The 288358-nt window shown below is 40.3% G+C and overlaps 11 protein-coding genes across 17 annotated transcripts in view; 3 read left to right on the forward strand and 8 right to left on the reverse strand.

The window, feature by feature from the left end:
* Positions 1 to 2389: 2389 nt before the first annotated feature.
* On the forward strand, positions 2390 to 156686 carry cadm2b (cell adhesion molecule 2b). Of its 5 annotated transcripts, XM_085795950.1 has the most exons (11): positions 2390 to 2770; positions 110544 to 110570; positions 127335 to 127484; positions 136837 to 136989; positions 137724 to 137861; positions 146550 to 146708; positions 147014 to 147104; positions 147285 to 147463; positions 152544 to 152570; positions 154506 to 154628; positions 154732 to 155821. In XM_085795950.1, exons 1-11 carry the CDS (start codon positions 2710 to 2712, stop codon positions 154848 to 154850), a joined length of 1227 nt encoding a protein of 408 aa, XP_085652076.1. In that variant the 5' UTR covers positions 2390 to 2709; the 3' UTR covers positions 154851 to 155821. The 5 variants fall into 5 exon arrangements, with proteins under 5 accessions (XP_085652076.1, XP_085652077.1, XP_085652081.1 ...); XM_085795951.1 differs by lacking the exon at positions 152544 to 152570 and having other exon boundaries at positions 2402 to 2770; positions 154732 to 156686; XM_085795953.1 differs by lacking the exon at positions 110544 to 110570 and having other exon boundaries at positions 2438 to 2770; positions 154732 to 155085.
* Positions 156687 to 166599: 9913 nt separating this feature from the next.
* rwdd2b (RWD domain containing 2B) lies at positions 166600 to 170831 on the reverse strand. Its single transcript, XM_085795960.1, has 5 exons — positions 170815 to 170831; positions 170320 to 170533; positions 170146 to 170213; positions 167828 to 168196; positions 166600 to 167729 (listed from the first exon to the last, which is right to left on the reverse strand). Exons 2-5 carry the CDS (start codon positions 170530 to 170532, stop codon positions 167477 to 167479), a joined length of 903 nt encoding a protein of 300 aa, XP_085652086.1. The 5' UTR covers position 170533; positions 170815 to 170831; the 3' UTR covers positions 166600 to 167476.
* A 91-nt stretch (positions 170832 to 170922) lies between these two features.
* usp16 (ubiquitin specific peptidase 16) lies at positions 170923 to 177222 on the forward strand. Its single transcript, XM_085795958.1, has 18 exons — positions 170923 to 171152; positions 171342 to 171408; positions 171507 to 171703; positions 171786 to 171889; positions 172758 to 172870; positions 172966 to 173201; positions 173280 to 173375; positions 173466 to 173596; positions 173692 to 173779; positions 174243 to 174324; positions 174434 to 174525; positions 174610 to 174663; positions 174756 to 174926; positions 175057 to 175723; positions 175954 to 176048; positions 176228 to 176314; positions 176430 to 176577; positions 176680 to 177222. Exons 2-18 carry the CDS (start codon positions 171348 to 171350, stop codon positions 176799 to 176801), a joined length of 2544 nt encoding a protein of 847 aa, XP_085652084.1. The 5' UTR covers positions 170923 to 171152; positions 171342 to 171347; the 3' UTR covers positions 176802 to 177222.
* An 81-nt stretch (positions 177223 to 177303) lies between these two features.
* bach1a (BTB and CNC homology 1, basic leucine zipper transcription factor 1 a) lies at positions 177304 to 182633 on the forward strand. The gene is made up of 5 exons (XM_085795959.1): positions 177304 to 177396; positions 178524 to 178781; positions 179350 to 180516; positions 180598 to 180804; positions 181340 to 182633. The coding sequence occupies exons 2-5, from the start codon at positions 178542 to 178544 to the stop codon at positions 181724 to 181726; spliced, it is 2001 nt and encodes a 666-aa protein (XP_085652085.1). The 5' UTR covers positions 177304 to 177396; positions 178524 to 178541; the 3' UTR covers positions 181727 to 182633.
* A 6486-nt stretch (positions 182634 to 189119) lies between these two features.
* Positions 189120 to 217691, reverse strand: LOC146976281 (glutamate receptor ionotropic, kainate 1). Of its 2 annotated transcripts, XM_085795956.1 has the most exons (16): positions 217250 to 217691; positions 208588 to 208755; positions 208197 to 208454; positions 201381 to 201562; positions 200023 to 200076; positions 199412 to 199585; positions 198438 to 198581; positions 193095 to 193202; positions 192553 to 192594; positions 192057 to 192170; positions 191762 to 191965; positions 191453 to 191676; positions 190944 to 191062; positions 190604 to 190821; positions 189883 to 190108; positions 189120 to 189739 (listed from the first exon to the last, which is right to left on the reverse strand). In XM_085795956.1, the coding sequence occupies exons 1-16, from the start codon at positions 217332 to 217334 to the stop codon at positions 189450 to 189452; spliced, it is 2610 nt and encodes an 869-aa protein (XP_085652082.1). In that variant the 5' UTR covers positions 217335 to 217691; the 3' UTR covers positions 189120 to 189449. The 2 variants fall into 2 exon arrangements, with proteins under 2 accessions (XP_085652082.1, XP_085652083.1); XM_085795957.1 differs by lacking the exon at positions 192553 to 192594 and having other exon boundaries at positions 217250 to 217661.
* A 2405-nt stretch (positions 217692 to 220096) lies between these two features.
* On the reverse strand, positions 220097 to 221284 carry LOC146976282 (claudin-8-like). Its single transcript, XM_085794484.1, has one exon. It carries the CDS (start codon positions 221174 to 221176, stop codon positions 220097 to 220099), a length of 1080 nt encoding a protein of 359 aa, XP_085650610.1. The 5' UTR covers positions 221177 to 221284.
* Positions 221285 to 222970: 1686 nt separating this feature from the next.
* cldn8.1 (claudin 8.1) lies at positions 222971 to 224064 on the reverse strand. Its single transcript, XM_085794485.1, has one exon. The coding sequence runs from the start codon at positions 223795 to 223797 to the stop codon at positions 223021 to 223023; it is 777 nt and encodes a 258-aa protein (XP_085650611.1). The 5' UTR covers positions 223798 to 224064; the 3' UTR covers positions 222971 to 223020.
* Positions 224065 to 224709: 645 nt separating this feature from the next.
* Positions 224710 to 226183, reverse strand: LOC146976284 (claudin-8-like). The gene has a single exon (XM_085795961.1). The coding sequence runs from the start codon at positions 226090 to 226092 to the stop codon at positions 225217 to 225219; it is 876 nt and encodes a 291-aa protein (XP_085652087.1). The 5' UTR covers positions 226093 to 226183; the 3' UTR covers positions 224710 to 225216.
* Positions 226184 to 227678: 1495 nt separating this feature from the next.
* LOC146976285 (claudin-4-like) lies at positions 227679 to 228532 on the reverse strand. The gene has a single exon (XM_085794486.1). The coding sequence runs from the start codon at positions 228476 to 228478 to the stop codon at positions 227789 to 227791; it is 690 nt and encodes a 229-aa protein (XP_085650612.1). The 5' UTR covers positions 228479 to 228532; the 3' UTR covers positions 227679 to 227788.
* A 4346-nt stretch (positions 228533 to 232878) lies between these two features.
* LOC146976286 (rho guanine nucleotide exchange factor TIAM1-like) lies at positions 232879 to 276824 on the reverse strand. Of its 2 annotated transcripts, none has more exons than XM_085795962.1 (27): positions 276590 to 276824; positions 255511 to 255602; positions 254469 to 255390; positions 252937 to 253393; positions 252305 to 252477; positions 251829 to 252053; positions 250247 to 250432; positions 248819 to 248965; positions 248608 to 248682; positions 247996 to 248166; positions 247709 to 247813; positions 247169 to 247250; positions 246825 to 246911; positions 245863 to 246075; positions 245258 to 245358; positions 239396 to 239581; positions 238225 to 238293; positions 237791 to 237916; positions 237591 to 237699; positions 236661 to 236840; positions 236433 to 236551; positions 236235 to 236343; positions 235995 to 236053; positions 235694 to 235799; positions 235498 to 235585; positions 235211 to 235383; positions 232879 to 234652 (listed from the first exon to the last, which is right to left on the reverse strand). In XM_085795962.1, exons 3-27 carry the CDS (start codon positions 255378 to 255380, stop codon positions 234099 to 234101), a joined length of 4812 nt encoding a protein of 1603 aa, XP_085652088.1. In that variant the 5' UTR covers positions 255381 to 255390; positions 255511 to 255602; positions 276590 to 276824; the 3' UTR covers positions 232879 to 234098. The 2 variants fall into 2 exon arrangements, with proteins under 2 accessions (XP_085652088.1, XP_085652089.1); XM_085795963.1 differs by lacking the exon at positions 276590 to 276824 and adding an exon at positions 267392 to 267518.
* Positions 276825 to 277644: 820 nt separating this feature from the next.
* Positions 277645 to 288358, reverse strand: part of LOC146976287 (SR-related and CTD-associated factor 4-like) — a 23157-nt gene continuing 12443 nt past the window's right edge. The window contains exons 17-18 of the mRNA XM_085795965.1: positions 278628 to 278766; positions 277645 to 278517 (exon numbers count right to left, since the gene is read on the reverse strand). Of these exons, the coding sequence (XP_085652091.1) occupies positions 278096 to 278517; positions 278628 to 278766 (561 nt within the window). The 3' untranslated portion in view covers positions 277645 to 278095. The remainder of the gene's footprint in view (positions 278518 to 278627; positions 278767 to 288358) is intronic.

The raw sequence follows: 288358 nt of genomic DNA on the forward strand, positions 1-288358 counted from the left end.
AGGTCAAAGGGTCAAAGGGTCTTGGTAAGTGACCACCAAGGACATGATGGTCACTCCCGCCGAGCTTGAGAGATCCTGTGTCGAGATGGGAGAAACCTCCAGAATGACTGAAGCATAAAGCTGCAACAAAACATGAGAAAACTGAAAAACTCTGAATACTTTCTGAATCCGCTGTAACAGGGTCGTCAGGTCAAAGTGGGAAGCAGAGTCCATCAGTTGTTACAAAGTTGTTAAGGCATTGAACGATCACATGCTGCTTTGATAAAATGCACATTTCTAAATCAGGATGATGTAGTATTGTATAGCTCAGTACTGTATATGTTCCTTGAGTCACAAATAAATTACAGCACTCTGATCCTTTAGAGCAGCACTTCCTGTCTCAAAGTGGACCATTTATATAAAGCATTCAGCCTTCACGACTGCTGTCATTCAGGCCCATCCTGAAATGGATTGTGCACCAAGTGTGTCTGGATTAGTTGTTTTTTCGATCAGTGCGGGGGATTAAATGCTATCAGTGACAGGTTAATGCATATTAATGTATTTCAGCTTAGCGCAAACTTTTGTCTCTTGCTTTGTTTTGATTCTCCCTTTGATTCTGCAACTTTACAGGCTTGAACTTAGAATTATATGTTGTTTGTCTGTGCAGATTAGAATCAGAGATGAAAACCCTATAAAGCCTTTTTTATGTTGTATTGCGCCTTAACAGGTTGATGCTATTCTCAAGTGCAGTCAGTGACCTTGTTAAATCTGGCAAATGCACACAGTTGGGTGTTTTAAATGATACAAAGCACAGAGGCAGCATGCTGAGTCCCAGAGGTAACGGAAAAGGGGATCATGCTCCTCTGGATTACAGATCTATGTTGGCAACCTTTCCGCTGAACCCACATGGTCAATAAATTCTCTCAGTTTAAAAAGCACATGAGTTGAATTCTACGCTCAAAGATATAATGAAACGACGAAGAATTGACCTTCAGGATACATGGGATTGATTCTTTACCACCATCCTCATGGTAATTAGCTTTGTATGGCTCTGCTCTGAATTATAAGTGAGTCGTATAGAGACTGTAGTCACACAAGAACGCTCAGACCTTCAAGGTTTACGGTTCAGAAAGGCAACAGTGGCTCCACAGGGATTAGAGATGTGCATGGTTCCAAGTTGAAAGGCTAAAATGCAGCATCAGCATACAGGAGTGAATGAGTAAGAGGTCCCCATTTGAACCATTTCGATTAGAGCTATAATGGTTTAAAACACGCAGAAAAACGGAGCATTAATTTCTTGTTTGGCAATGAAAATTTGTGGTCCGACTGATTGCTTGTTTAGATAATGAATGGCGGAGCTTCACATGTCATTTACATTTATTCCTACTGAGAGAAAAGCCAATGGTTTGAAAGGCTGGGAAATATTTTTAGCACCAGCTGCCTTTTTCTCAGGTGGTATGGCCAGGTCAGCGTTTTGATTTGAAGTGGGAGTGTGCAAAACTGAACCAAATTTACCCGGCAGCATGTTAAACCATGTGTAAAATCCTCACGATGGGCTTAGAAAACGATCCCTGGCTGGAGCCGCTGCCTCCCTCCCCCCTCCCCCCCACCTCTGTCTTTAGGGATGGTCACACTCATTTCTGTGCACCACTCACAGGAACCTTTGAAGGAAGAGGGATGTCTAGGAGCCCATTAACCTCCCCTGCGCTTCAGCACTGATTCCTGACACACACCCAGACACCAGGTCATAACCTCTGGGAAAGCAACCGCCTTTTCACACAACACGGGCTAGGTCTTTCTCTTTGTTACTGCCCACCATCCATTTTTTTTATTCCATTTTCCACAAGTCATAGACAGACACTCAGTGTGTGCTGTAAAATTTTCAAAGTGATAATAAGTGTCAATTTTTTTTTTTGCAGTGACACTTATTTGGAGTTGTTTAGTGTAGACTGCAGGCTCATGTTTGTCTGCTCATAAAGCTGTTGTAGCTCAGGGGCGGTGTGTTCAAACTGTCTAAAAGTGTTAAATTAACTCTGCTAGCTGTGGGCATATTTTAATACAATGAATCACTGGCACAGTGACTTCTACACTCTGACAAGACTCACACTGACAGTGCACATGGAGCATCATCTTGACTTATTATTTTTTTTTAGAGCTGAAGATGTGTTGCCCAGCCCAGGCTCCCTCTGACCCTTCCAGATCATATGATATTATAATGATGGGCCTCAATCCTGCAGTGGCCCATTGTCTCCGGATGGGTGAAGGCGGGTAACCCTTAAAGCACACGGTGCAATTGTTTTGACAGTTTACCAGAGATCAGAACTATTTCTAGGTGTTCTCCATTGGTGAAGCGTCTTCATTAGTCAAAAAGCGTGGGCGGGACTCTTGCTCTCTGCAGCGAGTCAAAGAGAAAGGCAATAAAGGGAGGCAGGAGCTGCACTTTGCCGACGAGCATCTCTGCCGTCCTGCTTCACTACAGTAATCACTGCCTCCGGATCTGCGAGAAAAAAAAACACACAGGGACTCCTCTGGAAAAAAAAAAAAGGCAGAGTTCATCAATGTAACTCCGGTCAGTCCGAAACTGCACCGTTTACCTGGATAAGTCCATCCCGACGAGGAGAGAGAGAGAGAAAGGCACAGAGAGAGACAGAGAGAGAGAAAGAGAGGAAAAAGACTGAGACTAACCGAGTGGAGTGTCGACGTCTATATTGTGAAGGAAAAGAGAAGAATATGATTGTCAAGCAGCACTTCATCTTCATCCTATACAGCCTCTGTGCAAGCATCTTTAAAGGTGAGCGCTGGATGTTGCTACTGTGTATAGACGGGCGTGGTGTGCGGGGAAGGTGGTGGCTACTGTTTAAGTGGAAAGATCAAATGTGATCATGTCACATGTGAGTTGAAGTGTTCACCGCAAGAGAGAGTTGTGTTTCTTCCTTTCTTTCTTTCTTTCTTTCTTTTTTTCCCCCCTTCCTTTCACTGATGATGTGTGTTTGCGCAGCAGTTGTGTGGCCGGAGCACGGCTGCCGTTGTCTCTTGCTTGTCAGAGCCGACTGTGCTGGAATGCCTGGAAGTTGAATTGTGCGGCGCAACGAAAAGCAGAATGCGGCTGCACAAGTTTTTTTTTTTTTTTTTTCCGTATCGGAGACAACTTGGACGTTGCTCTCCCTTTGGTGTGAAGTGACAGATGAGACATCGGTGCTACTGCTGATGAGACGCCTGGAGTCGCCTCCCCGCGTGTGATCCTGCTCCATCCCGTTAATGTCCCCCCCTCCCCTGAAGCTGACACGGGGATGCACGAAAGGTTATACAGCAGCTGGTGGCGAGGCGTGCGTCCTGTTCTGTGGGAGACCGGTGTCATTGAGCGGATCGTTTTTAAGTCACACTGTCTTTGCGGGGCCTTGAACGTAATTTCACGCATGACTTTGAATCGATGTTATTTTATTTTATTTTATTTGCAGAGGTGACTGCGTTTTGAGTTGAGCTTTTGTCTCCAGCACTGTCAGTTAGCGCACTGGCAGAGCAGTGTGTGGCTGCGTGTGTGTGTGTGAGGACGCACTCTCCAGGAGGGTCGGTATACATTACTGACCGTGCAAAGCCATGTAAGTCGCTCAATGAAAGTTAGGCTGTCAGGATCAGACGCAGGTGAGCCTGCATGTGTGATGGCTTTCTGCAGCCAGGCGCCAGTGTCTCCTCATGAAAAAGTCCCCCAACTCCCCGCTGACTGTCCCGCTCTTGGACATGCTTGCGCAGCCACCGCCCTGTAGGCGACCAGTGCGCAGATATATAACGCTTACAGCGGCGGAGGTTGGAGGGGTGGGGTGGGGTGCTGTAAAAAGCACAAACATACACGCACATTAAAAAAAAAAAAAACCTCACCGATCCCAAACTTAATAAGACCTTGTCCCACAAGGCATGAGGAGGAAGATGTTTTGGTCTCTGCTGATTTAGTGCACTATAGCAGTGTTAATTTTGACAACAAATTCTAATTTAGTTTTAGTCTTAGTCTTTTGACTAAAATACAATTTAGTTGTAGTCATATTTTAGTCATCTGAAATATTTTAGTTTTAGTCTAGTTTTAGTCGACGAAATATCTTTAGAATTTTAGTCAGCTAAAATTACAGTGGATTTAGTCGACGAAATGTTTCTCCAGAATATCCAGTCATTGGAATTATCCATCAATCTGTTATGGAATGGTATTAAGGTTTGAGTCTACAATACAAGCACAGAAACAGTTGTAATATGGTACATTTTGTTTTATTCATGTTCTTTTAACTTTCATGTTAATACTGAGTTTCAATCAAATTGCTTTGGTTTTCTTTGGAACAGTTTAGTCAGTCTCCCATCTACTATCTAGCACAAAGTCCTCAGCTGCAGTTGTGAGTGGTAAATGTGTGTGTCCAGTCCATCTGGCCTGCTCCTTGGTCTGTTGTTCTAGAAGAACTGAGGGAAGCTGTAGAGATGAACTGCTGCTGGGTTGCATAGCAGCACTAGCTTTATCTCCACTTGGTCCATGGTCATCTGTGTCATCATCAGAGTCTTCTGTATCTGTGAGGGTGAATAAGGGGGGAATCAAGTTGTGATCTTTGTCGCTCAGTCCTCCCAGATCTCTCTGTCACACTATACACACACACGCAGGCACACATGCACGCGCTTGCACACGCACACACACGCGCAACGAATCAATCTTCTAATCAATACAATTCAGAGGTGGTTTCCCTTAGCTTCTATTGCATTTCATGTTTAGTCCTATAAACACGGTGGTTTGTCTGATAATATAACTTTAGCGTGTGTGCTTACCGTCGCGTGTTCTGGATGAGCTCTGTGTAGATGATGCTTCACGTTGCTGGTGTGTGGATCGATGTGGGTCCCCGCGATTTCTGCTCCGGTTTACAGGGGGTCCTGGGCATTGTCCTTGTTGTCATATAAGTGTGTGACCAGATGTCATTTCTTCGTTTCCGTCCTAAACTCAGCGCTGATATTTCCGTGGTGTTGTGTTCATGACTCATGCTGTCGCGCTCGGAGCGCGTGCACCGCAGGACGCTAACAAGCGAGGCCAGTTTTATTTTGAAACTTTTCATGTGCCGCGGCTGTGGCTCTGCTTCCGGAGAAATCAACATGATTGGACCTCTTCTCCATTCGTCCCTCCCTAACATTTTCGTCTCGTTTTTATTCGTTGACAAAATTGTTAATTAATTTCATCATCGTCTTCGTCATCACAGCTGACTTTTTATTTAGTTTTTATTTAGTTTTCGTCCGTGAAAAAGGTTCGTTGACGAATATTTTTCGTCATAGTCTTCGTCAACGAAATTAACACTGCACTATAGTGAAGAGATACTTTAGTGCCAGTGGCCTATCAGAGTGATCATTCCTATATGAGTTCATCTAAACTATTTCTGTTTTAGTATCCACACAGGGGCACCATGCATAAAGTCGGAGGCTCTATAAGCTTTGTTTGGTTTTCACATTGCAAAATCACATTGGACATCAGCTGACTTCTATTTTAGTCTCAGATTTTTGTCAGGAACATCACCAGCAGTTACCACATTTCAAAGATTTTCAGTCCAAGTATCAGACTCAAGAAAAAAGGTTTCAGTGTACCTCAAATGTTAAGCACCGTACACCATCAGCCTGACTTCTCTGGAACTCAAAAAACAACATCATATATTCTGTCGTACCGGTGACAGTTGCGTTTGATGGCCAGTTTCCCACCTGCATATTTTCATCTCATTGTCCTGCCTATAACTTGAGATGCCATCGGGTGGTGTAAATCCAGCTGTGACTTGACGGCACATCCAGCCACATCCAGCTCACATCAGCCGCCTCAAGATATGGCCCCTGTGGAGACAGTTAAATATCCACGCATGATGGTGCAGTTTTTAGGGCCCATTAGCTAAACATTGTGTTACATAACTTTTAATCTATTGCTGTTCTTTGGAAAGACTGTCATATCTTTTTGTTATTATTATTATTTCCCACCGCCCAGACAGCCATTAGTGTCAGGCCGTTTCGGTATTGAATAGGAATGAGCTTTCAGATACATTGCTGAAATTTTGACCTCACCTGGTGTTGCAGGGGCCACTGTGAAAATATTTTTGCTGGTGCATTCAGGGATAAGGAATTGTGTTGTATGTAAAGCAATACACAGTAGGAAGTAAAGTTGAAGTAAGTTGATATGAATACGAATTTCAGCATCTTGCATTCATTGCAAATCAGTTGTTTGGTGGTTTTCCAAACAGTCATTTCTTGCTCATTGCTACTGCTCATGTAGGTCTGCCTGGATAACCCATCTCAGGTCTGTCCGGAGTGAACTATTCAGAGGAATTGATCATGTATTAGAAATACAAGATGCAAATCTGATATATGCAAAAAGTTAATTTGGAGTCTCACTTTCTACAAGTCTAGCATGGCTTATGTTCACAATGGACCACAACAACCACTCTCTTTATGTCTTTTAGAGGGCATTTCTACATTTTTGCATTATACTGTATTACTTTTTCAATAATTGACCATACCAAATGGCAGTGATTAAAAATGATTTTTTTTTTCTGCCCCAGAGTCCATCTCTAAATACTGTAACATGGCCAGCAAGGACTAGCGTATGGTTTTATCGCTTTAAGACTATTGGCATCAGTAGCTAATGGTAATTGTGTTTGGAATAAAAATGGACAGCAGATAGCTGCTCCATTTTGCTACAAAGTTTGGATCCATGACATCCTACCAGAGAGAACCGGGCCCAGAGATTTTTTTTTTTTTGTCATTGTGGGCAAGAGCTGTGCTAAGTTAGTGCCTACTTCAAGGGCCACTTTAAATATTGATGCTATGTGGCTGAACTTTAGATACATGAACTAGAGGCACTCAGGACACTGCCCCAAAAGTCTGTGTGTAGGAAATGAAACCACTTTATAGAAGGAGCAAACAGTCAAACAACAAATGAAACAAATAAAACTAGAAAGCCCTCAGAGAGCACAAACACCAACAAGTGCCAAGTTTGCCCAGTGCTCCAATGGTCAGAATTTTTTAAACTCGCTGTTCTTCCTAAACACATGGACGTGGGCAACTATTAGATGCGTGTGCCAGACTTTTTTCATTCAAGTAAGATCAGTGTTTTGTGGCAAAAATTCAAAGTCTGCTGTGCTAACAAGTCTTCTTAACACTTTTGCGACCTCAATTAATTGCTCATCACGTCTCGACCGCATGTTTTTAGCTATTTTTTTAAACTTTTTTTTCAACGTTGAAGCGAACTCTGTACAAGGCCTAGAAACAAATGGTTTTCACGATGTGAGTGAATTTTCAACGTGCTTCTCGAAAAAACTGCAAGTTTCTTCAACGTTTCGGTAGTTAGCACGAAAGAGAAGAAAGCCCAGTTTCTCCAAAAATAGAGCTCTGGCTCTAGTTTCAGAGAAAAAAACGCACTTTTGTGTTAGGTGGCAATCCACACATTTTACTCGTACTCTGCAGTGTGACATGTCCCCTAAATGATTTATACAGGTAAACAAGTATTTGCATAGATATACGTATCTTAGTCCACTGAGGGAGCTAACATTATACAAATGGGTCAGATATAACCTGACCCTTTCATTCAATCTCATTAGGGCTGTCCTGATACCACTTTTTCACTGCCAATACGATACCGATATTGCAGCCGATATCGGCCGATACCGTTATCGATCTGATATTATATCAGCACGAATCATACATACTTTAATTATTTATTTTGTAGTGTGGAATGTAAGAAAAAGCTTTGTCAAGTGATTAGTCAGAGAACAATAGTCAGCAACAGTATGAGAAAAACTGACCCATTTATTTAGCGCTGCCCCCAAATAGTTGACCAAAAAATCATTAGCCGGCCGTCCATTGGTCGTAGGGGGGAAAACAAACAAACATTTGGAGCTGTGTCTTGTCAAAATTAAGTCAAGGCTATAGGGCTTTTAATTTGAAGGGCCAGATACAGGAAGTCGTGACACTCACTCGCTGTCAGTCTTCTGGCAGATCTCTCTCTCTCTCTTTTTTTCCCCAATGTTGTTCCATACTGTATGTTTCTGGTTTGGAGACTCTGACGTGAAAGCACGTATCACTGCTGTTTTCAACGATCAGTGGGAGCTGCCGTGAGCCCGGCTCCGTCCCAAAGCGCTCACCGTCAGTCTCATAGTGTCACGAAGCACCGATCCATGCCGCGGACACACCACACCCCACCGGTCTTACACAGCCTCAGCTCGGTCACTACCCTCCTCATCGACTGTGTTTATTGGTGATAAACGGGCGTACTGCCTGTAATAATAGTAAAACCGGACATGCTTGTTGAATCTCGGACCCAACACGGCCGGACTCACCATCAATAATTCTCAACCCGACCGCGGGCAAAAAAGAAAGAAAGAAAGCCAGCGCAACACTGGTTTTGAGACAATTAATTGTTAATCAAGTTCATAAGCTGTGTGTGTGAGTTACTATGGCGGAACGTGTCCGACGGCCGACGGGGGACCGACGGGGGTCTTTGATCGCGGGCAGGCCTACAGACACTCACACGCTGTAGTTGTTATGCATGCTGGAGCCGGGCGCTCTTCCTCTCTGGCGGCTGGCGCACCAACATTAAGGTGCATTACCGCCACCTACTGTGTTGGAGTGTGAACCAGAGTCACCTATTCATATGGGACAGAAGTGCTGGAGTGGAATAATGGACTGCTTTTATCAGAGCGTTTATGTTGGAGATTTTAGATACAGCCTGATATAATCCGATATTCGTTTTTTGGCTGATATCGGACCGATATCCGATCGGATATCGGATCGGGACAGCCCTAAATCTCGTACCATCACGAGTGGCGTTGCCCACCGGTTGCAGGGTGGGGGGGTGCTGTTGTTGTATCTCAATCTCATCTCTGATCTGAGATCTGATATTGTGGGCTTCCCTATTCTACATATAGGCTGTATCTGCATCAATTTCAGACCTCAGATCAGAGATAAGATTTATGTTGCATTCACATGAAGTCCGGCAGACGGCAAACTGGATGTCATGTTAGTGGAGGAGAGAATGATGGTAAAACTTGGGGGAGGCTGGCAAAAAAATACTGTCGACAGCAACGGCAATGCCATCCAGAATTAAAATATTTTAACTTTTGCCATCTGCCATCATGTGTCCTCAACCAGATGTGACGTATGAGTATGTGGACATCACCATACCAACATTGTGACGCGTTTTGTTGTCTTGCCGTCTTGTCCGACTCGGACCATTTGTTTGTTTTTGCTGTTCCGTCCAGTGGCATTTGCCATTTGACGTCTGCCGGACTCCATGTGAATCTGGAATTCTGAAATTGATGGGCTTTGTGGCGAAGCTGCACGTGTACGGCACGCTACACTGGTCATATCTGTCCTCCTAGCAGCCATGGTCGTCATTTAAGTCAACCAAACTATCCTTACTCAGACAAAACCAAGATCACACATTTTATAAAAACCATCATGTTTTGATTGTAGTTTAAATCAGTTTTACATATCAGCGGACTACCATATTCACACATAAAGCACTTGAGAGTGTCTATATCATAATCTGTATAGAAAAACCCGATTGTGACGAGTTTTCTCGTCAATGGTTGGCAACGTTTGTCCATGCAATGACGAGAAAATTTGTCAATGGTTAATATCATGTTACCTAACAGACAAACAAACCAACCAACAAATGAGACTGAAAATATAAACCTCAGTAGGTAATAAGGTGCATATACATCTTCAGTGTGATCACAGCCTAATCAACAGTTAAATTGCAGCGTGCCACATCACACACTGCAGTGATATTGTAGACAAGACTCCAGCCTCAGCAGCTTTGTTCATGCTCCATAATGCTGAGAGTCATTTCATGCAGACTCATCCTTCTTAGCACAACTACATTATAGTATTTTGCTTAAATGCATTGCTGGACTCTTATCTATAGTCGCAGCTATGGAGTGCTACACTGCCTAAATGTTTAATATGCTGTAGTGACAGAGTAGATGAATTCTTATGGAGAGTTACTGTACATCTATTGTCTCTTTCCGACTGTGTGCCCCGGCTTGTGCTTGTAGTCTGAGTATGAGGTCTTTATGTCCCATATATGCATCAGTGGGAAGGTACGTCACTCTGTGAGGTGTTAGTGTGTCACAATATATTCCACCAAACAGAGCCAATGCAGACACCTTACAGACTTGTCAGAACCAGTTAACAGGTAAGGTGTTCAGGCTGGCTAGCAATGCTAATTAGCCATGTGGCACGGCTATACTTAGTTCCTTTGCAGACCTGTGGGCTGGTAATGTCACTGATGTGAGTTTTGTGATCCGTGTGTTTCTTTGTGGGCCACAGCTTCTCCAGTTTGGGCTGACATTCCTTCTGCTAAAATGTTTCATCACTTTCCTTCTTACCGAGCCCAAAAAGCTCCCATACCGCCAGGGGAACTTTTTCTTTTGTTTGAGCATGGAGCCTTTCATCATTTTCTTATCTCGTCAGACATTTTGGCAAGAACAACCTGCAGGTGACATTTGAGTATTGGTGTGTGTTTGACCATAACGTGTGGGGGCAGTAATGAGGGCAAAGCAGAGAATAAATGAAAGTGGCTCTTTTTTTCTCTCCAGTATTTAATCTGCTATCCAAACCAAAGACATCAAAACTATAGAAGACAAAATGAGACAAGGTTGTGGATGAATAATTCCTTCATAATGTAAATGAAAAGTTTCTCCTTTTATTGCGGAGGGAAATGAGGCTAGTCATTAAAAATGCAAACATGTCTTGCACAATGTTTGATATTTCTTTTAAATATTGGCCTAAGCCAATAGGAAAATACCCCCACTGTGAGTGCTGAACTGGAAATTGTGAACCTATTGTGAATAGTAGGACAGAATGCCCAGCCTATGAAAATGCATGAGATAAATGCTCATCCGAACATTATAGAGTCGTTATTGAAAAGTACAACAATCATTCAGATGACAAAATGTGTCACTGTTACTCTACATTTGAAAGACCAGTGTATAAACTGTTGATCCTTTGGGCCTTATTTATATTCCCAAAGTAATTTAATGTCTGCAACAACATTTTGTCGATTAACAATTGTTTATAAATCGGTAATGACATTTCTGTGTCAATACTGCAGTGTATTCATTTGCATCCATTTGCAGTAAGGAACTATTTTAAACATGGACGTGCCTAAATTACAATCCAAAACTCTTTCAGAATAAAAAAAATCATGTTATACACAATACATGTATACATATTAACACACTTAGTGCTTAGAATTTTTTTTTTTTCATTTGCATTAATTAGGCTGGAAATTTCATCAAATAAGCAAATGGAATTTGAATTTGATTTCTGGTCTGTATGAATTTGGTTATGACTCTGTGTATTCTGTCACAAAATTCAATCAGCTTGTACCCGACGACAAAATTAAACGCCGCAGAATTTCAGTGGATCAGGATTAAAGTAATCAAGTATCAAGGGCAGAATCCAAGTGGCCTATTAGGGAATTCACAGAGGAGTCACTATATCTACCATTAAATTCCATCAGATTCCAGCAGAAGCTTATAGACTCAGAGAGTGGACATAGATGTGAATATGCCTGCAGAGTCGATTTGTCATTTTGAGTGTACTATAGGATGGCAGTTGGTACACCACTTCTCAGTTCTCTTATGTGAAAATGGACTTCTGTTTCAGCTCGGATCTGGGTGTGTTGAAAAACCTCCTGAAATGATAATACACATCGGACCCGAGCGAAAGTGAACCCCAAAATGTCACATATTTTGAGACACGAGGAGCCTGTGAGATGTGTGCACGGGCACATCTCCTGTGGGTTGGAATAATCATGCATGAGGAATAAGCTGGCTGAGCTGAAGGCGAGCTATGGCAGAGGAAGGTGGTTTACATTCAAGGATACCCATTCCCCACTGCTGAGGGTTAGCTTATCCCTGCAGAACGTCTCCCAGCTGCCAAGTGCTGGCTCCGGAGCAGTGCTGTACACTACTGCAAATGAATAATCCAGTAAAGGGGACAAATGTGCTCCAAAAGAGCCATTGGTGCCCCGCTTGCTTTTTGTTGACAGATATACATCTGTAGGGATAAGCCTCAAGCCAGAAGCAAATGTGCTCAGACAAGTGGGGGAACGGGCTTAAAGATTAGCTGCTTGCTGCCCCAACCACGCCGCGTGCTGTCAGTCTCCCTTCGCCATGCTCTTTGTCATGGCCCTTGTACGCGCTATGCCCTCTCCGAGTGGGTATAAGCTTAGCAATGAAGCTGATGGACTGTAAGGGAAATTACACCATTAAAGATTATTTTGACCCGTATTTGATTGAAATGCGTTAAGAGATTTTTCTCCTTGCCAAGAAACCTGTGTCAAGATCCTCATGATAAGTTTAATGCCACAATTGGTCATGCTGAAAAGTGGTTAAAGCAGTCCTCACATAAAGCTCTGGCACCTGAAGAGGCACCTGTGTTCTAACATCTCACAGGTGGAAATCTGCCATAAATCAGCATTTTTCCTGTATTCCTATGATCTCAGACAGTTAAGTCAATATTTCTAAACAGGGCTGACTCACGGTCGAAGCTGAAACCCAGAGAGCCAAGTATTTCATTTCTCATGTCATCAAGCAGCAGCAAGCTCCACCATTTACAACACGCGGAGAGCTGCTGCATGTGTCGACTTTTATACCTGCAGGAGACGGACTTCATAGTCGGGATAGAATTTCATATTATCATTTGCAGCCATATTGATCCAAAGCACCGGGGAATGCCGGCTTGATTGTTGGAGTAAAATAACTGGAGATTTGTAATGCAGGGAACATTTATTTTAGAACACTGCAGTGACACTTCTCGTGTTGCATCTTGAGTAAACCACAGCTCGATTGTATGCGGGGAAGAAAGAGGGGGGAAAAAAGAGCCAAACCTGCTGAAATAGAGTCAATCAATCAACACTGGTTGTGTTAAAATAATCTGATTTATAGTGATGAGGAAACACTCTTCAGTAATCACAAAATAATATACTGGTCTCCCCTAAACGTTAGGTATCTAGGGTACCTGCTGGGGTGAATTAGCTGGAGCTCTAGATTTAATTTGTTACATTGTTTCACTGCACACCAAACCGACACTCTCGCTTGGCACTCCTTTTCATCTGAGGTTTATAAATGACAAAGATTTACTTTCTGTTAACCCTGCAAACATATTGGTGAATTATTGCAGCCATTCCTCATTGCGCCTTACAGCTCACTGTATTTGTCAAACAAACAATAGAAAATGGAAAATGAATAAGTACATTTTCAGATTGCAGCAGAAACTGGAGGGAACTAAAGCTTGAAAATAACTGTACTAACCCCCATTGGCTGTACTTCTTTTATGTACAATGTTCAATTTAAAACAATGGGACACTAGGACTGGCTTTGTTTACTCTGTCTACTGAAAGCTGATGTGTTTATATGTTAATACTGCAGCATTTCCACTATTGCTGTATGTGTAATGGAGTCCACCATTACAGGGTTAATGGTCCTCAACATGAAACAATGGACTGCAAGGAATCAATAGAATTGATCCACCTTGCCTATGTACTGTACACATATATAAGAAAAGAAAACCTAAGGATTGACCTAAACCTTATTTCAACCTTAATCTGTCTACGATTGAATAAAGAACATTTCTCATTGAAGTTTGGATGAATGAGATTCGGCCGTGTCTGTTGCAAAGGTGTGAGGCATCTGTTCTGTGAGAGGTTTATGCATTCCCTACATTTTTGTATTGTGCCCGAAATGAAGCCTATACTTCATTTTATGCCCGTTTGCAGTGTTGACCTTTACCAATCTCTCTTGGCCCTCATCTCTGTTGAAGTGGGCTTTGTGCCCGACTATGGATGAGCCTCTGAATCTCATTTAGCCTGTGTGATGATCTCCCTTTTCTCCTCCTGCTGCAGTCTACATGAACAAAGTTAATATTTTTTGTTCAGGAATGACAATCATACACCATTCCATGACCTAGCCAGCATGTAATTTGTTTTCTTCATTTTTATTTTTTTCAGAGCAGATGTTGTATCATGCAGAAGTTGTCACCTTTGTTTTTTTGTGTTTTTTTGTCTGTTCAAAAAGCTTTTCAGACTGTTATCACAGAAGCGGAAGATATTGTCAGAGGGCCGGTGCTCCCTCTGCTAGGGAAATACCTAAGTGCAGTGAAGAGAGGCTGAGTGCACAATATTAACATGAAATATTGGGAGCGTCATTATGTGGTTGCCATAATAGATGTCTTTTCTGCTTCTGCTGTGCATGTTTGGGAGGCTTCCAAAAGAGTGATTGACTATCTGAGGTATCGCACTGCAACCAAACACCTGGCAGCCCGACCTGAGGTGACCAGGCTTGTTTTGAGTTATGTCAGGATCTTTTGCCAATGCACAAACAAAGCCGCAATAAGGACAATAAACCGGGCAGCCTTTGTTTAGTGTTGTATACATTTTATATGATGATTGGCATGTGTGTGAAGTTCCTGTCTGTGGTTTACTTTGTGTAAAGCTTCAGTATGTAGGAGCAGAAATCCTCAAAAGAGGAGGCAGCTTTTGCCAAGCTTTGGAAAATGGGTATAATATAATAAATAGCATTCAGGGGTTGCTGCATATTGAAGAGCTAAATGTTGCTGTTTTAAAATTTAAGTGATTGTTGTGATGATATTAGTTCATTAGCTGTAATGTGTTCCACTTTATTGTGGCATGAACTAATATGACTAATCAATTCAGCTCTGATTTTAATTGTAGGCACTTTGCTTTCCAATGTCTCATGGAAAATTAAGTGTAGACCCCACCACCACCCCCTCCCCAACACACAGGGGCTTCACAAAGACTTCACACCTCTTCCCTCTTTGCCCACTTTACTGTGCAGTTAATTGTAAATGGATAAAATTGCCACTTTGCAAATTAGTCTACAGTACATTCTACATAGAATGACAAGGTAAGGTGAGAACATGTTTTTCGAAATGCATAAACAATCTCCTAGTTAACAAAAGTATTCAGAGCCTTATTTCAGAGCTTTGTTGATGTCCAGCTTGGTACAGCCAAAGCCCTGACTTGAACCCTATAGAACATCTGTGGAGAGACCTGAAGACTGCGGTTCAGACACTTTGATTTCCAATCTGATGAGGCTTGAGAGGATCTGGCAAGAAGACAGGCATAAAGTGCCCAAATCCAGGTGTGCAAAGCTTTTATGGACATACCAAAGAAGAGCCAAAGCTGTAATTGCTGCCAGAGGATCTTCTGCAAAGTACTGAAATCAGTAAGAGTCTGAGGCTACGTTTACACGGAAATGATCTGAACAGAAAACACAAAAGTGGCGTTGTGTTCTTACTTTTTATTCCGCGTTTTGACGAGCGTTTTTGGTGTGGAAATCCGCGTGCATGCAAAGGTCTGTGGAATTCAATGTTGTATGCACGCCAGGCGCCTAGGTGGCAGTGTGCCACACAACACACAACACCTGTGTACACATAGATATACAGTATACGTATAAGAAGACTAGATGACTCACCCGCCACTGCTGCCCAATGACACGGCGTAGCCACATGGCGGCCATCTTGGGATGGGCAACTCTCTCCCTCAGAGCATTAAGCCTCTGGTGCATGTTCTGCTATAATGACCACAACGGTTTTTGTCCGATTTCCAAACGTTTTGATTTTTTATGAACGTTTATGCAGTTATGACGCATTATACCTAAAATCATGGATAATTTTAATCATGTACTTTAAAAAAAAAATAAAAGTAACATTATCGTAACATTATGCAAATAGGTAAAGTAATAGCTACATACTGATTTATTTTTCACAGAGTTATGAATAGTTTGTAGCAATCGGAGCAGACATTTGCGTTTTCACCCTTTACACGGGGACGCAATGGCAGAGCATTAAGAACGCCCCAGAACGCTGTCGCTGTCTAAACGAAAGGCACATCCGAATGATCATGAAGAATCATGTAAACAAGGCCTGAATATTTTTTGTAAATTACAGTTTTTTTTAGATTTTAGATTAATGTTTAGAAAACGTATTTTCACCCTGTCATAATGGGTTATTGAGTGTAGATTGATGGACAAATATTGCAATTTTATCAATTCAAATTAAAATCTATAGTGCAATAAAGGATGCAAAAATAGCCACTTAAGCCAGACTATTTCAAATGTAACCAATACAGCAATTGTAAGTGCATCTGAAATAACCGTGTCCACTCTACTTTGAGGTTTTAAATGTTTCTATTTTTATGTATCAGTGCAGAAATTCCATCAGTCTCACACAGTAGGATTTTGTATCACTGGGCTGCTGAGCTCATAATGTCCCTTCAGTCAGGCTGGACATCTGAGCTCAAGATAAAGGGGACTCTGTTGCAGTATCTTTGGAAATTTGATAGCTGGCTGGAATAAGTCATGCATTTTCAAAGATCTGTAAGAAGCAAATCACGTCAAATGCAGTTATTTATTCCAGCACAATGTTTTGCGTTTTATGGTTTTGAAATGCTTGGTGTACAATGACAAATTAAACTGCTCAGAAAATAAATAAAAACAATGAACAGACAAACCTGCTAAAAACTGATTGTTGACTCGTGAGAAAGGTTCATAACCATCTATCAGAGCACAAATGAAAACCATTTAGTACTGAGCTCACTCAATCCCTCTCAGGGTCTCCGGGAGCTGCAGACAACCCCAGCATACATTTTGCAGAATGGAAGTGGGGGCACCGGGCACGTCACCTGTCCATCACAGAGGCCGTCATACACAGACAAAAACATCCAGTGACATTGTGACTCCAGTTCATTTCAGCCATTTGTGTCCCTACATTTGTGTGGAAAACCACAGGAACTTAAGGGAAACATGTCAACTTAAAGAGCACACACTGTAAAACTTAACAAAGATGAGGTTAATTAAAAATATCTTGAAGTCTGGCAGTATTTCACAGAATTTCATGACATTTTCCCATGTGCTTTTGGTTTTACTCCACTCCCCAGTGTTGTTATCACTGCCATATGAGTAAAGCAGCTGTTTATGCGCCTAAGAGCACTTTGAAAAAAAAAAAGCACAAGTCCAACCTGTTTATTTTCCTACAGCAATTAAATTTGACAATTTTATTGAGCAAACTTGCTCGTAGTTACCAGTAGACTAATTCCCGCTGCATACACTGTCTGCAGGCAGCAGAACACGCAACCGAGTCTTCAGTTCATCTTCGCAGTCGCACTAGTAGACTCAGCTCCTGACAGCTTCTAAGAAAAGTTCAGTGCTGCATCCATGACTAATGTTTTGCATTGCATTATCTTTGGCATTAGAACAAAGCAGCATCCTACACATGAAACATGGCCACTCTCCAGACCGTGCCCATTCTGCTGTTCTAGCCACATATAGAATTTACTGTATGTAGCTGTACTAAAGCCTATATATCATAAACATCCATATTATGGCATGTAGCCCATATAATGACTGAAAAAGTCAATATGCACCATGTTAACATTTGCAAATGGCTACCCAGTGCATTATGTCCACTATAATTAAAGTATCTGCTGTACTCACTGGAAGTCAGTGACATTAGTGCTCAAGGTTCTTAATATAGAAATGAGCAACAGTTTTACTGGATTTTTTTTTTCGCCCACTAGAGAAGAAATCCTGTTTTAAGAGATGCAATGCAAGAGCAGAAATATTTAAAATTCAGCTTCTGCTTCAATGTAACAACTGGAAAATTATTATTTTGTTCTCCAACCCTGCTTGAGTGAGATGCCTTCCCAAAAAACCTAACTTTGGAATAAAGACACAAAAAGCACAAACTTAAGCTCATGCATGTTTATACCCTTTTATTGACTTCCTCTTTAAAGGCTTCCCACGGGTCTATAAAGCTGGAGTGTAGATACTGAACGCAGGCATATTTGCAAGTGAAGGTGGGGGATAAAAGCATTGAAACTCATGTCCTCATAAAGAGGGATCAGCAGTCTGAACGGGAGCTGCATACCGATGCAAGAGATGCCAGTGCTCGGAGCCAGGGAGCATGCTTTGCTGGGGAAAAAAAAAAAGCCTTAAAGCTGCTAAGCTGAGAGCAAGACAGGGGAAGGAAGAGAAGGTGTGAAACAGGAAGGCACACAAACTGTAAAAACCAGAGAGAAGAGCATAGTGTAATGCAAGATACATCTGCCATTTCCTTCACCTGTTACTACTGAGAGACATAAAAGAGGTTATTGCAGTTTAAAATAAAGGTTAAACCATTTCATTAAAGAAAACACAGCTCAGACATTTCACAGATTTATCTTGGATCCAGTCGGTTTGGTGGATATAAAAAATGAAAAGACAGATTATTAAATAATTTTCTTTTATATACTTTACAGTTGCGATTAAAGAAAGCTTAGGATTTGTAAGGAAATGAAGCATTAATCCAAGTTTCGGCGAGTTCCCCGTGTTCAGTGGAGCATTAAAGTTAGAATAGACAGGTGACCTCCTCTTCAAAGAGAACACATTACAGTAGGAGTTGCCTTTATGGAAAAATGTTTCACCACCTGCTGACTGCTGCATGAGCGTGACATTCTGAGGATGTGTTCACACCCATCATGTTTTGAGTTTATTCTAACCCTCCAGCGTTATTATTTTAGTTTGGGTTTTTTTTGGCAGGCATGAACCTCAGGTGTGCAAGTCAAGTAATCACTCTGAGAGCAAACATATAGTCACCATACAGAGTGATATCTGACATCCTTTCATCCATTCATGGGCTGTGCCAGGACTAATTTGGCACAGTTTGTGTCCTCAGTAAAGTCAGAGTAAAAAAACAGACACTTCATATGATTGGCTCTAGATGGGGTGGGGATGAGAGATTAGCCAATCATATTACGCCAAGTGTGAGTTGGCTGAAGTGTCGCTCTGGAGCGAGGGAGGGGACCTGGCAGTAAAAATACATATTTAATTGGAGTAATATAAGCACCATGAATATGGAAAAGGTGGTGCTGTGAAAAAGATATTTACAGGTAAGAGGAGTAGTCAGAAAGCTGGAGACGTTGATCTCCTTATGGAGACTTATTGGTGTTCACGAGGGACTTACATTGAATCAGTCGGCATCTTTAGCTAACATTGTGTCATTTTGTCGGAGTGACACAAATGATTTTACATGGGAGTTTAACCATGTGCAGAATGTGAGTGTTGTCTACTTGGTAAGTGATTCATTGCTGTATTTTATCACTAGTGTGTGGGTAAAAAAAAAAAAGCCAAGTTGGAAAACCAGTTGGTGTTCGCAGTTTTGGAACAGCAAAGACAACAACCATATGTGCAGGGTAACAATAGCCTGCAGGAGGTCTGGGCAAGAAGAGGAGAGTCTTAACAAACTTTTCACCAATTTAGCTTTTATTGTTCTAGATTTCTCAAAGCAGACACAAGACCGGGGACTAATGTCTGGAACATTTTACTAGAATCATAATTATAGTTTCACCTTAAATGATACAAAAACATGGAGTTTATTCCCCCGTGCAGGAGCCTAAACATAATGATACACTTTGCTCTGTAATAAAGAATAGAGTGTGTTGTTGAGTTTAATTTATAATGGCCACTTAAGTTAAAGTATACACCCTGTGCAGTTTGGCTAATTCAATTAATTGCATGCTTTCTCTGAGAGTTGGCATGTGTTAAGTATACCTGCTGATGTTTCAACAATTGTTGGGCTTTTAAGTAAATGCTTTGATTGAATTTTACCATTAAGGGGCTGCTTTGCTGTATAATTGTTCAACAGGCAATTATCACTACTGTGTCATAAGGTGTCAATTTAAAACAGGGTCACTGACCTTGTAGTGTGATTATCTAAATCAACAGGTCTACATATTACTTTTTTTTTTGCATTTATGTTTTCAGTGACAGTGAGCGAGTAATGTAAGATGATAGTAAAAACCTTATTGTACTTGTCTCCACATAGTTTTACACATTAATTAAAACACCTTTATTTCTTTATCAGTGACAGTTTTGAAAATGATTTCAAAAAGTGTAATTCAGTCTTAGTCCCAGGTGTGTCACATTGTGCAGCAAAGACAAAAGTGACGGTGAGACGGTGGATCAGACAAGCATTGACAGTTGTCACATGCAGATTACTTTTTCTTTTTTTATTAATTACTAGTATAGATTAAGATGAAAAAAAAATTCTTATCACAATTCCTCAAAAACCCAGTTTAGAATAGAGAAAAGTAGAGAAGCTAGAATCAGAGACTAGTTGAAGTCAGGGATAGGAATCACCCGAAGCCCCCTGGCACAATATTATCACAAAGCTTAAGTGAAAATATGATATTATTGCAATTATAAATATTTTGTTATTTTGTTTTATGATATATGGATACGCAAAAGTCTCTGGTTTCTGCTGATGTGTCTTACCTATGAGCCCATCAGTGTGAAGATACGCTATTTCTACGTAGTCTACTTCTATACCTCTGGAAGGCATGGTCGGATTCGGACCACTGACAAAACGATACGAATAGATATAGATATAAAATGGTTTCATATCATTGAAACCATTTTATTCTTACAAAGTTGGACTGTCTGACTGACTAACACAGTCATAAAAAATGTTTAATTATATTATTAATAAAATCTTAAATTCCATCCATCCATCCTTTATACTGCTGGTCGCTGGTCTATCTCAGGGCCGACATAAAGACCCAACACGCTCACATTCACACATAGGGGCAATTTAGAATCTCCAATAAATCCACCTACTGTGCATGTGTTTGGACAAACTCCACCCAGAAAGGCCCAAAGAACCTTCCTGCTGCCATTGTGCTTCCCACTAGATTGATACTAATACATTGATAGAATATCACCATGCATTGATACATTTGATCTCTTGAATATAAAAAAAATGGTATTGGGAACAGGAAACAGTGGGACAATAAGTGGATCAGGTACTAGTTTTGTTGTTGTGAACTTTGAGCCCAGAAAGAGTTCTGTCTTGTCCGTAGTCAGCTGCTATCTGTTAGAAATACCACAGTAAAGATGTACTATTTTGGATTGTGCTGCTGAAATAGCAGGATATAAAGCCAGGATGGACTCCACAATAAGCTTTTATAATGGCCAGTCTGGGCAGACCCTGCCTTTTGTGGGCTCAGAGATGATTACACATTTAGTATCCTCCAGTACTGGTGGAGTGTGAGGACATCCGGTGTACCAGGTGACCTTAACTACTGGAGCTGTAGCATCCCCCAGATAATGACCACTCTGAACCCCAGGAGCAGGCCTCATCACCCCATAAATACAGGGACCATATGGACTCGCTGTGGAAAGCTGCCGACAGTCACTTTTCAAATGGACGCATACTTGTAGGTGGCTTTTGTGCTGAGGGGAAAAAAAAGAAGAAGAAAAAAAGACTTGGTTGGCATTTTCACAGGTTCATGAAGACTATGTTTTGTGGAGGCTGTGGTTCAGTTACACTGGCCAAAGGGCAGATGTCTCTAAAAGTGTAATGCAATTTTTTCAGTGGATGTCTCAACCGGAAGAAAACGATATGGTCAGATATACTGATAGAATTTATGGTTGTGCGAGATTGCTTGTCAGTGTTCAAGTGCCATGTTTGTGGCAAATTGTTGCTTTTGTATAGAAGTGTCTGAGAACTTATAAAACAGAAAACTGACTTGAGTTTCGTTTGCCAACACATATTCACCTAAAATCGTAATTTAAACATATTGCTTGTGAGAAAAGAGGGATTCTAAAATGACAGTTAATCACAGTGAGTGATTAACTAGTGGTGCAGCCCAATCCAAGGAGCATTGTAATGTTTTACTCTAATGAAATTAGGTTTAGTTGTGCAGAACTTTAATTTAGTAGTAAATCACAAGGGCCGTTAATACCAAATATCAGTATTCATGAAAGAAAATAGAGTAATCGAGTAATGACAAATAATGATGAGGTACTGAAGTGTTCTCACCATCACCCCCCCAAAACGAACATGGGGTCCATGACCCCTAGGGGTCGTGGAATTAATAGCTTAGTATTGAATGCATACAGTAATAACAAGTTTTGTTTATGAATTGTACTCGGCCCAATTTAATATAATACACTTTTTTTTTTTAATATAGTAGGGTTCACTGCTCCATCTCTCCGTCAATTTGGGGGTCCTTGGCCCGAAAATGACCCCTGAACTAAACAAAAGGCGACAAAAAAAGGAGAACATTTGTTTTGCTGTTGTTTAAAAAAAATTCCCAGTAATATTTTTTACAAATATCCAACTCAAACCACACGTAGAACATAGCTGGGTGAATGATCTCGAGACAGACAGTGTGCATGTATGTGTGTGTGTCGTAGTCCAGTCATGAGTGAGTAACCTGGACAAACATCACAGCAGCTGCAGCCAAGCTTACATTATTGATGTTGCCTTAAGCTCAGCTGAACATAATGCAAACTGGATGCAACAACATGCTACAACTAAACTCTCCCGACCTTCTAACACGTGATCTGGGATGTCTACTGTACCTTATTTGTGCTAGTCTTGTCACTTGACCAAACACCACCCAATATAAGTTAACGTTTAAGTAGCTATTGATAAATGTATTCATTCAGGCATATTCTACACATAATTTTCACATACACAAGCTAGCAGCTTAAAGCCAGCATGAAAGCTCACATGAACTCTGATTTGGATATGTTATCTGGATACTGGCGTTTTTCTTATCTTGATTTAACCCGTGTTGAGATTGAGATCTCTATATGCAAATAATGTAGGTGGAACTACGTGATGGTAAACAAGCCTGGTCTTTTCCAGGTCAAGTAAAATGATACTGCCACTATATGGGCTCTACTTATTTTTCCATTTCAGAAACATGTCATCTCTACCATTTTGTATGGCTTCATTGAGAAAGCATGTTGTTGTTGGGTGGATTAACAATAGGATCTAATATTCTTATAAACACACCTCCCCCCATTAAAGAGGCAACAGAGGGCACATACAGTATACATGTATGTGATGCTGATCATCAGTATTTTCACAATGACCACATACGGACTAAAACACTGTGCAGCTCAGCTCTGGTTCATTCCATATCTTTAATGTATCTAGAAACAAGAAAAACAGAAAACAATACGTTTCAGTCCTGGCCTTCATCAGAAGAAAAAAAAGTAATAATGTGCACAGTGCAAGTATAACTGATGATACTTGTAATTGTGTCTGACTTTAAACTGATCTCTGTGCTCTACTTTTCTCAGTCTCAAAACACAATCAGTGAAACACAATCAGGATATTTTAAGATATTCTTCCCTCGCACTGCACTGGGCTGATCCTGAATTACCTGCACTCTTGCCAATGGCAACGCAGGAGCAGTAATAGGAAATGTGGGTTTTCAAGATATTCTTAGCTCTACAAAGACCTTGTCAAAATTTATCCCAGATTGACAGGCTCCAGTGGGGATTTTCACATTCAGTAGTAACACTGAAACTATACACCACCGTCATTTCCCCACTACAAAGCCAGAGTTAACACAGAAAATAGTGTAAGGATAATAAATCATGATCAGTTGCTTATGCTTTTAACTAAGAACTATGGGATTATTACACACTTTTCCACAATCCTTGTCAGTCATATAGCCAGTAATACATGTCCATATTTCATTGTTTTATTTTCTCTCTCATGATTTTGGGTTGACATCTTGGGTTGGTAGTTTGAGCTACAAAGCAAACTAATGACAAATTACAGTAAATCAACCACAAGACCATAAAAATGGGAAATGGGAAGATGACTAAGAGGTTTTTCACATTGTACGCTTAACAGATTGCCTCTTTGACAATCTGTATATTCATAGTGTATACATGTATACATAATACGTTCTCATCAGTATGCATATCATTTTCACACTTTGACTGAAATCATTGACAGTCAATCTGTTAAAGGATATGCTATGACTGGTGTAGTAGTGATGTCATGATACCAGGTATTTGGTCGTCGGTACCAATATCAAGGAAAATCCATGAACACACACTCAACAGTCTGAATCTACAGTTGAGAACCAGTTATGACAGTAGCCTGCAAATGTTAGCCTGAATGTTGCTACAACAGATGGCAGCTGTCACAATTCACAAACAATAACAGTAACATTTCAGGCTATGAACGCATATGACATGTTAATATAAAGTTAACAACTGAACTCTGTCTACACATCTGTCTTGTGCTGCTTTGAAGCTTTTACTCCTTTCATTTGAAGTGCTCTGGCTTCTGGTGTCCTTGAACTTGCTCCAATGCAAAATATCTCCATACAGAAGTCATGCTGTGTTTTTATTCCAAAGAAGTTACACCGGACCTGGTGCTGCACCTGCACCTGCACTTGTATTGTTGTTGTTTATTGTACTGTACCTTGTGTTGTATCTTTTGCTCCAGTGTGTGACTAGAACACTTGTTGTCCTGCCCTCAACAGTCCCAGAAGAGTCACATGCCTATGGTACCTTCCTCTACCTTGGGAAAACAAGCACCGTCACATTTTCAGAATTTTGGCATTCAGTGTCACATCTGATGACACCCCTGTGTTATAATGAATAGATAAAAGCTTTATGGAGGGTATGTTTTAATTGCAGGTTAAAAATTATAAACAAGCCACAAGGAGAACATTCTGTTTTTGTTCTTTTTGATTGCATTACAATACAGGCATGTGCCCACATGCAACATCACAACTCCATCGTACTGACCTCATCTTGCTTTACACAGAGCACCCTGCTGTTTGATATACTTCATAATGATGATGTTTTGTTGGGGAACATTACATTTATTGCGTTAAAAGCACCTACTTGTGACCCGTAGTCTCCATTAGCAGGTTTGCTGCAAGGCCTCCATATTTTGGCCTTTTAAAGTTATTAATAGTCATCTATGTCTTTTCTTTAAGAGAGAAATAAGTTGATTTGTTATATGAATTAACAGAAACCATGGAAACAGCACTTGTCAAGAAGTCAAAGAGCACAGCTCTTAGAATTGTTTCCAATAATTGGCTTAATACTTCAACATCATAACACATCTCTCCAAAGAACAGCCGCAAGCACATATCTGCTGGAAATAACATACTATAGTTTAAATGAATTATTCACTGTTCAGTTATTTTGGACTTAATGATTTCTTACCTTCATATTATACTGACCCAATCAGCATTTTAATGAATACAGTAGATATACAATTGGTGTTGAGGTATAAATTATTTATATGCAGTATTTCAGTAATTGAAGATATGCTGTAAAGACTGGTTGGGCTGCTGATTTGCATTGAAATGAAATTTACTTTTAAGTGAACCTCTAATAGTCGAAAGGTTTGAATATACAATATGAAGAATGCAGATAGCTGATTATTGAAAAGCACAGAGCTGCAGCAAATCCTCAAAGATCATTCAGAATAGAGCGGATCAAAAAAATTGATGTGTGTTTTTTTCATTCTTTCATATTTTATGTGTAACATTAATTAAAGTGATGGTTGTTGGAACAGACAAAGTAGTTAAATTCATAGATTATTAAGTCATTGCTTACTTTTGGTGGTTCTTTCACCTTGAAAAATAGCAGTATGGGATGGACTGAAATCACAATAAATAACATGAAACCATAAATGTAAAGCCACACTGAAGTTGTGACTACTTTTCCTTTACTTTTCAATTTAGGATTGACAAAATCTGTATCCAATGTCAATGTCATGCATGTAAATTAATTTCTTGTAAGTACAGTATGATCTCTAAATTTATACACCACACTGAGTTAAATGTAGCAGCAGTGGGTCTGCTGGGCGCTGGTTTGTGCATAATGATACCGCACTAGATTAATCACAACATGCCTCTCTGAATTTGGAGGCAAGCAGTCAACCTTTTCATTTACTACCATAACAATTTGTGCTATATATGATATTAATCAACACTTTAAGGTCCGGTCTCAGAAAAGATACAGTTGTCTTCTGAAAACACGTTGTAAATTTGATATCTTTCCTGCACAGAGAGCGATAAATTATACACAACTATCCATTGTCTATTGGAGCAGTCTTATTCTGGTGTGAAGTTGTATTCTTTTTCCTATTTGCTATGAATTACTTGTAACAATCACTTTCAAATGAATTGAGACCAGGAGGCAGTGTTGCAGACAGTCTACCCCTTCCATTTCATCTGAGCTGTTAAAACGTGGAGAGTGTCTCTGCACCTGGCCACTTAAGTTAAATAAATAAAAAATTACAGAAGTAACTCATAAAAAAAAAACTACTAAAAATCAACAAAACTAATTTCCTATTAGTCAGCAATTTCACAACATATCATCACATCGTTTTATACTATATTACTGAATGTTGCTTTCAGCATGAACATGGTGTTACATAAATGTATGGATGTCCCATCCCCATATTAATTCTCACATCCCTAAAAGCCCATAGCGAGGAGGAGGGGTCGCAGTGTTTCTCCGGTTTATTAATTAACCAACTTAGTTAATTAACATCAACCTTGTTGTAATGAAATTAAAAAGTACAGTATTTCTTTCATTCCTGAGCTGAACAGTGGGAAAACTAGTTGTACTAATTACTGTACATTGTCTACCCACCTTTATTTTTATTCTAATCAGACAGACTTAGTGTAGATCAAGTAATTATAGAGGGTGAATTCATCATTCATGTTACTGTTGACAGCAACAGCCTCAGTTCTGCATTTAATTCACTATTTAGAGTCAACTGGCTTCTCTCAACGTGTAAATGGAGCCCCTCACTGTTTTAATCACACCCTTGATCCTGCTCTGACATATGGCATCCACATTGAACATTTAATGATATTTCTTCAAAAACTTATTTTGTCCAACCCTTTTAATAATGTTTGAGTTTTACAATAATGAATTGTAAAAGCATTTGGGAAAACATTCCCTTACAGTGAGTGTCAGATCTGATTAGGCTGTAACTAAATTAAAGGGAGTGATTCATTGTTATTCACTCCAATGCCACGTGTCAGTTCAGTCTGAGTGAAGGAAGAGAATCAGAGGAGCCTACCTGTGATGTACATGTGCATTAAAACAGACATTGTGAAAGCTGGAAAGGAAATGATGTTCCACCCACCTGGAAGAATTTCATCTAGCCTGTAAAGATAGTTTGATGACACGGCAAATCCCATAATACAAGAACCTGGCATTATTCATCATTAATAGAGAAAATAGGAAACAGGTTTCTTTTCAGCACTGTCACCAGGCTGACTGGCAGTCACTCTATTGAGCCATATAGCCTTCAGTAGAAATGAAACGAGTTTATTATGAATACAATTGTAAAAAAAAAAACTCTAGTGTATACGCTTCCTTTCTGTAATATTTGGAGACACATTATGTATTTAAAATGAAACAAATCAGTCAAATCCTCAGGCATATTTTAAATGTATTAAGAATGTATGTATTTATAGACCAAACATAATCTAATCATATAATAACCTTGGATAGCATTACATTGGCCTGCACTTTTACTGTGAGGAACCTGGGGTTGTTTTTCACCAGGACATGTCCTTTACCTCACACATAAAGCGCGTGTCTAGGACAGCACTCTTCCACCTGCACAATGTTGTGAACATTAGAAACATGTCTCAAAGGGATGCTGCAAAACTAGTCCATGCATCTGTTCCCTTTAGACCCGATCACTGTAACTGCTTATTATCAGGATGTCCCAATAACTGTGAAAAGCCTCCAGCTGATCCAACATGCTGCAGCGTGAGTGGTGGCAGGGACCAGAGATCATATTATACTTGGAGCCGGTTCAGACCTCCATGGGGCCCTAGGCAACGTTCTGCCATGGGGCCCTCCTCAACAGTTGCACCTGACACCCAGTGCTTCCACGCATCCCCCCTTTAAACATATTGCACTGTTGGTCTAACTAAGAATAAATTCAGAACAAATCAGAACAAATCAACAAACAATCATACAGACTTAAATGTTGGGCATGTAAACATGAAATAACTCACCATTAAATAAAAGTAAACTATAAAAAAGGCTACTATTAATTCAGCTGCATCAAATTGGCTGTACTTGTTTTACTTTCATATACTTCAAATGTAATTATTTAAATAATTATTATATAATTATTATTTATTTAGCACCATTGTCATGATAGTTATTTATTCACTAAGATATCTGCATCTATACAGTATTTGCCTGTGGGCTATCCAGGCAAACAAAATTCAGTATTGGTCAATATTTATCCATTACTTTCCATTTTGTATAAGTGCAGTAACTACACTACAACTAAAATTATAGAAGCCAGCAAAACGCACACGGAGACCGGGGTTCACTCAGGGCCCACCGCCCTGTTAATGCAGGTCAAACACGGACTAGTCCCTCCCACTCTCCCACCTGGAGAGGAGAGTTACCTGACTGCTGTTCCCGCTGGTCATTGTCATGCTGTTTCTTTATCCTTTTCATCGTGCCGTTTTCAACGCTGTCTTGCTAGGCTGATGCGCCGGGAATCTGGGACACGTGCGTGACGGACGGTCACGTTTTTTGTTTGTTTTTTTTCCCACGGGGCCTCTATAGTTTGCAGGGCCCTACACAACATGCGTAGTTTGCGTATTGGGTGAACCGGTACTGATTATACTATTTGAGCTTCTCTCCATTGGCTCACTCTAAAACATTCGGAACACAAACCAACGAACAAGCTCCATTCACAAGAAACTCGTGTTACCCTATTATCACAATACGAGACTGCTCTGAAAATGCAGGTCTACTTGTGGTTCCTAGAGTTTTCGAGAGCAGAATGGGAGGCAGAGTCTTCAGCTGTCAGGCTCCTCTCCTGAGCAATCAGCTCTCAGTTTGGATTCAGGAGGCAGAGACACTTTCTGCATTTAAGACTCGGCTTAAAACTGTCCTCTTTGATAAGGCTTCTAGTCTGGTCTGGCTCAGTTGAGACCTAAACCAGCCCTGTAGTTATTGCTGCCATAGAACGAGGCTGCTGGGGGAACTCCCATGACACATTGAGCACTTCTTCTCCTCCTTCTTCTTCCTCCCTCTCTCTCCTTGTGCATCTGTATCACTGCTGCATGTCATTAACTTTGTCTTCTCTCCCCTGTAGTTTGTGTTTTTCCTCTCTGTCATCTCTCCCTGTCCTCGCTCTGCAGGTATCTCTGACACCAGAGGCTCAGGATCTGCCACTACCACTCAACACTCATCATTATTGATATTAATATATGATCATGTAATTATTATCATTTAAAAAACACAGTGTCTATCTTTGCTGCTGTTAATATTTATAATATATAATATGTATTTATAATATTTATTTATTTCTCCCCACAAGTATCACTATTATTATCATCATAATAAGTATTACAGTGCTTACACAATACGCAGCCTTCTCTGCTTCATTTCAGCCGCCCACCCTGGGTCCAATTCTGTTGGAGACTTTTCCTGTTAAAAGGGAGTTTTGCTTTTCCGCTGTCACAAAGTGCTTTCTCATGGTGGGAACGGTTGGTGTTCCTCTCTACAATATCATCATTTCTTGACCTGACTTTGCAAAATGCTTTGAGATAATGACATATTGTGATCAGGCGCTATATAAATCAAATTGAAGATGAATAAATTGAAGCACTAACAGAGAGTTAGTAATTAATCAGGGACTTTATATGCATTAACAGATGCCTCAGGGGCGTGTCTTTTAAATGTTTAAACAAGTGCTTTGAGCTCAAAAACCGTCCCTTGAATGCTTAGTCAGTAGCACACTCTTCTTGTTTTGGTTTCGATTACTCGTTCCTAGGAAAGATAACATGAAATACTGTAAATGAGTTTGGGCAGAAGAGAGAGAGAGAGAGAGACACACCCAAGTTCAATCGACATTTTAAACTGCTAATGAATCAATTTTTGGCATTACATTCATTCCCTAAGCTATTTTTTGACACTTGTTTTTTCTTTGTTATATTATCCTTTAATTTACACTTATTTCCCCTGCCTGCACCAAATACCACCCCCGTAAGAGCTGCAGAGTCCGCTGCTTTCATCTCCTCTGATTATGTGCACATACTGTAACAACATGTACTGTAGGAGCTTTCAGCAATCTTTTTCCCCTGTTATTAAAGAAATCGCTGCTGTTTTTATTTTATATTTATAATTATTTTTGGAACCATGCTTGGAAAATAACCGTGCCATTAAATCTATATTGAAAGGTAACCCTTCCTATTGCAATGCATCAAATGTAAAGTAGGATTTCTCAAGTCACACAGCATTGAAGGTAACAAATCCCATCCCCTTTTCTCCCATTTGTACCAGAATAGCACCAAAACTGTAAAAGGAGAAGACTCATTTATTGTGGGGCACTCAGGTTCTCCTTTTGTTGCATTAAAATCAAATCAGGCATGTATTTCCTTTACTTTATCCTTAAGGATACTGGCAGGAAGGATTTATTTTTACGATCTCGTGGCAAGTGATCACATTACACCTTTCCTTCCATCTCTTCTCCACCAGAAACTTTAAAGCTAAACTGATTTACCTGGAAGCACCTCACATTTTTAAAACACATTTACAGTAATGCACTCTCCAGTGACTTGTACGTTCTTTTTTTCAGTCATCTGTCACTGTGAAGGGATATTTTCTTGCTCAGGTAAAGAATATGTGCTTGAGAATTGCTTCCCTATATGTAGACTTGACACATTTTCAGAGGTGTAAATAATGAAGCTGGACTACATAACAAAATCTCTGCCATTGCTGATTATTGAAGGTTTCGGTTGAGTTTTCAACAACATCCTGCTTCTCATTCTTTTCATATCTTTCCACTGACTCTCACATAGTGTTCCAGTGAAATTTGGGTTTTTCATATTGGATTATTTGGTGAACTATGTCACAGTTAACTGAGAAACATGCAGTGAGAAAGACGAGAACAATCCATTTGTTATGTATGATGGTAAACAGATCCCAGAAATTATGGCAATGGTACATTTTCCTCAATTGTTGCATTATTCCTAAAACCCGGGTGCCCAAGTGCCATTCGCTCAGACGTGCTCTTTCTTGCTCTTTCTGAAAAGCTGCACAGTAGCAGCCTTATAGGCCTGTCTGTGTGGAGCAGTTACGTAATTGGCCTGCATTCACAAGAGATGATAGTGGGGTGCCTGTTGCTTGGGGTTTCCACTCAAGCTCTATCAAAAATGTATGTTAGGCTTAAATGTAGTGGTTTGATAATATTCATTATGAGGATAAAAATATTTCATGAGCTACTCGGAGGATTACTTATCCCTGAAGAAAGTGATTATCGAGTTGCATGTTTTCTGAATCGTATCCTGAACTTATAAAAGATGCTTTTTCGGGTATAATTATGTGATAATACCATCACATTATATAGCTGCTGTATAGTATATTCCAGCGTTATCAAATAACTTTACACCACATCCACATTAATCAACCACACTAGGTTAAAAGGTGTCATGGACCTGAGAACTTCTTCTATAAATATTGTTTACCTGGGTTTGTTTCACAGGATTTTATTTCCGAGCAGTGCTCACACTGTTTGCAAAACAGTAAGTGTCACATTTCACAGATAATTGTCACTTTTGCATGTGAAGCCTATAGGCCCTGATGGACTAATTTATGGGTCCATTTCAGGTAGTTGAACGTGACAACATCAGGGTTAGATGTGTTTAGCACAGGTTGCAATTCACAGCTCGCATGTTGAAAATTAAGTGAAACTGTGATTCCAAGAAAGAAAATATACCAAAGAAAAAAACAGAGCCCGGCTATTATACACCAATACTATCTTATCATACAGTATGGTATCTTGATCACAACTCTTCAATAAATAACTCCATAGTTACTGGATTTTCTTATAAATAACAATAATATTACAATATCATTATTAAGCTTGGGCTGAAGCCACGATGCACAAAGGAGAGAGTTGTTGACTAGTAGTGTCTCAATGAGGACAGAGAAGTCAATCTGTGTTTTCATATCCATCATAGTGTCAATCCAGGGTCTGTCCGAACTGGCCCTCCACCTTCTCAATCTGAAATATTTTCTCATGTAATAATATGATTTCATGTTAAATGTAGTTTTCATTAAAACCGTGCGCAAATCAATGCAAAAAGTCATTTTCAGATCTATTGTGTTCAGTGTTCAGTGTTTACTGAATGTGTACTGTACAGTGTGTACACTGGGTGGAGTTACAAACTGTCAAAGATCTGAACCAGCTCATATTTAATGCTGTACTGAGGGTTGGAGAAAACTCCAAACGATACCCATGTTTGTCTGCTCATTATTGCTACTGCACTGAGTTTCAAGAGGGTGCTTATGCTTATCAAAGAGTGAATTATCAAGCATGACATAAACAGGCATAATTAGACCATCAATCAAGTAAATTAGTTATGGATTATCTCCCTGTAATTGACCCTTTTGTATTACGGGTTCAAAGTAAAACTTAGTCGAAGATTTTAGAAGTGGGCTGGATGGCTGTGATTTATGTTTTCCTTCCTGCCTCTTATTAATATAGTGGGTAGCCTTTTCATATATGCTCATCGAATTCCAGCAATTATTAATTTCTCAGATTTGCAGCTGTTGTTATTTTGTTCTCGCTGTATTGGGGATGACACATCCCCTTGAAATGTGTCCAAAGGCCTGAATTACACAGGAAAGAGAATTGATGTACACTACTGTAGCTTTTTACTTCTTCGCTGTAAAAAATAAAATAAAATATTTGATCATGAAATGGGGCAGGAGTCAGTTTAAAGTGATGAATCATAGGCTAATACTCAAAGGCAAAGCTTGGCTGTGAGCAATATGGCACTTTCAGGATCCTGGAATGTAAATGCTCTCTGGCCGGGCTTCTCTGAGATCTCTAAATGAACTTGACGTACTGTATCAGAGGAGAGAACAACAAAAGAGCTGCCGGTGTGCGGAGGTGATTTGCATTGAGGGACTGCTGCTGGGCACGCTGCTATACCTGGGTGAGCTCTCAGGCAGGTTCCCAGACGCTCTTTGGTAAAGCAAGCAGTAAGCAGTAAGGCAGCGGTTGTGATGTCTTGAGATGTTTACTGTAGAGCTGAGCACAAGGAGGTGAGGCAGCTGTGTGTCTCATTCTCTGAATAGCCTCACAAGTGTGTGGCTGTTGCTCGACAAATCACTTGACCACAAAGTAGAGCGAGAGGAGAGTTTAGTGAGCACTTTGAGAGATCCGGGCACAGTGTATTCAAATTGCACTGTGTTTTTTTTCCCCAGATGTCGTGGCTGTAGGGTTTACTAGTTGACGTTGCTTCATGAAACATGCAACCTCAGTTCATAGAGCGTAGGAGAAGATGCATGATATGTGACATGGTCCGAAGGTGTCTGAAGTGGACGCTTTAAAATCAAACTGCCAAACCTTTGCATGTTCCAGCTTTTCAGTTACAAGGAGTCGCTGCCTTTCATAGCTTCAATATCATTGTCGATAGAATGCGTTTAGGTTTTATACTTTAAAAACAAACAAGATGTCACCTTTGGCTTAGGGTTGGGCAAAATACATGCCCATGAACAGTTGACACACACTTTTCTCAGTTTATAAGGTAATCTAGCTAAAACTTATGAATGCAGATGTATTCAGAAGAATGTGACATTGCCATGACCTTGAACTTTAATTCCACTTAGTCTGTCTTTGTTTTCAAGTGCATGTTCATGACAAATCGTGACATATCACAATCAAGAGGACAAAATGTGTTTTCAGAGTTCACCCTGATGTTGACCTTTGACCTCTATTATGTAATCAATTCATTCTTGAGCAGGGGTGAAAGTAGTTTTAAATTCTTGCCGGTACTATTACCAAAACCTTCATTGCTTCATATTGCTCACTTCTCTTCGCTTCATGCATTTTTAAAAAGCAAAGCCAAAGACCAAATAAACAAACTTTGTACCTGTATGGAGTAGACAGAAATTAGAAACACTTGACAACGTGTATAGTAAAATATTTGTTTTGATATTTAGGGTACTGGCATGTAGGCCTAAAAAACCTTTTATTCTGCTACTGATTTTAATTGGGATATTGAGCAATGAACGTCTCTCTGCCAAACCCCCACAACGCTGGATATCAGTCAAAGCAGTGCAGCTTTAAATACTAGCTGAGCAGCGTACTCCTCTTTGTGTTTTTTTCATTCTCCAGACAGTGACTTATCTGCGCTTAAGCATGTGACAAAAAGCTGGAAAAAATTATATTTAAACCCCACGGAGCGGCATATTGTCTCCTTTAATAACAGTTTACACTCCGAAAGATTTATATCATCTAGCGGCCGGACCCTGATCTGCTCCGACTACCTGGTGTCTCCATTTTTAAAGTATAGTGTTACTTCTCAGGGTTTCATTTTAACAATTGGGAGTCATGTAAACATGACGCACCACGTGTCTTTGGTGCAGTGTTTGGACCAGAATAAAAACAAATGTGTGTGAATGTGAGCTGAAAAGGGGAACAATGTATCATTTTTTTCATTTGTGTTAGACTTTGAGCACAAAAATCTAATCAATTCATCCTTGTTTCTGGTTTGTGCCAAATTCTGAAATTGTCCCATCAAGGTGTTATTAAGGTTCTGTTTATGAGAATGGGACAGACAGAACAAGGAACACATGTCAACACAACACAACACAGTGTTGCTCAAGAGCTCCATAAACTCCAGCCTCTAAAATGATCAAACAGTTGGGACTGATCAATCTCTTTAACACAGTTTTGACACAAACTGAACATTACAACCTTCCATAATTCATTGCAAAGCTGTTGTATCAGACCACATTATCCGTAGCTACTGTAAATGTATCTAAGAGACTGATGAATGTGTGTATCCGGTGCTGATGAATGTGTGTATCTGGTGCAGCGATTTATATGTACTTTTATCAAGGTTAATCTCACAAGATCAGTGAGCTGGTCTGGGTTTAGTGCAATAACAGATCTTCTCTGACTAGTTTCTAAGATGAATTTAAATTTGTCAATAGGGCTGTCCCTGAATCAGGGTTTTTTGTGTTGAGTCTTTTCTTCAGTAACACGAGTGATATTATGCACCCCTCTGCCCAGTTTGTGTAATTTGAGCTCACCTGCAGAGCAGCCGCCCCACACTCAGCTCTTGTACATGTGCCTCATGTTTTACATATAAGACCCACATTTTAATATCTTTGTTCATTACCTTTGAAATGCAAATATTATATTTCCACACAGAGAAAGTAAATGAGTGTGTTTGGATTGTTAGCTTTTTCAAGTTTGAATGAATTTGAATGGGCACATCATTTTTAGAAACTAATTTGAATGCAGAACATCAGTAAATAGCAGCCAAGTTGTGGTGAGTATTCTGCCATTTCATTAATGACATGTTAGAACAATGAAAAATAATATTCTTATGTTTCAAAACCTAGAAGGGAAAAAAAAAACAATTAAAATTTCGAGAACAGAAGTCAGCCATCAGCCCTGGGAATTTTCAAGGTTTCATCACAGCTTGAGCATGAGACACCTGTCAGTCAAGTAGACATGTCCCAAGCACCCGGCTTTTTATACATTAATATCTTTTGAACAGAAGGGGACACATTAAGAAGTGGCATTAGCGATTCAGAGTGTAACTTGAGCACAAAAAAAATCAGTTGACTTTGTATTTCTACAGAAAAGTTGGAAGTTTTCCCACTCACTTCAAAACAGTTTTATTCAGAGCCAGCATCTAGCTGCCATCAGGGATCTGCATCTTAAGGCACTTCCACATTAATTTCAACATTCAGACATGGTTGTTGGCGCTCTAGGCTCAGTATGGCATCTGTGGACCTTGGCATTTCTTCTTGTCCTTTCACAGTGACTGAAAGCTTCCAAAGTTTGGAGTTTAAAAGTTCATCTGGTGCAAGACTTTTTCACTGAATGCATTTAGCCATTTTTGGTTTAATTTCTTAATTTGAGTTGCATTTGCACCATTTCTACCAAGCACACTCCTCCATCTTTAATTGTGTATGAAAGATTTAGACTTGTGAATATGTCCAGTGCATCACGTGATTATAAAACCACAGGTTCTCATCACAATTATCATTCTTATTGCTTGTTTGCTAGAAATATTGCACTGAAAGATTTTCTCTTCATCAGTATGTGGCTCTCGCTGATAATTGTTTAAAAAAACAAACAAACAGTGAATCATATCTAAACATAACAGCAGACAGAAACAACAGGAACCAAATAAAAAGTAGTGCAAGACTGCTCTGATAATTATTGTGTTGATTATTTTAAACAAAGGGCTTCAAAGTGGTTTACAATGTCAGTGTCTTCATTAATTTAATTTATTCTGCTTGTCATTTTTTTTTAAATGCAAATAAGTAAGGTCAACTGTTCTATCAAATCAAAACTTAGCTCGCCAGCCAGCTCCAAGAGATGTTGTTGAAGACTTTTTGTGGTCACATTAAAGACGAAATGGCATGCAGATAAAACTGATGATGCATCAGAAATGTAAACCTAACCCATAAATTAGAACATATTCCTTTAAAAACCCCACACTGTATATGTACCTTTCACATCTGTTGACCGACTCGTGAATTTGATTCCCTTCAGACAAACCCAAATAATGGCAAATTCAAATAAAATGACACTTCAGGAATCAGAACACAACACCCATTATGTCAGACTGTCTTGTTTGAAAGTTATAATTTCATGGTGTGGCTTATTTTCCATTTTTACGATGGCATTCATTGCAACGTGAGGTAATTGCGGAGCACCAGTGTCTTCAGTATTGGAAAACTGCTATCCTGTGTTCCAGTTGTCAGACTCGTAGTGGTGCTGGTGTGTGTGTGTGTGTGTAGGCAGCCTGCAGGGAAGGCCCATGCTGCGGATATCTGTCACTCCACTATTCCAAAGAGCTTATCACAGAGGGAACATTTTCTGCTTCACCAGTTATTTGAATTGAGATTCTTTCTGTATGTCTGAGTAATACAGATTTCTCTAGGATGAACTAGGCAGTATTAATATGCAACTTTACACTTTAGAACTGTTAGATATCAGATGTACCCCAATTTTGATGTAGAAATATCAAACTGCTTTAAATTCATCTCACATTGGTTAAAAGCATGAATGAATGATGTGGGCTGACCTAAGCAAACCAGAAGTGTTTCTTTGACCGCTGTGAATATGGAAACTTCCAAAGGTTACAGTATTTTGCCATCTAAATAAATTTTTGTCTTCAGTATAATCATGTCATAGCCACGAGTAAAGTGTTTTCAGTGTGGTGGTTCAGTGTTCTCACAGTAGGCATGAATGTCAAAGCCATGATGGAACAGATGGCAGCAAGATGCCTCAAGTGTAAGTCCCTTAAAGGCATCTGTTAATTGTTTTTGAAGACGAACACAAGTTGCTGCTGTATGCAGGAGCTGTTACAGAGCGTGACATCTCTCTGAGTTTGATTTCATTATCATATCAGATGACCGGCCGAACTTTCTGATCTCCACCACCCGAGCGTTTGCAGTTGCCACAGTGAGTCCCGTACATCTAACAGGGCTTTGGACTGTGTCACAGCTCACCAAAGTTGTTAATAATTTCTGCTTCTCATTACAGAGGGCTGACTGAATGTGTAACAGCACAACAGCATCATGGTCATGATTTGATATAAATTAAGTTTTTTCAGCGGGCAAGGCAGGCAGCCGCTTGGGGCCCCGGGCTGTTTGGGAGCAGCCCCCGGGGGCTGACAGACTAAACTCCACAGCTTCAACAAGCAATGGACAATTTTCAATGGCATCTCAGAAGCAGCTAACTTTTTTGAGTCAAGCATGCACACACAATCGCCAAGTTTCCAACTTATTCGCAGTGTAGCTACGTTGAAGTTCATTCTTTAGTCAGGTTTTTAATCTTTGTTATCTATATTTATTTATTTATATTTTCTAAACTAGTTTTCTGTGTTCTTTATTTTTATTTATTTGAAAGGGACAATACACATTAATGAACATCAGTACGGGTGTACAGATGTGAATGTGTCGGAGTTAGCAGCCTGCTAATTTAGCTACATCCGCAGTCCCTTCGCAGCCAGGTAATAAACAGACACAAATACAAATACACAAAGAGTTATACAGTGATTCACATAAACATTCATACATAAGTGCATGTCAGCATGAGTTCTATAAAGTGCCAGTGCCTTTATGTGTCCATTCTGAAAATTCTACTGTTTGTGCCACCATGAAAAACACTCTTCTTGTGTGTGTCTGCGTGTGTGGAGGGAGGGAGGGGGGTTGACGGAGGTGAAAAGAGGGAGCTGAGGGTGTGTTGTCTTGAAATTTCCTACCAAGTCGCGGACTTTACTTTCACTTTCGTCAAACGTCCCTCTACCTGAGTAGAATCATCGGTCGCGGTGGATTTAGGCAAATACGATTACAGGCTGTAGGTGGAGCCAGAGGAGTTGGATTTTGTCCTAAATTACTCATTTAATGTCTGACCATAGTGATAGTTCCAGCTAATATGACTGAATAATTTACCAACTGAAGCTTTAAACACTGAGCAAGAGTGAGGTTGGATTAACTTGCATCAACAACAGCAAATTTAGCTGGAGTGAATCAGGAAACTCAAAGGCCTCTCAGTAAAATATGATGAAATGCTATCAAACGTGAGGTTGGAAATAAAACGATTCTGACACAACTTGATTTTTAGTCAGATGTGTAGTTTATACATGAGATCAGATCAGTTTTATTATGCCTCTGTAATGTTTCCTGTGTTACTGTATGTGCTCTTTGTTAATACAGCTTGTCTGTCAGCCTGCCTGTCAGATTATCAGAGGTCTTTTCATCTTTAAACAATCTCAAAGTAATCTTAAAATAAATCTTTAATATTCGTGAGATTTTATATGGAGCTTATAGGCGCCAATGTGCAAAGTTCACATGGTAGGGGCATTTGAAGAAATGTCAGATTTAATGTCTGTCAATGCACTGGAAACTGTAACTCATGATAGGTGTTATGCAAATAACATAAAAGAAATATCAAACTGCATCCTGACATTCATAATATCTGTATTGTACTTCTCGCTGCTGCTTAAATGCGTTGCCTGCCACACATTGATTTGGCCTCTGTATGCACCGGCAAGCCCCATACTAATTTTCTTGAGTAAGATATTCAGCCATTGCCCTTTTTAACAGCCCAAAGTTTCCTGACCAACTTCGCGTTAATAACCAATCGGCCCCAGAGTCTGGTGTTGTGTTGTAGCCTGGAATTTATTTGTCCTCCCATAAATTATTCAGTATTTTGCATCGACTTACTGCCATACCTTTTAAGGTTGTGGATCCGAGACCTTGACACACCTTGCATGTTAATAAAACCAGACTCACAAGGTGAAAGACAATCCCAAAATGACCAAGGCTTAAGAAGAGTTATCCTAAGAGTCAGAAGTTTTGTAATTCGTCCCCATTGTGCGTTAACTTCACTGAGAGCTATCCATTAATTTTTCAGCCCCCTATGTCGTGCTCTAAGTTACTATCTGAGCAGCCCAGTAACAGCTTGTTGGGCAGAATGTCAGATTATTGCACTGTTGAAGGCTCCTTTGTTGTCAAGCCAACATAGTGTGAGGTATCATGGCCTGTCACCATCAGGACGTCAATGCAGATCCTCAGTCCATCTGTCTATACTGTGAGGGCTCATCACATCCCCTCCCATCCTCTTTGACACTCAATGCAATTACAAAAGCCTGGCAGAGGCATGGCAGCTTGTAGCCGAGATAAAAACTAGCTCACAGTGAACCATATTGCTCATATTTGATCTTGCTACTAGTCAGGATATTAAGTGGGACTTGTGCGTGGCTGTTGTGGGCACTGAGGATAACTACTACAGCAGCCTTGTAGCTTTGAAAAAAAGTGTGTGAGGTAAACTGGAAATCATGTACAAAGAAAACTAGAAGGGCACAGACCACCACCAAGGCCAGTGTCAAACAACATACACCAGACTTCAGAGGTGGAAAAAAAATCAATGTTTTAGTAAAAGATCTTGATCTGCTTCAGAGTTGAATGGTTTCTTCCTCTACCATCCCTCTACCAAGGTTGACACTAACCAGGTTCAGAACATTTGCTTAAACATTCTGACAAACAGATGTACACAGGTAAATACAACCTCCTCAACATACCGTAGGTCATTCATTTTCACAGAAGGACCCCCACTTAAGTATTTGAGCTTCATTACAATTGAAGTTGCAGTTCTCATTTGCAGTGGGGTTTAAATATAGAAGCACATACAGCACAAAGGCATTTAAATTTCATTAAGAAAGGAATGGCATGTAAAATTGATAAAAGTACATAATAGTATTGTTATTTTAAGAGTCATTAGATGAAATGCACAAGTTAAATGTGATGGTAAAATGAAATAAAGGCTCTCAGAATAATCAGTCATCATATAAATATACTGTTACCATTGTATGAAAGTATAAAAAACATTACAATTTGATGTAATTTTGATATTGTATTTGTAATAATTATTGTAGAGAAGAATAGAATAAATTGATATAGTGATATTTTAAAATGCAAAGCATGATTTTATAGAAGCAAATAACATCTTATGGATGAAGGGCCACACTACAATGTACTCTACCAGATATACTATTTCACCTCTCTGTAAGAAGGACAGTGTATTGTGGGAACATCTTATACTGTACAACTTGAGACCAGTCCAAGGACTGATATGCATTGTTCACCTCTGCTACATAAACTGAACTAGAACTCAGCATTTTTTCATGACGTTGTTGCTTCAACAGTAGACATCCCGAATCCTGAAAATACAACCACTTTGTTAAGCCTACTAATTATTCTTACTGAACGCAAGTGGTGTTGACAAAATCATGTACAATATACAACTCATCTTCCTGGTCACTATTTTTAACCTGTTATCTTACAAAAAAAAAAAAATCTGAGCTATTCAAGCCAGTTTTACTCCTAACTGCAACTGCAAGCATCCTACTGAAAAAAAGCTTGGACACTACAATATTCCACCATCTCTATCTTCACTCCCACCAGGGACCACGAGGAAATATTCTAGGGCGGCGTAATGCGTTGTTTACTGACGCCACACGAGATAACGCGTAATGAAGACCTTCAAACTTTAAAAAATTGAACTGGCTATCTCCTGCCACCACCTGGGGCTGCCAGAGTGCGAAGTTTCCTACTGCAGGTCTTAAATGATGTAAAAAGACCTACTGATCAGCAGGTATGTACTTGGGAGGAGAATTTGCACCTAAGCCCTAGCTGTGAACGTGAGGTGGTGATTAAATAATTGTGTGCATGTGTGTGTACATGTGTGCGTGTGTGTGTGCAGTACTTGTGGCTATGTCATGGAAAGGTGAGGCTGAAAAGACATCAGGAAATCATGCCCACTTCAGGTGCAACTTTGGTGTCTGGGGTCACTGCAGGGACTGTCACTGCACAGAACAGAATTGTCAGCGTATTGTGACTGTATGCTGTGTCTGAAGAAGTCTAATTTGTTCATATTCTTTCCAGACCTGTCAGTCCATAAATATTTTTTGTCCACTCTAGTCCAAAACCAAAAAATAAAAAAGGCAAAATGAGGCAGACTGTAACATTTTCAGCACTATTTAATGAAAGTGTCAAATTTCAGACAAGCCTCAGATCCAAACAGTGTGATAGATTAATTATTTTCAACAATGCTATCTTAATTTCTGTCAAAGACTTCAACCAGATATCTGTGTTCCTATGAATAGAAGCACACCACACTTGTTGCCAAATGTTCCAGTCTCATCTGAGACGGTGCAGGATGAATTATGAGAACAATTTTGCTGTCTGTGGCTCTAACAGCCATTAGATGTTTAAAAAACCATTAATGTGAGGATGACTTGTTTCTCTGTGCATCTGTTCTGAACAAATGCTCAAACTCCCACGTCAACTTTCCTCCCTTCGTGACAAGTCTAGACTGACATTACTTCTGCTGGCAGCTGTAATTTTAGCTTGATATCTGCTTTGTGAACTTTTTGAACAGAATAGTACTGTACTTGCTGTTTTTTTTGCCTTTGTTAGGGGCCATCATAGCTAGGGCTCCAGTTCCTCTTGTAATAGTCTCTGTTTCTGCATCTCAAAGTGTAAAATGTGAGACATCTTCCCAGCACTGTCCTGTAAAATCACTGTTCAGAATAGAGTTAATCTGCACTGGATGGTTTACTGTGTTAGAGTCATCACCACACTCAGTGGTAAAACAGACACCTATTCATTTGTAAATGTTATGGATTATTACTTTACCCTATTGAAGACCATCTGTAGATGTGAGAAGCTGTGAGTCTTTGTGTACAAAGTGCATAAACATTTCCCACAGACTCCATGGCTGTTGAGAATAATAAAACATTCCGCCACTGCAGGTAGCTGTGTGAGGATACTGGCGGAAAAGGAATCTGCTAACTTGGCGAGCGTTTCTATTGAACTAGTGGGAGAATGTCTGTCTAACATCAATGTGCTGACATCAGCTATCTTGCCTCTTTAAACTCCCTATTAGCTTTAGCTACAGCAGTGCTGATGTGGTGGCTGCAAGCAGACCAGTTTTTTCCTCTGAATTTATTCAGGCAACGATCACTGGCCACACACGCTCACCCACAGTCGCAGCAAACCACTGATTCAAAGCACAGTCGCACATAGGAGCTGCCCAGTACAACTGCAGTCTTATACTACTGATCACTGAGCAGCTTCTCTGGAGCAGCTTGAAGGTTACGTGCCTTGCTTAAGGGCAGATTTAAGGTAATCATTCAACAGATTTCCCCAAATGATACATGGATTAGAACCAGTGACCTCCTCCTCATAAATCTGCGTTTGTTTACTGCTCCCTCTTTAATTTTACCCTACAGGTTTCTATTTGCTTTATCCGAACTTCTTATTTCTCATCACGAAGATTAACAAAATGCATGATGCAGATTAGTGGATGTAGCGATAAGTGCAAATACTAACTTTTAACTGTTAGGACTGTTGTACTTGAGGCCAAGGCAAGTTTAAAACAATTGTTCTGATCCATGGTGCAATCAGAATGGTATATTGTGTTTACTAACAGGTCTGCGTCATTAGCTCTGCAAATAACGGGCCATGAAGTAAAGTAATTGAAATGCTGACCTGATGACAGCGCTAGATGAAAAGTCAAAGGGTCATGAAAGTTATTTTAATCCATCCTCTGGGGGTGGGATTTCTCAACAACCCAATTTAGGCGTTTTACTGAAGTGTCAACCTCATGGTGACAGCACAGGGATCACCAGCGTCAATAGAAAACATCTTCACAATGCTTTTGTAACGCTGTGTTGTTAGTCACCTCGATCTGAGAGATCTGTGGGTCGTAGATGAGGAACAGCACGGGAGCTCCGGATTAGTTTAAGAACGATGGTTTATTTTTACACAACCAGACCAAAACGACAACTGCCAGTCCCTCGTCTCCTCTACTCCTCAACTGACATAACACCCCAACATTCTACCTTAGGCCAACCAGATCATTCCGCCCTATAATGTTCTAACATAACAGTTTTAATTACACAACATAATAGTCCCTTATAACAAAATAAAATTCATCTTACACTTTCAACATTGAACAATAGGGTGTCACTGTTGTGCAAAGTCATGACATACGTAGAGCTTTACAGGGTCGGTTCAGTCAGATCATGCTTGGACTGAGTTTTTGAGATATGGATCTCTCTCTTTTTACCACAGATAGTCCTCATGAAAACTGTTGACATTGATGTGTCTGAATTACACAGAAGATAGTTTTTGGACAGACAACATTTATAATGTTTTGTAGCAAACAAACTAAATCGCCTCCACCTTCAATGCATTGCGGTGTCGGTGTCATCGACAATAAATATCTAAAAGCCTCTGCACATAAAACAACCTCATGGCTACAAACTGTTGTGAGAAACCATGTGTTTTTCTTTGGTAACGTGGGGATTTGACCCCTTAAAGATTTGTATTTTTGTAGAATCATAAGTCACTTGAGGCCTGCAGGTACAGTACATTTTCAGTTATAATCCATGTGTCTATGTTCGCTCACCTCTGCGTGCCCTGCCAGCTTGTTAAATGTGCTAAACAAGATAACCAACAAAATTTGCAAATAATCCCCATGTGGCACAAGAACTCAGCAAAGAAGCGCACTTACTCAGATAAAAGGAAGTGTCAGAGGAGGCGAGAGGAGGATTATCAATCCAATCTGATCTCCCACGCACAGTCATTACATAAATATGTTGTGTGTGCATCCTTGTGCATAGTGCTTTGTAAGAATCACTTAAATTCAGGAAGATAATCATTCTTTGCCAGTCTGGGTGTAGAAGCTCCCAGTACAAAAGATGATTATCAAGTAAAATGGAACATTTTCAGCAATTAGGAACGTTGCAGCTGCTGTGGAGGAACCTGAGATCTGCTGGTCTGACACAGCGTGGCTGACAGCTGAATGAGTGTTTCATACATTAAGATTAAATAACAATTCGAAGAACTTGAGAAACAAACTACTCTTTATACTTCTTCAACAGGTTCAGAGCTTATCTAAACATACTTAGCCTTGCAAGGTTGAAAGCTTGATTAATTCAAACTGAAACAAATCAGTGCTTTCAGTTTGTTATGCTGCTTTGGCTGGGAGCTCCGGAGTTTGCGCAGAGAAATGCTGAAGGTAACTTGAGCCGTATTCAAGCAAAAGGGTGTTTTTTTTTTTAACAAACTAGATGGGCAATTGTGTATTATTTCTACCAACAACTATGTCTCTCCCAGCCATACAACCCAGACATACGGGCACTGACTTAACTAACTGATTTGAATATGCTGTGACCTTCAGCAGGTCTCATCCAGCACAGAGAACAGGTCTAGTTGATATTCACCTGCAGTGTATTCTTTTCTGATTGTAAATTGTAGAAAGCCTTGAAATTTTTATTTTTTAAATCTATCAATTGGGATAGATTTAATTGTTTGCATTTCATGTTTTTTCATAGATAGCAAAGCGTATATGTAAATACTCATTTGAGCTGCTGAGACTGATGTTTTTCTCTTTCACTGCTGCTGCTTGAGGTATGAAAAATACTGCATGTGAGAGTTACAGTACAATATAAATGAGTCATTTAACAGTTGTGTATGTTGAGTTGGTTTTGTAATTTTTTTTTTGCCAACAAGCAACGTGAGAATGAAATAACAAGTCTGGGGGCGATGTTGAAAAGTAGCTGCCGTTGTAAACCAATGAGGAGCAGTTACACTGTTGTGGGACAAAGTGTGCTAGATTTGCCTCAGGTAGCGTGCCGACTGGAAAATAAGCACATAATCCTACAACAGTTAGCAGTCGCTTAGTCCGTAGAAAGTATTCTGAGCATCGAAGGGTCACTTCATCCAAATGATGTGAATACATATTTTTGGTTATACATGGCGGTGCCGGGCTTGAGCTTGTTCTCCTGAGGTTTTCAGGAATGAATATTTTAGCTTCAGGAGCAACACTCTGTATAACAGACGAGATGCTCTCTTCCTCCCATCCTCTTTAATATTTCCTTGCTAGATTTTTTTTTTCTGGACTCAAATTCCTATAGCATACATATGGAATTACTATAGGCTACATACTGTTTGTCCAGAATTTCAGGGGGAAAAAAATCGCATTGCTCTTCACCGCTGGAAAACTGGTGCCATCATTACTTCAGCCTCCTTCGCTGCGGGAATCTCATTAGATGTGTCTTATGGAAGTTAGTGCATTTGAGGTCAAAGTTCAGCTCCCATTGGAAATAATGGTCTTACTGTACGTGATGTCTGGCTTGCTCTTTTTGTGTGAGAGCCCTGTTAGAGTGAGGGGTGGTGCTGAAACCACTGACAGTTTTTTTTTTTCTTCATAGTCCCAGTTGGAAATTGTAGTAAAATGTATCACGGAGATCATCTGATGCAATGAGTGCAGTGACAGTCATTATAAATTATACTTTGCACTGGAAATAAATAGCATTGCATTAGGGGCTACACAATATACAGCAGACATTATCATCAAATATTAAATGCGAGTTATTCAGCGAGAGCAAATCCTGCACTTGTAAATCCTGTTACAGGTTCTAAACTGTTGGCAACATCAGATTAGCTCCCACACACACATACTCACACACACAAAAACCACACTCTACTGTACAGTACATAGTCAATGGCAGACAACTCATAAAAGCTTGGTTCAGATGTCAGAGTGGGAGTAACACTGCAATTTCTGTCATCAAAGACCTGCTCTGTTGACAGGTTTGACAGAATATCTTAAAAATACATGTATGATTATATAGCTCGACACAAGTGTCAGTAACAAAGTGACTCTTAGATCTTTGTTTTACATATATCATCATCAATGTCAGATAGTTTCAGACTGAATTAATAACACAAGAGAATTACTTTTAATCTAAAAGTGTTATATCACCATGGTTGATTTAATCATTGTTGTCTGATGTGTAAGAACCACTGTTAAGTCTGCTGGAAACTCAGCCCAGCATTGTCAGTTTACTTATGGTTAAAACAACACTGCTGTGCAATTAGGCGTCATTAGCATTTTGATTTAATGTAAATGGAATTATTTCCACAGCTTCCTGTGCATTATACATATTATAATGTAATCAGAATATATTTACTTTAGTGCTGATGATGACTGACAGCATTTAAAAAGAAAGTTTGTGTTTCTCATAAACACTGTTATGGCAGAGCAATAAACAATAAATGGTCACTTAGCATTACAGTAATGTCAAAGATTACCATGTTTTCCCTCCAACTGGCTCCTCACTGTTGAGTCACCCACCTGCACTGCACCAACACTTAATGCCTCTTGGCCTAGTCTTGTTTCTTGCCAGATTGTATTGCATTGTCTTTTCTTGAAGGTTTTTAAAAAAAAAGGGTATATACGGTATGTTTTACATCACCCCTTTGTGCACATTTGTAACTCATTTTGCAGAATGTTCTCACTGACATTGAGTCATGTGTTTGTGTGTGTGTGTGTGTGTGTACTGTGTACCATGTTAAGGCAATACAGTGTATTATTATTTCAAATAGTAAAATATATATTTTAAAAGTAGTCAGAGTTTCTGTTTGACTTTGAACTGAGTGAACCAAAAGCTGTGTTTGGAATTGAGGCCAGAACAGGAGGGTTTTTAGTTAACTCATAATCCCATGCACTTTTTGTAGCAAATGTGTACAGATCGTCCTTCAAAGTCTGTTGGCCCCTCAGTTTTAACAGCGATGAAAACATAACTAAAATAAATTACAGTAGGATAAGAAAAATTTAAATTGCAGGGGAAAAAAAACATTTTCAACAATTAACAGGGGTGTTACTGAGTAGCTCCATATAACATACAAACTGCACACTATGGACATGTTAAAACTGCTAAATAAACAACAACTGAAATGCCCTTTCTTCCATATACCCTGCTATACAACAGGTGCAGGCTGCAGCTGAATGCATGTTGAGCAGCTGCATTGCAGAGGAAGAAGTGGCTGCATTTGAAACAGAAAATAAGACTCTTATTTTGATTTTGTTTTATTATTTTTATTTTCAGCACAGATTATGTGACACATCCAACACCACGGGCCCAGGAGGTATTTCAAAGTTGTGTGCCCTGGAGGGAGGGAAAAAAAAGTGTACTGACATGTTTGTGATTGTACGAAATTTCGCTTTCTGGGCTTCGGAGTTTCTGCAAACTTTTTACATTGCTCTTTAATATTAAACAGCAGTGCATATTGGGAGTTACAACAATTTCAAATGAAACCGTCCCTCACCAGCAGGGAGCTGCAAAATAACCACAGACTTATTTGAATACTGACTGTAGGAAATAATAATCCGAGATATGCGTTGGTGACAGAGACAAATAATGTTGAAGGAGCTCCTGAAGATCCATCTTTAATGGATGTGACTGTAAACAGCAGCTGGAGGAAAACAAAAAATCCCTTTATCAGTCTGAAGATGACACTTTGGGTACAAGTTTCCCCACACTTGGCTCGTGAAGCCTCCGTCGAGCTATATGATAATTAGTTGGTAAACTAGACTCTAATAAACGAGACATTACTTTCTTTCAATTCGTCATGCCTCTTCCTGGTCAAAGTCAACTGAACTGTCAGGAACCTATGAGCTCATTTCCATATTGTTTGCAGTTGTATAATGACTCAAAATTAGCTTCTAATTAAATCTGAGGAATTCACACTTGAGTGCAGACTGTGTGTGCGTGCGTGTGTCTGTCTGTATGTTCACATGTCTGAGTGTTTGTACGTGTGTGCGTCCACTGTATTTCATTTCATAGTTCTTCACAGAGTTGGCAGAAAATAATGGGTGATTCACTCCAGTGAAAACACATAATCAAGGATCAAGTTGACTTGCGGTGAAAGTAAATGTTATTTATGTCTGAAGTGGATTCACGACAGTTGATTCTGATCTGGTCTGATTAGTTTCAGGGTGATTCGGTGAGACTCCGTTGAGCCATCTGAATGGCAATGCATGTTTGATGGTGGAATATGTTTTTGTGTTTTACATATTTGACAGGTTCGCTATCAAGACTTTAACAAGTTTGACACAAAGAAATAGTCCTGGCTGGTTTTAGTTCTATCGATTTTGTTATCCATGTTTCTACACCCCCAGCATTTCAGATGTGCTTTTCCTCCACTCTGTCTCTTCCTGCCAGCTCCTGCCTGGTGTCTTGCCTGAAAAATCACTTATCAATAAATGCTATGTTTTGGTCCGCGCTATCAATCAACAAACGTGGGATGCAGCAAACTTCAGTAAAGCGATAGTTGCTGTTTTTCCTCTCGTCTCCTGTCGGGGCCTCTGTTGCTGAGCCTAAACTGTGTTCATGGTGATTCGACGTGGCTTTTGTTGTCCCTTTTACATGACTATCACTTCTTGATGTATGGTAATTGCACTGTAAGCTCATCTAGGCAATTTGTTAATTTACTGCACAATCTAAGTGCATTGCTGTAAAATATTCAGCTGCTTCGGCTGTACAGAGGCAGATGGTTTCATATGTACGTGGTCGTTAAACCACACATCCTCCTCGCTGATAGGCTATTTGAATTTGCATTTAAATGTGTTTGACCTTGAGACTTTGCTCATGCTGCCTCCTCTTTGTTGCTTCACACCTTTAATTGGCTAATTATTTTGGGTTTTGTGCTCAGCCTGCTTCATTATACTTTGTGTTTGTTTTTGCTTTCTCATGTGTTGCTGGCGAGAGGTGATTAGGCAGGAGATTTGTAAGTGTCGGATTTTCTCAGTAATTTTGTTTTTAAGGATTGGGTGAACTATCTTGAAATCAAACCGGCAAACACCGGGCTTTAAACCGTGACTTGTGATAAGGCCGTGAGACCATTTTGGCCTGTCCTGCTTTAAAAGGAGGCCGGGTCAGGAGATCGGCATCGTTCTGAAATGACCAAGTGACTGTGAGATGTGTGGTTTGGTCTGTTGGAATGAAACAGATTGAAAAAAAAAAGTCTGCACAGGGATAGAAGAGCTTGTGTTGTGGAAGCACTTATCTCAGCACAAACACAGTGTAGGTAGCAGGAAACAGTGTGACCTAGACTGAAAATGCTGCCTGAAACTAAACAAATACGGGAACGTTGTCATTTGCCTTAACAACGACTTTAAAGCTTTGGAGGTTTTTAGAGAGGCAGAGATCAGCAACACACTAATTTTAAGATTCTCAAACCCTGATAGTGCTGACACTTTCTGACACATGCACTCTTCATTTTGCGCCGTAGCTCACCTGGAACTGACGGATGATGACATTTGTCTTGTGCATTAGGTAGAATTGCCCATGACAAGAGCCTGCAATGAGAAAAGCTCCCCAAAGCCACAGAGACACAGAAGAAATGCTTCTTAACCTTAAAGCTCAGCATTACACCGTGTCTTTCTGAGCAACAAAGATGAAGCCGTTTTAAAGGAGAACAAAAGTACAGTTGTGCTTTTTTATCTGCAAGACTCAGGGATGCTGCACTGAATATCTAAGATTTTGCTTGATAAAACCCCAAATTCCATTTTCCAGATTTATATAATACTTTTTTTGGACTGGCAGAGTTATATAAAGACACTACAGATGAAGGGTAATGACACCAGTGAGTGAATGAAACATTTTGCCCTGCCCAGCAGTTTCCTGGCAGGGGGGTAGAAATCATATGAATGATTAGCTTGTTGACGCATCTCTGTCTTCTTCAACAAATTACATTTTAATTTGACATCACACAAGGATTTTCCGTCACCTTGGAAGTGCTCCGGTCCTCCCCATCAGGGACATTAGCATGCAGTGATGATCCCTGCAGCCTTATAAGCTTCATGCCAAGGAGCTGTCACTTCACAATAACAGTTTGTCATCTTGTTCCGCCATCCAACCCGGGCTAAAACCACGGCCACAATGAGGACTGTTTATATCCCAGTAAATCCGATGACACTGACGGGTAAACCCCGGTTTGATGAGGAGTCGCGTAAGCAATTGAGTTCGTTTTAGGTAGCATAAATATTCTAAACAGATGGAAATTGGCCCCGTGAGAATCAGTGATGAAAGCCCATTGCAATGGCTAACTGTAGTTCATGAAGAAGTGGTCTCTGTCAGATACAGACACGTGTCTCTTTTCATGCCCGTCATATCTGGTCTGTCTGTGTAGATAAGATCTAAACTCAGATTGCAGGTTTGAGGAGCTTTTTCTAGCGTCTTGGCTGCTTTCATTGGAGCTAATTGGTGTTTGATAGAAGAAGAAACAAACTGGTTCCTGTGAATTTACTCCCCCACACCACCAACCACCACCACCACCCGGCTTTCGTCTGAATATCAGCCCATGCCACTGTTTCATATTCCAGTTTCAGGTGTTAGTTGGGATGCTCTGGAAAAAGACAACAAAATCCAGATAAGGTGCTTACAGTATGTGCCACAGTTTTCTGAGTAATGCTGACAAAACCTAACAGCTTTTGTATTCAGGGGTTTTACAATAAGAAGGATAGAAGCTTATCCCTACTGCTGTAAAGCGGATGTGGTCTTTTTGAGGCAGTCGCAGCAAAGCAGGAGTCTTCTTGTGTTGTGCACATGGGTCAGACTCCACCATCAAAAAGGTAATGTGCATTTAAATGTGTTCATTTAGAAATAAAAATGCTAATAAGCGGTCTTTATGGCGGTTGAAGGACAAATGTCAAAACCTGAACCCGCAATGTGATGCAAGCCTGGAGAAGAATAACTAAAAATTTAAAATGTCAAGGCACCCCTTCATCTTATTCCATCTTTTATTAGAGTTTTATTAGAAATCTAGCTCCTGCAGGATGGCAATTTCAAGCTACATGAAAAGTGCTTTTGATTCTCTTTTTTTTTTAGTTTGCCATGATTTTATTGTTCTGATTGTAAAGTGCAGCGTTGAGTCACATTTTTAAGGCTTTATGCAATGCAGACAAAATGTTATTATCAAGCTGAAGGATCCCTTTGATTGCTGGGTTCGTGCACTTAGACCAAGCCTCTTCAATTTGTTTACTCTCGATGCTTCTCAGCGTTGAGACGGCGAGCAAGACCATCTGGTCGTGTGTCAGGAAGTGGGAACGCTAACTGGCTTACTTACTGTTGAGCAATACGGATGGATTCCAGAAGGAAAATAATTACAGCTTCCTGAAACTGGTTTCCACAGAGAGCTGAGCGTTTTTCAAAAGTCACTTAATTACACCAAAGTTTTAATTGATGCTCACACGTTTTAAAATCCAATGGCTGAGGTGTATGACCTTCTAAACTTATAATATCAACTTCACAATCGAGGTGCAAATAGATATAGTAACACGGTGCAGATGCCATTTGGGGGCTCTAATTGTTTTTTAATTGTGAGCTCCTGAGATGAGTAGCAGTGTGATCACACTCAGTTAAATAGAAGGGATAGGTATCAGATGTAATTAGATTCAATGCTTGATTTCAAAAAGGTGTCTGGATTTTTTATTTTGTTCGGTTCGCAATTGTGTGTGTGTGTGAATTTTTTAATACATATCTAGTGTTATTAATCATTACAGTTAGGCCCCGCAGCTGTCATGTTACATAATATCACAAGAAGTGAATTTTCTCTGAAAACAGACATCAAATCACCAAATGTTCCAGACTTAGAACAAGCGCTGGAAAGAAATGCTATAACAAATGAATGATAGATGTGTCAGACGAAGACAACAGATCATTTTGTCTCATTTCCATACTTCTACAGAGGAAGTGCTCTGTTCCTCTTGTAGCATAAAGTCATGGAGGGAATCAGTTTTTGTAGCTTCACTAAAATCCTGACACTATGACGAAAATCTTGTTCTCCACGTTACTCATCTACGCGCCTCCTGATTTTGGTTTTTGTGTTGTAGTGTTGCAACGATAGAAAGGCTCAGGCTGTTTAAAGGGAACTAATGGAGAAGAGCGTGACCCTGTTCCCAGGGGAGCGTATAAAGTCCCAAGATCAACAACATGAAAAAATAATGAGTTCATCCTCTAAAAAGGCCACCACAGCAGAGAAGTGTAATGATACAGGAGGCTGGGCCCCGGTGTGCATACTAGCTGCTCTTTATGGCCAGGCACTGCTCCTCACCTTCCCCCTTCAGCTCTTCATTAAAATGACTGTGAAGCACGGAGCAATAATGTAACACGTCCTTGGTTTCTCCTGGCAGACTGCAGCTTACCTAATCACCTGGTTGTGTTGTATGTCTAGCGGGCTTGTCTTTACATGCAACAGGAATCTTATTCTTCGATTCTGATCCATTTCGCCGCAGATACCTGATTGAGTTTAGTGCTTTATGTGAAGTCCCTGCCTCCATTAATAACGTAAAGCCAGGAAATGGTCTCACAGTTTTTATTTTCCTCTGCTGACATAGAGGTTATGCCTCCAGTGTTTTTCCCAAAATGATTTTTTTTTTACACTCTGCACTTGGTATTTGGGTCAGTTGAGAAAGTTGTGCTAAATACAGTGTGACTGCCCAGGTGTCACAATCTGGGTGAGAACACGTTGAGATGCACGAGAAAATTCTCTGATCTGAGGTTTGGCCTTCTCAGCTGTTCTCGTGTCTTCCTGACACTAAAACCCCTACGAGCAGCGCAAGCGCAATTTTTTGGCACACACAACAGCACTAGAAATTCTGCCTTTTACAGCAACTCTGTGGCGAAAAACTGAATCCTGTTTTTAACCCACACCTTAGTAATGAAACTCTGAGCCCAACAATGTGGCAGTAACACGTCACATGAGTCGGATTTATTAATCTAGGTGATTTTAATACATTTATAAAGGATAGAATTGAATTGGAAGTGGAATTGATGATAAGGCAGAGTGTGGTGACTGACTGAAGGCACCTTGACCTTAACTATATTTCTCCCTTCACTCCCATGTCAATGGATTAGAATTACTGCAGCACCAGTCGCTGACAAATCTGTCTAAAGGCAGGTGAGTCAATGGTTTTTACATGTTTTTTTTCAGATGTTGGCGATTTTCTCCACTTGAGACTCAGTATATAATAGAAAATAGAACTGACCAAAAATATACATTGCCCTCTATTAGATGACGGGCAGACAACAGAGTTGTGTGGCAGTCAAGTTCTATTTTTCACAGCCTCATTAGCCATATTACCAGTAATGTGATAGGATATCACATGAAGAATTGTAATTGTCTTTATCTTCTAGCTTTTATTACAGTACCTGCTGCTTAAACAGCAGAAAAGCAATAACCAGTGTAACAGTGTTTTTGTTAATTGCTTTGAATTTCTCTGAAAACCGCCTGGCCACCAGTGGTGGATACAAATTTAGCAGTGTCAGAGGTTGATGGCTAGCCGAGTCAGTGCAGGTACAGAAGTAAGCTGAAAAATAAATCTGTTGTTGCAAAGTGAAGAATTACTTGAACAAAAATCGAGTAAATTGTTCCCTGTTGTCATTTTTCTTCAAGAATGTACCAAAGTGACTTTTTTGTCAAATGATTCAAAGGGGGAAATGTCAGCCTCCATTCCCTTTTGAATTATTCCCTGTTAGACTGGATATTTTTGCACAACGCATGCACGTAATTGCATCCTTACAACTTTGATGGATGAGACTCAAGAGTTAAAGTCTTATAGATTTTGTAGGTTTGTGCGGTGTTATTTTAGCAGTCTCTTCCGGCTTTCCCTGTTTTTTTGAGTAGACGGATGAAGGTAGGTGTGGGCACAGTGAGGGCAATGGAGTGTGGCTTGCCTCAACCCTGTCACTTTGATAGAGTGAATACATTGTGAGAGATAATGGAAACTTTCTATTCAGCGAGGGCTGGAATAAAGAGAGCCTTCCTACTCATTCATCAACATTGATTACTGTACAGCCCATGGCCTGGAAAGAGCATGGGAGCACTACTTCTCACAAAGACTCTGCTGAATTGCAGGTAGAGGAATCAGAAAACAACAAAAGTGCAATACTGGCCTTTTAAGAAACATCACCCCAATTTGTTTTAAGGGGAAGCTTTACTATACAAGATCTGAAACATTGGACTTTAGGTTCATAAGGAAGGTTTGCCCCTGTACTGTGCACAGCATTGCAGAACCAACCTATCCTACAGCTACTAGTATTGATAGTCTAATATTTTATTAAATGTTCAAGTGCAGCACAAAAGGCCAGAGTTAATGGTGCATTCAGTGAAATTCTACATGAGGCAGGTACAGCCTTGAAAAAGTGCACGTTTGTCTTTAGGGACACCATTAAACACAGATACATGTGCGTATATTATGTTAATAAATTCACATCGAAGCCATTACATGATATTATCACTTCACCCCGGAGTGGTAGTTTGATGGCTACTCTGTTTCCTCTCACTTTAGGATCTTGATAGCAGCACTCATAAAGTTGTAAAGACAGCTGGCCCCAGCGGACGTTTTACCGTGTCACTGTGTCTTTTCATTTTCTGTGTATTCACACATTAACAAGGAAATGTGACTGATCCAGGTTGGTAGCTTTCTTATATATATATTTACTATTTAAAATTGTTCCCTTTTACTCTAATAAATGAATTGCACACCATGTGCGATTGGCAAAGCTAAGATAGAAATTCACGTCTTTGTTGGCTGGCATTTTATTATTTCAGGGTCAGGTTTGCAGGATTGACCAGCATACAGCAATATAAAGAACTTCTTTTTTTTTTTAATCCAACAAATTATAAAAATAATGAAAAGAATTCTTACCAGATTCTGTCTAGACACATCTTAGTTTTTCTTCTCTCAGTCTGTAACAAATCCTTACATTTGAGAAGCTGGATCCAGGTTTTGCGCTGATAAATGAATGAGTTATTGATAAGTATTCTGTTCATAAATGAATGGGTGTTGCAGCAAATTCAACAGATGACACAGTTAAGAAACCAGCACATGTTTTAATGGAGCTTCTGTGGTTTTGGGCTTTGTGCAAACTGCAAAGGTGCCTGCACCATTTTTTTTTCTCACTGTATTTGGACTTATTTTAAGCTAATCGGATAAGACAGGGTGTATTCAACTTCTGCATGGAGGGTTTGCTGTCTAAGTTGCTGAATGTGAAGTACTTCAAGTGTTAAGTGACAATCAGAACCAATTCTGAAACATTTATTTTTCCTCTGCTGCTTGATGATGGCGAAGCAGCAGCGATAATTGTTATTATATTATGAGCTGCTCAGTTTGCTCCGACACACTCCAGTGGCCCTTTGCTTGTCAATATTTTCTTTCCTCCACCTCCCTGGAGCAGGGACTGTATATTGCTCACCTTCTGGTTGAGCACCCTGTGTTCTGCACCTCATTTAGACTATGTTCCCACAGCATTACGGCGTTGTCACACTGCAAGTCAGCTATCAGCTTAAAACTGTTTAAGCTAAAGGGACCGTGCTTTCTTATTCATTTGTTTGGGCCCAAGAGTGTATGCTGGCAGAGCCTGCATCCGTGAGCCGCCTTCTTCACCGTCTCTGGGTGATGATTTTCAGTCTGTATCCTGTAATATACAGCAGAGGTGAAAACTGTAGCGGGGCTGGAGAACAGGTTATGTTTCAAAGAATGGGATAAGACAGATAATAGCATGTGTATTCACACATATGCGCCACTAAAGCCTTTATCACACAGAGACTCTAAATTAAAGCAGTTTAAAACAAGCTGCAATCTTCGGAGTAGCCGTTTTCTTTGTCATCAAGTGGCAGTTAGCTTGATAACAAGCCTAGCGTGTTAGCTTAATATCATTTCACTACAGTTGTCTGGAGTATAGTGAAGACTCTTCTCTGCCACGGCTCTATGGCCAGAGGCCTGCGATGCATACTGAACAATTCAGACAGCAACGCTTTGAAAAAACAAACAGAAAATCTGTCAATGCTGCGAATTAAAGGAAGACAGTAGCACCACCGCTCCTGACTTTTCAACATTTAAATAAGAGATAGACAGCAGACATGAAAAACACACAGGCTAAACTGTGTACATACAGTATGGTTTGGTTTGATAAAACCAGACAAATGCTTGTCAAACTCCTCCAGAACTCCAACTCAAGGCTTTGTCGGCGCTGACATTGTTTTCCTCACTCACTTGTTCTTAGGCAAATTCAGGTACAGTACAATACTTGTTTTGTCAGTATGTACAGTAAAGGCCTGTTTAGTCTGCGTTTACAGTGTGACGCTTGCCTTGACAGATATAATTACACACAGCAGACGCAGAATGAATGGAAAAGGATGGCTGAAAGTTAGCAAAATGCATTCCTCTCCTGATGATTCACTGAATGCAGCTGGATTTCAAGGTTTTAGACCGTTGGAAGGGAAAGCGCTCTCAGTGACCGGTCGTAGCAGCAACGTCGCCAATAGTTTACAATCAGAACAATAAGAAATCTTGCTGAATAAGCTGTTGTGTCTTTTATATGAGAGCGAGACCCGTCTGCTCAGCCTGTTCAGCTGGAGTCGCGGTGTAAAGCTGACCCAATGAAAGCCATTTCACTTCACTCAGTTTTCAAGCAAATCTTCTGAGGTGCTTTGGCTGGTTATTCAGTCGACAGGTATGGCTCTCTCGCAGCAGCAGAGTTATATATGACAAAGGCAGCTATAGAGAGCTGAGTTATGTTTTTAGTGCAACAACTTCAAAAGCATTGATTCAAAAAATGGGATAAAAATGATTTTCTAGATTTCAGAAAATCAGGGAAGTCTTGCTTGACATACCGGTGAAATGTCTTCACCAAATACAAGCAGGACCAAACAACAATCCATCAGCCGCCGCCGTCGGCAGGTAAACAGAGTTGTGAACTATCTATCTGATCTATGTTACAACAGCTGGTACTAGCATACAGTACATAGGCCTGATTTGCTTGGCTATCAAGTATTACAAGGTGGAAAATTCCCTGTGATGGTGAAATTGCTTCAGAGGAGATGGCGACCAGATGTGTCTCGCCAAGGATGGTGCATATGCAACAATTTCAAATGTGGCTTCCTGCAAAGTGGGTGTCCGCTTGCTTGCATAAGTACACTCTGGCACAAAAACAACAAAACTCAGTTTTTGCTGTGGTTTTAATCTGAAAAACATACAGAGTGAGAACACAATAAGTACAGCTCAGCCTGATCACCCAAAATGTCTTTTCAACACCTCAATGCTGTAGAACAGCAATTTTTTTTTTTGCTGTCCTTGCTATAATGTTATGATGTTATGATATCAAAACACAGATCCACAGTAAGGTAGCTTGTTTCTTCCTATACACTGCTCACACTGTGATGAACTTAAAGAGTCTTATCTGCCTTACCAGGATTTAGAGACACCACTACATAAAGAACTATGTTTGACCTTGAAAGAAGTTTGGCTCAATGCAACATGCAGTCAAATCCAGTATAGATCAGTCAGTGGAGATAAATGTATTCCCCAGCTTATTTCTATTCTGACAAATAGTTTCACTAGTATATCCTCTCTAACGTGACGTGTCAGGTTTAAATGGCAGAGAGAAGCAGCTTGTTTTGCTGTAGCCTGTGAATGGGTGTGCTGCATTCAAATTCCTGCAGGCTACTGTGGTCGGGTTTATTAAACACGCTGGATGCCGGGTGGGAAGACAAATACTGTATGTCCTTCACACAGAGGATTAGATATTATCAGCTCGTATTTCCCACAGCTAGCCCGGCCCACTCAGTGTAAACCTCAGGTCTGCATACTTAAGCAAACAGAGAGGCCTGGAGTCAGGCGTGGTCGCCACTGGTCGCCAGCAGCACGAGGAGGATGAGCAAAGGCTGTGGTACTCAGGCAGGAATTTACTTGTTTATGTAGCCTGTTTTGATTAAGTCTCTCCATTTTATGTGAATGTGTATTCATGCATGTGTGTTGAAAACATTCTCCATAGCTTGATTAGCTTTAATGTTCAGTGGATCACCACTCAATTATAAAGTCAAGCTGCCGGCCTCATTTTTGTCATCATTACGCACATGTCGCTGTCATGGTTTTCTAAACTAAAACATCACTAACTGCATCATTAGGCCAATTATTGTGTCATATATGAAGCGATGCTCTGTACAAACGTTTGCAGTTTGAATAGAAAATGAATCAGCCACATAACAGAATGCGTCACATATGTTGTTTTGTGTTTGAGTTAAGTATATTCACCACAAAAAGATTCAATCATGCTACTATGAGCGCTCATCAGTTGTTCCAAGTTAATCACAAACATTTGCCGACAAAGCCGCAACAGAGCCAAATTCACAGTGGATCTCGTGGTATTCGGTTGGCCAGGAAACAAGGAGCTATAATTGGTTGAGCAGGTCAGCCTATCCTGGTCGGGTGTCCATACACAGAAACGCATAAGGCGAGCGCACTGCAGAGTTTCTAATGGCATTTAGTATGAGTGAAATATGCCTGCCGGGCTCGGCTGATGACTGTTATTGTCAATCTGTCAAGGTTCATAGATTTTCTTCTTTATATGCTTTCAAAGGCAATGATGTGTGACCCTCACTATCAAATAAGTCACACAGCAGTTGTGTGACCCGTCCCTCACTCCGGTGTTTACCTTGCAGTGATCCAGTAATTGACCTAGTGAAACCGTAGCATCAGAATTACTGGTATTTTATTTTATTTTATTTTGTAAGGAAAGGACAAGACGTAGGAAACAAAAAGTATCAAACCTGGAAGTGCTGTTTTTTTTTTTCCACTTCAGTTCTACCTCCCCAGTCAACCATGTAATATGAAAACAAACCTGATCATAAAATAATCAAAAGTGCAGTTAAAAGAGCAGTTGGCGAGAAAAGGGGGTGATTTGTTCTACTGGGTGATATGAAAATTGCTAATACTGAGTGAAACCTCAACTGAGACAACAGACTTTGTTGTTGTTTTTGTTTTGTATCAGTGGTTTTGTAAGTGCCTCATTAATGAGGGAATCAGATTGCCTGAACGATGATGTGGGCGACGCAGGTGACGACAAGGCTAAACTCCAGCACAAGTTTACTCCAGTTTCCTGAAGCTTTGTTTCTGCAGGCACGACAGACGGCACACTGCAGCGCTTCCTTCCTTTCTAATTAAGTTTGTTTGTTGCGTTGGGATCTAGGGCTTGCCTGTCATGACCACCCACTGGAAATGAAACTTGTCATACTTTCTTCAATGCCACAATCGCTTGATGAGACCCAAAAAAATAAGGGTAACGTAGGTGCAAAGACTTAGCAAGATAAATCTGTTTGAACTCTCCCATTAGGTGCCAAGTGGGATACAGAGATTAAATCTGCTGTTGACTGGTGGGTTTATCAGCAGTCACATTGCCCTTGGCGAGGCCTCCTGTTGCTTGAGTTAAGCACCGCTTGTGGCCATGTTTGTCGTTCTTGAAAAATATTAGCCTTTATAATTGAGATGGGAGAGTTGGCATCAAGGTCTTGATGTCCCATTTCAAGGCTATTTCTTAGTACTCCGCCGGGTAAATTAAGTTAATTTTCTGAGTGTAAGATTGCAGCCATGAGTGTCATGAGCACTCGGCTCTCAATCTTTGTGTAAATACATAATCAAGTTGTCATAGAAATGAAAACCATGCAGAGGAAAACAAGCTATTACATACACATTTATTATCTAATGACAAATGCCCCTAAGTTAAATGGCTATGGCTTTGACAGTTGCTGGAAATTCGCACAGTTTGTCTTCTGTCAAGTTTAACCTCAACCCAATTCAGATTCCTACGGTGTTTGTGTCAGCGGTTATTAGAGAAATATGAACACTGACAGATCTATTACATCCCAGGAAAGCTGTCTTGAACAGTTTTTACATGATCACATTTTTCATTTTTTAAGTGCTTGTAGTCATTAAATTGCAGAAATGATTGTCATTGATTAGGCGATAACACTGATATTAGTCAGTTGGGGCGGACAACCCATGCTATCTGTCTTACCTGATTGTGGGAGGTTTATATAAACGACCCCATTACAATCAGGGAGACTGAGCAAACTTTAGATTCGTGTCAGAGCTGGAAGGCTCCATCTCTATCAAGTGTGTAGTTTGACCTGAAAATCACCACAAAATCACGCTTGGAGGGCTCTCACAAACTCTGCATAACATCTTCTGAAATTTACATGTTAGGAAGGGTGGTTCCTCTAATGGTTCAGGTGTTCAGAGTTGTAGATCTTTACCAACAGAACCAAATAGAGCATGGCTCCAGTCAGACAAACTAAGCTGGTTCATTTTCATGACTTACTATATAATACATATGGACATTTCAGCCTGAATGACACTGCTTTTAATTGAACCAGTAAATGTTTGGGTAAATGATTCCAATTTCAGTTGTTTACATAGTTACCTGAAATTTAAGCAGTCGGGCACTGGAGTTGTTACGCAGTGACTCTAGAGGGAGATGTGGTATTGTAATTTCCCAATATTTACAGCAATAACAGTGTGCAGTTTCATGATTGTTGATTTCTCTCGAAATCTGTCGGTAATTAAAGGGATTTCTTGTTTATTGTTTTTGTTCACAGTCTCCCCTTGGTGTGAAGTTTGTTTATATAAAGTGGTGTCTGTATATGTACTGTACTGTATGTGTAGGTGTTATATGAGTTATGTTACTTCCACCAAGGAGGTTATGTTTTCACCAGTGTCAGTTTGTTTGTCCATAGGGTTAGGCAAGTGCTGAACTGATTTGCACTAAATGTGGTGGAGGTTCGGGCAGAGCCCATGGAAGGACCGATTTACATATTTGTAAAAATCTGGCTTGGATTGTTTGGCCTTGACAGAGAAAGGTGCTCTAGTGCCATTCTCATTCACAAAATGTGTTGCCCTGGAGGAGGGATAAATACATTATTGAACAGTAAATATTTTCACATGCACCGACATTATGTCAGTGACAGAAGATGCATGATGAACTTAATGTTGAAGAAACCTCAATGGAAACATGGATCTGTGACGCGCCTCCTTACACATCGTGGCGCCATGTGAGTCTCTTACTAACCATGTAAAGACTTCAAAAACAAGTCTGCTGTTCTTCCATTAGTTGGTTTATTTTATTTACAGTAGTTAGGAAATGAAATCACTGTGCAGACCACCACTTTATATTTGGAATTGAGTTATCAAAATTGGCAACATGACATTACCAAGACAATGAGTTCAAGCTATATGACTTTTTATTTTTAAAGGTTTATTTTCTGTTTTTATCTGTATTTTGCCAGTGTGTATAACATGTGCCAGAGACAGCATCTGCCTGTGTCATTTTAGATTTGGTGCCAGTAGCTGGCAGTTTAGTTACAAGGACACTAGAGCTGTCCAAAGTATCATTGCAGTCCTTTTTAGACTAGACAGATGGATGTGAGTCATAAGCCAAAGATTACGCCAACCAGTGGTCGGTGAAATGGCAGATGGGTGGGAACTTGTGAAGCATCCCATTAGCTATGCGGTGTAACAGTTATCTTCCTAATTACTTTTTCACTTTGGGATTGTTAGGACAGGATGTCACCATTTTTAGGTGAATAAGTACTTGAAAATAAATGACTGACGGCTGGAGTTAAGTGTTGTCTGTAATGCAGCTCACACTGATCATGGTCATAGTGTGTCGCTTGTGGTCTGATAACACGAACAGTGTAATGCAGTTTAAATGCACAATGTATCATCATTTAACTGATGTATGTTTAAAAAATCCTTTTGGATTCCTTATTCAATTACGGCTGAATTGTCAGTGGCTATAGGGAAGTGATAGTCCACTGATGTTGAATAATTAGATTAGGACAATAATAGGATTCAATATATTTCTTTGTCCTCTGTGGCAGATATTTTAATAGGAGTTGAGACCCTACCAGGCCATTAGCCAGATGGGTCAGAGCAACTTAATCTCCAAACAATGTCTTCAATGGAGCAAATGACCTAATTAGTTTCATAATACAGGACATACCACGCAGCCAGTTGCAAATGAAACACTGAAACTGTAGTTCTCTATTAAGTGTAATTACACTTACATGTTTTAAGTGACAGCAATGAAACAGACAAGTTGTGAAAGGAACAATGACTAAGCAAATACTCTAAAATTGCTCTTAGTTTGGAGGAATTATCTAAATCGTTATTATTCCTTCTTTTTTTGTGGTTCAAAGCTGTTGAACCTTTTGACAAATTGAGAGATAGATGATGATGAAAAGCTCTAAGATAAACTTTTTTCCCTTAAAAACATTCCAACCGATTTCAATATAGACAGACAGATGAAGTGGTGATAACCTGCTCAGTTAACCTTCACTCACTGTATTAGGTGATGTTGGAAAAGGAGTCTTTCCCATATCTCAACTCCCCCCTGTGGGTGCCATCATGGAGTTCTGCTCATCTGGCAAAGTAGCATGGATCATTTGTTTTGAGATACAATTGATTAGCTTTTATTTACTGAAATTCAGTCTGTTTTGACAAGCTGCTCCGCTTATTCAGGAAGTACAGTGTAATGGTTCTCGACACATGGTGGGCGACGGAAGACAAAGCATGATGAAACGTGTGATGAAACATGAGCCGCCCACATGTGATGGACTTGGCTGGCAGTGAATGCAGGCCCAGAGCAGATTGCAGGTCTAGCTGTGATTGGCTGTCTCACAGAGGGAAATATATTTTATTGCCTTGTATTTGTTAAGCATCTCAGTTTTGAACAGTGGAAGAACAATGAGGAGAAGGCAAAATGTTTCATATGCTAATGCAAATTTATGCGGCGGCTGCGTGGTGTTGCTCGAAAAGCACCTGAGGCAACGGCCTGACTAATATGTGCCACAGACATTATACTTTAATACCTGTTTTAAAGGCAACTTTCTCAAACATACATTTCTACTCACACAGACAAAGTGAACTGATGGAACATTTTCTTCCAAATTAGCAAGTGATTTATCATCAGCTGTCGTCCAAATGAGGTCAACTGTAATTCAACTGCAGCAGGTATCCAATTATAACACTGAAGGTGCTGTGGTATGCACCTGTTCTATAAATCCTGAGAATGCACATACCATAAAAAATAACCATTGAGGAAGAGAGAGTGTGTGTGTTGGTGTGTGTGTGTGTGTGTGTGTGTGTGTGTGTGTGTCTGTGATTTCAACTAATAAACTGGCAGCAGCACACACACAATGACTGTGATGCTGACTGACAGTGGCTATCTGTCCCATTTATGAGCACGGGGGGTTGTGGGAATTACACATCTTTACACTCACCTACAGTAACAACCACCCACAGGCTTGTTTGACATCACCCCATGTAGCCTTACTGTTGATTATGAATGAATTGTGTTTAACCGAGGAAATGGTGGCTACACTCGTGAAACATTTGTGAATAGACATTATTGGGCCTCACAGGCAACCTGGATATTCACTGAGTAGGTGTCATTTCCCCATGAAGTGGCCATTGTGAGAGGGTTTTATTGTGTGCATTCGGCTGCTTTTGTTGTTTGCCTCTCGCTTCAGCCAAAAGAATTGTGCCAAAAGGATAAATATTAAATATAAATATAATACTCTGTATTTCAATATACTTTTCTGAAACCAAGATTGACCTACAGTGAGGGAATGACTTACTGTGAAATACTGGTCTTAGGTTAGTGAGGTTTATGAAGTCTAACTTTAGTTTTTTTGTTGTTGTTTTTTTTCCTCAATATTTTGGGGGCTGTTATGCCTTTAATTGAAAGGATAGTCAGAGAGACAGACAGGAAATGGGGAGACAGAGAAGGGGAATGACACGCAGCAAAGGGCCACCAGGGAATTCGAACAGGGGCTGGCTGCAGTGAGGACTATAGCCACTGTACTGTATGGGCACCCGCTCAACCCAGTGAGCTATACAAATTAGTTTTTTTTTAAAGTCAGATTTTTATACTGTATATTTTTAGCCATGTTTTTGAACATGAGGTCAGATGTCACAATGAGAAGGCGCTAGGTGCTATGCATACCTGTGCAAATACATTTGTTGTCCCATAATGAATAATTATGGCCAGTAACAGACAGGGTGACATCATGTCATGGTATTTCCATTTTGGAAGCACATGTAAGTCCCATTCCTTGCCCTCGGGCTTGAATGTAAGTGTGAATGATTGTCTGCTGTAGTGCGTTGATTAACTGTTGTGCAGTCCGTCATGTTTCCCCACCTTTTGCTCAGTGTTTGCCTGGATCTCTGTTATCTCAGACAGAGCAACTTCCTCTCTGACACTGATAATGGTCATGTCTTAACTCACCTACCAGAATTCAGTTTTTTCCTCTTCTCTGGGTTGAAAGAAGTCTGATTTCAAGAATCATATAGGCCCTACTTTATGTTATTAGCTGTAATCAGGGATTTGTTAATACATGCACAAAACTACTGATTGTCATTGTTTAAAAATACCACATTCATCTCTTAATTCAGTATCAAAAGTTGTTTGAATAGTAATATATGAACATCAGGCTCCATAAAGGTTATGTTCTTTGTGTAATGTAATCATGCTGTTTGGGGAATTGCCATTATCTCTACTGCCAAGAGCTATTGATGTTTTCCCTTCTTTTGCCCAAAAGTAACATTTCCATTATTGTCATACTTATGTCTGCTGAGATTCCACAGTCCTTTGTCAATGCTCCTTTTTTCATTTTATCCATGGATCATAAGTTGTTTTATTTATTTATATACTCTGAAAACAAGATCCATTTGTTTTGACAGATGCTTGTTCTGGGGCAGCGGCCAAAGCTCAGCTTGATTTTCTGGATTGTCACGCAAGACTTGTGGTTTATACTTTGTTGTCAGACAAACAAAATTGTTCATTTGGCACATTGGTGAATAATTAGCTCTCCTCAAAGAGATGTAATTGTTGAACTTGTTTTGGTTTGGGGGGGAAATGCAGTACATAGATTTTTGTTTGGAACCGAGCTTTGGCCTTCTTCTTAGTTTGGCTGTCATATAAAGCCCAGATGTAGCTCTGGTAATGTTTTTCTTTCTTTTCTTTTTTAATATCTTGCATGGCAACTAGAGAAAGCTGAATTCAGGTTGGACTCGAGGCATGTTTGGCCGGAATAATCATAAGAATTACGGCGGCCATATTGTGGAAGATTTAGGAAGTTTTCGTTTTGCTTCAGGCACAGTGGTTTAGTCCATTTGTCTGAGCCCATGTTGTGTTTTCAGCCAAAGAATTACTTGCGGGAGACTTAAGATGGCCGATCGGGGGATCCCCTTGAGATTTGACAAGTCATGCCCTTTATGCAGTAGCTGTTAATTACGTGTTTTATCATTTAGGATGTCTTTACTTTGAATCTTAATAACTCACCCTTTCCCCTCAAGCATTTAGCGAGCACAGTGGATTAGCAGTTATGTTTGAAGGTATATCTCCAGAGGTGACAGCAATGTCATTTTTCATGGGGTGTAAAAACTGGTGCTAGGCAGAGATTTTATGTTGGCTTATAATGGAATCAAAATGCATGTGATTTACAGAGCAAAAGGAAAGCAGAAACACATCTATTTACTGTTGCTGCGACAGCCCCGAGTGATCAGATTTAATCCTCGCAGGTAGCTAATAAGCTTTTATCACAGAGGAGGTTTGTTCTTTTCTTTGTGCGGGGATGGAGCTGTTAATGAACACACTGCTCTCCTCGCTGACAGGGGTGTGTTTATTCAACTGTTTAACTTCAATTCAAAGGTCCTTTCGCTCTAAAAGCCTCTTTACGGCGCAACAATGCACAATGCAATGATGCTGGGTTGATTGAGTCTTAAAATTAGACAACTGAATCTTATTAATTCCTTGTTGACACAATTTTATTTTTCTGCAACCAATGATATTCTCCAGTTTCTTGAAAATAAGATCTTAGTCAGGGGGCTCATCCGCTCCACACACTAGAATTCAATGCTACCTCAGAGAACATCTGGGGAAAAAAACATGTGCACCATTTTTGGATCGAACGCTGCTTCATCTTTTCTTTTCTTAGCTTTGATAATGTAAAATTGTAACAAAGCTTTTTATCCACACAGATGTTGGTGGCGGCAATCGGTAGTTAAACAGTTCACACAGCCCTGCTTCGGCAGCTGGCGTTACCTCTGAGGACTGGTTCAATCACAGGAGGCTTTCATGTGTCAAAGAATTTGAATAGTGACCTCTGTGACTCAGTGGCATGCTGGAGATGTGTTCTGCAGGTTGCAACGCTAATCTTGGCTGAAGTCTAAACAGGGAATTTATTAACACTGCTGCGTACACGCATAACAAATTCCCATCCCAGCCACATTTTAAAAGCTTTTGAGTATTCCAGAGGTGTCGGCAAGGATATTTGGAGGTGAGTTTAATTAGAGCACAACTCCCCTCTGCAGTGCTGGCAAAAGAATGCATAATAGCTTGAAGACACAAGAAAGCCGCTTTATAAGCTTGTCATGGTTTTGATTTCTTTACTCGAAGTCTTCAATCTATTTTGTCTGCAGCAAATCAGTGCGATCATTTACAAGCAAACAACATTGGTTTATGCAAGATAATGTATTACCCACATCGCGTTTTAGAGGGAGGGCGCAGAGACTAAATAACTTTCTGTTATGGGCGAGAGTATCCCAGCAGATATTTAATAAACCTGTTCGCGTCAGATTCTGATGTAGTATGTTCATCTCAGGGACTTAAAAAAAAGAAAGAAAAAGGCTTCCCTGTGTGTGTGGCTTGAACGTGTATGTAAATACAGTTTTCAAATGAAAGTGAAAGCAATTGATTTTTCTTTTCTCCTGGGAGTCTGCAGCATGACAAAACAAAAGGAGGGTAATTATTGGTCACGTATATCTTGGCCAAATGTTGGCTCCTCAAACATCACACCAAGTAATGGAAGTGGGCCAGAGAATAATTCATTATCATGCTGCTGCCAAAGCCACTCCACCTATGACCTTGTAATAATATAGGAACACTCCCATTACACTTTGTATTATGGTTCAAATAATATTGAATTCAAAAAAACATATGAACAATCAAACAAGGTAATTTCCAGATTAAAGAATTATTTATGTCTTTCTTGCTTTGTGCGAGTAGGTGATAATGGGTGGCCGTGCTCCCGCCTCATAAGCTGCAGTCATTTTTACAAGACCTCACAGTGCACGACTGCTTTTACACCCAGCTCCACTTCTGGGTTAATGGATTTTAACATGATCATCAAGAAGACTCTCACTGGTAGAATTTATGTGGATTGAGGAAAAAAAAATGGAGCGCACCTGTAAGAGACCGTTTTCAAAGTGAATGACAATCTTTTCTCCCAGATTACTGTCTGAGGATTAGGAGTGACGAGCTCTCTGCCGTATAGCTCAAATATGGAAATGGCTGCGTGACGGTTAGTGAGAGCGGCTTGTTTCTGCACGTCTCTTATCAAGATACACGGCAGCGTGTGCAAGCTCTGTGACACCGTCCTCGTGTTGTTCACCTTTTGAGGCTTTGTTTAAGGAACAGTGCTTTGAGATTTTCATGATGCGGAAACGTGATGATAATGCAGATTCTACTTCACAGATTAATAAAATACAGTCAAGGACATCAGTCTTGTTCTGTTGCCACCCCTAGTTTTGGATATTGAAGGTGCAATACTATTTTTACTGTCCCCTGGCACAAAATGGCCCTGCATAGTTAACCAAGTCTTAACATTGACTTTCCTACAGCTTTGAAATGCCTCACTTTAAAAACTCCACAATAACTCCCCACTGTCTGAAGCTAAAATTGCAAATGCAGCAGTCACATTTCCTAACTGACCCCGAGAGGTACAGTATGTGTCTCTGACATTCTCAATCTTTCTGTTATTTCTTCAGAATGATGAAGGCATTCTTTTGTGTGTGTGTGTTCAAAACTTTTTAGGTGACCTCAGTGGATCATCTTTAAAAATTATTTGCGGTGAGATGTCGCTGTTAAAACTCAAATGTAATTTCTAAAGGAGCTATCTGAGGATTTTGCTGTTTTTAATGAGGAAATTAAGCATTAGCCTGCTACTACCAAGACCTTCGCCTTAGCATATTAACATATTTCCAAGACAAGAATATAATGCACCCTTTCAGCATCACTTCTTCCTCTTCAGGGTAGACTGGATGCAACAATCATTCGACATTGGAGAGCAATGAGTTGGTTGGCACGCTCACTTCAGTAGAAGTGAAATAAGAGGGTGGCTTTCATGCTGCTGTAGACAGCTCTTGGCAAGAGGAAAAAAAATAATTATGATGCTGAACCTTGGATATCTCCTCTAGACTGTTAGGTAAGCAGCTGCTTATACCTGTGTTGGTTCCATTCACCTCCTTTAGAACTTGCTGATAGAGATATCTCAAAACCTTGGTAATGAAACAAACAATTAGCATCTACTCAGCGACACTGGGGGCTTTTTTTTTTTTAATGATTTCAGTTATTTGACCTTTTAACATTGTTTTCATTTGACATGTAAGGCCTTCACCGTAATTAAATGGTCACACCTTGACTGACCTTAGGTTTTTTTTTTTTTTCAAATTCCATTGTTTGCTACCCTGGAAATTAAATAGAAACACAAACGGAGCAGCGACCAACAGGTCAGCACCTCTGCTACTGAGCCACACATGGTGAATATAAAGCCACAAGCCCGCCCTTGTTCGGCAGCTTTCTTCATTCTTACAACTCATGGAGAATTTCAAGGTAATGGAGAGCGTCGTTCTTCCTCTTTGTGAACACTCAACATGGAAGTGGAGCAGAAGGGTGACCTCCCTCTCTCTCTCTCTCTCTTTCCATCTCGCTCTCGATTTGGCGTTCAGGTATGAATCAGACAGCCAGCTGTGACGGCTGATCATGGAAGCTGTCAGCCAGAGAAGTTTTCAAGGCAGTCCAGGTTCATCGCCAACCGCTTCCAAGCAAGATGAATGCCAGAGATGCGTTGAAGGATTGCTCTCTGGTGCAGTCATTGGGCACGGAGATTGAGACTCACCCATGACAGAGCAATGGTGACATGACTCATCACTGCAGAATTATATGGAGAGTAAGGGAGATGGAAAACACAAGGCACATATTCAATAAATCCTGGAAATTCAGATTAAGCAATGATGGTAGGATCAGAGTACAGTAAAACAGGACGCTTGGAGACAACTTACTTTATATTCGCACCGCAGCCCTGTGTTCTTCAGTTGGTTTTGTTTTTTGTCTTTTTTTTACTGAGTGTTGCTTGATGTTCTGAATAACGCAGCATCCCAGTGGTTCACAAACAAACCAGCCAAAAACAAAATAATAGCTAAAACAAACAACAGCGAAAACCCAAATTCCTCATGAGCCGAGACGAGTAAACCCTGGTTTAAACTGAGAAAAACAAGCAACAGGGTCTTGAAAAAGATGCATTTCAGCAGAAATGTGGCAGTTTAGCTGAAACAGGATCCTGAGTAAACAGTTTCTGTCCACAACTGACTTGTTTACCACTGAGTGCTACTGTATGGGTGTAGTGCTGCAATGTCACCGTGCCACAGAGAAATGTCAAATGCTGTGTTAATATTTGGCTATGGCGCATCCATAATGTGGCTTTTGATAAGGAAGGCATTTGTATTCTCATTCTCTGACTGAGAGTCTGTTGTGTATATTATTCAATAACAGTTTCTCATGAAAGATAAAAGCATTGTCATTCTGTAGTGACATACTTTAAAAAAAATGGCGTATACCCATATTTCTTGCTTCATTTATTTTTTTATGGTCCATTATTCATTACTTTCATCCCCCATCGTTTTATTTGGCTCCACAAAAGCGACTCCTGTCCAATGATTTTTTTTTTTTTTTTTGAAGTATAGATGGGCTTTCCAGACAATTATTTTACCGGAGTGAACGATTAGCTCTCTAAACAAATTCCTCTGCCTATTCCCACCAAGGAGGACTGAAGGTCATCCATCTGTCTGGCTCTATTTTTCCTGTGCTTTGTTGTTGAGTTGCTTTTCCAATATGTGAGGAGAGTCATTCCGTTCAATACACCTCCTGCCCCGGCACTACTGCTCGGCACAGTGATAAATCACAACACAGAGAAACAGAACTTTATTTGCATTCAGCTTCCATCCACTTTTGAAGCCGCAGATTTGGAATTGAATTTTTTCCCCTCCCAGCACTCTCTTTCTCTTCAGTAAGAGGCTATGATCTCACAGCTCTGAGCCATCTACCTTGTTTTTCCGGGAAAAACCTGATTCAGTTTGAATCTGTTAAAGCACACTGAGCATTTGCATACCCATATAAATGCCACTTGTAGGTTACAGTGTTCTCGGCTCGACGGCGAATCCACGGGGATGGGCAGGGTTGAGAAACAGTTTTCAGTGCAGTGGTCTTTCAATTTAGAGGAAAGCGTAAGAAAGTGCATGGTCATTTATGTCTCCATAAGTTATGGTGATTACGGTGAGAGGGGAGCGCGGCTGGGGCAGGCCCCGAGGATGTAACCCGCCACCAGATTTTGGAAGATAAACAGCGGGGCATGTGGCAGGATGTTGACTGGCTCCCTCCTGGCTTTGCAGGCTGCAAAGGGAATCTATCACGTCAAAGAGGCCATAGCCTCCAGCACACTCCAGATTGCTCCCTCTGCATACGCACACACGCACACATATACACTCAGACAGGCATGCCTGCTCAAGGGCTGGCCCCTTCCACTTGACCGCTCTCGGTGGCAGAGAGGGTATATACTCCCTGTGACAGTGGCACTCTGTTGTCCTCCTGGAGATGGAGCTCAGCCCCTCCAACCTGCCTGGCTGCTGAGAGCTGGCCCACATCGACCCTTGTGTGCTGTGACCTTCATGTCCTACAAGCAGAGGTGAAAAGCAGAGCAGGCCTGGAACGGCGCCTTTCATCCAGCCTAATGCTGGACGATGTTTCCTGTATTTGCTCGTTCTGAACGAATTAGAGATAATTTCGTATTCATCTGTGAGTCAAATGAGTCAACAGTGTCGCCGGTGGAGAGCCAGGCTAATCTGCTTTGCTCAAGGCTGTTTGAAAATGACTGACAGAGTGCTGATAAAGCCCAGACAAATCCAAAGCTCAGACCACTGGTTCATCTGAAGATGCCAAAAGATTGTTCCCCCTGGACTGGAATATAGTGTGATGCACCCTTTGGAAACACACGGAATGACTGTGATCCCACAAAAAAAAACTTGTTTATCTTGTTTTATTTATTTATTCAAACTTACACTAGGGATTCATATTAAGGACATGTTCTTAATTTCTAGGGTGCCTTATCCAACCCATAATGAATTAAAAAAACACATCTATAAACAATCTTATTAAAATTTCACGAGGAAAAAAATAAATTTACATAAGAATTGAACATAAATTATATTATTATTTTAGAATGCATAAAACCTCAACAAAAACATCATGAATATTTTAAAAGCATAGATATAAACTTACAGTGACAGAAGTGAGTCTCTGTGTATACTGTATCACTTGTAAGATTCATAAAAAATAAAAATATAAAAATTGAGAGATTTCCTCAACTCCCAAGGTGTCAAACTACTCACTTCTGTGGCAGGACTGCACTGCTGCCGCCTCTACATGGATTAACATCACCATATTCAAGGACACTAAGTTTTACTAGAACACTTTCCCTCCTTTTTAATGGTTAATTTATTTTAGAGCATATGAACGTTTTGGATAAAATACCAGATATCACACCCAAATGACAGTGTGTCACAGGCTTTTTCAACATATTTGTCTACTTTCACTGCTTTCACACTTTTCCACTGCTAGTGGTTATAAAATATCAAGAAAGGAAGCACTGCCATACTAACAACATAAACATGGATAAATATTTACAAATCCAATTCTGTGAGCATTTTGTAACAAAAACAATGCGTTCAACACACTTTTAGACCTTTCTTTGCTAGTCCTATCACAGTTGGTGAAAGGTTTCTTGTGAACATAATTGGTTGTACTGTACAAGGGAAATAAAGAAATGTCAAGTTAACCCCTTACAGCAGCAATTCCTCAACCCACTGTAGCAGCAATGGTCATTAATGCTGCAGACTAAAGGATGTCAGATCATTATGAAGGCAGGCAGCACTTATAATTGCATAAAATTGTTTTGATTTAACACATAATTCCAACAGAGAAGGTGGTGGTAGTGACAGACAGCATCCGCTGAACTTGGTGGCTGAACTAGCTGTTCGCTGTAATTAACAGTATGGAAACTTTTCTCGATGGGATCCTTCGGTCTTACTACAGCACCACTAGCTAAAGGATTTTTTCTTAGAAGCCACAAGTTACTTAAGACAGTCATTAGCAGCAGCACCTTCACATACATGGTTTTATGCACTGTTGGCCTTTACGCTATTAAGTACATTAAGCATGGCATGATTAGATCTTGAGTGAAGGCATTATGTGGAGAATTGATTTGATCCCTTAAATAATCATTCTGGCTCTCCTTAAATATAGTCAATACAGTGGGCAGTAATGAGCAGCATGCAGGATTGCATTAGAGGTCCTTCGACACTTCACTGGGTCCCAGATTGCTTTGGGCACAGACATCCCTCCTTGCTAGGCCTAATGAAGCATCATGCACTCCTGTGGCAGCCTACTTAATCTCCCTACTGCGGCTGCATTGTTTGAGAAGAAACCCTGCGTTGGGAGGTTGGAGGTGTGAGCCCAACTTCCCATCAGGAAGTCACAGTGTCAACATAAGGTGCCATCTGTTTAGGTGTTAGGACCGGGGTTCAGTCGGAGTTGAATGCCATTGTTTTAGTTTTTCAGCATTTTACTGCATGTTTTTGCTTGATTGCTGATGAACACGGAGTGCTGTGCCCAGACAAGTCCAGATTTATCATCCATCTATAAAATGTGTATCTGTTTTATAGACTGTGTTTCTTTTGGGGGATCAGGTGATTTAGGTAATTTTCTTTAAATGCATGTACAAATTATTTCTAGTTACTTCAGTTATCAAAACCCTGTCTATGAAAAGCTCTCTCTATCAAAGAGGCAACTTTTTACTATAAACATCTCTCTTGCTGCTGCAGTGTAGCTCCCTTTCTGATGCATATGATTTGGAATATTAAAAAAAATGTGTTCCTTGTTCAGGCACAAGCATAATGAGCTGGCACACAGAGCTATAGTCTAACACTAACCACAAGACCGTGGTTTTGACAGACAAAACATCCATTTATTTTTCTGTAATCTGCAATATTTAAGAGGGTTAGGGAGTGGGACGCTGTGGCAGTGGCAGCAGTGTTTGGAAAACAGTTGCAGCCGTAGATATAGGGGAGAAGGAATTTTTGTTGGTGGCTATCACTGCAATTGTTGGATCTGCTCACTTGTCACAGTTTGCCACACGAGGAGCAAGCAGCACGCATCCAGGAAAAAAAAAGTTTGACAGCTCCATTGTTTCTGAAAACGCTGCGGTCCTGACACCGCTGAACGACGACTGGCTTTTCTTCTTTATGATTATAGAGTCAGCGAGTGCCTCACCAGATGTCATCGCACTGTTCTGTTTATATTGGCATGTTGAGAGGTGAAACATTGTTATAGAAATGCATTACCACCCTTCATTAAACTGAGACCAATCGCAGGCAGGATTATGTAAATGAACCCTGATATGAGAATCAGTATGCCCAGGACCGAGAGCCAGCAGTGCCAAGACGAGCTGGCTGGGAAGCTCTCTGTCTGAGCCAAGAGTCTCTGGCTCCAGCAGTGGAGAACATGTGTTGGTCTCGATGTTGGAGTTACTTTGCATTTTTGCTCCTGACAGTCTTCATCATCCGTTTGGAAATCGTGGAGGTAATTGGGGAATATGTCAGCACGGAGATAAAAAGGTAGTCATTAACTCCTCTTGGAGAAAGCTTTCTTTCCTTATTGTTCTACAAATTCAGTGTAATGGTCCATTTTAAAGAACAATCACAATGCAAATCAATCAAGTAATGACCTTAGCCATCTGTGTATCTCTCTGTTCTTTTATCACATCAGACTGGCTGCTTACAATCTGGCATGCGCACATAGGCACATACATACAGAGAAGGGAGGGTGACACCCAGTCATTAGCAGCATATTTTTGGAGAAATCGCTTCTGTTCTGTAGCTGTAGCTGTTGCAATTAATCTACACTGCTTGTTATTTCACAAAGAAATCTGAGCCTCCGTGATAAGTCGGCCTCATACTGCGCCGAAACAAAGGACAGGATAAATAAATACGTACTTTTAGAAGCGGCTGTATTAGACAATTGGAACAGTCTAATTCAACATTTTACAACGGCATTACAGGTGGTCTCCGGTAAGGTGGTCTAATCCTGTCAGCTGGGAAACAGAGCAGTACCTGCACATCAGATGGAGGTGTCTCCTCACATCGCCCTCACACAATAAAGATGGACATCTTCCCAAGTGGACACCACCAGGCACATTTTTAATATTCCTGCCATAAGTAAGTGCCTTCATAAGGAGCATCAGCATATCTGAGTGTGTGGCTGTCCAGGGAAGTAAAGATCCACGGGGCTCAAGGTAATGGCCACATTGCCTGCAGCTCTACCAGGGGAGGGATGAGTGTTGCCGGAGGCCACTGTCAGGAGAGGAGGGCTGAACGCAGTATTTGTCACAGCTCCTGTGTAAGAACCATTTTGAGATCCGTACTCCCCTGACAGAGAGCCTTTCCATATTGGCAGAGGAAAATCCTCGCTGATATTAAGCGTTGCTGTAACAAAGCTCTGATGTCTTCTCCGTGAAATGATGATTAGATGACAGCAGCTGGAGACATGCTCCAGTTTGAAAATCAGACCGTATCAATTATTCAAAGATTCACCTGGCTTCTTTGCTCACTTCCTGTCCCTAAGATTCTGCGACGCTCCTTTCAAATCTCTTTGGGACGTTCACGGTGTGGCACAGGCAGCTTGTATGGATGGCTGTGTAAAACAAGAACAACATTAACTTTGACTGATGTCCCGTGTATCTATAATTAAACTGAACAACATCCCTAGGGCTAGATATATATCAGAAAAGATGAGTCAGGCTATGGGCCTGTGGAACAGCATGAAATAATGCCCTTGGCTGTTAGCACTTCGTCATGGAGCCACGGACCAGCAATGTGCAGACCCCATGGCACCACAGACCACCACTGGGCAGCGGACATTATTACAGAATGGCCAGCGGTTCTGATATGATATAGTGTTTACCCTGAGGATGTGCTACAAAGACGAAAGAGCTATTTTTCTTTTTATGGTCAGTCTGTCAGTGATGTATTGTACATAATTCAAAATGAGTGGAAATGTGTAGCTTTCTTTAATAGCCTTTAGCATCTCACAGTGCAGACTGTTGGTTTACTGATGTCTTTTTAAGTGTGTAGGCTCTTTCGCTCGCTTTGATATCAAATTGTCTGTTTGGAGGATTGTGATGAAAGCCAATACGGATCGCACTTCATTTCCAGTCCTCCCCCCAGTAATGACAGTATATGTAGTGCACTTTGTTCAATGTATTTAGGTCATTTGCAGGTAGTATTTACAGTCTGTGTTCCCCGCAAACACCTTGCCTATAGCAGTAGAGAGCGGAAGGAGAGAAATTGGTTTTGATGGACGCATCACTGAGAGCTCCAGAGGACTGTCTGAGCTCCCTGTGAAGGATTACACAGAGGTTGGCGTAAGAGGTGCTTCTCACTTCAGCTGAGCACTTATAAGACCAGGCAAATGTTGTCAGATATTATATATACATTACAATACGGGTGACATCAGTAAAAGTTTCCACAACCATTCTTTTTTAGTGTTTGCACTGCCGCCGCCTGGTTTGATCGAGCCACTTGTCATTATAGTCCAAATAAAACCGCTACACGTCTGAAAAGCCCAGGGGTTCTACCATTTTTACATATCTCATCCCTTGCATAATCACTTAAACAGAGGCATTTGGCATTGAGAATGACGGCTAAATCTAAGGTCAAAGAGAAGAAGGAAGGGAAGCAGTGAATTTGGTGCAGCTGAGCACCAATGCCAACATATTGGCCAGCTCTGGTTGCTCTTTCTGGAAGCCTCCTGGGCCCCTCCGGGAGCACAAACATGATCAGATTTATAGGGCAACAGCTGCCACCCGCTTTCTTCAAGCTACTTGGCTGCAGGGAGATTTGTTAGTATTCACTCTCATCACTGATAATCTGATACCCATTTCTGACAGAGCAGTATAATGATGATAATTCTTAAGAGTGTCAGCTTATCCCTGACTGCTTCAGTAGATCAGTTAATTTAAGAGTGTGTGGCTTCCTACCCTTGTACAATAGAAAGGGGCATCGTGTGTGTGTGAGAGAGAGAGAGAGAGAGACCGTATGGATATTTGTTCGATGCAGCCAGCGAATCAGAGTATAGGGAGGTGTGGAAGTGGGGTCGCGCACCGTAACTGCCCTGATGCACATTGATCCGTCTGCACAGGGTTCATTGACAGTGCAATCTTTTTTTTTCAGTCGCTCTAAACGCTTGAGTCTGTCGTAGATTCAGGAAATCTAAGTGGTATTTTGTTTCAGTCAATCCATAAGCTGATTTGTGTGTGAAAGGTGAGCAGGCATTTCTCCACCAGACTTTGGGACAACTTGCTGAAGCGTTCAGCCTTGTCAAATCCTGAAATGCCACTTGAAAAATCTCTTAGTCTAACACTTTTAATGCATGTCCTGCTCCAGCTTTTAGCAGGTCTTTGTGTGTGTCTGTGTGGGTATGTTGGAAGAAATACGGTCAGGTACACGGAGAAGGCGGTGCCATCCTGGTCCCACCGTGTAAGACATGTGAGTGGTGTGTTTAGCTGGAGAGTTGGAGGAGTTGCTGTAGTGACTCACCGCTGTGAGTCCTGGGAAGCCAAGGCTCGATAGTTCCAGTGAAAGAGAACGTTCATGCTGAGCCGATGATACAGTCTACTGCAACTCAAGAGATTTTTGTGCCTCTGTCTTCTGCCAGTGCTTCCTCGCCAAAATTGGATACCATCCTTTTGTCATGAGTCATTGGTTCCTTTCAGAGATGTGAAACCTGTTCACTCTGGCTACTTCCTGTGTGCCGATGAAATTGAATGAACAGAATGCTTGTAAAAACAGAATAATTTGTTAGTATTCATGAAAGAACATTGGTGTGCCCGAGTGATACTGTCGCTCTCTACCCCCTAGGTTATAGCTTTTAACTTGCAAACAGGAGAGGTACAGCAAAAATAATGTCATTACCCAAATGTGGCTGGTTTTAGTCATGAAAAGCAGGATCTAGAGGCAGCAGACCATACATTTAACCTGCCTTGACCCTCTTTACAGACGCGCACACACTCACACGGACACACACACAGAGAAATGATCTGGTGTTTCCCCAGTCCAGTGCCTTACCTCCAGTATAACTCAAACACTCATTAGTTCTCTTTTCAGCCGTGGATCCTGACCCAGATGCTTATGTTATAGTGGTTCTGTCAGGCCAAGCTGCTGGTGTCAGAAATAATGGTACCGTAGGTGTATAGGTAAGAAAAGTGCGATGAGTGCAGTTTCTTTCTCTCCGAAAGAGGAATAATGAAGTACATGGTCTGTGGTTCCCATGGGATGTGTAATTTCGTTTGCACACCTGACAGTCTGTGATGTGCATTCCTCTCTCAGGGAGCAAAGAACATGATTTATTTGCTCTGCTATTTTTGTCTGACCTAATTGGACATTATTCACATCACATCAATGACAGGTGTAAATGCACCCAAGCAATATCAAAGGTAAATATTATCCCTCCCCCAGAAAAAAAAGGCTCAAATATAGACATCCAGGCTTTACAGTGGAATATAAAATATGTTATGCTTGGTGATCTTGGTTGGTGCAATATTTCCACAGTCTGTCGACTAAACCCTGAACACAGAGTCACGAATTAACTGTAAGAAAACAGAGACAAAGAAACACTGACGAATTTCAAGTCTCATCTTTACACCCATTGCTCAGCTTTATTACGAGATCGTCGCACCTGGCTTTGACAGCATGTGGCCAGGTAAACTGATGTTCTGTCACCTGTGTCAACAAATCGTTTTTAACTCATGGTCCATTTTCTGATGGTTCTGATACTGTTCCAACCTTCACTTTTACTGTAATTCATGTGTAAAATGTCGTTGGGCTGCAAGCTGCAGTCCAATATCTGCTGCCCTGTAAAACCAGAGCAATCTCTCCTAGGGCCTCTGTTATGGGATGTTCATCTCACAACAGATGTGTCAGTAATGTGGCCAAGGATGCTGGAGCTGCTGGTATTATGGGCTGGTATAAACTGAGGCCTTGTAAGTCATGCTCAACTTCATCAGGGTTATCATCTATGACAAGCCCATCTTGAAATGATGATTCAGTTCCACTTTAAAAAAACAGAACCCTGATAAGGCATTTAACTAAGCACACAGACATCAGTTTGTTTAGATATAAATTTTAAACGAGACGTTGTGTAGGAAAAAGATGGAAAAAAGAGATAAATAGCTTCATTTATATCTTTAGTGGAGAGAAACGGCTGTCATGATTATCTGAGTTTTTTCACTTAGTTGTGATGTCAAGCATTAGCATGAACCGGGCATTGGCTTAAGTACCTGCTCACTTCCATTAGCTTTAGCTGATCATCTTTTGTGGTCACGGAGTCTCAGAAGTGTCTTTTAGCCTAATTAGCTGCTGAGTGCTGAATTAAACTTTACAGTTTTTTCCCCCTCAAGGATGTATATGTTCAGCATATGGTCAGATCTTGTGCCACTGAATAAGGAAGACTGATTATGTGTGTACATTTCAACTGAGAGACAGTTGCTTTCTTAGTCTATGATATTAAATCTGTTTTGGAAAAAAAAGGAGACATTTTTTTCCCCCTTTCTTTTTTTTCTTTTTCTTTTTTTTTGGAGCAAGACATTAACACTGAATTTATTACCAGATTGGAAGGGTAGCATTACCAGACAGTTCATGTTGACACTTTAATTTTTTTGTGGTTGTCTACAGTAGGTAACTTACAGTAAAGCCCAATGAATTACCCTATCAACACTGAATTAAATAACTATGTGATGAGAGAGGGACCAGCTCAGTTCTGTTCTCACTGTACTGTTTGGCATCACATCTGCTGTACGCCTCAGTCTTACTGCTCAAATTTATGTATTCCAGGATTTTTTTCGTCAAGCAGAATCTGATAGCTTTCCCAATGAGTTGTCCAGAAGCCAATGGGGAATTACTATTAACTGCAGCTGCAGATATCTTTGGAGTATACTCTGAGCTTAATTCAAAATTCCTAAAATATTCATTTTCATAATTTTCAACAACACCATGGCCCAAGTTTAAAAATAACCATCTTCTTGATATTTTGCAATTGCACTTTTTAAACTTTGAATGACCTTGTTTAATTAATTTAATTTCTAAATCAAGCTATTTTTTGTCACAAGTTTTAACATAGTTTTTGATTATTGTCATCAGTATGAATATAGAGAAATATGTAAATTCCTTTGATGTGAAGCGTCTACAGCCTAAGCCCCTCTTGTATTTCCAGCTGCAGTGTGTATGTGTTTGGCACATGTTCAGGAAGCTGAAACGCGACAGTGATTGCCCTGCTGAAGATGTGAATCCATGCAGACTGCATCCATTAGGAACATAACAGGCTATCATGAAAGAGCCCATAATCAAGGATTGGTATTAATTATGTGATACAGATGACATGAATCTCAAGCAGGTGGAGTTTGGCTTGTTTGATTGAAGTGAGATTAGTCGTTAAATTGTATAATAAAACAAGGAAGACTATGTCTCACATCTGATATCTGGAATTCTTGTTTTTGTGACATGTGGTTAAACTACAGGAGAAAATTGGCAGTTGTGACTGAAGCAGACGTAAAGCTTCTCCTTCACCTCCTCCTTGGGTCAAACAATAAAAAAGACAACTGTTAGCCTGCTGAAGTACTAATAATAATAATAATAATAATAATAATAATAATGATAATAATAATAATAATAATAACGAAAATTTTGGCAAGTACCTTGAAATGAACATTTATCTTGTACCTGTCAGTTTTTGTAGTTCATCATATCATGTAGCTGAAGGAAGCAGGCGAGCAAGTCCCTGAATCACAAAAAAACATTTAAAGTTCAGTTTTACCTACCTTGAATTCATTCATGAATATGTTTCATAATTTCCAACAATCGATGAAACTGGTTGTCAGTCATTCTGTAGTTTGTAGAGTTGGCCTGCTGTTCCTTGTTTATGTCCTGTTTTATTTTGAAGTTTCATATCTTATCTTCTTGCGTGCTCCCTCCTGTGATTACCTCATGTGTCTCACCTGTGTTGATTGCACCACCTGTGTCTGGTTTCCTTGCCTATAGTGTTTTCACATTGTCCTTTGTCGGATCATCTGTGTTTGTACCCTGCGTTGTTACCCTGTGTCCTGAGTGTTCTCCGTGTTCCTGCCACCGTGTTTCTTTTTTTTCTTCTTTTTTTTTGGGTAAGTAAATACTTTTGTTAACCCCATCATCCCTGTCTCTGCCTGGTCTGCATTTGGATCCAGTTTCCCCTTAAACCTGAAATAGAGGCAGGAAGTGACTTACAGAAAGGCAGTCATATTATATACATTTTGTTGTTATAAAAAGCTAATTGGCATTAATGTTATTTCATTGTTGCATTCCTTTTTTCAATAGATAAATATGAATTTGACAATGTCTGTAGTGTAAATAAAATGTTTGCATTGGTTAATATGCTTCAGACAAGACTTTCTCCTTTCAGAATTAAACTGCTCATCTACAGTTAGATTTTTTTTTCTTTGCATCTACTCACCTATTTATTCATCAAACAATCTCTGCCTTTGATTTTCCACTTGTAGCACGTTGGCTTTGATAACCCAAAACACTCTCCTTAGCCAACATATCACTATATCAAAACTACCCTGGACGTAGCTAGAACCCTACATTTCCAAGCTCACAAGGTTAATCTCTCCCGACAGCTAACTGGGAGCAATCAATCTCTGCAGGGGAAGAGTATTCTCTCTGTCCGTTTTGTGAGGAGTGTGATGGAGGACTCAGCCAGGGACATCACTTAGCTAACACCCCACCCTGGCTCCGTCCTCTCTCTAGGGGCTGAAATGCTACTTGAGCAACCGTGTGTGAACAGCCCCTACGCATCCATCACACAGCAATCAAGACACATCAGTCCAAGGTGATTTTATTTTAATTGCAGAGAAGTTGTTTGTGGGGAGGAGGGGTTGAAATTAATAAAAATAGGGTAAACATCATGGCCTGCCTTTCCTTTTGTGGGAAGTTGTAAACAAATGCATGAATAACAGCCTGCTCTGAGGAGCATTTTCACAGTCAAGGGCATTCAGTGTGGCTTGACTGGGATGACTGCTGAACTGACAACGCTGATAAAATTGAAGCTCTTGTTTTTCTGTCAACATGGGGACATGAGCAAATCTGATGATTGTTAGTCTATGAAGGAACTATCAGCAAGACTGTCACAGATATCAGTTATGGCAGTGCAAAATTACACATTGCACAGGAGGCAGAGAGGCAAGTGAAAGAGACACTTGTTTGGACAAGGGGCTGAGATCAGAACATGCTGAAGTTGTTGTATTGAGAATGTGAGAAGCTAGTCCTGGAAACAGCAGTCAATAGTTATGTATTTCCTATTTTCTCTGGAGTAAGAAGAGTAAAGCCATGAATACATAATTGAACAAAGGCGAAATAGTCTAGGGCAAACAACAACAACAACCCCCCGCAAGATCCTGTATTACCTGCTTGGTCTAAACAAAAACTAATTCCACCTTCTCCTTGATGTGGCTGTGTGGGGAATAAGAACTGGTGGCCACATGAACTGCTCTTAAGAGCAAAAGGTTGTTTTTAACATACAATGGATCAAATTCTTCAGAGCAAAAAAAAGGACCAACTTCTGTGTGATTGCAATAATGAACATACCCTGCCTTATCTTGAAGCGGTGTCTTCACCTTTAGACCCTGGCAATTGGTGGATTAGAGAGCTATAATTATCGAACATAAGTGTGAGAAAATGGTATTTATTGGCATTATCTCAGTTCATGATGTCAGCCAGACTCGATTAACTCCTCCAGTGAAGAGTGGATGAGGTTATGGGCCTTATCAGGTGGGATTGTGCCTCTGAGCTGTTTGCTGTTTGCCTGTTTGCCTTTGTCAGTCATGAAGACCTTCTTATTGATGGCTGGGGTCCGGGAGGCTAAACCGATATTACAGTTTTTAATGGCAGCTGTGCAGATACTGTGCTCCCCGTACAGCACTGTGAAACCTTTGTTCTTCCTGCCTCCGAGCAAACATGCCTTTAATCAACTTCTAGACCTTGTGCCGAAGAGTAGCTTTAGAGATATGTTAATGAAAGCAATGAAGGAGCACATACTCTGTGACCATAGGCGAGGCCCGACAGTTCCACACAGTGTGAAAAGCTCTCTGCAGAAAGCTATCATCCTCGCAACTTATGTCTCCCCTTGTTCTCTTGGCTGAGATTCAGCCCGTCGTAGGCATTATCTGAGGTGGACAGACTGAAATGGTGCAACACAGCCCTGATGACAGATGAGGTGTTTGTTCCTAGCTGAAGATATCAGCGGTGATCTAGGCAAAAACAACAGATTACACATGATGGATGAACAGCGTCGACTGCCACTTTGAGTGCAGGCTCCAAAAAGTGTAATAAGTAGAATGCTGACATCCATTTCACGAGGATTCTGTAAATCTGTTCTTATCATGGGGCAACATATTATGAAAAAACGTAATATGTTGAATGTACCTTTATTACATGAATCCCACAACACTACCACCCAGGAATAATACATAAAGGAAGACGACTAGAAGGGCAAATAATATCTAACACAAAAAAGGCAAAAATAGAGAGATAGGCGTGGGGCTGGTGACTCATTTCCAAGGTTGGCCATTACACACAATACAGGAATAATAATGCAGGAATGGCAGACATAGTCAGCTCCTTATAAGTTTCCTATGCGAGAGAGAATTGAACAAGTGGACTCAGCTGTTTGATGTCACGGTTATTTTCATACATATGGATCTTTCAGCTGCCTCTGAGTGCATTGTTCTAGCCCATTTGAATTATTGTCAGCTGCTCCTCCCCATGATTGGAACAGTTTTGCTCCTGCTTGGACCTAAGAAGAAGTTTACGGTTGCTGTGTGACTATGTGCTATGAATAAATACATATTCTGGCAATGTGCCCTCATGGTTAGCCGAGGGAGATTTCTGTTCATTATTTTATATACATATATATATATATATATATATATATATATATATATATATATATATATATATAAAAAATTTTCCTTTTTTTTTTTTTTGCAGTTGTGGGTTATTCAAAAGTGAATCCTGTTGCTAAGATGCTTTGCAACTTCTTTCAAAGGCCTTTCACTGACTGTAATCTGTGGTTGGTGCAGTCTCAAGGTGAATCTGTGTCGTTTCTCTTTCTATTTGCTGCGACATGTTGCAGAAAGACTGGATGCCCTCAGAGCATAACTTTGATGATAGCTTGTGATGGCCTGCCCAGGTGCGAGAATAACATTAGACCTGCTGGACAGGTGGCAATGTGGTGAGAGGAGGGCTTGGAGGCGCAATAATGAGGGGTATGCCAGCTAGACCCCCATCTGTTGCCATGCACAGAACTCTGATCCATTAAATTGCAGCGCACTCAAGTTTTGTCACAGATGAGGAAATGTCTGCTCCTCCAGAGTGTGATCTGAGGGATTCTAGTGCCTGGAAGCCATTTAAAGTCACCTGTTAAAGTACATTTTGATTGGCCATATTTTGTCTTCACGCTGTACGTTATTTGCGTCCACAGTTTTTGATTTCGTGAACAACACCTACCTTTCTCCCTGCAAAGAATATATTCCCCCTCTACCTATATTTTCTACTTGTTTTGTACTTCTCCATGCTAATCCGCAGGGAAGCTATTTTTAAACAGCCCTCTCAGCCTGTGTACTCACTAATTAGAATATGTGGCAGTGTTCAGAGGAAGATGCCTCATACGCAGTGAAATGCAGTGAGGCCAGAGATAAGGACTCCTTAAAAACAGTTAACAAAACAGGCTCTCAAACCCCTTTTTTCTCCTTAGAGGGTCAGTTTGCACAAATTATAAGGAGGAATATTTTCTTACTTGCCTATTACCACACACATAGTTGGCCCAGGTTTTGAGCCATCCAGGGATTTGTCACCACTTCAGGACATTGTAGAGAATATAGAATAATATATATAGAATATAGAGTAAATTAAATTCATTTGTGGAGCTCATGGTGCTGAGAAAAATACATTTATTACACTAATCTTTTACAATTATGTTCATTTTAATACAGTTTAAAAAAAATCAAATTAAAATTCTGCTGCAAAATGTATTACAGCATTTCTCAGTCAGTATTGGATAACACACACACACACACACACACTGTTTTTTCTATGCAAGGATGGTTATAGGGAGGTCTTTTGAAGTGTACCTAGAAAGGCAGTATAAAATGTTATCATTGATTAAAGTTTGAGAAGTCAGGTTCTACTAATATCCACTCAGTTGGGATGGGAAGTCAAACAAAAATTTAAAGCAGATAAGAAGTGGGTGAACCAATTCTTTACATATCGATGTCTTTGTAATGGCATTTTATCAGCCTCCTATCAGTCCCATTTGTTCCAAAACACATGATGCACCTGAGAGAAGCCTTTGAAGAAATCCCACCTCAAGCTGAGATGCCTACCTGTGAAGGCACAGAGTGATGGGTGCAGGTCATGGTGAGAGATTTGGCTCATTTGAGCGCGTGTACTGTACATGCTCTGCGTTTTGTCACTTTGAAAATCTACTTTGACAACTACACCGGATGTGTCATGAATAATCCAGCATATCCATAGGGATGAATGTGGATAAGTATTGCCTTGTTTGAACCCAAACAATCTCCTCCTTGAGCTCTCTCTCTTCCTCTCTTGCTCTTGCTCTGCCTCGTTCTTGCTCGCTCTCTCTGTTTCTGTTTCTCTTTCCCTCCCAAACCATGCCCTTTATTGCAGTAAATCCAGCAATGAACATAATAGGCCTACTAAAGCTAAAGACATGGCTTGTGTTTTCTCTCTTGTGGCTCTGCTTAGATATTAGGCATTGTTTCAGAAGGGAAAGCGAGAGCCTTTTAGGGATTAAGAGTAAATTATGGCAGTGGGAACTGAACTACTGGGAATGACCCTGTCGACGGGGATGTTTGCAAGGCGAGCAGTTTCCTCGGATTTCCCACTGTCGGCCAAGTGGTGTTGCCGTGTTGCCAGAACCTGCAGTGTGCCCGGTGTCAAAGGAAAGTGAATTCCCACATACCCCGCCTGTGCCTTCGAACCAGTGCGGGGAGCTACACTCGGTGGGTCTGCTGGCTCGTTTCCAGCAGACACATCGTCTCAACCACAGCAGGGCGGATTTCTGGGCGCGGTGATTGTTTCCTCCACCGCTCCCTTCTTCTCCCCTCCTCCAGCTGACTTCACCAGGCCTGGACTCTGCTTTGACTGTATCAGTGTGGAGGCAACTGATCATTTAGAAAATGGGGGATGGATGGGGGGTTGCTCAGTACAGTATGTTATCAAAACAGTGACATTATTATGCCATCAACCCACTCAAGTATTGATACTGCCAGATAATGTGCCAATCACACTGTGACTTCTAAAGGGAAAATGAATACAGTAAAGGGCTTTTATTTATTTCACCAATAATTATTTTTGCCCAACTTTACAACTGCTTTAAAAGTTGTAAATTGTATTCTACAGTTTGGGTAAACACTGGATATTATTTTTTATTTCACAATGTCCTTTTCACATTTCCAAATAGTAGTCGATCTTTCACAAACAGCTTATTTGCAGTCATACAAAGGGGAAAGAGCAAGAACGGTGATAATGATCAAAGGAAACAACAACAAAAAAGGAAATTACAAGGAAAGAAAAGAAAATTAAAAGGAATCAACCTCTGACCGCAGTAATAATGAAAGGTCTGTACACTAACTGGCTAAAATTGATTTTACACTCCCATTAAATGCTGTTGAATACCCAAATCATGGTAATGTTTTTACAGTGCAGAGAGAATCTGACCAGCTGGCACTGAGCAGTAACTGAGGCGTGCCAAGAGCCAAGGAAAATAAAAGCTCTCTATGGTCATGCTGATTCACTTTTATCGGTTACTGATTATGTATCCCTCACAGCACTCAGCAGGAAGAATTCAGATTTGCGCTCATTATAATGTCTAAGGATGTCAATATAGTATCATATGAATAATTTCCAGAGGCTGCCAGAAAATACGTGAGAACAGAAAAGAGCTAAACTACTGCCTTGTTGTAACCTTATGGAACCATGTCGCCACACGTGCCTAGTACAGAAACACGTTTTATTCTCTTAAACAAATGGGTGTTTTTTCTCCACCTTTCTATGCAATACTTTACTAGACCGGAGCAGCACTTGTTACTCACCGATAGCTTATGGAAATATTGTGCAGTAATATTTAATTATAATATCAAAATAAATAGTTGCAACATAACCATGACTAATGGATTTGAGACTTGGGCCACAGTAGCTGTTAATTGCATTACTTAGCCTAATGCTGTAAAACACTGACATGAATGAAGTTATTAGTTTCATTAGGTTAATTTGTTGTGATGGCATTGAGCAGCACCATCTTCCCAACAAGAAGAAACACTGTCTATTAAAAAAAAACGTCTTAATTTAGAGACACACCATTACTGTACATGCATGAGCAAGGCTACTGACCATCTGAACCAATTCAGTTCAATACATTATAGCCTCAAATCATATGTCATCAACTCAAGGCACTTTACAAAGTGAGGTCAAGACCAAGCACTAATACAAATAGAAACATAACAGTTTCCACCATCAGAAAGTAATAGACGACTCCCTTTAACAGGAAGAAACCTTCAACAGAAGAAGACTCAGGGTGGGCGGCTGTCTGCCTCGAGGTACAGAGGAGAGGAGAGAAATGGGGAAGAGGAGAAAGAGGGGCAGAAAGGTGAAAAAGAGACAGCGAGAGAGGCCAGTAACAGCTGTTATAGATTGTTGTTTTCAAGAACTGTTAGTCTTCAGATTTAGCAGAAACATCCACTTGGACTCAGGGATGAACTAATTAGACATTGGTGGTCAATAGTCAAGGTCACAGTGACCTCTGAAAACACACTTTTGGCCTTGTAAAAGCAATATCTTGGGAACTCCTCAAGGGAATCTATTCAATTTGGTATAAATGTTCACTTGGTCTCAAGTAAGAACTGATTCGAGTTTGGTGGGCAAAGGCCGAAGTTCAAAGTCATTGTGACCTCAGAAATTATGTTTTTACTCTCTAAAACGTGATATTGAAGGAATTTCATTCCATCTGGCACAAACGTTCACTTCGATTAAAGTATAGACTGATTACAGCTTAGTATTCAAAGGTCAAGTTCATTGTAACCTCACATTTGACCATGACCACACACTTTAAGTCAGGAATTCATACACTAATCATCATGGCACAATTAAACCTAAATGTAAAAGGATACAATGAAGTCATCAAGTGATGACATTTCATATCCCAATGATCAAATGTTTGGTCACTCTCAGTAAGAAGAAGGGTCTGGGCCTAATAGGGAATTAGACCCAGACCTGGGCCTAGGGCCTTTCTAGGTGGGTTTACATGTTCTCCCTCTCCAGGAACTCCAGCTTCCTTCCACATTTGACAGAAGATTAGAAGCAAAAACAAAGAATTACAGTTCATCCAGGACTTTGTTTCTTGGAAAACCTGCTTAGTTCCATCTAGATTCATAGATGCATCTGGGTGTCATCTTCATAGCAGTGGAAATGTATGACATTATTTCAAAAGGGGAGCATATATATTGGGAGTATCATATAACCTTGTGGAAATCCATGACCAATTGTTGTGCACATGAAAAATTTATAAGACTTAATCCCAATTACACATTTCAGTCTCTGTGAAACAACCTTGTGATCAGTGGTTTCTATGCAGCACCAAACAGCAGGACAAGTACAGAGAAATATTAAAGTGAGAGACTTTAAAGTATATACATGCATCACCTATTATAGCCGTTTATCCATGATTCATTGTCTCCCAAGATGACTTTCACCCACACTATAAAACTTTAATAGCCGTATTACATCTAAGAAGTAGCCATGAAGCTTTTAATTCTAAGGGAGCTGACGAAAAAAGCCTTCTGTTTGATGTTCTATTTTGAATTTTCTTTTACATAATTGTGTATTTGCAAGCTGCTTTGTAAGAGGTGTCCACACAGAAGTGCTAAAGACTCCACTGTGGAAAATATCTCACGGAAATGTACCTCTGAACATGTCATACCAAACACCATCAGCATTATGAAGTGTACAGTGCTGTGCAGTGACTAGTGTTTGGCAAAAATCAAATGGTATTAAACAACAGGCCACTGGCACTGAGACAGAAACACTAAACAATAATAGTGATAAAACACTGAAACACTCAACACTGAAAGAAAGAAAAAGTTAAAAATAAGAAATTGGAATATTTGCTCAGTTTCTGTGTTTCATTCATTAATCTTTTGCATTGTTAGTGTCTTTTTTAGGCCATTCATTCATTTTTATCCAGTGACTGGCCTTTTTTCTTCTTCAACATTGATAGTCTTTTTTTCAGTGAGTCCTCTGGCACTGATAGGAGGAGGGCTCAGATTTTGGTATGATCTCCACAATGAAGACTGGGCATCAATATGCTAGACCTTCCATCCGCTCTGAGGCCATTTAAAAAAACTTGTCAAAAACTTTAACATAATGAACTGTTTGCAAAGAGTCTGTGTGTGGATTTAATTAAAACAATACAACATTTCTTATTAACACTAGATCTACTGACAGTTATGCTTTTCATATCATGACACTCATTGACAACAAAATGCCAGTCCAGCCATTTTCATACAATATAATGTATTCTTTTTTAATTCTATGTGGTTTCATGTTTTATTAAAGAAAAAAAAGGTAGACATAATTTATCCATGGGCACATGTACAATTCTTAACCTTTCATTCAGGGTTTTTTGCCTTCACAGAATTAATTCTGTTACATACATACAGTACATGAACATCTGGAAGCTGGCCTATACAACCACAGTGTGACCTGCTCTGAGCAGTTGGAATCAAGGGCCTTGCTCAAGGGCAATGCAGCAGTGCTGATGAGGTTGAACAAATGTTGAACTTTCACTTTTCCCACCCAGATTTAAAGGAAGGAAGGAAGAAGTCGTTTGACAAAATAAACTTCCTGTAAACTTCATCTGCAGAAAATGCGATTGAGATGAAAGGGATGAAAGGTTAAATGTGGTCCTGGAGTTAAGGTTATTAATCGGACCAATCTGTGCAGCAAAGACATATATGTCAGGTATGTGATTGCTTGATCTAAATCTTCATCAGACTTTGCTATTTTTAGTGTGTAGGATGCTAGTTTGAGGTTGTTGCTTCCCATAGTGAAGGGGAATTTGAAAACAGTAATGGGCAAGGGAGGCAGAAATAAGGAGAATGCGTCCTGGAGTTAGTGTCCAATAGCAGGTTTTATACACATCCTTCATCAAGTCAGGCTACCTTTGAGGTATGTGGATTAGACACTGTTGTGGTCTGTTATCTCACAACAAGTTTTTGGTTTTTAGTTTTGCACACACTGGAGAGCAGAGAGCTCACAGAAGAGATTAGGGAAAAGGAATTAATGAGGCCTGATAGATATTTTTCCTCTGCTTGATTTTTATATCAACTCCTATAAAATAAAACAAATAGAAAATATGCGATAACAATACAAATTTGGAATTGCAGTGATATGATAGAGCCTGGTCCAGAAAAACACCACAGGGCTTTGACCAACTAGAGCAAGGGCTTAACTGTGGGGGATATTATTCCACTTTGCCAAGACACTGCTCCTGGTCAGCTGGTCAACTCGCCTCGAGCACCTGCCTGGTGGTACTGCTGGCACATGTACCGGACAGGTTACCACCTGCCTTACTTAACTCCTTTCCAAGAGAAGTGCATCTTTGAAGGGTGGAGACTAAGCGCTCTTTGTGAAGCACTCCATAAAGTCCCAAAAGAGCGAGTCACTTGTGCCCTGGACAGCCGGTGTCTTAAAAAGGAGTGGGGTCTTGGAAGCCGGTGTTTAGACTACAAACTCAGCAGGTTAACCCTCAAGAGAAAGGCCTCATTACTGATGAGTGAAATCAGCTCTTTAGCTCCAAGAGCGAGTGGTGAATTTCCCAGGTATTCCTGTCGGGAGTCTCTGTCCAAAGGCAGACTCAGAGAGAGAGAGCCAGAATCACTCCCCTTGCCACAGGCACCCCAATATCAATGACTTGGAAGCAGTAGTTTGCATCTGCATCAGCCAGGAGCACAATGGATATACTAGCTTTGTATTTTAGCATGGTGGGCCCTGGGTGACATTGTGCCTCACGGTCAGCTGAGCCAACACAGCTGGGAGTCTCTGATTTCCACGAGATATCGGCAATAACAGCTCTCAAAGGTTTTCTCCTTGAGGAGAGAAAACTACTTCTCTGCTAACCAAACTAGCTATAGGTGCCAGTTAGCTATGGTTTTGGGGACATCATGTACTTTTCTAACCAGGAAACCATGAACAACATGGTGAAGAAGGGCGTATCACAGTTGTTGAACATTGTGACATGTATGTCATTGTACTTTTCCATTCGGGTATTGCAGAGGTCGCTGCTCGGGAATACCCACTTGCAAGTGGACTTGGGGCAGGATCAAGAAATAAGACTCAGACGGCCGTTGTGGCCGTTAGGGTAACTGCAGCCATCAGCCAAGCCGGTGCGGGAGCAAGCATGAAGGCCCAATTCCAATCCGCCCCCTGAAGACTCAAGCCCTGAACCCTCACTGACTTAAGTGACGTCAGCTCTAAATGACAGAGTGTGAGAGTCTGTGAGGGTCCAGATGCTGTAAACATGAATGGAACAGCACTTACCCACTCTCACGACACGTTACCTTGACAACAAAATGTTGTTGACTCCGGATAATTTACCGTACTTTCAATACGCACAAGGTGTGTGAGGGGGACGGACTCAAAACAAAATATTCCTGGATCAGATCTGATCAAATTATCATCAATAATCACAAACTACACACGTTAATACTGACAGTAAACCTCTTCTTTTTTTTCTTTCTTTCTTTTTTTGTTGCTGCTCCTGTCCATTAACAATAAAGAGAGCGGCGGAGCTCTCTCTGACTACGTGTGTTAATTTACTTTTCTTTTTCTTTTTTTTAACACTCGCGTTCCGACGGCATCCCATCTGTTTGACTTCACAACACTATGAACTGTGGGTAATTTCCCTACCCAAAGTCAGCATCGGTGCTGACTTACGGTAAGGGGGCAGTAAGGGCTCATTCACTGACTCACTGACTTGATGATCTGACAACGGAACAGCCCTCACACACTCACGGACTTCCCGTGAACGCGCCTCTAAGTCAGTGAGTCCGTGAGGGATCGGATTGGAATTGGGCCGAACTCTTCACAGCAGTGCAGCTGATGCTGACACTGTGACTGTATTTGAAACTGCATACTATACTGCTAGTATGTAGCCTGCTGATTTGGCCAAAATCTAGTATGTAGTATGCAGTAAAAGCACAATCTGCAGTATGCGAAAAATTCCCGGATGTCATACGGATTCCGAAAATTTCTCCAATGTGCATCTGACCAGTCTACATTGTGTACGGTTTCCCACAATGCAATGCACCCTGACCTCTAACCCTAACCAAAGACGGTTTAGACTAGTGAAGTATCTTTGCCCTGTACCATAACCATGTTATGCAACTTAATAAAATAAAATAAAATTTAATGTAGACTGATCGGTTCATTGTAAAACATTTATATTTTGATGTAAATGTGGTGATTTCTGTAGTAAGTGAAACATATTCACATAAAAAAATAAGAATCATAAACATATTTCCAATGCACACACAAACAGAAAAAAAAATCACAAATATATGCATGTAAAGGTATTTGCAATCTTCATCAAATACATATTTGGAGCTTGTTACATTCATACTGTATATGAACTGTTGTTGGACCTGCATTTACAAAGTGCTTTTAATTTGTAAACCTCACTGCATTTGTGTGTGAGACTTTTGAGACTCCCCTGACGTGACTCCAATCAACAAATGTGTTTTTTCTAAGAGGTGATCGTCTGGCGCCGATCAGATGTCTCACTCCTTTACAGCAAATCATGTGAGTGCCTCACCACGAGGGGATGTTTGATGACGTCATTAAAACGAGCGCAGGCAGCCAGAGGCTGCAGGTATTTAGCATGGATGTAATATGGTTGTTAGTCCGCCAGGACCTATCAGGGCCATTCAGGAAAGGATCGATCGGTCTCATGGTGAGGCACTCACGTGATTGGCTGTAAAGGAGGGAGACATCTCATTGGCTACAGACAATCCCCTCTTAGAAAAAACACATTTGTGGATCAGAGTCACGTCAGGGGAGTCTCAAAAGTCAGTGTGGTTTACCAATTAAAAGCACTTTGTAAATGCAGATCCAACAGTTGAATGTAACAAGCTCCAAATATGTATTTGATGAAGATTACAAATACTTTTACATGCATATGTTTGTGATTTTTTTTTTATATTTGTGTGTGCATCGGAAATATGTTTATGAATCTTATTTTTTTATATGTGAATATTTTTTACTTATATATGGAATGAAACATATTTGTGTGCGCATTGAAAATTTATTTGTGTTTTGAGTCACATATACTGTACATAAATCCCCAAATACATTTGTGAATCTTCTTTTGTGCATTTTTTAATTTCTGAACTTTTTCATTACGAGACTGTTCTAACAAGCGTTATTTGGATAAACTGACCACCCATTAGCATTAAAAAACTTAAAATGCATAGTATTTTTTCACAAATCCTGCCCCAAGTCCCTTTACATCAGCAAGACGCTTATTGTTTGTAAATACTCAGTTTTTGAAATTCCCACAGCACTCTCCATAACCCTGCCTTCAAACTTCTTCTCTCTATGCGTAGTGACAGAAGATTTGTAGCTGAAAAACTGTCCTTGTCTGTCATTTGAAAAAAAAGAAAAATCTAAATGAAACACATTGGAAATGCAAGTTGAAAAAGTAAGCACACACCAGCTTACTTGAGGTTGTTGGATTCCATTAAAACTTTTCAGTGCAGAAAAGGATTTCCATATCTGTCTTGGATGTATCTCTTTTTCAACTTTAGATTTCAATGCCTTAGCAAATATTATTGGCAATGCCAAATAACACCATTAGGCTGTAGTGTTCGAATGCTGTTCTTGAACTACTCAAGCCTGTTAAGTGGCCTTCATTGTTACATCTCCAACACTTCAAGTTGTCATCCTCAACAAGTTTTCCGTTCAGGTTGATGTGTCATAGAGCACAGCACTGTTTGCAAGCTGAGGTGATTTATGAAGCATCTATTTCATATCAAGCTGGAAGTCGACACTTTGAGAATGTGAACAGATTCATCACAGTGGATTATCTTTGCTGCTGAAAGTACTCTCCAGAGGCTGACCTTCTTTACTATTCCATCACTGGGACATGGAACACAACTGGGAGTGTGTTTGGAAAGATAAGGCTTTGATATGCCAGGAGGGTGATGAAGCGAGTGTGTGTGCAGGTGCTTCTCACATGTAGTTATGTATGACATAGAAGTATCCAGTTTCACTACAGAATATTTGTATGAATTACATTTGGTTGATGGGTGCGTCACCAATGACAACCTGCTGTCGTGTGATGACCTTGAGAGCGTCACCTCCTCTTCATCCTCCCTCTCTATCTGTATTTCTGCCTCCGAGGCAGGATAGGTGAAAACAGGCCTGACATGATAGACCACTGACAAATCAGAGTGAAGAAGCTTGACCCAACGGTTCATTCAATTATGCTTTTAACCTTACCCAATATGATTTCCATAAATAGCGTCAAAACTCATTTTACTTGGCGAGAAACACTTCATTCAATAGATGTGACATATATTTGCTTGAAGTGAACAGTCTTATCAGTGTTTCACAGCTTGAAATCCTCTTTGCAGGAAACAAGGGCAAAGGCTGTGTTTTACCTTTTAAACATTTTCCATGACAACACATTACAGGGCAAAATATTTCAAAAAATTTGGAAGCAGACCCTAGAAAACTACCAGGCGTCACGCAGGGTTTTAACTTGATGTAAATACCTGCAAGCTGACTTCCAAGAGAAGTGTAAACACGTTTTGTGTTATTCTTGTATCCCTGTGAACAAAATGATGAAAAGATGTACAGTATTTTTTTTTGTGTGTGAATGTGTCCCTCCCTCCCGCTGTTCATCAAAATTTTCTTAACATTTCTTTCCTACATATTAGGGGTACATTCTGAATATAAATGGTTTCCTGTGGAACCAATTCACCACACATCTTTTGCCCAAATATGCTCATGAAGTGTCATCGCTCCAACATTAAAGGCTTGTACTAGTCATCCAGTAAATGTGGCCCAATTCGTGCTAAATTAACTCACAAGATCCTGTGGATCCCAACTTTTCAGTGCTTTAGTCAAGCTATAAATCAGCAGCTTTATGTGGAGGGGGGAAAAAATGCAAATTCTCATCTCTGAAATGATTGGAATATTATCGTTTTATCGAATCAAATGGAGAAAATGTCAGCATAATGTGTAGGTATTTCTCATTTAAACTTGTGATAAACCTTGTTCTCAACATTATTGTTCCACATTGATTGTAAAATGGGAGTTTGGAATTATGCATTTCCCTTGTGTGCTATATAAAGATATGAGGTCTGACAGTGTCACGACCATGCATCTCTGTAACACAAGGAAATTTGATTTCTAGTCGAGCGGGAACTAGAGATGGACACTCCAAAATCACTTTGAAACATCTCAGTTTATATCAAATACAGCTCAGCTGGACTGAAGCGTATCCTCATGGCATGGTGTCATTCACCCCATGGTGTGCACACCATGAACCATGTAACAGGTAATGCTGAGTGATAGAGGGACTGCAGGCACTGTGCTTGTCTTTGTTGTGGTGGTTCCACCTTATCATGACTGCCAGAGAAACATTAGTTTCATTGCATAGCGAACCGGGACAATTAAACTATAAGATCTTTGCTACACATGATGATTTGTTTTGGAGAGTGGAAGCAGCGCTACCACCGGGCAGAAGTAAGCCAGTGTCTTTTTATATTAAATTGCAGGTCTGAATCTTTCATGTCGCTGTATTGAAAACATCTTATTACAACCTCAGTTGAAAAGGCAATTTTGTGTCGAATGGGCCATTGAAATGGTAAATCTTAAAAGGTTGTGCCTGAAGCAAAAACAAAGATTTGATTTAAGTGGTATGGTAAAGTTCACGGCTGCTATGGGCAGAATGGTGTGGAAGAGAAACAAAAAGAATAGCAAGGTAATAGCCGTCGCAGTCCACCTCGTCATTGCAAAGGCTTCAGCTTCATCTTGGCATCAATCTGTCTCCAGTCTGAAAACCTTGCAAGCATGATTAATGGCTGCATACAAGCTACTACCTCAAAACTATGCTTATGAATTAAACAAAGGGCAGGATTTATAGCACAGCTGTTAAGAATGATCTGCTCAGTAGTCACCATATTTAAGGTGACATTTGTGAAACTTAAAGCAGAAGTAAGAGGAATACTTGTGTTAATATAAGTCTTAAATAGTTATATCTTCCAACGGCAATCACTTATATACAGAGGTGGCAAAAGTACTCATATTCTGTACTTAAGTAGAAGTACAGATACATGTGTAAAAAAAAAACTCTGGTAAAAGTAGAAGTACTGATTCAACTCCTTTACTCAAGTAAAAGTAAGAAAGTACAGGCTCTGAAATGTACTTTCAAAGTAAAAGTAAAAAGTAAAAATGAATTTTTGCCGTTGATGAAACCTACATCATTTGATAATTTTGTTAAACAAAAAAAGTTCAGACAGAATAATCAAGATTGAACTGAGCAGAGACAGTGTTTCCCAACATTTGGGCTGCCACAGACTCTCACAAAATAATAATAATAATAATAATTTTTAAACAGCGTTTCATCACCTCTCATCTCTGCCAGTCAGTCCACCCGGTCTCATCGCACGTACACACACACGTACGTACGCGCGCACACAGACATGGGCACATGGACAGGTTGCGCTTTGCGGCTCGTAAACGGTAAATGCGCTATTGAGAGTGAGGAGTCACGTGCCGATTTGGTCTGATCTGGGCGGGGTTTGAGCCGGTCGGCCATGATGGAAGGAGACACTATCGGTTGCCAGGGGCAACGTCCTCAGAACAGCACAGAGACGCGACTAAATTCTAGCTCTTTTTCACGCCAACAGATCAACAAATTACAAGAAAGAATAAGGAGAAAGTAAATCACTGTAGCAGTTTTTAACACAGCAGTGATTTCCAGGCATTGCAAAACAGTAAATTACGGAGTAGACGATTTTGTTTTGCCCATAGACTAGTAAGGCTTTTGCCGCCGGAATCCTTCCATCATGGCGGAGAATGGGAAGATAACGAGTGGGAGAGGGGGTGGGGCTCTGAGCCGTGACAACAACTCCTCAATCTCAATATTGCGCTGATTATACAGTGTTCAAAATCCTCCCCCCGACGGATAGTCCGACCACCATCGCTTCCTTCCTCTATCTACTTAAGTACAGTAACAAAGTATTTGTACTTCGTTACTTGCCACCTCTGCTTACATAGAGTGTTTGGTCCGAAACACGGGTCTGTCAGTCACTCTGCTCTGCTGTTAGCCGAGGAGAAAACATCTTGTATACTTCCTTGTATCCTACAAGCTTTATCCAATGAGGAGAGAGAACAGCATGAAGGGCTGTGTGTTTTTAAATGTCTGATTGTAAATTTATTTAATTATGTGTCATGGGACCACGGATGGAAATTAGCTCCCAGCTAAATCCGACATATTTACTGCAATTAAATGTTGTGTTTTCTTGTATGTTCATGAATATGTGAGGTCCCATTTCAAATAAACCTTTAAATAAATAAAAATAAATAAAGGGATGCGCGTGAATGTGGTGACGTAGGGACGAGGACCAATAGAGCCATGACGAGGGCGGGGGCTGCTAACTAACGGAGTTAGCCAAAACGACCAGATCGCTTACTTCTGCTTTAAAATCTATGAGCACTTTTTGAGGCATAGTCATTACATATCAACCACATCAAATCAAATTTATTTCTAAAGCACATTTAAAAACAACTAAGGTTGACCAAAGCGCTGTACAAGTCAATGATCACAATTGCAAACAAAGAATTTGTCATATGTATTACCCTAACATGGACCAACTGTGACATCACTGTGGGACAAAACCAAAATATGAGTGCATTCCTCAATTTTTTAGAAACAATAAAATGTTGCAAAACTAGTTTTTCACACAACAACAACATTTTCATTGATTTTCTGTACACCACAGTAACGATTGAAGTATTTTTTTTTTTTTTTTTAAAGATGGGCAATAAGTGACTTCTTTGTGTTGCTGTTTTTAAAATTGTGCTGATGCCAGGAAACAAGTTGAAGAAAATGGGGAAAATAAATCTCTGTTACTGTATGGATTTCTGTGCAGTTTAGATCTTACTGACATTCTCCATTACCGTGTACAACGACCGTATGTTGCGGATTGTATTTTTACAATTCCACCGAGACATGAGAAGATGAGCAGGTCTTATTCATCACACAGTAGCTGCACCATGACACAGCTGTGAAAAAAAGTTTTCTCAATTACTCTGGCTCGGCTTCTCCATGCTTGTCTTGCTCGAACTGGAGGGTCATTTGCAGACGTTCGTTACATGAAGTGCTCCGATTGAAACACACTAGAGACAAGATGAGAAAATTGAAGAAGGGATTTGTCTGCATGGGGCATCATCAGGAGGTACAATATGTGTGCCTGTAATGCTACCCTACACAGTGCTTTGAAGGCGTGTTTAAATTGTTGAGTTTTTATTAGACCAGCAGCAGAGATGCAAACCTCTGCAGCAGCAGCATGTGCTGCCAGGAGAAAGGAAAATATACTTGTGTTGATCTAAAAGGAGCCACTGCTGTTCCCTGAGGAGTTAGCTCTTTTAATCGGGTAATTTATTTGGTGTTATCACCGTTAAAAAGCTAGAGGCACTGACTATTTCTTCTAGCTCCACCTCATCAATAATCCACTTGGGACACAGGTGAGAGGATATTACACCTGTTATGACCGGTGTCACCTCATGTTCAGTAGATTGCCATTCTTTTGCATACTACCCCTTGTCTGCGCATTTGTTACACAGAAAAGACATTAATGCGAGCTCTCGAGCTTTTGTCATAACATTATGAACTGAATTCTGCTGGATTTTGAAATTATGGATGTGTTGGAAAATTGTTACTCATTTTTCAATGAGATTTTATTTACTAAAAATATATTAAACATACCAATTAACACTTCAGGGACCAAATGTATAGAACTCTTTAGGTGTAGAAATATTGTGCACAAAACAGTAAACATGCCTACGCAGTCTTTCCATCAGATGTATAAAACCCCACATACGTATATCCCCACATGCTTCAATCATCCTGAAATTGTGCGCATGTGCACAAGTCCTTTGACCATGCCCACGATTCACCATAGATGGCTTCCGACACACCCCCAGTTGCTTTTGAAGAAGAAACAGTTGAACAAGAATCGCCATTTCACAGATTGTGAAATAGAAGTTATGGTTGAAGAAAATGATAAAAGAAAACATATATTATTTGGAAGCTTAAAGGGATAATCCGGCGTAGGTTTAACCCATGGTCTAACACACTGTGACCCCTGAAAGTTAAAAGTAAAAGTAACATTATAATAACATTATGAAAATAGTTAAAGTATTAGCTACATACTGATTTATTTTTCAGAGTTACGAATAGTTTTTTTTAGTGCAGAGGACAGGATCACCCACCTGAACTAATACAAGTGTCTGTGCGAGTTGCCCGTCCCAATATGGCTGACTGTGAGCTACGCCAGCGTGTAGTCCGATTCACCCCCTTGCCCACTCTCCTCCAGCCGCTCACTCGTTGTGGGGAAGCCCTGATGAGTCGATTACCGATTGCAGTAGGAAAATAATGAGTCCAGTAATGCTTAGTTCCAAAAATGCAGCACGCTTTGCTGACTGTGATAGTTTGAGCAACTCAACTCTGTTCATTTCCCTGTCAACACTTGCTAATTCATTGTTAAAAACAGAGAGGGAAGACAGATAGGAACACTGATACATTCAGTAATCAACTCGTCAGGGCTTCCCCACAACGAGCAAGTGGTTTGAGGAGAGTGGGCTGAGTTTCGTTTTTGTCTCTTTTCAGGCAAAGCTAGCAGGTGTTTGATGCCTCGTATTATGTGCCTGGACACTATTTGTACTGTTGCTGAAGTTTGGTGCTGTTCTGAGCATTTGTGGCTATGAGTGGCTTTTTTGATGGCGGTTGGTTGGTGGAGGAATCGACAGCAGTGTATTGTTATCGTGCAGTCTTTGTTGAAGTTGCTACAACTAGAGAAGTTTGCGTTCGACAAACACACACAAAATGAGATTATTATGAATTGTATCGATGGAAGTCAGGGAATTTCAAGTGATTCTTAAAATTAATTTTAAGTTTGTTTGTTTTTTTCATTTCCTCTTGTTGACGTAGTTGGACAGCTGCTGCAGCTGGTTGGTGATCATAATTATTATTAACACAATGTAATGAAAGAAAAAAATGTCTTAATGAAATGTCTCTCAAATGTATTATCCTTTTTGCCAGCTCGCAACATCACAATAATCTGAAACGACTGTGTACATACACAGGAGGCTATGCACGGTTTAAAACATGTGTATGTAGGGAAGGAGAAATGGAACCGTTGTCAATGGATAGGGTGAAACTGGGAGATTTGGACAAGGTGGATTTGTTGCTAACAAGTATGATTTCTGTCTTGTTACTGTTTAATTTGAGGAAGTTGGATGAAAACCAGGATCTTATTTCGAGGAGGCAGTCAGTGAGCGAGGAAGGTGGGAGGGTGGAGTCAGGTTTGGTAGAGATATGGAGCTGGGTGTCATCTGCATAGCAGTGGAAGATAATGCAATGTTTCCAGAAGATGTGACCAAGAGGGAGTAGGTAAATGATGAATAGTAGGGGCCTCAAGACTATGTGCCATTGTCATACGATTCAGTTGGCTCTTTTAATCAGGTAAAAGAGCCAACTGTATGTTGTCTTTATGCAGAAGGACGTCATACAGTTCAGCAGCAACAGGATCCTGTTCTTCCTTGGGGAGAGTCTAACTTGGCCAAGTAACAGTCAACACAAAAAGTACAGTATTTGGAAATTTTATCAGACTCTTCTTTTTTATCTAAACTTGCTCTAAAGTTTTGAAATGGGGTGTTGGAGTCAAACATAGAAAATATGACTCTCTCCAATACCGGTTATGTTTGTATGGTTCTATGCCCCTAATTTTGATTATGTTTAATTTATGAAAGAGATTATTAAATTGTGTTGTGATTCTTGGAGACTTAAATTGTGTTATGAACACCCAGCTGACGCGCTCGAACTCCAAGGTTACTACACTCAAAGATAGCCAAAGCTCTGACATAATTCATGGCGGTTGTGATCTCTGCAGATTTTCACACCCAGGCACCTGAACACACCTATTCTCTCCCACATACATCAATCCTACTCAAGGATAGATTATTTTTGCAGTATAAACCCTTACTACCATTCATTCTTTACTAGCTGCAAATACACACTGGAGAGTCAAAACAGCATTATAATTCTGATCTTCGATATAATATTAGGAATTTATGCTTCAACAAATCAAACAAGACTTGTTGATTACTACATCAGGGAGGCCTAGAAGGTTTTCTCAGAGGTGAAATTATCTCCAACTCATACCAATGTCAAAAGGAACACTATACAAATATTTGTATAACGATGAAGCCAGTCACCTACTGGTCTCTCAATTCCTTACATTCTTCAGTAATGTTCAAATTGGTGACAAATGTAAGATCAGCCAATAACCCTTTGGGAAATATATCACACCATCAGGGAGACATTTCTCAATGTCTTAGAGCTATTGACTTTATGTTATCATTCCTTCTTCACAGTAACTCTTCAAAATATACTGAATCCAAGGTCATTCTTAAAAGGTATATGAATCCTGCATCCTGTTTACACAATAGACAAATTCAGCGACGGCTGAAAGACTTTGCATTCGCTAAATAAATTATGCTGTCATTGTAAACTGACTCTACAATGACAGCATCCTGAATACCTGGATTGACGATGTTAGATAGTGGCCTCCAGTAACTCATGAAGGTATTTTAAATGAATACTGATATTAATTTACAAATTAATCATTTATTTGAGCAATAAGCAGAAAAGCAATAGGGAGATAAGAGACTCATTAAACACAGTGTAATATAGATTACGTCACGTGAGGTGACATTAGCAAGCTAGCAGCATGACATTTCGGCTAATCATTTTGGACAGGCATGTGACTAAAAAAGAAACAGCACATGTTTGTGTTTTGTTTTAGGTATTCCAAATATTTTATTGATCACCTAGCCTCCGATGACCAGAAAAACAGCAATTACAGGTCAAAATTACCTTACTGTAGCTCTGGATGGGTCAGGCAAATTTTACAATGCCTTTTAGACAACCATCACACCATATTGAAGGGATCAGTGAGATATTTGCAGACCATGTATATGTATTTTGCAAATAGTTTTTGAGTTTTTCTGCTGTTATTAGAACAGCTGAGGACGGCACATGTCCTCCCAGCCTTCCTAGACATATTCACAGAAGAGAAAAGGTCCACTTCTTGGCACTTGCATTCAAATGCCCACTTCGCAGACAGAGCCCATGGATGCCTGACAGGGAGCTGTCACCACAGTAATGGCGGCTGCTCGACTTCCGGTTATTTCGCCTAATCCGTCTATAGAGGCAAAATTCTTGGCAAGTTGATTAAACTGTCAGTATTTTCTGAAGGCCAAACATGCCTCAGCAGAGGAGTCCATTCTCAAATACATAGCATCTGCTTAATATCATTTCCATTCCAACTACAATCACAAAGGCTAAAGTTATTCTTTCACAGGACACTGAACAAGCCTGGACCATGGGCTTAATGGTTATTTGTTTAAATTACTGAGAAAAAAATCTTTCAGATAGAATTAATTTCCTGGGTCCACATGGGGCGGCAGTGGCTCAGGTGGTAGAGCGGGTCGTCCAATGATCAGAGGATCGGTGGTTCGAATCCCGCTCTGTCCCGGTTGCTGCCGTAGTGTCCTTGGGCAAGACAGCTTACCCACCTTGCTCCTGATGGGTCGTGGTTCGCGCCTTGCATGGCAGCTTCCGCCATCAGTGTGTGAATGTGTGTGTGAATGTGATGTATGTACTGTAAAGCGCTTTGGGTATCGTTCAGATGGAAAAGCGCTATATAAAATACAGACTAGACCATTTACCATATTTTTTACTCTTTTCTACGGTATTCACCACCACCAGTCAATCACAGTTATTTTGGCAAATGTGAAATAGCAGGTTTCTCAGACACTCCAAATTATTCACTTTCAGTCTCTTTTGCCCAACATGCAATACCTGGTATTTTTTTTTACCATCTAACCTCGACTCTGCCTACACACGATAATGGTATCATATCATTCAGGGACCTGTATTTTGATGACACTCTGCCTGTGTCTGACCAGTAAATCTGCCTCAAAATAACAGTTTCCACTGTCTCCAGGTTCACAGTTTTGTTAAGGACCAGTGCACTACAATCCTTCACTTTCCACCTGAAGACTCGTTCAAATATTGAATACCCAAAGGTGAAAAGCTAACACACACACACAGAGCTTCAGGACAAAGTTGACTAATCTCAATTTCACACGGGTAAAGGCCGCTGATGAAGGCCACCAGGCCGAAACTTTGGCATGTTTGTTGACATGGCCCAAATAAAGTGGTGAAATTGAGATTGATCAACTTTGTCCTGAAGTTCTGTATCTGTTACCTTTTCACCTATCAAAGATCTAACTACTACTGACTCATTGAATTGTTTAGAGAGACCAGAAAACCTTACAGCACTGACATATATAAGCTACATTCTGAAATCTGACCACTCTCCACTCTGCTAAAATCAAATGTGAGAGGGAGGCTGAACTGGGAGTCCAGCTTCAGGACCCCTGGTGGGAGAAAGGCAAAATCCAGGTTAATTATTCCTCCCCTTGTGTCCACCTCAATCTTGCACAATTTAAAGCACACCTACAGTAAACTAGCAAAATACTTTCCTGGCACCAGTAACTGTAATAGATTTGCCTTTGTCATGTCTCATGTAGCCCATACCCTCTGGTCATGCTAAAAAATAACAAGATATGAGGAAAACCTTTTCAAAATCGTGATGTCCTTGGTACAGAAAGTGCACCCAGTTCACTCCTTGCCATTTTTTGAAGGTACCTTAACTAACCCGAGTTTACTGAAAAGAAATTAAATGTACTGTCCTTTTCCTCGCACATTGCCGTGCATGCATCCACCCACACTGGAAATCGCCTTACCCTCTGGCAGAATGCTCCTGGCAGACTGATCTAATGTAATTCCTTAAACTGGAGAAAATCTCATTCTCTCTTAGAAGGGTGACTGAGAAATTTTACGTGACATGGCAACCTACCCTCTCAAATTTTGATAGTGCTGTTAGTTCCCATTGTGAGATGTACTTTCATTTACTAAAATTCTTGAAGATGTTGAACATCTTCAAGAACCAAGTTATGTTTCTGTATCTTTGCACTATGATGCAAAACTCAAATTAATCTATTAATAAGTGGACCAATTTAAGAGGTTGGTGGTTCTATATTGTTCTTTTTCTGGCTTCCTTTGTTCATTTGTACATGTGTATTTGTCTGAAATATAAAACTAGACACATTTTTACTTCAAGATGCTGTTTTAATATGATGTGAACCAATTCATGAGAATAAAAGATTAATTGATAACAAAGATAATAGTTAACTATTATAATCAAAAACAAAACATGCTCCATTTAAGGAGAGAGCAGATTACTGATGGTATCTCACAAGATTTCTGTTTTTTGAATCTCCACATTTCAGATACCTGCCACTGCTCTTCTAGGGGCACTAACTTTGTACAGCAGCCCAGAGCAACTATTAAGACTGCCTTGTGCTTCCCCTTGTGAATGTGTGTGTGAGCTGAATATGATGAAGTGCTTCCCTGTCAAAGGGTTACTTACAGCCACGCTGTCCCAGGAGAGTTTGTTGTCTGACACTGGCAGAGGGAGAGCAGTGACCCCAGCGATGGCCAGCTGAGGGACAAAGGCCAGCTCTCACTGTGTTAGAGGACAAAACTCTCAGTGGTCGGTTAAACTAATCACCACAGGGACCAGTGGCTATAGCTTCATTACAGGCCTACATCCCCACTTCAGAAATAACTCTGACAGATAAATGAATGGACTTCATTCTGTCACACTTTGAGACTAACACAATGCAAAATCTGCTAACAAGCAGGCTGACTGCTCCAAATTCATGCCTCTGGTGGCCAAACTGGCCAAAGTCCCATCTTTCTGCCTCGTTGTGCTTCTCCTTTTCTTATTGTTTTCTTATCTCATTGTCATTGACATTCTATCATCCATTTTATTGTTTTGGTCCATCACATATTGTACTTATCCGTCTGGTGCAGCAGGATTGCTGTTTATCCTGCACATTGCGGCTTTGGTTCCTCTTTTCTCAAGGTGCTCTCCTTGTGTTCACTGAGGTTGTTAGGTAAAGCTAGGTGAGCCGATTGTTCTCCATGCTTTGTTTGTTTGTACTGGGTTGTATAATGCTTTTCAGTTTGCAATCCTTTGTGTTCATCAATTAAAAATTATTGGAAACATGGTCTGAGATATTCTGTATTGGCAAATGTAAAAAAAGATCCTTGAATAAGCAGCACTTGTGTATCCTTGCAAAAGTATCTTTAGTACTGAGCTTGAAAGCAAACTCTTTTAGATTTTCCAGAACTAACATTATGTTGCCATTTTCTTGAGTGTTTTTAAAACTCAATAATGAGGCAATAAACAGGATTATTATTATTTTCCTTTTAAGTATTATATCATATCCTTTTACTGTAAATTCTCAACTAAAAGCCTGGGCTTTCAATTGCTTTAACTTCCGAACTGAACCGGCCAATATTTGAGACAGGCGTCTACACTATATGGGACAGGCTTTTAATTCATTTCGCACATGTTTTCTTTTCTTATTGTTAAAAAGAGTAAGTATAGAAGGAAAGAGTCAGATCCAGAGCATGCATTCATTCAGTTTATTGGCACCGATTAAATCCTTTCTAAAGAAATGCGTGCAGCAGCTCTTTTCTTGGGTCAGGCAGAGTTCTCAACAGGCCGGGCTGGCAAGACCTACCTGACTTGACACACTGGTCAGGCCGGGTTCAGGTCGAAAATATATACCAGTAACTTAGGTTGGGCCATGGGCTTCCTCTTTTTTGCCAGATTCAGGCCGAGAATTAATGCTAGTGAATCGGGCTGCATCTGGTCCAGGCGTCGATAATTTCAGGCTCTAGCACTAAAATAAGCAGCTTAGAAACTGCTCAAATGGGCGATCTAGTGGGCTTTGAGAGGTTTTATACATTCACAAGAACACAGATCGACAAATAGACCCAGCTTCTACAGTAATTGAGACCGGCTTTAATTTGCTCAAACCTGAAGCCAGACCAGACCAGTGCAGGGGGTCGGCAAGACTCAGCTTTTATTTGACAATTAACAGTATACAAATTGAAGTAAGTTCACTTTGCATTACCTACAGTACAGTGGCATATTGTTTTCTCCTTATTGGTATTTTTCTATGAATCATCTACTGTATTGAGGAGTTATTTAGCACTAATTGTGTGGTGTATTACAAAAAACCTGTAGGAGGTTTTCAGCAATGAGTGTTCAGTGTTAATTAGCAACCGCTCTCGTGTTGCCTGTCTAGGCAGAAATAACTGAATGAATGTCATTGACTTTACCCTTGCACCGCCTCGGAGTTACTAATGCCGTGCAACATTGTTTATAAAAGTCAGATCAGAAAAATGTTTGGTTTAATATAACCATGTATCACAATGATTCTGCTCCCGAGCAAAGTCATTACAGGTGAATGTAATTGGTTTTTGTGAGTCAGTTGGTCATTACAATGAGAAGATAAATGCATATTGCATTCTGGTTAAGTGTATGAAAACAATAGATTTTTCTTTTACTGCAATAAAGTCTGTAACTAATTCAGATCATGCAGATCCATGGGCAGGTGTTTGCACTATTACATACTGAAGTGATGGACTTAATAAATGCACTCATGCATTTAACCATGCGATAAATGTGTTAAACACATTGACATTCTTACAGAGATGTGTGTTGTTACGTGCTCTGCCATTGATTTTCAGTGAAAGTCCTCTAAGGAATGTCAAAGTGTTATACTTTTCAGATAGCATATATTGATATGCTTGCCATGTGCTTGGAAACATTTCCAGTTCACAGCAAGGAGAATCTTATCATGGTGTCTGACTCTGTCAACACTATTAAATTTGGAGGGAGTCAGAGATTAATAACTTCCACATAAGGAGAAAATAGGAAGAGGCACGGGCTTGGGAGCTTACAGAAAGATTAATGAGTGTCAAAAACAATGAATTTTCCATTAGATAGCAGAATGGCACATGTTACTGGAACGCTCCTAACAGTCCCTTCATCAGATAGGAGTTTGTTCAAGAATCACCAAGAAATGACCTATTTTATAGATAAACATTTTGTCCTTTCTGCAGACTTAAGATTAACACTGACCCATTTTTAACTCAGAAATGGTTAGTTTTGTAAGCACCTTGAAAATATGGAGAAATAATAATATTTCCTACAATGAATGGGTATATTTATGAAAATACATTTGCCGTGATTCTTTGTTTTCTTGTCCACTCTTTTGTTTACTGGGTCAAATACTGTGAACATGTAACTGTTTGAGTAATGTCATATTTTGTTTGGTTGGTCATTCATTTTGAACAAATAAAGAGGTTTATTTGTGTTTACTTTAAAATAAACATTATGTGAGAAAATACCAGAAAATACATGTATTTTAAGTGAACCTAATAGAAACGACAAAAAGATTCTTTACCAAGTTGTCCTGAACATTTTTTATTACCATATTGTTTTCATAAGATTCTTACCATACCTATTGTGTTTTTCTGCCTAGCTTACAGTGTAGTGTATGAGTCTCGTAGTTATATTTTTGGAGGCACCATGCTATTATTCATTATTCTTCTCTTCATTCCAGCCTGTACTCATTTTGGTAAATTGGAGATTTAGCCGGCTCACCATCAACAGAATCCTGCTGACTAAAAACCTGAATCGTGAACCTGTGTACTACATCAAGCCCAGCCTTTATAATGGTCAAAGGGGGTGGTGGTGGTGAGGGTGGGGGTTACATTTTTTCTTTTTCCGAGGGCTTCATTTCAACCTTAGCTATAGGTGTTGCAATGAGCAAACATACTGTATCACTATTTCTACTGAACGCTTGGGATGGCTGTAAAAGAAATGCAAAGAAATGTGTTACGTGGTTATGTGCAAAATTGTCCTCGCAGAGGTTGGTTTCAGAGGAGAAAGTGCAGATTGCAGGACAATCTTTAGCCTCAGCGCTCAGGGAGCCAGGCCTCTCAAATAGCCTTCTCTGCAAACATGTCATTATTGTTATGATGGATGCCCAGCAGTTTTCAAATATCAGCAGTGGGGAAACATGAATGCAGCATTTAAGTATGTTGAATACAGATGCAACTTTAGCAGCAGAGGGGTGGTAAGAAGCCAAAAATTATCTTTGACAACAACAGAAATAAATGAGGTGTGCATAGTGTGAACAATGTCACTGGCACCTCCAGCTGGAGAGAAACAGCGGGCCTGTTAGCTGTTAGACATTTCCCATTATGGACAGGAAGTGTCAGCACACAATGCATTTGGAGACCAGAGGTGGAAGAGAGGTAAATACTACAAGAGGAGCTTATTTCTCAAGGAGTTAAGAAGTGTTCTTGTCAGTCAGCCTCTCCGTCCCGGAAGAAGCAGCTCAGTGTGTGACCCCCAGTCAGTGCAGATTTGGTCAGGGCTTTTTAAGGAAAACCTCAAGTCATGCTTCACCTACATCTCTGTCAGAGGCATCATTCACAGGGAACAAAGGAAATGCAGGAAAAAAGGCAAAACATAAAAGCATTTATTCAATGAGCATCTAACATTGTAATTTACATCTGAATGAAAGTGATTATCGAGTGGCCAGTGTAGCAAATTATTTAAGTTAAACACACACACACAAAAGCACATGCGCCCAGAATTCTTTTTTCACTTCACAAAAAGTGGCTAATAGTAGCTGGTGCATGCGGTAATGGGGATAGTGGTGTGTTTTGTGTGCTCAGTTACCATTTAGAAACTACAATGCAGCTCCTGCAATACCAAATACAATCCCAGAAAAAAAATCTGTGAGCTGTGCGGGATCAACAGAGAGTTTCCTTTAACGGCGGTGTTTTTGTGATGCTATTTCCTGTTTTGCTGCTGTGTGCTGTGAGTGTGCGATATCTGGGCCAAATGTCCATGATGAATAATATGCAACAGATTTCTCATGACTACTGAAATTTATTTATGTATTGTGTGTGTGTGTGTGTGTGTGTGTGCGTGTGCGTGTGTGTGTGTGTGTGTGTGTGTGTGTGCGTGTGCGTGTGTGTACAAAGACTCAGATACAAACTTGCCACCGTTGAGGTGAGTGGTTGCCTTTTTGATCCTCCTCCTCCTCCTGTTTAATGACCTGGGGAAATACACAGTGAATGCTGGATTTTGAGAAATCTTCCTTTTGTTTTTGCTGTTTTTTTGCTGCGATACCACGCTCTGAATTTGCTATCTACCTCTGTTCGCTTTTGGGTGCATTTTAGGAGTCCTTCGTGCACTGCAGGAAAATCCAGTTCTGTGACATAATATCTCATAGCAACTACTAATGTGTCCATGAAATGGACACACTGAATTTCCTCTCTTCTTTGGTCATTCCTTTAGATTTTTGACCCATTATTTTTATTTATTTTTAATTTTTTTTAACCCACAAAGTGATTGCACTGGGATAATAAATTACCAAACACTCAGACTCTTATCTTACACTGTACTTTCAGGTAGGAAGGTTACCTGTGTCCTCAAATGAACTCTCAGTGAACTCAGGCTTTTTGATTCAGTTTTGCACATACATCAACCATTGCTCTATTCTTTTGCTTCAGCTGTGCTTTCAGCACCTCAGGCATGATGAACGATATTAGTTTGGAGGATGGTGACGTTTGCGGTAAGGGCTTTTTCCGTGGTCTTTGCTGCTTTGTCTCATTTGGGCACACACTTAACACTTGTGATTAACACTCAGTGCTGATGTTGCTGTTCGTGCTGTGCGTCCTTTTTCAAAATATGAAGCTTACCAGCAAATCTAGCGTTAATCTGTTCTAGTCTGAAGCCTTTGTCACAACGCTCTGTCCTCATTACTCCTAACTAAGTGTCTCTACCTGTAGACAGCTAAGCACCCTCCCTTATGTAACCACTGGAGACAAACAAAGCGCTTGTCCCTCGAGTGATGATGAAAGGAAATTGTTTGCCAATCTGCTATATCACTCTGAGAAGCGTGTAATTTTCACAGAAGGTGAAAGTTGAAAGTTATTGAGCAGAAAGTCTTCCCAGGCACTCGCACACAGATTAGCCCTAAAGGAGGGAAATTTACTTCTTGATCTTGCTGTGATGTGTACAATTTTACAGCTCATAATTGTTTGGATTTTTTACTATACCCCATGATCCTCTACTTATGAAACATTGCATTGTAATGTAATGAACTAGATTTAGCATAATTACGCATTGTCACAATAATCCTTCACAATCAAAAACTAGGCAAATACAGAGACACATTGTTGGCCTCATTTTGCTGTATCATTTACCTGATGATAAAACTCCATCAACCAGCTTCACTGTGCAACATGAATGGAAAGGGAAGCAAAAAATAGAGCGGTTTTGTCCACTGAAATGTAAAGTGTTTTGTATACATTGACACCTAAAAGCAGTCAAATTCTTGGTTTTCAGTTTTATTTTTTTCCTATGTGGACATGCAGTTTTGGTTGATTGGAAGCTGCAAATTGACCCAATGTTATTCTGCAGTTAACCTGGTGTATAACTAATCAGTTATTATCTATTAGGTCTCAAAGAGAAATGTCACAATAAAAATTTGACACAAACAATAACGAGTGTCATTTAAACCATAAGAAAATAGACTGAATGAATCCTTGCCGGTGTGTTGAGACTTTTGCACTAAGCTGAAGTGTGTTACTACTGATATGACAAATGTGTGTTTTGCGGATGTTGAAGAATTAATAATTATGACTGACATGTGATATGGGTTAATTTGATAAAGGTTTGATATTTCCATTGCTGTTTTTCTTTTGTCTGTGTCATGTGTTTTGAGACTATACTCACACTGCCACATTAACAACATTTATGTAATCCTGTCAGTGTGGATAGAGAAAAATAATAATTGCCCTATTGGTGTAACTCCTTCATACTACCTATCTAACCTGCTGTTGTCTGGCTTTTACCCTCTCATGCTTTCAGTGGCTGGGACAAAAAGCAAAGCGAAAGGTGAGTTATTGCCTCCATTTTCTTGCTGCATGATTTATGTTGCACACAGTTCCCAATAAACAATGTTTGGATCGCCCTTTTATCTCCCCCCCAAGAGCCCAGGAAACATTAACATACGCCGCTTGTTGTAAAGCTTTCTGGACATTTTTTAACCTTTATTTCCCCAGGAAAGGTTTGCTGAACATGCTTGCTCTTTCCCAGCTACAACCTGCTTCACATATGTATAGATTCACATGTTCACACCGGGGATCTGCCCACCTCACCCAGTCAGGCTTTTCCTCTATTTGGCCACTGTGCAGCTCCACTGGAGCAGCTGGGGGATTGTTCCTGGTTCAAGGGCAACTCAGTGGTAGATGAGGGAGGAGACGAGTGTTTCATTTGCTTTCTCTACTCAGATTTTCCCAGACATGCTGTGTACTCAACCTGGAGACCTTCTGCTTTTCACTCTCTTTATTTTCCCGCTGCCTTTCGCGGTCGTTCATTCTTAGTCCTGCTATTTGTTGGTGTACTTATTCAGTTCATTGCCACAGATTCTGATCTATAGTGCCTAATAAATTGCCATTTTCAAATATGTTATGCACTGAGCTGAGGGTTTGTTTTTTTTTGCTGCTCACCTACAAATGAGTTGTACCTTTGAGGGGAAAAATCTAGCTGCAGAGTATTTGATAATTTCCAGACCATTTCTCTTCCTTGTGTATTGGTGTACATTTTCTGTTATTGCTCATGTTCTCGCTTGCTGATGCTATTGTAGCATCACAACATCAATACCCGGTGTCTTAGTGGCCCTGCCTGTATGTTTATTGATGCCACTGTTAGTGCTGTTACTGAAGGATTCTGTAAAAAATGTATAAGCTAGTTGTTCTGCCTTGTTTTCTCTGAGTGCACAGTTGACCAATTTGAAATTCGAGCAGCCCACTTATGTTGTTCATGTGTAGTACAATGCAATGCAATCTGGCTTCCTAATGTGCCTTATTAGCATCATACATTCATACATTATTTAGGTCTGTGTTTTTGTTGTTTAGGTTTTTATTTTTTTGTTTCTTTTGTATTTTTCTGGACTTAAACCAAAACCCACTGATTAATGTTGTTAATGTTCAAGAATGAACACTGAGAGTTTTTCTTTCTCTTTTTTCCCTTCCTTTTAGAAAATGCAGTGTTTTCTAATTACAGAAGTAATTAGAGGAGTAGTTTTTAATTAACAGAAGATACACATTCAGCATCTGTATACCTATGGAAACTAGTTCAACATTGTATGTGTTTTCAGGACTCTAATTACAGTTAATAACGTGTATTAATGATGATGAAGATAATGAATATAATCACATGTAGTCTTAAATATTGATTAATGGATTATGTCTATTATTCCATAGCATGAAAATAATTGCTATGCAATTTGTTGAATACCAAGACATAGAAACCAGAATGAAAGATCATCATGGCAGTTGTCATTATAATTGAAAACATAACTTAATAATTTGCTGAGACTTCACAGAGATATCTATTTGTTATTTCTTTAGAACTCACAAGAGTTTAGAGTGTATGAAGCAGTGCTTTGAGTTCTAACACAGAGAAAGGGAAAGTAATTTACAGTACACTGTGGCTAAACAGCTAAATGTGAAAACATTTTGTAGCCACTTAAAGGTATTTCCAGCTCGAAGTACAGGAAATGTGTGAAAGTGAATTTTCTCCCAAGTAAATGGGGAGAAACAGCAGCAACAGCGCTGCAGGTAAACTGATGTCAGAGGTGAACTGTGAAGTTGAAGCAACAGAAGTTGTTTTTACAGTTGTATTATGTAACTGTTATGAAGGGCAGTTTCAGGCAGCCTGAATGTAAATGTAATGGCAAGTGTTTCTGACAGAGGACTTGTTCCACTGAAAGTAGACAAGGCCAGGATTCTCAGTGTGACTTTACTGAACATCTAACAGAGCAATGTATTGGGCTTTGTTGGGATGGAGGATGAAAACATAAACCCAACCCGGCCTGTCTTATGGACACAACATTTCAATCAGGATTGTCAGGGTTAACGTATGCGTTCAACTGTAAACAATAATACGTTAAAAAGAATTAAGGCAGGATTAATCACGTGTACAGTCTATGGTCTGTGTATGTTATTTGAGGAATGAATAGCGAGTTCCATTTTTAATACCGGTAAATACTTAACAGGGTTTATCCAGTATTTCCAGGGTTTAATGTGTTATTTTTCACCAATCTGTAAAATAACATCCTCAAGTTCTAATGGACTAACTGTACATAAATTGCATACCTCAATACTATGAGAAAGAATAGAAGACCATACATGTAGCATTAGAATATTCAGCGATAAATCTCAATTAATCACAGAGTAGTATTATGATTAGTCAAGTTATTTTATTTTTTTTATTTTTTTATCGTTTACCAGCCCTAATTTCAATACAAAACTGCTGCAGCTAAAACATTTTGTAGGAGCCTTAATCCCTGTCTGGATTATACTCAACTCAGACACAATATATAATATATACAGTATGTTTTGAATTAATGACTGAAGTACCACATTTATTAAAGCAGAGGTAAGCGATCCAGTCGTTTTGGCTACAAACTTTTTGTCAGCCGATGGAGTTAGCAGCCCCCGCCCTCGTCCCTGTCACCACATTCACACGCATCCCTTGGCTGCACACACAGCCCTTCATGCTGTTCTCTCTCCTCATTGGATAAAGGTTGTAGGATACAGTACAAGCAAAGTTTTCTCCTCGGCTTACAGCAGAGCAGAGTGACTGACAGACCAGTGTTTCGGACCAAACACTGTATATAAGTGATTGCCGTCAGAAGATATAACTATTTAGGACTTATATTAACACAAAAATTCCGCTTACTTCTGCTTTAACAGCAGTGGAACTGCAAGTAGGTGGTGGGGATAGATGGCGGCCACACAAAGCACACAGCTGTAACACCAGAGACCTGCTTTTGCATCCAGAGTCCTGTCTGTTGTGTGGTTTATTTTTTCCAGTGCATCATAGGATGCTTCAAAGCATAAGGATCTGACAAAAAACACATGATCCCTAAGTTCATTTGAGCCACATTGCATCTACAGTGACACCAGTTGAAACGTGTAATTTCCTGTTTCACCTGGAGACAGTACAGTATTTCTGACCCACTTTCTGAAGCTGATGTATTGCCTCTTTCCACTTTTCTTTTTCCCCCTGCACAGCTGAAAAAAAAGAACACTGCTAAGAGTTTCCCCCAGCAGGGATATTTATTGCCAGTTCTGAGGATTGTCCACCCCCTATACCTCCCCCCTGCCTCCCCCACTGTGGCAAATCACAGGAGAGTATGGCACACTCAGTACCACCTCTGAGTCCAGGGAGGTTCACTTTTGCTCAGGTGCTAGTCAGTAACAGGCACCAAACGTCCTGTTTGATAGAGGGTAAATCTGATAGACTGACTCACAATCAATTCAATTCAATTAGCTTTATTGGCATGAACAGAAACCCGTTGTTGCCAAAGCACTGCACAAACCACTCACAAATACATTTCAATATAACATATATACAGTACATATACATATCTCAATATTCAATAACAAATAAACAATATTCCATAAAACTATACCACAATAGAATCCAGTACAATCAGGTACAAACAATGGTGCAAGTCAGGATTCTAAAGAGTCCCTCAGGTTGTGGCAAGCAGACACATACCTGGCTGACTGACTCACTCTTCTGTCTTGGTTATTAGAGGCCAGGCAGCGTAAGCATTTACATTTAAAAACTATGAAAAATCTTACCAACCATATGTGCTAGAGTTTTGCAACTTTCACCAAAATGTAGCTCCAATGCCTTAGAAACTTTTGTACACACATCACTCTTTTTTTTTTTTTTTTTTTTTTTCAAAAACTGTAAATCTTATTAAACCTTTCTTGTCCCACAATTTTTGCTCAATTGTCACCAAATAAAAGTATAGCTGCCATTTGGGAGGTGAAGGCAGGGTTTCCCCCATCATTATAACACCTGTGCAAGTCGAATGAACGGGCGAAACTCCGCTCGTATCCTCTGATTAAAGCAGAAGTAAGCGATATTTTTGTGTTAATATAAGTCTTAAATAGTTATATCTTCCGACAGCAATCACTTACATAGAGTGTTTGGACCGAAACACGGGTCTGTCAGTCACTCTGCTCTGCTCTGAGCCGAGGAGAAAACTTTTCTCGTATCCTACAAGTTTTATCCAATGAGGAGAGAGAACGGCATGAAGGGCTGTGTGTGCAGCCAGAGCCAGTCTGGTGCAGCCAAGGGATGCACCTGAATGTGGTGACGTAGGGACGAGGACCAGTAGATCCATGACGAGGGCGGGGGCTGCTAACTCCATCGGCTGACAAGACGTTATGGTGCGTTCAAGGCAACTCGTAACTCGTGTTTTTCCGACCTGTGAAGTCGTACCAGTTCGATCTGGTACGAGTTCACGGGTCGGAAGTTACGAGTGGCCGTTATAGTGACTTTCACAGGTAAAACAGGTCGGAAAAACACGAGTGGGTCGCCTGGAACGCTACAAAGTCTTCAGTCGTGACTTGAAGTTGTAATTTACGGTTTCAAAAGCCTGCCTGGAACGCAGCATTAGCCAAAACAACCTTCTGCTTTAACATTTATATGCATTCCTCTTCTTCTTCTTCTTCTTCTTCTTCTTCTTCCACGAAAAAATGAATGTAGGCTATGGGAAACACGCTTTCCATATCGCCCATTCATTCGATTGGGGGAAACCCCTATTTTAAAGCTTTTATCTTGATAAGTAGGCCGAGGCGAGGGATTCTTCAGGAAGGGACTGTTTTCAGTAACTGAAATAGGCTACTGCAGCGAAAAAAGAAAAAGAAAAAAAAGAGGCGAGAGCTGGATGCAAATCACAATCGCCCTTGTCAAAACTTGTAGTTTGACAACGTGTGTTATTTCATGACCAGTGAGATGGCCTCCTAGGTTGCTGCTCTGTAGTGTCCGGTCTTGTTGCTGAACCAAAGTTTTACTCTCCAGCTCCGCAGATCTGCTGGTGACTACCTGAGTCCATTTGTGAAGCCACAAACCAGGTTTCACCTCCAACCGATTAGCTCAATAAGTTAGGAGCTGGTTCTTGGTGTCACAGGTTGCAAGTTCAAGCTACAGCAAAATGGATATTGTGATACAGATGTTCCTGTTCCCTGTCTCTTGTTACTCAGAATCGCCTAAATTTCCAAGTCCAAAACTGCTAGGCCTCAACCACTGCTGCGAAGCAGCTTTAATTTCCTTTGTAATAGGCTTCATTGGCCTCTGTAACAACTCAATCAACTGCATCAGTTAAGATCACGCTATCAGTGCTGAGCATGAATACAATAACAGGCTGATGCACATTTCGATGACCTACCACCATGCGACAACTGTGCATTGTGCCTGTCTGATCTGCTGTGAACGGCTCTTGTTTACAGCTGATGGAAGCATAACTGAAACGCACTACAATCCCAGTGCAGATAAAGGCTGCATACAGTTGAATGTGTCTTGATAAAGTTCCGCACAAACACATTTAATACTAGAAAGATTCAAATTTGATTACCAAAAGACATCCAGAAGCCACAGGAATTAAAAACAGCAGCCAAGATAGAAACTGCAGCCAGATTGCATCTGACTACATGTATTTGTTCTATGAGTGATCTGGATGTATTGTGTCTTCTATTCTCTTTGCATTTGTACTTTATTGCTAGATGCAAATGGGGTGTGAAAGAGAGTGACATGGAGTACATTACTAATCTGGGAAAAAGTAATCACAGCCTTTGCTTTTACCATAATTACATATGGATTTTCTATAACTGAATGAACTGCATATTTAAAGGGCTGCATGGAAAGATTTGAAATGTTCCATGTTGATTTTAAATTGTGAAATTATCTAAAGCTGGCTGTGTTCAAAGCAGTAGGTGAACAGTTTTCCAACATGCATCATGTTGGACAGGTAATTTACAGATTATCTTGAGTTAATGGATCCGATCTAGATTTAGCGCTAATTAGTTGCTGCTCTTAAGTAGTTGCTTAAATCTCCCCAATCACTGAGGCTGATAACACTTAAAATGGCACCGCTTTTTGAGGGCCCCGGATCAGGAGGTTTGCCCTAAACATTAGAGGCTTTTCTGCTGATGTCAAACCAATATGGTTTAAATTACACTGTCAGTGTACGTGATTGTTTTTGGTGACAGATATGACCTTTCGGTCATTACATAAATAAATTACATGAAATATGTTTTTGCCCAGGTTTTTCCTCTTAAGACTGTTCAGGAAAGGTCACTCTGGGTGAAACCAATCAAATGTGATTGGGGTGCCTCAGGGATCAATTGATAAAACTCTTATCTACTCCCATAATCATTCACTTCAAGTGTTTCCTTTATCAGCACTTACAGTAATGAGTAAGTGTGCAGATGTTGTTCAAATACTAGATTCATCATGCTGGTTGTGTCATATTTCTAGTGCACCTCAGAATGTGGCCTTATGCATGATTTGCATATTATACCTTTTTATATTTTAGTTGAAACCTGTGGATTTGTTTGAATTAATCGGAGGCACTCTGTTGCTTCTTTTCTTGTTTTGTTCAAATAAATAAACATATTTTTCACATAACATGCTTCACAACCACTTGCACAAGCTTTGTATGTTCTATCACATTCTCCCAATGAATAAACAATTAGCACCAGCTACTAACAAAGCTGTTGCAATCTCAAGACGATTTAAAACTGTGGCAGAGGGGTTACACATTTGCATGTATTAGTGTTCAATCTAAAACTGGCAACAACGAGCCTGAATTTCCAGCGCTGGTCTTATTTGGACTCCAGTGAATGGAATATGTTGTTTACATGTTGTGCTTCAAAGAGTGCTGGTGGTGCACTCCAGTTACATACAGTATGGAATATTAATGTGCTGAGAAATTCACAGTTTTGCTATCTGTTTGTAACCAGCAGATAAGCTGGAGGCAGAGTTGCCATTAATGGCAGAAGCTGTTCTTGTTTTGAAAATGTCAAATACGCTCATTATATATAGCTGTTACTTTTACCATTATTATATTAATCACTTACACATTAGAATATGAGAATAGTTTTTTTTAATGTTGTGCTTCAGGCTCAGGATGGACACATTGTAATGAATTATAAGGGTAGATATGGCTTACTTTAGTATATTTCTTAAGCTATAGAGTGAGCTCTAAATGTTTCAGAAAGCAGGGTTGTTCGTGTAATCATTCTCAGCAGTCCTCCACAGGAAGGTCAGCATTAATCTGATCCACTTCACTCCTTTTGAGGAAGAACTGTTGTTAGTTTTGGCAGGAAGACCACATAAATGCTATACTAAGCTATAATATCAAATTTGCTGTGGAGAATCATGTGACAGGCAGCCATTATCTGGGCAGCCCGAGACAGACACTCTCAGGCCTGATTATGGGTCTTTTTGAGCCGCCGCATCAGGTTTGGGTCTGAAAACTCCTCAGTGCTGAAAGAAATATCCAGCTCAATATTGAAGATACTTCTCAATACTAGCGTAGTGCTTGTAAAAAACCATCGTAATTTGAATAGACAATAATACGGTTAGTTTCATTATTCTATAAACAGGTGTGTTAAACAAACCATGTTATTGAGCATTTCAAACATTCATACTCATTTCATTTAAATCCAAAGTCATTGGATTTACTTGACTGAAGAACATGTATCTCATCATGTTTATTCGTTCCAAATGGGGGGGATGTATATGGAATTAATACATACATTGTTTCTGTCTTGTTAATTGATTTTTGACGCATTTTTCATATTTTACTTTGAAGGTTCAGATGATCTTTTCTTCTTTTAAATCAGCCAGGTCTCCAGGGGGTGCACATTTTTCTAAGAGTGGAAATCACATAAATCACAGCAAGTCATTTTAGATGCTAACATTACAGTAAGCTGCAAAAAAGCCATCCTCTTAACAGTCCTTAAAATAGCATAACTGAGACTCTAGAGTATAGTCAGGCTTTGTGGTACCATCATGTCTGACAATACCTCATTAATGACGCTGAATTAAAGTGTAGGGCTCATGGGATCTAAATGCGTTTATTTTTCCATGTCAGTGAATAATTGTGAAGTTCACAGGAACAAAAGAGTGCTGTAGAGCAAGGTACGCCCATGAAGTTCATATCCAGTGATATACAATATCCTAACCCCATTTCCAGGTGATGCAGTGATGTAAAATGCAGCACTTCCGAGGCTTCTGGTGGCATTAATTTACTTCAGACAATAAAATACAAAAACAGGCATACAGTAAAGCAACGAGGAGAAACAAAATCAATTGTCATAATTACAGTACTAACCACCAGTAACTGATATGCATCAAATCACATACTGGCAATTCAGATAGTGAAATTGTGACACATCACCAGCAGCCTACTCCCATACTAATAAATAATTAAATAAATAAATATGATTTATTTACAACCATGTTTTAGGGCTGCACTATTTGTTTTAGAAGCACAACAGAAATAGAAACATCAGCTCTTTAGTCCAGGGGGGAAGTGAAACTGCTGCTGAGGCACAACTGAGAAAGTTATGTTTTCCAACCATCTTCAAGCATGGTGATATGCTCAAAGAGTTGTGCTTTTATGACGTTAATTTAATAAGACATATTTAACGTTTTATCGAACAGGAACAAATATATAGAGTGAACTAATGCCACACACCGCAGTGTTTGTGTCTGAACTATTTTGAAAGGGACTGTTCTTGGATGGGCCTTTTAAAAGCTCAAGAAAACACACACAAAACAACACAAACCACAAACAATTTACAATGACGCAATAAAAAAATACCAATAAAGCTACTACTGCATGAAATTGTGAATCAGATAATCCAGTATTGTTCTGTGAGAAATAAAAGAAAGAAAAAAAAAATCACTTCACTGTTGTGGATTTGTCTATGATGAGATTTAAACTTCTCCAAGTCGAAGCTGTTATCTGTGTAAAGCTGGATTTTCTTCAGAGTGAAAGAAATGTTTGGGGTATTTCATGTAGTTTCGCCCCGTATTCTTCCCCTTACCACTAGGGAAAGTGCTGGGTTTAACCAGCATGCTACATGCTGGTTAAACCCAGCACTTTCCCACTGCTACAGCCAAAATAAAAAGGATTTTTATCAGAGAGGCCAGTTTGACTGAAACAGAGATACTTAGATGTCATTGTACAGTAGTTCTAAAATACCATAGTTTGCAGCAGTGTGAGCATATGAAAGATTAAAACATCCTGAAGTGTGCTGGTGTGGTGGTTGTAAGTAGAAAACCGAGCATAAGGGAGTCATTCATGTACCGGCTTCACAGGTTTGAATTTGTCCCATATGTATTAACAAGCACTCCAAAAATCTTGTTACAACTATTGCTGCTACCACTACTTCCAACAGAAGTGAAAAAAAGTACCTACCAAACAAGCAATGAAAACAATTTCAACTTGAATTTGAAAAGGCCTGTTCCCTCAGAGGGGACTTTAGAAGTGATTTTAAAGGATGATACTGATTTAGCAGTCTGAGCTTGTCTGGCAGGACATTTCACAGTCTAGGTGTCCTGGCAGTGAAATCCAGTCATCTTTCATCTTGAGCCTAGACTTTGCAACTGCCAAGAGCCCTGCCTGTGGTGTTAAAGCTGCTCTCTGACTCATCAGAGGCCAAAAGGTCATAGATGTAGCTGAGGGCAAGGCCTTGACGGGCCTTGAAAATCATCAATAAAATCTTGACATAAGTCAAAAAAAAAAAAAAAAAGTGAATGGTTGCCAGAATGGGTTTACTGTAATGTTACTCTTGCTCTCACTTAGTCCCAGTCAAAAGCCTTGCTGGATGGCATAATATGTTTTGCTTATTGGCTAAAACAAATGAAGAAAATGATAGTTAGTAGGCAAGAAGAGTATTAGTGGAGCAGTTTCATTCTGGCTTCCTGGAATAGAGAAAATCTTCACTGGACAATTATGCCACCTCACATTTAAACACATATAAAAGGTTATAAGCAGTATGAAACAATAAAATGGCAGGCAATTCTGCTCTGTAAACTAAACTATAACTCCAGAGTGTCAAAAAAAAACAGCCACTGTGGCTATCCACCAGGAAACTGCATGACTGTAACATATGATGTCATGGGAATAAATCAGGTCTCAGAATTACACCTTGATGTACACCTCATGTAAAGAAAACTGTAGAAGAATCAGGGTCACCAGCAGAAAATTCCCAAAGGTGCTCACCTTTCATCTCTGCTTGCTCTCACATGAAATGATCAAACATGTTATCTCCTTGATGTTCAGTGAAGAGCACACATCTTTGCAGAATACTTCATTTGTTAGCACCGAGGGCTGCTTTGAAATGATTTTCTCCAGTCATTGAGCTAAAAATCAACGAGTGTGTGGGACTTTAGTATGGAAGGTTGAGTCAAGGTCAGACTTCTTCACAGGAGGCTAGACTATATTGTAAAGGATGTAACGCAGCCATTAGTCCCAGAGTTATTTACAACAGTGAAAGCAGTTGGTTCTGTAACCTACGTGAACTCTGAAGAATTTATTAGGTATGATGTCTGGTGCGCTGTCTGGTTTATGTGTCAAATGTGATCAAATGTCTATTCGTTCGTGTGGAGAAAATGACTGAGTGTAGAGGGAGGACGAGTTCTTCCAGCACAAATAAAGGTAGGAGCAGTACCACTGAGGATCCAACAGGATGTTAAGAGCCACGCTTTTACAAAACTTCACACTGAGTTGGTACACAGAGATGTCTGTTTTTGTCTCACATGGGAGACAGCGAGCTCTTGTTCCCTCCATCTTGGAAAACACACAGCAAGAGGCCTGAAGTTTTAATTAAATGGAATATTTATACACTGTGGATGGATGTTCAACTTCCCTCTGTCTCAACATGCTGGCAAATAGGCCACACAGTTTAGCATTAGCCAATTAATTACAATTTTGTCAGGTCTCAGCAATTGCAGTGATTAATTATTATGTTCTCAAGAGTATATTGTCTGTTTAAATACCTTGTGGGTATTAATGCAAGACATTCGATTGTCTCTTCCAAACATTTGGTTTTGAGATTCATAGCATTCACTTTTTTTTTTGGATTGATCTCCCTCCAAAAGTCGTTACAAGTTATTTGTGTAAGTAAATCACCTATTACTTTGTTTATGCAAAACAACTTAGAGACACCGTGACATGTGACACAAGGATTTGCAATAAACAATGAATATGACTTATTTATTTATATATGTGTGTGTATATAATATATATATATATATATATATATATATATATATATATATATATATATACACGTATATAAATAATATATATATATATATATATATACACAGTGTATATATATATATTTACCACTTAATTTTACTGTCAAAATTGAAATAAACCTCTTGACATCATTTCAATAGCCTTAACCTAAACTGTCTCATTAGTTTATTCTTGGTTGTAAACAGATGAATAATGATATACATTTCTGTGAAACAGTGATTTAAAAAAAATATCAGGTAGCTACATGTATATAATCATGGACTGGGATAATAAAGACTTTAAAGGACAGACAGAATTTATTATCTGTTTCTTATCAGCATTTCAGAAATTCAACTTTCAGTATGGACACGTGTGATTTGCAAAGAGAGGTTCTCAGAGGGCATTTTATCATTGGCAGGCTCTATATGAAGTTGCAGTTACTCATTAGCATGCAGAAGGCAGCGGAGCACCTCCAACATCTCTATTTGCAAAGAAACCCTTGTAAAATCAAGCACCAGAGGTGAACTTGCGGTTTGATAAAGTGCCTAGAATTCATTTCATATGAATATTGATAATTGTTATTATTTGGTAATGAATGGAGGCATTGGTTATTTCTTGAACTATTTTCTGAGTTATTTGTTTTCTTTTTATCCTGCCTGCAGTTTACAGTTTATTCTGCAGTGGTGTGCTTGACTGCTCTCCAGCCATTCATCAAGGCACTGCTTTCCATTATTTGGTGCAGTCAGCTGAAACTGAGAAAGGCTTTTGGGGTGGTATGGCTCATTCTTCCTCTGCTAACTCTCTGTTCTCCTCAACAGAGATGTTCCTTGAAATTCTCACCTTATGCCATGCATCGGTAGTCATTACACTAGTCAGTGAAATAATATATGCAACATGGTTCTCTAGTGAACAAATTTTCAAACCTGGTTTTCATATCAAAACACAACCAATAGATTTCCACGTCATCAATAATGATAAAGCATTTACATTCATCTGCTGAGTCTCCAAATCCCCCCTTTAAGTGCAGTCAGACAGATTTCTATCTTCCACATATTCACGTTTTCTAGATACCCACCCAAACCACAAGACTCTCAAAAATCAATAACCTAAGTATCATATTCTTGGCTTCTAATATTGTCCGACTCAGATTCCATCAGGCTCCAGTCTGAGCTGCATTCTGATAAGAGCATGAAGAGAGGCTAGTCGAGATGAAATGAAATAGTTTATCATTAATGCACACTCAACAGCCAGCCATTCTGAACAGCTGTATTCATATTTATACGCCACACCTGCTGCACAGACAGAAATATCTGGAGATGAAGAGTGGACATCTACATCGAGTCTGTGTTTGTTGCAGACATCTGTTTCTGTGGTTCTCCTTTTAGAATCTAATCATCAAATATTTGTGTTTAGAATAAAGATGCTATCTTCGCTCCGCATTTACATTTCTACCTCATTTCAGCCGTGCAGGTAAATATTTGATTCATGAGGCAGTGTCACTTGATTCTGTATGAAAGTTGATGTCACGGTGGAGAGATGTGTCAGCAGCATTCGGTGTGAAGCACAGCAAACAACTTGACTAATCTGGTGTGTGCTGACATTGTGACTGATGATCAGTGTGCTGGTGGCCCACCTGAATGTGGACCATAATCTCCCAGCTCAGAGTGATATTGCCAGTTCTTTTTTTTTTTCCTCAAAAAAATAAATAAAGTTCTCAGATCTCTGTGACTGTTTTCAAAATAAATAAATAAAAACAGCAGCTCTCACATCCATGTGACTGTCATAAAAAATATTGTGAAAGGCGCGAGCACTGCCAAGGGACCAATTATAGCTTTAAGAGTTCGGCCCATAAGCAGGCTAGTGTTAGGATTTTTTTTGATTAAAAGCACATACACACACGCACAAAAAAACTAAACAAAACAAATAATAAAAGAAGCTGAGACATTAATTGAGTAAGTTAAAGTACAAAGTAAAAGAAAAATGTTCATTTTCAGTTAATCAATTCGTGTTTTTCATCTTAAACCCTCCTTCTGTGTAGGGCCTGTGTTACAGGGTGACTGTAGAGTGGCTGGATTGGAGAGAGAGAGGGGGCCGGCAAGAGAAATAGCAATGTGACTTATCACATAATATTGATTTTTTTCTTTTACTATAGCACTTCATTACATTCATGGAATAAAGGAGAAGAGTTTCCAGAATTAAAAAAAAACAACTAATGGTATTCATGTTTCACTGGGTGCCAGATATTTTCATCAAAATATCTCTGGTTATTTAATCCTCACTTCACCTATTTGCTGTCATGGCACGCAGGGTGCATGCTGTCTAATGTAAATTTGTGCAAGCTGTGAACCCGCTGCTGGCAATGACTCAAAATAAGTAACTACCTCTCATTTACTATAATAGATCTAAAATGCTAGGAAGGAGGATACAGCGAAGCCTGCAAGTTCTTTAGCTTGTGACACTGATATGCTTTGTGTTTAAGGGATGCTCTGTCCTCCCCTAAGGCATATTGCAAAAGTGCAGGTTTATTCCTCATTTCATCACCGCACTTCAACTGAGTCGTCTTGGATCATCTGTGGAGCAGGCAATCTTCATACCTCTATTACTTCTCTCAGAACTGTTTGTTCCCTTTCACTGGATTCACTTTTATGGGAAAACACAGCCATGGCTCAACATGATCTACTCTAACTTGCTTTTACCTAGAAGCTTTTATTGTATCTTTCCTTTAACCCTGAGTAGTGGAGCTCAGTTGGTTTACTGAGTTTTTGGTGATATTTTTTTAAACATTTTTTTCTAAAATGTATAAAACAACTTATTTGCAATTTAGCAGTCTATGGCAGGATTTTAGCTCATTTACAACAAGGTAATAATGGGTTGATATCTTTCAACAACCAACTGCACAGCCACACAGGTGTTGTCATTAATTAGACTGTTGCACAGGCTTAAGCTCTGTAAACCTATAAATGTCCCAAATGACCACACATTGCACATTTCAAATAAAGCGCTGTGTGCCCTGTTTCTCTCAAAATTGGAAAAAGAAGGAAAAAGGCTTGGCTGTTTTAGCCTTAATAGTTGCAACAAAACTAATGGGCGTTTTATACAGCAGCGTACGATTTGACTTGTTGTGGAAGGGAGAGCACAGGTGAAACTAATAACATTAAAAACGACACAGTTGCGTTCGAGTGTCCCAGTAAAAGGTGACAGTGTGACAGTGAGACAGCATGCGCAATAGCAGTAGCCTGGAAATGAAGCAGTGTAATTCAGCCCTCATTGATTTTGTTATTTATACCTGTGTTCTTTCCACTGTGCCAAAATGTGATGAAGGCCTATCGGTCAAGAGAGATGTCAATCAAACAGTGTGAATGGGGCTTTAACCCATTTTTGTCATTATGTTTTTCACCCACATTATCCCATCAATATTAACTTTCAGTTCGCCAAGATAAAATCTATGTGGTGGTTACAAAATATTTAACCTTCTTCTACTTGAGTTGTAAATTGTCACCACATATTTCCATACTAATTAAATACACTGTGGAATATCCCCCCTTTGTCACACATACCTGAACATATGCTTCTTTAAAGCGGGGGCAGTGCACAGGTCCAGACAGCACAGTGGAGCGTCCTTGGAGCAGTTTGTGGTTCAGTGACTTTCTAGAATATTGTTTGGCATTGTACTGTTGAAGTAAAGCCAGCTGTCCTCCAATCACCATCTCAAAAAAAAGAAAAAAAAAGAGAGAAATACACCCTGTAGTTGGCACTGGGGATTATGTTTCCACAGAAAGGACAGCATTTGCCACACTCTAGACTGCTACAGAATGTCAAGACAGTGGAATTTCATGAATGTATTAGGTGAAGCCCAGTTAGCTGCAGTGCACCCAAACCTGCACAAGCACTTCTTTGAAAACAACGCCTACGACGTGACTGCACTTCTGATTATGTGCACAGCCTTTATTGGCCTTGTAGGTATAATTAAAGGAAATGTCAGCAACAGGTTTTTGCCAAAGCAATCCTACATACCTCAACCTGCATGCGGGATTGAGTGTTATATTCATTACTGTTCAGATTTTGTTTTGGGGTTTTTTTTCCCCATAGCATTTCTGTGAATAGTGAAGAGTATACACTGGAGACAGACAGAAAAAAGATACTGGAGAGATGGTGGAGTAGATAGGAGTGACAAAAAAGTGGAAACTTGCTGAAACTGACAAAAACACCCACACATGGTACCCCACACACAATGCATTCACATCTATTTCCTTTTTTAACATAATGACATGCATAGCTGAATTTGCTGGACGAGCTGACACCTAGCCAACTGCATCGGAATTATTGTTATGATGAAATGGTGACGTATGCGTTGAGGTGATATTGAGTGATTGGATGCGGTGGACATATAAAATAATATGCACTGTTTGAATCATTCACCATTGCTATTTATAGTCAGCATCACCTTCACCTCTGGTTGACAATGGCCTCCATCAGGACAATCGAGGTCAAGGAAGGTCCACAGACCTTTGGCAGTCCCAGCCTCCTCTGCTCCCCCGTGTGAGCCGGACTAATGAGGCAGACAGCTGCTCCCTTAGCTGAAATGTCCCTGTGGTGAACTGTACCTGTGAGAGGCAGAGACAATGTCACCTTCATATTCACATTATATGGAGAAACCAAAGCAGACCTGTGAAATCAAGAGAAAACCTGCATTAAGATTAGCTTCTGGACAAGTGAAATGCTCCCAGGCAAATACAGCAAATTCAGCTTCACCTGTGAACTCAAAGCTTTAACACAGTTGTTGTTTACTGCTGTCATCCTTAAAGGGGCCAGTCTGGTCTGGCTTATATTAACCTATACATTGTCTTCTCACAATCCCCTGTGAAAGAGTATTGGTTTTAGACATCTGTTTCTGAAGCTTGGCAAAGTTCAATAAAACACGGGCAGGATAGAAATGCTTCTGCAATGTAATTAGGGGACTTTGCTGAGACGACAAGTACAAATGTGGAATAAGAAGGTAAAATCCAGCAAGGCTGGGTGATTAGGCCTCATTTGGATGTCTTCTGCACACTGTGACGAGCGGCTGTTTCAGGGCAAGGCAGTCGCTTGGATCGAAGGCCCACAGTGTCTAGGATTATGTGTCAATTTACCACCCAGCTGCAGCTCTAGACTCTACAGCAGAACATGACTACCTCTAATTAGGCCATGCTACCAATTAGGGCCCTGCAATAAGGCAGTGAGGAAGGCGCTCTGGAAGAGTAAAACCTACCCTTGTTTCCGCCGTTGGAAAAAAAAAAAACATCCATTGTTTTCCGGCTCCAGCAGCTGTTGAAGGCTGGAGACCATAGTGACCAGACTCTCATTAAGCCATCTTTGGTTTAGTGTGATCTGATGAAGACATTTAATGTAATTGGGCGATATGATGACAAGGCATGAACTTTGAAAGGTGTCAAGTCTGAATGGTACATTCAATGTAAAGACAGTAACAAGCAGTCAGAAACGACACTCTATTCATGTTGTTGCCATGACCTTAACCTCTGTCTCATATTCCCCCACAGGTACCCAAGGTCAGTTCCCCATAACTCAGAATGTGACGGTGGTGGAGGGGGGCACAGCCAACATGACCTGTCGTGTGGATTATAATGATAACACTTCCCTCCAGTGGTCAAACCCTGCACAACAGACCCTGTTCTTTGGAGACAAGAAAGGTGAGTAATATACCCGGGGATAATGGCCATGATGATAAAATGATGAGATATGATAAAGATGTCTGAGCCAGATTATATTACCACAGGAGTCGTCTTCATTAATTTTTCAAATTTGGAATCTACAAAATTGTCCCCGCCTGCCTGCCTGCCTGCCTGCCTGCCTGCCTGGGAGCACACAATTTTACGGAATGCAGGAAAAAAGACAGGATATGAGGGAAATGCATTACCCGTAATGTCGAAGCAGACTTTTAATGAATTTATGTCTCCATTGATGTCCCAGGGCACCAGCTAAACAGAAATAGACTGTTTCTGAATTGAACTTCTGTAATCATGCAACACTGACAGTGTTGTTTACAGCACAGTAACGCCTGTGGATTGTGAGATGATTGGGCTTAATTAGCATTTTAGCTGCCCTACATTTGTATAGCTGTTTGGATGTCACTTTGAAAAGGAAGCGAACTGTTGCAACCTCGTGAAACAAGACCGGCGCCAGAATGAATTATAATGTGCTCTCACCAGCCAAATCCAATTTAAAGGTGACAAAAGTCTGGAGTTGATAAATTGGAATTAGGGTGAAAGGGAGTATAACAGTGGACTGGTCTTGTAAGGGTTGGGGTTGTTCATCTTTCAGTGTTTCTCACAGCATATTACCCATTTCATTTATGCTGTAGCTGCTAATACAATATCATTGGTTCAGTGATTGAAGATGAACTTTCCCTTTGAATAACAATTGATGGGAGAGAGAGACGCCAGAGTGAACGAGCAGAATGAGAGTCACAGTCTGGTTTGAAGAAATACTTTCTCCCTCGCAAGTGATTGGATTCAATAATGAGGTCTAAGGTGTTTTATTAGATGAAATTACTTCCAAATACAATTAAACGAAAGTTAACTGAATCTTAAATAGATATTCTTGTGTAAATGGTGTGAATGTCCCCTAAGGATTTAAAATTCAAGCAAAAGTCATTGAGCCAAAGCCAATCTTTTTTGTATATAGTTATTTTTCTGTATTCTCTGGTGTACAATTGATGTAGCCTTTTAATATTTTATTTTGCACCCTCAATTTTGATAAATCATTTAAATCGTATCTTTTGTTTGTTTCATTTGGTTTAAAATGAAAGCCAGTTCCTCATCCCTTGTTGACAGCAATATTCTGTATCCACCTGTAAATCTAAAGCGCTGCTGGTATGAGCAGTATGTAAGGAGAGCCTCGAGAGCACAATATGCACGAGTCACTTTGCCCCTCTTAAGCAGCCATTTATATTGCATGACAGAATCCTTTTCCTGAGCAATGCAGATGACAAAATGAATGTAGTCCACTCAGCAGAGGTTGCCAGGGCTAAGTGTGGGAACACTTCCTCTCCATCTCCTTTTAAACATCCAAATGAAAAGCTTTATTGGCACAACTAATACGATGCCTGTGAGGCCATCAGGAGAAACGGGAGGCGTGGAGCAACATGAGCTTCATGCGAAGAAGAGGGTGGGACACCTGGGAAGAAATCTCTGCTGTGCCAAATCACCAGTTAATTGCTTGGCAGAGGGCTGCAACTGTCCTTCTTCTCCAGTTTGTTGTGCCGTCTCGTAGGAGCCAGAGAAAAATGTTAGATTCAACCTTATGCTACCTTTCAGTCCAACAACTAACTGCAGACTGGCTGAGCTTGAGGCAGGCTGTTCTCTCCCTTTGATGAACAGCTGGTCAGAGACTGCTGTCACAGAGTAGATTCGATTAATGCAGCTATGTTGCATTTTCTTGTTCTCAGTGTTAATTTTTTTTTTTTTTTTAAGCTGCGGTTTAGATGAATCTTCCCTGTGCTTGTTGTACCTGTCCATTGTCTCTTGCCCACCTCTCTGCTTACAATAATCCCCTCGGGGCAACCGTGACAGCATTGCCATATGTTAGCATTTGATGCACATGCAAGTTTCCCCCACTGTCTGCACAAAGGTAGTTTGTCATTGGGCATAAGTAAGCCCCAGGAAATTCAGCTTTTACAGCTTTTATGCGTGATTCAGAATGCTCAACACATACAAGTAATGATGATAAAAATACATCTGCTGGCCTGTCTTAAATTAGACAAACGCTCTGTGAGGCATTTTTTTGAAATCTACTCTCGCTCTTTTCCTCAAGCTCGGTATTAAAGATAAGGGCATTTGTCTGGATGTGTTTGGAGTTTGATATAAAATAGTGGGGGAGGAAAAAGAGTATTAAAATGACCTTTTAAATCCCTTTGAACAGCTACAGTAGAGTAAAGAGAAACATCTTTAAGAAAAAAAGAAGGAGCTGAAGTTCTGTATTATATCAATTGAGTTGACAGCTGCTGGGTAAAGTAAGACAAAATCTGATCTTTACCCCAACTATAATTTGTTCCATTTTAATTCAGGTCTGGCAAATGAGAATATGAAAAAAGGCCCCAAAGAGTAGCTATTACATCCAAGGAGAAAAGGGATTTCTGTGTCTTTCCAGAATTTCAAAGGCACTGAACACCATTAATCTCATCCAGTAAAACTGTAAGAACAGCAAGCAAGAGAATGTGTATCTTTAGCATCAAACAGTGCTCATACACGAGTGCCAGTAATGGAAATCCTGCTTAAAATGACAAAATAGGTTGTCAATGCCTTTATAAAACAGTGTTTTCTTCCCTTTTTGGTAAAGGTTTACAGTAGATAAGTGTTAAACTGCATATAAACATATTGTTATGGATGGTCAAAGGCAGTAAATCCACTAATCTTAGCATCCTCCTTCTTACAGTCTCACAATATGATGCCTTTTCTTTGCCTGATTACAAAAACCGTAAACAGAGGTCATTTGAAGCACTGACTCAAACAACTCACGTCATCATGTTCCTGGTGAGGATAGTCTCCATTAATGGTAAGACTACTCCAATTAACCTTCTGCTAATTTAATCGCAACATGCAACAGTATGAGAACCACAGTTGTGCAGTATTAGTTTATAAACCTACTGGGTCCTCAGCAGGTAGGTTGAATTTAATCGCAGCAGAACATCCTACACTGTGACCTAAACAGCAATGTCACTTCTCGTCAAAGACGTGAAGAGTTGTAGTTGCAGGTGGGAAGGAAAGAGTCAGCAGGTGACAGCTCAGTAGCTTCATGTATCATTGGTGAGAGTGTAAGCGATAAAAAGGGTCTCTATCTCCTCCTCTCCTGTAACAGGCTCAGTCAAACCTCAAGACAGCGTTAACCTTGCCGGATTCCCAAAGCCGATCCATATGGGTTCGACTGTCTCTGCACATTTGTCTAAAGCTGAACACAGCCCTCCTCTTATATCATGCCAGCTGGCTCCTTGGCATGCTCCTCCTCATCCATTATGTATATCCGAGTCTTGGTTGATTGTTGCCACCTCAGAGGCTCCAGACTACACTTTGACAACATGCAGATTCCAACGCACTACCGCCACAGACCTGAGACAACAGAGACAGATTGCGTTAATAGCCAGGCCAACACATCATTCATACATTAGGCCAATTAGTGGAGACTGTTGAAGGGAGCGGATCTGGGGTGGGCCACCATCACAAGGAAATCGATTTGGACCGTATGTCTTTTGTAGAATTATCCCTTTTATATGTTTCCGGGGTTATGAATTATTACCACCGAGCAGGACAAACGAGAACAGAGCTGTCCTTTGCTGTCTTCATTATGATTTACTGCACTTTTGGCTTCTGTGGGAAAAGGATAAAACCTAAGTAGGGATGCTGTAGAGAATGGTAATGACATTTCTGAGACAAGCAGGATGGAGACAGAATCTTTTGTCAGATACCGTGAATATGAATAATGCAATTAATGGGAAGCAACTGCAGGTTGCATGTCAAAGGCAGATAACAGATTGGTCATTTGATCTACAGTATGTTCCTGCAGCAGGGGTATATGTATATATGCGCGCGCACACACACACACACACACACACACACACACACACACACACACACACACACACACACACACACACACACACACACATACATATACATATACACTGCAGAAAATTCTCCTCATCTCAATTTCATCTTTCCAAAGTTTTTGGTTCATCATTCATGACATTTAATTGGGGCATTCAGCTTGGATCGTAAAGGTCACAAAGCAAAATTGATCTTAATTGGCTTGTAGTAATCAAAATGCTGTTATGTGCTAAATGAATGCTCTAATGTGAGCATTAAAACATTCATTAGCTTGAGAGAATGAAGGATAATTACCAAGGATGCAATTACCAGAGTGAGCACCAATGAAAGCACAGTTAAACGGCCATTCTAGCAAACACACAACATTTGATGACGGATGTGTTGTAGGTGAGTAGTGGACATTACCTCAGCTCAGGTCTCAGAAAAAAATCACTCTTTAGTTTTAAATTGACACAAGTCATCACATCATGATTATTAATTATTATTAGTGGATGAAGATAAAACAGTGCACTGACTATTGAGTATTGAGACTACTGAGAATATATATAATCTATATATTGCACCATATTGTAGTAAGTCTTTTTGAAAGAAGATAAAATGTTCAAGTGTGTTTAAGTGAAACATACCAGGACCTATATCATTAATGGATGTGGCAAGTGATGCCCTCCCACATTTTTTTTTTTAAATATCTTGAGAAATCTCTCTCTGATTTTCATGTTTTGTTTACATTTCAGTGACTGTTTTTACTGCTAAGAAAATGTAAAAAGGGTCTCATGGACACAGCTAATGTCTTTCTTCAGGGACTAATGGAGTTTTAAGTGTGCTGGGTTACCTTCAGCTTCACTGAAATGTGAATCCACCATTATGGCACTATACACTCAGATATTATCGCTAATGTGAAGAGCTGCTCCTGCGCTATACTGAGCTCCGTGCCACACTGCACTCTCATGTATAATGTATATTAGCAATTTAGAATAATGAAGCATATGTTGTATTTAAATTCCTGTAGAAATTTCACACCCACCTGAAAAATGTCTGGCTTCCTTTCTGTTGCTGTTGTGTCGTACTGTAATATACCTTGACAACCCCTGGAATGGGTAAAACCACATTGTAAACCAGTAGCATTATGTTACCCCCACTGGCGCTTATTTAAAAAAAAAAAAAAAAACATTTAGAGAATTCACATGGAAAAAATAAACTCTAAAGCAGAAATAAAAAATCCCAGTGTGTACAATCAAGCTTATGTCAGTGGGCTGGAAAATGGACGAACAAAAATATATTCAGTCTCATTATTCACCACTTGAAGAGAGGACATAGCATAGCTGCTGGGAGAATTCCTTCTTCTTTCCTTCCCTCCTTCAAGCGCTGAAAATGAGTCCAATTTGAGGAGCATCTGCTCTGTGGGATCTCTGAGAGTGCGGGCAGTAACAATGGCACTCTGGAACAAGGCCCTTTCCTTCTCTTAATTGCAGCCACATGTGTGGTGGGAAAGAGCCCCCTGCCTGCACCACTAGCCCTGGAACACGTCCAGAATCGCCCACACAGTCACTGAGCGAGCACAGCCAGCAGCAAACACACTCTAATTGCAAAGAGTGGAGCCCCTGGCTGGAGAGCGTGGGGGTGCGCCAGGGCCCTGTGTTCTTGCTGAAGGACAGCTAGTGCTTTCACATTCCAGGACTGGCTCAAAGTGGTTACAGGCCATGCAAAAATGGCCAAATGGGGACACTCAGTATTGCGGATGTAACACATTTTGGCTGAACCCGAGAGCCGTCGGCTTGTTTCCAAGACTAATGGATAGATGTAAAATGTCCTTTTCTATCCGGATTGTCAGGAGATACTTCATCGTTTTGGATGCGAAACATTGGTTAACATCTGTCTGCTGCTCAGTGGAGTGCAAAAGTGAATGCCATGCGATAAGTGCTCTTCCAGTTCCTCCGCTTCCAGTTTTATCGGAGGACAGAGCTAATGTGGCTAACAATCGGACTGGCAGCTTGTCACTTGCACGTCAAAACATTGCACCACATTGTAATAAAGCTTTTTAACAACTGTTTCACATGCTGAAACAGGTTCTTGGAGATAGCACATTCAGACAACTTTTAGTAAAATTGGCCCAGGGTTGTTAAAAGTGAATGTGACAAACTGCAGTTTTCTCCGGAGATCTCGTATTGGTCGTCTACTGACATAGTCGGTGGAGCAAAGGACCGTCGGGGAAACAAGACAAACATTACTTTGCATCAAAGGGCCATAGCAACAGTATCCCTTGCCCTTAGGGGGGACTAGGATGTCACTTTTACTGATTTGAGACAGCCTTGGTAAGGCCTCCATCACAGGAGATGTACTGCGCATTAAGCTGCCATGCTGCAAGGCTGTAGCATACACAAGGTCAGGGTGCAGATTTATGCTTCCTCCTAAGCAGAATGAACAGCACAAGACCTATCTAGGGTTTGGGGGAAATGAACCTTTTCATCACATTGATTTCCTAAAGCACCTGGAAAAAAGCTTTGTCAGCCGCTGGCATTTGGGTCTGATTGTGACAGATCTGCTCACAATCTGGGCCTCTAGCCTGAATTGGATTCTAGTAGTATGGTTCCCTGGCCATATGCTGTTTGAGTAATAGATAACACTTGTCTTTGGGTTATTCAAACCTTTGTACATCTCATTCTATCAATATGTCATTGACTCGCATGCTTTCTAGTGCCAGTGGCCATCTAACAACAATACATCATTCAAGTCCATATTTTGTTTAACTGTGAGTTGTTCCTCAGTGTCTACTTCAAACAATTTGAATCAGTTTTCAGCCACTGACATTTAGATTGAGTTCTGTTATGATGGTAATGTGATATTGTTCAGATGAAATGAGGTGCAGTCTATTGGGTATTAAATGTCACTTGAAATTTTTAGTGGTCTGTACTGTATCTGACCACTGTTTGGTATTTAAACTCTTACTCCACTGAGAATCAGACAGTGTTAAAAGGGCTTTTATAAAATTGGTCATCTCAGTAAACAGCAGCTGTCTTCAGCTTTAATGTTAGTTTCACTTTATATAATGACAAGAACTTTCCCCAAAGGACCAAATCAAAAAACAATCCACTTGTCCGTTGTACACATCCATGTGTTCAGTGCGTTCAGTCTTAAATCTGTTGAAGTAAAACTAAACATCGTACTACTGTATAGAGCTTCAAGGATGTCAATGAAGCAGCAGCCTTATTTTGTCAGTGTATTGTTTCGCAGTAGTTGTGGGAGTTTCTTTTCTTCTGTCTTGTCAGCATTTATTATTTGTCACAGACATAAATGCAAGGTGATCACAGCTGCAAGAGGAAACTATCACTTTTAATGCCAACAGATTGTGAGCATAATACCACTTTAACCAAAGAACGTCAGTTTTTGCCTCAACACATCCCTTTTAGGAAACAGTCATACCATTTATCAGTATCTCCAAGGTGTTTGCGCTTTGAGGAACAGGGGGTTAAGAAGAAGGAGAGAAGCTGGTCTGTGTCTCTCTCGTCTTTCCTCTGTGCGTTGCAGAGATAGAGGGATAGAGGCCAGGGGAAGTACAGTATGTCATCTTGTCCAAGGCTTTGATCCTCTCAGCCTGTACTTTCATATCTTTTGAGTTCCTGTACAATGTTTGCTTAGACTCCATCACCTCTCCAATGCATCCAACCACCAAAGCGTTCGCCGGTTTCTGCCTGAGCCTCTGGGCATTTTCAAGCTCTGTAGTGAGGATGCATAACTACACAGAACATCAGGCAGCTTTGTTTCAGGATGTGGTTTGCAACAGTCTGACTATCAAATGTTTGTATTAAGCCCCATAGCACATAATAAGCTGGTTCTCTGATGGCACAGCTTGTTATTAAATTTTAATTCTGGCTTGAAGATTGTTTTTATTTACGCTACACTTTATTCTTGGATAACAAAGAGTCTCTAATAAGAAAGTTCTTAGGGCCAGCAATATCTTTGTAGCCTATCTTTATTTTTTCTCTTTTTTAGCATGTGTGTGATTATGATAATGATCATCAAACTAAATTGTGTAATTGAAGCTGAAGAACAACGTAGTTGATAATGACCTATGTCTGCGTAAATCTGTGTGTAAATCTAACAACCATTTCAGCCAATCTAATTTAATTGTGTCTTACATGTCTGCTGTGTATGTTTATCATTAAAATCAACAGGGGGTGCAGCCGGTGATTAATGATTTTTTCATGGAAATGTCTTCTTTATCTGATAGGACACCACTTTACATTGGCCACGATAATTAAAATCCTAATTCACATCTTTTGCTGCTGCATTTTGCCAGATTTGCCTCGGCTGTACAATCCAATAGAGTTCAAATTACCTCAGATGAAAGAGTGTCCAGGGAGCGAGCTGGCCATGCCTAAAGGGACTAAGGATTAAGAATGTGTAATTTATTCAATGAAGAGCACTTTCATTCCTACCCTCTGTGGTTGGTCGCTTGTAGGAGCAGGTGATTCTGAATTTGAAATTGTATAAGAGATGACAGGTGCAAGATGACCTTTTTCAACCCTGCTACATGGTTTTCCCAGGTTTTATGAGGGTGTAGTCACATCTGAATGAGCAGCGGTGAAAGTGGCAGGTATCTTGAGAACACAAGGTTCTGTTTCAAGCTGTGTTTAAAGAATTCTCGTTGTGATGATTGTTGTATCATGAATGTCGTGTAGAAGCTATTTATTTAGCAGTATAAAACTTGGACTGAGCCATGGTTGAAATCAATATCACAGTATCAGATAAATGTCTTTACAATATAAATGCACATCAAGATAAAGGAAAGAAATGAAGAAAAGAAAATAATCAAATTGAGATCCAGTGCAGTAAATTGTTCTCTTTACATCTTAAATTTCTTAGCTTTACATCACAGTTTGCTTAAAAACGTATAATTGCTACCGCAGAAATGTGTAAAACAGTATTATTATTATCATTGATTATCCTGCTCCACTCTTCTTTGTCCTTTTCATTCAGGCTAAAAGAAATTCTCTATTGTCTACGGTGTGGTTTTAGTATCAATGTTGGAAGCGAGACTTGTCACAGGCATAACCAGTTGCTAAGACTGTTTAAGTAAATGTAAATCAATACCTGCAATGTAAGTGATTACCAAAATAAATATTGTAATCTAGGACTGCAAGTTTTTTTCAGCCGCTCCGCTCCAGTGCATCTTGCTGATACCTTCTTTATCCTCACGGACTGAGAATAAGACTGTCAGCCCAGAATGCAAATGTCAAGAAAATGTTTCAAACCACCGGCCACCGTGTGTTTGCTGCATCTGACAACTATTTGGAATAGCTGAAAGCACAGTGTATTCAGCCTTGTTCTGGTAAAGGTCATCTGAATTACACATGGTACTGCTACAGGTCGACCGTCGTCGCCGAATTTGCCTGTCTTTACTTTCCTGTCTGTGATTCCCTGTGTCCTCCTTTTCCTCATGCAGCTCTGAGAGACCACAGAATCGAGTTGGTGCGAGCCTCGTGGCAGGAGCTCACCATCAGAATTGGTGACGTCAGCCTGTCAGATGAGGGCCAGTACACCTGCTCGCTCTTCACCATGCCTGTCAAGACCACCAAGGCCTTCCTCACTGTTCTGGGTGAGCACGTCTGTTTTGGCCCAGTCTCCACAGGCCAATTACTTGTGGCTAATTCCTCACATTCTGACAGCATGAATACCTGCACATGTTGAATTATAGGCTGTTTTTTCTTCGCCAAGCACTTGTCACCTTGTAGGAAAATACCATCTCTGCATTATGTTTTACCCTTTTCTGCTAGTATAAAGGATGACAGTCAAGCTTGCAAGCCGGTAGTGTTACTATATTTAATTCGGCAGGACAGCCACAACAAATTCAGAGGTCAAAAATTATAAATCTACCCCGCCCTCTGTCAGCACTCTCGGTACACTTTTTACGACTCGTATTTCAGATGACTTTTGTCCAGAGTATCCCAAGGTAATTTAATTTGAACTTTATTCATCAAACCACAGACTTTAACTTTATTGTATTTATTTCCAAATTATTGCGAGCCATCATCGTCTTCATAGAATTTCTATTACTTTGTGTTTTGATGGTTATTTTTCACGATATTTGTTTGTCATTCTTTTCTGTCCTGCCTTAGAAAAACAAATTGGAAAAAATAATAGATAAGACAACAAATGTGCAATTTGCTCTTGCAACTGAGAGAGGAAGTTACAAATATCTAAAAGTCAGCTCTGTCAATGAGCAAATCATTTATTGTCAGAGGAATACAAAATAACTGGGTTATTACTCAACTCCTCGTGTACATTCATTATTCAGTAAGTTGTTTATAATTATAATTCCATGCACAACAGGGGTACCAGGACGGCCGGAGATCACAGGAATCACCAAGCCTGCCACAGAGGGGGATGTAATCACCCTGACGTGCACCACATCGGGCAGCAAACCAGCTGCCAACATCCGGTGGTTCCGAAATGACAAGGAGGTCCAAGGTAAGCATGTGGTGTGTGTTTCACAGAGCACTGTGCCCTCTGTTACCACTTGTATCCTATTGGAGACATCATTACTGTCAAGTCTTTCAGCTGCTGCATTCCTTTTGTCCGCATATTCATGCATTGTTCCTCTGGCTGGGGTTTAGTGGTGCCATGATTCGTCTGGCTCACCGCCACTGTTGCTGCTGTTGTTGGGAGCCGTCCAAATATCGCTGGACTGTGCCGGAGCTGTCCAAATTTCGCTACCTGTCCAAGCCCAAGACATATAGGAGTGCCTCACATTGGTTGTAATTATGAAGTGTACTGTACATCACTGACAAGTTCTGCACGGCATTCAGTTCTCACTGTTCGTGGCACTAAAGTAATGATGGCTGATGCTGTTCTAAAGTTCAGTATCAAAGATGAGACTGTGAAGTGTAGGGCTTACTTGTTTAGTCAGTCAAATTGGCAGCCAAAAACACAATGATATTTAGTCCAGAATGGAAAGCAATGCAAGAGAGAGCTAAAGATTGTTAATGCTTGTGAATCAGTTTGATCAGGACCACATGTGTCACATTTATTTCAAAAGATTCACATGTGTCCATTTACCTAATGGTTAGAGATTCCACGCCGACCTCAGTGCTGTTTGCATGTGATGAATTTATCCTGCTGGGCTTCCTATTCGTTCTTGTCGGCCATGTAACCATTCATCGTGTCCCCAGGTGGCTCTAACCGAGCACTTATTTTTTTCTCGTAGAGCAGCGATTAGATTAGTCACATGAGTCGAGGAGGACACAAGAACACAAGAATGCAAACTCAGAAAGGCCACATAACTCGCTTCGCCCTGGACTTAGAAAAAAAAACTGACAGAAACAATGCATTAGGCAGCAGATGGTGCAATGTAATGTGTGCTGATCGCACTAAACCAGCAGAAGTTTTCTGTGGTTTCACACAGTGCACGGCACAAGCTTTCACTTTCTTGTATACCTCTTTTCCCAAACTGTCTGTAGCTCTGCACTTTGTATTTTTATAGCTTTTTATCACCATCTTATTTTTGCTTTAAAAGACAAAACATAAAAAAAATAGAAATTGAATGTTTTCCTCAATTTGATGGCAGAGGTAAGCTGTGTGCAGCTCTTTAATGTAATGGAGCCTGCTGTGGAGACTCAGTGTGACAGTTGCTCTTTATTGAAGATTTGCACCAGAGAGCTTTTTCTTGGTGGCTCTGTCTGTGTCTGCCCAACATGGCACGATGATTGATGGGAGAGGGGCTGGGATATGAAGTTTTCTTGTTAAAATGACATGCACGTAGATTCCTGAAAGGCCAGTGGAGAGGTGGCACACAGCATCACAACCAGACTTTCTGTCCATCTCAAGAGGCATTGAGATGATCTTTTTTTTTCTTCATCTTTATACTGTGAGATGTACCTTAAAATAAACCTTGAATGCTCAAAACTATATATTCCAAACATGGATTATGCACTGACGCCAAATGCCAAGTTCAAGTGGTGATAACATTTTATATACAACTTATTTTTTGTGGATTGCAATAAAAAAATGTAATACGCTCACCCCATTCCCAGGTCAGCAGGAAAAATGAAAACAAGCCACTGATTCCCTACATTTGTATTTCATGTATGAAATGTGTGTCTCTAAAAAAACCCTCTAACCTGTCTCAACCTTAGTCTGCCCCAAACTGGTGTCTTGTATACAAATGTTCTTTTATTAGTTTTACCTGTGTATGGTGGATTTTATTAAGCCGCTTGGGCAAACAGACCTGGTGTGATGCATCTCCAAGTCAAAGAGAGATAAAGAACAAAGCAGAGACTGGGGGGCTTGACTTAAAAACTTCATTTCCATGTCAAAGTGTCAAAGAGGAGGAATGTCAATCAGTGCTCTGGATCCAAGTCCTTTTGTAGGTGCTGCTTTAAAGCTTTCTTTAGTGAGAATGTGCTGGGAGCAGCATGTTTTGCTATGGGTTCTTGTGTGGTGGATCATTGCCGCCAGTGTCTGCTGTCAGTCAAACCTATCCCCACAGGGGGACCAGTCTACAAAGCTCCTCGACGACAGCAGGTGTAATAGCAAAAACATGTCATATTTATTTCATGCTCTGATGATTTGTTTTTCCAACAATTTATATTAGAAGCACACAGTATTACAAACCTCAAAATGCAACTGTCATCCAGTGTCAAATAATTTGTTTGCAGAGTATAGAGCCATACAAATTACTTGTGTCACTGAATGACAGCCGGGCTTCAAACTATCATCTGTTGAGGAAAATCATCCACCCACTCTCACTGCCTTTCCATACATAGAGTCCAATATGTTTGTATGGGACAAAGCTGCATGACAGGCAAAAGGAGTCAGAGGTAGATTTTCAAAAAGAAAAAGAAGAAGATAAGGATTTCTAAAATCTACTACAAAGTACCTGACCCAGAAAAAAGATCATGTTGACAGAACTAGACATGGGTAATATTAACTTAGCAGAATGTGACTGTAACTAGACTGAACAGAGACAAAATGTCATAGAGGCCACTGTCCACTGCTAATTCAAAGAAATAGATATTATAAACACTTGAGGTAAGCTTAATATATTTAACAGTGACTGTACATGTGCGTAAATATTCTGTCAAAAAAGAAAAAAAATTGATATCTGAAACAAATTGACGTTATTTCTGATTACTGATGTGCAATATAGATGTGATGTTAAAGTGATCAGGTGAGAATGAAAAAGACCATTAAGTGTAAATCACAAAGGAAACTGAGGTGTTTGTGTGAAGGAGAGTCCTGTCCCAATATTCCTTTCACAGTGACACACTGAAACACACAACAGCTTCAACATACAGTTAGTGACACATTTTTTAAAGCAAAAATACCAAGACTTTGTTAATAATGATGACAATGACGTGTGTTTCCATTCTGTTCCCGTCGTAGATAAAGCTGAACAAAGATGAAATTACAAACTTCTATTTTTATCTACAGCAGCACTTCACCCTTATGTCACATTTCTTGCTCCCTGCTCTGTGCCGTTCGCACCCATCATGTTTTCCCAACACGCTGACTGTGTTGCAACTTTAATTGTCAAACATGAATTGCAACAAATGTAGGAACTTTCTCTAATCAGTGGCAAAACATGTTAAGATGTGTTTACTACCAAAGAATCTGGAAACACATCGGAGCAGCTGATTCATGTTTGCTCTACATGCTTCTCTAATCTAAAGATCTCTGATCATCACTGTGGCCTGTACACAGCATCAACTGTAGGCAAGAGCCAGGGGCTTTAGAGAAGCTTTTCATATGCAAATCAGTGAATCATGTCATCAGGCAACTTCTGGCCTTCATGTTGTGTCTGAAATGTGTTTGAGTCTTTTTGTGTCTCTGTTTGCTGATTTTATACCAACTTTGCTCCAAGTCATTAATGCACCAACTCCTACGCAGTATAAGAAGCTTTGTGCATGTACAATACTGTTAAAAAAGGTCATATATCTTATTTAGTTGAATGTAACCACTACATTTTAATTAACTAACACAACTACCAGGGGAAGCTGCTGCAATTTAGACTTAATTCCAGTAGGAGCAATTTTGTAAGTTATATACTATAGGCTACATCTTTTTAACAAATTGTTGCAAGTTAAACAACACGGCAACATGAACAGCCCCTTTCAACTTGATACATTTCCATGTTAATTGTAGAATAATTGGGTTATTTGTTTTCCTTCCTGTGTGTGTGTGTGTGTGTGTGTGTGTGTGTGTGTGTGTGGGTGTGTGGGTACGGGTATGGGTAGATGCAGTATGTGATTGTGTCTCATTCTTCATCATCTGTTGATTTTTCAGATTCTTCAAGGTTTCAAGGTTTGTTTTTATTTTACAAATCATTAAAAAAAAAATACAAAATACAAATTCAGTTCACAATATACAGTAGACATGATCTTGTAAAAAGGGTAACCCCAGAAGCTTCTGTAGCTTATGAACGGGGGCCCAGTCAGTCTTTTCATTTAACAGCTTTTTTCTTTGAGGATTTCCTTCTTTTACTTCCCTTTTTCAGGTTTTATATTTTCATCCTCACCAACGCCATGATCCAAAATTAGATCAACTGTCTCATTCATGCAGAAGCTCATTGTGATGCCACCACAGAATGACATGTGAGAGCGATTGACACATCTGTTGTATTAAAGCAGAAGTAAGCGATCCGGTCGTTTTGGCTAATGCTGCGTTCCAGGCAGGCTTTTGAAACCGTAAATTACAGCTTCAAGTCACAACTTACAACTTTGTAGCGTTCCAGGCAACCCACTCGTGTTTTTCCGACCTGTTTTACCTGTGAAAGTGCACTATAACGGCCACTCGTAACTTCCGACCCATGAACCGTATATATATATCTATGCCCGTGAACTCGTACCAGATCGAACTGGTACGACTTCACAGGTCGGAAAAACACGAATTACGGGTTGCCTTGAACGCACCATAACAGTCCTCGTCCCTACGTCACCACATTCACGCGCATCCCTTGGCTGCACACACAGCCCTACATGCCGTTCTCTCTCCTCATTGGATAAAACTTGTAGGATACGAGAAAAGTTTTCTCCTCGGCTCAGAGCAGAGCAGAGTGACTGACAGACCCGTGTTTCGGTCCAAACACTCTATGTAAGTGATTGCTGTCGGAAGATATAACTATTTAAGACTTATATTAACACAAAAATATCGCTTACTTCTGCTTTAAATACCTGTTGTCATTAGCGGCAGGGAATAAAAGAGCAATGTGTGCTGCACGTTTAACTCTGAGGTTTTTTTTTTCATTATGAGTCTAACACACTGCTTACTTAACTCTAAAAATTCAGTCCTGTGGCTCTTATGTTTCCCATAGCTCATTTGCTTTGCCTTTTACTGTAAATAGGGAGACAGTTTTCTAGAGAATATCTGGAAACTTTACAACTGAGCCACATTACAGGAACATACTGTACCAGCATATGTTTGAAGACTTTCAAGCGTTGTCTCACATTTAATGCCTCAGACAGTGGCTTTGAGCTATTTTTAGACCCTCATTTTTTCTCAGCAAGTCCCACTTTAGTGCAAACTAATCTGTTTACCTCCTTAGAATTTAGTTTTAAAAAATGATTGAAAAAATATGTAAACCAATAAAATTAAAGGGCCAGAAGCTATGGGAGATTTTATAGAGGGTTCTGGATGATTTATGAATGTAAGATAAAACATTTTCAGCTCCTGCTTGTTTTCATTGATCTTGTGCAGCTTCACAAAAGAAACTCTTTTCCAGCACCATCTGCTTTATGTAAAGAGGGGCTTGAGCTGGAGCATATTTTTCACTGATTTTATTAGTTGGTGATTTTATGTTTGCAGCCATATGTAATAATGTTAACTGAGATCCTAAATGACAACAACAACCAGAGACCATTTCTTTGACGCAGTGTGTCCTGCTCAGCCACTTTGTGTACTGGGAGTAAAACAACAGCAAAGAACAATATATGTGCAAAATTGCGCTTAACAGAAAACTCTAGATTCATAATTATTAGTTTTTGAGGCCAGATCAGTTTTTACTGATCACTTTAAAAATGATCATTTTGATGTGTGATGAGCCTGTAATCAAATTGATATGGAATAGACATAGACAGAGTGCAGATGAGACGTTTAAAACCGCCCCTTAGATTCTTGTACATGAGTATGAACTACTGTGGTTGTACTGATCTTACTACACTAGACCACAGTCATTCAAACTGGTAGAAAATCAACAATTATGTCCCTTAGGACTTTTTACCCTCCAACTGCCAAACATCAAAATACTTAATGAACAAGATTGTTAATGAAGGATATCAAGTACCAGTGTAAAACTAAAGACCATAACCACTGTTAAATGAAGCAATAATTGTTTCTCATGAATATGACTTTATGTTTAAAGGGCTTTTAACAGAAAATTAATGAAAAAATTAGGTCACGGGATTTTAGAAAAAAGAAAATGAAATTTCTGAAAACACTGTGTAATTATTGATCAGCAGGAAGTGGGATGCAAACTGTGCCGAGCAGCAAGTTCTGCTATTAGAGAACGGCCCTGATGCCTTCATGGAATAAGCAAATTGTTGTGCACTTATTTCTTCAAGGCTGAAGTCAACTTAGTGCAATCAACATGAAAAAAAAAACACATCCTAGGGAGCTATACCTAACAAACTGCACTATTAGCCTTATTAGACCTATACTTAGATCTTTTAGAAAAAAATAAAATCCTGCCACAAGGCTCCTCGGTGAAACACACACTGAGCTGGTGATTCCAGCAGAGCCCCCCAGTTGCCTGAATGCAGCTCTGCTTACTTGTTTGGGGCTCTGGTTCAAAGCAGATGCACCTGGGCACATTCCCATCCTTACTAAAGCTGCCTCTGCATGTTCTCTGGCGATGCTAGCAGCCGCCTTAAAACGGAATGACAGCTCCTCTGTGGTAGCTCTGATGCTGCAGGCAACTTGACGAACGAGAGGAAAAGCTGGAGAGATTTGGTTTGACGCCACAGAGGCACTTCCTCTCTCCCTTATGTATTTCAGGGCGAAATATGAGTCCTTTGACTCTCAAATGCAAGGCCTCTGACTCCTCTGTTTGCTCAAAGGATATATGATGCTTGAAGTGTTTCCCTTTTTTTTCAAATATTCTCATTTGAGATGCAGGGTGATGTCCTGGAGGGTGGTTAAGTTGGATATAAGTTTTTTTTTCTTACTCCTTCTCTAGTAGCTATCTCCTTCTTCTTGTCTTCTCTGTCCTGCTGAAGTCTGACATTTGGTGTGTGTGTGTGTGTGTGTGTGTGTGTGTGTGTGTGTGTGTGTGTGTGTGTGTGTGTGTGTGTGTGTGTGTGTGTGTGTGTGTGTGTGTGTGTGTGTGTGTGTGTGTGTGTGTGTGTGTGTGTGTGTGTGAGAGAGACAGAGAGAGGGGGTGGGGGGACAATTAGTATAGTTCAGTCAGACAACTCTGAATGATCTGCTTTGCCAGACATTACAGGGAATGAAGCAGACCCCCTCAGGGGATCAGAGACAGAACCCACAGGTGGATGCTGAGGAGGTGGTGGGTTTGGGTTTGCAAAACCTCATGGGCAGCAGGAGCAGCAGTAGCAGCAGCATAACCAGGGATGATGGGTAAACTGGGGGGTTTAACGAACCCGCCCTATTTGGATGAGTAGAGCATGTGACTGATCTGCCTGAACTAGCTACGCAGGCTTTGCATCATTTAAATTATGTGATATACAATTATAATTCACATAATTTACATAATCAGATTTTCAAATTACCAGCTCTGCACTAACATTAGTACATAATCACAACTCTCTTACAGGAGAAATGAAATGAAAGACTAAATAAAAACACAACATAATAAGTCTTAATCTTCCTATACTTCTTTTTAGATACAACTTTGTTACTTCCAGAGACCACAATTAAACAAACATGTTAAATTACTGATCATCTGTACTTACATACAGTACATTAGGATTTTTTAAAACTTCTACATGAAAAATCAATACCCTTAAATCACGTTATTATGTACAGAAAAAGAGAGCTGTTATTTATTTATCTGCCAATGTGGAAAGAAGCAGAAGAATGCATATCATAGTAGCAGTGATAATAGTAGTACTGTAGTCATAGCAGTCATGGTGGTAATAGTTTTTTCCAGTGGAAAGCCAATAAAATATTAATCCCCCGCACATGACAAAATCAAAGAGATTAAGTGAAGTGGAACAAATGGAACAGATTGGCCTAAAATGATGATGATATGGGTGATCTGGGTTTCATTGCAAAGGACTTTTCGTATTTAATAGACCAAGTGATTGAACAATTCGTGTGGTGTGTGTTTCTGTGAGTGAAGCAGTGATTGGAGTACATACGTATGTATTGATTAGCTTAGGTTTGCATGGTGAGTGCAGAAGGTCTAAGGAGGAAGGGGGGAGGATGCTTTATGGAGGGGGATGTTAAGGTGGTGGTGGTGGTGGTAAGCATCTCCAACTAATGCCTTCATCCTGTTTGTAATGCTCAGGTGCAGGAGCCTTGTGCACATAGAAAAGTGATACTGCCACACAAAGTGTTGACAGGAGAGCAGCGGAAAACTAAAAAGAAATGCTAACAATTATGTGTTAAGAAGCATCTAAATGAAGACAAAATTACATGGCAGGTTAAAAAGCAACCAGACACATCAAGATCTGGTGCTGTGTAATGGTGAATATTTGGGCGTGAAACTGAGACAAAGGAGGGGGGAAAAAAGAAAAGGTGTGACTACAGAGATGGAAAATCCAGCCCCACACTGCCAGGGGGGAGTGTGTGCCTGTTTGTGTTGACTAGGATGTTTGAGAGATGGTCCTGGAGGAGCAAACACACCCAACCAACCGAGTCAACACTCATACTGCTCTCCCCTCACTATTCGCTCTACTTTGACTTGACTTTCAAAGGCCAAGGATTCTCTCTCTCAAAGGAGAGGCAGAGAAAAACAACAACAACAACAACACTGCAGCTGTCTATGTCAGAAAGCTAAAAAAATAAAATTGAAATAAAATTTCACGTTTCTCACGTTTTAGTTAACGTACGAGCACAGTTTTCGCATGTTTTTCTCGGTTTCCTCTTCAAGCACCTCTTTTTGTAAGAAGACCTTGCACAAAAGCCAGAACTGTTTCCCCCTCTTAACATTAGCAATTCACAAGTTCATCGCACCCTTGTTCATTTCCTGATTCTTTGCAGGCACCAAGGAGGTGAATGCAACGGGGAAATCATTCACAGTGAGGAGTAGCGTCCAGTTCCAGGTGGACAAACGGGATGACGGCGTCGCCTACACCTGCAGCGTGGAGCATGTGTCTCTGTCCAACCCCTACATGACAACTGAAGTCCTGGAGGTCCACTGTGAGTGCAGCCATACACACCCCCACAAAGCTGGATTAGGTATAAGATTAGTATTGAGAAGAAATACAAGGATTGAGATTACATTTATGTCTGCAGGTTTAGCTTTGCATTTGCTCAGGATTAGTGTAGGATTAGTTTCCAGGTAAGGGATTAGTATCAAAGCAGAACAGGGATACCGGCTAGAGCTAAGAGTTGCCCAATGGGTAAAGAGCTAACTACTGTTGTACTTTGTCAGTGTGAGAGTTAACACACTCTAACACACAGTGCTGTCATAGCATTGGATTTTTTTTTCCTCTTCTTCGCAGATGCTCCCCATCTGGAGATCAGACACCCACTGATTATTCCACAGGAAGGGCAATACTTCAAATTGGAGTGTAAATCCATAGGCAACCCAATGTAAGTTGGCATTTATTCACAACTTCAATTTGGAACTGCTAGCATGAAAGTCAGCAGGAATTTCACTTCTTCATTAGAGAATATTTCTGCAGTTTATTGGTTATTTCTTAACATTTAAGAAATCACAAACAGCAAAATAAAACAAAAGAAAAAATTTGCCTACATTGTTTTCTGTCCTAGACCTGAACCAGTGCTGTGGTCTAAAGATGGAGGAGAGCTGCCAGACACTGAGCGTATGATTGTGGAGGGCAGGGAACTAACCATCACCACACTAAACAAAACAGACAATGGCACATACCGCTGTGAGGCCAGCAACGACCTGGGGACCAGCAGTGCCGAATACGTACTGTTTGTATATGGTGGGTACCTCAGTGGGGGCGAGTCGTGTTGTTGATGATCAGTTTTGTCGTTGGTTGGAGATCATTACACAGATACAAAGCCAGCAGAGGGACTGTCAGTCAGGCAGCTTAATACAGTATATAAAAAGGCTTAGCTGGTATATGTTACCATAGAAAAGTCTCTAAATCCAACAGCATGATAACAAGGCAATAATCAGATTTCAACAGAGGAAGATCACACATTCCAGCATCTCCTATTACAGTGTTACAGTGTTTTTGTCTGATAATCTGCCAATCATAGCTGTGGTTGACTTCAATCTTTTAACAGTCATTAGTGATTCATTTTCCAATATCAGCTGACAGACTTCAGTCACCCGCAACCCCACATGAATAGATAATGAATGGATATTTAAAAATGCATAAATCAGCAAACATGTTTAAAATTTGATTTATCAAATAATTAACAATCTCTCTGAATAATGTTTATCTTTATTTTGGCTGTAATGATATGCAGCAGTTTGATTGAAACAGGACCCTGTAAGTGTGTTTGCCAAGTTTAGATCCTTAACTACAAATCATTTGTAGTTAACATTTTAGCTGACAACATGTGAAAATATGTTGGACAATTTTGTGTATGTGTGTTTTTTTTTTCATTTTGAGACTGCCATTGGTTTCCATTCATTTTTGAAAATTTAAAAAATACTCATATTTGTTTAATTGCCATGAACATGAAATTTGCATACATTTTGTTTGCCAATATATTATGGTTGTATGATCATGCAAAAATAAATGGAGATAGATTTGAAATTTTCTCCACTGCATGGCTTCACAACAATAATGTAGCTCTGACAATGAGAAATGTGGCCCAAGACCTGTTTTTTCACTGTGATGGAGCAAGTTAAGAAGCAGAAGTTCATATACGTTGAAATGCATGGAAGTAATGGTACCTTATTCAAATGAAACAAACCCAAATCTGTTGCACTTAAACAAGACATTTCAACCTTGGGCCACAGAGATTCGTTAGTTTTTATGGAATGGGAGCTTAAGAACACCTCTGCACTATCAAATAGAGACCACCAACCCTCTACTATCAAGTAATCAATGGCCTCCAACAGCTGACCACAGTATTTATAGAAATTTCATTATGTTTAATTTTGGGGTTGAAATTTACTTTGTAAGATTCAAACTTGAAAGGCAGTTACATCATAACAAAGTTTTCTGTAATACAACACAGACCATTTCTTCAAGATTCCATTTTCAAATCTTACCTTGGCACCGTGCAGGATAACCCAGTTTACCTCACTCGACTGTACACAGGCCTATCACTGCACAGGTTTAACGTTTGGACTCTTCCTGTGAGGAACCAGAAAAAAGTGTTAAGGATGCAGAATTTAGCTTCCAAGTACTGCCTGGAGGAGAGATAAGTTAATCCCGAGACAGTGGAGGGGATGAGAGAATAAAGACAGCATGGTGCCGGAAACGGATCATTAAGGCCTCGGCAGCACATGTTCATAATGTTTATCAAATACAGCCAAGTAAAAAATACAAAAACAAGGACAGAATATATAAATTCAACATGGATTTATTTGTTTCCATTTTTGCCAATTAAACAGTCCCACATGAGAGTGCAGTTTGTTTGGGAGCGACTTATCACAGCTCCAGCCCTGGACTTATTCAAGCTCACACGCAGTTACTGGATGCACGGCAGCTTCTTTGTTCGATTTTAAAGGCAGAGGCTTTTGGGGAGAGAAAACCCTTCACAGGGAAAAAATTGAGGAAAAGGAGGATGACACATTCGTCCTTTCAGCTTTTGTTATCTTAGTCTCCTCTTTCGGCATGCTCAATGAACAGGGTAAGGCAGCGATGTCAGGCTAGTCCATATCATCCTGTCATATCTGGGTGCCATGTGCTGGTCCATAGTTTTATTCCTCACATTTCACAGCCTGGGAGGTTTTTGCATTATATCAAATTATACATAATTCAAATTTGTTAAATCGGGTTTATTAGAATTACACCAACAGAGAAGCTGATAACCTTCAGCAGCCCTCTGTCACAGCAAATACAAAGGTCCTGGTTACTAGGGGGAAGGATGACAAATTGAGTTGAGTAGGTAAAAGATGTGTGAGATGAGCTCATTTCCACTGATGATGACATTCATTCTTCAGTACCATCGTGTCTGAATACTTACTGGGTCTCTTTGGATCATCTCAGCCTCTAAGCCTAATTTGCTAATGACAGGTGAGCTGAGAAGCAATAAATGTCAACGCTCCGCCGCAATTCATCATCGTCTGCGATTATGCTCCTCGATACACTGTATTAAATAAAGCGAGGAAACACCATATATGATAATTACTCTGTCTGAGATGCTAGAGATAGTAACAGATAGTAGCTGGGTTAAATACAGTGGAGAGCCGTCTGCGCCTCTTTGTGAATCTGCAGCCCTGCATCTTACATTTCACTCTCACATTTCTCTCATTTATCGCACTTCATGTTCACCTCAACAAGTGTAATACATGATGAGTTTTACATTCTGTGTGCAGCCTATTTACCGAGCTATCACTTGCCTGAAAATGTAACAGATGTAAGAAAAATGAATCCTTCATGTATGACTCATCCTTTTCCCCAAAGATATTTCTCAAAGAATTCACTCATTCAGAGCTTGACTCATTTGTGCAACTCTTGTATTTTATCATCTGTGCATTTTTATTTCATTATTTTTTGCTTGTGTTCACTGAGGGAAAGACCAGAATTAACCCACTGCACCAGCCACGCGCAGTAATTGATTTGTTGCTGTTTGATTTTCCTGCAAGTTTTCTCATGTTGAGCCTGTTCCCTACGGATAGCTTTGTTTTTTGCTCCCCGTTGCTCCTGTTTTCATTTAGTAGACGTCATCACCTTAGTGCCTCCATCTCCAGCTCCCCCGACTCCCTCTCTAGCCTCCATTCTTCCAGTCTGCTAATGCCGACATTCCCACATCAGGCATAGGCAGTCACAGCTGCGTTCACAGGTACGCTCGCAAGCCCCCCTTGCCCTCGCCTCAACGCTCCATGCACTCACAAACATGACACTGAACACGCAGCTGATGATTGATGAGCTAACAGCCGGGCTTTGAGATAGAAAATAGCATTGTTTTTCTGGATGAATTCAATACTCTCTTTCTCTCTTTCCTCTTTGCTCTATTTTCTACACACAGCACGGTTGTCCCACCAGCCTTTTTATCACTCTTTCCAATTAGTGCTGTTATTGGTAACTGACAAAATGCACACACTCACTGTATAGCAAGTTACAATGGCAGATTATCACAGCTAGCAAACCACTGCACCAAGGTTATTGTAATTTTACATTTTTCATTAGTTTTAATTTTTATTTAGTTTTTCAGTTTGCTTTTTTATTTCAATTTTAGTGATTGAGCAGTTCTAGTTTTGTTTTTATTTTGATGAATTGACTAGGAGGAAAGACTCTGTGAGGCATCCAAAGATGAACTTTCAAATTTGTGGGATTTTTCTCTTTTAGTTGCATCCCATAAATGATCCCATCAGTCCTTGTCATGTTACAGTCAATCTTTTCTACTCGAAATAGTCCCATATTAAACTGTGGCGTTTTCTTCCTGCTAATTTAGCCATCTCCAAGAAAACTAAAACTAAGCTAATTTTATCTGCAATTCTGTTTAGTTTGAGGTAGTTTTGCGTTGTTCATTTTAGTTTTTGTTTTATTTTTGGTTTGGGAAAAACAATCTTTTATTTTATTTCAATTCACTAGATTATTTTTTCATTGCTAGTTTTAGTTGTAGTCTTGTTTAGTTCATATTTTAGTTAACTATAATAACCCTGCACTGCACAAAAGTCGAATCTTTACTGAAGCAGAAAATACAAAAACATGAGAAAAACATGTTTTCATAATTTTGTTTTTACACACACACACACACACACACACACACACACACACACACACACACACACACACACACACACACACAAGAACGCCAACAAACTTGGAGAAACCAGAATGACATGTTCTGTTCAGTTTTTCTCCCTTGATGGAATTAGTGTTGTAATGTTTGTGCATGATTTTGCAGTACTGAGCCACAGGAGCACTCTGCAGGTAAAATATGCCAAGTGTTACCTTAACAGCTGAAATAGCTTTTATTGTGAGAGAAAACACAACAGAAAGGTTGCCTAGATTTGAGTTTCGCTTTATTTTGATAATCAACTCAAAGTTTCAGACAGAAACAAACAATCAGCTTTTCTCACCAAAATGAATATGTGCATCCTTTGGGTTTAGCAAATATTGAATGCCTCATGAAAGATTTGCAATGGTGATTTCATCATGATATTTTACACTGTGCATTGTTTACATTCATATTCAATAGTTTATCATCTTATTGACTGTCTATTTACAGTAGATGCTTTTACATGTGTACAATCCAAAGAAAGAAGAACCCCACTCTAAAACATTGCTCCTTAGCAAAAAAAAAAGGGCAGGATTAGGCCTTTCATATTACAGTAATGCAGGAAGATAAACTCTGTTCATTCCCCTAACCATTCATCACGGGCTACTCAATATTGAATACTCAGGAGGAGGTAAATGACATGTTACCTGAATGTTTTAAGATACTATATAACAGTAAGTGTCAGTCCAAAAACCCTACAGTACTGTACCTCTGATGCTGGTGATATTCAAAAAAAATTTCCCTGGTGGTCAGATATTTGTCTCTAAAATGAAAAATTTACATGTTTTGTAGAAGAATTGTTAGCTATTTTTCATCCTTGGAATATACATAATGACCCATTAAGGATGTACTTTGCCAATTACACACAGCAAATTTCAGTATTTACAGCTTTTGTTCTTCATCTTGTCCGGTCAATATATCGTGTGCTCGTCTCCCAGTCGCTGTCCAGTAACTCCAGTTGAGCACGTATTTGGCTCTGACAGCGAGCTTCGCTCTCCCTCATTCCTGCACGCTGTCAAAGTAAAAAACTCAGAAAAACAGACCATGCTAATTTCACATGTTTCCTTTGAACCCTGTGGTCACCTTTTTATCACGGTGTTGTTCCCCTCGTCTTCCCTTTACTGCTGTCACTGTCGGCAACCATGGCAACAGCCAAAGACTTTCCAGGGCCTACGACAGGTAAATATCCCACTAGATGATCACTGTGAGCCAGATTTGATGCTGGATCTGGATCTGGGTCAGGACACATCACGGCCCTTCACCCAGCATGAGCCAAACCATCACCATGCATGGATGCTCGCTCTGCTGACGCCAGCCGCTTCCTCTCTACAGGCTGCATAAGTTATCACACAACATGTTTTTGATTTGCTTTGTCTTAGAACCATCTATTTCATTGTGCAGACTGAGTGGTGCTGGGCTGGACGTTGTACCCATGCCTGTGTGCAAATATTTGATCTCAGGTCCTGAGAAAACAGCAGGAATGAAAGGGAACGGCCAAAATTCTCAATGAGCACTTGTTTTTTTTTTTGGTTTGGTTTGGTTTTACATTGCTGATCACATAGTTCTTGAAAAAATGTATGTTTACCATATTTTCCTAGTAATTTAAACTCTGTTGTTGGAGCACATTTGTGTAATATTTTATCTACAGTGTATATAGGCCTATATGAAATATTATTTGGGGTTGTGTTCATGTGAGGATGAAAACAGGACAGAAACATGATCTCCAGTTCATGATGCTTTAATGTCACTAAACACTGGATGAGGATGGCCCTTGTGTGCTGTTAAACATGTTTGTAGCTTTGTGATAATGTGTGGTACTGTATGTTAAGTGTCATCTTAGCTGTTTAAATATTTTGCAACCATCTTGATTTGAATTGCTGCCTCTCTGTGGATTGTTTCGGGGTTGACATTTGAGTAGTGAGTGGATTTACATGTCGAACAAAACTCAAAACTCTGTTTGGACAAGTATAAATACTTAATGGTCATTTGCTCGCACTTAAGGTGAAAGTGAGTGTTGTGTTTGGATAACAAGTTCAGCTGCAGTGCATCAAGAGCTGTTTAGCTTGTCTCATTCCTGTGAGCACCGAGTGTGATATGAAAATTGCTTATGCTCCTTGTTGACAGTTGAACACCTGTACAGATCATTATATCCATCAACATGCAACCAAAATTCAGTTAATTCGACTGTTGTACTAATGTTGACAATTATTGCTTCAAAGTCTGAAGTGCCTGCCTGTGAATCCCAAATAAAACAGTCATGTTGGTTCTATTCTGCATGGAGTTGAACTGCATGTTTCACAATTTCATTCTTTTTTATGTCCCTCACTTAAGTTTGCTGAAAATGAGGGTTGCATTCTGTTAACAGGGGAGTATAACAAGGTTTGTAGGAACATCCCCGTCGTCATTTCCCAGGGTCACTTTGCAAAACTGAGCACAAGCCACAGCCATTCATCAGCTTGAGATAATGAGAGCACACGAGGTGCACAGTGAAGACATAGCCACTTAGAGTTTATTACATGACAGACACAAAGGCATGCCCCTGCCTGGGAAACCTCCAGCTTGCACTCTGTTTGGAGGACGCTTCATGTTGAATAACACTTGCTTTAAAAAAAAAAAAAAAGACAAAACAAACCAGGGAAGGAAAAAAAGATCTTCAGCAGCATGAATGTGGCAGTAAGCAAGAAGAAAACACTTAAGATAGTGTATGTTGATAGTGTATGTGTGTGTCGAGGCTCTGGCTAAAAAGCGAAAACAGACTTCAGTTTTCTTGCAGCATGTCACTGTTGCGAACACACATTTTTGAAATGTGTAGAGATTTGTGGTATTTCCTATGATCACTTCTTTTAAACCTCAATTCAGGCACTTCAAAAGCAGCAACGTCAGGTTGCTCTAAAAATGGCAGAAGCTCATTTGGGGCTGTTGTGCTTTGTTCACAAATGGAAAAGCTACATCTGGATTCTTTTTTTTTCTCAGGATAATTGCAGACGCAAAATGTTTTCATAGCCATTAAAAATGTCTCCAGCTGCATGAGACAGCAGTGGAGCATCTTGCAGGTGCTAACATTTATCCCTCCACTTTTCCATCCATGTCTCCCTACTCTCTGCCTTATTTCAGATCCTAACGCTTTAGGACAGCATGGACCTGACCACGCTTTAATCGGTGGCATTGTGGCAGTCGTGGTCTTCATCACCTTGTGTTTGATAATAGCTCTTGGACGATATCTGGCCAGACATAAAGGTAAAAAAAGGTCACTCATGCTCCCTTGAATTACAATGTTCTCGCCTGGAGTAAATGTATATGCCTGGGTGGATAAACTTTCTGTGGTTCTGTATGTCTGCAGGGACGTATCTAACACATGAGGCCAAAGGAGCAGAGGACGCCCCCGACGCAGACACAGCCATCATCAACGCTGAGGGAAACCATGTGCATGCAGAGGAAAAGAAAGAGTATTTCATTTAAACTTCTGTTGCATTTTTTTTCCTCCACTGTTTCATGACAACTTTTGACAGCAGACATGCAATTTTCCGCTGCCTCAGCGTCACTGTCTGTTTTACTTTACTTATTATTTACTTGTTCTTTTGCCTTCTCTCAGAAAGCTTGGATATGCTTGTTTTCAAAGCATTTGCTGACAGTATAGCCTTCTCCTTTTGTAATCAGTGTACTCCATGTACAATTGGATTATGTCCATTTCAGTTTTATGGTGCCTAAATGCTGTATATTTTTCTGCATTTCTTTAATCGCTTTGCATTATCTCTCTTCTCTCTTACGTCACCTGTTATACAACTTTTTGCAGATTTTTTAAGATTCAGAGGAAATGTGCTTCAACTCAAGTCTTAGATTTTCAAACTGTTTTCCTTTAAGAACAGAGTGTGTTACATTACATCGATCCATCAAACATTAACATCAGAAGAATCTTTTTAGGGATTGGATGGTCTTTGGATGTTGCCTGGAGTTTACCCCACCACAGCCATATTGCACATGTTTTAGAAATAAACCATAATGCAGACCAGACACTTTGACAAAACAAAACATAGAAGCACAATCTATGTGATTGTCTCAAGGTGAAATCAACCCCCTTTTAGCACTCCATGTTCCTGCATTGATTTAATTTTGAGTTTTTACTCATGCTGTTGATTTATACCAACAGAGAACAAGTCAGAAAATTAAAGCACAAAGTCTGAGGACTAACACAGAAGGAAAACACATCAACTGATTCTTGTCTCAGGATTCAATATGAGTCTAGATGGAGAGATGGTGTCAGACATACGATGAAAATTTCAGTACACTGAAAGATGTTCAGTTGTCTCCATGGGTGAGGAACTTTAATTTTGGATTGGTGATTTAATGTAAGATCCAAACTGAATGAGTGGAACCTTTTGAGGGTTCATTATTTATGTTGAATTTTATTGAACAACTATGCTCAATGTGTGGATATTGCTGTAAAATACTTTGCTAGCGTGAATATTGGTGAACTATATTGTTGAAATCTTGGAATCCCTGACACATTACGATTTGTATATTAGCATACAGTATTTAAAGTATTCCACACGTCTTTTGTTTTCTTCATTATCTAACAAAAGATTGTTTTGTCATAAAGTGTGTAAATAATGTGTAAGTATCCAATTTCAGTAAAAGAAAAACACTGGTTATAGCTTTTGACTTCAGGTCCATATCAGTTCCCATCACTTTGATGAGATTGTTTTCAACTTTTGAAGATTTCTTCAAACAGGGATTCTCATGAATTGCTTAAAATGTTGAAAAAAAAATGTTGAAAAAAAAGGAAAAAAATCTGGTCAAAGATATATGTATTTATTATTATGATTGATTGACATTTATTATATAATGCTATATTGATTGATATTATTGCTGTTATTACTAAAGTAGTGGTCTGACATTAACTTTTCCATTTTTTAATTCAGAAACGTATCATAAAAAACAATACAAGGATCACCGTTATGGCCTTTGAGTTTGCTGCAAACAGTACTAATGACATGTTGAGGCATTGGTGAATCAGACATCCCCTCATTGTATATAGTCACTGTATCAAAGACATTGAACCACATTGCCAATGCTCATACATGTTATTTTGTTAGTTCAATATGATGCTATAAATAACTCATTTTGTACAAAGTTTTAATCGCTGTAATTAATTTGCTTTTTATGGGGGATGTGTGAGGTTTTGCTTTTTTCTCAGTATTGAATATTCATTTTTCAACTATGCCACTGTAAAAAAAAAGAAAAAGAAAAAAAGGAAAAAGAGACAAAGTGCGGATTAAAATATGAACAACTTGAAAACTGCTTTGTTTGTTGTGACTGTGTATTTGAAATGCCCTCATGAGTAATGCTTGGTGTTCTTGAATTACAGTAAAATTTCTCACAGTCACAATATCACTTTGTTTATAAAGTTATGTAAAGGGGAGCAAATGTTGATGGGGAGCGCTTTGACCAAAGCTGCACTGTAATTGTTATTCCATGCAACTTCTGAGTATTACTCAACCTTTAGTATTAATAATACATGCAAAGTGTCTGACTTGTAGAAGGATTAAAATGCCATGAAGCTCCTCAGGACGATTGCCTGAGGCTCTTAGCTCTGCTCATGATGTGTGCATTAATATAGTGTGACAAAAGGAAGACTCCACTCTTCCCAAATTCTTGCCTGTCTCACTGGAGCTGAGTTCGATATGCTTGAAGTAGCTTCATGAAAGTGGCCACAGTTGTGAACACAGCAGGCTGCTGTTGCCCTTATTTTAACAAACTAGACAGACTGTGAGAAGAAAAACTGGAGGCAACCGCTTTGTGATTTGACATCATGGTCAAGGATGTTGGGATGCAGCTGATTGCTTTAATTGGAAGTGAAATTATATCACTTAAGATGAAACTATTGATCCCTCTGGGGGAATTAGAAAATTGACAAAAGAAAACAGTAATATCATCTAAAAAGGAAAAATACAAATGTGATAGCTTCACTGAATAGACAATACAATGAGCACTGAATGAAGACATTAAACAGTAATAAAGCTGTAAAATGTAGGACTAAAGACAATGCACAAGATTGAAGATGTTGCCTTTGCAAATATGAAGGGCAGAAGGATGAACCAGTGATTTATAGACTGGTGCAGGTGTTACCAGAATTCATGTATTCTTAATGTAAATAAGGATTACTGCAGGATAAACGTGTGCTATAGTATGCATAAATATAATGTAATCTATACAAAATCAAATAGTAGAGTAATTACACAAAATCCCATGAAAAAAAAACAACAACACACAAGGACATGGTGTGCATTATATCCATATCCTCTGACAGAGGCTAAATGTGTGCATGAAGTGTAAAGGGAGCATCAGAGATACTAAACCATATAAAACTTACGAGCAAATGTTGATTATAGTATTCACACAGTAGAGTGATCTGCATACAACATTTACAATAAACCCTGCCAATTAAGAAAAACAAAAAAGCACCTTTTATGGTCCATTATCATTGCTTCAGTGGCACAGATGAACTTTGGGAAATTTGAGGATGGATATAATAGCACAGTGCAGATTACTGAGCTCATATTAAATGTCTCAACATCCTTTAAGGGAGATCTCGTTCCAGGACACGGGGCGCGAGTCATTATGATCCTCCATTCTTCAGCTCCCATTGACCTTGAGCATAATGTTGCTTCCCAGTAGACTAATGTTGCCATTATCAGCACACTGTCCGGCCAACCACCTGCCTGCTTCACACAACGCCTCCCTCCTCCTCTCTCGTCTCGCAGAGACGTTTCCCAATGCTCACTTCATAATCATTACCACCAAAAGCCCAGCCAGTTCAAAGAAACATCAGCTCCCACTATCACACTCCTCCGTGTTATTGAAAGCTCAGTGCTTCGTTAAGCTATGTAAATTGAGATAGACTATCGTGAATAATGCCTGGCAAAAAATAATGCTAAGAATCCATCATAATTTAGTAATTGGATATCAGAGGGGGGAAACATTCATGTGCAGTCGTAAATAGAGTTGGAAAATGGATTTTCTCTTTACCCTAGAAATGTGAGAACCATCCCCTGGGCGATGTAACAATCACAGCATGACCTCTGAGGAGGCCTTGTAAGTCTTACTGAAGTGAAGAAACTGATCCCCACTGTACCCTGTAGGCAGGGTCTGTATCAGTCCTGCAGCCCACAATAAGCTCTTATCGTGGCAGAACAGAAGTTTCTGACAAAATCCTTTAGGGACAAATTGATATCTTAAAAAAACATTATTACACTTAAACATATTAGGTCTACTACAGCACAATTCAGATTTTGCAGTGTTGGGCTAATAGACCTTGCAGTTGTATTTCCAGGCCTGTACAATTAAATAGTCAGAGAGTGCTATTTCTTGAGTATTTGCCTTTTTTCTTGGATAAAAAAAGAAATGTTTGAGGTTTTTTTTGTACTACACCTCAGACCAGACTGTTGTCAAAACAGTGTGCTTCTTCTTTTTCATCCTGCAGCTCTGCTGTAGATTAGTGACAATTGGAGGAGCCATAGACTGTGCATGAAAAGTCCTCCAACCCTGACACAAATAGTGCTCTTTTTTTTCTCTTTTTTTGGGGGAGATTAACAGCAAAACATTTTATGGAAAAATAACAGTAATTCCACTTGTTTTCACTATCCAAGCATGTAAATTGCCTTGTGTAATTCACTGGGAGATTTGCTAAGGAAGTGAAAGGGTCAAAGGATTTGAAGTGAGACTGCAAAGTAAATGCGATATGGTCTACAGAAGTGATGAAGAAATGTCCTGTCCTCTGGATTATCATTTTAATTACAGATTTATTGGTTATCAGTAACACTGTGAGGTAACCCAGGGATTCTTCCAAACTTTGAATCAATAGTGTACTGATGACAATAATGACTAAAGTCCCAACTGAAAGAAAAATATATCTCCCATTTTTTGGATTAATATTTTGTCATCTTTCATATTCCCTGCCAGGAAGGACAAATATTTTGGAACAGTTTACTTGTAATCGTCGCTCTTCTCCCAAAGATGAGGTGCAAAGAGCAGACAGCGGAGGATGAAATTCACTTTTTTTCAATATCCTCCTTTTCATTTTCAGAGCTTTGTGTTAGGAGTCTGTTATCGTTGCCCTTAGAAGCCCGAGGTTGCATTGTTTGCGTAAATGGTTTTGTCTTTGATTGACAGCTCATTCTAATGGAGAATTGAGTAGAATAAAGTGGCGTGTTTACAACACTGCTGCTCCCTTGGAAAAGGAGTCATTGCAGAGAGAAACGCCACGATTAGACCAACTAGAATTGCAGGTGCACTCCTGGACCATCCTGGATTTGTCTTGATACCCACAGACAGATAAGCTGTTCTTACTCTATTATGTCCTAACAGGAAATTTTCATGTTAAGATAAAAAAAAAGGTGAAGCACAGCTGAGTTTTGTGTAGGCCCTTCTGACTTACAGCTACAACATTCACGCCTCATCTGTATCGCTGCTGAATCAGAGGGCTGTAGGATATTATCTTGAGATGTGTTTTGCCTAATCATATTTGATGAGATTAAACAGATCACTCACACTTCTACTTCTGACAGGGCCGAGTGGAAGTTAGAAGGAGTCAAATGATCTGGAACAAAGAACATGAGCTTGTGTATCCCCCTGGATGCATCACCATGCCATTAGTCTAGATGAATGTGTACAGTCAGATACAATTCCCTTGTTTGCTGCATGAGGGCTTCCACTTTGAGAGGCAGCGGCTACGCTGTTCAAATCAGGCCACATACCGCCCTGTGGATTGATGACTGAAACAGGGCTACCCACTGTATTTTAAACTCATTCATCCACACTGGCTCACGTTCTTTGCAGTTCATCTCTAAATAGACTACCCCGGGACCGTCTGTCTGCGATTTGATTTATTCTGTATTGTATTTTTAGATCTAATTAAAACAAACTTCTGTATTGTTTGGCTGAATTTTGAATCGTGCAGACCCAGGAGAGTAAATAAAGGGAAGCCTTGTCTTGGGTAGTCTTTGGGGAAAAATAGCTAGTACCTGTGGCATAAGGTATGCAATAAATAGCGTGCCATCTGTTTGGATTTGAGCACTTGAGATTCTTCCAAGGAGCTCACCAGAGACTTAATTAAAGTTGGAATATTAGTGAGAGGGAGACTGATGTTCTTCCAATAAAATGACAGCTGTAGGAAATCTTAGTTTGATAACAGACATTAGATTTTCTTTAGGGTGAAAAGAAAGCGCTGCATTTTGTCATTAAATATCATTTTGATGTGTGTGTGTTTTTTTTTCAGTTGTGTTTCTGTAGCTGTCTTCACAAGTTCTGTGAGCTTTTGAAATGCTTGTTTCCATTAATCCTGGGGAGGAGTGCCATTTCCAGCTATGTGCACATCTGGTGGAAACACTAGAATGGTCACGCAGGAACTGTCATATTGAATGTGGAAGAATCCTGCTTATGGCTAAATGGATAATTAGCCAGTTAATCAGAGGAGAACAAGACACTATTTTTGGGAAAGATGATGAGCCACTCGCTCTTTGTCTCTCAGAAACAGGCTACTGCTAAATAAACAGCTGAATAAAGGCATGATAAACACTTGAGGTTTTTAGTCATAAATTAAATAAACCTTTTTTCCTCAAAGTAGCAATTCTTAATCTCTGTTGTTGTTGAAGCTTGCTCATTTATAAGCACTGTCATGAATCAGCAGGGTTAAAACACTACTGTAGTTAAAAGTGTGTTAGTCATTTATTATTAAAGCTCTCCTGATTGCATCACTAATGTGGTAAGAAGATGATTGTGAAGCAGATGTGAATTTGTCTGTGCATCTAAAGGAAACAAATAAATTATTTCCGGTAGTTGCTAGTGAGGAGGGTTCAATTTGTTTTAAAGAAGCAAATATGGATTTATATTATTACAATTATATATTTGATAAATGTAAAGACAGCTATAAGATTCTTCCTCCCACATATTCTAGAGTAGGATTTTCCTTTCCAAATAACACACCCTTGGATGCAAACAGAATATTAATGCATGGACATCATCATTGAAAAGGTTCTGACAAACTCCTGTGCCTGCAGGATGCCAGCTGTCTGGATGTGGGTGGACATCAGGTGTTGGCATCAGCCTCATTATCATCAAGGGCCTCCTCCCCCTCCTCCGGATGCTGTCTTTTTTTTTTTTTTTTTTCTCCATATGTATAATAATGCCACAGGACGATATCAGGTCTAATTGCATTTGCTTTAAAATAACATCAGTCACACAACATGTGCTTTGGCTCGGTGCACTGCTGTCTGTTGTTTGCACTGAACTTTTATCTCTTGCCTCAGTAAACACACATACACACACATACTCACATGTAACCACAACATTCTCCAGAAATTGTAGCTCACTTTATCATAATCAATTAGGTTGATATAATTACGGAAAGAATATCAGTTACCATTTTGCTTGATATGTGGAATGTAGTCACAACGAGGAGCTTTTCACAAGTCATGAAAGAGAGAGTGCACAATTGCACATTAAAATGAGAGATTTTCTAATTCCACACAAAGTGGTTTTAAGCAGAAAGCACTGCTACTGACTGAAAAATGCACCCATGGTTTGTGTAGGAGTAGCTGCACCTTTGAATTTCTCAATCTCATCTAATAAATTTATGACAGACTAGTTACTGTGAAGCCAATTCATTCCAGCAGTCAGTTTTACATCTTTCTTTTCAAGCTGTGGTTTATGCTCTATAGTACACAACACATGCCTGGTATGACCATCAGTTACCTGCATGTTGCCAGCTCCACCAAAACAATCAAAACACTTAAGCATGATATTCTATATTTTAAAACAAAGAATGTAATCACATCTGATTACACACACAATCACTTCAACAAATACTTATACGTCTATGAATCTGTATCTGTATCCAACACTTTACAAAAATAATTCATAATAATTGGTCAGGGCATTACATAGCATATTACAGGGACCTCTATTTATTCTCTGTTCTCTCTTTTACTGTTATGTAGCATGCAACAGTCAAAGAGGGGAAGGACCAGCACGATAACTAAGACTTGAATACTTCTAGATCATTGTGCCAGTCTGTCTTTATGATGCCAGTCAGTGTGATTGTGAGCCTCTGGGATTACTCCAGACAGACAGCTCAGTAAGACAACTGATTAAATAGTAGTGAGAAGAGAGAAAATGTTTAATTCAGTTGCATTTAGTATTCATGGGACGGACAGCCATACAAGAGTTCACCTTGAGGGGTCATTGGGAGAGAGGGTCCAGAATCCCAAAGAGCTGCCAGGCCAAGTTTCCACATAACACTTGCAAACACAACTGATGTGCAGTGATCGCAAAGAACAATGCATATTGTTCATTGTTTGAGGCGATGCCATTGTATTTTACAGCTTTCTCGGGAGTGGGGAGATTTCTGAGTAAGTTTGACAACTCTTCATCATAATACTCCCAAAACCTTCTGTTAAAGGTTCGCAGCTTCAAGTAATTCAAAACAATACTATTTATATTAGCTTGGCTCTGTGACAGAGTGCCAGCTATAGAGAGACATGATGAAATCCCTGTGTTGAAATACCTCACCATGACGTTCAAAACTAATTCAATTATATGCATCACCAGTTCAGTAGACCTACAGAATTGGGTTATTGTCTGAAATGATGAAAAAAAGAAAAATACCAGTAAATCATGTGTGAATGAAGTTTAACGTAAAAACGATTTTCACAAAGACTTGCCAAAATGGGCTTCAAGAACAAGGGATAACGGATGATTTCTGCAGTCATTTGCCAGGCTATTTACTCTGCATCAACATACAGATCCTATTTATCTTCAAGGGTATATCTATTGTGGAGAGATAATACTGTATGGTGAAAGGCCAAGGCAAGACAACAGGAAAATTCCAAAACAGCACACAAGAAAGTTTTTTTTCCAAGTCTAACCCATATAAGAGAGACACACATCATGTAGTGCTCTAGAGAAAGAAATATGCCAAAAATGTAGAGTATTTTGATTATAATGCTGTATCTTCTGGCTTGTTAAGTCAAGGCTATATGTTTGGGTTTTGATCAATATCTCATTGCATCAAACACAGCGGGTGAATACATCTGTGGAAAGTCAATAGGATGATGAGCTTTATAACGAGAACCAGGAGATTCAAGATATGTCATCAGTGGGTAAAAGAAAATCTCCAACAGTATTTTCCCCCTAGTCCTTTCATGATCAAGCTCCTCAGTGTCACCCTAGTATAGTCAAAAGTAAAGATCAAAGTATGCACCAACAATCATCAGTCACCAACAGTCCATTTAGCTATGGTCCACTTCCCCACTTTCACTTAATGTAAAAATATTAATATGTCACAGAACAATGAAACGCTGTGAGGCAGGTAAGAGGAGGGAAATTAATGCCACCATTACCCAGGCCTTTGCCACTTGCATCACCTTGTCTCTGCGGTTTTACAGTAATGATGTGAGAGTTGCAGAGGTCCCTGGGATAGGAGAGCACCCCAGAGATTTCCATATACTCCGAGCAGAACCTCGATCTGCTGAGCCATCTCACAGAGCCCACACTCACATTGTGTCCAGGTAAGCAGGTTAATCAGCACGCTTGTATAAAACCCAGTGAAGCTATACACAGTACACTCTGTAAGTAAGTTGAAGGAGACTTAACAGTGACTTTTTCCATTGTTTTTGACTGAAGTCCGTAAATGAAATAACGTTTCAGGCTATAGTGCTGACTCTCTGCTTCAAGCGCGTTCACATTTGCATCGGTGAAAGTTCCTAAAACAAAAAATAAGGGATGATGACTGGAGTCGCCTACGAGCCTGGCAGAGCTACACCAGGGGATGATGTCTATGAATCATACTTCAAAGAATATGATTTTTTAAGTTTTTTTTTTATTGCTTAAACTTAACTTCTTGAGCCTTGCATTTGATCGTCTGATGTAGATGTAAGCACCACCAAATTAAAGCGGTGCTCTGCCACTTTAAACTGCACAGTCACTGTTTCATTTAAAATACAAAGTGCTGGAGTTCACAGATAACAGGGTGTTCTGCTTTTCAGGAGCTGCACTGTTTGGTTGGTAGGTAAGTAATAATGCAGAATCCAAGAGCAGCAGGTCAGTTACAATAACAAAGGAGATAATATAGCTGCTAAGGAGTGGCCTACACTTGACCTGTTGGCCTGTATTGGCCCGAAGAGGTGGTAATGACTTCCAGCACAGCTCTAGCTGCAGTTCAGGTCAATATAACTGCTCCATTGCCTACAATCTATATTGCAGACAATGAAGTTAAAACAGCTAGAAACATTTGCTAAGGTTACATTTTGCAGGTGCATATCAGCGATGAAACTCTAACGAAGGGGGCAGTTTGATTTCACTAAATAATGTTGCCATTTTCCACCTTTAATTCCTCATGGCACACATTCATAATGGCTTTAGCTGAATAGCATCCATTATCGTCGATGTCAAGATCATACACTGGAACACCACAAGAGCTACTCATCAGTTCACTTACTCGGAGAATGCTGGAAGAAGACATATTCAAAGTGTCCAACAGTGATCAGAAGTGAAGTGAACCACAAGAGTTTCTATGTGAGCCAAAAGTCAAACATTCCTCGACACGTTTCATTTGAATTAGCACTTAAGCATATTTAAGTCAATCTGGAGGAGGCGCAGTCAGCTGATCTGTATGTCTACTGTTGTGTTGTTATGGTAGTCAAGGACTTAAGAAACCCACCAGGAATAATGAAAGAAATCTATTAAGCATCTTCAAAGTCATCTGTGCATAGAATGAGTCCAATTAAAGGTGCTTGAGTAAAAACAATTCTGCCTTTATAATTGAATTCAATTCAACCTTTATAACTGTTTTTCCCCCCAAGGATGCCAATTCATACTCCATTGTCACTGTTTTATTAAAGCTATTTTGAGGTGATGCCAGTAAATTAAATCATGGCAGGTAATATTTAAATCTGGAAAAGAGGCATTCATTGTGATTCATGTCACCTCATTTAAAGACATATGGACTGATGTCTAGCCCTATGTGCTTATCCCAACTCTCCACAGACATTGCACTTCACACGATATTCTTTATGCACTTACACATATGAAAAGAAAAGTATGACTCGGCTTGTTTTCACAGCCCAACTATAATGATGAATCTGTCCATGACTGAGACCCAGATACTGACTATTGTATAGAGGATGTAATGTAGCCTAGTTAGAATTAATTAGTTAGAATTAACTAGGCTACAACTGACTGGTTCAGTGTAGAGGCCTTACTGTAGAAATGTTAACTGAGGAGGCGATACTACACCTGAAGATGCCGGATGAAGGGCTGAAAAATGTTGCTCATTCTGACTTGTCAAGTCCTTGGAATCGATGCATCTGGGAGTCTTCAAATGAGAAGGGTCAGAATGAGTGTAAAAGTCAGAGTGGGAGGAGATCTGACTGAAGCGAGTAACAACCTTATGATGACAAGACAGGACTGACACCAGCTGACTGTCACCTCCAAGGACAAAAGAGGCTTAGGATCAGAAATGAGCAAGGATCTGTTATCTGCTCATCAGTTGCTGTTTCTAGGATAAATAGTGAAATCCTTTGCTGTTGTACAAAGCCCACACACACATGAAATTATCAAGCATTGAGCGGTCAATTCATGACAATTTCATATCTGAACCAAATAACAGATGAAATTGTTTTTCACAAAATCAATGCTGTACTATTTGACTGTTTTTTTCCCCCAATTGTTTCCAGTTTATGCCCAGCATTAGCTTTGAAATCACAGATAATATTGAAGGTTGCCATACTTTGCAACTTTGATTATATACAGTAATGCTGCCATCTGCTGGGCAACACAGACACAGAGAATGTCAATTCAAGCCAATACCTTTCAGTACAAAACACAAGCTTTGTCATCACGTTGTGTGTCACTGACATTTCCCCTCATCGTGTAACTCAATATTGAACTTGGTCAGTTGTCATCTTGTTCCCTTACCACAGTTCTTGTGAAAATATGCTTATTTACACCAGTTGCATTAGTTCATTTTTAACATCTTCTGAACTCTGAAATGTTCACCCAGGGTTCAAACTCCTTTGAGAAGATAATAGTCGTTGGTATCTCTACAACACTGGAATATAGACAGACTCTCCCTCTTCTAATTGATGTATAAATGTGACAACAGTGGTATGAAGTGATAGTGGCCTGACAAAGAAAAAGTATAGTAGATTTCCTACTGTATGTAAGCTGTGTGCTTTGCTCATAAAAATGACATAGAAAATATCCATTAATACATTTGAAACAATCACCTTACACCAATGTGACCACCAAGGCACAGAATCCTCATTAAAGTCAATATGAATGTTGTTTTTAATTTTCATCTCAGACCTAGTAAGCTAAAAATATGGTTCGAGTTCAATAACCACATGTTTTAATTGCAAGGGTGCGATCCACAATTATGCACAATTTATCCAAAAACTAATCATTCCAAGAAAATTGGAGAAATATTTATGTTATCTACAAATTGGAGAAAGATTTATGTTATCTACAATTCATTAGAGGAAAATCAACAGATTTCATAAACAGATATCCAGTATATTGTTGACTATGTTGTCCAATTATTAATGTGCTATCAGACTTGAAAATCCTATAATAGCCTGGTAGGGATACACAGTGGTGCCAGTCGAGGATAGAAGCACCTAGGGCAAGGTATGATCCGCGGCACATACACGAGTATTAAAATTGCAAATATAACCCAGGTCCTTGAGAGAACTCTCAGGTAAACATCTTTTTAATGCTTCTTTTTGAAAAATATGCTTATTAGCTAAAAAGAGCGAGAACCGTGCACCTCAAATTGCAGAAAATGGTCTGTCTTTTATGCCAGTGAGGTCCCCGGTGTATCAGCCAAGCATCTTTCATAAAAATGTGGTTCATTTATTTCAGTTTATCGGGCACATGTGACCATGTGTTCACAATCTCACAATCCATTTGTGTGCTTGTGTGTGTGTGTGTGTAACAAACAAACAAAAAAGCACAATGGTAATGGATTTTCAGCAAAAGTTACAAGTGACAAGGCACCAGTCAAATGTATCTTCATTCTCTTGATCTGACCACTACCTCCCTTCAATGCCAAAATATATCTGAAAGACATCACAACAGCCTTTCTCATTTAAGAACTGGTAGAGCTGCCCAAGGTCCATGTGATTACCTCTGTTCCCATGGGGGTCAAACATTGCTTCTTCAAAGCCTGTGAATTTGCGCAGGGAGTCTATACTTTGAACAGTCCTGCTGTCCTCTCGCTGATGATCAAGGGGAATATCCTCTCTATGTCGAATCATGATCTTCTTCCATGTAAGAACCTTCACTCTGTGAAATGGGAAAAAGTTTAGAAAAATAATAAACCTCACACCTCAGCAAGCTTCTAGCTGTGACACCAGCTGCTAAAAATAACCAAACCAAGGTACCTGGACCAGAACTCCTCGCAGGCGGACTGAGGACCTTCCACACACACAATACCAGGTTTCCCTGGCATGCTAAATCCTGACAGGCCCAGCTCCTTGGACCACTCCAAGATGTTCTTCCTCTTTGTCTTATTGTAGATGTGGTGACTGTAGATCCACAGCCGGCTGAACGCTTCCTCTGATCGTGGAGAAGACGCCTCTTTCGTAGAAGCTGGTGCTGCTGATAAACTGTTATTGATGTAGAGCTGCAGGTTGTCTTTCACCCAGTCCACAGCTGTGAGCACACATACTTCCCCCTTGCAGTTTTCCAAAAGGTATGCATTGAGATCTGCGTGAATCTGTGTCTGCTGGGCTCTGCTGAGACTAGTGCACCTATGACACATAACAGAGGGTATGAGGGGGAGAAAAATGTTTCCATCTTTGAGAACAAAAACATTAAAATGAAATGTGTAAGCTAAAATTTGCCCAATGAAATAGCACAAAATAAGGTATCAGGAGACTGATATACTGAAAAATAAATGACTATTTCCTGTACAAAAAGCAAATTATATTTAATAATATATTTAATTTACTGCTAATACAGAATTTACATTGTGATATTAATATTATTGCTTTGGTCCTAAATTTATTCTCAGGATGGCTTACTTATTGTTATGTCTGTGGTTTTACAACTTAAAGTGATGTTAACACCCAATAAAGCCACAATAGTAGAAAATGACCTCATACTTCCTGCTACAGTCACATAATCTATTTCCTCTGTGTCACTATTGTGTTGCTCATCCATGTAATATTAAATCACAAAAATTTCACATTAGCCTACACCAACGTCATTGTTGTCATTTGCCTCTTTTTCTAAGTAGGTAAAGCTTCATATGGCATTTTTCAAAACATAGACTTGAAAAGTGTTTCACACAAAAAAAAAAAACAACAGAGATGAATAAATAATTCAAGTAATAAATTATAATATAAAATGCAGCACAAAGCGAGATCAAAGTAAAACTAACCAAAAAATAAAGCAGGGGGTTTAAAAAGGATTTCCAATACAGACAGATTTTAAAAGCTGCTTAAAACAGTCCAAAGATTCAGCAAGTCTAATAGATTGGAGAAGACGATTCCAGAAAGCTTTGAGCACTATCAACTTTTTGTTATAAAGTTTGGAGCAGGGCATGAATATAAGATTTGAGGACCGGAGCAGAATAAGGAACAAGGTCATGCAGTGTATGTAATCATCAGGACCTTGTAGAAAAAAAATCAATGGAAGAATGAAGACCAGGGATAAGGTGGGAGTGATGACTCATTCTGGTAAGTAGTCTGGTGACTGTGACAGGCTGTAAACAAGTTAGAGCAGCTCACTGAGGCACATGTAGGGAGAATTACAGGGGGGGGGTATTAATAAGGTTATTAATAGTTTGAATATAGGATATCTGATTTTACTGATAATTCTTAGCTGAAGACAAGACTGAGCTCTGTAACATGATAATCAGTATAAGTCATATAGGCCTATTGACCAGAAATGACTTGTAATGGCAGATTTGATATTTGTCCATTTGAGTGAAATGGACAAATAAACTGCTCTACTGCAGTGGCCAAGTTATCAGGTTCAATTAAAAGAAATTCTGTTTAATTACATTTGAGGTGGAGGAAAATAAGAGACATGCAATATTTGGTGATGTCTACACAATCGTGGAGAAAGGCAGTTAATTCAGGACAATGAATTTCGCAAACAAATAGATCATCATCAGAGTGAAATGACAGGTTTTGAAAGCTGCTGAACAAAAGACCCAAAGGAAGCAAGGATAATGAGAAGACATCTGGAGAGCTGAAAGAGACAACTGTTGATACAAACATTCAAATATCTGATGGTCAAATAAGACTGGGCCCAGAAAAGCCTAAACAGTTATGCAGCCCTTTTCAGGTCAAGTTGCTGCTCAGTGCTGCAGGGATTTTTATTGACAGAATGGCTATGAAATGTTCCTGCTTGAGAAATGAATGTCTGCTTCATAAAGGGGTTTCGAAGAAATGTTAAAGTGTCATTGGCTGTAAAATTGCAGGGACTACTTTTCATAACTGTCTCCTAGCTATTATGACTTCTAAATGGACAGCATTTTATTTTATCTAATTCTTAGTCACTCCTGATCTGCCTGGCAATAAATTATATGAACATCATAATGTTGCTGTTTTGCGTTTCCCCAAAAGTGTAAAACAATTAGTAATATTAAACTTTGTAAATAATAGGTCAATATTCTTGTTGTTATTGTAATATTGTTACATGCAATGAATTTCACCCAGACTGTGTTTTCACCACATAAAACATAGCTTACCGGACCGTTATCTCTGGCAACACACTGGGATATTCAGATGGATAGGCACACGACAGAATAACATCCGTCTGGATGTCGTGACAGAAAAAAGAAAGAAAAGTTAGAAAATAATTAGGCCTATGTTTTAGGACAATTTGAAATCAATGGTGAAATGTTGAGACAGTCCTCGGTTACCATCACCGTGCTTGCAGAGTCCAGCTTCTGTTTGATGAGAAACTGCGGTCTGGAGGGAGGCGGGTGGTCTGCTGAAGCCGAGCCCTCCACACAGTCCCTCAGCTCGGCTAGTGCCAGCTGGTCTGTGAGCTCCAGCTCCTCCCGGGTAGGAAACATGCTGGTCAGCAGCTCTATCTCTGCAAGCTGAGCCTCAGCCCACTCCAAGTAAGACATGCTGATAAGACGAGCCAAATTTTCGACCTTCCCTACATATAAAAAATAATAACACTAACTTATTTTTAAAAACACAGCTATCTGTCCAAAGTCAAGATTTGGTCCTTTTAAGTCAACAAAATGAACAAATGCTAACAAATGACACGTTTCTTTTCCAGTCATCGGCAGCAAATATAATTTTACTCGCATATAAGTGTCGTCCAGTCCGAAAAGTAATGGATAAATATTTAGAAAGTTGAAAATATCCCTAAATGTATAACACCAACTCTACACCACGTCCACGTTAGCTAGTTATCGAGATTTGTTTCTAGTCGGACTCTTCCAAACGACACACACGCAGGAAACGCACGCACCGAGCAGTAGAACCGGTGACACACACCGTCACATTTTGTTCCTCTGTTGTCTGCATGTGTCAGCTGGGATTTCTTTTTTTCGTCAAATCAGCGGAGTGAATTTTGAGTTTTAAAACTTATTATACGTATCTTCTTATCCGAGTGCTTACATGAAATCGTAGCGACCAGTTCAATTAAATGAACTATGTAAAAGGAGAGAGAGAGAATTCATCCAGACAAAGTAAACGAAACTGAAAACTGTGGCGGATTTAGGCTCCGTTTGTGACAGTAAGTTATGACTTCATCATGTGAATCGCGACGTATAACGTGACATTTTATTATGTTTTCTTTTGTGTCATTGAATGAACGGGCGCTACATTGTGAAGCAACATTGTTATAATCTGGTCCAGCCCTTAGCCAAAGAAAGCTAGCGTTAGGTCTGAGGACTGACTCCCATTTATCCCTGTTTCTGCTCAGGCAAATATGGGAAAGAAAAGGGGGAAAGACAAGAGCTCCAGAGAGGATGATGACATTGACCTGACAGGTGAATGCATAATCATTTTAATGTTTTATGACAACCTGTTGGAGGCCGAGTTTGATTTTACCTCACCTTGTTTCATTTTTCTTTTTCAATCTCCACAGGTCCATCCTGTAAACATATTAAAAAGGGAACAGAACAGACCCTTCTAAAGAAACTTTTTGGGATTTCTGATTGGACCAGCTGCCAGGATTGTGATCATGAGGAGAATAAAGAAAATAACGGCACCGCTCTGCCGCAGGAGTCAGAAGAGGACAGTGAAACAACAAACATATGGATGTGTTTGAAATGTGGCCACAGAGTAAGTGTAACAGCTCAAATGGGTGACAATGTATTTAGTGTCTTTTTTTGTGGTAAATTACCAGTGTCGTCTTTTCTATAAGGGCTGTGGACGTACCTCAGAGAACAAGCATGCCATCCAACATTATGAGACTCCACGGTCAGATCCACATTGCCTGGTGGTCAGCATGGACACCTGGAGTGTGTGGTGAGTATACAGTGATGCATCAATCACTGGAACATCCAGAGGCTTCAGCAAGCGTTCAGTAAATTAAATAGTGGATAGATAAAGTTGCCATTTTCGGGGTCCGGGTTGGCGCTTCCATCTCTCCAGGTCTCTCCACAGATATTTTACAGGGTTAAGTCTAGTCTTTCCATCAAATGAACTATGTGACTGCATTGCCCTTAAATAATGACCAGTCTCCTCACCCATGCCACTGAGAAGCACACTCACAGCATGATGCTGCCACCACCATGCTGCACCATAGGGATGTAATAGCCAGGTGATGATGAGCGGTGCCTAGTGTTTGTCTAAATGGTTCAGTTTTTGCTCTTCAGAGCAGAGAATCTTTTTCCTCGTGCCCTCAGTCCTTTACAAGCTGTCTGCCAAACTCTTAAATGGTTAAGTCCAATGCCTTTTACTCAAGGTGGTGTCTATTTAGCCACTATGCCATGGAGGCCTGACTGTTGGAGTGCTTATAAGAGAATTGTCCTTCCTTCTTTCTGCAGAGGACCTAGGAAGGCTTGGTTACAAACTTCTTTTATTCAAAACTTGTTGAAGCCACTATGCTTCTAGGAACACTCAAAGCTTTAGTAATGGTTTTATACCCTTCACCTGATATATGCCTCTCTATAATTTTATTGTGGAGGTCAAGAGATGGCTTCGTGGCATAGTTTTTATCCTGACACGCAGTATGAATTGTGGGGCCTTATATACAAAGGTGTGTGTTTTTCTAAATCACATCTATTCAGTTTGCCAAAGCAAAACATGAAGTCGTCTGAATACTGATGCCATTGTACTGTGCTTGAAATGAGAAGTGCTTGTTCTGTTTTTTCATGTGTTGCCATCCCTGCAGGTGTTACATATGTGATGATGAAGTCCAGTACTCCAGAACCGGGCATTTGGCTCAGCTGTTAACCAATTTAAAAAAGCAAACCTCTGCAGATCCCACAAAGAGACCACAGAAAAGTAGGTACCAGTGAGTGGATCACTGTGACTGTTTTTCTCAATTAAAATGTGGTATTGGAATTACTATGTCCACCATGTCATGTCTGATTATTTAGGAGTGAAAGAGGAGGACAGCATGTTGGACCCCGAGCAGCAGACAGAAACTGTAAAAGCAGAGGAGAGTGAGGACAAGGAGAACAAAGAAAACAACAGAAACTATCAAAAGAAAAATGCCAAGAAAGAGAGTGCTGGGAAATCACAAAAGTCCAGTATAACTGAAGACAAAGACGGCGTTTCAGTGAAAGGGCTGAGCAACCTGGGAAACACGTGTTTCTTTAATGCAGTCATCCAGGTAGGAGTAGGCCTTATAAGATGTTAGTACTGAGTGAACTCTAGAGTTATTATTAATTGCTTTCATTTTGTTTTCTAGAATCTGTCTCAAACACAGCTCTTAAGACAGACTCTGAATGAAGTGACAAAAGAGAAAATGAGTCTCAACATTAAACCTGAAGCCTCCTCAAATCTGGTGTGTAGCTGTTCTCTACTTGTATTTTTAAACTTTAGACTTATTTTGCTTGCTGCACTATTTGCTACTTTGTTTTTCCTCTGATTTCAGGAGCCTGTTGAAGCGCAGCTAGATCAGCCTGGATCACTGACTTTGGCTATGTGTCAACTTCTCAATGAAATCCAGGAATCCAAAAAGGGTGTGGTTACACCTCGGGAGTTATTTACACAAGTTTGTAAAAAGTGAGTATGACTACAGATTGAGGAGGAACTCGGCAGTTACATGTGCTCATTCCTGCGTTTAAGCATCATTCATCACCTCGTCTCCTTTTCTGCAGGGCTGTCAGGTTCAAAGGATTTCAGCAGCAAGACAGCCAGGAGCTGCTGCGCTACCTTCTGGATGGGATGCGAGCTGAAGAAATAAAAGTACACAAGCAGTTTAAAACAAATCTCAATGTATATCACATTGGCAAAAGATTTTAATTTAAAATGAATACTGTAGCTTTCCAAGTGGCCATGTGTGCAATGGAATTGTATCGTTTTGATGGCAGAACTGTACAGGCAATGAGATTTAGATTTCTCACTCAGGCTCACTGGCGCCAGTCATTCAGATCAAATGTTATCACAAATTGAAGACAACTTAAGCGTGAAATGTAAACAATTGTGGCAAAGTAGCCTCTTTTTTTAATCTCATTTGATGACCTTTCACAGGCAACCATTGTAATTGGGTTGTTAATTTTTACAAGTGGAGGTTTTAGAGTGCAATCTGAGCGTAAAGAAGCTGAAATTATTGCTATTTACTATGTTGTATGGCTTCTTTCTATGCCGCTTTGTCAGATTGCTATTTTTTTGTATTATTTACATTTAAAGATTGCGTTTGTTTCTGCAGAGAGTAAGCTCAGGGATCATGGAGGCAATGAAACAGTCTGGGAAAAGCACAGATGGAGAGCAGCTGAAAACACTAGTTAAAGGTAAGTAACTGGGATGTGAGACACGCTTGTTGCCTCCTAGCAGAAGATACAGTCTTAACCTGATACAGTAGTTACATGTGGCCCTTTGACAAAGAAGTTTTGATTTCAGAGTATGAGAAAAATGGATTTCCGAAAAACTTTGTGGACCAAGTTTTCGGTGGGGAAATGACCAGCACTATAATGTGTCAACAGTGTAAAACGGTATGTATTGTGGGTAAACCTTTGAGATAAACTGTCGGGGTCACGTTAGTGTCAAGCTGAATGGTCTCTACTTTGCACTTTCAGGTTTCTGTAGTCACAGAAATGTTTCTGGACCTTTCACTTCCTGTTTCTGATGAGGTAAATCCCTTAAAGATGCTTTTATTTTCTAGATTTGTTTCACGTTATATGTGAGTTAACAACATGTGCCCTTTTATTACTACACCTTAAAGGCATATAGAAAGAAGAACCAGAAGAAAGGAAGTCAGAAAACAATTGAGTCGAGCGAGAACGACAGAAACAGCCCCGTTCTGACCAATGGAAATGATGACGACATTCCCACAGGGGCTGGTAGCAAGTACCAGCAGAAGAAGGCCAAGAAACAGGCAAAGAAGCAAGCAAAGGTGCCTCAGTGAATACACACAAAGGACATTGTTTCCTTTTGCCTGCGCTCGTCTGTTTGATAGATGAGCGTTAAATCATTGTGCAGAATAAACTAAACAGTTTGTATTGTTTTCTTGTCTCTGTTTATAGAATCAAAAGAGGCAGCAGAAGCTTGGGAGCAGAGTGACTCTGGACAGTCTCACATCTCCGAGCCCTGCAGATCAGACAGATCCTGCAGGTGCAAATGAAGAGGAAAAACCTGATGGTGAGACACATGAAGAAGCACCAGTGGGAGAAGAAACTGCTGCTGCCGACGGGGGTGAGAATAAACTTGACCCAGTCGAGGCAGAAACGGAAAAAGAAGAAGGTGAGGATTTAGCGACCGACTGCGACTCATCAGCGGCTTCATCGGTCAGCAACCGTTTCACCGTCCTATCAGAGGAACAGAACTCCAAGGACAGCGTTTTTGATGATGACAAGATGTCTGACATGGAACAGGAAGCAGAGGAGGACACGGAGCTTGTGAGTGAAATGGAGAAAGTAACCCTGGATGAAGCCTTCCTAGAGGACCCTGACGCTGTGGAACAAGGCATGGAGATTGAAGAAGAGCCTCTGGAGGGTAAAGAGTACACTGTAGTAAATCAGGACCCAGCGCTGGCCTTCCATACGCTGGCGACCAGAACAGCTCCCGAGAAATCGGAGTGTTCAGTACAGTCATGCCTGTTTCAGTTCACAGAGGTGGAAACGCTCACGCAGAACAACAGCCTGCTGTGTGTCACATGCACAAAACGGCAGGGGAACAAAGACAAAGCTGGAGGTGTGTGGAATTTCTCTGCCGGAACATATTTGATCCATTGTTGTTACTATGCTTTTGTGCCTGATACTGAGCATGTTTGTGGATTTTGGACAGTACAGAGGCAAGAATCCAGTTTTTCTTTGGTCTTTTTTTTTCTATAGATATACTTTTTGCTATTTACTTTTCTTGATGCTTCTTGCCTCCATTTGGGGATGAGTGAGATTTGTCATCTTTATTTGTTATCTGTTTAGGATCCAAGAAGAATGTCTATACTGATGCCTTGAAGCAAATGCTGATCTCCTCTCCCCCACCAGTGCTTACCCTTCATTTGAAGAGATTTCAACAGGTAAGACAGTTGAAGACAAAAAAAAAAAAAAAAAATTATCCATAGCGACACTCGACTGGCAGTCAAGCTGTTTGAAGAACCATGACTCATTCTATCGTTTTAAAAATATTTTTCCGTCTTTTCTAAAGGCACGGAAACCCTCAATGTTGAGTTTCAATACAATATTTTTTTTTCTCTAGAATGGATACAGTATTTGTAAGGTGAACAGACATGTCCAATTCCCCCTGATACTGGATCTAGCTTCTTTTTGTGCAGTCAAATGCAAGGTAAATATTGAGATAAGCAAGTTTCATAATTTATCAGTACTCTTACTGGCATATTCGTAAATGTATTGTTGTTTTATTTTGCTCTCAGCACTAACAAGATGTTGTTTGTAAACAGAACATGACAGAAGGAGACTCTCAGATCTTGTACCGTTTGTACGGCATCGTAGAGCACAGTGGGACAATGAGGTCAGGTCATTACACAGCCTATGTCAAAGTACGACCTGAGTGTCCTAAACTCTTATCCAATGGAATCACAGCAGAAGGTAGGTGTACTGGTGCATACAACATAACAATAACTTTGTCCTAATGTTATATTAGGACTAATGCTCTTAAATATCTCCACTAACTTCATCTCTTCCCCTCAGGAGATGCAGAGCCGCCCAGAGGGACCTGGTTCCATATCAGCGACACAAGCGTTCAGCCTGTGAGCGAGAGCAAAGTCCAGAGTTGCCAAGCCTACCTCCTCTTCTATGAAAGGATCCTTTAATCAGACTGTGCCTCACTACTCAGGAAATCCAAACAAGCCAACCTGCTGTTGCTGCTGCTGCTGCCGCCGCCTCAGCTCCTCAGTTGACCACCCTCGGCCTGTTTTGACAGTGACTCAGACTGAGCTGTGATGAAATTGAATTGATCGTACAAAAGGGACATTTGACATTGTTGACATTTTGATCACAGTAGCCATACAGTGTTTCAGGTGTTAAACAGAACTAAACTGTATGTTTCTCATGGGAATATGGCAAGGTGTGACATAAATTTCAAAGTGGACATTCAACATAGTAATGGTGGATTTGTCTTTAATTTCAGTAGATAAATGACAGTTGGGGGAAACAATTTGTAAAAGAAAAATATTTATATGTCTATTTTTTATCAATGTCATCATGTAATGAAAAGCTTCAAAATGAGAGAAAGTTCCTCCTGGTTTGTGTCATGGCTCTTTGACTCACACTGAGCATGCGCAGTGGTGCGGACAGTTGTTCCTGGTCCAAACTGTCACATGACGAGAGGAAAGTCTGGCTCCGGAAGGCCAGGGTCGTCTCTACCTAAGATTTACAAATGGCAGTGTTATCCAGCTGACATGGCAGGTCAGTGAACGTTTCGGATTTTAAACCAATGTCTCTTTAAGTTTCTGTCCAAATAGGTCGTGGGTTTGTTTTTGTTTTGTTTTTTCCGCCACCAACACAAAGCTCGCGCGGTGCGTTTATTATAGCTAACGGCAGAACAGTTAGCAAGCCTGACGCTTTTCCCGCTTGGATAACATGTGAGATATTACATAAATGTATTTAGGAAAGTGTTGTTACTGGTTAGTAACACCGTGTCTTTCCATATAAAGTTTCTGACGTCGCTCGTCACGCTTCTCCACCAAGGCCCAGTTTGGTAACTTGGCTAAATATGAGTCAGCATTTTAAACTTACTGCCTAAGTTAAAGCAAATTACACCCCATCCAAGCTACAATTACTCAGCGATTATGCAATTGTCAACGCTAAATAAAGATGACCAGACAGCTGTCAGTCTAATTCTTTATCCATGTCAGTTCAGTATCAACATTAAGTACATGTGAGTAGCTTTAATGTGTACAGTAATCTTTTAACTGAGTCAGACAAAAGCACCGGAGCTCGTTGACCCCCCAGAGAAGAGGCTAACGTTAGTCACTTGTAATAACATAAGTTTAAAACTAGTGTGACATAAGGTTCATGAATGGTTACGATACATTTAGCTAACTCTATGTTATAAATAATCTCTTTGACTGAGGAGGAGGCTCACCTTCTCTCCTGATCATAATAATAATATCACAAAAAATGATACAAGTTAGTAGTGGAAAGGTACATTTTGCAGTGTTTTTACATTATTGTTAAAACTCCCTTTTTAAAGGTTTGGGGTGTGTCCTGAATGTGAAGAAGTAACATTTCATCTGGGAATTACAATATTGATGAATGGTTTGGTCAATAACAGCAGTGAACTCCAGGAGATTCCATTTACTTTGTTTACACTTATTAAGAGGAGAATTGAGGTGGTGATTTTAAAATCCGTTATCTTAATTGTTTTTGGATTAATAAAAGAATAAACAACTGGATTAACTAATAAAAACAAGTTGGCCGACTAAGACTAAACAATGACTAATCATTGCTGCAAGAATCCAACATTTCACCACTGTGTATTGCTGTGCTTTTTTTGACGCCCCCTCCCCTTCCCTGCTCCCTCTGACACACAGGCTGAGCTTGTATGAACCATGGCGCTCCAAGCTTCTCGCATGTCAGTGTTCACGTTTCAGTCTGCCGTGCACAGCGCCCATGTCCTGCGGTGTCTGAATGACCAAAGGCAGCAGGATGTCCTGTGTGACGTGACAGTGGTGGTGGAGAACAGGAGTTTCCGGGCCCACGGCTCCGTCTTGGCTTCCTGCAGTGAATACTTTCACAGCAAGATTACCAGTGTCACTAGGCAGAATTCCATCGTCACTTTACCTGATGAGGTCAGTGTCCTGCTGGTCCGCTGAAGGATCGCAGAAAAACTGGCATAATTAGTTGATCTGTGCATGAATTGGTTACTTTTTCACCAGTATGTTTCCAATGACTTCCCATGAAGCTTATGAATTTAGACTGAAGTCTTTAACCAGTACGATATTAATAATGCACTTTGGTCTAAAAAGAGGAGAGCTTTTGTTGATAGCTGCTAAGCAACCTGTAAGAAAACATACAAGACTTGCCCCAAAACATTATTGAACAAAATTGTATTGTTACTTATAGGTGACTTTCTTGTGTGAGACAACACTGCTTTACCTATATCTGTCAGGCCTGGAGAACAATACAGTGTTACACAGCATTTTATGTTTGATAAGTGTGTTTTCTAGATGCTGAAGTTATATTGTGTAAAGCTATTGTGAATGATTTCCTATGCATTTTAGAAAAAATTGAGGTTCCACATTTCAGGAGTGTGGATAGTCTCTGTTACCTTTTGAGCTGTTTAAGTTTCAATATAGTATGTTATTCCAGTATGAGTTTTATGATGACTCAACAATTTGTTATATCTTTCCCCCACAGGTGACTGTGGAGGGGTTTGAACCTTTGCTTCAATTTGCCTACACATCAAAGCTGCTCTTCACCAAAGAAAACATTAATGCCATTCACAGCAGTGCTGAGTTTTTAGGATTTCAAGACCTGGAGTCAGCATGCTTTGATTTCCTCATCCCAAAGTTTTCTGAAGGCAAAAGAACCTCACAGGAGGCCAGGCGTAGAACTTGCTGTCGGAGCCGGGATCCCAGTGCCAGTTTTGGCTCCAGTGTAGAGAGCAGCCAACCAAAATCATTTGAGTCTCACAGCTCAGTGCCTTCAGTAGGTAATGAACAAACAGACTTCCCATCACAGTGTCCTCAGAGTGCGCAGGGTCAGACAAACAGCGAGGAAGAACACTTCTGTTTGGAGAACTGCGGGCCGCAAATGGCCCCCTTATCTCTGGAGTTATCAGCAAACGGTGTGTGCCCCATCTTGTCTTTGCCATGCCCAGACTCTGACAAAACCGATCATCCATCTCAGTTTTGTGAAAGAGACATTTTAGAGATAGGAGATGTGTGTAATCAAAGTGAGTTGAGTTTGGCAGACTGCGACTTACCCTGTGAGCTGTCGACTGCAGGGGATGTGAATCTGCCAGAACTCGTTGAGCCAGCAGGCAGAGATGTTAAACAGACTGTTGAGACGGTTGGTGCTGAAACTAACTGTAACCCTGGTTCGTGTCCTCTCAACACATCAGGGGCAGAAAGTTGCAGCCAGTTATTAGAGCAGAGTGAGGCCGGTCTTGAACAGAGAATAGCAGGTGATCTCTCAGACCCCACGCTAACTGATTTAAGCCACGAGGAGGGATTTGGGGAGAGGAGCAGCGTGGAGAGGGAAGTGGCTGAACATCTGGCAAAGGGATTTTGGCCTGACCTCTGCCCATCTCAGGCTCAACCACTCCCCCTGGATCCCATGGACCAAAACAGTTTGGCAAAAGCATCAGACTTTCATTGGCTTAAGCAGCTGGACTTGAGCTCCAGTGTAGGAGACTGTCCTTTCCTCAGGGACCTTGGGACAAACGATGACCCGGCTCCACGCACCGACACTCTGTCCCAGTCAGAGAAGAGCCCATACATGTCCTCCTCTGTCAACTCTGGGGATGACTCAGACCTGGACACAGATGGAGACACTGAGGCCAACAACAAGCGAGCAGCAGAGGTCATAGTGGTTCACGGCTGATGTTTGATTGCTGTCAGTTGAAGTACAATAAATCTAACTCCTAAACCCTTTACTCTACAGATTCAGCTTCCCTTTCCGGTGGAGCAGATCTCAACACTGACCCGGAGTGCCTTCCAGCAGCTTCTGAGACACCATAACCTGACCCAAGATCAGCTGGAGTTTGTCCACGATGTCCGCAGAAGAAGCAAAAACCGTGTTGCTGCACAGCGCTGCCGAAAGAGGAAACTAGACAGTATACACCAGCTAGAATGTGAAATCAAAAAATTAGTAAGTTGCCATTTTATATGTCTAGTGTTTGCAACACATTGTCAAACACTGTTTGTTTTTTTAATTTAGTGTTTTTCCCGAGTAATAGGCACATTGTGACCTTTATTGACCTCTAGTGAGGACCAATAAGAAGAACAGAAATGCTAATAGAAGTACCTATTTTAACCTCTTGTCCATTTGACATGACGAATAAATGCAATAGCAATTTTACACACACAGTTATACACAACTCCCTGCTCTCAGTGTGCTTGTTCTTCCCCGAAATTACATTAAATGTGAAACAACCGTAGGAGGTCATTGGTGGAAATTGAACAGACTGAACGAGAAAATATTTAAATTCCAAATTCCAAACATTAACAAAGAAACAGGAATGAGTCTTACTGGACAGTGTGTTGCAAACACTAGATCATCTCCATGGCGTTGCCATTTAATTTTCACTTCTTCATTTTTCGGTACTTTGTTCAAAACAAAAGTGCAGTGTGCTCTGAAAAGGAGATGAGAAAGTGATGGTGCTTTACTGTCACCCTCTCTACAGAAAAATGAGAAAGATCGGCTTCTGCGGGAGCAAACTGAGCTGGAGCAAAACCTGGAGGAGACGCGACAGAGTTTCTGTGGCTTATGTAAGAGCGTCAGCATCGAGTGTGGTTCCGAGCAGGACCACGTGCAGCTTCTTGCCAAGCTCTCCTCATCAGACTTCCCCATGTCCTCCCCTAGCCTCGCGGGGAAAGACGAGGAGTCCGAGATCACTATTGAAATGGTAAGTTGTTCTTCAGACTGTGACCCAAGCGGGCCGCCTGCAGAGTCAGTTAAGACTGTTGCACCAGAGACTGGCACACACACAGAGGAAGCAGATTCTCCACAGAGCTGCTCTTTTCCTGCATCTCTGCTCAACGCTTGTCTGGACATGAACAACAGCTTATAATTGGACTCAGATTCCATTGTCATCTGTAATTATTCAGGACTATGGGCAGAGGGTGAACTTTGAGTATACTGTAATCCCCTTTTTGGGATGGACATGCTTTCCTGTGTGTGTCACTGAATAACTTTCTGCCTGATAGACGTATCTTAAATTGACATGGAAAAATGTCAACTTCCTTCGCTGTATTTCTTATATGCATTTCACTGTAGGAAACACAAAATCCAGTATTCACCATTCTGAAGGTGCCGACAATTTCTAGTCATTTCCAAACATTTCCATTTGTAAATTAGGAAGATGGTTCTTAGAATGAGTTTGATTTTCTCAGGGACACTCACAACCTGACTGTGTTTCGATGGCTGAAATGATGATGTCTTTGCACACACACACACGCACACACACACCCCCCTACACCCACATAGACTCACAGTTTTGATGGTTAAGATGTTTCCTTCATTCTAGGTTAATGAGTCATTAGAATCTTGACACTGATACTGTTGTATTCCACCAGTATGCTTTCGTAAAATATGCACAGCACTAACAGAACTTTTTACCATAGCTTTCGAGGAATTGTTACAGCTAACATAACATAACATAACATAACATGTATAGTTTGAATGAATAACTGTCAGCTTCCCCCAATATTTGAAGAATGGTTGCAGTGTGTCTGGAGATCTTACAGGGGAACATAAGAAATGTTATATGATGCAATCTGTGCCTTATGCAGTAGTATAGTATGAGTAGAGAAAGGCAATCTTTGTATATTCTTGTCTCAAGCACTGTCGCACATTAACCCAAAGCCCATATTGATGGCATTCTCTTACCTTTCGGTCTGTCTGCATGTTAAGTATTTTTTTTATTAAATGCTTTCATGGATTACAGATTAAAATCAATGGCATTTTGTTACCATTCAGTGTTTCAGTTCAGCTCACAAAAAGCTAGAATATTTTCCACTCTATTGATGTACAGTACCACAGTTTGGCCAGTAGATGGAAATACAACTCTATTTTACCTCACCAGCTCTGATGACCAATCACTGACCGACTACAATACCACACAACAGTATGAACTGTTCGTTTTGCACTGTCTCTGCAGGAGACTAAGCTTTCTTTATGAGAGCTTTATGCAAGATTTATACGTTTTTGGCCTTTTTGGAAAATTAAAGATGGGTAATGGTGATGGTATTACAAAGTGGTATGATACTGTAACTTGACAGAAAACCTGATCAGTTTTATATAGATTTATTAGTTCTCTGTCAGAGCAACAGAGACTAATTAGGTGGACTTATGATATGACTTAAAAAGAAACTCAGATCAAAATGATTAATGACCTAAGCTTTGCATAGCATCAAGGCATCCAGAGAGTCTGAAGACAAGAAGTTGGGAGCTATTGATGTAACCCAGCATTGCAAATCAAGTTGTGAGACTATGCTGTAGATTGAAGGAAGAAACTACCCTTAAACAATCTGTTAAATATGTGAATCACTGAAAAATAAAATAAACTTCTTCTGACTTGAAGCTACGTGTTTCTTGGGCTATAAATAACTAGGTTTGTCATTGAAACAAAGCTATCTGCGTAGCCTCACATTCAGCATCAATTTTTTAGAATCAAAGCACTTCGTGGAACTGGCTGGTTATTTATTCAAGAACGTACACATTCATGTTTAGCAAGATGCAGATCGAGCACAAAGCAGAAGCTGTTCAGTCATTATTAAACCGGTTCCATGCATAACAACCTCTGCCACCTGTAGAGAAGGAAAGCAAAGTAAGCCACCTGAGTCACACAAGCAGAGGAGATAAAAAATTAAACTGCATTTGTCAAAACTGCAGCAGATATTCTCCACTTGCCTTCAAATGGCACACCAACATACCAACATGCACACAGGTCCACATGTAGACTGATTATTCTTCTGGTAGCTGGTGTAGTTGGACGTGTCAAAACAAATACACAACAGTAAACCCACGTACTCTCTTTTAACAAAAGCTCTGCTTCAGCTATACTAGCATGGCACATGCGAGGCCACTCTCCAAAGACTTCTCAGTGACAACTGCTGCAAAACGATGCGTCTCATCCTCACCGGTTTGAAAGATAATTCTGTTTGGACTGTTTCTGAATATCATTTGTGTGTCTCTCTTGCATCGCAGCAACTGAATCCTTCCGCAGAACACACATTGTCTTTACACATGTGTAAATGAAAGTCATCTCTGATCAAAGCATATGATTATTACAAACAAGAAAATCTTCCAAACTACATTGTACAAATTAAAATTGTGTAAAATTGAATATCAACAAATTGAACATCATTGATCATCTGGTTCTGGTGATAGCCTGAGTGTCAGGCTTTGAAAAACATCTGTAAGCTGCCAAAAGATAAAACTGAAATAAGCATTACTTAAAGTTTAAAACTGCTAGAGATGGAACTATAATATTAACTGACATTGTGTGAGTGCTCCGTCTTGGAGACCTTGTATCAGATGTGGTCAAACAAACCAGCGTTAAACCATTTCTACAAGGCCCCTTTAAAGTTGAAGAAGCAATTTTTGTCAAGATGTTTTTGTCTCCTGCTATGAATTTTCTACTTCTCTTGGTTTGGACGGTGCTCGCCTTGTTGTTGTGTGTCCTTTAAAATAGCTACTGTGTTAACTTGGGGAGCGATGAAATAAAAAGCAATCTCATTGTGTTTTCCTCAGAGCACAATCCTCAAGGTTAAAGTGGTAATTACACTGAAGCAACCCTGAAGCAACTAATAGAACTCCTACCTATCTTTGAGAAGTTGACACATGCGCAGACACACACACACACACACACACACACACACACACAGGCACACAAAGCTGCAACTCTGACTCTACAAGTAGTGTTGCATCTAAAAGTCAAAAGGATTAGAAGATGATAATACCACAGACATCAGATATCATCTCCCTGTGCTGCCATGACACACATCTGGAGAAAATCCTCGAGTTGACGCTTGTCAAAAGTGGCACCACCTTCAAATACCAGAGCTCTACAAAGCATCGAGCCGGACCCCTTTCTGAATTTCCAAAAATTTGGATTCTTCTTCAGTGTTTGTGTCTTTTATATACAGTTTAGATTTTGGAGCATTGTAGCTCAAAAAGTAAGATTATCCTCTTTTGCAAGCTACACAGGACGAGAGACTTGATTTGAGGAGGAAGCAGCTGTGCGGCATGGCAAGGTCAGAGGCCCATAATCCGCGGCCTCATTCATGCGAGATTAAAAACCTGCTCTGAGTTCTCATTAAGAACGCAGGGTTAGAAGATTAAATACCAGCAAACAAAATGAAAGCAGTTTAAGCCCAATCCTGGAATTCATCAGAATACCAAAACCTTAAACTGTCATTACAACGCGAGATTAATGCAAAGCCCCCTTGAACTCTGTATCAGTCTTGACATATCTTCTGTGTCGGAACCTATATTTCCTTTTTTTTCTCCCAAAATCTGGATGATCTCTCACTTATTTCCATAATTTTCATCCACCCCTTGGCCCCCTCCTTTTAAGTCATAAGAAGACACTGTCAGAATGAATTAGATCAGATTACTGTCAATATAATTATCACTCCATTTGAACTTTTCCATTTTGTTTTGTCACACAATTTATGGTTTTATTTTTATAAAGGGGTCGATGTGTGTCCCTTTTACCTACTTTTCCAGTGCTTCCAGTCATTATCCTCTGACAGACAGACTCCACAATACTTTAGGTAGCAAGGATTAGGAAACAGGAGGCGAGGGAGAAATATAAGGATTAGAAATGAAAACATCTGGAAGTTGGCTTGCTTGCAAAAGAATATATATGCTAATAAAATTCAAACACTCATGAAGATTAATTGACTTTAACAACAGGCCGGCACTGGCCGATTCTGGTTGGGCCACACATACAATTGTTTTCTTGCAGGTTATGTTAAAAACACAACAACATTGTGAGTTGGATTACAAGATTGTACATATTTTGCATATCCACTTTAATTTTGAGACAAACATGAGATGTCTGGAAAAAACACACACATCCAATTGCTGTAACATCAAAATAATATAAACCAGAATTCATGATATGATAATGCTGGTCTTCACTTCAGTAAACACCAGATTATACCCTGATACATCAATTAATGCTCAAATCCCTTATTTTCTTTAAGAATGCACCTTGTGTAAACTAAAATAGCAGCACTCCAGTGATTTCTATGACATGGAATAGGCAACCCCATACCGCTATAGTCTCTGTATCAGGGGGCAGGATCCTAGAGAAAGACACAATACTTGTATAATCAATCCTGGCATAAGGTCCATGACCTTCTTGCAACACAGCATAAGTCTTATAAGCTGTTGAGCTACTGTATCCTAACTGATTACATGCTGCAGTCACTATGAACTTCATTTTGGGGGTAGTGCAGAGAGAGGGGCTGTATCCCATTGACAGGATTATATAAATGAAGACCATAATACTGTAATCTCTCAGAGAAATGAGAGAAACCAGGGGACGTGTCGAACCCAGCTAGCTAGCACCCTGGGCTGCAACCGTCAGATTATCAACCAGCTGCTTGTACAGTGACAGATTACATTCACACTTGTTTTCTTGATTTAATAGTCCTCAGTAACACTAGAAGCACAAGGAAAAGTGCCTTTCAGGATAAGATCAATCAGAAGGTCATGCTGTGTCAGACTGTGACTATTTGAAAAGTCATGGAGAAATTATAAGAATTTATCAGCATCAAAAGTGGAAAAGTAAAAATGATGTCTGCAATTCTGCTAAATACGCTGGTTTTTAATTAACTATGCTCTTTTGAGAGTTAGACTCAGCAGTGAGTCATTTTTTCAGATTAGCAGTGCAGAAAAAAATTTAGAGGAAGCCATCATCCTTTGAACAGTCACATACTGTGTTCGTCATCCATGCATTTCATCTGTGCTGGTGTTGACTGGACAGAATGGAAAAATGTTTCTAATGTTTTTCTATGTTGTAATTCACCAGAATTAATTTTCAGATTCCACCATACCCTAATTTGCAGAACTCACAGATTAACATGTGATTACTTTGTTACATTCCAACTCAACACAAACTTTTTCTCTCTCTATGCACCGATTTTATTGACTTTAAGTGGAATATCAGCTAAACAGTGAGCATCAAAATGTTGCCAGTTTTGTCAAATGTGCGTAAAAGAGACTTGAATCAATTCAATTGAATCATTTGGCTGAAAGTGCTGCTCTAGGAACAATTTAAAACATTTTAAACAAGGATATGGGATTCATCTTTATTAATAAAGTTATATGAATGTATAGAACAGCATTTTAAGTCAAATTAATTAAAAACTCAATATTTTAGACTATTGCTTTCCTCGTCTTTGTCTGACACAGGAACATATGGTGAAGTCATGGTTTGGATTTTTTTTCTCCATCACAGCACTGATTGCAGTCAACTGTCAAAAATAGAGGACTGATAAAAGTGGAAAAAACACTGAATGGCTGCAAGGTCAAAATCAATCAATCCATTGGATAATAGACTGAAACATCAAAAACAAACAGACAAAAAAACATTTTAGACTTAACAAGAGTTTCAGCTGATTGATTTGAACCTGATATCACACATTCAGAAATTAACTTAATGTCTTCATTCATGATTTCTGCTGTAGTATGTTGGTGTTATTGGAATATTCAAAAATTGCACCAAATGAGCCCTGATTTCACATCAAAATATATTTGTTTTTTTGTTTTGTTGGTGGGTAATCACACTTAGTAAAACTATCAGAATTTAAATGTCAAATTCAAATTGTGGCCAGGAACAGTTTAACCTTAACTTTAGAAAAGTGATAGAAGTTGTGTTTGCATCATTAGTATGCAAACTGATGATGCTGAATCCATTAATTTAAATGCTGGGGCTATTTCATCCAAAAGCTTAGCATTTTAAAACAATGCTGACTGTATGATGCATGAAATTATATTGCTGTATCTCAAAAATTTTCCACCTAACACCCACTGTCATCTTTTCCATTTGCTAATTGATTGACTTTAAGCATACCGGTACGTGGCATTGGACAGATGTAAATCCTACCCAATTGTCTTTAGTCGGAAGCAATAATCGTATCAAACCGAAATTCTGTCACATCATTTTGAATGTGACACAAATCCTATAAGACAGAGACAAAACAAGCAAAGCTCAGTGTTACCTGTCACATTTGTGGAAAGCAGAATTTCATTACATCTGCAGGATTTTCTAATCTGTGTGTCTGAGTGAGCACCTACAGTTTAAGACCAGGAGTGTGGAATATGTGTTCATAATCCTTCGCTTAATGAGGATGTTACTTCCAAGCCAAAGCCTGAGTGAAATTAATATGGGCTTGGGCAGAGGTGAAAACAGGGACAGTACAGGCTACTTTTGAGCTTATGGAACATGCCATAAACCAGAGTGAAGACAGCTGAAACAACAAATCCAGAGACCATCTTTTATACCTTTATCCATCTTGACCCTGTTTACTAAAAGCTAGAGTGATTTGCAAATGCAAAACAGTTGATTAGTTTGGAGTTTTTAAGAATGCAAGAAACATCTATGTATGCTACAAATAAGACCTTTGTGACATACAGTTTAGATTGTAAGCATATAAAAATAATATGTGTAATGAAGCAGGTTTTCTATAGTGCTAACCCTAACCCCTAACCCAACAATAACCAGTAATACTTATAACCCTGGTTCTGTGATAACATGAGTTAAGTGTCTCTTGAAAACTGTTCCCAATAAATGGTTGGAATTATTATTTGAGAGAGAATATCCCTACAATCACGTGTGCAAAATAGGAACACCACATTTTTAAAGACATATCAGTTTTACAAGACCTCAGATCTTCTCGATGTAACCCAAAGGTTTTGTGAATGAAAAGTAATTTCCATTCAGTGAAGGAATGCAGAAAAAAGGGATCAAAACCAAAACAGAAAGGGAAACAAAAGGGTTAAGGATGTAATGTTCTTACATAACTTTAGTAATTCCGAAACAGTTCCAACATGACAGAACTTATACATGCGTGTTCATGAATTTCATATGATATAAAAGCAAAAAAACAAAAACAAAACAAGCATAGACATTAAGCAAACTGATGAATAAAATCTTGAGGGAGCTCTCATTCATAAACAAATTGGAAACAACCATCACTGAGTAAATCAAAAGATGTTTTGCAATACATGAGTACATATAAAAGTGGTAAGAAGTAGTGGTGTTATGTCAGTTTCTGTGCGCTGTAAATATGAAAAACAATCCTCTCAAACCTACTGCAGTTATTGAAATTAACATGGCAAACATGTCTCAAAAGATACCACTTACCGTCACTTACTCACAATATCATGGCATGACAATGACATTTTTTTCCACACAAAACAATGTTACAATGTTACAATGTACAATGTTGTTTTTTTTTTGTTGTTGCGAAAAACAGAAAGGCCAAGATGGTAAAGTGTCATGATGTCAGAAGTCAACAACCATCTGTCGTCATAAAAAGGGTTTCAAATGTATTCTTCCAATCAAGACTAAATGTTCATGTGCTCTACATAAAAACTACTGAAAACACTAATTTCTGTGTTAAAAAGTTATCCGTTTTGATTGTAACAATGCAGTTCAACACATTCAGACTTGAAATTTTTGTTGGCCCAGTGTTTACTGTAGTCCACTGACAACAACAATGACAATGCAAACGTGTAGTAAGTCCATAACAGTCTACATTGAATCCCCTACTGTGTTAATACTTGTTGTGCCATTCGCACTGGCCGACACTCACCTCCTCAATGTCCAAGTTTTTTCTGGATTTGTAAATAAACTCTCCGATCGCTACAAAAACTGAGAGGACTAGTCCAGCTGCCAGCACGATAAAGATTCCCCCTATGTTTTCCACACCCAGGGCGCTGGCCTCTTTGCTGTCCTCCTCTGGGCAGCCATTCCCCCTCCACCATTTCTCCTTCATCATGTGCAGCTTTCCTTCCTCCTGAAGCTGCAAGATGGCAATGGTGACCTTGTCTCTGTAAGGGGAGCCTACAGCAGGAAACACCAGATCGAAAACCATGATTACTTCTATTACAAGCTACATAAGTGCTGGGTTTGTTGTTTTCCTAGACGTTTAAGGAGTATTTATTGGTTATTGCAGTTAGTGTGTAATTTCTACTCATCGCTCTTACCAATTGGTGTTCCCACACCATAGCCCTTTGAATCTATCAAGCCCCCGATCTGTGTGAGGTTGCAGTTGCGCTGGCTGATGTATTCAATGCTGGTAGACTCCATCAGAAGAGCATAGTCTGTGGTGAGGACCCTCTGGATCCCCTCCCGGTTGTTTTTCACCAAGGCTGTATTTTTCCTGCTGCTCATGAAGGCCCACATTTTCTCATAAGTTGAGATCTTAGATTTCTGTTGAAACAAGAGTCAGGATTTATGGAAGTTCAAAACAATGTGTTCAACACAATAGATGTTGTTGATACACAGTCAGTGGTTGACACTTATTCCTATAATATTTCAAATGAAACAGTGTTTTCAGGCTGTCTGCTGACTGGAGCGATCATTCTGATGCACGGCAGGAGATGGGATGTGACAAGTATGTACAACTCTTCCTCAAGTTAATTCAGTTTCCACCACACATCCAGATAAACTGGTGCATATGCTACAAGCAAAGTAATACATCATTAAAATCTTCATGGAAAAACTGCCCATAGGTATTTGTGTTGCTGCTGTGGGTATGAAGACATTTCTAAGCTACTGACCTTTTGCCTTATCCCCCCCCCAGAACTGATGGCTCAGGGGTAAAACCTGTCAGGCTAACTGCCCTCAAAAGTGGTGCTCATGTCTGCAACCCTCCCCCTCACTATTGTACAATTACTTTCCCATTTACAGTAGAGGCAAGGTTACCTTAAAAAAGGTCATGGTGGAGCCGTCTCTTACAGCACCATACTCTATTTTGGTCTGCTTGGCCAAGTCATCTGCAGAGTCAATTGGAGAGTCCATTCTCTCCACAGTGAGAAAGGCAGCCAAGTTGGCAGTATATGAGGAGATTATAATCAATGTAAAGAACCACCATATTCCACCAACTATCCTGGTGGAGAGGGCCTTAGGCATCAGTTCAGATCCTGTTAGATGAGAGCACAGAGTAAATTGTGAACTCTACAAATACCTCATGAGACAGTGATGACCGCACTAACATTTCTATGAACAAAGGTGGTTGACGGTTGGGAACCTTCAGTAAATATACCTTGTTGCATAAGTGCTCCAACTCCAAACCAGACACTATTTATCAGAGTGAAGTTGTTTTCAACTACGTCTGAGTCTGGGTTGCAGGGGTGAGGGTTGTACCACTCATATGGAGTGAACCTGAAAGTGAAGAATCAAACATAAAAATGATGTTGAAACCAAATATGAAACAATATTAACCTCTGAGGAAACAGCTTACTGTATATTTATCATTCATCATTTATCATTACTGCGTACATCTAACATCTTTTCCAGTTCTTTTTACTGGCATCAGAAAAACAGGAAATAGTCATTCTGTAGCCTATTGCAGCTGGAATTAATGATTGATTACTGAAAATTCCAAATTGCTGATTACATATTATTTTGTCTCATTCATTAGCATTTACAACACACTTATTGAGCTATGGCAAATCTTCAAATCCTAAACCATGTTTAATGTTGCTAAATCCTAAATACAGTATGTATTGTCGAATCCAGTTGTTTCACTTTTTTTCACATGTAGCACTTTACCTGGCAATGACAAACAGCACACAGCTGACACCAAGGCATGCCAGCAACACATACATCCAGATATCAGGAGACAGTGGGTTGAGGAAGGAGAACACTCCTGGATTGGTGCCGTTGGGTTTATGGTAGAGGATGCTGATCCCCAGTGTCATGAAGGGCTTAGAGAAATCGATCACCTTTTCCCTCACATAGGTGATAGTGAGAGGAGCCACGGCGAGATCGGCCACCTGGCAGAGAAGAAAAACACAGTCAGCTGACATTGCTGATCACCTGAATGTTGTTTCTCTAGAAGTAAGCCTGATTGATACTCACATGATCAATGAGTTCTCGCACCATGCCATTCCACTCGCCTTTGTCGTTCTGAGCACCATATTTACCGTCTGACACCAGCTTCACCTCGTAGGAGAAGCCTAAAATGTTGGAGAGCTCTTTGAGCAGGTCAAGGCAGTAGCCCTCAAAGCGGTCGTTTCCATACAGCGGCTTATCAGACTTCTTATACATGACGTAAGGATTTTCCTGGAGAAAAGCCACAGCACAGACTCATTAGTTTTATCAAGACACGGTTGATCAAATACTGTCTGATTGCGATTGCACTTCAAATTCATACCAGAATAGTAGTGACAATAAGGGTTCTGTTGGCCATTGAGTCAGTCACGTTTGTGGATGAATCTTTGTTGCTGTCTGTTAAATTAAGGCCTGTTTGAGAGTTCCACACGCCAATCTGTAAAGAATAAAATATCCAAATAACCACATTGACTGGATGTCAAGGATCCTTATGCGTCTGAATCACCTTCACATGACATACACTTGGATGGTAAACAATGCAAAGGAAAAAGATACAAGTACTAAAAACAAAATGTACAGAAAACATACAGAGATGAGGGAGTGTGAGAGGACAAGGAAGGAAAGGAGGTCAAAACACAATAATCTTATAAAACTATGTAATGTCCAGGACAGAAATGTTGAACATTTCCCTTGACCAGAACCTAAAACCTAAAACCTACTCATTATGTAAAGGGGAGACATCACAGAAAGCATTAGGTAGAGTCAATTGGCACAGTGTCAATAATCCTTTAGTCTGCCAATGCATCTTATGTACAGACCTTTTTCCACACTTTATTGAGGCGGTTGTTGCCTGCGATTGTCTTGCAGAAATAATAAAGAGAAAGCATTTTAATCACAGAGCCCTGAACTTAGAAAAAAGTACAACAATGGTGGTGAAATTATAGCTTTGAGACGAATATGGTAAGTCTTGTTTTGTTTTAAATGCAATCTTTGTTCCCAACACAGGTTTAGGTTATTTGTAGTGGAGAAATAAACACATAACAGGCGTATGACTGAACTGTCAACGGTAGAAGCAGCATTGCCAGTAATTACAGTATCCACAAACCTTTGAGTTTAAAATGGCAGCTACACATTCCTAACCTGAACCCCATCACACCAGATTTAAGCTATTGTTTAATTCTGTGGATTTTGTATATAGTTTAACAGCAACATCTTATAGGGAAAAACAAGATTACAGTGAATAGCAGTGGTCTTGTCTGCCTCAGTTGTTCCTACTCTGTTCAGCTTTCCCCTTGAATTTCTACAGCAAAGTAACAGCCTTTATGAACAATCTGCTATAAACACGGGTCAGATAGTTCACCTTCTCCAAGCCATCCTCCTTTAGGCTGATGACGTCTAAATCAAATTCCTTCCGCAGGCCGTCTGTCTTGTTTATAATTATTTGTCCCGTCAAGCCGTTCCATTGTGCCTGTGGCGAAGAGAGAGAGAGCAGAAAACAAAACCGATGAATCCCTTGGTTTTTACTGTCGTGTATATAAATGCAAAGTCAGAGGCCTGGAAAAATGCAAACAATTCTTAAAACATGAATAATTGATGACCCTTCCATTAAGCAATGAACACTGACAAAGGCTAACTGCATTTTAATAGAGGTCTTTCTTTTTTTTGCATTGGCTGAATGCTGAATGGAAATATTAAGTATCTCTGAGTATACAACATGGTGGACGGTGATGTAAACAGAGCAGGCAGGCATGGCCCCTGTCTGAGAGGAGAGCAGTGGGTGAGCTCAGAGATATTTGAATGCAGCTCATAATGATGTGAGCTCGCTTAAATAACAGTCAGGTTAAATCTCTATTACAGAGGGCTTTGAGAAATGAGCTGCATCTCAATTCTGCGCTGACAGAGAAGCCAGTTATTTATGGGAAGATGGCACGGCTACAAATCAATACAGCTTCTGTACATTTGCCCTGCATTCAACCCATGGCTTTTCAGGATTTCAGATGCTTCTGGCTACTAATCAAAGTGTAGTGAAAAGTTTAATTAAAGGGGCATTTCACACCAAAACACACAAACAGAAGGTAGATACAGAATTTTAAACTCAGTCCTACTTGCACATTATTTGAGACAGTTGCCTCTACTAAATAACTTTTTTCCCCCTCATCTCCATGTTTCTTGGAAGCAGGTGAGGTTGTGCCAGAACCCCCTTCTCTGCATCCACATTACATTCAAAGGAGACATAATCTAATCACACACTGATGAAAAGACTTTGGCTGCGTAAACAAAAGCATGCTGCTGCTGCTCCCCTTATTTACATATTGAAAAAGTGGGTCACTCATGATAATCCATACAACTTGTTTTGAACAGTTTACTCCTCCTGCGCAAAACACAAGACGGTTGGCTGGAGGAAAGTAGTTCTCGGCAAAACCTACGGATTATTGTAAGTGTCATAGTAATAAACTGTGGTTATGTTTGAGAAGGGACAGGAGGATGAAAAAACAGACAGACACGTTTGGGAAATAAAGCATGGTGTATAGGAGAAGAGCTGTGTGACGCTTGTTTGTCATGATTTTTGTATTTAAGATCTTACTGGTGCAACTCGCTTTGTGTGTGCTCTCAGGAAAGGAAATCTTGGGAGGGACTGTGAGCGACACAAAACAAATGCCACTGAGCACATTGTCCTGGCAAAAGCTGCCACTATAGTCACACTGAGACTCTCTGGATGAATAAATGGATTTTGAGGTAAACTGTCCCTCATTGAATAATTCATCATGACATAATCTAATAATCTGGGTAACTAATTTAGTGTAATGCTACACCTCCAAACTCAATCCACTCTAAAATCCCCTTTGTTAGAAATCAATTACAGGTGTATTAGGAGATGTCCAACGACAATGAGCTTTTGTAATTCACTATCTTGTTTTTTGAGCCCTCAAACAGAAGCTTACCTTATCACTCAGTCAGTTTATATCAGAGAATAATAAAAAAAATATACGTCCACTGGAAACAAAACAAATGTGTTCTAATATGTGCAACAAGCAACAGAGAGCAGGTCAGGAGTGAAATCAACCTACTGCACTGTTTCACCAGCGTTACATTATGATTTACGTTAAAGTTTGGGCTCTAAACAAAGAGAAATACACATTACTAGAGGGGCAGTAGCTTGTTCTCACATTGCAAATTACACATACAAACACAATTTTATGTGCACAATAACCAGGAGTTTCTAATGTAAAGATCTTCAGCCTGTATAGAGGGTTACAGGGTATCGTTTGGTGAAGTTGCTCTTTGATTAGACCGCTTCACACAGTCTTATTGCACACATCTGTGAGACCTACATGACCCTTAAATCCAGATTTATTCCTGTCATTAAGTCCCCTTTTAAATCCTCACCAATCAAAACTGTCTCTGCCTCTGTCACCATGTGTTGGTGTCATTACTGTACACGTAGTGATGACATGAATCTTCTTGAACTGGAAAGTCCAGATGATAGAAAGGATAAGAATGAGATTCAAACCAAGCGATGAAGCCTCACTGTAGAACACCATTAACATAAACACTGAGGAAACTGTGAAAAATGTCCTGTCTCCCCTCTTCCTTCAAGCCATGTGTGCCACCCTCACATGCATATGCATGTCAGAAAAAACAGTTCTGTACACTAAGCTGGACTTGAATTTCAGGAGCTGTGAGCTCTTTGTCAAACTTTCTTTTCAAAACTTTTTTTTTGTATCAAATATGTGACTCAGTGCTGATTCCTGCAGGGGATTTTTTTTTTTTTAAATCTTTTTTCTATTCCCTCCCCCATAGAGAGCAGAGTGCAGGCCAAGCTGCTGGAGTCCCCGTCTACCTCAAGGGCACTTGACATTCCAGATTTAGTTATGATTTACTGTACCTCGTGAATTGCACGTTTTTAGCCATTTAACTTAAATTCCCTATATGTTGCTGCAGCTGATTTTCAAAGCAATAACACAATTTTCCCAGCACAGTGTCAAAACCACCCTGCAGAGACTCTTGCAAATGTCTTGCCGTATGAGATCAACCACAGTGACCATCATGTTTTGTATTTTGTAGAAAAATTGGCAGAGTCAACACATGATTCTCAGCCATATGATATATAATAATAATAATAATACATTTTATTTGTAACGCGCTTTTCCAGGTGCTCAAAGACGCTTACATAAAAACACAATTTAAAATACAATGCAGGGTTATATGATAAAAATAAAGATAGACTAGATGTTGATAGCAACAAGTAAGTTGTAAATTACGTAATATAGTAAAATATAGTTGATATAGTAATAAAATTGATAATGATGACAACATTGTCAAGGTTTCTACTAGTTCCTAATATCATTTTCAGTATTTCGCTCATGTTATCCTGACACTTACCTCACATCCCTGCAAACCCTTCAACCCATGACATTAACCTGCTATGGGACAACAGGAAATGGGCCTATAATCTGGTATATTTACATGCAAATGTTCATAAAATATGTCTCCCTCTCTTAAATAAAATAAACAAACAACCAACAAAAAACCCTGTAATTCCATCACCCTCCAGTCATCGTCCTCAGCTCTTCCTGCCCTCCTGATCTCCACCTGCCCACACACCTGCGCTTCCTTCACCTCGGTCTACACATATGGTCATTTTCTCTCCTGTTTTGTGAACCTCTGCTAAGCTTTTACATCAAAGACTAATTACCTATGTGGTATTTTTTTTTTAAATAATAGCTGGTTATGTGAGTACATATGATTAGTTGTTAATAGGATAAAATGTGGAAAGAAAAGAACGATCCTTTTAAATTAGAGCACTGATTAAAAAACAGCTTGAACGTGCTTGAGAGGATGTAGGTTGTTGTATTTATAAGATCGAACACAACACTTAATCATCAGTGGACGAGAAGCTCATATCTAATGTGTTTACGTGAAAATGCTAATCATAAGACTAATTATAGACAAAATCTTCTGAGACTAGAAAGTTTATTCCTCTCACTCAGCTCTCTGGGCTCTTTGGCGTTTCCTGTGTCCTTCAATATTATGTCCCTGCTCGCTATTGAAAAGCTCATTTGTCAGGGAAACGTTTAATTAGACAGAGCAGTATAACAAGAGTGAAGAGAGAGAAAGAAAGAAATCCAAATTAACTTGCAGTCCAGGCTGTTAGAATTTGGACATTTACACATTTATATTCTTCAGGCTCTGTGCTTTAGCACATTCAGTTTGAATTAAACCGGTGGGTTTCATTTCAAAGTGACAAGTTTTAGCTTTAAGTTGAGGACATACACATAGAAGTGTGTGGGAGTCTGTTTTGTATCTATAGATATTGCTAGACACTTTGTATCTACTTCTAGTGAAGCTCTCTCAGGTCTTCACTGTAGCTTCCTTCAGCTCTGGCTTATTGCAGCAGGTCTCTGCCGTTAGTCCGACCTGCAGCAAGTGAAAAGCATCTCAGTCAGACTGCAAAGAGGTGACTGACTCAGCCATTCAAGGATATTCACACCTGTTCATGCTGAAAAGCTCTTTGGTTGCTTTGGCCGAATACTGAAGCTCACGCTGCCACTGAATGATGAACTGTCGTCCAGTGAGTTTTGACACATTTGGCTGAATCATTCAGCATTCATCCTGTTGTTTCTGTCAGCAGTGAAATCATCAATAAATGCCGGTGTGCCAGCTCTGTTGGCAGCCGTACAAGCTCAGGCCACAACAGAACCACTGCCATGTTTTACAGATGAGCTGGTGGCTTTGGGTCATGAGTTCTTCCTTTTATTTTCCTCCTATGTTCCTCCTCATTTTCCATCATTTTGATTTAAATGGGTTTTTCTCAACAACTTTGTTCCAGACGCTATTTCTTTTTGCTGCTTGTCCTTTCTGAAGGATTAACCAGATGTTTGCATCCTGTGGTTAATACTCTGAGGTTATGGTCATGAAGACTTCTTTTGAACAAGGAAACATGCACATTTACATCCTGGAGAGCACTCTTGACTTGCTGTGCAGACACAGAACCGTCAAGAGTTTTTCTTCAGTGTTTTGCAGTCGTCCGTGCTCCTCATTCTATTTAGTCATTTGCCATTTTCTAGTTTTTCTGTGTGCACATGCGGCCACTGAAATTAAAGCTGAAATGGCACTTTACTTTAGCATTTTTTTTCACACTGATTATGCTGAATCACTGAGCCTGAAGAACCAAAACTGTGTATAACTGTCCAACTGCTACAGGGATAATTACCACTGAATAACCAGCATGTTTGTCAAACTGTCAGTGTTTGCTTTTAAACTTGCCTCAGTCTCACTGTGTTCTGGTCCCATCTGCTGCCAGACTGATGGTTCGTGAGGGAAATCAATACTTTTTTTTTATAACCTAAGATTTTTCGCCACAGGATATTTAATATGTCATACTTTTTGAGTTCAAACAGTAAAGTTGTGAAGTTTAAATTACATTTATTTTGAAATTAGTGTTAATTTTCAGGGAGAGCATATAAAAAATCTGTTATTATGTCATCCTGTTTAAATATTCATATAAAAAGCTGCAGATGGACCGCTCCCGTCGGGAGCCAGTTGACAACCCACTAGTCTCAGAAATGTCCAACATGCAGGACACATCTGATCCTACTGACTGTCTCTGCACCTGCACCCCAACGAAATGAAATAGAGATGTGAGATGGATGGATGTATGTATGGATGGATGGATGAACAGGTGTTCATAAACCTTACTCACATCTTTGAGCATGTTCATGAAGCGTGATCCAAAGCGCCAGGGTTTGTGTCTGTGGCACTGGAGGGAGCTGACAGTCATCTGGGAAGCACGTTGCGAGGCAGCGGCCACCATGTAGACGGCGTCGTACATCAGAGCAGCTTCGGTCTGAAAGAGGAACACGGCCACCATCATTATCCATCAGTGGGAATCACAATTGCACATGTCATGCACTTATCACATCAGGGCTGATGCACAAGTATAGCACCATGTGGTTTCTTGAAGCATACCTGCTAAAATAATGCAACACTACTTCTGCAAACACAGAGAGCAATCAAACAGGCGACTAAAATCAGCTGCAGTGAGCACAATCTGGTGAGCAATTTTAGCCAAAGTACTTCCTTTCTGATTGTGTGTACAATCAGCATCAAACATGGTGGATGGATGAATTCTATACTCAAGTGTGGGCGGTGAGGGGCTGCGATTAAACTTCTGTAAAGGCCTTTTTCAGGGCTCCAGGGGGGCTATGTGTCCACACATTTACATATAAAATCTCCCAGTGATTGGGTCTGTATCCAGAGAATGGACCTGAGTGATATCCATATACAGTTTCTGTCCAAGTTTATGTAAATAAAATGTCACATCAGTTCAATATGAATCATTTCCCACTGATTGTGGGTGTTTGGAGGGGAATTGTGTTTATTCCTTTACTCTTACACACACATATTTCTCACAAACCCAAATCAAACCCATAGAGAAAGAAATTGGTGTAGAAATTGAACTAGCTATGACAAATCGATTGTTTTCACCTATGGATGTACAACTTTTCTAGCAAACATGAAAACTGTTCATAGATACTACTGTTGTTCAGCTCTAGAGAGGTTAGCTCTCAGAGACCTCTTTATAGTGAGCAGAGTCACCATCACTATCGGAGAGAATGCTGTTAACATGGATTGCAAACATAAGGATTAAAAGCAGAAAGGAAAAGACAAACTTACTGTCATCATACCCTCCATCATTCCTGTCTCGGCTTTGGAGGGAGCCTGCAGCCGCTCCATGGCCCACCTCTCCACCACTGAGGCCACCTGAGGGCTGTCTATGTTGAGTAGCCTGAACCCTGTCATGTTGACCCCACTGTAGCGGTACGGCTCCAGGTCGAGGGCAAACAGGTCCTATTGAGGGACAACAGCACAACAACAATATCAATGCAGATTTAATGCAATTCTGCTTAAATAGACCATAAACTTATTCTTATTCAGCAAGGGTAATGGGACAAAAATAGTGGAACACCATTCAGTGTTATACAATGAAATTATGCCAAGGGCACTGAAAACATCCAGCAATCTTATTATAAAACAAACCACAGATGTTTGAGGCCATCTGCATAATCTTTGCATAACAGAATGTCTATGTGAACACACATCTAAACCCACTTAGGAAAAAGGGACACTTAATTAAGACAATGGAACAGAACGCACATACTGAACCCATCAGGATTTTTCACATAGTTACAAAGGAAAACCTCAACAGTCAACGCTCCTATGGACGAAAAATTAAACAACCATCCTGTGTTGAGAGTGTAAAGGTTACAGAAGGGTGATTTTCTTACCAGTGTGGTGAAGAAGAAGTGGTAATATTCAGTCATCATCCCCATCGACAAGATCTAAACAGGATGAGAAAGGAAGGAGGGGTTTAGAGTGTTTTCTTTTCTTCATCTCGACCCAGGACCAGCAGCATACAGTAACAGTGAGTTATGTTTATAGATCAAAATAAGCAATTAATAAACATGACTAATAAATAAATAAACACACATAATAAGTATATAACTAATTAATAATAAATAAACATAACTAATAAAAAGCAGAAGTAAGCGACATGTTTGTGTTAATATAAGTCTTAAATAGTTATATCTTCCGACAACAATCACTTATATAGAGTGTTTGGTCTGAAACACGGGTCTGTTAGTCACTCTGCTCTGCTGTAAGCCGAGGAGAAAACTTTCCTTGTATCCTACAACCTTTATCCAATGAGGAGAGAGAACAGCATAAAGGGGTGGTCCTCTCTGTGTGTGCAGCCAAGGGATGCGCGTGAATGTGGTGACATAGGGACGAGGGCGGGGACTGCTAACTCCATCGGCTGACAGGAAGTTAGCCAAAACGACCGGATCGCTTACTTCTGCTTTAAGTGCAGTGATTAAAGTAATAGAACTGAGCAGAACAGCACATTAGCATCACATCGGCCTTTGTATTCAGTGAGAAACAGAGCTGAAGAGTCTGACAGCCTCTGGGTAGAGGCTGCATTTGAGCCTTGTTGTTCTGGTATTAATGCTCTACAGCCTCCTGCCCGAGGGGAGGGGGTCAAAGAGTCCATGGGCCAGTCGGGTAGGGTCTCCCATGACGCAGGCAGCACTGCTCCTGCACCTGCTAATGTAACATCCTCAATGGAGAGAAGGCTGCTGCAGGTGATCTTCTGATTCACACTTCTTGCTCCAGCCGAGAAAAATACATTTCTCTTCCCCTGACGCCATTCATCCATTTGATTGTCTCACTTTGTATTGTTTGCATGGTTTGCATTAACAAGTATTGGAGTGAGTAAACTGTATGTCACAATTTGCTCCCGTCAGTGTAGTGTCCAATTAATCTTCCGCGCAGCTTTCAGTTCTAAATGTGTATGTCTGGCTCAGGAATAGGCTCTGCTTGGATTTGGAAATGAACATAGGATTTCTGAAGGGGATAGAATTTGACTAATCTCGCACATAGTGAATATTAAACCAAAAGCAATGAAGAAATGCAAAAATAGCACAGGGAGTATTCTCCATTGAAAAATTCATATGGATTTCTGTGGTCAAAGTGGGTCTCTGACTGGATATTGCATTTTAGGTGTGAAGCTTTCAACTAAGCCCAGAGATCAGCGACCTCTGCCGAGTGTGGACAACATGCTGGTCTGGTGGATGCTTGTGTTATCTACCTGCTTGAGAACATCTGCTGATGTTTGGTAAGAGCAGTCAAAGATGACGTAGAACTCCTTCCCCTTCTTCATCTCCTTCAACAGAGGACGGGCGTCCTTACTTCCTGTTGGCAGCTGGCGGATCTTGATTTTAATGCTGTATCTGGATGGAGCTTTGATCAACTCTTGCAAACGAATGAGCCCTTCAATTAAAAGAAGAAAATATATTATTTGTCTCACTCCACAATGGCAAACACTCATTGGTAAAATATTCCAAATAAAAACCTTATTTTAAGACTGTACAATTAACACAATATGATTTTGATTGTGAAATTTCAATCAGTGTGTTTCATAGTAGGCTACCCTAAGTTTCAAACAAGAAATCTGCTTCAGTGTTAGTTTATCACTGTTTTAACAGCTAATTTATATATTGTTGGAAGCCTTAGGTGGTTTTTGTCAAGCTGTAGCAAACTGTTGACCTGAAATCAACAACCACTGCGACAATATTACATTAGATCATAAGACAATCTGGCAGAGTCAGGTCAACATAATTTAAATTGCTCTGTTAGCATCACCAAACAAGCACACTCATCAGATTTAGCTAGAGTTAGTGAGAAGTAAACACAAAACCCTTAGATCATGATTCTTCTGCTTTTGGCTTCACCCACTCTTCAATAATTACATTTTTACAATCTTGGTCCAATAACCTGGAATTGCTGCTGTATGATATACATGGTTAAAGTCTCTGATTCTGACCGGACTAATATAATCACCTCAAAATTAATTTTGTTTAGTTCATTTTTGACTGCTTTGAGTACATCTCTGTATTTTGAAAGTAATGACTGGAAATTGTCCTTTAAGTCATGATTAGTTAGTTTCAGGGAAGTTGTTGTCAGTGTGTAGGGCAGCTATTATTTTGTCAGGTAAAGTCATGAGATAAATCTGATCAAACCTTGTTTTCCAATGCCAGGTAAACCATTTCTACAGTTAAATGACGCCCCACTAACAGCCTGGGTTGCTGTCGAGAAGGAGGGATTGGTGCGTTTTGGTCACTGCACCTGTATGGCAGGTTTAAGAGAGGTGTGTTCACATAGGAGCCATAGGCTACTCTACGACAAACTGAGTGGCACTGCATACACAGATGAAGCCTGCATCCTGCAGTCTGCTCCATACAGCTCCATACACACAGAAAAGGCAGGGGTTTTCATTCAGTGAAATAATAATTTTAAATAGCAGGGTCACCACAGTCCATCAGATTCACAACCTACAACCAGACTGTGGGAGACTATTAATTTCTGCTCTGTCTGCACATTGCTCTCAAAGTTACAATCACAACTGGTACCAGATTCATGACAGAAACCAGCTGTGCTGTAACCTCTGTGTGTGGAGTGTGACACAAGGTCAAAGGAGAAAAGCTAAGGAACATACTGCTTCCTCCCTCTGCTGGGTCATACTGGCTGTTTGTTTCAGGCAGAGTTTACTAACCCTCCTTATAAAGTTTGTGCTGCTTATTAGTAATTTATTTCTATGTGACATTAATAAACAGCAGTTTTGTGTGTAGTTGTTGTTGTGTTCCCTCTGTTGTGTGTATTTTAATGAGTTGCTGTTACTGCAGTGAGGGTGGTGCAGCAGTGGTCATTGACAGACAAGGTTATGTGACCACACAGCAGAAGTTTGATGTTTTGGGATGATGCTTGGTGCAGGTGTCTGTGCAGCCATCTGGCCTTTAGACCTAACATATGTCTGCAGTCTGACTGCAGTATTATTTAGCTTGTTTTATATCCTCATACTACTGTAGATGAATTTGAATTTTTTGTATATATAGGAGGAAAACTGTGGTGCAAACCGTTGTGCTTAAGAAATCCAGTAAGTCTGTGAGTTAATAGTGTCTTTACAATACACTGTACACAATTTGTGATATGATATTATGGTCTTTTTTATCTGATGATTGTGTACAGTGACATAAAACCAAGGGGGCAGTTGTCAGTCTGAGAAGTGAAGCTCACTTCCGCGTTCAAAAAACTGCAATCCCCTCGGATTCCTCTGGGGGCTGGTGTCAGAAGGGAGCATTCCCCATAGACCCCCATGTTAAAATCGCCGACTTTACATCCTCAGTAAACATGTTAAAAGCCTGGTGTCAGAACGTTTTTTCGTCTCAATCGATAGTTTCTACCCCCGCACACACTCTGAGGGGGGTGAATTTTTTTTTAACTCTACCGTTTTACTGTTATTAGGTTAAAACTCTGGCCAATTAGGGCGCGGAAACGTTGAGTGACAGGTCCGAGCAGCTCCGTGGACAGCTGCTTCGAGGCCAGTGGGCGGGTTCTCGGCCGGCCAATCCAACATGGCGCTGTTCAGGCCGCCATATTTGAGTCACAAAAACGACTCCCCAAAACCAATGGGTGACGTCACGGACGCTACGTCCATTCTTTTTACAGTCTATGCATAAAACACAGATAACCAGAAAATGTATAGTACATTTCAGAGGCTAAAATAGAAAGTGACATTTTTGATTAACGTAATCAAGTAGCCTAATTTTTTCAACAGGCAGAATGCACAACTGTAAACCCACTGTTGCAGAATTACAACACCCCCCCCCCAAAAAAAAGATATCTTTTGTTGTTGTTGTTTAACTCAACTACTAACGTCAATCGAAAATTTTCCCAAAATAACTTTAAACTACACATGTTGTACACATTCTAGCCTTTAGCCATATTGGGTTACAAATATTACTGTAATATATACCATAAATTGTTATAATATTTATATGGCAATTAAATATATTGCCATGGTTTATTATTTTCCCTTTACTTATAATGATTTCTAACCACCTTCAACTCTTTTAGCAGTTTCCTCTTTTCACAAAAAGCAGGACTTTCTAAAGAAACTCTGGCTCATTTTCTGATCAATTCATAGTCAAAGCAGTTGTGGGGGATGATTGGAGATGGTAATGTTCTGGAGCAGGTGTGGATGTCCAGGAGTGTAGGGTGTGTTGTATAAGCTGGGGGCTGCACACCTTTCAGGATGATAATCAGAAAGTACGATAGATTGGCCATACAATACCGTGTAGTGAATGTGTAAACAGTTTATATCGTAATCAATTTCCCCATGACCCCATATTTTCCTGCAGGTTACAAGCACATGTGCTATTTATTTATATACATTTGTTTCAATTTTATTTTTTTTCCATTTCAGAATGCCACCTGCAAGGAGAGATCCTTGGTATAGTGTGCAGTATGTGACTGTTATTGCTATTGTATGGAGAGAGTGATGTGGACATGAAATTAGATTACACTGATGCAAGTGATGAAGAGTCAGTGACGATGCTTGTGGACAAGCGGACAAAGAAAACCAACAAGCCACTTACTGCGCAGCCAATGTGGACATTGAGCCCTGACCAAAAAAACACGCTCCATGCTCCATGATTGGTATCACTGGGGATATATATAATATATATTTGTCCCAATACTATTTTTTCTGGTCCAGCTCTCACTGAAGATGTAATTTCCCTCCACACACCATTGGAATACTTCTGGAAGTTTGTGTCCGAACCAGAGGTTGCGCTAGACTTTTTCGTCGCCGGTCATTTTGACTGACGGGGTCATAAAAATTCCGTCATAATCTATTTTTACCGGTCACTTTAATTAAAAAAAAAAAAAAAAAGATAATAATGCCATATTCAATAGCATTCTATTTTAATTCATGTTTAATTCATATCAAGTCCAAACAAATTGAACAGAGAATGCTGCGGAGCAGAGTCTGCGTCAGAGCACATCTAACCGTGGGTCAGTCAGTGAATGCGGGGTCACTTTCTGCCACTCAACATCTAAATACAACGTAAATACCTGATGATGACATCAGTTTTCTGTCAACAATCAACATGCTAACCCATGTGTTATACCAAAACATCCAAAGGAGCACGTTTTCACATAGGCACCGCATAGTGCACCGGCGTTAGCTCTCTCTCTCTCTCTCTCTCTCTCTCTCTCTCTCTCTCTCTGTGCCTCTCATCTCTCTTTTACGCAGCACGCAGCCACTGCGCATCACTGAAACAACTGAAGCTATAGACCACAGCCAGATGCAGCACAAATTCAGACAGGACAAGACCCACTCAGCTTTAAGTGTTATAAACAATGCCACGGCGGGCAGAATACATTAAAAGAAGGCTTAACGTTACCTTTAGAAGAGTTGTGCGCGGCGAGTGTGTGACACGGTGATGTCCTGCCCCCACCGCTCTACCTACCGAGACACACCTGTGTAGCTACAGCTACGTAACTTAACAGCTGACTACTGTCGGCCCCTCGGACACTGCAGCTGAATCTCGCCCGTTAAATCATTATCGACCGTCATATTTGCACTGACACGACTCCTATCAACATTTAATCCACTTGAAGGAGTTTGAATACTGCGGGGAAGCTTTCTGTCTTCTTCTCTGTTGTTGGTGTTTATGTGTGGCAGCGCTACAGCGCCACACACGCTCCACACAGGCCTGGAGGAGGTACTAGCGTTTTCTACTGAGCGCACCAGCCAGCTGTGAGTTTTTTTTTTTTTTTTTTTAAATCTAATTCTCACCGTAGTGACTTTGTGACATTGTATATGTTTTATATCGTTATCCACCGCTCCATGTATTGATTATCCGCCGGCTTCATTGTAAACAAATGCACATGGCCAGACAGCCATGGCTGTGAATTGCAATCTGTCAAAATGACGGATGGCCTCAAATTTTTTCCGTCACCGTTTTAAAAAAACGGTCAATGACGGAAAATATCCGGTTAACGCGACCCCTGGTCCGAACATATGGTTTAATGCTCTGACAATAAACACAAATGAGTACATTGTTCAAAAGAATGGAAGATTCAGCCTCAAAGGCTTCCTACTCCTTTTTACTATATTTGGGTTTTACAGGGTGTAATTCATATTATTTAAGATGTGTTAATTACATTATAGGTGTAGAATAAGGAAGGGAATACAAAAAGCAATCATATTTCAAATCAACAACAGTATCAAAACAAAGGTGCATCACCTCTGACCTATAACACTGGAAAAATTAGGCTACAAATGTCATCAAGCTGCCAAATGGAGAGACTGTTTGAACGTTATTAGAATATTAATGTTCCCTTTGATGTCTCTGAAAAGCACTCAACGACTGATTTGTACAGAAAGTTTAAATGAGAAAATTCAGTTATTCCATTGTCGATTGATTTTACATTTTCATCCATTAAGAGTTTTCTCCTCTTTTCTGCTTAGTCACTGTTTCCTCTAGCATCAGTTTATGTTATACTGGAGATTTCCGTCCACCTTTGAAGATAAATTGGTGTATTTATGTCAAGTAGGATCTCAGCACCTCATTATTTAAATTTATATAAAACAATGATTATTCTCTCAGTATGATGGTCTTTATTGCTCCAAAGAGAGACGCTGCATCTTATAGGCGCCACATTATTGTGTTTCATAAATAGATACATGCAATAATCATGATGGACATATGGTCATATTATATATACTGTGCATAATGAATATTCATACCATAACATGTATTCCTTCATATGTTTGCTTACACCATACAGTATATTCACATATCTATGCATTATAGTCAATGAGGTAATATTATCTGTCCTTTATATCACTGTGACTCCTCATCACTTGACTTAGATGTCATAATGGTGCTTTACTTCTACCACCGACAAACACTTGAGCAGGATTTTGGGACATGTAACACACACATGCCTGTTCACTCAGTCATTGTGCCTTGTTTCAAATATTTACACCGACTCTCAAAGATATAAACTGAGTAGACAAAATACTACAAACACCTTTCTTTTTGAGAAAGTGCAGCCTTATTAACAACAATAAATGGCCTTCTACAATACCTGAACAGAATAACGTCCATGAGGGTGTCCAATAAACAACAAGAAAACACACACTTGGTACAAAAGTGCGAACTTGTTGCCACATTTTTTATCATTTAAGCAGTGTATCCTTCCTGATCTGATTTAATTACAGAACACACAAGCACAATTTTTGCACAGCAACAGCCAGAGGACAGTCAGTGATGCAGCCTCTGTCAAAGCTATGGCACACACGCCTAGTATATCAGAGAGGCAGTGCACATGATACAGTTAAAAAAAACATCATCTCTTCACCTTGGCCTTCTCTGTAAATCTGCACTTTGCTCCACACTTCTACTCTTCAGCACTGCAACACTGCTTTTAAATTGCTGATTGTTGATCAAGTTTTGAAGAAAAAGGCTGTGGTATAAAACCACAAGAGGTGGTTATTTCTGAGGAAACCTGGGGTTGTGCCTGCTGCAGATAAAACTCACAGAGAGGTTTTACGTCGGAAAAACTGTCTGGGGCAGTTGAAAGAGGATGAACAGTGTGATCAGAACCTGTGGTGCATTTGTGTCCGTCAGAAAAAAAGAGACTCTGTAGTGCTGTTTTCCTCAGAGCTGAATTAGAGCTGGGGGTTTAATATGGATTGACTGAAATGGTTTGATTGGTTTGATATCAAGGGAGTAATGTTTTATCACAATTTCAGTGCAGAATAAGTGAATATTGTGCATGACTGGACCAATAAGCATGCAGGACCAAGATAATACTGCTGGTGATTGGCTGTATATTTACACAAACACTTCTGAGTGAGTAAAGACCCTGATCTTAAAAATAAAACAACAATTTGTCACATAATGTGTATTGTCATTTGTTTTTTGTTTAAATAGATTTGATCAATAGGTATTGTTGTTTGTATTCAGAACTGATATTGATCTTTTTTTCTGATATCTCAATCTCTCTCTGGGATTAACACTGCAGGTCTCTTGATGCTCTCATCTGCACTCACCAGTTGCATCCTCATAGACCACAGTGACCGTCTTCCACTTGTAGAACTGCACTATGTCCAACACCGCTCGGCTTATGGAGGCGTATTCAGGATAGAGATTAATGTAGAAGCTGTCTTTGTTGTCCACTGAAGGGTGTTTCCAGCGTGTCTGGATGTGAGGGACTTCCAGGGCGTTACAAATGGACTGGACGGCACTGACAGATGAGCTGTGAGAGGGGCCAAACACGGCCCCGACACCCAATGCCAACTGGTCGCACGCTGCGGTAATGAAACAGGACGTGGAGAGAGAAAGTAACAAATGGGCAACAGGGAAGACACTCTCACAACAACAATCTCTTTAATTGATTCTTCATCACAAAAGTCTTTCAGAATTTAACAAGCTGATCCTTACCTCTTCTTGAAGCCTCAAAACTGTCAAATAGGTTTATTCTCTGGATGTCATAGGTCAATGTGGTGTTTGGCATTAAGGTCCGGTTCCTGTTTATGTTGGTTACAGCAAATTTAAAGGCCAGTTCTTCAACACTAATGGGCTCATTCTCAAGCGTCTCAAAGATGCCCCCTGTAGGAAGAGGAGAGACAGGGGGAGGTGAGAGTTTTAGCCACATCACACTGAGGCAGCAACAGAAAAGTTATTGATTGTATGACTTCACACAGCTCAGTCACTCTCCTTCCATTATAGCCTAACTTTTTTTTTTTTACAGTGACCACAATTGAATTCTCACAGTTGTATAATGTGGACTGATTGTCTTCGTCCTTCTATCACATAATGCTGCTGAAGGACCTGGTTTATATGACAGGATTTAATCTCATTCAGAGAAAAGCTTGATCTTTACTGACTTCACCCTCTTTCCACGGCCTAAATTTCTCAAGCTGACACAATAGCTTTTATGAAAGAGTGGGATGATTTGGTCAGAAAAGCATGTCACAATAGTTCATTACAGGCTGTCCTTTAAAACATTATCATGGCAGACATTTTAAAGCATCGTCCTATTCTTGTGTTCCTGTCAAAACAGTAATTCACTCCAGTTTGACAGATTAACAACTGCACTGATTCACATTGTATTTACTGTCTTTTACAATTTGCTGCTCAGGACAGCAGTCACCTTTGATGAAATCATTCTTAATTGTGTTCCCACCGGCTCATGATTGATAGTGTCTGTGTAGACAAGCCCCAAAACACAATGTAATTTACTGAAAAGAGGTTAAAGGCTAAGTGCTCTGGCTCAGACTGCCAAAACTCTGGCTATGAGAGATGATCTTGCTTTAGAAAAGATACGCTAACACTCTAAATACTTCCATGTTGGGCCTGGGCAATTTGCAAAAAACTAAAAACCAAAAATCATACTGTGATTATTTTTGACAGATATTTGCAGTATGATAGTAAGACGATAACAGTGGCCATGGTCATTTTCTGTTGTACCACAATGTTTCATTTATGGCACGCTGTGACACATTTGACCTTCAAATCAAAAAGTTACATCTCTTGCTATTAGGATACTACATTTGGCCAGACAGCAATTTCTGTACTATTTCTGATTAATTGTTCAGCCCTGTTCTGTTTTGTTTTTTGCGTTATGGACTGTCTTAGTTACCTTCTTAATTTCCTTTTGACTTGAACACTGACTTTTTTTATTCTTTTTTCTTTCCTATCTGGATGTGTAGATGAATTGATTTGTCTAATCCTTCCTGTGGTATTTTTCTGTTTATTCTCTATAATCCAACACTTCTTTGCTTCATGTGTAAACTACAGTGTGTAAAAATCCCAGCTCCTTAAGATCCATATAAACCACAAAGAAAGCGGAAGCTACAGTAACCTCTATAAACAGTGACATTTCACTGTTTATAGAGAAGCTGCTTTATTGACCTGTCATATTGCACTGGAAAACTCGCTCTACATGATGTTGCAGTGGATTAATGTGACCACTGTGTTCATGTCGAAACTCTATTATAAGTCTAAGCATAATTTTTCATTTACTAAAACATACATAATCATCGACCGTGCAAAGGGGATTTGAACATCATGTCTGACTCTTCAGTAATTATTCTAAGTACCAACAAGCCAAAAGTAGCAGAACAGAGGGCTTTTCATAACAAAACCAAGTTTAAAACGGCATTCAATCAGTTAATCAGACAAATTGTTTCAAGAAAATAATAACCTCCAAATATCCGAGTAATTAAAAAGGAACCAAATATAAATCCAAAGTAGCCATTGTTATGAATACAGAAATATTATAAGCCCTCATGGACATGTCTGCTTCCTATTCCACCTCTTTGAATGGAAGGTGCAGACTGACAACAATGTGATACGGTTCCTATAGGATGAGGCGCTAAACACTGATCATTCTTTCCAAAATGAGCTGAAACCACATGTGTCAAGCTTTAATTTTCAAGATACATTTCTCGTTTTAAATACAATCACTTTCCAGCTGACTGTGTGTGCCAGGGCCACAGAGGCGGGGGCGGGGTCGCTCCAGAGTTGAGAAGATCATTCTGAAAACCATCCAACTCTTAATCCACCAGGCTGCTCCAGAAAGATGACAGGTCTAGCATGCCATGGCTGGCTATATGGCCATATATGACTCCAGCCAGGCACGAGCGCTACATACAGTGTTTTACATTTCAGTTACATAAAGCGCAGCATGAAAAACATCAGGATTAAGGCCAGAAAAATGCTGGATTGTCACCACCTGTATATAGGGCCAGCAAAGTCGTGTGAGATTCAGTGTCTTTATCCCTGCTGCAAATGCCCCTGCACGTCGATTTCACCCAAGCCTTTCAAATGTAAATCATTTAAAACATCTGGGCCTCCAGTGATAGGATTTCTGGTATAATACATTCAGGGTTAAACGTTTGTTCTCACTACATTGACATTCACGAGCGCAGACAGACACAAGGCTGGTCTCTGAACAGTTCGGTTAAGTTGATTTCTTTATCCGAAAACAAAATGTTACTGTCCTCATGTTCTCACATTCATATGATTTTTTCCCTGCAACAAAAAAACTAAGTCTGAAAAGACTATTTTTCAGACGTATTAATCAACTGTTACATTAACTATGAATGCAAATCCTAAAGACACCATTTCAATGTTGCAATAGTGTACAAATGACCTCACTTCACAACACAGAGAATACAGATGGCAATAGGTCATTGCACTCTCTAACAGTCTTTGAAGAATTGCCTGTGAAATTGTGATTGATTTGGGAGGAGAAAAGGCCTTTAAAAAGCTCCCCTTGAGACCTTGATTGTGAATGACCTTTTTCTTTGGTGTAGCATAGCCTCAAACCCCAAACTGAGAGAGCTTTGTCTGGACTCCCTGGTCACTAAAAGCATGCTTGAAAGTGCCAATCCTAATTATGGTTACCAAGCCTCAGTGAGCAGCTGCTGGGACCTGTTAAAGTCCTTAATTCTATCCAGTGGAATATGAAATTCTCAGGAAAAAAATACAATAACCCTCTCCCAGATATTCCAAGGAAATATATTCGACTGTGGTGTCTTTGTGACTTTCCCTTTCAAGGTGTTTTGACCATAAAAGGGGAAATAAACATGATTTCAGACCAACCTTCCTTGATTTCTGTTTTTCTCAAGTGCAAAGGCTCTTGAAGCAAATAAATGCAAATGTCACAACCTTATTAACTATTCAATAACAATATAATTCAAGTGGCAGCATCAGAGCACCATTTCCAATCAGTGATTTTGTTTTTCTCATACTTTAACAAGGCTGCGAAGTCAGACAGTCCAGTTTGTGTGAAAGGCAAAAATAGCTGCTGCTATTTAAATTTTCTGATTTACATTTTTTGTAGGTGACCTCTAATCACATGCAGAACCACAAGCATCCACTTTAATGAAAGAGCCTAGCATGTACTGCATGAATCTGCACTGTATTCATGAAAATGATACAAATGAACAAACCTTGATTAATGAAAATAATTGAGAGGCTCTCTGCTGCTGCCTAAAACACCATACAATTAGCTTATAAATTCAGCATTTACAAGTTGCTTTTAATAATATATTGATATTACATTACAGCCGAGACTGTTCAATTTACTGTCTTCCATGAGAAATGACTGTAACCCCATTAATAATCCCATTACATCAATAACGCTTATGTCATGAATAAAAAAGATATATTTGCAGCTGTTGGACTGTGGCAACATCATAACACACAGAAGTTTTATTGTCAGCAAAAGAAAAATATAATATCTATTTTATTGCACTGTTCACTTATTCACTTATTCATTTCCTCTAAGAGTCCTGCCGGTAAGGCGCAGCTCACAGTGAAAGAAAATACATTCATCTCTTCTCTCATTTCCACTCAAGATAAGATCTTAAATTTCTCTTTAAAGTATAATGAGTTTCTTGATTTCCAAAGAGCGACCCGCGGGATTCAGTCTGACGGCTGTTTGTCTGCAGCTCATCTTGAAGAGCACTGGTCCAAGCAATCAGCTGTGGCCTACGTCAGAAAGATACCATTGGAAAATATTTAGATTATTTAAAGTAGCTGAGCTCTTTGTTAAAATGTCTTCAGACAACACACATTATTAATGCACCAGAGGTCTTTATGCACTGCATCAGGAAAATGACTAATCCATCTGTTTGCTTGGTTATTGTGCAGCAGGGAACTAAACTCAACTATATTGACTCTGTTAGTACCGTACCTATGACCACATCAACCATCTGGAGTGAAGCAGCAGCAGTGCTCTACTTCATTTGGAGATTGGTTTCAAATTAGCTTATAGTGTATTCATGTGGTTAGAAAACTCAGGCAGGGAATCGTAGTCTTATATCTCCAGGCAATTTCTATTGAAGACCTCACAAAACACTATGCACATATCACCATGAAAATAATTAAGTTTGTCTCTACCCCAGGTTTTAACACTTATGGCCCAATGAGACTTAGTCAACATTGATGTCCAGAATGGCTTTTAATGATCCCCTCTGCCTTTCAGGCAGACATGTTTTAAGTTGATCAAACAGTCTTTGAATTGGCTCCAATACCTATACATTAGTCAGCCTTGATCATGGCTTAATAAAGTATGGTATCTGCATCTCTTTGCAAGATGGATTCCAAACAGGCACTAATGTTTGGTTCACAACATCATCATTGCTTCAAATTGGACCTTTGTTGATACCTGTATCAATAATTGAGTTTATAGAACCCAGTTTATTTAGACAATATTCATTCCATTGCTAGCCTAGAAATCTAGACGCACCCTAGCGGCAGCAAATATATTTGCTCCGTAGGTGGGTCTAGAAACGAGCCATAGGAACTTTTTGAGTCTCGAACACCGATTGTGTTCACCAATCACAGCGCTCTATCTGTTTAGAGAGTCGTTGGGCGGGCTTAACGAGATTGCGACATACGTTTTAATTGGCTTGTCAGGCTAACGACATCCTGCTCTTTGCTCTGATTGGTCGTAGCGCTACCCTATTGGTGCAGAGGCAGTTTGAAAGACAGCCTTCATCCCGCCCCCTGGATTGAGCCGAGGTCTACCGGTCGTTTCCAGACTATACATTTTAGTGATATAGTCTGGCTTGTCAGGCTATTCCATTGCATCAATAGATAATACATTTTTTATAATTCGGTAGGCTAATTCAACAACTGGGACCGGAACATGTGCTGAGAGGGACATTTTACATTTTAATTAAATAATAAATAAACGTTTCAGTGATGGTGATGCATCTTTTGTCATTTTTGCACTGCAATGTATACTGACACACAAAAGTATTTTTAAATTTTTAATCAAGCTTTACTTTAGATGAACAGTCACATTTTAAATCACATTTGAAGCTCAATGTCTTCACTTATTTCAGTGACATGCCTCCCCACTAATTTTGAGATCATGCAACTCTATGTCACATTATGTCTCACACAAGATCAATCATTTGTTAATTTAAATAAAAAAAGTAAATTATGATTGGGATACATAGCTATTTAACTTTATTGTCCACCTTAGTGGAAAGAGCTGTATACTGACAAAGAAACCAATCCTTTATGTCTCTTGTGATGTGACACGTGACCTGTAAACAAATCTGCCTCAAAACAAGCCTTGCTGTCACTTTTGGGAGTGTAACTCGAAAAGTGGGTCATGGGATCACAGCTCAGTGTGTCCTTATTCTGCATTTCATAGCGTAGGACAAGTCAACACTGTAAATGGGATCCTTTTTTTTTCCCAATGGGGAAAGAGGTAAATGGGGAATAATCACTTCACACTTTCTGTTTGCTGATGATACATGGATCAGTGCACTCACTCAATAGGCTATTAGCACACAAATGAACAAATGGACAAGAAAGTTAGAGTAAATTTATTCTTAAGTAATTACAAGTTTGAACTTGGAGTTGCAGATAAAACTATAAACTTAGAGCCAATCATGAAACCACCTATATTAAGCCCTGAAAAATAAGACCAAAATTCTACCTGTACTGGTATTGAATCAGCTTTTTATGTAAAGGAAACTTCATACTGTTTTTTGGGCTCATTTGTTTTACCACAGTGTTATGATTAATGCATTTATAAATGCATGCTATACTATAGCCACCATTAGTTACTTTCCAATATAATTTTCAGGATCACTGAGCTTCTATCTCATCTTTAATAGGCCAGACAGTGGGGTGATGCATGCCAGGAGGTCACAAAAACAAAAGCTTCTGCTCTTGCTGCAAGCGAATTATTATAAACCCGTAGGCTGTGCCTTTTATAGACTTCTGTTACCCCCCCATCACTGCAAACAGCAAGAAAGATACGGTTCAGGTTTAGACAGCTGCATGGATCCCTTTTTAAATCCAGAAACCTTAAAGTAAGAGGTTAATATTAAGAAACTGGTGTTAAGATCCCGATTCTGATCTGCGATGTTGTGACTCTGCAATTATCACATGAAGGGGAGTCTTTTAAAGCAGAGGAACACAATGACGTAGTGTTTTGCTTTCTCCCCTCTCCTCATCCTGGGCCAGTTCCCAGTGAGAACCCCCCTCCCCCCCACACCCCAACAACACCACCAGCACCACTCTAACCTGGGCCCATGCCAGACTGTGAATGAATAAGGAGGTCCTAACCAGTCTACTATCTGCGTTTGATGTAGAGCACTGAGGTTTCTCTGTTTATAGGATAGCTTCTTGCAACCAAGGACCAAAACATTTAGACCAAAGAAATAATACATCTGGAAAAATTGCAGCTTTAAAACCACTGGACTATTTAATGGCTTGATGGATATATCAGGTGATATTTCACTGGCCAATTGTAGCTAATCATACCTTCCACAATGCATGACTTGAATCATAAAAAAACACATCACTTTTCACCAATACATTAAGCATGCAAGTAAAGGGAAACAGGAACTGAACCAACAGTAAATATAGAGTGCAGGCCAAGCCACAAACTGCTGCTTCTGTGCTCTCCCCAATGATGAGATTTGGTCGATGCCTAAGTACCATATTTGGGGAAGAGACTTTTTGCATAAAGAAGATTAGTGTTAGTTGTTTAAGGGCTTGGGGGAGAAGATTTACCATTATTACCAACCCCAGTGAAAAGAGTGAAAGCCGAACACAATCTGATGCCAACACTTGCCAAGGCAGAAAAATGTTAATTGAACCAAGCCACACACCATATGGGAGAGATTATGTGTGCGGGTCATGAAGAGAATGACAAAGATTAGATGGCCTCGGAGAGTGATAGACGATTGAGAGAGATTAACAATATAGAGCACAGATCGGGACTGTCAGAACAGAGAGGTGGCACCAGCCTATTAGCCTTTAAAGTTACGCAACGCCACAAGTCTGATTGTTTAAGTCTTTAGAAGTAGAGCAAATCTGGAAAAATACATCTGCCCTGGGCATTCAGTGGAGCAGAGAGTCCCGAGGCCTAAATTGAAAAAAGTCATTTTTCTGATGCAATCATATAACCCATGAGAGGAACAGTGGCAAACCAATGGGAGAGAAGCAAAGAGCATTAATTTGCTACCAACCATGGGCCCATTGTTATAACGTTACATCAGAAATCAAAGGGGAATGGTTGGAGCATGAGCTGTGTTTGTCTAATTGCAAGTGCAGAGTGAAGTCGAAAGCAGAGTTCTTTCCAATTCTCAAAGGCTCAGCAGACAACTTTGGACTCAGATCCACATTCACAGATGTCACTGGCTATCAGCATACGTGTGCATCAAATCTAAAACACTTCTGAGTTAGGTACACCAGAAGCCAAATATAAACAATGTATCACTCTTCATTCTTTGCGCCCATTACCGATTGCAACATCATCAAGCCAACAGTGCATGCTTTCAGATGCAGCGGTGGTGCAACTTTATCATTCCTCTGCTGCTGACCTGCACTGTCAACATGGAGGAATGGAGAGAGAGAGAGAGAGAGAGAGAGAGAGAGACTGGCATTGGCCAACCAAACAGGATTAACATGATTTTGATGAAACTGAGTTGTTTCATGTGGACAACGAGCCCTCTGTCCTCAGTACCTCCTTTATGAAAGGAGAAACAATAATCCCATAATGAGATGTATAAAGGTACAGCGGAAATATCACAACAGATGGAAAAAGTCTCTTAAGGACAGTATTTTACAATGTCACCTAATAGAAGCTCACACACACACACTGCCCCTATGGGGATGGTACAGGACACTGACAATATGATTTGTTAGATTCAGTAAGACGATTGTCAAAAGGTACAATACAACATTTAACACCTGAAAATATCAGCATACATGAGCATCAATGGAAGGAAATAGTAAGCTTTTTGTAGTACCAAACGTCAAAGGTTATCCTCAAACCACAGACTTACCTGCAGCAAATAAGGTGCACAGTTGTTATGATTAGATATCGTCACATATAGAACATCTGCAATTATTATCCTGGCTGGATTTAATTTAGTAGAAAGCTTATTTGCTTAGCTTTTATACAGAACATGCTCAAGAAGTGCTGCAAGAGATTAAAAAATATCAACCAGGATGGTAAACCACAAAAGTCCAACTCTTATCATTTTAAATTACAAAATAGTGTACTTAATTCATTGGAAATGAGCAACAATCACAAACATTTGACAACCTTGCCACTTACCAATTCTCAGGACTTGCTGTGAAGTGAGCCAAAACTCTCCCATAAAGTACAGCAGTGAAAATAACAGTCCCTTCCTTTTCGCCATGGTCCTCCCTCCAGAGTCGAATTTAACATTGATATCAGTTTTTCTGCCCTCTGTAATTCATGCTGATAACTTGCCAGTCCTTGTATCCGTAACGAAAATAAACTGGCATCCGACCCACATCCATCCCTCACACATTGTGATGAAGAAGAAAAAAAAATAAACAAACAAACCAAAAACACACACTCCACTTGCAGTTGTCACTGCTCAAAAGAACTCCAGTTTTTCCATTCTAAAATCCTCCATGTGCCAGTAAGGTTTTGCTCCCCATATTCACTGTTCAGACATCCCTTTTATCATGTTTTTTTTTTCCCGGTGCACACTTGAATTGTAGGCTGCAACTGAGGAGGAGGACTGTGCTCTGTGTTTCTGCTGTCAAGCGCGCAAGATTGGGAAACAGCAATCCTGCTTACAGCTTTCAAAATAAAAGCTGAATTGGCAGCCATAGCAGTAATAGAAAGAAGTCAACAACATGTGTAATGAGTAATATGTGTCATTCATTTCAGCCGTTAGATTTGTATTTTAATTTAATCAAACAAAATACAAAGTCATTTTTGTGGCTGAACATATAGAAAGTTTTCCCTTGAATATTGTGTATATCTTATTCATTTATATTTGTAAAATGTGACCCATAATTTACATTTTCTCCATGCTGGGATATTTATTTTTGATATGTAGGTCTTTTGGATAATTTTGTCTTGTATTATATATTAATTACTTACTCATGCATACAATAATTTCCTAGCTTTAACTAGGAATGTTGCTTAAAATTGCAATTCCCCAATCGCAGAACCTTAAGTCAATACAATTATCTCTCCCCTTTCTTTGGCACTTTTACCCATCATTTGAATGCTTTTATTTTGAAAAAGAAAACGTCCCCTTCCTGGTCTCACTCTGTCTTTCAGTGGCTGACTTGACATGACTGAGCATCCCTCCCGTGCAGGCGCTCAATTGAGGGCACAGCCAAGCCGCTGATCCGCAAACATGGATACGTCCTGAAGATTAACTTCAAATCTGGCAACATTCGACCTCGACAACGTCTTTGCTTTGGTACACCGAGGAATGATTAAATCTTTGCTCCAGTCCTGATGGAAATGCAAATCTAATCTTCGAACTGGTCGTTGACGCTCTCTTGAAGATTAACTACCTCAAACAGTTTATTTGACACAGTCTCATAGTAAAGTAAGATGTGTTCACGTTACCTTAACCCACTTTGCTTATTTCCTTGAAGCAGAGAGGTTTGGGGTGGAAGTTTAAAAAAAAAAAAAGTTCTGTTGCACTGATCAGTAACTGAAGCAGTTGATGATGCTTCAAACCAATTCTCTCTAACTGAGGGAGAAGCATCAGGGCTGCTTGATGCATGTTATGGGATTAGTATAATCTCACCATTATTTAATTCCTCAGAAATTAGCCAAATTAGACATTTATAGTTGAGAATGTTTTTTTCTACTCACACATTAACAGAAATGTGATATAATATCCTCAGTTGGCATTTTCTTTGGGGAAATATTTTTCACAAAAGGTGCTGTATAATTTCAGGTCTACTGAAAGTGAAAAATGCATGAAGAAACACACTGAAATAAGTCTATTTAGCAAAGGAAGCCCTCAGAATATGGCCTCCTTGTTTGAACATCACAAATCCAGTTTTAGTGATTTTATCAAAAAAAATACAACTCCTGACATTGAATGGATAATGTTGTCCACAATGTTAATTATTTGCCTTTATGGTTTGTAACATATATCTCCATGTTAATAATGTATTGTATTAATAGGAAGTTATCCAATTAAAGCTTAGCTCATGAAATGCAGTGGAAGGAAGGCATTATTCTTCTGACACCTGCAGTGTGAGTAGGGGGGATTGCACCATCTGTTTGGGGTTCAGGACACTCAGCGTGTTCTCTGGTGTCATCTAGTGGTGAATTATGTCAGTGACTGGGATCAGCTCAGGCCACCATGGTGAGCACTATCAGGAGATTTGTAGGCTACTGCCAGCATTGTATTTTGTATTATTTGTTATTTTCCAGTAATAATCACAACACATTTGCTGTTGTAAAATTGATTTATATATTCAAACCTCAATACACTCATTTAACATTGGTACCAGCATAGCAAGTCTAACTTATATTCGAAACATGGCCATTATGAAAGACATAATACAGCCTCTCAGCCACCGAAACTACATTATCTCTACAGGACTGCCCACCGGGGAAACGTGGTCATTCCAAGCAAAGCCAAAGTCTCTTGGTGAACTATTACTTCCTACAAACTGCATTTTGCCCATTACTAAGCATCTGTAAATCAAAATGTCCCTTTTAATGACCATTGCTAATACAAACAATAACAAACAACCATTGATAAAATATGAATAAAATTTGATTATATAGTGTAGCACTGCTGAGCAGTCTGTTTTTACTTCTATTATGGCTACAATTTCAGTGGCAGAAAAGACATATTGGTAGTAAAATACATAAACACACACACACACACTCACACTGAAACACGTACAATGATAACCACAACAAATTAAAAAATATATATATAATGAACAGATGGTTACAGAGATGCAAAACATTAGGCAATGCTGTTCCAAACAGACAAATTCCCACTTATCTATTTTGGGAAAATAAACCCATATGATGACTTAATGAAAACAAAATGTCACCTTTATGTATACACTAACAGCAAAGGCAGTTATGTTCAAATTAGGATCATTCTGTGAACCACAATCAGCCAAAAAATCTTACTCTACTTACTTGATTTTTGCATTATATGTATATACCACCACTGTGAGACTCTGGTTGAATTTTTGATTCTTTATAGGATATGAAAACAGGAGTGTGTGGTACCGGATAAAAACTGGACTGGTAGGACGCAGTGGGATTGCCACTGTAAGTCAACGTGTATGGCGTGGTGTTTTGGCTAATGTACAAAGAGTTCCCTGGAGTATAGATGCTCCCAGCATGGTTCGAACTCTGCATGGAGGAATGGTGAGCTAAGCTACCTTGATATAATGATGCATTTCGAGGCAGACTTGGGTTGTAGACAACAGGAGGGTTGATCAGTGCTCCATTATTTGTCATAAGCTGAGGGACATTTTCCAGTGGCATCGCAAGCTGTGGTCCTGCAGACACATTATTCGGTAGAGACGGCTGGTATCCGGTTGATCTGAGGCTTGGAACACTTGAGATGGGGTGATATCTCATCAGAGCTGGCTTGCTGGGGGTTGGCTTGTAACCGAGCAGGTTGGCTGGGTGGTACACATCGAACGAACCTTTGTCTGAGGGCAGACGGCGGCAGACAAACAACATGGCCGAGGCAAAAAGGAAGGCACCAGTCACCCATCCTATGTAAAGAGCTTCTCCCAGCTCCCTCCTCTGGGCATCAATCAGCAAAGGATTGTAAAAATCTCTAATGATGACGTGCCCTGTCCACGAGACAGGGATGAAGACACAAATGCAGGCCATGAACTGCATAACACCTGCAACCATCAGGATAATGGTCTTAGCCCGATCATTACCCTGAAAACAGGAAATACACCGCATTCCTGCCATACCCACGAGGAGCCCCAGTCCTGACAGGGCCAGAGAGCAGCACATCAGACCCCTGGCTGCCTGCAAGTCCGGGGGCAGGAACAGCAGTGAGTCGTACACCTTACACTGCATCCTGATGTTGGCTTGTCGGTAGCAGTTCATCCACAGGCCCTCCCAGCGAGTTTCCATCACAATTATGTTCTCTTCAATGAAAGCTGTCACCTTCCACATGGGCATCCCTGTTGTAGCAGCTGCCCCGATCAGTCCGATCAGCCCGACACACATTGCGGCCAACTCTGAAACATCCTGAGGCATTGTGCAGTATGTGAGAATTCAGCTTTGTCCAAAATCCAAAATTAGAAATTCAACTAGTATCAGTATAATATTTCAGAATCCGAATCAGAGACGTGCTCAAGGCAGAGAGTCTCCTCTCATCTGATGCACCTTGTTTGTTATGAGAGGTGTTTGTTATGGGAAAGATAATGTGGTCATCTGGTTGGCCCAGAGCAATGGGGGTAAAGAGGATCTCTGCTTATTTTGTGTTTATGGTTCCTCTGGTACTTGTCTGCTATCTGTACTATCAGCTTTTCCAGCAATAAACACTTAGAAGACAACACCAGAAACAGCTCACAACATCAGAAATAATTGTATGACTTGCCAAGTTTTTATTTCCATATTAAATGTGATTTAAAAAAGCCATCAAATATACAGTACAGCACAGTAGCTCCTTCAGTACTTGTGTTGTCCACAGGGGAGCAGAGATGACCTTTGAGTAAATGGAACAGAGACTGAGCTCATCACACTGTCAAAATACAGTTATCGATTGATTGAGGAAGACAAGACATATATCACAAGTCAACATTTCATATAGGGTACAGTATGTGTGCATAATTCTACAACTGTATAACATGTAGTGCTGCTGAACAGGCATAACAAAAGAAATAGATCCTTTATTTTAGTTAAACTTAAGCAACAATAAAGGTATCATTTATCATTAAAGTTGTCATTTTACAATTATAATTTGAACTGCAGTTTGCTTTTGAACTCACTGAAACTGAAATGAGTTGACCTGGTTGTCAAAGAACTAATATTCTCGACTGAACAGAGATGGAAATCTTCTCTCATTGTTTAAACATGAAGCTGAAGTCAACCAGGAAGTGAACTGCACAAGATCTGGCCTAACACTATCTGTGTCTCAATTCAAAGTGACTTGCAAATTCTGATCACATGATGATGAAGTCAGCTGTCTCTATCCGGTTTCTATGTCAACACTAAGCTCTCTGGCTAAGTTGTCTCAGTGTCCACGCCTTTAACAAGCTACATCTCATGTTTACTAAGAACCATCAGTTTACAAGTTCCCCATGAGGTCATAACCAAACTTCAAGACTTACAGCTGTTTTCTGTTTAACCTATACACACACATACACAATGTTAGATTCATATTCCATTGTCAACGTCATTTTCACACAGTCTGTCACCTACAGTATGTCTCCTATTTACTGTCTTCTGAAGAGTGGTACCTGTAATTTCCCTGCCATTGTTTTCCTTTGCGTATCATGTGTCTAATACTGGCCAAAACAAGCTAAAACTGGTTAAAACTGTGAAGGAAAATATGAGGGCTGAGAGTGGTGTAAATCTGAACTCTAAGCACAGGCACAGTTAATGTTGAAGGTTAAAATAAATTGATTTTGAAATGTATTTAACTGTCTTACTAACTACACAAATTATCCACAGACAACAAATAGCATTTTAGCAGTCAAATATACACAAACACACTTGCGCCTTGTCAGTCGATAGTTAAACGTTACATAAATTCATAAATTGCTATGTACAGCATGTAGAAAATAGTTCACTAAATATACAAAAACAAGATTTTTAGTATAAAATTTAGTAAAAACAACTCCTATAATTGAAATGCAGGTTACACAGGAAGATGGGAAATGTTAAAATGCTCTTTGAGAAGATGTTATATACACCACAAATGACTTATAAAGAGTTTGTTTAAAATGGACATCCATGAATCGGTTCCATTATCATTCACAGTCAATGTTTTCATTGAAATGTGTCATATTGCAGTGTCAAACAAGCCCATATGAAAAGAATTTTCCTTGCATACACTGACCATTACCGATCACCATTACCTCAGTCAATTGAAGTGCTCAGAGATAAGCCACCCCACTGCGTACAGAGGGGTGGTAGCTGTAGATAGACGAGGGGTGTCTTGACAGCATGGGCTGTGGTCGGGGTTGTGGTTGAGGAAGTAGCACCAGCTGCTGAGGCTGAAGAGGCTGCAGAGGCTGTAGAGGTTGCGGAGGATAGGCCATGTAGTCTGAGGCCTTAGAGTACATGTACCTCTCTGAACCTTTGTCTTCGGACAAATTGCAGCAGATAAACATGCATCCACCAACAAACAAGAAAGCGGAGGCCACCCAGCCGATGTACAGAGCCTCTCCGAGCTCCCTGCGCTGGGCGTCAATCAGCAAGGGGTTGTAGAAGTCCCTGATGATGACATGACCCGTCCATGACACAGGGATAATGGTGCAGATACAAGCCATGATGATCATGCTTCCTGCGATGATGAGGACCAGTCGCTTCGCCCGGTCATTGTTTTCAATACATGCCGTGCACTGCATCCCAACCAAACTGATCAGCAGACCAAGACCACCCAGCGCCAGAGCACAGCACATGAGCCCCCGAGCAGCCTGTAGGTCGGGTGGTAGGGCCAAGAGAGAGTCATACACCTTGCACTGCATCCTGATGTCAGCCTGCCGGAAGCAATTCATCCACAGACCCTCGTACCGAGTCTCAAACACAATAATGTTCTCCCCAATGAAAGCTGTGACTCGCCACATGGGCATCCCAGTGCTTGCAGCTGCCCCAATCAGTCCGATCAGGGTCAATAGAAGACCCACTATCTCCAGTGCTGAATTGGCCATCCTGTTTTTTTCTTATTCCTCCAAGCTCATACATACATAAATGCGCATAACCAGTGTGAATGGAGCTGGATGCAGTATGGAGTGGCTTTGCATCCCAGTGGAGGAGGAAGGGCGGGTTGGTGCTCACATGTACAGTCCCCTCCCTGTTGACATGACACTAGAATGAAAGGGGTGTGAATAGGAACCTGTTGCCATGAAACAGAATCCCCCAGGACATTTTTTTTCTTTGTACACCTCCCCCAAGAGGTGCTGTGCTGCCACTTTGTTTATTCACACATCTCAGTTTACATTCTCAGATCTCACTTCACAAGGAAACTTGAATAAGTAAAAAAGAAAAAAAACATGGGTGTTTTATTAAAAGGGAGAATTTTTCAAGTTCACCAACTTGTAACTAGCTATCTAGACTTGAATATATCAACTACAAATATAGCGATCCCTCTGGAGTTTAACCAAACCAACCAAGTGCTATTTTTGAACTGAAAAGCATTGACCAATGGGGAAACATTAACTTAAGAATTGTCACTGAAATAGGATAATAGAAACAATGTTAACAAAAAGAACATTTAGGAATTCTTACACATGATTCTTTGCTGTGTGTGTGTGTGACATGCGTTATATTTGAGTGTGGATTAGTCACTTTTAGTATCAGATTTCTGGTCTGTGTCTATCTGGCTGTTACAGCTCTGACTTGGTTAAAAGGAAATCTCCCTGCAGGGTTGTGTTGTGTTGGGTGTACCTGTGTCAGTAGTCAGGTTTAACCAGTTCAGGTACATTTCTGCTGAAAACAATGGAGACAACAAAACAACTGACAGGAAGTGAAACATGGCCATCATGTAGCCTATTACCAGTACTTGTTGATCAGTTTCGCCACTCTTATATAGGGACCCGGAAAAAGAAAAAAGAAAATTGTCCTTTTTACACAACATTATCCCTTTATTTGAAACCACAATTGACCTTATAATTAGGCCAGCATTTTGAAAAAGTATTTACATGTACACAAAATAGTTCACATAAATCATTTAGAGGTATATCTGATAAGGCCTAGTGCATAATTTGATCTCAAAGAGCTTGTCAGTGGAGGCTGTAAAGACAGTGGTATAACAGATAGCTGTGGTAATACCACAGAAAAATCGTATGGCTGACTGACTGGTGTTACAATTTTCTCCAAATTAAGCATATGGAAACAAACAAAGCATAAGAAGTAATTTGGCACTGTTCATCATGATCAAAACAAATGTTCTTCCACAACAAATTTCAATCTCTGCAATAAAGTTGGCCCTCTTTGAGAAAGTTGTGAAAGATTTGGCCATTTTCAGGGACAGTCTCAGGTCATATTTGTCAGGTGATTATCAAATGCACCAAATCATGGCGAGAAAAAAAAGCAAGTCCAAAACTGGCTTTGTTTTTGATTTCACCTCACTAGTACTGACTTGGTGTATATGCTACAGATCCTGGTGGTGGTGGTACTGAATAGGCAGGCTGGTAGGTGTACGCTGGCTGGTACGAGTATGGCTGGTAGGTGTATGCAGGCTGGTAGATATTTCCTGGATTGTACACAATCCTCTCCTCTGGATCCTGGGTACGGGGAGCGTGACGACACAGAAGGATGACTCCAGCACTGAATAGCAACGCTGAGGTCACCCAGCCGATATAGAGAGCCTCCCCAAGCTCCCTGCGCTGGGCATCGATCAGCAGAGGGTTGTAGAAATCCCTGATGATGACATGGCCAGTCCACGACACCGGGATAAGGGTGGTGATACAGCCCAGGAGGAAGAGGCAGCCTCCCGCCACAAGGACAATATGCTTGGTGCGAGCCCGATGGTCCACCACTTTGGTACACTTCATCCCCACTGCTGAAACGATGAGGGCGAAGACGGTCACGGCCACGGAGGCACACATCAGACCTCTGGCGGCCTGGAGGTCCGGTGGCAGAAACAGCAGAGAATCATACACCTTACACTGCATCCTGATGTTGGCTTGTCTGTAGCAGTTCATCCATAATCCCTCCCAGCGGGTCTCCATGACAATGATGTTCTCCTCGATGAAGGCTGTTACCTTCCACATCGGCAGGCCCGTCACGGCTGCCACACCGATTAGTCCAATGAAACCAATGATGAGAGCCACTACCTCACAGCAAATGGCATTCTGGCGTTTTCTCTTCTCAATTTTCTGTTTTTCCTCATATACAGAGTCTTGGTATTCTGTATAGGCCTCTGGCTTCTTGTCACCATAGTAAGAGCCTGCATAAGACTGAGGCGGCTTGCTGTAGCCACTGTAGGCAGTGTAAGTGGCCATTGTGGCTTTTGGCTGCACTCTTGCAGCTCGAGAAACAAATCTGAGGAGAAGAGCAAGTCAGGGAACTTATACACCCACGAAAAATGCTAACGATGCAATGCAACCTTACTGGTTGAGCTGCTTTATACCCATCAGATGGATGACGACACACCAAAGAGTGGTTCTTGTTTGAATGAAAATATAACCGTCACAACCAACAACTTAGTCTTGTGATCAACCAGTCAATCAAAAACTGATTAAATCACTCTATGAAGTCATGTTTGATCATAGTATGTTTCCTGTCTTTGAACTTTCAATATATTTTCAATGCTATATAGCACAATGTTGTTGTTGTTGTTTTTGTAAGTTAAGGAATATGATTTAGACAACAAAGAGGATAGCTTAAATCTATGCTATAAATAGATAAAACACAACATTTCTTTGTTGTTATTGGTTGGACGTTTGAGGACAAAATCAATAAATTAAATCTATCGTTTTTAATTTTAAAATGAAAACAATTTTATTTTGATACACTAACAAGAACATTTTAGTATCTTTTCCTTTCATGTAAAGAAGTGGCTACAGAGGATGTTGTCCTGCCTGCTGTCCAAAGCCCTTTGACACAAATTGTGTGTTGGTAAAGAATCTCAATCTCTCTCAGACTGAAACCTGATCAAATGATCACAGATATCAAACTGTCTCCGCCTCTAGATGTAAACTGAGCTGATAGAAAGGTGTTGAGAACAGAAACCTGAGGTGGATTGGTTTCATTGTGACACAGTATTGACCGTCTGCCAACAGAGTTGCCACATTCACATCTGCCCTTCCTCTTGAATGTAAAAGTAATCAGTCTGTAGATGATCCTTTTTACTACAACAAGAAAAATAATTGAATGATATCGCTGACAGGTATCTAGAGTGTTTGCCGTGGTCGGTTAAAGCTGAAGTAAGCCATCAGGTCATTTTGGCTAACTTCCTGTCAGCCGATGGAGTTAGCAGTCCCCGCCCTCATCCCTACGTCACTACATTCACATGCATCCCTTGGCTGCACACACAGAGAGGACCGCCCCTTTATGCCGTTCTCTCTCCTCATTGGATAAAGGTTGTAGGATACAAGGAAAGTTTTCTCCTCAGCTTACATCAGAGCACAGTGACTGACAGACCCGTGTTTCGGACCAAACACTCTATATAAGTGATTGCTGTCGGAAGATATAACTATTTAAGACTGATATTAACACAAACATTCCGTTTACTTCTGCTTTAAAACACACACACATAATTGCGCAAGCAAATGTAGAATCAGAATCAGCCTTTATTGTCAGTGAGTATAGCTAAATTACAGCAATCAACCCGTCCGTACATTTATTGACATGTTGACTTGGTTGTCTACTTGCTGGTTAAAAATTATCAAATCAAAATGATCAATGGCAAAAGGACAATTACAAGCGAAAGTTCAGAAATGAAAAAGCAATAATGTGAATAAAAGCGCAATAAAAATGACATAGCAGTACTGAATTGAAAAGAAAATTTTCACTGATTTCACCAACAACATATAAGCACAAATAAACCTCATAATTCAATATCTTGCTCCAACTGTTAAGGATTTTGGGAGAAAACAAATAATTAATGTAAATAAGAGCTATTTATAGTTCAATGAGTATACAAAGTGTCCTTTCAACATTAGAGACATGTAACAACACATTTTAGGCAGCATGTTATTACACATATTGGTGATGCTTGTGAGAGCTGGATGGTGTCCGCTGCAAATAGATGCTGCCATCTTTCTGTGAATCCCTCAGTGCCAGAAGATGTGCGTCAGCGTAGGGCTCCTCATCCTTTGATGCACGGTGGCTGTAGCTGACTAGAACGAGGATCCCGGTGACCAGCAAAACACCACAAGTGGCCCAGCCGATGAAGAGGGCGCTCCCCAGCTCCCGTTTCTGACCATCAGTTATCAGTGGGTCGTAGAATCTGTTGATGACAGTAAAGCCAACCCAGCAGACGGGGATGAGTGTGATCAAACAGGACAGCAGAAAGAAAACTCCCCCCAAGGCCAGGGTGATGTTCTTGCCCCTTGTGTTGTCACCACAGCAATTGCTCTGCTGAATTCCAGATCCTGTGATCAGCAAGGAGATGAAGACCAAAATTATGGAGACAACCATTAGCCCCCTGGCTGCCTGCAGCTCTGGTGCGAGAATTAGCAAAGAGTCGTACACCTTGCACTGCATCTTGATGTTTGCCTGCCTCCAGCAGTTCATCCACAGGCCCTCCCAGAGATCCTCCATGACAACGAGATTGGCACCAATGAAGGCTGAAACCCTCCATGTGGGCAACGCAGTGGTAGTTACTGCCCCAAACAGGCCGATGAAGCCCAGGACGAGGGCGATGACCTCCAGCTTTCCTTTCATGGCTCGGTGGAAACTGCGGTCTCGTCTCTCGTCTGCTGTCTCACGATGTGACCAACTGATGAGCACTGCAGAGATATATACCTCTATGATCATATCACCTTGCTGCAATCTAATCATACTGCAGGGGTGCAAACTCATCAGGGGTAAAAAAGGTGACAAGATACCGACCCCCTAGGGGGGTCCGGGGGCATGCTCCCCCGGGGAATTTTTTTTTTTAACCAACTTTAAAGGTGAATTTACAGTCAATTTTAGCATGAGACTAGGGTCCAGATTTACTCAGGTTTGCACAGCTTTTGCTCCTGTTAAACCTGTACAATCTGTCTCTCTGTGTTTGGTTTTGAAATATGTGAAGGGGGTCTTCAGCCTATGCAGGTTTAGCATGAGCAAAAGCTGTGCAAAACTTGGAGAATCTGTCCCTTGATGTCCATCAGATGAACCTTGCAAACCTTGCCTTCAAACAAAATAAAATTTAATACAGACTGATTGGTTCATTGTGAAACATTTATTTATTGATGTAAGCCTAAATGTGTTTTCTGTACGTAGGCTATGCTCCGAGGCAGCGCTGCTCTTTCTGTCCAATAACACACATGAAGCTTAAAAATGCCATTGGCTACATAAAACATATTAAGCGGCAATATGTATTTAAAAGATGTTCAAGCAAACGGTTCGGTTCACGGTTTTGTGGTCATGGTTTTCGGTTCGGTTTCGTATACTTTGATCGTTGGGAAAATCAATCATGTCTTGTATATTCAGGTTAAAACTTAAAGAATGAGGCAGTCTGACATCTGATACATCATTGTGACAGTCTGAGGTTAAAAGTAGGTGAGATTCTGGCTGCAAGAGAGGAGACATGATAGTTCCAACATGTTTTAATTTATTGGGCAAATAAAGTTATCTAACAAATGCTAAGAACAATTAGATATTCACTGAAATATATAACCTATATTTATTAATTGTGGTTCTTACAAAAAATATATCTTATAAAATATAAAAGCTAAAATGTCTCTTAAAGCTCTGCCCCTTTAATTAGTGCATACAAAATAATTTAACTTTAGCCTACTACTTTTACAACCACATTATTTACCAGCAACATAAAGTGAAACAGAGGCAGAGGTGTCCTGCCACAGTCAGTCAACCTCCTCCTCCTCCTCCTGCTGCTGCTGCTCAGGTCGCGCTGCAGCGCTAATAAAAGCTAAACGCGCTAATCGCTAATTGGCCGCGATCGCGATCATCACACACACGCGGTCCCATACAGCAACTATACAACGCTGCTGGCGCATCTTCTAGCTCCGACTCTTTCACTCGCCATGCTCAAAAAGTCGCGTTAGTTAGTCTGTATTAAAAGTGAAGCTTCAGGTGTGTATTGCTGGACAGAAGAGGAGCGCTGCCACCACTCGTTGTCATCCAGATAAGGTGCATGCGCCCTTAAAGAGACAGGTGCATTGGCTCGGCTGGGCTTGCCTCGCCTCGCCGGACCCCCCCCCCCTCTCTCAAATTTTTTTTTATTGCGGATTTACACGAATCACACAAATGACCAATTTGGGATCCAAAACGGCGAATTTCGCCGAAAGGTGACAAGTTTGCACCCCTGATACTGGTTTGTACTGACTTGACCTTGTTTTCTGCCAGTGTATCCGGTACAGAAACGCATTGAAAGAAAACAAATGCATGACAGTTGTTTTGATTGCTCGTCATGCATGACCAACACCAATGAAGAGTGATTAAGCAATTCAAAAGTCGTGCAAGGTGTGTTAAAAATTGAAAAAATTGACTAAAACCTGATCAGGGATTAGTACTTAAGCTTCCATGATGAGCAAAATATGTCAGACCAAGCCATTGTTTTCTATGCAAGCCCATACACACACATTAACTTGAAAAGTAATGTTTTTCTAGGAAGTTTAATAGATGTGAACATCTATATGGCTTAGGTGTGAGGCTCATTAACTCTCTTCATTAAAGATGAAGAATCAATAGTGTTCCTAATTTAAGTAAAAACAAATTCCAGCTTGGCGGTACTCATTAAAAAGTCATGAGTAAAAATCAATCATCAGTCAACTGGTTTACATAAAGAGGGATTTTCCTTTAAACTGACCTGCTCGTTAAGACTCATAAGGTCTAACTTGCTATAACTTAAAACTAAAAAGAGTTTTGTTTCTTATAATTTCTTGATTATGTGAATAGGTACATTACCTAATTTCACATAAGGCGGAAATGTTTCAAAATCAACAGTGGGTTTTTAAAAGAAGAGCCACGCCTATTCTCAGAAAGAACATCAGCTGTGTAGGATTGTTCAAACATGTTGGTCAATCTTATATGAAGAAGGAGAGACAGAGAGGAGAGAGAGAGAGAGAGAGAGAGACAGACAGACAGACAGACAGAGATAGGGGAGGGGGTGAAAGGGAGGGAGCAGCAGTAGCAGTAGCAGGAGAGGTCAAAAAACAGGAACAGAAACTGAAGAGCCAGTTGAACAGGTTTGTTGAGTGATACTATCGTCACATCCCTTAGTGGTCGAAAATGTAAACAGAAACAGCTCACTGAAGGAAACACAGAGCTGTGAACCCAAATGCATCATATCTGTACTTTGAAGCATTTTATGTAAAGATTAATAGGGATGGACTTAGATTAGGATGGATTTGATAACTAGGAATAAACCAAAGTACTGAATTCACAGTAAGGTGTTAGTTGGTGCAGGGGCACAGGCAGCCATGTCTATCTGCCACTGACTGCTGCCACCTGCTGTCTGTAGATATGACTGCACATTCCTCTGCAAGTTTTGCATGCAATGGTATGCAGTTTTTGTTTTCTGTCTCATGTCTGCTTCTTCTTTTTCAGCATTAAACATTTTGGACTTTAAAAGTCCAAAGTTTTAAAGTGATCTGTTCAGTTAAATACAGAGGCCCATGAATCAAGTTTGTACCATTTTATCTTGGGTGAGATGAGCCTGCTCCTTCAAAGGAAGAGCATTAGCAGAACAGCCTATTCCAGCCCTCTGTTATTAAGCACAATCTCCCCTGAAGATCTACTGTTAGTCTGATGTGCTCTCTCTCCCTTATCTTGAAGGTGCGACTGAATATTAAAATCAGTCACTTAAAATCTCATCAAACGATTGACCACAAATTTTGGAATTTTAACGAATGATTAAAATGATAAAAACGTTAAAACTGGGAATTGTAGAAAATATGTCATCTGAACAACAGGATGCACCAACAATCTGAAGGAGCACTAGATGCTTTGTAGTGGGGGTGGTGATTGACAAGAGTAAGGGGAGGGCTGCTGGGCCTGGGTGGATATCTACAGAGCTCAGAGACTCCTCAAAGAGGAGATAGGGCTGTGAGAAGTTTAGATTATAGTGTCTCTGGCACACAGCCAGTCTACCTCCTGTCAGCTTGGAAATGAAACCGGTCTTTGCCCTAACAGGATGCTGGAAATTGAAGACTACTGTTCATCATCTCTGCTAAATGCACTGATCTGTGATGGGCATCCTGAATTGTACACAGTTACTCTGCAGTGTTAGTGACTGATGCCCCAGAATTTCAGATGAGTGTACAGTTGCACAAAGACATTGAGTCAGAGAACAAATGGTACTATCCTACCACAATCCTAAAACGCACACTGGCGTCAAAACGTTAGTTGTTGTGCACCTCTATTAAATATTTCTGCATTTTATCGAGTGCTCCAGTCTCTTTTCATTTGGGTTCAGTCCCTGCAAAGTGACCCACTTGATTCCCACGCTTCAATGATCTGTCCTGGGCTGAGAGCACTGATTTACTGGTTTGGCTGAAGCACAAGAGCACCCCTCCCTTTGGGTACTATCCTATATTATACTTATAGCAGCTTTTTATCCTATGGTGTGTATTTTGGTTATGCATGCCTGTGGTACCATTTGCTGAACTATGGACTGATTAGCGGAGATATAACATGTCAGGTATTTCTTATCATCATATACAACATGTGGTCTGATAGTTTCACATTTTATCATATTTCCCAGCTGTTTATTGTATGCTTGAGCACAATTTCTCCCTCCAATATACTGCACACATTCCTTTTTAGGGATAATAGGGGTTTGAGCTCCTTCATCATCACTCAGACACCTAATCAGCTGTGGCTTGCAAACACAAAAAGTGGCTCCTAATGTCTTGTGAAGGATTTTAGTTTCCCTGCTTCTGTTCAGCAATTGCATTCTCCGTGTGCTTCTCATCTTTCAGTGTTGCTTTGAGGCAGAAGAGCATTGATTAGCTGCTCCATTCTGTCGTTCGCAGGCATGTCAGAACACATCGGGCATTTATGTGTTTTTCTCACATCACAGAATTGTTTTGCAGGGATGAGATCTGACGAGCTGTGATGTGAGTGAGGTAGCTGAGTAGAACTACACAAACCAATGAATCACTACAAAGAAGTGGTTTGAGTTATAAGTAGGAAACAACTGTATTTATTATGATATCAATACATTTTTCTATATACACACAGTAATAAAAATGCAGTCTTAGTAGCACAATGAGTTGTTTACAAGTATGACTCCTTTCTCTGTAGGCATACTGTCTTTCCCCTTGATTGCTTGAGCAAATTTGGACTTTCTTTGTGAAGAATAAAAAAAAGATTACTAATGTCGTTATGCTCACAAATTAATTTACATATGAATAAATAAAAAAAAAAACATAGCTTTGTAATCCATTAACCAGTGAACAATCTTTTTAACACACAAGACCTCAAAAGTAACTGATGTGCAAATTCTCTACAGTACAAGAGTGTGCACATGAAATGTTAAGAAAGGAATAATGCTGGGTGTTCTTTGAATGGCAATACTGAAGAGCAAAAAGAATAAAACAAAACAAAACAAAAATGTTTCACAGTAAATAAAAAGACATAGAACAGCAAATGCAAATTCAAGTAAAACAGGATTATGTTAAGTTAAAACAAATCACAATCCCCATACCTCTGTGACATGGGGGCTCTTACATAATTCCACTATTAAATGTAACAAGAAATATTTCCAAGGCTAAAAAGATAGCTTTAAGTCCATAAAACATGAGATCAAAATCATATATTATACACAGCCAGGAAATCTGCTCCCAAAACATGTCAGTGTATATTCATGTGAAAATGTACAAGTACAGTAAATGATGCAAGACAATACTGTCCTTTGCAATTATTTATTCTATTTCTTTAAGGACAAATAATATACAGCCCTTAACTATGATAATATCTCTGAGTCACACAGACAAAAACAAATATTAATGTTCTTACAATACCCAAATTTGGCAACAGCAGGCAGGACTATAGAATGCTGCCCAAATGTGCAAACCATGCCAATCAAAGCAGTTGATTAGATTCCATGATTGTACCATCAAGTTCATCTCTTAGAGCTTACGCTTGACTTCTATGTAACAGCATTTGATTTGGGATAGAGCTCCCTCACTCTGGATTCCTGTATTGCTCCACTGATGATCTTACCTGTACAAAAAGCAGTCAGCAAAAGTAAGGTAAGGAGGGATATTATCTTCTACTAGCCGTGTGATATACGTCAATGCCCATGCATTGTTGGTGAAGACTGATGACTGATCTTTATGGAGCTCATGTAAAGCTGATTAAACATTTGCTGTCTGCCTGTCCTCTTCAGCTTTTATGTGCCACAGTCTGGGGATGAACCCGACTGCTCCCTTCGTACCCAGATCTCATCCTCTGTTTGCTTTCGATCGTCCACGTTGTCGTCGCTCTGCTTCTCAGTGTCAACCAGCTTTACATCATCATTCCCCTCGCTGACTGTTAGGGACTTAAGGCTTTTGCATTCTTCTGTTTCCTCACCGTCCAAGGACAAAGCCATGACAGGGGCCTCTAGATCATCCTCAGCAGATGGTGCTCTTGGTGTCTGACAGGGCTCGTCATCTTCGTCGCTCAGGATGTCCGTCTCCTTCACCTCTTCCTGGTCCTCGTATTCTTCTAGGTCGAACTGTTCTTCCACCCACCGGTCTGTGTCACCTGCCAACTCAGACTGCTGCTGCTGCTGCTGCTGCTGCTGCTGGTCTGGTTTGTCCTGTAGCTGGAGCTGATTTGAGTCGGGATCCTGCGGGGAAGCCAGGTCTTGCTCGGGTTCACCGTCAAAGACGATGTCAGTGTCGATCGTGAAGCGGTTGCGCACCAGCTTTCGTCTGCCTAGAGTCCTGGTTGGGGCGGATGCTGCAAAAAGGCAAGAAGAAAAATATAAAAGAAATGACTAATGTGGACAGATAACATTAGCATTATTCATTTTTTATAACTAGAGGAATAAAAGACTGATGAGTGAGGAACGCTGGCAGATTTACCAGGTGGTAAGAAAGAACACTTCTCAGCAGAGCCTTGTGCAAGAGACCTCCATTACTTCTGACAACATTATACAATAGGGACCTGTGTTATGCTTTATGTTTTTTTTTATTATGTGAGACCAGGCCCAGAGTTAGAGCACTATTAGTAGATGTTAAAAGCATGAATTTACTTTCAAGACAAATAATGCCTAAGCCAGCTAACTATATAACACTCGGTTATATTACATTTTCCAAAAATTACCCTTTGTTTTGTTTGAGTGCCAGAATGTCTCCATAACATTAAATCAACAAATTCAACTGATATCGGAAATTAAAAGCTCTGATTTTTCTTCCTTTTTTCACTTAACACCGATCTGTGTCAGGTAAAGAGGAAAAACTCAAAATTGGGACACTTGAAGCTGTAGGGTGAACACAGCCACAGGCTGGCATTTACCTGCTCTATTTATGGCGGGACGGGCTCCCTTTAGGGCACAGAGACGCTTTCCTCCAAAGGGCACATACTGCTGGTTGAGGGGTAAACTCTCCGTTTTTAGAAGCTGTCTGCGGTGCTTTTCCCTCAAGATGGAATGGACTGTCTTCAGAAAGTCTTTTCTAGTTTCTGGCGAGCTGCGGCAGATAAAAGGACATAATTATCAGTTTGTCAGTCTGTAGATAACAGCACAAGGGCTTTCAGGGACACAAAAGCTCCCTTCCGCAACCTCCATTAGACGATATCCTCACCTACAGCACAGCTGAAATACCCTCTCTGGCCGTCCCTCCGACTCCGACTTTGTGTGGACAATCTCACACACAGCAGAGCCTTCGCCATCTGAGGGGGGAAATCATGTGATCTCATTAACTCAATACTCTGGAAAATTCCTGAAATTGGGAGAAAACGACAACACTATTTCAACCTAGTATTTAATTCATCCCTTACCTGTATTGGACAAGGATCGGACTTGAAGGGCGTCAGTTGGGATCATGTGACGGAATCGGAAAGGGTCTTTTTCATCTGAAGATACAGAGACTCGATGGGAGCCTCCCTATAAAACAAAAAGAAAAGAAACCTTTTAATCTCTCCTACAAAGATATACAGTACTTGTGAAATGTGATGCAACTCAATATAATCAGCTTTAAGGCTGCTTTTGAAAATCTGAAAATAGCACGTGTGCAAAGTTAATTTACAATGATGTTATAAAATAGGTTACGTTTTGAATGGACTTGTGTGAAACTCTTACCATTTTCTTTTTCTGCTTGGAACCATCCTTGCATACAAAGACCACTGCTGTTTTGAACACTAAAATGCAATGGGAAAATAAATTCATCATCAGTCAATACTGGGAGCATTACAAAAGTTGTCAAATAAAAATGTGTAGAATATGAGAAAACAGTCGTTATCATTTCAAATAGGAGGACAATGAACATGAGCACTTAAAGTTACACTCATTGCATATTTATGGGAGAAAATCATTACAAACCAAATGTAGCCATCTGAGGCTCCTTCTTCCATTTTCCCAGGGAGGCAGGAGGGTTGATCCACGTCACGCTGGTGTGCAGAAGCAGGTCACCCATGGACAGATCAGCAACCTTACAAATGCAGCAAAATACCCACAGTCACTCAAAACATGTTTACTTTAGTTGACATAACTGAGCCAAGCCAATTTTGTCCAATGTACCTCTTTCTTTTCACCGCTCTGCTCAGTGATGAGCTGATCAAACACGGCTCCAAACTCCTCATGGATCTTCTGCATCTCATTGATGTGGCTGGCGACTTTGTTCATGGCTTTCATGGCAACTGCAATTGACATGGTTAGAGTTGAAATGTTTTGACTGCATGTATTTACCCAGTTCTCCCCTGTCAAAATGATTATATCTGCTCAGTCGGCCATGAGACCGGGTCTTACCGTCCAGGTGGTAGTGCTCCTCACTGTCTGGGTCTGTGAGCAAGTAGAGCTCCTTCAGCAGAAGGGGATATTTCAGCACCCTCTGGATGGGTTTGATTAGGTATGACTCCAGAGTGGAGGAGTGCTGCTGCTTGGGGTTGCGCTCATCCAGGAAGGCTTTGAAATCGGGGTCAGTTTTGGCTGGAATGACCGACAAAAAAAACATTCAGTCCAACTCTTCCACACAAAAAATCACGTTTTCCCATTCATCATTTGCACAATTGATGTGTTTGCATGCACAGACAATTCTATTCTTTACTGGTTTACTCATATAGTTCTGTTTATGGTCTGTAATTCATAATAATAAAAGCTTGTACTTGTGCCTGATATTACCCAGGCTGCTTTGGTGTAAACACATTGATCTTGTGCAAACTCAGAGCCGGTGTAGTATATGCTTTGCTTTGTTATGCATAAAAAATGATCTATAGCCGAGAATGTTTCAGACTTTTTATAGACTTATCATTTCATGTAAGAGCAGCCAACCCCAAGTGTGGGGGAAGGAATAACCTGTTTACTGCTTCAAAAACAGCTTTACCCAAGTAACACCTCAACAAACTCATAATGGCCAATAACTAGCTGAGTCACTGAATGTAAATGCAGCAAACAAATACATCCACTTGAGTGTTAAAGTGAGTGGGTGTACTGGCTTAAGAACAAGCTGTTCAACACTGCTCATTATACATATATATATTACGCAATGTTACACAGGCCTTTTCGCCCTGGGAGCCACCAGCTTGGAAGTATGCAGAGGTCAAATGGACAACTGTCTGGCTGACAACTCCACAGAGCAGATTTATGAAGCCTTGCAGGATATGGCAGATGGTTGATGGATAAATACATGCTCTCCTTTGAGCCAAGGAGGAATGTCAACCCAAGATCACATTTACTCACCCTTTACGAGGACCTTAGGGACTTTGGTGTGGCTGGCGCAGAAAGCACTGTAGATTTTAAAACGGTCTGCATAGTAGAGGAAAGAGCCTCCCAGGGAGAAGAGGATTTTCTGTGAAAAGATCATCAAGACAGTCATTAAAACAAATTCAGTTTACAGGTGTTTTTAGGTGGTCTTATCTTTACAAACAAGTAAAAGGTACCTTAAACTGATCCACTCTTTCCAACTTTTCCAAATCTGGAACAAGTCTGGTCCCATCCTCCAGGGTTTTGAGAAACTCAACTTGGAACTCCACCATTTCCGGCAAGTTCCCAAACAGTACATCCAGCTGGGGGAGAAGAGCATTCAGGCAAAATTAAAATAACTATGGCATTAAGTAAAATGTGTGTCCTTGTGTGTTGCATCCAATATTAGTCCCATGCTATGGGTGGAGCATGAAATGTTCAAAATGTATTCCATCCAAATGAATTTCATTATTGAAGTACATAAAACATCTCTCATCATCCACCCTTGTTGCCCTTGTACATGGCTAGTTTTCATATGATTATGTAACCCACTTTTCTTAGAATATTCTGACAGTTGTGGCATTTAAAAGCCAGTTACATTTCAAAGGCTGACGGGAAATATTAGACATACCTCATCCTGAGTGAGAAAGGTCTCCTTCTGCAGTGGGGTTAAATATCTCCCAATGAGGCAATTCAGATCCTACAAGACAAAATTACATGTGTGATTTAAAGTTGTCCATGTCATTTTGGGGAATGGACACATGAATAAGATGCGGCTTTACACAGGATCAAACATTTCTCACAACAAAACAGAGATGTAAAGGTGCAGAGATAGTTTGAGAGTCCCCCCAAGATCAAAGACAGAACTGGTGGAAGCCTTTCTGCATGCACTGTAAAGGGAGGGGGGCTGTATGGAAACCCAATTAAATAAATGACTGTGGCAACAGATACCTTAGCTGAACAGTTGAAAGCCCATGTGATTAATTAGCAGTGTTTTCAAAAAGTTCTAAAACAGACCATGTAACCTAATAGGAGGATGGTTGGTGGTCTAAGGAAACAATACACTGTGATTCCTATCTGACATATTTGTAATGTCAGTTTAATAATTACCTTTTAAGAAGGTAACATAAAATAGACAAATTACATAAACATCACATAGAAAAGACTTATTTTGACATGTGCAATAAATACAAGTACATATAATAAAACTCATTCAAAAAATGTATATGCATGTAGGCTAAACAGCACTGAACTTAATATCCTCAACATAAGTTATTTACCCACGGTTACTTCAGAGTTAAAATTCTTTTTTTTATTGTTTTGACAGTTTTGTCTGTCATTACCTTGACAAATGAGCTTTAAGTGCAAGAGCAAACTGCACACACAGACATTAAATGCAGCCCGATGTCTTGGGGTAATTTGAAAAAATAGCTCAGTTCCAGCAAAAATCCACCATCAATCATGTTTCAGTAATAAGTACATGCATGCCCACTGTAATGAAGTATAAGATTTTAGATAGCCTTGACATTATCCCATTATATGCCCTCTGTAACCCAGTTATTGCACTGAGCCACATTTCTAATCGGGCAGAAAAAGATTAGGCAATATCCAGGCAAGGGCACAGCTGTGTCCCCTTAGGTCTCCTGGGACACCAAGATAAATATGGATTGGACATGTGGAATAGGTAATGCGTAGAGCTAACACAACCTGAGGCAGACAGATACACAGATCGATGGAGAGGAGGAAAACACGCACCCTCACAAAGACCATTTGCCTCTGTAAGTAAGATGAGTGATACTGACTTTGACATAGGTTCGTTCAGTCTCCACGAGCTCGCAGATGACTTTGCGTAGCTTGTCGGCATCAGACAGCTGCCGGAGAGTTGCAGGAGGTGGGAAGGGCGAGTCCGGGCTAGGCGAAGAGGACACACACTCCGAGGGATTCATGTCATGGAGACTGCGGCAGAAAGCAGCGACTTGCTCTGTACTCTGGAAAAAAAAATGAAATGAAGGGAATGAAGAGTGTGGAGGAAAAATAATTTGATTAAATTATATAACTCCTTTTTGAAGTCATCATGTCCAAATATTGATCATTCGGTGCAGAAGCAGCAGCATCTGAAATATCAACTTGCAGCTGTCACTCTCCAGCTGCTGATGTGCACAGGTTCATGACTGTGCAGAGAGTGAGCCTGGAAAGAGGCAGAGAGGCAGCTCTAAAAAAAATCATTTGCACTAATTTGGTCTATTTTCAGTCTGTCATAACAATGTCTCCCCGCCTCCCTCTCCTTCACTCATATCCCTCTTCTCCCTGGTGTTTTCCACCTACTGACAGATCAGTGGTGTAATGATTCATCTCTTTCACAGAATCAAAATATACACACAACCCTGTCTGTCCATATACAGTATGGGTTGCCATGGAGACCAGCCCTGATGTGCATTAGACTATCGTTTTGGACAAAAATAGACCCCACTCGGCACCGGCCTGCATAGCTGCTTGTCTACAGTCTACTTTATTTGCAACAGACTACAGCCTCATCAGCTGTAACACCAAGAAGGTAATTTGGCTTTTTACATCAATACAAACACAGAAGTTGAAGCACAAAGAGGGTGCTATTCAAATCTATCACAGCCTATTTTCATTTTATGAGAAAACTGTTTGAAAGATTTCAACAGATGATGCAAAAAGATAAATTGTGAAGGTAACACTTTATTTTAAGGGGTCCTTGTTCCTGTGTATCTACCTAATTAATTACAGTGTAATTACCTATGTAACCGTATGTAATAACATGTACTTACATTGTAAATACATAGTGTATTTTGGTGTACTTAAAGGTCCTTGTTACACTTGTAATAAGAAATGCCAAAGTGGCCTCTCTCTTTGCACAAGCATTTCTTATTACAAGTGTAACAAGGACCTGTAAGTACACGAAAATACACTATGTAATTACAATGTAAGTACATGTTATTACATACGGTTACATAGGTAATTACACTGTAATTAATTAGGTAGATACACAGGAACAAGGACCCCTTAAAATAAAGTGTTACCCTGATGGGTAATAAGGACAGACAGAAGCAATATATCTTGTCACACCTACAAACTCCTATGGGAAAAAAATATATATATTACCTCCTATCAGAGGAGAAGATAGAAGGTTATCCTTCTTAGATAAAAAAAATAATCTTAATTAAGATCAAATCTCTTGCTCGATCAACAGTCTACACATCTGAGGACATCAAAACAACCCGGTGTTTTTCATTTTAGACAGTACTGCGCATAAAGAAATGCAAATGCAAAACTAAATGGCTGATTTTACTGTGATACACAGATACACACAGACACATAAATTGAAAATTTACCATAAAGTAGATGAAAGGTGGAAACAAACATAGGTTAGATGTTCCATCACTATCACTCACTAAAACATGATATGGAAAAAAAGATGAAAAAGTGCAGAATAAATATTGAAGAACACTGTGCTACAAAATGACTGTCACACATCTCCTTATGCAGATTTGAAAATGACAATGTCAAGCAGCATTGTTACACAATCAGACAGACACATTGATATGTGAGGCACAACAGCCCTTTGTCCCTATGTGACAATGATCCCAAAAATAATCAGACAGTTCCCAGATCAACAGATGAACTGGGAGGTGCTATAATGTCAGAACATGACGATGTTGCAAATGCAATTTACACCAGTGCACTGGTGTTGAAATTGCATTTCAATTTTCAATTTTAAACTCTGGAGTGAAACCTACTGTTGACTTAGGTGATGTTTTTGCAGAACGAGTCGTGTTAAAATAAACACAGGATGTGAACAGAGGTAATTATTACTAATAAAACCAGGTAGAACGTGAGATACATCCTGGCAAATGTCAAAACCAGAAACATCCCTTTACATTTACTGCTCATTGTGATGTGGGATCCAGAATCATGAGAGCCAGTCACAGGAAGATCAACTGAGATCTGCCTCATTAGCATCCATAAATATATGTCTCATCACAAGACAGCACTTTTCCTCTGTACCAGATGTCTGTATTTGTCTTTGCAGTACTTTACTGATGTGATGCATACACACCATAAGTTCGATCGTGGTATAAAAATAAAAAAACACTCAATAACACTGCAAACCATACAAAAAAAAAGCATGCACGCAAAAGGACTGATTTTATGAACATGATTCCTGCCCGTTTCATCAGAACTCATCCTGTTTTCCACAGCCCAGTACGACAGGCACAGTCCAGTCATCATCTTCACTAGGCTAATTAACACCATGGCGGCTTTGGTTGCATGGACAGTCATGACATGGCAGAGAGAGGAGAAAGAACAGAGAAGGGGGCGGATGATCAAAGCCTTCAATATCACATGAAAAGAACAATATGGAGATAAGAGGCTGAGAGATGAGCATTTCCCCTAGCAAATGAAATATAGATTAAAAACTGTTTCAAAGCATGAAAGCGCTGATGGACGAGTAGGAAGAAGATTGCACGTCTGCTCTCTAAAATGATGATAAGCCTGAGATCATAGCTTGGGGTGCCCGGGGAGAAAACTCTGCAACAGTAGCTGCAACAACAGTCAGGCCACTTTGTCAAAGACATGCAAAGTCCAAGTCATCTGGGGTTGGATCTGCAGAGAGTCGGCGCCTACATGCAGCGTTTTATTTTGGCATCCCGTGGAGCACTCCAGTGATTATGGAGCAACTCTGCGACACAAACGGTGACTCACAGCTTCCTGTTTTCTGTCTGTAGCAGCCAGGAGGATGTGTGAAACAAACGCAGAGAAGGAAAAAAGGTGTTTTTACTCTCAGCGGAAATAAAACAACGAGAGCAGCAGCTCAGCATCTATCACAGCAGCAAACAAACCAGGTAAAGAAAAGTGACACAAGATAGGAATCTCACCAGATGAAGCATGTCATAGATGGAGTCTGAGGAGCGCTTGCTGTGCTTGCTCCACTTCAGAACGGACATAGCCGGGCGCAGATGGACAGCCGGTGTTGGTTCAAGTGCCACAATAGAAGAGACTCCAGGCTTTGGAAAGAGTCAAATCTACTCTGTGCCTCTTCAACACATTTCTCATCCTTTTTGTCTTTCTTCTGTTTTGCTTAAAAAAAAAAAAAAAGGTGCTGTGGTGCTTGTGATGAAGGATGAGTGAAGCTCCTCTGCCTCCTCCTCTCCGCCCACCAGCACTTACAGCCTTCCAACTCCCCTTCTTTTCACCCTCCGAGTCTGCTGTAGTTCTGTCACTGATACTCTGCTGTTTCCTCTGTCTCCCTCCCTCCCTCTCCTCTTTACAGTCTGGGTAAGCTCAGACACACAGCGTGAGTGTGAAGATCTGGCCAACTCCGGCAGCATTGTAAATGAATCTTCAGAGCAAAGAAGCAGGAGGAAAAGGAGTCTCCTCCTCAAGGTTGCGGCGGAGCAGGATTGGCTGGGTGAGCCACACCGCAGCAGAATATAAATGCAGAATTTGAGGAATAGGGGGAGATTGATGGAGAGCGGGGCGCTGCAACTGTACAGGCTGCAAAGGAGGATGAACACAGGAACAACCAGCGTGGGAGGCTTTGCGGGAAGAAAATGGGGAGCGGGAAATGATGAGGCATGCCAAAATGTATTTAATGATAAGTAAATCAAATGAGATGTATGCTCCTGTGATGAATCCACCAGCACAGAGAATAGGCTACCATTGTTCAGCTCAGCAAAGTAAAAAAAAAACACACACATTTTGTGTGTGACATGTCTTTTGTGTTACAGCTAGTAATTTCCTACTTCTTCCAAACTACAAACAACACCATGGCAAAGGGAGTAATAGTAACACTGACAGTCTAAAGCACAGTACAGTTGTGACAGTCAGATCACAAAATAACTTGCGACCGCACTGCAGGATTGACTCTGCAGCCGGCCGAGAATTGGTATCATTGCCTTTTCATTGTTCGGGGTTTTCACTGTGGTTGGTCCGAGTCCAGATGGTGAGTTCGGTTCTTACGAGCACTTGCTCTGAATGTTTGGCTCTAAAGCCTGAAGACTGAACAATGTGGCCAGCTATGTAAATCCCAAACAACAGTGTAGTGGTATTACAACTGATGTTTTTCACCCTCTCAGTGCAGTGACAGGAGTTTGTCTCTGTTCCAAATCACAAACTAAAACTAACAATCTCAGGGCTACATTGGTTCATCAATAAATACCAATGACTCACTTAGAACTTGAAATAAGAAATCTATGGGAACAACCACTCTGCCAGCCATTACATATTTATTTTTGGAAGTGAAAAACTCACAGCTTTGTTGGCGTTGCTCCCAATGACTGTGGGAACATTCAAAAGTTCTTGCAGCGTACTCTTATCGAGGACAGCCTATGAGCGGATCAATTGGCAAACATTTGTATCATTTTGTTCTGTTGGAGAGCTGCTGGTGCAAATCCAGACATCATTACCACATTTCAGGTACAAAGACTTAAATCTTCACTGATCCCTGCACTCCTACACTGACTCATCAAATACTTTCAGTGCAGCACAAATACAAAGGAAGCCTGTTACTTAATGTTTTATCTTCCAGCGACTGGCTTCAAAGAGACAGAGTTGAATAAGACTAAAGGCACAATTAAACAGGACAAAACACCACAAAAAGCAACCACTGACACAGCTACATAGATCTTATTTTGTTCATGTCCAAATGAATAGGCCAATTAAACAGACCTAGTATAACATTTGACTAATTGTTGCTTATTCGGTGGATTAAAGAGAGAGTACTGTAGGTAAATGAGCAGTAATGTGACCAGTCCACAGTCTTTGGGATGACTGGGCATCTCAAAGTGATCCGTGGATTTCTTCCAGTGAGTCCTTAACTCCATTTGGTAGAATGAAGAATGGGGTAATTAAGTGGTGAAGACACCAACCTTTAATTCGGCATTACAAGAGTACGAGCAGAGCTCTGCTTTGAATAGTGCTGATTTCATCTCATTTTACTCTGAAGCTGTTATTTTACACAGCAGAGGAAGAATTAGTCATCTTGTCGGCCAAAGCACTTCAATAGCAAAATGTAAGTCTTTGAGATTGTTTCATATGTGCTCGTCCTACCGGCCCTGCTCTCTGTTGCCTTTTGTAATTTGAGTCTGTAAATTCATTTGGAGTTTAAATGAATGCATCTTCATTCATTACCTGATTCTTAGCACGACACGTAATCAAGCAATTAGAATGCAAGCTCAATCAAGGAGCTACTCCTCACTTAGCGGTTGTGTTCAAGTAAATGCTACGTCTTGCCTCGGGTCTCTGATGCACAGGATACACTTCATTCAGTAATGTCAGTGTGTGTTACTATTTAGCTGCCTGTGACTGAATTATGGCAGCGGCTTCTGAGTTTGTTTAAAACAGGTGTTTGTCAAGAAACGAAGAGAGAAAGCTAACATAGAGTTTGTCTGGAGAAACACGGGGTTAACACCTGGACAATATAAACACGGACACTGCTCTCCTTCCCGAACAAGATAAAACGAGCCAGTAACAGATGGTGCTTCAAACTGTGGTGCTTCAAACCGTTCTTCAGTGCCTATTTCATAATAACAGAGTTGGTGTGTGTGTATGTGTGTGTGTGTGTGTGTGTGTGTGTGAACAAGCAGAGAAGCAGGCACATCGACTCCACAAATAAATAATAAAAGCGGTGCCCTTACCTTTCTGCACTCATCAAACTCACTGAAGATCTCAGAGTCGTCGTCTAGGCTGTCTCCTGAGCTTTCCAGCAGCAGTCCCACGCCGTCGTCCAGGATCTCCTCTGCAACAAACAAATCAGTCCTGACTGAGCATCATTCTCCTTTAAATGAGATGAATATGCTGCATTTTCGCAAGCACACCATAAAAATGACAAGGCACGGGCAATATTTTTTTAAGATTTAAATTTAAGACCTTCATTTAAACGCGCTGGCTTTATCAGTCTATGCCACAAAATGAGGCAACAACCCACAGCTGAGAGCCGTCTGTGCTGTCTAATTAAGACCCTGTAGATTCACCGTATTTGCATAAATGAAACAGGTGTCCCTAAGGACACTGGCAAGAAATTGTTTCTTCTCAGAATCAAAGAAAAATCTGAGATTGAGATCCGTCCAATTTGGCCTTTCTGGTTCATTTAACATCCTTTGGTATGAAGTGATTAGAGATGCGTAATCACTCTGCGTTGATAAACATGAACACAGGTACGATATATGTACATGATTGAGCTTTAAATGGGTGAGGGGACAAAGCATCAAGATGGATGTCTGGATTTGGATGTCAGGCTCACCTTGACTCTGGGAGAAGATGTCAGTGTAGAGGTCTTCCTCTGCATCTGAGCGGCGCGGTGGCACGTAACACAGCTGGCGGCGGTCCACGGAAGGCAGGGTGTTGACCGTCAGAGACAGCGAGGCTTGAGAGAACGCTGCCTTCATGTCCGAGAAGTTGAGACTGTGGGAGTCTTTTCCGTTCAGTTGAAGTATTTCATCCCCAGCATTTAGACCTGCAGAACGGGATCATCATCAGTTTTGATTCAATTTGGTGCCTGTCACGCCTCCATGCACTAGATAAACATTTCCTATTTCCTGTAATATGAGATGGTAACAACAATGCCCTTCATTCTCAGCACTGATTAACCGACCATTTAACTCCTAATTGAGATGATGAGATGACATATTGAAAGAAACCAAAACAAACCTCAACTGTGGAGACTGATATATTTTCTTTGCCTTTCAGACCCACACGCCTGATCTACTCTCTGTGCTCAATGTCAGTCACTGGGCCAACACTGCCAGTATCTGGCATCACTGCGTGTGATCTGGCTGCGCTGTGATCAATTCCAACATATTCTGACCTCATTCAAACCTTGAGCTGAACTTTGTCGCATGAGCAGCAATGTGAAAAGGCTGCAGCGGGTTGTCCTACTCAGCATCATCCTTCACAAAGGCCAGTGAGAGGCAGTGTGGTTATGATTATAGTAATCAGTGCTCTTGAGAACTGCTGTGTTCTCTGAAACCCTCCCTGCCTATTGAAGAAACACGCACTAATGCATTTCCAACAAGAAAACTGTTAAAATGTCTATTGACCTCAAAGAAAAATGCTTCATTTTGAAAATACTTGTAAAGAGCAGGAAAATGGCCAATGCCCCCCCCACATTCTTTTTATTTTTTGTCTAGCGGTAACTCATTAGTGAAGACACAGATTGTGCATCTTTGAAGGGGGTTCATTTGATGGAAATGAAGGGTAATGAACCTTTGGCGAAGGCTAATCCACCCGCCTTCACATCAGTGATGTAGAGCTGCTGTACTCCGTCCTCCTCTACCACTGAAATGGAGAAACCTGGAGGAGGGGAAAGAGAGGCAGAGAGGCGAGAAGACAAGGAAGAGAGAGAGTGTGGAGGTGGCTTTAATAGAAAACACATCAAGAGGATTTGTGCGGTATAGATGTGAAAAAAACCTAGCATATAGGTAAAAACCACATATAAAATCTTTGACGTTAACCTGATAACATTCTTTAAACTGAAAACAAAATCATATCATCAGATATAATAATCCATCAGGATGGAACTAAACAGAGGAATTTAAAATGGTTCCTACCGTAACCAATCATGCAGGATTCGTCTCTGTCAAACTGGACCACTTTTGTTATTTTGGAGCAGAGCTCAATTTCTTTGTAAAGCTGTGAAGAACAGAAAGAAGTTACATAAGTCACGGAGCAGCAGCCTACTTTATTTATATTCTGGTGGGTGGCTTATTGACAACACGGACAGAGCAAATTAGTTTTACGAATTCTTAGACGGAGCGTTTCTAGCAGAGTGTGTACGTGTCGGTGTCATGATGACATGATGTTGATGGTGATCCAGATATTCTTATCAAGGCTGTTCACAATTAGCTTTACGTTTTGGTCCAGGGGACAGGCAGTTTACTGGAGAAAACATGAAATCGAGTACATAGAAGTATAAAATCTATTAATAATTCACTGCATTTTGCGGTATATTTTGCATATTTGGATTCATCGCACATTGCAGTGAAATTACTGGGATGTCTTAAAGTCTATTTCTTGACCTTTTGTAATCTCGCCCGGTCTAGAGAAGAAGGAGGAACAAGATGATACTGCTCAAGCAGGTAGGTACATACCAAGTCACAAACATCCTCCTCCGGTTTAGGAATGTAGAATTGCACTTGGTTTTCGATGAGGAATTTGAGTCGCAGGTAGTGCTTGGTGGGATCGAGCTGGTGAGCCTGTGAAATTAGGGCAAAGACACAGAAGGAGGGTTTTTACCCGGCATCATAGCACCGACATTCAATTGTTCTGTCTTTCTCTTTCTGAGTCTGCAAAACGGTGTCTTTGTCATGTAAACACCACTGGAGTGAATCCTGAACCACAGGGTCAACACAGGCCATTTGAGTCTTGACACTGTTACCTTGCAGATCGTTTCCAGAACACACAGCGCCGACTCCCCCGGTTGGATGATGGTGAGCACCGGCTGGTCGTTCGGCAGACACACCCAGGAGGGGGTGAGGTGGTCGGGGACCCAGATGTCGCTCTCTGTGCTGGGCCGTGGAAGGCTTTTCACAGTCCCCTCCTCACCTTTCTTTGAACAGACAAATAAATTCAAAGCCTCATTTAGTCAGATACTTCAGAGCAGATTCAACTTCACTATGTAAACACGTTTTACTGCAAAGTTAGATTTGATTACAATGATTGATAATTAACATCATTATGTTCATCACTCTCCGAACTGTACTCTGTCACCAGTACTTCCCATCTTAATAGCTACCGTCATTACACCCACAGAGCAGTTGCGATACGTTTTTCGAGGACCACAATACATCGCGTTGGCTTAAGTGGGATGAAAGAAAAATTACAACTTCTGTGCCTGAGTGGCTGTTAGAGCTGGGACTCTAGATACAAGGAGACACAATATTTAATTGATGTCAATGTTGGCTAAATATTTAGTTGATTGAGTTCCTAGTCGTGCTTGATCTACACCACACTGTCAAACTTCTGCAAACAAATAATGACTCCTCCTTACCCTGTGTTCCTTAGCATCATCAACATAAAGGCCATCTACAGACTTTTTGACTGGCTCTTCACCATCAGCAAAAACCTGCAGAGAAAAAAAGGTCAAGTGTCATAACTCAAGCAGAGCTTTGGAGGATAAAAAAAACTTGAGGAAAAGGCAAAATGAGCAAAACATTTCAGTCTCTTGCTTCAAATCTGTGAGAATGCGAACATTCACAGACCTGGTTGATAGTGGGATGGGCTTTTGTCTTTTTCTTTGAGGTAGTGTCCAGACCCCAGAGGGAGGAGAACCTGCTCTTGCGCTTGCTGCAAGAGCGAGACATGGCCTGTGTTCGCCGCCTCACTCCGGTCTCTGTGCGAGCTGCCACCTGCAAAAACATACCATCTCAGTCAGGGCTCAAACACAGCAAGTGATATACTGCAATCCCTTTGACCTTATGTCCCATCACATTTAGCAAACACTGCTGGCATAATTTAATGCACATAGCATATTAAGAGCATGAAATGAAATTGGACAGTGAAATTATGTTCAAACTGTGCAAAAAAATAATAGCACATATGCCAAAAGTAGTATAAAGATATAAATGATCAGTATGTTTCCCATGAGCTTAAAAATGATCATAAGCATTCCACCAGGCAGTTGCTATAGGAACTTGTCCTTAACAAACCAATCTGGTCAAATGAACGAATAATGAAAAGGGGTCACATGGGTCTTACTCTAATGAATACTTTACATCCAAATATAGAGCTGTCACGTCTATTTCACACATGAGCACTTGGCTAAAGCTGGCATTTCTAGGCCAAAGTAAAAGGTCTTTAAAAATGTGCTGAAGCAGGCATTAAAACAGCTCTGTGCATGTAGGAGCAAGCCCACGCTGAACTTAACCAAAGCACTCATTTTGTCTTTTTTTTTGTACTGACAACTTTTCTCAGCCTTTTTTGGACATAGCGCCGATAGTCGAGATGAACAAATTAGAGTAGAACAAAAGTGTAGCAGAGATAAAAGAAGCGTGGGACAGAGGTGTTAAAAAGTGTCTTTTGTTAGACATCCCACCCTGCTATCTCACAACTCTAACACCCACTTGCTCTGCACCACTGCGTTGGTGGTGAGGGAAGAGAGTGCCTCACTGATCCACAAACTTCTATACAAAAATCAAATGGATGTTTTCCTGTACTACCAGTGCTTCAGCTGTGGAGAGCATAACCTCAGTGCAGCAGTGGGAGGCCAAAACCGAACCAAAGGCTCCCAAACATGTCCCTGCTCCAAAATAGCAGTCATTGTTGAAGAAAAAGTGGTTGGACAAAACATGTTTTAGTTTCTAGAATCAATTGCCCTGCCTGGAAAGTCACCAGGTATACTCAGTGATGCCAATGTGTATTTTTAAGGGATGTAGTCTTTGCTCGGCTTACAGTGGAAGGAACCTCTATAAAAAGGACAACATAGTGTTTAGAGAGCCTCATCCTACAACTGAAAGGTGCCGCTGAAGTATACTCAAGCCAGAGATTGATCCATCAAGTACTCGCTGATAAATGTTGATCTAAAACTAAATACATGAAATGCAAACCTTAGATAGTTATATAAAAGGGTTGCATGACAATGCTTCCTAAAACCATAAATAAACATTAATAAACAAAGAGGTGATATTTACCAGTGCATGGAAGGATGAGACGGAGAATATACCCAGTCGGCCCATTGCCAATTTGGTTGGGCGGGAGGCAAAGGCCAGGAGGCGTTTGGGGTTGGGCAGCTCTCCTCCCTGCAGGCTGGCCAGGTAGCACCTGAAGCGGAATAGATCCATGTGAAACTGCTCCAGGTTCTGCTCCCACAGGAAGATCTGCAGGGTGAGAGGGACACAAGGTTACATCCCATTAATTGCTCATCATGGCTCTTGCTTGTCACCCTTCAGATCAAGATGAAGAATCTCTCTGCCCCAGAAGCGCCGTTTACCAGTTTGCTCAAACTTTTGCCAATCGATGCTCTCTGTGCCTAATGATTTGATGTTTACTGGGGCAGTAGAGCAGGACATTGTGATTATTCACTGGGGCGTCCCCTCCCAGTCACGGTCCTGCACTGATGTTTCGAAGAGGCGGCCAGCGCCATGGCGGAGGGCTCTGTATCACTGCCAAGTCGCCCAGAGACGAGAAAGAGACAATACTGCACATTCCACTGGCAGATAGGGGCTGGGAGTGTTTCAGCTTTCTAAGGAGCAGGCCTATATCCATTCAGCTCGGCACAATGTGAAACCTGACACTGCCAAACAGAACCAGGCACTACCTAACTGACCAAACAAAGGCCATTTGATCTCCCTTCTCCGTAAACAGACCTATTGAAGACAATATGAGCATTTCAATTAATTGAAAGAATGGCAGGCTATCAAGTGATGCCAACGGCATACAATGTTTAAGAGGAAACTAAAAATATGGTGGCAGATAAGTGTCAAGTGGATGAGTGGAGTAGATATGTTAATCTTAATCTCCCTTATTTTTCGTCCATCTCCTATTTCTCTTATTGTCTTAGAACAACCCAGTTGCATGTAATACTTATAAATTCTGGTTATTTTCACTATAGAAATGGACACTGATGGATGAAAGGCATCTCAAGTTCTACAGTGGTTTGCTGTGTTCAAGCTGAAGTTCAACCTGCAGCAGTTTGCCTACTCTTTGAAAATGTAACAGTTTAAGCAGCATGAGATGTTGATGTAATGCATTTGCTGAGCACTCGACTAAACTCACAGATGGACACAGCTTTCCTGTTACTTCATCATTTCTGTGTAGCTAGTTAACTTAAATAGGTAAATGAAATAGGTTGGTTTGCACCTAAACTGGGACCACTGTGGAGAAAAATAGTCCAAACGTGAAACATGGCTTTTTGGAAAATCCGCTCTGCTCATGTTGCATTGAAGTTATACACATGTAGTGTTCCTGAAATGTATTGTTTATAGCCCCGGATTTGACTATTTAAACTGAATAATACTGAATTGGTAACAGAAATCGGAAAGAATGTACCCAGGATTATGATTGCAATTTAATTTAGAAATGCTCTTTAAAGGAATAATACATTTATATACATTTGTGGGAAACATGTTTTCATTTATTTCTGCTAGGGGGTTTCCATCACTTCCTCAGAGAACCAATAAAAATCTGTAGATTCCTCCAATCAGATCAATGTGTGGAGCCTTGACAAAGTATCCTGACCTGTGTGAACTCTGAGTGAGCAGAATAGAAACCTACTTGATCCAGGATTGTCTTTCTCTTCTTGCTGTCGGTGACGGCAGACAGTTGCATGTCTCCCATCTTCTTCATCTTCTCGTCCATGTCAATCTTCTGCTCCAGCTTCTTCATCTCGGCGCGGAGAAGCCGCACCGTGTCCTCTCTGTGGTGCTGGCGGGCGACAGCGGTGGCGCATGCAGAGTGGATGGCTGTGATCCAGTTCTCAAGCTCTGTCTGGCTGCAGGTCTGTGCAGGGACAACAAGACAACAACATCAAGTCAGATGTTAAACACCTGCACACGAGAAACTTGACATTGAAAATAAAAAGCTCCCTTCTTTGCGCCCCCTGTGTCAGTTCACTGCTAATTATAATAGCAAATCAGGATGTTTTCAAAGAGCATGAAACAAGAGAACATATAGGTCAAGGTAATGTTTGTCCACAGCAGAATCTTCAATCACTTAGAAATGAGATGACATTTAAGCTTTAACTCTCTTACCTGGAACAGAAAAGCATCTCCCAGGGAGTTGCTAAGACAGAACACAAAGTCCTTTTTTGGATGCTCTGGTACAGCCTGGACAATGCTGTTCTCTACCCAGATGGCATGTTTAGGAATACTGTTGTTGTCAATCCCAGAACGGCCATCAGTCTCATAGAAGAACAGAGTGCAACCTGAAAAAAAAAAATCACAATAATCTATTTATTTCTCGACAAAACAGGTGCCTGCTGGTGAGAATGACAATCTGTTGTTTGCTTTAAAGCCAGATCTCTACAAGCTATTTAATTCTGCTCTCCAGTGGCCAACATTAAGAAGTGCAGCAGGGCTGACTTATCAGAAAAGTGGGCATCATGATCATTAGAGCTCTGATTTGATTTCAGGCATAGCCAAGTGGCATAAAATGTGATGATTGGGTTTGTATTACACTTGAATTAAAGCTTGATTTACTGAGCTCAGCTGAAGCAGATGACATTTAGAGTATTTCTTTCTTGCCCAAGCTGACATACAGTAGCATGTCAGCAAAATCTAAACATCATGAGAAGCGTGTTGTGTTGACTGAAGTGTACTGACAGCAAGGTCATGGAATACATGTCATGTGTAAATGTTATAGGCACATTCAGGGTATAACAAACCTTTCAGAGAAACCCAGTAACTCTTCCACTTGCGCCTCGTGGCCGACTCCACTTTCTTGTTCTTCTTATGCACGAGAAAGTTCTTGACTGCGAGTCTGCCGGCTTTGCGCACCATCCCCTGTGTGACGCTGAGCAGCGGGTCGGACTGGTAGGCGGAGCTCATGGTGCTCTGCTCGTCGCTTAAGGCGGACCCGGCCTCCTCCAGGCTCTCCGTCTGACAGGAGCTCATCTCCAGCTCCTGACGAAAGTTCTCGTACACGCCCTGCACGCACTCGCTGGCCCCGCCGCCGCTGCTGCTGCCGCTGTCGCTGCCGGCGAACATGCTCCTGCCGTGCGCCGAGCACACGGAGAAGGAGGCCGACATGGTCTTGTAGCGTCTGGACTGGTGCTCTGCCTCCGCTGTCACCCCGTCGATGCCGCTGTCCTCGTACTCGCTGCCCTCCCCGGCTGTGACATCCTGCGTCGCGGCGGCAGAGACACAAGACAGGTGAGACGGCATGGCAGCCACGTTTTCTTCATCACTAACGAGGCAGCCGGTCCACAACAACAAGTCCTACCTCTCCTGACAACTGAGCTATCTATCTCTGTGGCTCTGACCTGTATCTACAGTGATGGAGTAGTTCTTTTAGAGCAAACATGCTGCAAAAAAAAAAAAAACTGGCTGCAGAGGCCTAACGAGAGTCCATGGGTTGCTTTCTCCTCAAAATTAATTACTCACTGCAAAGCGTCTAGTGCTGTGTGCAGTACAGCCTGCCCTCCCTGTGGCACCGCAGGGTCTGCCCTCTCCTACCCACATGGCCAAAGGCTCCTGGGAGATGAAGGGGGTTACACCGAGCTTCAGTATCTCCATCTGGTCACATGACCCAATCATGCGCTCCAGAGCTCCATTCACCGGAGCTGACGGTACCCCGCAGTGACAGGGCCACCATACACGTTTTACTGTTACACTCTTCCACGGGCCTCCCCTCATTATCATAACAAAGGACTGAGGCATTTCTAACAGGGAGTGACTTTAAGCTCTGCCCCCCTCTTCCTCCTCCTCCTCCTCCTCCTCCTCCTCCTCCCATCATCACAGAATCCTCTCCTGAGAAAAACAACAGTTTCATCAGGAAACAACACATCGCTCCCCTGGCACACAGATTTCTTTCTTTCTTTCTTTTTTTTTTTTTACACTTAATCTGTTTCAGCATCTTATTATCTGTGGGTTGAATGCAGCAGAGGAAATACTCAGAAACAACAGGAGGGGGACAAAAATGAATGAGGGGTGCTGTCCTTTTGGTGATGCCACCAAGACTGCATTAAGATTCTGCACAGCTTTCATACTCTGTCTAATGTGCACAAAAGACACATGACACAGCTTCAACTGTGCAGGACCCTGACATTTCACTAATGTAAGAGGTTAGAATGGTTGTTTCATGGATCATTTGTGGATGTAAAACATGATCCCCCCCCCCATTTTCTATGAAATGTGCCGCATTTTAATTAGTGCTAAATTAGTGGTGTAAAATGTGAAAATGCTGATGACATCTTACCTGTATAGTCTGCGCCCTCCTGCCCTGCATACTGGCACACATAGCGGCTTGATGGCTGCTCAGGCCTTCGGACAGGCAGTGGGAACGCCGGCAGGGGAGAGTAAATGCACCGTAAGTGTTCCCATCCTCCTCTGATGGGGAGAGCATCTTATCGTCCTCACCCTCCCTGATAGCCCTGTTGGCATTGTGCCACTTGGCATAGCGGCCGTGGGGTTGCCTGCGGGCTGGGTTCTTCTGACTGTATAGCTCATCCAGGGAGTTTGCTCTGTCAGCAGAGTCTGTGGGGCTGCACTGCAGGTGGCCTTCGCAGTCAGTGAAGTCTCTCTCGTTGGCGGCGTCTATAATTTCCTCCGTGCTGGTCAGGTTGTCCTGGCTGAGGTCGGACAGGGAGAACTCCAAGCTGTCATCTCGCCACATGTCTGCAGACTTGGACCTCTTCTTCTTGAAGCTGATGGTCTCCTTGGTCCCGTCCCGGGTTTTCTGGAGGTACGTTACCTCGCCGGTGTACCCGTCTTCATCATGCGCCTCCTCCGCGGTGGGCCCGGGTAGGGTTATGTGCATTGTATTCATGTGCACTGAGGGGTTGGCCAGGTCATTATGGAAAGACACAGGCCGCAGATTCATGGCCACACGATCCACCCAGATGGGGCTTCCAAAGTCTGGGAGGAGATTTGTCTCATTGAAGGGTTCAAGGCCATTGTCAGCCAGGGATTGTGGGATGCTGGGGGTGCTACTTGAGCGCGTACTCGTCTCAGAGTTCCTGTGCTCTATTTTCCCTGATGAAGCATGTCGAGAGCGTCTGGACTGCTTATTGGAGATGCGAAGAGACCGGGACATGTGCTTACGTGACAAGTAGCCACGTTCGTTTCCGTAGAGGCCATGGTCCCCGTTCTGGCTCTCGACATTTCCCATGATTCAGCGGCTGAAAAGAGAAGGACATGCAACTTCAATTAATTCAACCCAAGACAGGGACATACAGTAATGTATCATTTATAAATGACACGTAAGACATGAAAAGGTTTGTTTCTGTATGTAAGCCTACCTGCAAGATCGTAACAGTTTTTCTGGCATTTTGTTTGTCACTGGATCTTCACACAGTTTGATCCTTGAGCTGCTGGTAGAATCCACAAAGCTCTGAAAAGACAGACACATCCAGATGAGAGATCATGTTAATATATGTGGTAGTAGGCGTGTCTCAAGTTACATTGGCTTATATTTTAAAAAAATAAATAAATCTGAAGCTAAAAATGGATATGTAAATTCTATGCATCTGCTTGGCCTGTTATGCAATAACCAAAAAAAAACCTTACACAAAGCAAGGGTTGTTTTTCCTTTGCCCAAGACCCCGTATACATTCACAGTAACGCAATGTAATGTAATCAGCTTTAATACTGTATGAGCAAGATACAGGGTTTAATTGAATTAAAGCAATTTGGAGCAATCATTATCAGGATGTAAGATAAGGATCTGAGAAACAGCAAGATATGAAAAGATTCACTACAGTAGTATGTCCAAAATGTTCGATTGTACCAGGTGCAGACACTAATGTTAAGGAGTTAAAAAGAGGAACACAAAACAGTGGAGAAATTATGAGTGGACCCTGACTTAAGGTGTTGCTGCTTCAGAAAGCTATCTTCAGCTAGCTCACTGAACACCTCCCTTGCTTTGACAGAGGAAGTGATCCACTCGACTCAGGCCCTTGCAACATGCACAGGGTCTGTGTGAAGTGAAGGGGACGTAATGACAATATGAACACTGTGACAGCCTGAGTGAACATGACTTATTCAGAGCTGAAGTGAACCATCCATGGGGTATTGTCTATTCTCGGGCACTACCTCCTGCATTAGAGAGCGCTGGTAGCAGGAGGGGAGGGAGCTCACAGGTTTTCACCATAATGCACTTTTGGACTCCTAACTCTCTGCCCTGGGCTGGATAGTCTGCTGCAAAAAGGTCCTGTTCCAAGCCTGGGACCATCAACAGATGGGACAGAAGATTAACCAACCACACAGTGGCTGTTGTTCCCCCGTCCTGATGTGCACTCCCCCCCGCCCCCTGTCAGGACAGACCCTTTGGGGGGTGCGATGTTTTTGCATGTGTATCTGACGCCGTCTGCTGCTGCATGCACTCAGGCTTACTGTGAAGAGGGGTGTTACGTAAACTGGAGCTGACCCTGTTTTTCTACCTTATGTTGCTCCCTTTCCCCTCTTCATTTTGCTCACTCATCACCCCTCACTGGCACTGCAATGCACAATGTTTGATGCGGACGGAAGTCCATTTATTTTTCATAAACACCGCAGGTTATTGCCTGCTTCATTCAATCCAACTGGAGTAGAGGAAAGCTAGAAAAGAAAAAGGAAACTTGGAACAGAAGGATGAAATGCCACTGCACTCATTACAGGAAATAAGATTCACTAAGGGACAAAATGCTCACATGTTACAAAATGCGAGCACAGACATTACACCGAGGGCTACTTTGAGGCTCACTGGCTCGTCATCATTATGTCTAATGTGACCGTTCAGTGGTGCTGCAGATGTCATCCCTGAAGACACACAAAATAGCCAATATATGAAGACCTGATTGTCACACGGGGCCTCATCAAACTGTAAATACAATAAATAAAGCCTTACAAGCATCTTCTTGACAGCTCTACTGCACTGCATTTGTAAATGAAGTTTCTGCTATTTATAGAGAAGCTGTGCAGTTTTGTTACGGTGGTGGATTTGCTGTTTTTCTCAGTGGTTTCAGAGTTCATATGAAATTGGACAGAAATCAATTAGACTGTTTCAAGCAGTGAGAGGGGCTTAAGTAGCTGAAGAGGTGGTTTCTTCAGTCAGTACAGTTAAGGTGACCCACTGTGCAGTGACCTAGCAATTTATGGGAGAATATAATTTGCTCAGGCCTGAAATATTTCAACCACCGGGTCACCCAATATACCAAAACAAGCACAGATATTAGAAGAATTTTTTTAATGTCTATTAAAAAGCCTATTACTGTGACTACTGCACTGTCATTTAACTTTGTCTACCAGAGGTAGCTCATTCGGAGTGAGGGAGGATGTATCAGAGAGGAAACTCAAAGAGAAAAAGAAGGAGAATTGCGCATAAAATAAATCAAATTACACTCAAAACTCTTAAGAGCAAAGTCAAGTAAGTGGTCAAACATGAGCAAGTCCACTCAGCCATTATCAAATCAGCACATTCACGGGGACACAGATCTCAATCTTAGCAGCACAAGCAGCTCTTTGTTTCATCTGCCATACAATCATGGTTAACTTGAAATTATGGAAGGAGACAACAGCTCTCTCTACAGTTCAATCATTTTGTAGTAGGATCCCGATGAATCAGCAAGCTACTTTTGCCTCTTTCAAAGAGATAACAGAACGCTGCCCCCTGAACACAGACGCTTTTAAGACAGATAACAGTTAGTTAAGAGGCTGATTTGAAGAGGCGCTTAAGATAAAAATGCACCAACAAGTAAGCAGAAAGTGGCGAGAAGAAGCGGAATTATCTCTATTTGTATAAAAAATTGCCTTAGTGCATGGGTAAATATATTTTAGATAATAACACACTTTGTATTGTTCTTGTCCATATTGAATACATTATTCAAACATTCACAGTGCAAGTTGGCCAAAATATACCACTAAACTGATGGTATTACCTAAACTAACAGGTGTTAGGGCTTGATCCAAGGTGTGTGTTAGATCAGTAACAAGCCAGACCAGCACCTTGACTTGATGTTCTGTGGAGTGATGAGACTGAGATTGAATTGCCTGGGAGGAACATACAGGACTAGGCGTGGTGTAAAAAGGACACTGCATTCCAACATTAAAGCATCATCCCAAAGTTGGAAAAACAATTAAAGGAGCATCATGGTGTGACGCAGCTACTTTGCTGGCCTGGACAATTCACCATCACTGAGGGATGAATGAATTTCTATGTAACTAGGTGTCTCGCTGGAAAATGTCAGGGTGGCTCATCTGAAGTAGGTGATGCAGTGGGATGTGGCCCTTAACATCAAAAGTAAATCTATTACCTCCTACTAGTATGGCTGAAATAAATCACTTCTGTTAGGAGGAATGGCCTAAAATCCCCCCTGGATGTTGTGCAGATCTGATCCACAGCCAGTTTGTTTGAGCTCACTGTTCCCAGAAGAGGTTTGACTAATCACTAAATCCAAAGCTTTTCCATCAACACTGTGAATACAGTATTATAAAGTCACAAGAGATTATGATTGTTTGTGTCTTACTTCCTTAATGTTTGTCCATACTTTTAACATATGTGGTTTTCTGCATTATTTATTTGGTCCGATCTTCATTCAATTCCAAAATATCTTTATTACAACGGTATACATTCATAATTCATCACATTTTTATGTGTTTGAGTCTCAGGAATATCTGAATGCAAGTTTCCAGTGGCCTCTATCTCCCAACATTATATTCCCTTAAAGCTGCAATGCTGCTAGTGCACAGAATCCATCATCAGCTCTTTATTAATACATGAGGAAGAAATACCAAGGTTGGAAAAGCTAGAGCACCAAATCCCCAGAAACACTCAGTGGGTTCTTTGAGATATACCTGCTAACACTCAGAGTCACTGTCCTCATCCCCGGCCTGTATCATCACGACCACCCTTCATACACAAATACATAAATAAATAGAAATCAGCAATTAGACTGGAAAATGCTGCCTGTAATTTGGCAGCATGACAGAACGAGGACCCAAGTAAGTGGGTCACCTTTCATTTTCAGCCGGCTGCATTAGAGCAGTGGACAGCAGGGCTCTGAGGATTCATCTGTTACAAGCCCTTAATGAAATACATAACCACAGGAGATTCCAGCCACCCACAGACCAGACAAGAAGAACTGTTTTATTGTGACTCAAGATCAGCAACACAAAAGCTTCAGGGAAAAGCACATAAATTCACAATAGCGATAATACGACTTTAGGAGGCTGTAAACAGTCAGAAGATAAAAAAGCGTCAAGCTGCTTCTAAGTTAATGGCTGACAGGCAAAATTCCAATTCATAAAATCCAAAACATCTATTCTGCAGATTTGTCATCTACACCATCAGCTGTAAGTTGAAGTATTATTAAATCTTTAGTTACTTGTAGAGACAGGGTGATACTTCTTCTCATGTTATACTCTCAGAACGAAAAATTTAACTTGAATAGGTTAGGTTACTTTTTCTATCCCCAGTGGACAAAGTCTGGATTTATGGTCGGAAAGACTTTACAAAAATGTTATCTAGAACTAAATGTTATCTAGAACTCGGCATTAATCTGCATGACAGCACTGAAACATAAATATCACACTTTCCTGGTTTATACTAGAATTACCCCATTTCACTACTTTCTCAATGATATCTGAAACTGTTTTGCGGGAGTCACATTCATATTTCCATTCCCTGAGCTGGTGGGATGTTGTCACCCTTGAAATATGTGACAGGTAGATTTAAGGTTGTTTTTGTTATTAAAAACCACTTTAAAGCTCAACTTATATTTGACAAATACTTGGGCCTGTTGGAACAGGAACAGAGGAAAACTGCCCTAACCTACCTGCTCTTCTTCTTTACATGCCCAAGGACAAAAAAATGTCACATTGTTTGTATTGGTTGAGGAAATGATGACAATTCCTGCACCATGGCCACAATTTGACTTTCAAAACAGGACAGAACCTACTGACAGCAATAAACACCAGGTGACATTCCCACACTCAGGGGCTTCATCTAAAAAAAATTACAAACGTATGATACAGAGGACAAATCTGAGGAGGACGGACGTGTCTCAGTTGCATAACTCACTGAAATCAGACACATAACACTACAGAAGATACAAACAAACTGAGCTTACAATCAGATTTTGACTATATCTTACTTTGACTCTTGCAAACGCAATCCTGTTATTTAGCTTAACTACACTGGTGAAAGGCAAGAATGCACTGGGCCAACTAGTTACAAGCTCCAACACAAAACCCTGTAATCTGAACACTCCAGACTCTAGAGATAATAACAGTTAACAGTGGTTGTATGGAGGAGGGGGGGGGGTGTTACCACTGAAAGACTGCACTCAAGACAACTCACATTTTCCCAATGATATAGAGTCATATGCTTCTCTGCAAATGGAAGTACAAAACAGCAATCTCTTGTTCTCATGACTCATTTTCTGTTCCCGAGTGTGCTCCGCTGAGGCCGGGGGAGGGGGGGGGGGGGGCTGAGCATCAGCAGCAAATTGTGCATCCTCTTTTCAAATGTTTCATGGTGGAGAAACACATTTGTACCTGAGTAGCATTAATTTGGGCTGTTGATGAACTAAGAAAAATACTTCCTCCAGTCTTCACTTAATGGCTCAAAGGAAAACTATCTACCACTGTCATGTGGCCAAAGAGTATTTTTCTGACTTGGATCTGTAGCCCTAGAAACTCTGAATAGCAAACAGCTGGAAAAGGAGGCTTTCAGTGATAATGAAAGCAGCTTGACTTGTCTTGGAATAGCTTTGTGCCAAGTTGTGGCACAGAATGTATCATGAAGCAACAGGGCTAGCCAACAGTTGGCCTGGCCAGCTAAGATTCATACAGCCCAACTCAAAATCTATCCAAATGTGTCCGTAGAGTTACATTTGTCTGAAGTGTCTTTTGCCATTGACCATTTCTAATATCCATTTTACCAGCAACTCTGCAGTTGCAATTATGTGTCACATCAGGTGAAGTAAAACTGCACATTATATTCGCTGTAGAGTCCATTTAATGTTTGAAGAGAGTGGAAAATGCTGTTGCTGTGTGACCTCTGGCCCTGTTATGAGAGGCTCAGATGGTGGTGTCTTATGGGATATTGTTAATGTAGAGAGCAGCCTTTATGTGGATGTGAGTACACATCAAACAGAATAATGTCTGACAGTAGCTACAGCTGATACGGTGCCAACCAGTAAATATAAATCAGTAGATCGGTAATTTGACTTTGAATTTTGACTATGCAAGTAGTTTGTTATGCAAGCTGATGCTGTGATGCTGTCTGGGCACTTTGCACATCAGAGTAAGTAGGACACTAATGTGAGTTTTGTGAGTTATTTCTCAAATTATATTATTTAAAACTGACATGGGTATCATTTTAGATGTTGCACAGAGCTAAGTAGGCTTAAGTTAAGCTGATGGGTATACTGAGTTAGCATGCCTTTGCAGAGAGACAGTTACCTTGTTTGCCCTCATCAAACTATGTTCTATTTGATTAGCAAATGTTCTTCTGTGAAGCACACACACTGGCCTGACCAATGTCACCCAACCTAGTGTTTTTTGGGGGGATTTGGACATTCTGGCATTGCACTGTTGCTATAAAATTCAAATGTCAAATGTCAAAACAAATTTTTCCAGGCATGCACATCCAAGTTTTGATAAACAAAAGTGCACATAATGTTGCGATAGAATGCAAAATAGTGAGTCTAAATGGAGTAAAAGATATAGGCTATCAGTGAATTAAGTGAATTGTTGCAATCAATCGACAGGCTATGCTCTTGGAGCTTGTTGTTGGGCAGTAGCAGCAGCTGTTGTTCAGCCTGGTGCGGCACCTTTGTCCCTGCAAGTGTTTTCTCTAAGAAACCATTGTTTGCAGAGGTCACTGATTCTGCTGGTGTTTTAAACCTGTCACTGGTTTGTGTACAGCAGCTGCTGCAAGTTCAGATGGGTTAACAACTCTTTTTTTTACACTCTAAAAGTCTAGGTTTCTTCAATAAAGCTCTGGTCAATGGTCCAAAATGATTGCTGAACAAAAATAACCAAGAAAGTATTTCTCTATTCTAAATGCTGTTTTATCATGCATTAAAATTAGCAGTGATATAACAAAACAAAACATAAAATATCATTTACAAGAAGCAATTGAATGCAATGGTGAGAGCAAATATTGTTTTTCTACTTTGGCCAAAAGAATTTGACCACATGGATCTTCTCCAGCCAACTTGGAGGAGTCCTTTCATCCTCATCATCAATGCAAGCAATTTGCTTGTCCACAGGGTAACAATTGAGGTGCTAGCAGATCACATCCTGCTTGTGGGTCTTTAGCTCCTCATTGACAGCCTTTGAAGTCCTTAAACAGCTGTTAATTGGAGGTATACACAAGCCACAGAGCACTGTTAACATAAAGGGGGGTGGATACAGGTTGTGGTTTAAGTGACTCCTCTAATCTGGATTTGGGAAATGATCTGCCATCAACTATGTACCACTTCAAACTATCACATATAATCTCAACTATGGACCTGGTCATGTTTTTGGTTTTACCAGGCAGACTGCCGCATCAGAGCAAATGATAACTTGCTCAGATGAAAAGACGACTGTCAACACTGTGAAACGAGCAGCTGAGCCACCAATTAATCCTCATTAGTTTATGAGATAAATGTAAGGTCTTCTTTTCACCTTTGATGATTTTGCATTTGCCAGAATAAATGAGATCTGCTTTGTAAAGGCAACTGTCAATTTTCCTCTGTAATGGCTACATCACTACTTGTTTTCTTATTTGTAGTAATTATGTCGGACACTGTAAGAGCATCAGTGATCACTTTTTAAATTTTCATAGAAACTGCTTTTAGATCTGTAAATCTGCTGTCAGATATCTGTAGATGAAAGCTTTATACTTGGTTAAGCGAGGAATGAAAATAAAATAAATCCATTGAAAAGTCACTTCATCTTAACTTTCAATAATGTGAAGTTTCATCAAATACTGATGAAACGATCCTGTGACAGCAGGATCACACAAGAATCCAAACCTAATACTAACAGTTAGTGATGGAAGTATTCATCAGGGAAGAGCATAGAAAGGGGTTTTGTAATGAAAAAGGCTGCAGCCACTGTGACAAAATCACAACTATAATCACCAGAGACTTTAACAAGTTGACCTTCTCATAGCCTGTAACTGTCACTGTCAGTGAAAAGGTCTCCCCTGGCTACAAGGAGCACCAATATGAGTCTGCCTTTACATGCTTCACATTCCAGACTCACAATTCACTCCTCCACAGGCTGACTCCTATCACACCCAACAATTTCCCCCCTCACACTTGGAGCGAATGTGCTCGGCAGTTTTATGATTATAGATTTGTGACCAGAGGTATCAACGCTTCGACCCACTATTTACCAAAATAAAGTCTGGTGTTACGCAGGGTTTCTGTTGCAATGGCAAAGTGGTGCATACACCAGGGAACATCATCTGCTGAGTACCAGCAATGCTGATATTTCTGTAAAAACAACAGTAAGCTGAAATTAGATACTTGTGGAAACAATTGAGTGATACCCATAGCAATATATCTTCTCCTACAGTGATGTGTTTGACCAGCTTTCTCACTAGAGCAAGACAAGGTCAAAAGGTCAAAACCTGCAGAACTGAAAACTGTTGGAGAACATTTTTAAGCTTTATTTTTCAATGGAAAGTAGCAAAAAGACCATACTTTTCAAACATTTCTGTTGACATAACATGCCTCTACTGCAGTTTTCTCTATACTCAAGTTAATTGAAGCTTCTGCAGTGGCTGTAGGTGTCCATCCACCCCATTCTCATTCTCGTCAATCAATCAAATCAATTTTTATGCTATGTTCCCTATCAAACATTAAAATAGACCTGCACTTTATATTCCTTTTTCTTTACTACATGCTAAATGCGTCTGGATAGACATGGATCTAAACTGGTGGTAACTAGTTTCTAAATGTGAGTGTGGAGACCAGACTTGGTCATCAGTCGTTCAGCTAGCTTTGTGACTTTTGCATTATATGAAATTCAAATTTAAACAAATGCTCGTATTCAATAAACCAGCAATACCACAAAAAACAGCACTGAATGCTTGTTGATGCCCAGAGAGCAGAAGCCCATCCATGCACTGCTGGGTGAGCCATTCACCTATCAATCTCAGGGTGGCAGCTGACTTGTTTTTGCCTCAGTGTCCCTTTTGCCAGCCACAGAATGTGCACAATGCCAAGGACACAGAAGAGCTGCAACCCTGCACTGGAAATGTGTTTTCTCATCTGGTTCTCTCAGGATCTTCCACAGAAGCAACCATTTGTTTCCAGGTCAGCGAGTGGGAATACCAAGCATGGCTTCAGTTTTGAATATGTTCCTCTTATGAAGCATCACAAGTACAGACGCACAACCCAAACTCTACTCAAAAACACATCTAGGTCAGTGTCATAGCTCATTTTCATCATGTTAATTCCAATATTAATGAGGGATACACATTTTATCTTGTGTTGCTGACTTGGACTAAAGCAGGAGACTGTGCTTAATCAGATGAGTAAATCTGTTACTAAACTTATCACTTAAGTCAAAATGTTTCCAAATGAAGATAAGAACTATTTTCCCATCAGTTACCTGCAATATGTCTAACGTTTACATACATGTGCTGGTGAGATCTAAATCATATCCACTGAGAAGTCGTCCCTGAGCACCACCTCAACCATAACACCCCTGCAGCTCCCAGCTTGCTGCTTTGTTGCATTGTGCACTGAAGCAGAGCTGAGCTGGGTCCTGATACACATGACTACACAAAGCTGGGTAAAAAAAAAAAAAGTCCACTTACTTCAAGTGGTTGTGATAAGTTCCTAGTACAGACCTCTTGTATTGCCCAAAATGTCACTGAGAGAGTCACCTCACAGCTGGACTGCAGCTCCTTTACCTATTTACCAGGTTTTGAAATGTCTTAGTGAACACAAAGACATGAGCAAATTATTTTAAATGTGGACAAGGATCTGTTGGACTAAGTGAAATGCCACTGTATTGTACAGGTAATACTTAATTTCCGCTGCAAAACCTATCCAATCTACCAATCTAACATTTTTAATTAGCAACACAATTAACCCTGCTGATGCATTGCTAGAACTGCTATAATGACATGTTCGGTTATCACATATTTTCAGCCAAACACTTAATATGGGAACATTGTAAGAATAATGATAGAGACTAGTACTGTCATAAAACAAAGTATTAGCAAATGTAGGGAGAGCTAATTATTTGCAAAGTTAATGTAATGACCATTAAGATAGGGGGAGAGTTAATTTCACTCTGTTGAGCTCTGTCATGAGGCTTTTAACAAGAAAACTTTAGTCAGAATTTATATGAAGGAAAAACTCACACTTTAAAAATGACTACAGCTCTGTGGAAAATGATTATTTTGCTGCAGTTCAATTACATGTTGTGATAGCAAGTACCCTCTTCAGTTGAACCGTCAATGGGGCATTAGCCCTGCAGTGCTATGCAACCATCATGATCATATAATATATCATAGCCGGCTGTCAGACAAAGGAAAATACCTCAAAGTTGTCAATGTTAGATTGTATTTACTGATTGAAAGCCTTCATTTCTTGCCAGTATTATTATGTTAGAAATATGTGGCTTATTCTTAATTTCATTACAGCTATGGGAGGAAATTGCACAGCAGACGGTTTAGAGATACTGGTAATAAATCTAAGTCTGACTCAGCAAACAAAACCACTGAAGCTCACAGTGTAGCACACATGTTTGGACTGGCAACTTAAAAACAAGATTTAATGGAAGCTTAAGCTCCAGTGTCCTGGATGGTAAGAAATAACCAGTGGCTCTAATATACCAGTGTCCAAACTTTTTGCTACATTAGAATATGCAGAGTTTAGTTAATACAGTCCTGTATATTATAGATGAAAACCCATACAAATTAAATGAAGCAAAGCACAGTGGTTTGAATTGAGTGCCTAAAATAAACCTAATTGGGGTGTTGCGTGTACGGTCATGCTGGGTTGTGCTCCATATATAGTTCAACTTCTATGATCTGAAAGACCACCTGATCTCTGATGAACACTGCTGGCTTGGAAATCTACAATATAACCTTTGTTCTGAACCATTGTACACTTCAAATCAAGTAAAGCTTATGACACAAGACCATGCAAACCAATCAGTGATAACAATTATTTTCCTCTCAGGGGAGTAACTCAGTTAGACCTGATTCAATTTGAGGGAAAGGGTCATGTCGTGTATGTTTTAATACAAAGCTTTGGGAAGAATTCAGAGTTTGTGTTTTTAAACAGCTTGCTTTCCTCCAGTCATACCAGGGGCATTGTTGAGACTTACAAGCCTGAAGGCTGCAGCCTGACCTCCTGTCCTGCTAAGCCTCGAACGGTCAATACATTTCCATAACTATGACACCAGATGACCATTTCTCACCCCTCTCCCCACCGCAGGAGTCACACAACGGGCTTTTCAAACACAAAGCTGGGATTTTAAATGAACTCACACATCATAAAGTCCTGCAGCCCCCCTCTAGGATGCACCCTGGGAATTCTCCTTGACTTTGACCATCTCCCGCATTTGCAATTCATCATCTCTCTCTCAGCATCACAAAACCGCTGCCACCACCACCGCCACCACTGCTTTGTCATTACAATGACACGGACACAAGCTGCATTGTTTGCGTCTGGCACTGAATGGAGGGCAACACAATGGCTCGCTGCATGCAGTTGTAGGTGAAGTTGTGTCCTACACTAGGAGTGCTACAGGTACAAACATGAGGTGGGAACCCCACCCTTAGCACAGGCTGTGAAGACCCCCGGTATATGGTTACAACACACAAACACATACATTCACCTCTCAGATAAGAGCATGGAAATGCAGACACTGATGCAAACTAGCGGGAAAACCACATCCGCACACGATAATACCTGGAAAATAAAAACCCCTAAAGCACAACAACATTTACAAGAGCTTTGGATGCATCTGACAAATTTAAATGCACTCTGAAATACATTGAAACCTATGCTTACAGGCTAAATGTGTGTGTGTGAGACTAAAACTGGAGTAATTTAGCACCTCTTTTGGGAGGTGGGAGTCCTGAGGCTGAAGAGCCATTTGTCTCTTCTATCTGCTAATAAACAGGCACACAGTGTTGCAAAGCAGCAGAATAAATGGTGCAAATAGTGTACAATGACTTACCTCACTATGTACTACCAGGAAGTGTCACTTCTGCTTCTGCTCCCAATAGCAAGAGAAATCCCACACATCACTTAAACAGAAATTTCAAGATCCACATGAGAGAGATTATTGATACTTCTCCTGCAAGGATGAGTTGAAGAACTGAGGAAGGGAGAAGGAGGGAGGGAGTGACTGTTTGTAAATCCCCCCTCCTCCTCCTGCTGCTGACTCTTTCACACTCTTGCTCCCTCCCTCCCTCCCTCCTTGCTCCCTCCTTCGTTCTATAATTCCATCCCCCTAAACTACAAACCTACTGCCAACAGGAATGCATGTTCCCTCCCTCGTCTCCTCTGTAATTGCCCCTCCACTCCCATATGAGAAGCATCATGTTTACACTAAATCTTGCAGCCTACTCATTGTGCAAAAACCTGATAAGATCAACAACTATTCTGAAAGTCAGACTCAGATTCAGGCATGGATTTCTCAGCATGGATCACTGGAAGTTTAAATGTAACCTTATTTTCAATAAATAATCTTGCATTTATCCGTTGTCCTTCGCGGTTTGAATTGTTGTTGTTGAATAATAAATAAATTAGGCAAATTTTCTCATCACCTCAAAGGCAACGCAGGCTGAAAGGTCGCAGTCAAACTGTGTTGCAGTGCATAATTTGGAACAGCCTAAAATGGACCTGTGAATGAGAGAAAGGCTGGGCTTGCTGTTGTCATAGCACCAGTGATGTCGTGTGGCTATCGCGTCAGCAGTGACAGCAGTGCCGGAGTCATTTTGAGAAGATAGAACCAGTGGAGGGAACGGGGGGAGAGGACGGGGGGAGTGAGGATATAAAGACGTCTGTTCAGCTGCAGCCTGCATCATGTGCTACAGAATCAGCTTTGCATGCACACAGAACATTAAACATGCCCCAAGCTAGTCAAGGGTGTAGACACCCCGACAGCCACACAGAGGAGGAAGAGAGCATGAGCTCTGAGCTTAGGCTGTCTGAAAGGAGTCCAGAGATCCAAGGAGTGAATTGCCATGTCTAGACTTTGTGATGACTATGACCAAAATAAAAAGGCACTCAGCACTGTGGTCAGGCTGGCTTTGTCTCAATCTAACTTCATGTCCTGCCAAGGTTGTGACCCTGATATTAAACTAAACCACTGGGGTTTCATAGTAAAGACTGGAATGTCCGGTCTGCAGAGGCAAGCAGACATAATAACCTGCGTTCTTATCAACTCACCGAGCTTGATTTCACTCAGGTAATCTGTCAGATTTTAGTTTGAGCTGCCAGTTGCCAGGATTGCTACAATTTCCACACACAAAACACACGGAGTGCCAATTTCTTCTTTTCAATTAGTGGAACAATTTGCTGGGACATGATCCAATGACAACAAAAGACTTGGAAACACATGCGAGAGTATGAAGACATGATGTGAAGAGATTATTAATTAGACTGATAATCTCCTAAAAAGAAAACATTGATGCATGTTCTGGATTGAGTGTGATCTGACAGCAGTGACTCACACCCAGAATTTAGCCTAAAGCGTCATCTATAGTGTTATCATAGGTGTTTATTTTAAAGGTTAAATCAATATTTAACTTTACGTGACATATATGAGGTTTCCTTACTTGTTTGTCTCCTTGACCCCGCCCCCCCTCCCAAAAAAAAAAAAAAAAAAACCTGGCTCCAGCTGCAGTGCAATAAATGTGTCTATCAGTGAATGCGGACTAATGCTGAATCCACGTCTGCTCTCACCACAGGCATTTTAGAAATGTAGATTGCTTGCATGGAGCTCAGCTAAACAAAATCCTTGCTTTCTCATCACCGGCACCAGGCTATTAAACCCACTGCTATCTGCACTCAATTTAGGAGCAGATTGAATTGGACATCCAATACATTGACAGGCCATTCAATACTGCAAGAGCAATTTGGCAGGTGAGACTACAGTTACAGATCCACTGCAACACTTCAGACTGCTGATTCTGTCCAGGTGTCACAAGCAACTGCAATCCCTGCCAATCACCGTCAGACCAAAAAAAAAAAAAAAAACAGCTGAGGGCAGCGGGATGACAGTGATACGTTTGTTAGGGCAAGCAGAAAGTTATTTAATGTGACTCCTATAACAAAATCTACAAGATTTTTAGCATTTTTGTTATTAAAATAAATAGATTAAACCAACATTTTTTGGACTGCATCTGATTTACAGATTATGGCAAGGGGAAAACATGTTTATAATCTAAAAATGTAATTATTGGATCTCATCACATAGCATCTGACTTTAAATTGTTGGCCTTATTTAATCAGGAAGCTTTAATTTTATTCATTTGAAAAATAATCCCTGTTTTTCCACTTTAAATGATGTTCACTTTTATATTTTCCCTTTCGCATGGCATGTGCCTTATCTGCTGCCTGTAAAACAGCTGAATCTGCCACCAAGCTTCACAGCAGGGATGGTGTCAGACAGGTGACGAGCCTCATTTAGCAACAACATGTTTCCCTAAGCATCAGTACAAAGAGAGTGAATACCTGCAGATTAACACCCCCCCCCCCCATCCCTTTTTTAAGAATATCTGCTGAAATTAAAGCTTTTCATTTTGGGTTACGGCACAGATTGGTCACATAAATTCCTACTTCTTTACTGTGTGACTGTCCACACCACAAAATGTGGAAAAAAGTCAACAGTGCGCTACACTGTCTCAAAGCACAACAGCTTAATATGTTACAGTACACACTTAGCAAGCTAAATCACAGTGCTGCACCCCAGAATAGCTTTGAATAAAGGTCAGTTAATAATTGACAACACACAGCTTTCATGTATGTGAATGGACCACAGGCTGAGACATCATTCAAGATGATGCTGTGGTGTCAAAGGTTCCATTGTATTAATGTGGAGGATGTAATGAAGGACACAGTCAATGTCACTGCTGATCAAAGACAGATAATTTCAGCAGGTCGAGTCAGGTCCACGTATAGCTCTGTATAATTAGTCAAATTATTTGGAAACAGTATATTCTGTGTGATAATGTCAACCACAATATGAAAATGATGTGACACAAGACGCTTCCTTGTCTCACACCAGTGAAACCACCAATTAACATACAGGGGTTGAGTATCACCCACAATGTAGATTCAATAACCTTCTTGTCTGTTGATTCAAATTTCATTCAAAAAGCCACCAGTTTATAATTACAAAGTGTACATGTCACATCGAAGCTGTTTTTACTATTAAACAATGACTTGGTTGTAAGCAGCATCTGATTCAGCATAAAGTCTTAAATCTACTACAACCTCGAAAATAGCAGTCACAAGGGCTCAAGTGTTTATGTTCTTGAAGGTCTCTGTAATCACAACAACATTTGTACCCCAGTGTCCATCTGAGGAAACAGATGATCCATTGTACTGAAAGAGAACACTACGTACAGCTGATATCTGAAGAGGGAAAAAAACAACTGTTATGCAAGACATTAAAGCAGGAGCCCAAGCCCGGGTAGAGATCATTAGTGGAGGATCCAGTGGTCTCCTGCAGTGAGTTGCCTCTCAAGAGTCGACATCAAAGACACCGGGATAGAGGGGGAAATAATTTACAATGCGGAGAAAGAGGTGGAATTGATTGGTCAGGACTGAACCTATATACAGCATAGGTGGCTCTCAAAAATGTGTTATTAAAAGATGCTTGGAGCCTATGAAAGTGCAGTGGTCTGCACTTAACAAGCTGCTGGGTACGGTTACACTAATCAGGTTATACAAAGCACACTGACCATAGTTTGGACTGTAAAATTTGTGAACTGCAGGAAGCACATAGCCCAACACGCACTGATTTCCAGGACAAAATGTCTATACATATGAATTTGTATTACATTTTGGTTTAAAAGGATAATCACATATCCATCAGGACTCACAGTTATGTTCTTATTGATTAATAGATTAATAATTAGTAACAATTTCTAAGAATGTTACTATTTTTCTAATATAATTTTCATCAAACTTGCATGCCAACAAGAAAAAAAAAAATCATCACATTTAAGAGGCTGAAATCGACAAAGCTTTGGCATTTTACCTATATAAAAAATTAAAACTATTAATTCTCTGTCAAAAGACAACGTGATTCACATCACCATGTATTTCACTATGCAGTTAGGACCGGCCTTACAGTAAAATAACATTTTAAACATTACGGCTATATTACAATCTAGACATTATTCAAACTTGACTATTTCACTCTCCACATTTCCCTCTCTCGTTCCTGCGCATCATCCAATAAATTCCAACAGATAGGTTCAAATGCAAACCAAGGATTACTATACGTCATTATTACCACTTCAAAACACATTCCACATCAGAGTCAACCTTGAGCAAACAAAAATGTCCGAAAAGTTCATGTTTATGATTGATGCAGCGGTACAGTTAGTCTAAATCCAGCCTCCCCAAAGTGACTCATAGCCTCACCAGTTTAGTGCACTTAGTATCTATTATTCATCCAAAACCACAAGGCACCATCAGCCATGTGAAGATAATGATCTTCACCATGTGCTGTTCTGACAGCCGGTCATACGTTCCTGCTCACAGCTCAGACATAGGCGGAGGAACAGAGCTTTGATGAGGCTTTTTTAATGCTCAGCCGTCATGTCTTTTCAAACCCCATGACCATTGCAGAGAGCAAACATCATCCACTAGTCTCCATATACACATGCTGGCCTGAGATTTGGCATCGTATCCCCACTGTAAATGGACGAGAATCTTTTCAGAAATCACTTTTCCTAGGCTACCGCAACCTCAAAGGCGGCTTTGAAGCTCGAGTCAATACTCAACAGTGCAGGCAAGTCGACTTAATTTGTGGGGGAGCACTTGTTTGCTTGTTTCTAAAAAAGGTGCAACCCACAGCATGAAGTTATTCATTTTGACTTTGATGTGAGTGTTAATTTAGGCTTGTAATAATACATGTGAAAAAGAACATCTCTTCATTAGGCTTGAAAGTCAATCATACAAAAACAACTCTGCATAAGTTACAACTAAAGGCTTGAACTCAAAGGGTGGAAACAGTTTGGAGTTGGCCTGTGCTTTCTAGGGTTAGTGGAACACAACCAAGGTTTTTCTCACGTTATATGAAGCGCATCATCCACTCGAGGGGCTGGCCTCTGGAAAGCATCAGGGATCAAATCTTGGCAAACTATCTAGATGCTTTTTTCTGATTCTACTGATTGTCAGCACATCATGAATTCATCATGCATGACCTCACACTATCAGATGCTGGAATATGTGACGGCTTGCAGTGCTCTGCAATTGGTAATAAATGAGAAAAACATGCAAGGCTGTTTAAATGCACGTGAAATGTCGGAGGGTTCCAAGATTCAGCAGATCACATGGTCAAGAGCAAAATAATACTATACGCACTCAGACATGTTTACTATGTGGCTGATTGTGGAGAACAATGGGATTCCTCTTTTCAACTGTCAGATACAGCAGCACATCAATAGTGCTCTAATGGAGACAGATGTGCTGTCAGTAGTAACAAGGGAAAACCCAGCTCGTGTCTGAAAGTCAATACAACGTGGATATAAACAAAGGTGAAAAGAAAAGCAGAGCTGTCCTTCATCCATCAGGTTAAGCTGCAGAAGGAACAGAGACGGCCTGATTCAGACCCCCCCAAAAAACCCCTCACTTAAATAATCTGATATCCATGTTATGAAAAAAACAAACACTTTTTGCATATGACCATATGACTGCAACATGAAGTCTGTCTCCTTCTGATTGAAGGAATCTCTTGTTCTGTGCAGAAACAGAGTAGATACCGTAATTATCACAAGACAGATCTGGCAATCAGCCCACAGTGAATGCATTCAACAAGAGCGACTGGACGACCACTCACAGCTGCAACATCAACACTGTTGAACAATACCACTGCTCCTTTGCAGCATCTGAATGAGGAGACCTCTATTATAGTTTAAATGATTCAAGATGTAATTTTACAGTACATAGTCTGTCCTGTAAATGTTTTGGAGCTATAACAGATGATTTTCCCCCCATTTCAGTTTTTTCCCCTTTAACTCATTGCTTTGTGTATCAATGTCAAAAATATTGCAATGTCAAACAACCAAAGATGATCGCTTCACAATTTCAGATGATCAGGGAATTAGCAAGTAAGTCAATTGATCCACTGATCAACTAACTGTTTTAACTCTACAATATGGAGGGTGATATTTCTATAGTTTAATGAAAACAAAAGAAGTGTGGGCTTGTCTGTCTAAGAACAGAGCATCCATTCATCTTCAACAAATATGAAATATTCAATGAGACTCACAAACACTGCTTGAGCCCAGAGATTATTCAAATATTTAAACAGCTTTGCCAGCAGTGTGCATTTAAGTGGCCTGACATGGTCATTTCATTATTGAAACCCAGCTAACCCTATATAGCTAACACGGTACAGTTTGTCAATGTTGACTAATGTTTAAGCATTTTAATCTCAGCGTCCTCCAATTACGTGATCAGGTCAACTTGAACTCGGTTTAAACATCACACATCCACCATTATAATAATAATAATAATACAGACTGACAGGCAGTGAGCCATGTTCTGTCACATTAAGTGTGAACTACAGAATAACTGTCCTCAAAGTCCCAGACTCGCACTATAATGTTTAGAGCAGTGGAGGGAATCATGGGAAATATTAAGCAGATTTCTCCAACAACTGTCATTAACACTGTCTTTATGGCTTGGCTACAGAACTCAAACTCTATTATAAGCTGTTATGTGCTGTGCTCTGTGTGAGGGCATATCAATCTTCAAGGGGGTGTCCTGATTCAGATGTGCAGTACCAGAGGATGTCTGTATCTGAACCTTTAACAAGGCACTTCACATGGGAAAATTAGTAATGGCTTTGTATTGACATGAATGGTCCATGTTAGTGTTAGCACACTAAACTAAATGTTATTCGCAAAACACTAGACTGTCTTCACTATTTACTTTGCAAATGAATGAAGAGTTATGTGCAAGTGGGATGAAAATGAATAATTCACAACGAGCACTTATGAGGGTTAAATTATGCGCATTTCAAGAAATCAACTGTGTTTGATAGTACATTTCTGTACACGCATGAGGAACAAAGTCAGGGATTGTATAAAAAGCCAACTAATTACCATATGAATGTGCAGGCATTCTTTCATGTGAAGCCACAACGGTGGCTATACACATGTCTCAAGTTGGTCGAACATGCATCTCTGAAATGCAGAGTTGAAGAGTGTGGACACAAGCCAGAGGGGAGGATAAACTAGTTTCAACTCGACCACACAGACAAACACAATGACAGATGGGGGATGGGTGGGAGGGGGGGGGTTCTCTGTGCAGGCTTGTCACACAGGTGGGCTCAGGTTACCACCCTGAGGACACATCAATGAACACTGAAGCCATTCTGCTGGATGTTTGCTTCCCATGGTTCCCCACCACAGACTTATATAGTACTCAGGCGCCATATATGTTTTTTAATTCTACAAGAACACCAGACATCCACTGAAACAACTACCCAATTTAACAAACATTAATATACATACAATCATCAATGCTAACAAAATCCATTGCAAATTTGCAAAGTTTTTTTTTTCATATTTTGGTAAAACAATTACTAGATGAATCAATGGAGGAAATCAGCAGACAATAACGCTACTAAACTGCCTGTGTTGGATATAGACTTGCACAAATCTGTTTGTCAAATGTCAGATGGTGGTCTATTGTTGCTGAAAACAACAAACAGACTACACCCACCCATCCCACCGCACCCTACCAAGCCTGCATCAGGATCACAACTGGCTGATCCACTTTTCTTTATTTTGTCTCACAACTGCTGAATTAAACAAGTCAATACCTCTGGTGCATCATCTCACTGCAGGCTGTGGCCTCACTGTGACTTCAGTCACTCAAAATCCTCCGTAGCACTGAGAATATGATTTTTCTCTGATGTCCAAATCACCTTGGTAGATGCATCTACCATGGCATGTTTATGCACCAGTCACCGGTGAGGTCATACTGGGTTCACCACGAGTAGGCTACACTGCTGACTGAAGAGAAACTGCAATGTACCTTGGCAGTGAGATTTTTCCTCTTGACCAGACAAATAGCAGAAAACACTACTGGCCTGGAGCAAATGACTTTCCAATATAAAACAATTACCTGTACAGTCATCTTACAAAAAAAAAAACAGATCCAGCCCATTCATGCTCAATTTATAAAACCCTTCAATGTCACCATGAGAAAAATCTAATGCAGTACATACTGACTTGTTACAAGCAGCTCCTAAGTGACCTCTACACCCACAGCTCAGGATGATCATCACACAGCAGCTTCTGATGACAGGAAGACAACACTTGAGGTTCAGCAGCACCAGTAGTGACGCTGCAACAAACTTGACACCTTAAGGTCATTTGAGTAAAGCAGCTACACAAATGAGCGATCGCCTTTCAGTTGAGTCACCTGCATGCGATCTGTTTACCAAAGCAAAGGTGTTAAACACAGCAGCAGCAGCAGCAGCAACATCTCCGGATCATCCGCGGCGTCACAGCAAAGATGTAGCGGTTAAAGGATATGCAACAATTTACCGCACTGAGGCCACGAGCAGCTCCGTCTCTTCCCCACATGTAGCCCACGAATGACCACACAGACACAGCTATATACCTACAAACAGCTCAGGTATGACGGCGGACAGAGCAGACCATCCCCTGCACGTTTGCATGTCTTGTTAAATCAACATCCTGCTGCAGAAGTGAAGCAGCAGCAGCAAAAAAAAAAAAAAAAAAAAAGTGTCCGTGTGGAGCTGCTGTGCGGGATGCGCAGTCAAGTACGGGGATGGAAACTGTAATGTGTGAACACGCACGTTAACCCCCGGTGCATGTGCTCTGCTCTGTCAATCAGGCTGCATGACAGCTTATAACCATCAGATCACTGATGGTGTCTGAATTAATTAATCGACACCACATTCCCAACCCTGTCCCTGTGCTCAAACAGCTGCCGGCCCTGTCCACTGGACCACAGCGGCCGCCTCACAGTGCGGCAGCGTCTGTCACCTCTGTTTAAACTTGTATGATTGAGCGACGCGGTCATGCGTTCAAGCGGCGCTAGGACCGCGCGGAGACATGATCGGACATCGAGCGTGTTTATCCTTCTCATGATTTTGGAGAGCATGCATGCGTGCGTCCCCATCCCCCGGTCTCTTCACGTACCTATAGCCTACCTGTCACCGCCACCGTCCGGGATCTGGCTGCTTCCGCCCCGACATAGTCAGCTTCATCATGGTTCTCACACACGCACACGCACGCACGCACCGCCGGTGTACAGGCTGTAGCCCCCTTCCACTTCCACGTCTCCTCTCTGAGTCCTGCCGCCTCTCCAGGATCTGCCTGTCTACAGACCATGCGTGTTGTTTCCACACCGCTGAGAGGGGCGGAGCCCGCGGGGCCTTGGAGACGACGTGCAAGTGGATCATGAGAATGCCACTTATTTGGTCGCAGAGCCAATCAGCTGTGGTTCACCTCGAATCGGGCATTCAGTGACTGTGAAATGCACAGTTATGCGTTAAGTTTTATTTTACTTTTATAAACGCACTAGAAAACTGAGTGAAATCCTTTTTTTGTTGTTGTTCTGACGCATTTATGGGTATTGGTGCAGTCTGTCTCAGCCCATGTCCTACACACACACACACACACACACACACACACACACACACACACACACACACACACACACACACACACACACACACAAGGGAAGCCAAATGAATTAGAAAGGAAATGCGATAAAGATTAAACTCCATTAAAACAAATAATAATAAATAATAATAATAATCATCATCATCGTTTTAGGTATCTCTATCATAAAGGTCCCATAACTTAATATGGTATCATGGGTAGGCTATGTTAAATATGATAGGCTACAGGTTATTTTAAAATACTATTTTTGAATATGTATGGTCAACAGTAGGCTACATGAAACTCTTCCACATAAGAGTTAAAAACCTATTGCTTATGTTTAATGCTGAGTGACTTCACAATGATGATTTATAAAGTCAGTACAGTTTGTTAGATTGGTTATCACGAATCACAACACCTCACCAAACTGTAGTGCCTCTTTTTTTTTAATATTCACAGCACATGATCAAATAAGGTGTGATCTCATTGTACAAGGGCTTGCCATGGTAACAGGCATTACTCTACCCTCTGCTGGCAGGATGTGAAATCCCCCACTGCTTCAAATGAAACCCAACTTCTCTGGTGAAAGATGAAGTATCAGTGTGGTACAAAGGAATTTTACTAAAAACAAAATACCAAAAAGGTATGAATCATTGATTTTTACAGTCTTCTTCCATACACAAAAACCCCATTGAGGGAGAAAGCTCAAAAATACAGACAGCCTTTGTTTTAAACCTCCAACTAGCAAGAATACAGACTTGAGCATATACTACACACCTTCAAATATACAAAAAGATAGTAAACAGCTACAAGCACGTACAGTATTTACAGATAAGTCTCTTCTTTGTTGAACTCAAAGGAACATGGGTCAGATTCAGAACACCCTGACATGTTTTGCAAACCCCCCAAAAAAGGTTCAGGTGGTGTAAAAATACAGTCTTTTGCACCCTTCTCTGTGCACATCAGTACATGTTGAACCAGATGTCCTGATATCCATTAGTGTCTGTTTATTAGTGGTTCAGCCTCCTCTCCCCTAAGGTCGGAGCCAAACTCTACCATCGCCCTCTGTGGAACGGTGGGCCCCCGAAACCTGGCCTCCCATTTCTGAAAAGCCTCCCTTCTCTGTTATCCATGCCCTCCGGTCCCAAAGTAGGATGTCGGGGGAAAGGGGGGCCACGAGGAGGGAAGGGCATGGGCATTCTGAACCTGTCCGGTGGAAACATGGGTCCTCCAGGCATCATTTGCGGAGGCATGTGTGGCATGTTTGGTGGTGAGAGGAATGGAGGTAGATGAGGATTTGGCATGCCGGGAGGGGGCTGCAGAGGGGGCATACCCGGCCTGGGACCCTGTAAGACCTGGCCTGGCAGGGTCATCACTGGTGCTGCAGGAGAGCCCAGCTGGTTGTCACTGCCTGCATCTGAGAGCGTGTCTCTTTTAGAATCACTGATGTCCTCTTGAGGTTTGACACCCCCTGCTGTAACAAGAGAAAAGGACAAGGTTTTCAAATGATTAAATCCAAGAGATTTAATAAACACAAAAAGAAAAATCTAAAGTGTTTTCTCAATATAGGTTCTTTTTTTTTACCTGGTGCTAACTTCAAAGGGTCGAACTCAGGGGGGATGAACGGGGCTCCTGCTGGAGGCATAGCTGTAGGGGACAGCATAATGGGGACGGGGAAAGCAGGTGGACTTCCGATGGGTGCTGCCTGCTGAACCGAGGGCACCTGGAAGACAAGGACACACAATAGCATCCCTATTAGGTCTAAAGTAAAAGGAGCAACAAAGTCCTCTGGAGCAGTGAACTGACAGAAGAAACTGGATTAACTTCCTTCAGTTCATTATTATACACTGGAGCAAAAAACAAAACAAACAAAAAAAAAACATACACCAAGCATCAAACACTGACAAAAAGGCCCCTTTGTAGCAGAGGATGTGCACAGATCAGATATGGAGGAAAACACACATAATAGTAACTAAAAGCTTTGTGTGGTAAACAGTTTTTATTCAATTTGTTTATGCACATATCTATAAAAGTAAACCTGGAAATATTCAGGAAAAAAGGGAGAATTCAGAAATATTTAAAAACACAAGAGCTCCTGTGATTGAACAAAGCAAATTTGGGGCACTGACCAACATAACCCCTTCATACAGAAGGTCAGATTTCCCCCGAGTTGCATCGCTTCCATTGAAGCACACATGCTTAAGCAGCATTATGACAGTGGGAAAATATAGGTCAGAATTAAGTGAAAGTGCAAGAAGTCAAAATTATTATTATTAGTGCCAGCGTCAAATCATGGCTGGAGTAAAGGTTTCTACGGGGTAGAGCAAAAGGGACCACACTATCAGAAGATCAATACACCAAACTTAGTTTCCTTGAGAGAGAGAAGTAACTTCATTACAGATACAGAAAGTCTTAAATAAAGAACACAAGACTTCAATCAGCAGAAGTACAGCTAAAAGAGGACAGTCTTGAAGTGGTCTCAGAGGAGTATTATAGTGTCTAACCTACTTCTCAGGAGGGGAAACAAGGCTAACGCTTGGGATGGGCTAAGAGACAAAGGCATTTCATAGTGGATGTCTAGAAAAAAGTCCCATTTGAGTTTTGCTGTTTGTTGTTACTGTATGATATTTTTCACTTTATGTTGGACGACAAGTTTTATGTATTCACAATTCTTTGTAATTGTTATTGTTGCTGTCACTTTGGTATCCAAGTGTGAGATTTATCACAGTAATAAAAAAGTGTATTCAGTGAAATGAACAGGAGAAATGATAGTGTGGTATATCAAACCCACAGTAAAATGTAGTGGTGGGCATTTTCACCTGACCTGAACCCCTCTGAAAATGTATGGCATGTTGTGACATCACAAGAGGCTATTTGGATCATTGTCAAGTCACACTGGGATAACGTGGATCATCAAGATTCGGTCAGTCGTGGAGTTCATGTCACATTGAGTTTTAGCACTGAAGCAAAAGGGACACACAGATTTCACTTTTCACTTAGATTGCAAAGCTCATATTCTCATTTGGAATAATAATATATATAAATATATATTAAAACAAATGCAAAAGTATATTGATAAATTTTTTTCAGTGTTTTGTGAACCCACTGAACTTAATTTCATACTCAATTCTATTTGTTGAATATATACAACACTGTGACATACAGCATGAGTACACCCACCCAGACTGGATGGACTCAATCTCATATGTTATGTTCTACATATTCCATACAGGGGAAGAACACAAAACACAGGTCTTTTATGTTGAAGGAAACAAAAACAGGTTGTAGGCGGTTTTGCAGCTTTCAATTCACTTAGTATCATGTTAAAAATCACAGCTTGATCAAACTACATATGACTGCTTTGTCACTTACCCCTTGCATGCACTGACCCAGATTCACACCACCAGGTGCAGCATTTTTTTGTATATGCCGTTCATACCATTGCTGTCCCTCTTCAGGGAAACAAACAGACACTTTTGACAGCTTACAACTGTGTTTGTGTAAGACAAAGGCCATAGCCTGCAGTGACAAAGGGGAGCTGCAGATATGTTAAAAACTGCATCAATTATGTGCACATTACTACATCAATTACTATTGATTTGTAATGCCTCCTTGTTTAACATTAGCCTCACAGTTGTTAATTCATGTTAACAGTTACTCTAACTTACAGGGTGTTTACCTTTAACAAGGTAAATTGTTGTAGGCAAGTTTTTAAGAATTTTAATTGGTGCATCTGTTGAAGGAGGCCGACACCTAAGGTTAATTATTAAACTTAAAAAGCATTCCAGTGGTGCAAATCACCACCATAATAAAACCAAACATTTCACTTATTTCTTAAAAGAACCCCAAACCACAACACCTAATTTAAGTTCCTTGTCCAAGCAAATAGTAAAACAGAGTTTGACAGAGTTCTCCAGTAGTTTCAGACTAACAGCAACACTATGACTTTGCTTTAAGGTCAAATAAAAGGTGAAGACCTGACCTGGGCAGGGAAGTCTTAAATTCCTGTACAGAGTTCACAATCTCCCTGCTTAGGAGATGAAAGCAAATATGCACACATGACTGTTTAGACATACAGTCACCACACTACTGCAACCTTTAATAGAAACATATTTATCAGTAAGTAGACGACAGTCAGAAGCTATAGCTCTGTGACAGGGGTCAAAGGTTGTTCTCAGTGTCTGATACATCTCTAAACTGCCAAACACCAACACAAGCTACACCACACAACAAAACTAATTACTTTGAACCAATAACATAACTGTACATATACTGTACATATACTGTACATATATTCATATTTAACTGATAAAATGTGTCAAGAGATGTACTGTTATTCCATATCAATAACTAAATTGCTTTTGCAGTGACTTCATGAGGAATACACATAAGCAACACAATACATCTTTCTCAAAGGTAACTTGGTAATATTTGCAAAGTAAAGGTTATATTGCAGTTTTTCTGAATGATCAGTGAAAATACATGATGTAAAAAATAACAAACATGTTAAGTGATTTAAGATCTTACATGCTCTCATTTTATTCAAACTATCACTACATTTAATTGTTCCCTCGTGTGTTAATGTGTCATGCATCTAGTAAAGATTCCTAAATCCATGAATGCATGTTGACTGCTGGTCACACTCACTTATGGCTTCAAGCCTACCAGATGCTGCAAGTTTCTGCCTTCATATTCACTCCTTGGAGCCCCAACTGTCTGTGGGCACACTGGATATAAAGCACATTCACCTATAAATCTTGTTAGTGATGCCTGCCTGCCATCCCACTGCAAAACACGAATAGCCGAAAATACCTGTTGATTCATGGATTCAAAATTGAGTAGCAATATTGTCTGGCGTCTGCAAGTAAAAACATAGAAATTAATAGAAAGCACCCTCTTCAGTTCCAGCTCATTTTAATCATGTGTTATGGGATGGGATATAAATAATCTCTGTGCAGATGACCACAACTCATTCAGTAACCATATATTAACTTAGGCATTTAAGTTACTGAGGACTATTTAGTGTTATTTCTTTAGTTCTAAGTAAATCAATTCTGAATCAAGTCTGAAATATAACTGCTTATGCATCCTGACTCCCATTGGGAACTGTTCTCTGTAGGGAGGCACATCGACGGCCTGTCAAGCCTAAATCTACACACATCAAAAACACTTTTCTCTGAAACTTGAAGAGGCGTGATTTTTGTTTGTTTGATTTTTACGCATAAATTAATTATATCATTAAATGAAAAATTAAAACACACAACCAGGGCAAAAACTAAATTAATAACTATGAAAGTATATGAACACATCTATACATTATAGCCATTTGTCCATAGACACAGAGACACAGCATACTTTGTGTGCCAAAAACAAGGATTTCAATGACTGTTTCAGTAAAAACCTAGTGGCTATCAGAGGGACTGCAGGTCAAGTCAATAAACAAACAAACAAACAAAAAACTTGACTGGGAATTTGAAAGAGGTGGTGCTTGTTCAAGGAGCTGCTATGTAATCTCCTACAGCAAGATTTATAATTGCAACAGTTGAACATTACATTTCCCTTGTGAATACATTAAAGTTACCTGAAGAAACAGTGGCCATGGCAGATTAAGATCAGACTTCACCAGATTTGTGCTGATTCAAGAACAAAGTGAAGCTCAATTCTTAATGATGAACTTGTCTATCTTTTCTAAAATGCCTTTTCAGTCCTGGATATACTGTACATTTCTACATGTCTGCTCAGTATCAACTTGAACACTGCCATTAGGGGGCTCCAAAGTTGGAAAAGTTAAAATCTTACATTTTGCAAATCTCACACTGTGGCTTTAAGCTTTCCACTCATTTGTTTAAAGGAGAGACATGCAATCCCCCCGTATTTTTTTTTTTTTTTTGCTTCTTCTTTCTAAGGTTTCCTACAGTAGCTTTAAAGGTAAATCAATTTAGGGAAGAAAAAAAACAGAACAAAAAAATTACCTGAAAGCAAAAACATTAAGACTTAACACTGAATGATTCCAAATGGTTGGAAAGTATAGGATAACAGAGTGTGATATATCTATGTGCAGCCAAGAAAACAATCGCTGAGGCTGTCTAATGGTAGAAAAAGCACCTGTCAAATTTGTGCACAACCTTTGACGCTGTTTGAAAATTAACAAGGAACAATCAAAAGGAGGAATAACAAGTTGATAAGTATAACTAACTACTGGAATACTAACAGCCCTGATGCTGTTAGCACTCTGGTAGCAACAGGGTCTGCTCTTTGCCTGCTCTTTCACAGCATCAGCAAAAAATACAGGATAACAGCTGCTTCATTTTTCCTGGAGGGTAGCTCCACTGATGAAAACCTGCAGGCAGGTGGGTTTGCAGACTTTGATCAGGACTCTGATGAATATCAACTCAGTGCTTTCCCCCGTCAACAGAATTCCTTTGTTCTTTGTTTATACCTGCATCTTATAAAGGCGTGAAAAGACAGTAATGAGGCAGCTCTACAATAACCTGGCCTTCAGATCGAAGAGCTCAGATTATCCGAGTAAAAGGATGACCGGAAAATTCAAAGGCCCATTTCATTATGAATGAGCCTTTCATTACCTCTCAACCATTCACAGTATCATCCAAAGCAGGGATCCAAACATCCTAAGATCATGTCTATGACACTCACCTTTGTGAGGACTCATGTGAGTCTGGTGTTCTCCACACTTGGACACAGACCACTGCTGTAATACTTGATGCAAATGAAGACTTTCCCTCTTTCCTTGAAATGTCTTTTCACACGAAAATGACTGAAAGGAGAAGACTGCTCAGATTTACATTATTAATCCATGACCATGACTGAACTACCTGAACCATGTCAGTACATATGAGAGGGCTCAGACCTGTGATGCCTACAGCATGTAAACTAGAGATTTTTCATGTATATAACAAAAAACCACGTATTACCTCTGTCTCTAGCGCACATTCACAAGTACTGCATTTGTAATCCAAGTAGCACAGGCCCATGTTAAGAAAATGCAAAACCTTTGTGAATATCTATATCCACGAGGCAACCTAAAGTATAATCGCTTATCATTTTTAGTATTCAGACATGATGATCAGAAAAATCTCAAAGCACAAAACGGGATATTGAATCTAATGACTGATGACTTATTTTAACTCTAAGAAAATGTTGGGTTAGGTATGACAGAAAAAGTTTGATCGGGATCAGCAGCTACTCTGGATTGCAATGCTTAAATTTATATTCATTCATACTCATTTAAATAGAGGTTGACATTTTAAAGGTTACCTGTGTAATCTATATGTATGCCCTCTTTGCATTCTCTTTAGAGAATTGTCTATTGTATGTAAATTGGCAAGATTTTTTTTGTTCTTGCCTTGGCCTCTACCATTGTTGTTTACCTTTTCATTCCAGCAGTTTATCTGTGGAAAAGAGCCACTTTATGTTGTATCCACATCCCCTCAATGTGCCTGGTTTCCTGCAGGAGCAACAGCAGATAGTCGCACTGGAAATGTCCGCTTATGTCTGTTTGGTTATTTTGACTTTGGACTTACAAAACTGCACAATGCTGCTCATCATCATCATCTTGAAGCCTGTTGAACAGCTAATTTATGCTTGAAACGTATTATTTCCAAATGTGACAAATATGTACACATTTCTCACTGATTATCTATCCATGGGAAACTGATACTTCCGAACAGATTGGGCAATGTAGAAAGTTTGCAGGATTAGACATCACTAACCTTGTGGTGAGGAGCAGATTTTCAGTATTAAGAAATCTGCAGACATTTTTTGAAAAGCTCAGTCCAGGATAATCAGGTGGAAAGGTAAAATAATCCTCAAAGACAGAGCCACAGTAAACGGTCCAGGTGAATACTCCTGAATCCAGAGATGAAAATCGGACACATGGGAAAAAGACACTGTTGTTGTTTTTTAAAGCTATGGTGGGATTGCAAAAACATTGCAAAACTTTAAAACAAGTTGCACAAACTCTGTCAACCCCAGTGTTGAGCAGATATTGCCTGAACACCTCTATTCAACTAAACGATCACCCAGCGCCGCACAGCCATGTGTCTGTCTTGACACTTCCTCTCCTGTACACGAAGAGTGCTGTCAGTGAAACTCATACTGACCAAGTCACATGAGTTGCTGTGTTATTTCACAGCCATACCACACACACCACACGTGCCATACAGACAGCAGAGCCAGTCAAAGTAGCCAGTACAGTTGCTGGGATGTGCTGATCCAGGGAGCAAATGTGATGAAAATGCAGCTTTCCTGGAGAGTTGACTTGTATTAGTGCTGGAAACAGGACAACCGCATGTCCTGACATGTACATGTGTGTCACAACATCATGTGGGATTATGTAGATACAAACACAGAAAACAATTGGTGTGGGTGTTCTGAAACATGTCAAACAACGCAATCTGTTGCTAGGCCAAACAAAGCTAAACTTAGCTATCTTCAGCTACCTACAATGCTGAACTGATGTATACAGGATAATAATAATTAAATGTTTCTATAAACTGAAAACAACCGTGTTTTACATCAGTTTTCATAAGCGAGTATCCAAAAATGTGCTCAAGTAATCAGTGAGTAACAAATGGTCTGTGATTTGACGGGCAGAGCATAGTGACACGAGACCAAACACAAGGTAACTAAGGTTAAGTAAAAAAATAAAAGAAAGAAATATACTCCAGAGCTACACAACACAGTCTTTCATTGGAGATGGAATTTGCTGAGAGGTGGTGTTTTTGCATTATTAAGTGGTTAGCCATTGAAAAGCACCTTCTGAAAAAGCATCCAAAGACCTCAAGGATCAAGTGGGTATTTTAGACTGCTACCCAGGAACTTAATTTCGTCATTTGACTAAAATGAAAAACATTGGTGCAGCTTCAAACTTCCAAGTTCAGAACTCTTTTAAATGCCACAGAAGGAAATCAAATGCCACAAAGGGAAATTTTGAAATACAATAATTTACACCACAAGGCTTGACTGCTACTGATGTCCAAATTCAGTCTGTTCCAACAAAGAAAGGTTTTTAAAACAAAATGTGGACAGAATTTATGACATCTTTTTGCTGCCATATCACATTAAATAAAAATAAACCTACACACCAACATCCAGAACATATCCTGGTCATTGACTTTTTGACTTCCATGTAAATTTAAGTCTTCTGTATAAACTGCCCTGAATTTTCATCTTGCCAAGAATGACACTGTGACGAAAGCACTGCAGTTAGGTAAAACAAAAAACAAATTGCATCTTTCACAGATTCTAGGCTAGTTTTAGCACCTAATACATCTAATCTTGAGTAATACCTTGACTGTGGACATACATTTGGATACACATCCCTATTTGGCTACTAACATTTAGTTTTTCATTTTGTTCCATCCCACAAAATAAAATAAAAAAGTAAGTGTTTTGCATTTTAATGTTTGTCTTTATGTTATATGTGTTCCCCCAAAAAACTGTGATAACCTTGGTCCTAACCTTACTAGTCATTTTTAATAGGCTGCAAAGCTGTCTGGAAACTTGAGCAAAAGTCTTGTCAAGCAAAATGAAAGGCATATAGCTAAACTGACTCCTACTGCAGGTATGGCAGGTATAGGACATTTAGCATAAAATATATAACTTGCACAAAAAAAGAATTGCACAACCTCTTAGAGGTGTGACAGATATGATTTGTATATAAGTTAAATCCTTTACTCTTCGTAAACATTGACCCTGCAATAGTTGTTTAGAATATTCCCTTCAACAAAAATATTTCTTAAAGGTACATTGTGTAGGAATTACTCCCATCTACCGTTGCGGTTGTATATTGCAAGCAACTCAATCGTATTTTTCATGCCGCATTCACGTGAAATTGGGCAGACAGCAAACGGATGACAGCCGCTGCACGTAACATATACATGTGACAATATGTTGTCATGGCGATGTCGTATTGTCTACCTGACCCACGTTTTACCGGCTTTCTCTGGACTTCTGTGACTAAAATTACATCTTGTTAGTTACCGACGGCCGTCTGCCCGACTGCACCTGAATGCAGCATCAGTGTAACGCTCTGTTCCTCCTCACTGCACCGTGGTGACTTTTCACAGACGCCACCTTGATCTGAGCCGACAGCTCCGGTGTCTCCGGTGAGTTTCCGTGGTTTCCTACAGTCACGCTGCCACTGAACGTAAAAACATGGCGACACGACATGGCAGCCAGCACCAAGCTTGCCCGCTCGATGTACATATGAATGATATGAACGGCAAATTCAGAGCTTACCAGAACACTTTGTGTTTGTTGTTGTTGAGTTTGGGTTTGTTGATGGGGGTGATTACTGATTAATGAAAACATACTTTTGAACTAAATCATTGATTTTCGTGAATAGATAACAGGAGAAGTTACACAATGTCCCTTTAACAACTTAGTCATATCCCCTGTCCAGTTTGTATTATCAGTTGACTGGCTTAGTGCCAAATTTAGTTTGGCCAAGTTGCTAACAGTGCTGTCGGCTTACCTTGTCTCCCACTTGACACGCTTCCTCCCAATCGGACCTTTAAGTCCCCAGCAGCATACAGTCACATACTCTCGTCCTTGTGACATGTAAGCAACTTTTCTTCCAAGTGAGGAGCTCAGTTGAGCAGGCCTGGTAAGCGTGGTAGGTGGTAGGTGGCACACAGTCCATCATGTTTTATTTGAAATCGTTTTGTGGACCATTTATTCAGCGTGTAGTCATGAGAGGATTTTCCAAACCCTCTGAATAAAAGTTAGGTTTTGAAATGATATGGGATTATCACCTGACCTATCACAGATATTATTTTTCATACTAACTCAGTTGTTTCACTGTTTCATGTTGTGCTATTTTACCAACCAACACAGATGACCAAGAAGTTGATCTACCTAATCACTTATTGATTTTTATTGTCATATTTTCGATTAGTTGTCAACCACTGGTGGATGGTATGGAGGGTTCTTTTTTTGTAATTAGATGAGAAAACATTTCATACAAAATTACCGATGTCTTGCCAAACCCAAACATTCTGGATGAAAGAACTTGGTAATGGAAAAACAGAGAAAGAGTAACAGAGATGCTTCCCTCTACACATACCACAGTAAAGACTTTTGTATTACCCACTTTATTTGAATAAGTTAAACTGCACAATACAAGGTTGCTGTGTGAAGATGCAAGTATTTTTGCAAAGAAAAAGAAGAAAGGGATGAAGAAGCAGTGGTGTATTCAGTGCCAATCAGTAGAGGAGCTTGTCTGAATTGTAGATTAAAATCATCAAATTAGATATTTTCTGATTATATGTTGGCTCTGAAACAAGCCTCCTGAG

Source organism: Trachurus japonicus, chromosome 13 (assembly GCF_045865225.1).
Source record: "Trachurus japonicus isolate A0001 chromosome 13, Traja_1.0".
NCBI classification, from domain to species: domain Eukaryota; kingdom Metazoa; phylum Chordata; class Actinopteri; order Carangiformes; family Carangidae; genus Trachurus; species Trachurus japonicus.

Bases quoted from the DNA above. Each gene is read 5' to 3' on its own strand.
- cadm2b (XM_085795950.1), top strand. From the start codon at position 2,710: ATGATTGTCAAGCAGCACTTCATCTTCATCCTATACAGCCTCTGTGCA. The intron at 137,862-146,549 runs GTAAGCATGTGG...GATTCTTTGCAG, and splicing joins AAATGACAAGGAGGTCCAAG to GCACCAAGGAGGTGAATGCA. The intron at 152,571-154,505 runs GTAAATATCCCA...GCCTTATTTCAG, and splicing joins CTTTCCAGGGCCTACGACAG to ATCCTAACGCTTTAGGACAG.
- rwdd2b (XM_085795960.1), bottom strand. From the start codon at position 170,532: ATGTCTTACTTGGAGTGGGCTGAGGCTCAGCTTGCAGAGATAGAGCTG. The intron at 168,197-170,145 runs GTAAGCTATGTT...TATGTGTCATAG, and splicing joins TTGCCAGAGATAACGGTCCG to GTGCACTAGTCTCAGCAGAG. The intron at 167,730-167,827 runs GTACCTTGGTTT...CCCATTTCACAG, and splicing joins TGCGAGGAGTTCTGGTCCAG to AGTGAAGGTTCTTACATGGA.
- usp16 (XM_085795958.1), top strand. From the start codon at position 171,348: ATGGGAAAGAAAAGGGGGAAAGACAAGAGCTCCAGAGAGGATGATGAC. The intron at 171,704-171,785 runs GTAAGTGTAACA...CTTTTCTATAAG, and splicing joins GTTTGAAATGTGGCCACAGA to GGCTGTGGACGTACCTCAGA. The intron at 172,871-172,965 runs GTAGGTACCAGT...CTGATTATTTAG, and splicing joins CACAAAGAGACCACAGAAAA to GAGTGAAAGAGGAGGACAGC.
- bach1a (XM_085795959.1), top strand. From the start codon at position 178,542: ATGGCGCTCCAAGCTTCTCGCATGTCAGTGTTCACGTTTCAGTCTGCC. The intron at 180,517-180,597 runs GTCATAGTGGTT...TTTACTCTACAG, and splicing joins ACAACAAGCGAGCAGCAGAG to ATTCAGCTTCCCTTTCCGGT. The intron at 180,805-181,339 runs GTAAGTTGCCAT...CCCTCTCTACAG, and splicing joins AATGTGAAATCAAAAAATTA to AAAAATGAGAAAGATCGGCT.
- LOC146976281 (XM_085795956.1), bottom strand. From the start codon at position 217,334: ATGGCGAAAAGGAAGGGACTGTTATTTTCACTGCTGTACTTTATGGGA. The intron at 191,966-192,056 runs GTATGAATTTGA...GCTTTTCTCCAG, and splicing joins TTATTGTCACTACTATTCTG to GAAAATCCTTACGTCATGTA. The intron at 189,740-189,882 runs GTAAGAGCGATG...TTCCTGCTGTAG, and splicing joins TGGTGTGGGAACACCAATTG to GCTCCCCTTACAGAGACAAG.
- LOC146976282 (XM_085794484.1), bottom strand. From the start codon at position 221,176: ATGCCTCAGGATGTTTCAGAGTTGGCCGCAATGTGTGTCGGGCTGATC.
- cldn8.1 (XM_085794485.1), bottom strand. From the start codon at position 223,797: ATGGCCAATTCAGCACTGGAGATAGTGGGTCTTCTATTGACCCTGATC.
- LOC146976284 (XM_085795961.1), bottom strand. From the start codon at position 226,092: ATGGCCACTTACACTGCCTACAGTGGCTACAGCAAGCCGCCTCAGTCT.
- LOC146976285 (XM_085794486.1), bottom strand. From the start codon at position 228,478: ATGAAAGGAAAGCTGGAGGTCATCGCCCTCGTCCTGGGCTTCATCGGC.
- LOC146976286 (XM_085795962.1), bottom strand. From the start codon at position 255,380: ATGGGAAATGTCGAGAGCCAGAACGGGGACCATGGCCTCTACGGAAAC. The intron at 235,586-235,693 runs GTAAGGGATGAA...TTCCCCCCTCAG, and splicing joins CCGATCCTTGTCCAATACAG to ATGGCGAAGGCTCTGCTGTG. The intron at 235,384-235,497 runs GTGAGGATATCG...TATCTGCCGCAG, and splicing joins GTATTTCAGCTGTGCTGTAG to CTCGCCAGAAACTAGAAAAG.